This window comes from Lepisma saccharinum, chromosome 21, assembly GCF_977018435.1.
Source record: "Lepisma saccharinum chromosome 21, izLepSacc3.1, whole genome shotgun sequence".
Lineage (NCBI taxonomy): Eukaryota > Metazoa > Arthropoda > Insecta > Zygentoma > Lepismatidae > Lepisma > Lepisma saccharinum.
In genome coordinates this window covers 38,490,349-38,750,178 of record NC_139249.1, presented here as the reverse complement: position 1 = coordinate 38,750,178, position 259,830 = coordinate 38,490,349, and the positions used below count along the sequence as shown (strand labels likewise).

At 39.2% G+C, this 259,830-nt stretch overlaps 4 protein-coding genes across 7 annotated transcripts; 1 reads left to right on the top strand and 3 right to left on the bottom strand.

Moving 5' to 3' along the window:
• Positions 1-110,458: 110,458 nt before the first annotated feature.
• LOC146004100 (uncharacterized) lies at positions 110,459-126,870 on the bottom strand. 2 transcript variants are annotated; one of them, XM_083142744.1, is made up of 7 exons: positions 126,745-126,870; positions 125,498-125,564; positions 122,412-122,501; positions 120,534-120,605; positions 119,944-120,015; positions 116,858-116,914; positions 110,459-110,653 (listed from the first exon to the last, which is right to left on the bottom strand). In XM_083142744.1, exons 1-7 carry the CDS (start codon positions 126,775-126,777, stop codon positions 110,637-110,639), a joined length of 408 nt encoding a protein of 135 aa, XP_082998870.1. In that variant the 5' UTR covers positions 126,778-126,870; the 3' UTR covers positions 110,459-110,636. The 2 variants fall into 2 exon arrangements, with proteins under 2 accessions (XP_082998870.1, XP_082998871.1); XM_083142745.1 differs by having other exon boundaries at positions 122,430-122,501.
• Positions 126,871-130,087: 3,217 nt separating this feature from the next.
• Positions 130,088-165,250, bottom strand: LOC146004059 (uncharacterized). The gene is made up of 9 exons (XM_083142672.1): positions 165,118-165,250; positions 159,338-159,452; positions 155,009-155,086; positions 154,336-154,389; positions 143,857-143,904; positions 140,984-141,013; positions 137,252-137,275; positions 135,269-135,316; positions 130,088-130,439 (listed from the first exon to the last, which is right to left on the bottom strand). Exons 1-9 carry the CDS (start codon positions 165,190-165,192, stop codon positions 130,396-130,398), a joined length of 516 nt encoding a protein of 171 aa, XP_082998798.1. The 5' UTR covers positions 165,193-165,250; the 3' UTR covers positions 130,088-130,395.
• Positions 165,251-167,775: 2,525 nt separating this feature from the next.
• LOC146004245 (snake venom serine protease rhinocerase 5-like) lies at positions 167,776-192,727 on the bottom strand. 2 transcript variants are annotated; one of them, XM_083142927.1, is made up of 8 exons: positions 192,588-192,727; positions 190,182-190,260; positions 188,065-188,177; positions 186,867-186,970; positions 177,941-178,088; positions 172,060-172,221; positions 170,337-170,468; positions 167,776-168,074 (listed from the first exon to the last, which is right to left on the bottom strand). In XM_083142927.1, exons 2-8 carry the CDS (start codon positions 190,240-190,242, stop codon positions 167,913-167,915), a joined length of 882 nt encoding a protein of 293 aa, XP_082999053.1. In that variant the 5' UTR covers positions 190,243-190,260; positions 192,588-192,727; the 3' UTR covers positions 167,776-167,912. The 2 variants fall into 2 exon arrangements, with proteins under 2 accessions (XP_082999053.1, XP_082999052.1); XM_083142926.1 differs by lacking the exon at positions 192,588-192,727 and adding an exon at positions 192,235-192,390.
• Positions 192,517-241,837, top strand: LOC146004244 (granzyme B-like). Of its 2 annotated transcripts, none has more exons than XM_083142924.1 (8): positions 192,517-192,671; positions 196,655-196,974; positions 199,218-199,327; positions 200,461-200,570; positions 203,029-203,194; positions 204,667-204,786; positions 237,904-238,044; positions 241,325-241,836. In XM_083142924.1, exons 1-8 carry the CDS (start codon positions 192,637-192,639, stop codon positions 241,484-241,486), a joined length of 1,164 nt encoding a protein of 387 aa, XP_082999050.1. In that variant the 5' UTR covers positions 192,517-192,636; the 3' UTR covers positions 241,487-241,836. The 2 variants fall into 2 exon arrangements, with proteins under 2 accessions (XP_082999050.1, XP_082999051.1); XM_083142925.1 differs by lacking the exon at positions 192,517-192,671 and adding an exon at positions 192,886-192,999 and having other exon boundaries at positions 241,325-241,837.
• The last annotated feature ends 17,993 nt before the right edge of the window (positions 241,838-259,830 follow it).

Below are 259,830 nucleotides of genomic sequence, written 5' to 3'. Positions count from 1 at the left end.
ACTGGAATCAGTAACTAATTGCATGCATATTTCGTTTCTGACGAAAACACGACATGTGAAATAACACAGTGTAATGTTAATTTGTCATGTTTCTGATAGGTGTTTTGTCACGAAATAATGCGAAATGAACTTCAAAATGCGAAATAGACTTTTAAACACGAAATTTAGAGTTCATTTAGCGACGTAACACTTTCTGAAGTCAGAATTATTCTGTGAGTTATGCAATTCAAGGAAAAGTGATTTATTCTGCTGTAAATATTTGAGAAACAAAAATAGACCCCTTTATAAAGGAATAAACTTAATATTCTGGTAACGACATAAATGTGCTATTAGAAGGAATATGTTTATTTTGTGTAGTAAGTGCAGTTTTTAAATCAAATTAGCAATATATTCACAATTTTAAAACCAAAATGCCATCTTATATACCATACCGCCTTTTCACTGCTATAACAGCGAAATTTAATTTTATTTACCGCTTTTGAACCCGAAATTGGCCCCGTTATTGTTCCGAAATTATACTTTTTATTTACCAAAAATATGTGCCTCTATTAATAATTAATTTATTATTTATTAATAAATTACTAATCCGAAGACAGCATCTGCATGAAAAATGTATATTAGCAGATAGACACCTCAATTTCTTTTTGAATAGATAATATTACATTCTGCACAGCGTGATACGAAACCGAGGGGCAGGGTTCGAATCCCGTCTTGGATATAGCTGTTCCTTGTGAGCGATCTTCATATTCCATCATATCATCACTCATCCTCATCGTCGCGATCAGCCAAAGAGACAGAAAAGCGACGCTAAATAAAAAAAAGCACAAAAACAAAATTCAAATACTTTACATTGCGTACCTGTTATGCCTTCCGTCCTATACAGGTCGTATAGTTTGTTTACAACGCCCCCTTCAGTGTTCAGCTTTAAAAAAAGAAACCTTAAAGTGGCGCAAGGAGACAACCGTACGTTGTGTGCAATCAATCAAGTCAGTGGCGGCTTGCAACCACACATTTGCAATTATCTCATGTTTACTGAGACTTCCTTTGCTTCTACTATCGTGTATTTTTCACCGTTTCAGTTTGCGCAATCACTTATGATACACCCTGTATATACCTACATTTATATTAATATTTCATATCTAACAGTAGACATAATAGTGTTATTAAGGCTCGATTAGACCTTTGGCAGACGCAGGAGAAGCTCTTTTCGAATTTTCCTCTATTTTATAAAATCAGCTATGATATTCCAAAAATTTAAAAAAATACAGTATCTTAGAATTCCTTCCAGAGCATTCACGTAAATTTTCGTTTGGTTTGCTTTCGATATTCTCTAGATATTCGCAATAGTATTGTGACTACATAAGCCTACCGGGAATCGAACACATGACAGCTCGCACAGAAGAACGTGGAATTAGTGCATGAAGTATTCTTAATTGTGTATATGTTTATTTTAGGAACATTATTTGGGTTGAACGTGAGGTATTTGTGTGTGTTTATGTGTGTGTGTGTGTGTGTGTGTGTTTAATGTTTTGTTATTACCTTCCCTTCCATTTTTCATTACTCTTTATCTAAAAAGCGTTTCACCAGTAATCTATTGTAAACTGAAAATTTCAAACCTAATGGTATTTGTATGTCCATTTTTCATATTTTGCATCGCTTTTCCCAAATTTTGTGGTATTCAAGACGATAAATATGAATGATGATTCTATGAAATTCAGGATGGGACACTTATGAAGAACATGCATGCCCATCCAGCACTCGTAGCTAGGCCTTTTGGTGAAGAGATCATGAGTTAACCAATCAACACTCGGCCCCAGAGGTGACAGTATAGTGGCATTATTTACCAAAGTACCTGGAAATGCATAATCGAAAGCATGAAATTAATACTGAGATTAGGATTAGTTATTTCCACAGCTAACTAGCCGTCCATTTTTACCTCAGTGTACCTACCGAATGCTGTGTTGGCACGTATCTAGGGGGGCGGGGGGGGGGGCTCTTCACCGAGAGCTCAATTCAAGATCGGTATTATCCTCATTATACCGGGTGGCCAGAATTAAAGTTACCCAACTCAGAGCCCTCTGTAGCCTGTTTGAGGCATCGCAGTACTCTGAAATTTGGTGATTCCACTATGCAGACCATCGGGAAGAGGATGGCGATAAAAAAATTGATCAATTTTCCGCCACCAGGTTGCAATGTGGTGCTGTACTTTCATGATGGGTTGTAATAATGACGTAAACTGCTCCAATTGGTTATGGATTTGCCTTTACCTTGCAATCTTGCAATAAACGAGAGATTATTTTCTCGCAACTTCCAGCCACTAACAAATGTCTTTCTAATTAATAACTCAGCTAAATCACTTAACGTGAGTGCTGAAGAAAAGTTCGGAAGTGACCACCTTGCTATTAAATAAGAAAGAACGTGCATTGCTGGTGAAGTTGTTTTATCAGAACGGTAGTAATAGTGCAGCTGCCTGCGAGGTTATTGACATGCGAGAGGACTTTGAAAGGGGCCCATGACGAAGCATGGGTTCAGAAAGATGATGAAGAAATTTGTACATTATTACAGCGCCACATTTCAACCTGGTGGCGGAAAATTGAACTTTTTTCCCCCATGGTCTGCATAGAGGATTCATTAAATTTCAGAGTTCTACGATGCCTCAAACGGACTACAGAGGGCTCTGAGTTGGGTAACTTTAATTCTGGCCACCCGGTATAAGTAACCCACCTTTAATATACCAAGTAATTAACTAACGATCAGTTGTAATTGCAGAAATGTTGACAGATCACGCGATTGTTAATACTCCGTCCGACGTGCGGACCATTCTCCTATTACCTAGGTATTTGGCAAGTCCTGCAACGTACCAAATTTCATCTTTGCAGTCCCAGCGTTTTGGAGATATGCATGTGGGTCACCAAAACTTTTTGTACGGGGGTTAAGGCTGTTAACATAAGGTAGAATCAAATAATATAATAGTTACTATATGTATATCAACTAGTAACATTTTCTTAAATTTAATTACACCCGTTATTTCTAAATATTATTATTATCTTTTGTGTAAATTCTTCTACTCGATGCACTAGATGGGGTGATTCTCCAGGAAATCTATCTTTCTTTGTTTTTCATTTCATGCTAATCAAATGCGTTAAGTAGTGGACGTCAATATTATCACCGAAAAAGTTCCAGATTTCCAGATCTAGTCTGTGTCTCGGTGTTCCATGAGATAGTACCTTTATCAATTTCTTATAATCATCACTCACGATCATTGTTAGCCATAAGCGACAGAAAATTGAAACGTAGAAAACAAAACAAATACGTACAAATACAACTTTAACACAAGTTATGCAAGAAGAAACTTAGAAATGAAGAGGGGTGATTTTTAGATATAAAGTTTATGTCATGTTACCTCTCACATACAAATCTCAACGTTTAGACTTTTGAAAACCCATGGAAACGTTTCTTCTACGGATAAAGGGGTGGAGAATATGTAAAAACATGAAGCCTGACTGGTTCCTTTATTTTAGATTCAGTTTTTCGATCTAGAGTTTTTTTTTTACTTTGGTTATTCCCTTGAAACACTGATGGAATAGATTGTATTTGACTTTCGCTAATTTTAAATTAATTATGCCAATTTCCGGCGGAGGTCGTTTAACCATTTCGACCCACTTCCCCCTACTTTGCGACGCCCATGCAGGCATAACAGTTTACCCAGATGGCCAGGAGACTGGTTACAATCATAACAAAAAACATGCTAGCAAACCTGATAGGAGCTTTTCCCCTAAATTGTTGGCAACACTGACATATGCGATCTGATAGTTCCCTAATGGTGGTATGATCGTAGGCATAGGTGAACGAAATCGAAAGCTGATACAATGTCGTCCAGTGATGCGTGGTCATCTGCGGTAGTAATTCCCGTTCTCTGGGATGGCCGGTGGGATCGGAGAACACCGCCCGAAGGTGGAAGATGGGATGGTGCTTACGTCACGAGGGAAGAATTCGGCCGAGGGAGTAGCGCGGAGAATGCTATTAGCTAATCGTGAACGGCGATTTATTCGTCTGTCAGGGGCAATTAAGAAACAAGGCGTTGTGTGTGTTGCGAACTCTTCACGCATGTTCTGAACGAAAGCACGAAAACCACGTGCCGTGGATGTGGTCAGGTTTCAGCAGGCCTCATTGACCATATTATGTGTATTCATGGGCACAAATTTTCCAGGAGCAGGAGTTCCAAATTGAAAAATTGTGTCTTGAAGTGCATCATGTTTTCATGCCATCATAAAAGACAAACCTAGAAATAGGCTGGTGCATTAAGTAATCGAATTTCAATCTTGACAAGTTCCAGAGTTCGAATCCCGGTCTGTCTGGGCGGGGTGTTGTTGTAAGTGTTCTTTCATCAATTTCATCTGACCATCACTCATCCTCATCGTCGCGATTAGCCGAAAGTGTCATATAACTGACGTTAAATAACAAAAATACAAAATACAGATTTTATATATGTATGAATTTCTGTTGTAACGTTTTACTTTTAAATGTGAAACTACGTGATGAATGGAAAATTGGTTTGTACAAAAGTTGTTTATTTTTTAAAGAGAAATAAAAATATTAAACAAAAATATTAGGTTTCCTTTTCAAAACTTTCAGTGACCCTCAAATCACCTTAAAAATGACCGCATACTAAAACATACATAATGGTATTCTCATTCCCCCTTAATATCAATTAACTCTTATTTGAAACATTTTTTTCGAAAAAGATTCATTTGCAACATAGTTTGAGTTATCAATTAAAATGGGCCAACCTGTACATGTATATATGTGACACCAGGAGTCCCATGTTCGAATCTCGGCCTGAGTACGAGCCTTCATTCTCAGTGTCCCTTCAATTTCATCATATCGCCACATCCTCATCGTCGCGATTAGTCAAAAGTGGTAGAAAAGCAATGTTAATTTTAAAAAATTAGATAAGTGTGTATACATAAGACAGATAAGGAATTGAAGGGATAAGTATAGAAAGCAAGGTAGACGACAGACAAAAGAAGTGATACAAAGAGAAAGGCATGGAAAGAACAATAGAAATCAGATAGAGACGGCGATAAAAGAAACAGACTGAAGATAAAAGAGGGCTACATAGGGAAGGTTTGTGTGAGATAGAATAAGGATATACAGGGTGGCCCAAAAAAGTAACCGAACACATAATACAACGGTTCTCCATTTCGTTTACCTTTTTTGGACCACCCTGTATAAGGAGGCAAGCCCGAGGAAGAGAAACTAAATTAGAATAATAAAATAAAAATCAACAAGACAAATACTTTGTAAGAAGAGAGAAATAGTGAAACACAAAGAACGGTAAAATCTGAAATTACAAGAAAGGAAAACCATAAAGGGTAAAAGGGAATAAGAATAAAAGTGAAGAATTGATTTGGGGAGAGGTCGGGTTGCTCTCCTTCATTGTCCCCGCAGGCATCAACGTATGTAGCACCTTCTACATAACACAAAAACTATAGGCTTACTCACTGCTAGAAAGGAAATATAAATATATCTTTGAATCTGAAATTTTAAATTTGATTTGTAATTTTAACCGATACAGATTGTTCATAATTTATCATACAATTTTCCGTCTCAGCATCAAATGTTCTGGGTTCGAATACCGAATGTTTTGGGATTGTAACATCACCTGTTTCGCCCTATCATCAGCCATCCTCATCGTCGCGTTTAAGAGACATATAAGCAACATAAAAATACGATTTGCGTTTACTGATAACCTATACCCCATCAATTCGATGTCTTGATTTTGTCATTCTTACTGGGGTGTAAGGGGAGACCATCATGGGCGTCCGGAAGGGGGGCAAGGGGGGCCGTGGCCCCCCTGGAAAATGAAAGTCAACCAAAAATTATATATTTGTCACATATAATTTCAATACAGTCACAATAATATGTGTTAATTATTGCATGAATATGATAAATTCAAATTTAATCAATGTTTTTTTGAGGGAACAACACTATTATTGGGGAAAATGTACCTTGCTTGCCTTCCCTGGAAAAAATCCTGCGGACGTCCATGGTGACCTTCCACGTAGTTGCCCAAAAATCAACCTCACTTCCACGTAGTACACCCTGGACTACATTTTGCAGACCAACGTGGCTCTGGCGACTGGCACTATGGCCAGTATAATTCTGTGTGTTGTCCTGTATTTTGTCCTTTTGTGTTCTGAGTGCCCCTAGCCTCAGCTTTTAACGAAAGTCAGAATATTTTAATATTTTAGTAACACGACACTGCAATTATGGTATTTTAATTATGGTAAGGGGCTGGACCTCGTATAATATGTCAGGTGCAAAATAGCCTAAGTTCTGACGCACCCAAAAATTTAAATTCATTCAATTATCATTCTCACTCACTGTCGCAGTTAGTGATGAAAATTAGCGTTAAGTAACAAAAATAAAATTGCAAAGTATTTTATACATAGTTGATATTTCCATAATACCTACTTCGGAATATTCCAGCCAAGATGAACGACGTGAATTCTTGTATGTTTACAACGCAGCGACTGTAAATGCTCAGTAGCCCCCCACTCCGCAACCCCGCAGGGAGAGAACACATGTCAAAATGCACACGGCGATAAATATCGTGGCAGCGTGTCACGCACAACGCCGGAAACAAAAGAGATGGGAAACCTGTTTCTCAAAGCGCCTCTGCTTAACTTTATATGCCTGTCCAAAAGCCATTGTATGATATCTTTGCCATTGCAAACAGTAAAATCTGACAGCTACAACCTTATTTGTATCTTGTAGTGTTTCCTCAATCTTTCTTCTTGTTTCTTGAGCATTTCCTTTTCTATTACTGCTTCTTTCTGCCTCCTTCACAGCGTCCGTCAAAACAAGTACGGAATACCATATAATTTTTCAGTGATTACTGCTCTTCCTAAATTGTAATGCATTGTGTTATACTGGGTGAGGAAAATGTTTACATAGGAAAACGTGCATACAAACATATATTCACAATCTGCTTGAATGAAAACAAGTATCTGCGCAAGTCGCTATGCGCAGGCTAGCTCCAGAGATACCAGGGACAGAGTATAGTGTGGCTATAGGATCTGGGAGGGGACCTGTGATGTTTATTTGATGTGGTCCAGCCGCTTATTTTCTTAGCGTACACAATGGCCTTTACGTGTCCTCACAAGTAAATATCCATGGGTGTTAGGTCTGGTAACCGTGGTGGACTTTTCGTCCTTGTAACTTGACTTTTGCCGCACCCTGTATTGTCACTACATTACAAAGTTAATCATCACTGTACGAGGATGAGTTACCTAGAACATTAACCCAATACCCCAGTCTGCTCACCAGGGTCAAACTAGTAACACACACGCCACATCCTTCCAAGAATGTAACCCTGACCCAAATGGACTTACTAGAGCGTTCCTTGACTCTGAACTTTCCCTATGAATTTTGTGTAGAAATTGCCTACAAGAGTTCAACATACAGGGATCACCATAATTGGCTAACGGTTTTAAAATATCAAAAATTAAGACGAGCACGTTTCACTAGAGCATATTACGTAAATGTAATAAATTCTACACTTGTTGGGGATTAATTCGATAGGTTTTCTTTGTAAGTGTCATATCATCAATTTCATTTCATCATCACTCATCCTCATCTTCGCCATTAGCCAAAAGTGGCAGAAAAACGAAACGAAGTAGACTTTATCAATAAGCAATACACAGATTGGAGTATTTTGTGATCAGATCAGATCTTTATTTGAATATTTGTTTTGTGAAGTATCGCCTTTATCAGGCCTGGCTTCTATTTCTTCCTGTGTCGAGTGAACTATACCGGATGATGATCAGGCAAATGATCCTGTATGCCATCCCGGCATGGCACAACATTGCTCCAACAAATCTACAAAAACTACAAGTTGTGCAAAATAAAGCAGCGCGAATCATCAGTGGCCATTCCCGAAGAACGACAAATGTGCAGATCCAAGAAGACCTTGAGCTGCAACCGTTAAAATATGTCATTACTACAGAAGTTCACAAATTCTGGGAAATGCAGAGAACACACGTTAATCCAACAGTTGCGGATATAGGAAGAAGACCATTGGGTAGAGCAGCTACCAGGACGCCCAGTCCACAGTGAACTTCAGAAGTCATCACAACCTCATTACAAATTACCCTTTTAGGATTATAAAAGTGAAGAACACATCACCAATAGGTCCTTCGTAGGACCAAAGGATGGGAGCATAGATCCCGTCTACAATTGATCAACGCAGATGAAAACTCCAAACGACAGTGGCAGAGTACAAGAATACGTATTTCGTGGTTTAACATTCCATACTTCAAGACATTCTTCCCAATACTTTTAATTGCTTGTTTGATAAATTGTGCATTACTGTTATTATTAGATAAACTATGCATCATTATTTTATCATATTTTTGAGGGGTCAGTTACCGTATAGATACTGCTGCAAACTAATCATCAACTTCTTAGCGTCATGTGATTTTTGTAACGAAAAAAATTATCTACTCAGTGCTGTCATCTATGAACTAAAAATACAAACTTTATATTTGTAGAGCGTACTTTGTCAATTGGAAATAGGTAACATCTCTTCACCAGAGTTTCCGGTGGGTAAGTCAGGCCCTACCCATCAGTATATTACGCTCTAGAGATTGGCATTGTTATTAATAGGTATAGTCTAGGATCTGCAATGTTCAGGTTAATGGGGCATCTAATCTACCACGCGAGAGACACGAGTTATGGGTGCTCTCAGGTGACAATTTAGCTGTTATGTTCCAGCAAAAGTGACTCTGTGGCTTACCCAGCCTCTCTTCAATGTCTACCTGGGAGAGCGGATCAAAGGTGTGAAAGAATGATGCTGATCTATCAAATCCACTGTAACAGAGAGAGAGAATATTGGCAACTCTTCATACCTCGTATTATGTTCCATGAGACTATGCAATGCACAGGGAAAAACTGCTCCTTTTATTTTTTAGCACATGCTTTCAGTAATTTTTTTTCAGTCTGCAGCACAAAAAAGCAACTCTATAAATTATAGTAAGTTTTAAAACAAGAATATTGGCATGGGAAAATGAAATAACATTAGCATAGCATTTTCCATGGTTGCAGTTAAAAAATATTACATTTTTGATGTAATTGTGAACACATTGTGAGAATGGACGTAGTACCTATGTATGCATGATGTTATTTCTTGACAACCAATGGCCGTTCAGTATCCGCATTTGGCGTACCTGTTATGTACGTATCTTACTCCTCGTCTATTGGTTATTTTACGTTGAATTTGAACCGCGATGATGAGAATGAAGCATGAATTGATGAAATGGTGATGGGATAAAACCATTCCTGACCAGTTATCGAAGCTGGAACCGTTGATTTAGTAGCGCGTTGCACTGCCCACCAATTGTCAGAGGTGGCCAAGACAAATTAGTTGTGTTTTTACTAACACTTTGGCTTGAGCTCTGGAGGTCGTTGGCTCGATTTCTGGATGAGGTAAGAGCTTATACACAGGATCCCTTCTTTGGTAGAAACCACGTGTGGTCCTGCCCAATGATATAAACTATTCCCCTACTTAGCATTTAAGATATTTCATTAGAAAAACATGGAACAATTATTTTTCAAAATCATGATAATTCAATACGAGAGATAGCTAACGTTTACAATGAAACCACTCAAAAATGTTTGAGTGCCATATTCTGAACTGATAAAAAGAATAAATTATCTTAATTATAGTGTTACGTATTTGGAGGGGAAAAATTTATGTTCGCCATTTTGAATTCAATTAACATGGCTAACTAAAAATACTGAAGTAATTGCGTTATGTTATGTACAGTGGAATGCATAAGTATTACCAAGCAAATTTTCCATCACCTCTTTGTTTTACACAATGAGAGCTTCTAGTATGGAAGAAAAACGCCAAACAAACTGCTGACAATCCTTGTACGAACTAGCGTACGTAGGAATCCTTTCCTTAAACACATAGAATGCAAGAGAAAAAAGAATGAAAATAGTGATGATGGACGATTTGCTGAACAATACTAGTGCATCCCATTGTACATGAAACCCGTAGTCGGAGGAGTTTAGTTATCCTGAAATTAGATTCTCTGCAGGATTAGATTAGATTCTTCCAGGAGTTGATGATTGTGGAATTTGTACATCAGTTAGGTACCACAGTATGTATACTCCACTATTGCTCAGGAAGTTACATCTTTTATAGAGAAGAAGAATGTGCAGCTGAGTTCTCAAGAATTATACCAGGATGATTGATTGATTGATTGATGATGGTTTATTTTACGTTGCTTTCCTGCCACTTTTGGTCAAACGCGACGATGAGGATGAGGATGAGGATGAGTAATGAAATTGATGAAGGTATACTTACAAAGAACACTCATGCCCATGAAGCGGCGCAGCGCGCTGTGCTAACAATTCCGCCACAAGACCAGGATGACTCATCCAAACATGAAAATATAGGACAAAGGCCTTTCCCGAGAACCTTTGCCGGGACAGTCGATGCTAATCTTCCTTATAGATTTAAGGAGACACCATATATTAAGGAAGAGATGGCAACTGGGACGCTGTGTGCAAGGTACGTTTAGGGTCAGAACTCGCATCCACAGATCATCAGCGACAGATGAAGCCGAAGATTCTTGGTCGCGTGGCTCGTCTCCATTTCCTGGAGACCTTGCCAAAAGACCCAAACTGGCTCCCTCATCCTTGGAAGGACACTTCGTGCCTGCCTGATTAGGTAAATCGCTGCAGAAGCGTCTTTGGAAGGCGGAATCGGACCCAGCGGCTCGGTTGGAGGGAATGCAGCTTGTAAACGTGACGAAAAACACTGGCATTGCGGAGGAACCTGTTTCTGGGATTCTTGGAGCTTGGAGCCTTCACATAACCTTCCTGGAGAAGTACTGAAGGAATGAAGAAGGTCCAATAAGTTGAGGAATGGAGGCAAACTGTCATTCCGTACGATTTGAAGGTACCATCCCTTGTGACTTGTGGCGTGTCTCTTCATTAAATTCATAATATTATCACTAATCCTCATCGTCGCGATTAGCCAAAAATGTAGAAAAGAGTAAGAAACCTTGATTCAATTAATTAACCTAGATGACGCCACTGCGCCAGATAGACGATTCCCTTCTAAAGCAAGATTATCTTGTGGTAGGTTCAAATCCTGGGTAATATGTAGATTTATAGATTTACCATCATGTATTACAGAAGATAATCACTCATTATCGTTGTCACGTTGAACTAATAGAAGCTCCAAAGTTTATTATATCTGTACACGATTCCTAAACTCTGAATATAATTCTGACTTACAGACATGCAAAAAACAAGCAGCCAGTTTTTGACAATTCGTAGCCTACTAGCATTCATTTTTATATTGTACGAAATGTATGACGCAATGAAATTATTACATGTATCAGTAAATTAATATGTAGCATCCATAAAGAAATAGGTCAATGCTAAATTGAGCGTGTAATCAGCAACGGCACCGTATGTTCTTGTGTAGGAGAGCCATTGGATGGCTGTGAAGGATTTGGGTGGGCCACATATTCAATTGAAAATGTATTTTAATATTCACGTCATTACACGATTAGTGCATCATTATCTACACAATTTCATTTTATGTTTGCCTATTGCTCTTTAACAGAGTGGGCCAGCCTGATCTTGGTTGGGCCATGGCCCACTATGGCCCCACCCTTGGCAGCCACCCTTGAGAATATTGAATTTTGTTCCGGTAATTTTTTTGTTATCAATTAGGTTTTTCTTTGTCGATGATGGAAGCTAGTTGTTACACGATAAATACTTCAACATTGTTGTTTCATTTTTATCTGTTTCCACTTTGGTTATTGTACGTCGCCACTCCACCTCTCTTGGTTAATCGGGACGATGGAAGTTAATAATGAATTGATGAACTAGAAAAGGGGGTAAGCATGAGCAGGGAGGTGCAGTCTGGCGTTCGGAAAAGTTCGGAACCATTCGTAAACCTCCACGGATGACGTCAGACACAGGACATGTCAAAGACGAACACAAGCAACGGCATAGGAATTCATATATACTTCTTCCGTGTTTTTGGAAATAAATTTGTCTTAAAAATCGATTGAATGTTCTAGCGTGTGTGTGTAAGTTATGTATAGAGCAGACTATATCTAGTAAACTGTGTCGCCGAAGGTTAACTATCAATATAATTAACATGTAATGAAAAGCGGGAAAGCCGGCTTGGGAGTGGAGCAGAGGTCTATTCAGAATTTTCTCTTTTAGGGGTGTAAGTTCGTGTTTATGGGGGTGAAAATGTATACTTAGAGCCAAAATAACCACAAAGTTGTCCTTTTTTAAAAACTGTGTGGAGTGTTAGGGCGAAGTTAGTGAATAAATCACTGGGGCCGAGACATTACAATATCAAAATACCAAAATGTAAATACAAATGAAAGAAAATATACTACCATGCACAAGTTAAAATTAATTTATAAATGTGACTTACCATGTCCAGGAAAGAAGCATTAGATCACAAGTTCCCGCTCCAAAGTTAGTCATGCCTGACTACAGGTTGGCATTAATTAGATAACAACCATTTTTTACCTTTCTTGAGCAGACTTCGATTGTGTTTAATTTTCGAATTTAAATGCCTGATACGAATGTATGTCCGAGTTTTGACAAATAAATCTATAATTTCCTTCTTTATCATAGCAAACCTGAAAAGTAATAATTTCCTCATTGCTTTCATTACTCCACATTCCCTGCTTAAATCACCAGGAGGATTGTGTAAACAAAATGCATTTTCCATTTGTTCAATGATTTGGAAAAATTCTTCAGTAGGTTTATACAGTCCACCACGCGACACTATGTCAACCCATTTTTTCTCTTTTTGACGAACGGGAGGAAGACTGTCCTTACGAGAACCCAAATCTTTATCTAAATGCCGACACTTTTGCGCAATGAAACCTGCGATATAATATAAACCTTCCTTGGAACAGTCGTGGGCTTCGTTGTCACTGCACTCTGTTGGAAACTGGAGTTCGCTGCCATCGGTGTTATCCTTCGTCTTTGATTCGCCTTCCTCTTTGTCAAGTAAAAGGTCAGACACCATCGTACTAAAAACACTATTGTATGTCCTACTGTGTAATTCATCATTCTCGCACCGATCCCTGGTTGGCATTTTTAGGGGAAGTTGTCCTATATTCACTCCTAACAACAGCAGCCTAAGTCGGTTTTTAAATTCTGTAGGGAGAGGGTGATCATAGAAACCTCCCATGCCACGAAGACGCGAGAAAAGATTTTCAATTACATCCTGATTCAACCTTGCAGTCAGTAAAAAATTCATATTGTGTTTCTGTTTCATATCCTGATAGAGCCCAAATAATGCGTTGATAGATTGTATCATTCCTTGCTGAAAAGGCAACAATTTTCCATGTCCTTTCACGCGAACACTTTCGATGACCTGCTTCATTTCATTTAACACCTTGGTTTGATGTCCAAGATGCACTCCAAAAGCACTTTTTAATTTAACATCAAAATTCTCTTTAACATATGAATTCATTATGTCAAACCAGTTGTTAATTAATGCGAAAAATTCTGCACTTTCAACTTCATTTGGGAATAAATAACATATAGCACTGCTTGTCCTTCTAGAAAATAACTGAGCGGCATAGAATACTCTTTGTCTCTCGCGACCTGATACGCAAATGTGTGCATCCGTTATCGATAAAGGCAAATGAAGTTCACTTTCATTTTTATCTAACACTGACTGTATGACTTTTTTTGTTACGACATTCTGCGATGGCAAGACTAAACCTTTATCAATAAAATGGTTTCTTAGCAATTTAAGCATGTGTGGAGTATCTGCAAATACCCAAATGTTCCGTCCCTTATCATTCGGATTCACAAACGAAGGAAGACTCGAAGCGACACCTAATTCTCGCCAAACCCTTATATTTCCACCTCCCAAGTCGGAAACACACGCAACAACTTCATAGCCCGCACTTTGCACTGCTGATATTACTAAATATAAGATATCCTTAGTCATTTGTGTGTCGAAGTTGTAGTATACAGTTTGTTTCCATGGGGCGTACAACCCGCGAACCAGAATGACCTGTAAAAAAAAAAAAAATTTCCTAAAATCTTGTCATTAAAATGTTGAGTTTCGAGCAATAATTACGGTATTAATACTTGATAATAATCTCATTATGAACTACTAATAAATTTAGTACTTCATCCTGATAACACAGTCTATCGAGATGTGTCTTTCCAAATTTTAATATGTATTTTTCATTCTTAATTATGCTATGTAACACTTTTTTAAGGACTTTAAAGTAGTTTACTTCTATTAGAAAAACTTCAGTCAAAAAATTAACGCTGAGTTTTGGTGAACACACCCTAGCAATTTTATTCATATTTTACCTTATATCTTTTCACATTTCCAACACAGTAAGAATACACACGCGCGCACACGCTAACGCAAGATAGAAAAAAGATGAAGGTTGCAGCGGAAAAACTCCGCAGTCAATGATGAATGATTTGGATTGATTTGGTGTTTTAAGTCCACTTTATGCACAGTAAGGCTAATCGGGACTGGACCTACAGTTTAAAGTGGGATCCTAACCACTATGTGCCTCCACCGGGAATCAAACCAGGGACCACTTGATTGAAAGGTGACGACTCCAGAACTGCGCCATCGGAAAGGCTCTCAATGATGAATGAATGAAAATGATTACTTGCTCATTCGTTATGCTAGAATTTGACTTCTGTTACGTTCTAACATTATATAAATAACTTGTTAATTCTACTTGTAAGTAAAGTAATAAATTATTTACCTGTGCATTCTTGAACGGTCCCATGACAGTGTCACTCTCAGCATCGTACGCAACTTTGGAGTATATATTCATTTCGTCGAAGTATAATACGCAGCACTTTTGGTGTGGTTGAAGTGATTCTCCATAACTCTTCATAACATCAATAACACTTTTCAGAAGGCCTGGTCTACACTTGAAACTTTTTGTCCAGTGACGCAAAGTGGAAATGCTTGGAAGAGGGATTTTCATATTTTTCCTCATGTACGTGTAAGCTTTTCTTGACACATGCCTAAGTGCTAATGCACTTACAATATCACTTCTCGACCACAGTTTCGGTCTGCTTTTGTGGCTAAGAAGACATTCGATTTGGTTGGAGGAAAACACTGGTCGAAGAATTTCCCTTACTTTCTTAGACACATTGAAAGCAGATTGCTTTGATTTGTGAAGTTTTACTAACTGTTGCCTCAAACTTTTATTGCTAATTTGTAAATTCTTCACTTTAAGTAATAAACGATTGCATTGTTTATTTACTTTGTTTACTTTCTTAGCACTTTCATCATGTAGTGTCTGCAGTTTCTTTATTTGTTCTTCAGCACATTTTAATTTCTTTGTCAGCGTTTCGAACTCACTATCTTGTTGCAGATTGGATATATTTCCAGTACTCAAAGTCTCTGAATTATGTGCCATGCAAATTCTTTTGCGAGGAGACAACTCTTCAAGTTTTTCCAATGCTCGCATTCTAATCTGACGTTTATTGGCACGTCCACTTCGATCAATTATGTCATTTGGCTGTTGCACACTACTACAATTCACCACACAACCAGGCAAATTTAAACTTGGTACAGCGTTTTTATTAAGTTGCGGTCTACAGGCAATGCTCAGCAGTTCCGTTCGTAATCAGCATCCAGAAAATGCGATGAGCACACTGTCGCTGTTTTGGCGTTAACAGGATCTAACCTCTTACACTTTGAAACCCATATCTTGCACGTAATCAGATCCTTTGGGAACGAAAAGTAGCTTACACCTACAGTATTTCTTGCGTTGTTCGGGCACAAAGCAACAGCACAATTGCACGGCATCTTCCTTAAATGTTATTGTTGTTGCAAAAAAAAAAATTCTCCACTATCACACAAGCTACAGAAAAAGGAAAAACAAGGCACTTTCACACTCTCTCGCACAAATGCAGATCCTATAACAAGCGGAAAGGTCAGTGACAGAGTCACCCCTGTCCTGTGAGTGACGTCAGGGTTGGGACCGCCCACGACCCTCTTTTTTCAGCTTCGGGAGGGAAGACTGCGCTACTTTCTCAACTATATATATACTTACTTTGAGCATGAGTGCCTTTCAAGGTTCGAGTGTTGGTCTTCTGGTTTCGTAGCCATTGCTGCTGTTCGTAGTTCTAGAAACTGTGGCTCTTTCCGAGAGGTCCAAAATGCAGACTTAAAGTACGGTTTTATCGGAAGTGACGTCACCTAGTGCAGTTCGAAAGTACATATTAATCCTAGTCCTGGTATAATGCATGACGTTTAAAACTCAACGTTAGATAGACCTGAATTCTCTAATTTTCTTGTTGTACGTAACAGCTGTGCATCGGCGCACTGCAGCGATTTTTCCATCTGTTTCATTAGCAACACTGCTTCTTGAGTTGTGTCGCGCATCGCACGGCAGAAATATGTGTGTTGGGCTCTAATAGATGATCGTTTTGTTTATTTCATTGAACCTATGCAGAATACCAAGGAGAGATATATAACTCTCAGTAGTGTTTGTAATGTACCTATTAAAGTTTATAGTTTTTCGTCGATGATAATACTAATATCTCTTTTAGAGGAAACTATATTGATGGGATTGCGTACAAGAGAACAAGCAACATCATCTTTGTTTCCTTTTTAGGGAAATAGCGACGCAGAAGCATTTCTGGGGCTCAATTCCTGATTGCACCACACAAGTAGTGCAAAGGACAGGACAGGGATAACTGACTAACGTCCTGGAAAACTTCTACACTTCAAAGTAAATGAAGCCTGTTGGGGGGGGGGGTCTCCCGTTGCGACGTTCCTAACAATGTTTTATTAAAGAACACGATTTCGACATGGACTTGTAAAAGAACTGCGGTTGTCTACACGAAACCACACCGAACTGACGTTCACTTAGAGGAATTCCATTTTCCACATTAGCACGTAGGCTCTAAACATCCAAATGCATTCACTTCCACTCTCAAGCAAAACATGTTAGGAGATTCCAGCCTGACGAAGGAAAGGTGGCTTCCGTATGTTGCATACCAGGAAGTGCATGTGTGCATCCTTTCGACAATGGTCAGCGTTTCTTCTGTGTCATCTTCGACTTCGTATTAATATATCTAGTACCTTATTGGTACTGTCATGCACTACAAAAATATAACCATGCTACATAGCAGAAGACCCAATTACATACTTTAGATCAGAGTTATTGTTGTCTCAATGAGTGAGCATATTTTGGAGTAATGTCAATAATCTAACTAACTAACTCTCTAGCCTTCTTAAACCCGAAGGTTCATGGCTGCAGCAACACAGGCCTTCCATCTTTCCCTATCTTGAGCAAGATCTATATACTCTTTTCCATCCCTACCGATTTCCCTTAGGTCCATCTCAACGTTGTCCCTCCATCTTCGTCTTGGCCTTCCTACTGGTCTCTTACCATCAGGTTTTCCAACAAGAATCCTGTAAACTCCTCTTTATTCTCCCATTCGTGCCACCTAAGTCTTCTTGATTTAATTATTCTAATAATATCTGGACATGAATACAAATTATGTAGTTCTAAATTATGTAATCTTCTCCACTCACCTGTCTCCTCATCCCTTTTAGGTACAAAGATTTTCCTAAGGATCTTATTTTCAAATACTCTCAATTTACGTTCCTCTTTCAATGTAAGGGCCCAAGTTTCACATCCATATAATACCACAGGCAAAATTACTGTTTTGTATATTTTAACTTTTAGTTTCTTAGATATTAAACGAGAAGACAAAAGTTTATGAAGAGAGAAGTAACATGCATTTCCTGAATTAAGCCTACTTTTTATTTCCTCTTTAATATCATTTTCATTTGTTAATATTACTCCTAAGTATTTGAATTTGGAAACTGGTTGAAACGAGTTGTTATCAACAATTAGATTTTGATTATTACCTAACACTTGGTTTCGGCCTGTAAGTATATATTTAGTTTTCTCTTTGTTAACTTCCAAACCTATCTCTTTAGCAGTTTTGAAAAATATTTTAGCATTATTCTTAATTGTATTCACATCATCCCCCAGTAAGTCTACATCATCTGCATATGCTAACAACTGAGTCACACCATTTAATTTTAGTCCTTCTTTAGTTTCTTTTACCTTCCTAACAGCATATTCTAAGGCAAAATTAAAGAGCAATGGAGATAATGCATCTCCTTGTTTTAACCCATCATGAATTGTAAATTTGTCAGACATATTAATACCCACACGAATTTTACTTTCTGTTTCACTGGTGCATATTTTTATCATACTAACAAGCTTCTTAGGTATTCCAAACTCTACTAATATATTATATAATTTATCTCTTTTGACCGAATCGTATGCTTTTTTTAAATCAATGAATAGCTGATGGACATTTTGATTATATTCCCACTTTTTTTCAAGTGTCTGTCTGAGGTGAAAAATTTGATTTGTCAATAATGCTATTTCTTATTTATCTGCTTATCAAATATTTGATTACTAATCACATTAATTTTCATAACAATGTAAAGCATGGGCATTATTTAACAATGAACAACCAATGTAATGTATTACAAAACAGCATTATACATGTATCAACTACTCATATGTTATAATCTAATACCAGAGCACACACCAACCAACATAGTATGTCTTTTCTCAACGGTTGTTCAGGAAGGAAGAGCTACTCACTTATCGCACGTAAATCAAACAACTTCTCGGTCAAGCACCGTATTTCGTCTTCTGACGTCAGTTTAAATATTTCGATGCTAGGCTAAATGTACTGTATTTATGCTTAACGCTTTAGGCGAAATCATTTTTCTTAACATTTATATCCTATGCCATTTCAGATGCCATGGCATATTTCATAGCATTTCTCAAGGATAGGATCCGTCCTATTTCTGTAGCACTTTTCCGTAGCGTAACCAATCAGAAGCAACCTCTAGGTCACGAGTGCGGAGTGTAATGGCGGCCGAGTGAGATGTTAACAATGTATCACCTCACATTTTTAAAAGACGATAACTATTCAACCGAGAGGAATAACGTTTCGTATTAATTGGTTTTAGGTAGAGAAGAATAGCGCTGATTAAATATATTCTTTCCAACGTGTACTGTACACATATGGAGGAATATTTTAGTTTTTTCAATTATGAACACCGTGCACTCTCCATAGATGGTGTAACTCGACGTGCCTTTCGTGCTGTATGTATTTATTATACATTGCAATCGCAAAAGCTTACCGAAATGTTTCATGAAATGCTTCCGTGTAAAGTACCATCTCCTATAAGATTTTTTTTAGGAAAATGCTTCTGTCTATAGCGGGCCTAAGAGATTTAAACCTAAGAGTTCGAGCCTAACCACGAAAGCATTCCGCGCTTGAGTCAGAAGATAGAATACAACGTTCGATTGATCGGGAAGGTGTTTGGCTAACGTGCGATGAGTCACACCGGTGGATAAAGCCACTAGACGGAGCCTTCGGAGCAGAGAAAATCACGTGATCCGACTGTAGATGGATTGATTGAATTGGTGTTTTAAGTCCACTTTATGCACAGTAAGGTTAATCGGGACTGGACCTACAGTTTAAAGTGTGTTCCGAACCACTATGTACCTCCGCCGGGTATCGAACCCGAGACCCCTTGATTACAAGGCGACGACGCTACTACTGCGCCATCGGGGAGGCCCCTAAACACCAAGTGATCAAATGTTGAAAACAAAATGCCTTCGCACCTCACATAAGGTAGATGACATCAGCAGTACATTTCTAAGACGACAGTAAAAAAAATATATAAAAAGTTTGAGTTATTTGATTTTTGTTGTAAGTCCATTTTAAGCACATATAGGCTAATCGAGACTGGACCTACAGTATAAAGTGGGATCCGAACCACTGTGCCATGTGCCTCCACCTGATATCGAACCCTGGACCCCTTGTGCTTTCACAAAACAAATATGCGCATGTGTATCGATATGAAAGAAAAAAATATATCTCTGCAGAACTCGCAGTAAGTAATCGCCATATCTGTGAAGTGCCGGGTGATCCGTTTGAGATGTCAGAAAAGTAAACCGCTGTGTACAATAGGTTAATGTACGTATCTCTGAGCAGTTTGTTGTAATAGATGCAGAAAGGATGTAAGTTTTGAGTGAGTGCAGGTTTACAGACTTCAGCCATGTGACTGTACTAGTGTGCATATAACACTCGAAAATTTTACATCCCATACGATACATTGTGCGCTGTTTTTGCGTGATCATCACTATCTTTATCTACCATGAACGCTAGCGCCACGCGGCTGAAGTCTGTAAACCTCTACTCACTCAAAACTTACATCCTTTTCTGCATATATTACAACAAACTGCTCATAGATACGTACATTAACCTATTGTACACAACGGTTTACTTTTCTGACATCTCAAACGAATCACCCGATATATGACGTACGTACAGAAATAAATAGAAGAAATCGAACCATGTTAATATTGCATGTGTACAATGATAAGTTCGGAATTAAACAATTGGAACTTGGGTCGGGTCCGCGTATCGCAGACACCTCTAAGGCCACTGAGGTGACTTTTTCGTGGTTCCTGAACGTTTGTAGAGTGAGATTGTTTTCGTAACATCTCTGGGTGTTCTGCATTTGCAGCTTGGGAGCGAGTCAAAAGGTCCGAAGCATCCAATCAAGAAGCGAGCCGCTGACGTCATCTCAACCCAGCACCTATCGCTAACTCTCCCGCTCACGCTCTACACTGTTGGTAGGCTCGCTTGCTGGACTCGCACAGGAAGCTGGAAATGTTTTGAAAGCAATCGGACTATAATTCAAGAAGAAACAATGTCTGGAGCACCATATCTTAAAGTATGAACTTTTAATAAATGTTTGCCTGTTAATTGTTGGGCGCTATATTTCTAACACTGTTCACTTTGGAAGTATTTCGGCACCGAGTATTTCTTCTTACATCTATCCACCCTCTCGGGTTAACCCAATATGTCCAGATGATTCTGTGATTCATTGCACAAGTAATTTCAGACCTACTTATTTGTTTGTATTGCAATATACCTAATAACTTATTTTTTTATGTATTCTATTTCCATGTCATTGATTCCCATGAAGTAACAAGTACATAATTGAGAGTCATGGCAAGCCAATGTAAATACAATGAAGAACATATATTAACTGTTTATTACTATATAGGACACCGAAAAGGTAAGCAATAAACGTCTCTTGAATTCAATATTCTTTGGGATTGCAATTTAGGGATTACAATTACGTAAGTCCTCTAATGTTCTGCGCATTAAATTGTATTTTTGTTATATTTCTTCAGGTAAGCCTCTTTCATTGGATCAGTCTCAACTTGCATACAATTTTATCTATTTGAACCCTGGAAAGGTAAGGAAAGTACATAAAGCATTCTCAATACATATTTATTTTAAATTAAGTGCACAAGCGAGACATCTGTTTTATCAATATGGTAACTTTTTTTTAGATAAGTTCACAATTGATTTTCTGCAGGAAGATGGTTGGGCTATTAACTGGACAGCTGCCTAAAAGCTTGGTTTATGCCTAGTCTGGGGCCTCACTTCTGATTAATCTACTCACGTATTTACTTTTCGTTTAGAAAATCACTTTCCGCTATTATTAGCTTGAGTAGGTTCATTTGGGCAGGCTTGAGGGCCTTAGTCTTTTGTTTTTGTCACGTGAAAGGCTTCAAGTTTCACGATTTTGTTTCAAGGTTCCAGACAAGGTATACAATCATTCCTTTTAGAAATCGCTTGAATGAATGCCGTTAGGTGACGTTACATGTATAGCTTTAGTGTTCTTACGAATAACAATATTGCAATTTTAATAAGTTTATGAAGTTGGTTTTCTAAATGTGCATTATGTTATGTTAAAATGTCCTTGAATTGAAAAAGCGTTCTAGCATAGTTATTTTGTGAGAGATTTCAGTTTACTACTGTTATTTACAAACACAAGAATGACAAAGAATATATATTTAGTATTCCATGTTAGTTGTAGGAAATACTCTATTCAAATTGTCGTAAAGAAATTGATTACCCAAATATTCAGACACACAATGCTAGTTTAGTGCGTTTTATTGTGCTTTTCTGTTATCTATTTTCACCATACTTAGTGTCTTGAAATCTTTGTGGTAGGCATGGGATACGATACTAAATGTTTCAGGGACTTTATTGTAACTGCGATATACTTAAGATAGCCGTCAATTATGTAAGTGTTGTTGCATCATAGAATGTAAAAGATCCGTAGCGATTTTTTGAACAAGCGTGTTCTTTGAACATTCGTGCATGTATAGCGCTGCATAATCGTAACCATCTCGAAATTTTCTCACGGTGTGTTACAAAACTCACCATCACGAGTGCTCTAACCTTGAGAGTGTTGTTCTCTATTGTTGTAAACAAAAGAAGATGGAGTTTATTTCATAAGGAACTTGTTACGAATCACCAGAGGATGAAGGGCGAATCAATAAAATGAGAACTGTGTATAAATCAGATCCATGTTTAACACGATTACGAATTGCGCCATTTGCAACAAGCGGTGCCTATGCTAGGTGCGCATTGTCCTTGCTGCGACTTGGAAGAGATAGTCCCTTAGACGTGCAGGTCATAGAAGCGAGGCTTTCTAGTGCATTATACTCGAGGTCACACTTGGAAATATGAGTTAAAAAATTGCTGGATGCATGTTCAAAAAAGACTAGAGCAGTAAGGTGCATTTAGTCCAGTGGCTCTCAATCTGCATGAGACCGCAGTTCAGTAAATTCCTCTTTTTTTTTAAAGACCAATGCCCCGAGCACAACAATAATACTCGTAAATACTTTATTCTTTTTTAAAACTTTATACGTTAGCTATTATGTACTCTTGAAATTGATTGATTGGTTTATTTGATTTATATTACTTCGCTTTTCTACCACTTTTGGTTAATCGCGAAGATGATGATGACAGATGATATGATGAAATTGATGAAGGGACAATCACGAAGAACACCCATGCTCATGCCGGGATTCGAATCCGAGACCTTTGACGTCGTAGCACGCTGGGATAACCTGTCCGCCACGGAGGCCGGCCCTTGAAATTAAATATTAATAATTAAATACATTAATTAATTAACAATAATTGTTCGATTATGCTTAGACTTGTTGACAAATATAAAATTAGGTTTAAATTAGTTATAATCCACTTGAGCTATTGAAATCTTGTAGTTTCCTTAGGCTAATATCATTAATTTGTTAAGTGCTGATTTTCATAAGCACATTGCATTTTCAGCATCGAAAAATTTAACTTGCTTAGAATATTTCCATAACAAAATATTTCTTAATGATAAATTTCCGGAGAACCTCTTGTAACTCCCTAATTCACGCCAGGGTATGGCACCGTGCCGCGGCCCGGCGGTTGAGAAACACAGCCTAGTAGTAATATGTAATAATATGCTCGACTCAAACGCAGACTCTGTCTTGTCCAACCAACGCCTTCTGCATAAGACATGGATCTTACCCAACAAGCAAATAGTATAAATGCGAATTGAGCTGAAAGCATAAAATCATGTGTGTATGCCAGTGTGACACGTTCTCTTATCCAAAGAGCATTATTTAAATAAACACAAAGGATTAACTTCACATGAGAACTCATAGCATTCACTTGATGCCTCTCATAGTATTTGTAAATTCTTCTTCATCCCTTGTTCGAATAAAATCAAAGTCCTGTTTTCACTAAGAAAAATAAGTATATTTTTACTTCTAAGCAAGATAAATACTTATGTGCATAGTTCCATTGAAGACGAAGATATAACATCGTCTTACAATTCAGCTTAACCACTCTTTTAAAACTCAAAACCAAAACTAAAGATAAAATACAGTCCATAATTACCGTGGCAACAAGCCTTACAAGATATATACATATAGGTAAGTCACTATCCTGTGACATTATCAGTGATAGGTCTAAATATTAACACAAGTATCTCTTACAAAATTACAGAGATTGAGATTAACAATATGTATTTCTGCATTTGAGAAATACAATAAACATTCGTAGAACGAGTAAGGAAATCAACAACAATAAATATTTCTACAAGGGGAAAAGTCGTGTTAAGTGTTGGGAAAGTTACTTCTTAAAAGTTATAGTTATAATTATTTGCTTCCAAAAGTAACTGAGTTACAGTTAATCACTATAGAAAGTAACTCACTTACAGTTACTCATTATAGAAAGTAACTTACTTACAGTTACTCATTATAGAAATTTACTCACTTACAGTTACTCATTATGGAAAGTAACTCAGTTACAGTTACTCATTATGGAAAGTAACTCAGTTACAGTTACTCATTATAGAAAGTAACTCAGTTACAGTTATTCATTATAGAAACTAACTCAGTTACAGTTACTCATTATGGAAAGTAACTCAGTTACAGTTACAGTTACTCATTATAGAAAGTAACTCAGTTACAGTTACTCATTATGGAAATTAACTCAGTTACAGTTACTCATTATGGAAAGTAACTCAGTTACAGTTACTCATTATGGAAAGTAACTCAGTTACAGTTACTCATTATAGAAAGTAACTCAGTTACAGTTATTCATTATAGAAACTAACTCAGTTACAGTTACTCATTATGGAAAGTACAACCTTAGTGACAATGAAGTTCGACCAGTCACAAATATAGGAGTGCGTTGTGAAAGAAGGAGAACACATGCATATGCTGAACATATTTTATTCAGCAGGCTAAATGGAACATAGGAAAACATAAATTTCCGCTGCAACGCAGCAATGTATGGTGTCCACACAAAATAAAACATTTTCGTCCATCTACACGTGACATTGAAGTTCGACCACTGTTAGAGGGGATCCTGTTTACCATGGTGTGACGCCGCCCCGTCGGCGAATAACTGTGGCAATGCGTCGGGGCATGCTGCGGACGAGTCGTTCAAGGTATTCCACATCGATGCGGTGCCATTCCTCCTGCAAGCAGGCGATAAGAGCAGCCACTGTCGTGGGTCCCCTCTGTTGCACACGTCGCTTAAGAACACGCCACACATTCTCAATGGGCGAGAGGTGGGGACTCGATGGTGGCCATGGCAGAGTTTGCAAGTGATGGCGAGTCAACCGTTCTCTTGTCAGCCGCGCTGTATGAGGCCTGGCATTGTCGTGTTGAAAGATGAGACGCCGCCTGTGGAACAGGTGCCTTCGCACTGTGGGAAGATGCCGCTCCAGTATGCGTGTATAGGCGTGTGCATTCACAATGCTCTCACAGACGTGTAGTGGGCTAACCCCAGATGCCGTCATGCATCCCCATACCATCACTTAATCAGGTTTCTGTACCCGACGTGCTTAACATTTTGCTTCATTCTGTTCCTCCTTCCGACAAATGACTGTTTTCCGTATTTCCCCGTACACAACATTGAAAATAGATTCGTCCGTCCACAAAACCCTGTTCCACTGCCGAAATGTCCATCCCCGGTACATTCGTGCCCGCCGTAGTCGATTGCCTTTGTTCAACATGGAAAGGAAGGGTTTACGTTTCGCCTTGTACACTCGGTAACCGCATCGCTGTAGGTAACGGCGAATGGTTCTGGTTGACACTTCAATGTGAAAGCGTTCTCGAGTCCACAGTCGTAATTCGGCCACAGAAACATGATTGTTGGTCTGGATATAGCGCCTAAATATCCGTAGGTCACGCACGCTCAGCAGGCGTTTTCGACCGGGGGCCTTACCTGGCTCTGTAGTACCCGTATTTTGGTGGTGTTTGATGATGCAGTGGACGGTTGACTTGGGTAAGTTCAGTTGGCGCTCTATTTCCCGTTCACTGAGTCCATACCGTTGCAACTCCACCACTCTTCTCCTCACGGTGTTGTCAATAGGTTTGCCCCTGGCCATGGTGACGATGCACTGCGGTTCCTCGGTGCACAGCACGCGCTTATATTCGGCGGACTCCCTTATCGTGTCCGTGACGTCATGCTTCCGTCGAATGCGCCACTATCTGGAATTTGCCGTATGGGTCTGGTGCCTGGTCGAAGTTCAATATCACGCGTATAGTTCCCCTTTTTCGTTCTTTACGTGACCTTGGGTGCAACATGCTGGGATCACGATTCTTGCCTGCTCACACGCCTCCTCTTACACACATGCGTCACTTCTGCGGGTCACCCATTCCACCGCCTATGCCTCTGTGCATTTAATCACGTATTCCTTTCTGGTCGAACTTCATTGTCACCAAGGTTGTAACTCAGTTACAGTTACTCATTATGGAAAGTAACTCAGTTAGAGTTACTCATTATAGAAAGTAACTCAGAGTTACTCATTATAGAAACTAACTCAGTTACAGTTACTCATTATAGAAAGTAACTCAGTTAAATTTTCTCATTATAGAAAGTAACTAAGTTACTGTTACTCATCATAGAAAGTAACTCAGTTAAAGTTTCTTATTATAGAAAGTAACTCAGTTACAGTTACTCCTTATAGAAAGTAACTCAGTTACAGTTACTTATACTTAAAAGAAAGAGAATTTAGGCCAGGAATCGAACCCGGTACATTCTGTGGCGAGATCGTGAGGGACCAACTGCACCTTCTTGGAGTAAATAAACGATGAGCCGAATCCACAGCTGACTTCGAAGTGTGGAGACAAATAGAATTGTACAAACACCTGCGTACTCTTCCTTGCTCCTTCGTAATACATGACAATTCGCAGGTTTCTCTTTACTTATGTAATACCCTCGGAGCTGCAGACCTGTGAAAGTGTTCATTGGGCGAAATATTCCCTCACTGTGCTTCTTGCTAAATGCTATTTATTTGCGAATCCTAGGCTTCAACAGGATATGAGATGTAAAGATAGTGGTTACACAAATTGTCGCCAAAATGGGGAGACATGTGGAGGGGATTTTGCCCCTCGACCCCCTTGATGTATGGAAAACTTGTCTGCTTATTGTTCCTTTCTCAGTTTTATTTGTAAGTCATTTCTCTTTCTTTTCCTGTAACATTTGATTTTCTTCTTCTCTCTATTTTTTCTTTAACTTCTTTTTTCTCTTTTCCCTATAATTTTCTTCTTTATTTTCTCCATGTCGTTTCTATATTTCACGTCCTCCCGTTCTGCCTATCCTCTCTCTCCCGTGGCGGAGTTGTTAGCACGGTGTACTACGATACCAGAGGTCCTAGGCTCGAATCCCTGCCAGCGAATGGGCGTTCTTTGTGAATGTCCCATCATCAATTTCACCATATCTTCACTCATCCTCATCTTTGCGATTAGCCATAAGAGGCACAAAAGCGAAGTGAATAAACCCAATCTCCCTCCCACACCACCTCTCTCTCTCTCTCTCTCTCTCTCTCTCTCTCTCTCTCTCTCTGTCTGTGGGAACAGTTCCATTCGCAGATCCTCTTTCTTTGCAACCTTTAAATGTTTCTTGTGATGTAACATAAACATGACTTCAAATTAAAAGATACAACACTTCGATTTTGAACCTCTTGAAAATGCATGTACTGCTCTACCAAGTAGAGAATACCCTTTGGCGCTATCGTCATATTCACAACCCTAAGCGAGCGAAGGGAACGTCGGTGGTGCAATCAGTTGCTCGCATTGCAATTCCGCCCCTGTATTGCCTAAATATGCTGCGTTTTTAATACCCTTTATTCGCTATCAAGCACTGGCGTACGCAGAAGGGAGCTGATGGAGCTACAGCCTCTCTTTTGGAAACATCAAAATTTTCAAATGAATCCAGTAACAATTTAAGAAGAACCGAAGTGCTAAATTTAAACGAAAATTTACAAGTTGTAATTACGTAATAGTTTTTAGTGTATACCGCCCCCTTAACCTACAACGTAGCTATGTAATATCCACTTTTCCAATTGCACCCCCCTCCGAAAAATAATCTGCGTATGCTAGTGCTGTTAATTGTTTGTATGATCATGAAAAATTAAACCATACGCAGCGAAGGTAGTGACATAATATTTAACGTTGTTGAAGTTTTTGACAACGAAATACAACGGGAGGTTTTAATTATTGCAATATGGTGGCAGGCGGGCACAACTGAAGGAGAACATTTTCGTCAGCGGTGATTGGGAGAGAAGAAAACAAATGATTGTCCACTTTAGTTCGCGGGTTGCTCGAGGTCTTTCTCTTATTGGTAAGATTGTCAATGTCAGCCAACTTTATACACAAAAGAGGAAAATTGTTTGTAAGAGATGAAATTATTTACATATAGTTCAGTAAAAACAAATATTGAAACACAATCTTTTCTTCTCAGAATAAGGAACAAAATAAACGCCTAAATTTTAGTTCAAATTATCTGCATCTAAGATCAAACCGCCTTAAAGAACCCATATTAACTGACTATAGACATGTGCTGTCATCTTTGTTTTTTGTTAGAAGATTACCGCGGGAAACTCACAACAATGACCTACTCGTAAAGGAAATTCCTGTTAATTGTTTTAGGGTCTTTGTTGTACTGTCTTTAGGCGTCCAGGAAGGTGATTTGTGCTTAAGCGGCTGGTCAATATGTCCACGAGTGAAAGGCTTGAGCAATCAAATTACGTCGTTCTCTGACAACAATAAATCACTTGTGTCCTTTGCTTACTCCCACATTGTTACCGCTTGTTCCTGCTAAGAGTTTCGCAAACAGAAGGTCTTTATATAATCCGCGGATCGGCTAACTCTGATGCCACGTAAAAGGAATTTCGGCACTTTCATTGGTTGCTGGGAGATACAAAGTAGGGAACCGAAAGATGAGACCAGTACAAGTAAAGTAAATCTGCATGCAAGAATATAAAATGTAATGATGAAGACGCCCAAATTTAAATTGAAATTTCTCTAATTCCAGTCCCCACCCCCCATACACACTTTTATAGCTCAATATCCTACGGTAATACGAACAAGTTCCCTCGATTTTGTTAAAAAAATTGAGGTAGTTCTGATTCTAACCAAGAAACTCGAATTTTAGTGTAGTGTGGTTAAATTCACTGGCGTACGTAGAGGGGGAGCTGAAAGACAACAGAACTACCCATTTCAAATTTTTAGAACATCAACATTTTCAGATGCAAGCAGTAAAATAAATCGGGAATAACCAAAGTGATGAATTCAAACCCCCTTAAAATTAGTCCCGAGTGGCATATTATTGTCCTTGAACAACTTTTCAAATAATTTTGAAAATGGTAATTACGATATATTTTATTTTATTTTGTATTCCCCCGGAATTTAAAAAAAGTAAGTTACTACTTAACTTCGAATTAAGATAAATTTTCTGTGTAATACATACATTTTCATTGCCAAGACGTAAACTAACATCGTCGCCTTGCAATCAAGAGATCCCGGGTTCGATATTCGATGTAGGAAGAAAGTGGTTCGGATCGCACTTTAATCTGTAGGTCCAGTTCCGATTAGTCTACCTGTGCATAAGGTGGAATTAAAACAAAATCTAAAAAAAAAAACATACAGACATAGACCAAAGTTAGGGTACTGTAGCACTGACCAGAATTACATCTATGAAATCTCTCAATACATCTAGGACAATGTACAGAAGATACAGTAAAACCTCGTTAATCCGGACCCCGATAAGCTGGACTTCGCTTAATCCGGACAGGCCAAAGGGGAAGAAATGCAGAATGCAAGGTTTTAAATGTGGCTAGAACTCAACAAGAGAACTTCCCAAAGAAAAGGCAGTCAACCACTAATGAAATTCTGTTTCCCGCAGACTTTGTACTGTACTGTATAGTGTATTTAGGCCTATTCCCTTTAAATACACCATAATAAACGTGTTTTGTTGCTATAAACTGAGTTTTAATGCACTTTCTACTGTTCTTTTAGGTTATTTAAGTTAATCCGGACTTTCGTTAAACCGGTCAACTTATCCCCTCCATTAGTCCGGATTAACGAGGTTTTACTGTATAAGCAAGAGAGACCCATGAACGATGATGCTTCACTACAGTGAGTTTGTGCACAGGAAGATATGAACCATCTTCAAGCTGTAGATTTCAGTAACTCTTGGTTCAAAAGTACATTTTACCTCATGGTTTTCACTCCGATTCAAGCCACACTGTGCTCAAGGTGCAAGACATGTGTAGGATATCGTGCAGATACTGTATATGCGGGGTCAATGTCTGTTAACATTAATAATAATCCCCAAAAAAGCCAGCTTTCTATCTTCAAAAAGAAACAAGTTCAAAAGTGGCAAATTCTGATCATAAAGACACTGTACTTTGTAGCTGCACAAGTCCACTAAACAGATGGAGCAGTTTCTAATATACCGTTACCGATTATGTACAGAGAGGACGAATAGACAATTTTTCTACGGATATTTACATGCATTATTCTCGAGAAAAGAAAGATATAGGTGATGTTTGAAGCTAATGATAGCTCGAGACATTGTATATTCCATGCGCGTGCACTCCGGTACAGCAATGGTGGCACACAGTATTACTGTCGCAACATACTTCTTTTGGTTTTTCATTATTTTTTCCGTGTTGCCTTAACAGAATCAACCTGCAAGCCTCCAAGGTTCGTCCTTTTCAGATATGGGGCCATCAGCACCCTCTCGCGGAATGTTGACAAAGCATCTGCGTAACATCCCCCTGGCCAGCCTGTAGCCTGCAATGCCACCAAGAGCCCGAAAAATCAACAGGTGACCTTGAAGGATGCAATGGGAGGGTACGTTGTGTGGAGGCAAATTCTTCTTCCAAATCGGCAAGGGCTGAAAGAAAGCCAGAGTTCCATCGGTTCAGTCTATCCAACTGTACTGTATACTGTCAGCGATGTAGTATATCCATCAAACTAGTTAAAAAATTGTATTCATATAAAGTTTCAAAACACAGGCGAAATACAAAAAATATGATTGCTGGCATTCGGATGACATATTGTATGTGAAGATAAACGTTTCAGGGCGTTCGGTGTATTAAGACAGCTAACATGTCCATGGACACATCTGGCAAAGAGAGTTGGTAAAACTTGCTGACCGTGGTTACACCTTTTTCAAGCGGTTTGCGAGGTGAAAAATTGCTGTTTTCCGGGCGGGTGAATTTCTATTTGTTGGCTTCATAAACTTTAGTGTTGGCATTGTTTACTATTTACTACGGAAAGAACTATGTGGTTCCAAAGTGGATTAGTGAATATTGCAATGTGTGAAAATCTTGAAAATTGTTTCAGTCATCCGCGATCGTCTGTTGCATTAAATACATTTGTCAACAGACCAACTGAAATTCGAAAAATGAACAACTGCGCCAGGACTGATCTTTCCCCTTAGAGACGTTCAGGAAGCAGTATCAGGTAGAGTGCTACTTTTTTATCAGTATAACGTACGATGTAGAAGCAATGAATTCTTCATTTTCTTAATTTATCGGGATCTGCTTCCCCAACGGAAAATGTCACCGCACGCCACTGGTATATTCATAGCATTCGACCGCACACACGCCATCAGACTATGCATACAACCGCAGGAAACGTCACAGGTCGCTTTGTTGACGTCACAAGTCATAATCGCTTGACACTGAAAATATGAAGTGAAGAGTGAAGACTTAAGGAGTGAAGCAATCGAACCAAGATATATTTAGTTTTTTATTGCTGTATGAGAGAGAAAAGGCTTATTTTGACTTCTCAAAGTCGACAAAAGTGTTTCTTCGCTGTACCCTAATATGCATACTATAGGTATTATTAGAATGGTGCCCGCGGATCACAGAAAGGTATGGAGGATATCAAACAAATGGCCTTGATACCATTTCTGTTGTTTCAGCGCTACCAACGTTCAAAAATGGCCGTTTTGTCGCCTGCATGCTTGCAACCCAACAGTACATTTGATCGCATCTGTGACGATGCTTTCTGTCATGAAAGAATGCCGTTCAATGTTGCAAGGAACAAATATTATCCAAAAAGGGATATACGTATTACAAACCACAATGCCATTTTTCATTGCTTGCCACTTGAATGGCACTATGTGTAACGTCAACTTTCGAATTTCAAGAAGATGATGACTATTTGGGCTCGGAAGTTGAGGAAAAATCCGTTTTTTTTCCTAGTGTCCAAAGACGAGGCCCAACATAATATATGTTCATTTTGGGTCATTGTAGGCCAGAAAAAGGGGGGTTTTATTTGTCCTTTTTTGCCTTTTTCGGCGTTTTTTGGCTTATTGGTCCTTTTTTAGCCTTTGTTTTGGTCTTAACGTTTTTTTTTTGCAAATTCACCTTCTTTCGACTACGTTTTTACTGCCCATTCTCAATTCGAATCATCATCAGTTCATCACCTCTTAAACATAATTTCAGTAGTAAGGAATTAATAATAAAAATAATAAATAAATAAATATATTTTTGGACGACTGAACCAGGTACGGTACAAGGTCCTTTAACCGTAACTTGTCTGGAAGGTCGCGCTGTAAGCTTGTTTTGAAGCTTTCAGCACGGTGTATACGACAAGACAGCACGCCCCTCCAAAGATCTCAAGTCAGATAAGGAGGTGCCGCGCATATTCATTAAATATGTAATTAAAGCTGAAGTTATTAATTAATTTGGATCACATTTATATGTCCTTTTTCCGTTTTTCGGTCCTTTTTTTATATTTTTAGGTCTTTTTATAGGCCTTTTTTGGCAATTTATAGGTCTTGAACTTCCGAGACCTAATGATGATTATACATTTTTACTTTTCAAAAAAATTATAGTAGGTTATTTCAAATTAACGTATCTATCAATGTGAAAAATAGCAAATTGAATATCAATTTATATAATAATAATAAGTAGATGATTTCTTTCGACTTTTACGCAAACTCCCCGGATTTCTTGCTACATAATCCTGTCTCGGTAAAGTTGGCAACTATTGATCCTTGTGACTTTTCACAAATAAAAATCCAATCTGTTTTAAAATTTCGCCGCCTCCTCTTCACTTTTCTGTCTTTGTTTCCCCCTTCTTTTCTCTATTCTATCGCTCAAGATTTCTGGATTTTCCCTAACGTGATTTTCTATTTCTCGATTATTTCTCTCTCTCTCACTCACTCACCCCTCAATCTCTGTTCTCAACGTTTTGAATAATACTAATGCTTATGTATTTCTCTTTATAAGAATAGTGATTCATTTATTTTAATATTTTCATTTTCAAATGTTATTGCCAGCAAGAACCATCAAAATACAATTTTTTTATTAACTATATTATTATTATTAAGATACACAGAATAATGGCATAATATTATTAATGATATGTAGGAAGAATATTTATGACAGTATTTTAAAAGAAGAACCAAAGATGTCGCAACAGTCTGTTTGTTATGTAAATGAAGAAAACAATAAGAAATAACTTTCTGTGACTGCCAAATTGTGGTAACTTTCTCCGAACATTTTGCTTCGTAACCTCAAACTTTTTACAGTGAAGAGACAAAGTAAATTTACAATTAAAGTTTACAATCCGCTTATGTCCAGAGCATAATAATTAGCCTGCTTTTATTCTCAGGATAATAGCATCATCTCGAAGCTATATCAATACCATTTTTATAGTAGTATATGTCTTGAATTAAACTATCTATTCTTACGAAGTATTTACAAAAGAAATGACAAGAATATATTTGTTAAGAGATCACGCTGACAAGGACATTTTGAAAACGACAGGAAAATTTTCTTAGGACTAAGACTTAATGGAAATGTCATAAAAATCTTCAAAATCCTGGAAAAGGAGAGGACACATTACTGCTGTACCAAGAGGAGAAAACTCCCCAGCGTTGTCACCGAATTTTCAATCCAAGGGAACGAAGGGGGCTAGGTTGATGCTATCAGCTGCTTGTCATGTAATCCACCCCTTGATGTGCCATTATGTACGGTGGTCAACACATCTTGTCAACTTTATTCGGTGTCAAGTGTCTGCATGTTCACGATGTGAAAACTGCACGTAGCTAATCAGAGACGTACAGTCGACGCGCTAGCTACGTTAACGACCGGCTTGCTTTGAAGTCCACGGAGCGCGTCCACCAGCTGCAACAATCACATTTCACGCAAAGTGTTGCCACACATCTACTCTACGCCACCTTGTCCCTCCGCGCACAATCACCTTCTCACGGTCTCCATATTGAAGTTGCAAAGTACGGCAACAGCGTATCCACAGTCATGTGACTGAGACTCCACGTGGAGTAGACGAGCAGAATGACAGCTGCGCCCATTGGCTGAAGGTTGAGTGTGATTGGACGCCCGCTATTTATCCCCACCCACTTTTGTGGCGGCGGCTTTCTTTAGTTCTTCGACGTTAATCGAAGTAAACGGGGGGACTATAACGTCTAACATCGTGAAATTTCTTGACTTTCACCATTTTTCTGACATTTTCCTCTGTGAGATTATTGTCTGTCTCGGTTGGGAATCTCTGTTAAATCTTCCAGTGAAGTCATACTGCATTCGCCTTTTTGTTTTATTGATCTGTTGACGTTCATGTGTCCATACTCATATGCTGCTCATTTATTCCACTATAGTTACTTGTTTCAGCCATTTGAAGCCAGACAACAAATCTAATTACAACTCTTGTCTACTCTTACGGCGGGCGGTCTACATGCTGGCAAGGGAAGTGGGGTGCGGGGAATACGCCACAGACCAACCAGACAACAGCGCTGGCGCCGAGAGTTACGACGTAGCGGGAGGAGGTACTACGCGCACCTGTCTTACAGGCTGCTGCGTTTCTTATCGCGCTTAATTGGTCGCTTCCCCGCTCACCACTTCCCTTGCCAGCATGTAGAGCGCTCGCCGTAAGAGTAGACAAGAGCTATTGTTCCACTGTGATAACCAGATGGGGGTAAGAGAACATTCGGATCACCCTGTATAACGTCATTCGCTTGCAGAAATTGTAGGGCAAGGTTCAAGTTGGCTCAACAAAAGACGGTCGATTTCAGCCATTCTGGCGCTATATGTCTCTTGTACGCTCGTTGACGTAGAGGCTCATGGAAAAATCCATGATCCCTCGGTGATAAAGGCAGGAAAAGATGAACGGCGACGCCATCTGCGTAATGAATTGGAACGAAGGTGAAGATTTCTCCAAATTCACGCAAAACGCGTTACGCAACTCTTTGGTCGTTTACCTAATCACTGCCCGTGGAGCGGCGCGTCGTGACCGGTTGACACACAATCAAAGATGATGAATTGGGGGAGGGGAGGGGCACGATTGACAGATTCCTGGCCTCTCTGGGAAGGAACAGGCGACGTTGAGCAAAAGGCACCGAAACGCAACGCTAATTGACGAACGCACTGCGTAACAAGTATTTAGTGTGAGAATTAAGCTATTTGTTTTTGGGCGGATGACAACTCAGTGGCGTATTTGCGATTTCATTTCCGGGTAAGGTTTTTTTTTCAGGCATGCAAATTTGTATATGTTACCAGTTAGTAAACTATTATTTTTATTTATTATCTTAATAGGGTTACAATTAAGTCATACAACATTTCATTTAGAACAACATTAATACTAAAATAGCTTGATGCTCTATTTCCTTACAGTTCTAAGTATAGTAAAATGTCGTTAATCCAGACCCCGATAAGCAGGACTTCGTTTAATAAGGACAGGCCAAAAAAAAAAAGCAGAATGCAAGGTTTTAAATGTGGCTAGAAGTCAACAAAAGAACTTCCCAAAGAAAAGGCAGTCAACCACTGATTAAATTCTGTTTCCCACATAACTTGTACTGTACTGTATAGTGTATTTAGGTCTGTGCCCTTTAAATACAACACAATAAACATGTTTTGTTGCTATAAACGGAGCTTTAATGCACTTTCTACTGTTATTTCACTGAATCGGGACTTTCGTTAAACCGGTGAACTTATCCCCCCCCCTCCATTAGTCCGGATTAACGAGGTCTTACTGTACCTTAGAACAGTGGTTCTAACCTAGGACATTAGATTTTGTGATAATACTTAAACATAAATTAGAATTAGAAACGCTTAGTATATTTACATTCTAAAAAAATGCACACGCAGAAAGTTAAAAATAGAACTTCAGGTGCGAAATAGGATCAAATTGCATGGAAGGTTAAATAACTTATTGTTTTCTGAATGACTTTTCAGTGGTGCTTGCTTGTTCTATAGTTAAGAAATGGTATAGTATGCGTATATGTTTTCAATTTAATTTTCTTTCAAGAGATAAACATCCCTGGCAGGTGTTAATTTTTCCTTCTAACTAACTAACTACAAACTAACTCTCTAGCCTTCTTAAACCCGAAGGTTCATGGCTGCAGCAATACAGGCCTTCCATCTTTCCCTATCTTGAGCAAGTTCTATATACTCTTTTCCATCCCTACCGATTTCCCTTAGGTCCATCTCAACGTTGTCCCTCCATATTCGTCTTCGCCTTCCTACAGGTCTCTTACCATCAGGTTTCCCAACAAGAATCCTGTAAACTCCTCTTTCCTCTCCCATTCGTGCCACATGACCTGCCCACCTAAGTCTTCTTGATTTAATTATTCTAATAATATCTGGACATGAATACAAATTACGTAACCTTCTCCACTCACCTGTCTCCTCATCCCTTTTAGGTCCAAACATTTTCCTAAGGATCTTATTTTCAAATACTCTCAATTTATGTTCCTCTTTCAATGTAAGGGACCAAGTTTCACATCCATATAATACTACAGGCAAAATTACTGTTTTGTATATTTTAACTTTCAGTTTCTTAGATATTAAACGAGAAGACAAAAGTTTATGAAGAGAGAAGTAACATGCATTTCCTGAATTAAGCCTACTTTTTATTTCCTCTTTAATATAATTTTCATTTGTTAATATTACTCCTAAGTATTTGAATTTGGAAACTGGTTCAAACGAGTTGTTATCAATAATTAGATTTTGATTATTACCTAACACTTGGTTTCGGCCTGTAGGCATATATTTAGTTTTCTCTTTGTTAACTTCCAAACCTATCTCTTTAGCAGTTTTGAAAAATATTTTAGCATTATTCTTAATTGTATTCACATCATCCCCCAGTAAGTCTACATCATCTGCATATGCTAACAACTGAGTCACACCATTTAATTTTAGTCCTTCTTTAGTTTCTTTTACCTACATAACAGCATATTCTAAGGCAAAATTAAAGAGCAATGGAGATAATGCATCTCCTTGTTTTAACCCATCATGAATTGTAAATTTGTCAGACATATTAATACCCACACGAATTTTACTTTCTGTTTCACTGGTGCATATTTTTATCATACTAACAAGCTCCTTAGGTATTCCAAACTCTACTAATATATTATATAATTTATCTCTTTTGACCGAATCATATGCTTTTTTTGAAATCAATGAATAGCTGATGGACATTTTGATTATATTCCCACTGTTTTTCAAGTGTCTGTCTGATGTGAAAAATTTGATCTGTAGTTGATCTATTACGTTTAAATCCACATTGATAATCACCTATAATTTCATTAGCATATGGTGTTAGTCTTGTTAAAAGAATGTTAGACAATATTTTGTATGTTGTTGAGAGTAGAGAAATTCCACGGTAATTATTGCAGTTCATTTTATCACCTTTTTTAAACACAAGAACAATTATGGATTCTTTCACTGTTGAGGGATTTCTTCTTTATTCCATATTAAACAAATTAATTTATGAATTTGACATATTAATGAATTTCCACCATATTTAATGAACTCAGCTGGTATTAAATCAATGCCAGGTGCTTTGTTATTCTTTAGCCTTTTAATAGCATCTTTAACTTCAGTCAAGTTAGGTTCTGGAACTAAAGGTTCTGCTGTGTGGACTTCATTTACTTCTGATTTATCTCCTACATGAACATTTAAAAGGTCATTAAAGTAGTTCTTCCATCTATTTAGAATATCGCTTGGGTCAGCTAGAAAATCACCGTCTTTATCTTTTATCAAGTTTACTTTAGGTTGCCACCCCTTTCTAAACTCATTTACACCTTTATATAAATCTCTGATATTTTTATTTTTGCTGTTTGTTTCAATTTCGTTAATTTTGCTTTTCAAGTAATCTCTTTTTTTACTTCTAAACGTGCGGTTAACTTCTCGCTTTATTCTATTATAATTGTTTAGATTTGTATCATCAGAGTTATTTAACCACTTAAGTCTAGCCTGATTTCTTATTTCTATTAGATTATGACATTCATTATGAAACCATGGCTTACTTTTTCTCGGTTTATGGTATCCTATACTTTCTTTAGCTGCTGATTCTATTGCATTACGTATGTGCTCCCAATTCTTATTTACGTCTGTTTCATTTATATTTTCATCATCATTTAAATCCTGCAAAACATCAAATCTATTTGACAGTTTAATTTGGTACTCTTTCTTAATTCTTTCAGCAGTAAACTTTCCTGTATCAAATTTTAGAACTTTTAGATTTTGTTGCTTATGATTTATCACTGAGAGTCTTTCTCTTAATTTAGCAATTACTAAATAATGGTCACTGGCACAGCCAGCACCTCTATGTGTACGAACGTCAGTAGGGGAAGTGCACCGTTTCACCTCCCGAAAATGGGGCTCGGTGGGGCTCGCCTTAATGGATTTCTCTTGTAAGGCATGAGCCCCATTTTCTCGCAGTGTTGCCAACTCCTCACTCGAAAAAAATCACCAAGGTTTTTTTTTATGTAACCAAACCTAAAGCAAGGAGCTGGCAATCTTGCTTGAGGCTTCTTAATGGTTTGCTCTTGTAAGGCATAAGCCTCATTTTCTCGCAGTGTTGCCAACATTTTACTCGAAAAAAATCACCAAGGTTTTTTTTCTTGGTCTAACCTAACCTAAAGTAAGGAGCTGGCAACCTTGCTTGAGGCTTGTCTTACAGTGCATAAAGCAAGGTTGCCAACCTACTGGTATTTTTGCCATAGCTTTTTACAAAAAAAAGAGAGAGGAGAGAGAGAGAGGGAAGAGTTAAACAACCGACAGCCTACCTACAGCTTTTTTTTCTTGGTCTAACCTAACCTAAAGCAAGGAGCTGGCAACTTTGCTTGAGGCTTGCCTTACAGTGCATAAAGCAATTTTTGCCAACCTACACACACTGGGCAAGGAGAGCCGGCACTGCCGTAAAAGAGAGAGAGGTGGGTGGATGGCAACACAGTATGTGTGTGCGTGTGTGTGTATAATATGTAGCATTATTAACTAGAGTGTGTTGGCAAACCACCTGCAACTAAAAAATAGAGATGCCAACGTTGCTGTAAGATGAAGAGAGAGAGAGACCTACGGCTGGCAACAGTGGTGAGCGAATGCGCCATATCGTAATTTTCCAACTCCGTATATCGTGACCTTTGTAAACCTCTCTCGGGGGAACGATGTGCCACACACACACACACACACACGCGCGCGCGCGCCTGTATTGTGACGCAAGCAAATAAACAAAATAATAATAATTGTTGTTTTTTAGGATACCTGGCCCCTATAACCCCGCCAGGGTGCGTGGTGCCCAACCAAAAAACTAAAGGTTTTCCCGTACGGCCTTCGAACGTAAAATTGATTGACGTGGGGGGCGAATCTCTTCGGGGGGTGTTTTTCAATTTGTACATTTACCCGTACATATTATTCATCATTAATTTAGCCGTGTTCTGTTTGGCTTCCACGCCGCCGGTGTGGGATTCGTGACGCCGCGATAAACATCAACTTCCGTACCGGGTGGAACGTCCGCTCCGGCGGCGTGGAATTCGCGCCACTCCCAAGTTTACGCTGAAAGGGGGGGAGGCCAGCTGCTGTACGTAACCCCCGACCAGCTTGTGATAATACTCGAGATGCTACCGTGGGAAACATAAATATTGCTTGTTCTGCAACGCTTTGCTGAAATAGTAATGCGAGAGATGCCAGTTGAGTTTGTGCCCTCGAACCTGGTCCGCGCGCAACACGCTCTGGCAGCACAATTCGGGTCGCCCTAAACTCAGAGGCCTAGTGAGTTGGCAATACTGACGCGACCTAGTTTTTGCTTATATTGTCACCGCAACCGGATGCGACGACGGGTGGAGAGAAGAGAGAGGGGGAGAAAAAAAAAAGAGATGACTTTCGTTTCTGTGGAAGCTTCTAGACAGAACAGTGAAGTTTTTGCGACTGTGCGCGATTATACTACTATTTGTGAGTGTTAAATTGCTAGCAGCCTTTTGTAGGTAAGTTTTGTTTCTTGTTATTTTTTTGCATGTGTGTGTGTGTTAATAATAATAATTACGAGTGGCGTTAGTGAACAGAAAGTGTTGTTTTGATTAAACATCGAAATTTACGATAAACAAAAAAAGAATATGAGCATACATAACGTGCGCTTGAAAAAAACTATTCTTCATCGCGAATAACATAAAAGCGAGGTAATAATCATGTTAGTTTACTCATGGTGGATGGTATTGACGCGTGTACTCTAAATTGGATTTGCTGTTTTATGCACAGTAAGGTTAACCGAAACTGGACCTACAGTGGGATCTGCCGGGTATCGAACTTGAAGTTTAAAATTATACATGTACACAGGGGGAAACTTTATTTTTTGAATGTGTTGATACTCTAAGTTGGATTTGCTGTTTTATGCACAGTAAGGTTAAGCGAAACTGGACCTACAGTGGGATCTGCCGGGTATCGAACTTGGAGATTAAAATTATACATGTACACAGGGGGAAATTTTATTTTTTTGAATGTGTTGATACTCTAAGTTGGATTTGTTGTTTTATGCACAGTAAGGCTAAGCGAAACTGGACCTACAGTGGGATCTGCCGGGTATCGAACTTGGAGTTTAAAATTATACATGTGCACAGGGGGGAAACTTTATTTTTTTGAATCTGTTGATACTCTAAGTTGGATTTGTTGTTTTATGCACAGTAAGGTTAACCGAAACTGGACCTACAGTGGGATCTGCCGGGTATCGAACTTGGAGTTTAAAATTATACATGTACACAGGGGGGAAACTTTTTTTTTTGAATGTGTTGATACTCTAAGTTGGATTTGTTGTTTTATGCACAGTAAGGCTAAGCGAAACTGGACCTACAGTGGGATCTGCCGGGTATCGAACTTGGAGATTAAAATTATACATGTACACAGGGGAAACTTTATTTTTTGAATGTGTTGATACTCTAAATTGGATTTGTTGTTTTATGCACAGTAAGGTTAACCGAAACTGGACCTACAGTAAAATTCGAATTATACATGTACACAGGGGGAAATTTTTTTTTTGTCTGTGAAGGTTCTAAGGTTTTGTGAATATGTTGGAAAAGCACTAGTATATACATAGAGCAAAGTTACAAGGTTTTACGTCCCATAGGAGTCCTATTGGAAACATAATGATTAGTGCTTAAACAAGAACATTTTCATAGTTTCACACCTCTACTAGATTGGTAGAAAAATATACTAGTAGGCAATAAAATCTGAAGAAGATTCGTGTCTAGCAAAAATAAGCTAAATAGAATTACACATGCATACAATATTTATTGTGCTTTTTCTATCTACAATTATATTTTTCTTATATATTTTTTTTAATTTTTTTATAGGGTTGACTAAAGCGCATATTTGAGGAAGACAACACCACCCATATATAAATAAACCCCTCAAACTAACACTAATTAGAATTAGCTTACAAATTTTTTCTCATAAGGCATTTTTTCGTAAACACTCTACCACCAACAGATCACATATAAATAAACATACCCCCAAAAAAAATGCGCTCCATGAAAAGTTGCCCTGTGTGCAAAACAACCATATCAAGCAAACATTTTGCAAGACATTGTCGCACCTGCGTGCCAGGCAAGCATTTGGCTGCCACCGAACTGTGTTCCGGATGCAATAAACGCATCACAATTGCGTATGCCAAGAAGCATAAGCTTACTTGTCTAAGCGAAAGTACATCTGGGGCTCAGCCTTCGACCTCCACCAAGAGGAAGGCAGAAGCAGAAGCAGCCTCCATCAATGCACCACCCACGAAACGCGTCAAGCCTGCGATGAAAGCGAACCAATCTGCTTTCGAGCGTTTGTTGGAGGATTTTGTCCTCACTTCGGAGGGCTTATGCGACGTTCGTAGCTTTTTTTTAGAGGAGAAGCGAGCAGAGATAATTTCTATTCTTTGTAATGCACTGGCTACGTACTCCTCCACCAAATTCTACGCATCGCTACCTCGAGGTCATCTACAACCAGTTTGCCGAGGAGCTGGTGGTTAAACAAGAAGAACATCAAGCTAAGGGCTCGGGGGGTTCGCTGTGTGGCGATCCTCACGAACTGTGCATCAAACTTTGCATGTTTACGCCTCTCTCCGCCTCCAGCTACGTCCCCTTACCACCTTCCATCGCGGCAAAGAAGGCCGTCCTGAACATTCAGAACAGTGACGCCAAGTGCTTCGTATGGTGTGTGCTTGCAGCGTTGCACCCTGTCCACTGGAAAAACCATCCACATCGAGTTAACCACTACCTACCCTACGAGTCGGAACTGGAAGATGCGATGGCTGGGATCGACTACCCGGTGGCGCTTTCGGACATTCGCAAGTTCGAGGCCCGTACACACAACCCTCGGTTGGCCATCAACGTTTACGGCCTCACTGACAAAAATGTGGTGTACCCTATCCGGGTGAGCGACGTAGACGACGATGGTGTGCAGGAAATTCATCTTCTGCTCATCGAGGACGAGATCCATCACCACTACGCTCTTATCCGCTCCCTCTCTCGGCTTGTTTCGAGCCAACGGAGCAGTGATAGTCACCACGTCGAGGTGTGTCGCAGGTGCTTGTCAACTTTTGATAATCAAGAACAGCAAGATTACCAGCGCATCAGAGGTCCCAACATCGCTGCAGAGAAGCTCGCTCGCCACAAACTTTATTGCGATGCCAACGAGCCTGGGGTGGCAGTCTTGCCCAAACCTGGCACCGTGGAGCGTTTCCACATGCACGGTGCCATGGTGGAGCACCCCGCTATCATCATCGCGGACTTCGAGGCCTTCCTCAAACCCCTGTCCACTTGCGATCCCGATCCCGAAGTTTCCTCCACCACCCCTTACCAACTCCACGAGGCATCCAGTTTTGCCTACGTTGTGGTGCGACGAGACCAGCACATCGCCCCCGAGCCCTACGTGTATCGCGGTCCCGACGCAGTTAAACACTTCCTCGACAGGATGGTTGTCGAGGCCAACGAGATAGGGAAGGTACTGTTGGCCCCCAAGTCTATGCTCCCACTGTCCCCCGACGATAAACGTAGACACGACGAGGCCATCGCTTGCCCTGTCTGCGTCGAGGAGTACACCGCCAACAACCGTAAAGTCCAACACCACGATCACTTTAACGGTAGGTATGTTGGTCCTTGGTGCAACGATTGCAACCTCATGGCCCGGGACCCGCGCTTCATCCCTGTGTTTTTTCACAATGGCTCGGGATACGACTTCCACCATCTGGTGCCTCACTTGGGGTACGACGACATGCGAATCAACGTCCTGGCGCAGAACGAGGAGCGTTACATTAGCTTGAGCAAACGAGTGTCGATCCCGGGATCACGCTCTACCGTCGAGCTTCGCTTCCTCGACTCCCTGAGGTTCCTCCCGGCAAGCCTCGATGCTCTCGCGGGGAAGCTCACCGACGAGCAAACACTCATCACCTCTGCGAATTTTCCGAACTTGGACGCCGGTCTCTTCAGGCGTAAGGGTGTCTACCCCTACGAATACGTCACGGACCCTACCAAGTTCGCGGAGACGTCGCTACCTCCTCGAGCAAACTTCTATAGCAAGCTGCGAGGCTCGGACATATCTGAGGATGACTATAACCATGCTCAGTCCATGTGGCGCGAGCTGGATTGCCAAAATCTCGGGGACTACCACGATGCGTACCTCAAACTTGATGTGACGCTCCTCGCCGACGTGTTCCAGGCGTTTCGTGCAACTGCGAAGACCATCTACAAGCTGGACCCTGCATACTTCTACAGTCTTCCCGGACTGGCCTGGTCGGCCATGCTTCTTCTTACGAAAATCAGGCTTGAGCTTCTTTCGGACGTGGACATGATGTTGTTCGTGGAACGTGCTGTGCGGGGTGGAATGGTCCAGGTGTCGCTGCGATACGCACGCGCCAACAATCACCACATGGACACCGTTTACGACCCTTCGCAACCGTCCAGCTACATCATGCACACGGACGTCAACAACCTCTACGGACACTCCATGATGCAGCCGCTCCCCTTTGGAGGCTTCGAGTGGGCCGATCCCTCCAACTTGGACGTTGAAGGTTTCGACGATTCGGAACGCGGATTTTTTGCCGAGGTGGACCTCGAGTTCTAGGAGAATGTGCAGGATTTCTTCTGCGATCTTCCGCCAGTCCCGGAATTCAAATGCCCGCCCGGCTCGAACCAAGCAAAGCTCATCATGGACTTTGTGCCCAAAGAGCGTTATGTCATACACTACCAAAACCTCCGGTGGTTGATGAAGCGAGGGGTTACCGTCCGCACGGTACATCGAGTTTTGATGTTCGAGCATTCTCCATGGTTGAGGCCATACATCGAGCTCAACACCGAACATCGCACAGTCGCCACTTCTGATTTCGATCGCGATTTCTTCAAGTTAATGAACAATGCGGTGTTCGGGAAAACTATGGAGAATGTGCGAAATCGTGTAGATGTGAGGTTAATATCAAACAAAGCACAATGTCGCAGGCTCGTAGCAAACCCGTTATTCAAATCAAGGACCATTTACAATGAGCAGCTGGCTCTGATTCACATGAAGCGAGGTGAGGTGAGGCTCACCAAGCCCATCTACGTTGGAGTCACGGTTCTGGATCTGAGCAAGCTACACATGTTCGAGACGTACTACGACATATTACGTGCACACTACGACCACAACATCTCGCTTCTCTACATAGACACGGACAGTTTAATATACCAGGTTCACACAGCCGACGCGTACAAGGATATGGCCACGGTTCCATCTTTGGTTAACCTTTTCGACACCTCGGGCTATCCCCAGCCGAACCGATACGGCATCCCGGCTCGCAACAAGATGGTGGTCGGCAAAGTCAAAGACGTGAAGAACGGTGATGTGGCTCTCGAGGATGTCGGTCTTCGCTCCAAAACCTATGCTATTCGGGCAGAAGGATCCATCACGAAAAAGGCTAAGGGTGTGGACAGGCGGGTCGTCCGAGAGTTACTCAAGATTGTGGATTACGTCAAAGCCCTTCAAACTAGGACGTCAATTGCAGGAGTGGAGCAGCGCATCCAGAGCGTCGACCATGTGTTGACAACCAACCAGGTGAGAAAGGTTGCCCTGGACGCACGCGACGACAAGAGGTGCGTTCTGAAATGTGGGATTCACACGCTCCCATGGGGCCACTATCATCTAGAAATTAGCTTAGAATGTGGTAAATGGCATGTATGTATGTATGTATGAAAAAAAAAAACAATTTATGTAACAGAAGTTCTAATTTAATATAGCCAAAATATTAGAACAATAGTGTTTATCTTCAAATGCAAAAAAAAAAAAAACAGGTGGAGGTTTGGGTTTTTTTAGCGGGACTAACTCCCTGCCGCGCCCTACGGGGTGAATATGGGGCACACGCAGGGCCAAAGGGGAAGTTCCTTTGTGCGTTCAAGTGTGATTTATTATAAATGCATTAAAATTATTTTTTTTTTATTATTTTTTTATTCCAGATTATTCTCACAAATGTAAGAAGGTGTTCCTCGCAGTACATCCTAAACATTGCGTTGCAGGTTAATCTAATATTTGAACCTGCGGTCAGTATAATTTTTTGAGAATTATGTGATTTTTTTTCTTGTACTTAAAACTGTTCGGTCACTCTTTCATTTTTGACATCATACACAAAAGACTTCTCTGCAATCAGGATGACGCTGCACAGAGTATCGGCAGGCAGCGCGTCGTGGAACTCGCACACGACCTTGATGTTGGTTCGATCGTTGACCACCACCTGCTTTCTCTTAGATGTGTTGATGACGAACATCGGCCTGCGTGTTTTGAATTCGCTGGGCGCGTAGTACACGTCCACGCTTCCCTCGGTCACGCGTTTGTAAGCCGTGTAAGCTTCGTAAAGTTTGAGGTAATCGTTTTTGGTCATGTCGAGGTTGTAGTTCTCGCGCGGGAACACCTCGTTCCTACCGTTCTTCAGATAAACGTTTTTGATCTTGCAGTCGTCGAATTTGCTGGAATCTTTTTCCTGGTTGTTATCGCGTCCGGTCTGAAAGAGCACCACGACGAAATCTGGCATGTCGAACTGTATGTTGTTGAACTGCGTCGTCACGTCGAATTCCATGTGACTTCCCGACGCCATCTTCTGCACGCACTGGTAACCGTGAAAGTGAATCGGCACCTGGGGACTCTTCAAGATCTCCGCTTTGTACTTGAGGGCGTAGTTCGTTTCGTATTCCACCACCGGCATTCTCAATTCCATGCTCCGGATGACGCACTTGGCCGCTTCGGGTAAAGTATTGGGCAGCGGCGTGGTGCCGTCCGGACCCAAAGTAGCGTATCGCATCAGTGCGTCGTTGTCGTTGGCCGCTCTTCGAAACGTGACGCGCAGTCCTCCCTTCCACATGATCTCCTTGTAGTCGGAGAATAAACCAGGCAGCAGACGCATGGGAAAGAGCACCGTGTGACTTGTCGTCGATATTTTGGTCCCGGCTTCGAACCCCCCGGCCTGGTAGTACGCTGCGTCCGTTTTGGATAATTTCAACGTTCCCACTGCCGTCGACGTGATGCCTGGATAATCTATTCTGTCGATGACGGTGTTGTGTTTCCTCACCTCCACCTGCGAGAACAGGTGAGGCACGAAGTTGTCAACGAGTATCAAATTTGCTGCTGCGGGAAACGCGTCTCCGCTTTCCTTCTTCACCACGTCGAATTGGAGGTAGAGGTCCGCTCTGTGAGGATGAACGAACCCGTCGCCTACGTCCACGTCGTATTCGATCTCCCTGTTCGCTTCGTTGAGATTGGCGAACGTGCGACGGTTGGGAGGGAAAGATTGCAATTCGTAACTTTCGATTTGCTCCATTTCACTATGTGTGGTTATTTATTATACGTTGATCTCCACGATGGCCGTCGTAGTGGCACCTGCGAAATCCACCACGTCTCCTTTCTCGTTCGTCACCACCAACTCTATGTCGTCTATGCGGTTGCGACATACTGGAAAATAGATCGGCGAAGAGGGCGTGTAGATGATCGGTTCCATGAACTCGGAACTTGGTTTGAAAGTGGCTATGATTCCCGTCTGCTTGTGACTTCCTAATAATCCGTCCGAAGATTTCGTGATCATGCCTTCCGCCACGTTGCAGTGTACGTTCAGAGTCTCTATGGCCAAGAATTTAGGAATGTTGGTTGCTACGTGCTTGATGCCAGCTTCGAGTTTTGGGTGGTTGTTCTCGAAACCTAAAAGTTCTCCCATGGTGCCCAGGTCCACGGTCTCCGTCGCGGATAGGATTTCCACTCTGTGCGTGACCGAATTTTGAGAAAAGTACGTGCCTTTGGGTAACTGAGCTTGCAAAGTGGAAAGATTGTATTGGCCTGGCGTGACGACGATGTGTTCGCTTCCGACGCTAATTTTGTTGTTGTGCTGCGTGACGTTAGGTATGAGGTACATGCTGTAGAATGCACGCAGAGCCACGGATTTAGGATAGACGATGTCGTCGTGCAGCGTGAGTTTCAAGATTGAAGATTCGCTCGTGAGATGGAACACGCCCATCCTAGTGATGCTGTTTGAGGTTCCACAATGCTTTCTGGAAATCCTCGATCGTAGGGTTATTTATTTTAGAGAGAAACGCGAGCACGGAGAGGCAGAGATGACCGCAGTTCACGTCTCCGAAATTTTGAATGCGTTCGTCGTTGTAGTATATAGAGGTTTTGTTCGTTTTCAGATAATGAATTAAATTTGTAGGTGGAACACCTCCGAAAGAATCGAAAACGAATGCTTTATCATTATTTTTGTGGTAACATATCCAATGCGTGCCTGGATTTTCTTGACCGTCCAAATTGACTACTCCGCATTCTCTTCTTTTAACGCTTGAAGGTAACGAGTCGGACATGAAAACTCCTCTGAAGTGTTTGATTTGTAACGGTTCGATCAGAGATTCAATATCTCGGTTGGTGAGTGCTGTTGTTTCTTTTTTTTAAACTTTTTCATCACGCCCTTGCCTCCTTTCTTCTCCATGGCCAGGTTGTGACGTTTCTGTTCTTCCAATTTCGCTTTGTTCTTCTTCGAGTCGATGACGGTTTTCGCGATGGCGGCACTTCCGCCGGCCAAACTTCCAACGGCCCCCAATGCTGCCAGGATGGCCGGGATGCTGAATATGAAACCTCCGACCTTTTGCTGTTTCCGCGAACGCTGCAAGCGTCTCAATTGAGGTGTGCTGAGAAGTAATTTCATTCCGTGTCCTTTGCTCAAGCAAGAACGTTTCTTCTCGCGTTGTTTCTTGGTGAGTAACCCATCGAGGGCACCTAGATTTTTAAGATTGGAGTATGGTATCTGGTACACGACACCCTTGGGCTTCATGTTGATGCTCTATGTGTTATTTTTACGGTATGTTATTTATATATATATTCTGAGATTTTTTCTCGTGTAGTTTTTTACGGTATGTTATTTATATATAAATGTTCCGAGATTTTTTTTTCACGGCCTCGCAGTCGTTACACAAATTCTATTACGTGCTTCGTTTTCTTGCCAAGAAGTTCCTTTGTCCCCTTGTACACGATTCGAGTTTTGTTCTCGATTAAAATAGATAGCTTCTCGTCGGATAACATGTTAGCGTATCGATCTGGTAAAAATAGACTGTATTGTGCGTTGAGCAACAGGCGTACCTTGGGACCATACTGGGTAGAAACGATTGAACCGGAAGTTATCGTGTAAGGTTTGTCGACTTCCAATTCCTGAATTTTTACATACTCGACTGACAAATTTAGCATTTGTTTTAATGCTTGGAGATCGCTCATTTTTTCAGTCGTCATATCAAAAAAAATTTCAGAGTGTTAAGAGAAATTTAATTGTTTTTCACTATGTGTGTTATTTATATATACCAAAGATTATTTTTTTATGATGTGTGTTATTTATATATCAAGTTTTTTTGACACGTATATATATTATTATTTTTTAACAGAGGAAGAAAGTCCGTGCTTCGGAAAACGCGATGATGTACGTAATGATATCTTCCGCTGATCTCCCGAAGATGGTCCTTGAGAACCATTTCACAAGGGATGCGAAATTCCGACGTCGTTCTTGCTATGATTTCAAGTTTCCCTACATCCTCGCAATCGCCGTTTACTGCGTGTTTAAATATTTTACATAGTAGCTCTGGCGGCAAATCAGTTATACGAGACATGTTGTTATTATTATTATTTTTTACTCTATGTTATTTATATACCCCACCCCAATTTTTGTTTCGTGCTCATGGCGATGGTGGTACCCAGTGCGGCGACCCGTTCACCCAACGATGCGTCTCTGCTCACGAACCTTTCGAAAGCTGCGTGCTCCAATTTTCTGTCTGCTTCGTGACGTGCGTCCAGATCCGTCTGCGTGGTGTTGTAGGCGATGTCGTGATCTTTGCATGCGGCGTCCAACGGATTCACACCCTTGTCTCCTCTCTCCAATCTTTTCTCGAGTTTGGTACCCGGTCCGCAGTACTGGTAGCCAGGTAAATGCATCTCGAAAGGTAACTTGTTGATGATGTCGTTCACGAGTCCTTTTCCCTCGGCCACGTTCCAGAATCTCGGAGGCAGCGTGTTGATGATTTTGATCAGGTAACCTATGCCCTTGTCGTCGTTCACGATGAAGTTGGAAAGTTTCGTGCTGATCATGTCCACGATGCCAACCTTCTCGTTGTAGAAATTACGGTTGCATGCATTCTCTTCGCCGGCTATCACCAACAATCGGTCCACGAGCTTCCTCACGTCGTCCACCCAAACGAATTCTTTGGGTAACGTGTTGTAGCGTTTGACGCCGCTGCCTGTTTTGACCTGGTTCCAAATCGGTTTGATGAGATTCCTGTACTTCTCGCCGCTGCTCGATTTCACCCTATTCTGCGAGGCGTCGTTGTTTTGGTACAAGGCATCCGTCATGATCAAAATTTCCTTGTAACTCTGGTAATCTTCCTCGGTGTAATCTTTCGGCTGCTTTTTGGCAACGAGTTCCCACAGTCCCACCGTACCCGGATACCTGGTCCAACTATCCTTGTCGCCTAAATTGACTTTAATGTCGTTGCCTTCGAAGGTCACCTTCGATTTCCCAATCTTCCACACCACACCGCCGCCTTCGTTGGTTTCCATGCTGGGATACAATCCGAACACTTCATCCTTGTCGAATTTCCCCGTACTCAGGTAGTCTCGTGCCAAAGGTCCCAACTCGATTTTATCCGAAGACGACGACGTGCTACCTATGGCTCGACGTCGTGCCGGTGCATCCTTCAGTTCGAACGGCGTCGAAGGAATGCTCGAAATAGGCGTGGGTACAGCGTAACTTTTAGCTGCGAGCGGTACGAGTTCGTTGATCAATTTTTTATTTTGTTCCGTGACACTTTTAATTTCTTTACCTAGACCGCTGATGGCATCGATCACAGGTTGATCCTGACGTTTCTTCTCTTCGTAGAACCCGCGATTCTCGGATTTCCAACCTTTGAAGCGTTTCGCGAGGTAATCGCGAAGCTTGAGATTTTCGTCCTCGATTTTTCGTTTCGTCATGACGTTATTTATACACGTCGTTTCTCACAACGTTGCAACGTTTAGAAAGTCGTTGATTTTGTTTCTGTATTTTCCGTCGTTGGGTTTCCTCGTCATGTCGATCGTCGCGAATCCGAAATCGTCACCGTTCCAGCAAGTAGAGCAGCAGCGTTCCGAAAATTGATTGTAGTTCATGTCTCCGCCTACGTAGTCATCGTACGCGTGCTTGAGGTTGGTGTGATCTTGACGAAACAAACATATGAAATTAGCGTTGTCGCGTACTAACTGTTTTGGAATTTTGGAAAACGTTTGAGCTAGGTAGAAGCAATCCATTCCTTTGTGACGACCTTGCGTGAAAAAGTTACGAATTTCATTTTGATTTTCCAGGATGGCGTCGTCGAACACAACGACTGAATTTTCACGACAATCGTCGAGTGGTTTTATTTCCGAGGCGAACGTTGCAATGTCCAGACCATCGTACAGTTTCATCAGTTGCTGGTATTTGGATTGCTCCAAACTTTTCGAGAACACGTACAGGTGCCTGTTCTTCCAATCTAACCAATTCGGTGCGAGGAGAAAATTGTCCACGAGCAGTGTCGTTTTCCCACACCCCGAAGGACCTACGATCAGACAGCGGATGCTGTCGGGAAGCAACTCACCGTTCTTTTTCTTCGTTTGACTTTCCGGATCCGGTAGACGCTTCACCAAGTTCCACGTACTCACAAGATCACTTTGTTCGCGTCGATCCAACTCTTTTCCGGGAGTCCCAGCCATTTGACAAACAGTTTGTCACCTTTCCTACGCAATACTTTCTCGATGAGGTACGTGTCGGGGTGTTTCGTTTTAGAGAGTTCCTCTTCGTAAAATCTTCCTTTCAAAATCTCACCGCTACTATCTTTTATTATATACGTGTGTCGGTTTCCGGGTAAAACTCGAACCACCGTAAAAAGTTCCGTGCTCCAATTTTTTGTGAATCCCTTCTCGAAGGTGCGTTTGAATTTGCTGATCCTCACCCGGTCTCCAATTTTGTATTTAGCTTTTTTTGTCGTGGGTGTGTACTTTGGACAGTAAACGGTAGAAATTAAACGCTGCTCGTCAGACTTGGTAACGTCAACTGGCTTCATGCCTATTGTTCTGTGTACCGTATCATTATAGGTGTCGACGAGTTCCGGCAGGATGTCGACCCATTTGTAATTTCCCCGAAGCGTGAATCGTTTCCACATGTGTGTTTTCAAGGTTCGATTGAATCTTTCCACGATGCTGGCTTTGATGTGACTGAAGGTCGAATAATGTCGAATGCCATGTTTTTGAATAAACTTTTGGAATACGGCGTTGTAAAATTCTTTACCGTTGTCCGTGTGCAGAAACCGAGGTCGTCTGTCGCTTTCGCGAAAAATTAATTTGAATGCTTCCGCGACGCACGTTCCCGTTTTCGCCTTCAAAGGTAGAGCCCATGCGAATTTCGAAAACGTGTCTATGACGGTGAGGAGGTACTTGTTGCCCTTGTTCCATTTATGTACGTTTTTCAAATTGCCGCTGCTCATCTCCACGAGGTCGCTTTGCCAGAGGTCGTCGATGCCCTTGGTTACCACAGCCAAACGTTCGTAGTTGCGGCGTGCAGGTTTATGCAATTCTTCGACGATGGCTTGCCTAGACATTTTTTGTTTAGAGATTACGTTTGAAGAGAAGCACCAGCGTGATGGGATTCAAAGAGGGTGGCACCTCGCTCGTGTTTTGAATGATCAGCTTATCGCCGGCACTCACGTCGAAAACGGTGAGATCTTCGTCTTCGTGTATTTCATATATGTTGCGCGTTTCGTTCCAACGTGCCAGAGGAATGTTTCCCGCTTTCTGGACACCACGATTCGATATTAAGGTCATGGTGGGAACGCTAGCTTTTCTGCCGTGAGACCAGTACGAAAATTCGTTTATCTGAATTGTCCCATCGAGGAGAAACTTGTAGTACGGATGATAAGGATGCAACATGTACAGTTTGTTACCTTCGACGAACGTGGAGATTCTCTGTTGATTGGGAACGCTGTTGATTTCGATGGCTTGCAAGGTGAACAATTTGGCGAATTTAGTGTCGAAGGTGACGAGATTACTGTGAACTTGTCCGAGTTTATTTTCGATGGGCAGCAAATGCTCGATTATGGTATCTGTTACGGTAGAAAACGACGGTTTGATTTTCACTTCCACGTTCAACTGCTTGTAGTTTTCGTTGAGTTCTTGCAACTTGGCACCGAAAGAGGCCAGCGTCGATTCCTGCGTGGATTCCAGTACTCCAACTTGATCTCTGATGTTGACGACGATGTTCTGAAGGTTCTCGACTTGATTCAATTTCGAGCTCTTCTCGGTAAGATCGTTCACGATGCTTCGCATCTCTGTAAACTGCGTGTGAAGGTCGGCGACGCTCTGCGAAGTGGGCAGCGTCGACACCAGCGAACTAATTTCGTCTCGAATCTGTTCCACGTTCGCCGTTTCCGTTTCTAGTCGTTTCAGCATTCGAGATATGTTTCTTTTCAAAGCGTGCAATTCTTTGGAGGTGGGGAGATTGGCCACCCTACTCTCGAAATCGCTCAATGAACTTTTGATGTCGCTCGAATCGGATAGTGCCGTCACCGCCGTTTTCAATTTTTCCAAATCTTCGCTCGAAGGCACGCTCGTCCGTAACGATTCCAAGTCACCCTGTATGTTGTCGAGTACGTGATGAAAATGAGCGAGATTCGTTTCGACGTTCAAATTTTCTAAATATTCGATCTTCTGCTGAACCGTGCTCAACGTGTCTTGAATGCTCGTCAACGCTCTCGCTTCAGCGTGAATATTTTTAATTTCTTCGTTGATCAATTCCAAGGACGCCTGAAGCGTAGCGATGGTGGGTTGAATGTGTTCGAAATCTCGATACGCCTCCAATTGAATTTTTATGTTCGCGACGCTTTTACCGATGACCTGCAGTTCGTCTGACGATGGTAGGTTCGTCATGGTATCTTCCAAAGTCTGCAACTTGGATTTAATTTCTTCCAACGTGCCGGTGAATTCTTCTTGTAATTTGGAAACGACGACATGCAAGCGTTCTGCGTCTATATCGTTCACGACGGTTTGAAGTTCGGAGAAATTATTTTCTATTGCGGAAGTTCGTTCTTCGATTTCGAGTTTCAATTTTTCCAAATCTTCATTTTTCGATTGAAATTGCTGTAATTTGGCCAAATCATTTTGAAGCGAATCCACGCTCAACTGTATATTTTGAACGCTGTCGTAACAAGGTACGTCGACATAATTTTTTATCAGCGTCTTCAGTTCGGAATCGATTTTCAGAATGGGGTCGAGACATTGCGTTTGGAGCGTGGCGATTTCCGACTCTAAACTTTTGTTTAAGGTCTCCTGCAAAGCGATCAAATCGGTCCTCAACTTCTTAACTCGAATGTCCAACATGAGAATCTCTTCTGCATGGTCTACACGCTTGGTGTTGCCGAAAATGTCGTTAGGCATTTTTGGTTAACGGTTATTTATAATAGGATAGACGATTCGTAATTCTACGAAGAGAGGAATGAGTTTGTCGTAATCTCCGAGGAGTTCCATGTAAAAATAATCTCCTGCGGAAACATCGTACGTAATGTTAGAAAGCATCTTGTCGTGCTTGATTCGAAAAATGTTCTTGCCGGTAGAAATTTTGATTTCGCCTGCGTTCACCGGATTCACGGTGATTTGAAGTTTCCCGTCGATCGGAATTTCGTAGAAATGTAAATTGTTATTAAAAACATAAAACATCTTGCCCACATCGTCATCCAGTTTCGTCCAAATGCTGTTGAGGTGAACGATCAGTAAACCATTGAGTTTAGATAACACGGAAGGTAAGAGGTTATTGAAATTTGGCGGTGCAGTCTCCATGTTGATCTGTTTGCGGAAGCCAAAAAGATTCATTGTCCTTGTTAGTTATTTAAGAATACGGCGCGAGCGTATCGTTCCCCCGAGAGAGGTTTACAAAGGTCACGATATACGGAGTTGGAAAATTACGATATGGCGCATTCGCTCACCACTGTTGCCAGCCGTAGGTCTCTCTCTCTCTTCATCTTACAGCAACGTTGGCATCTCTATTTTTTAGTTGCAGGTGGTTTGCCAACACACTCTAGTTAATAATGCTACATATTATACACACACACGCACACACATACTGTGTTGCCATCCACCCATCTCTCTCTCTTTTACGGCAGTGCCGGCTCTCCTTGCCCAGTGTGTGTAGGTTGGCAAAAATTGCTTTATGCACTGTAAGGCAAGCCTCAAGCAAAGTTGCCAGCTCCTTGCTTTAGGTTAGGTTAGACCAAAAAAAGCTGTAGGTAGGCTGTCGGTTGTTTATCTCTTCCCTCTCTTTCTCTCCTCTCTCTTTTTTTTGTAAAAAGCTATGGCAAAAGCACCAGTAGGTTGGCAACCTTGCTTTATGCACTGTAAGACAAGCCTCAAGCACGGTTGCCAGCTCCTTGCTTTAGGTTAGGTTAGACCAAGAAAAAACCTTGGTGATTTTTTTCGAGTAAGGTGTTGGCAACACTGCGAGAAAATAAGGCTTATGCCTTACAAGAGCAAACCATTAAGAAGCCTCAAGCAAGATTGCCAGCTCCTTGCTTTAGGTTAGGTTAGACCAAGAAAAAACCTTGGTGATTTTTTCGAGTAAGGAGTTGGCAACACTGCGAGAAAATGGGGCTCATGCCTTACAAGAGAAATCCATTAAGGCGAGCCCCACCGAGCCCCATTTTCGGGAGGTGAAACGGTGCACTTCCCCTACTACTAGTATGCCTTCTCTTATCAATGAGAATATGATCTATCTGATTATGAGTTTTACCATCTGGAGAAGACCAGGTATATTTATGGATATCTTTATGTTTAAAAGTGGTACTTTTCACAATTAAATTCTTTGAGGTTGCAAAAGTAATCAATCTTATACCATTATCATTACTTAATTCATGAAGACTTTCTTTACCAATCGTGGGTTTAAATGTCTCTTCTTTGCCAATCTGTGCATTACAGTCACCTAACAGAATTTTCATATCATACTGAGAAAATTTATCAAAGACCTGTTCTAACTCTGTATAAAAATCGTCTTTAGTATTATCATCTTTATCTTCCGTTGGTGCATGTATGTTTATTAAAATAATTTTACACCACCTACACTGTAAAACTGCATATGATATCCTATCATTAATAAATTCTACTGTTTTAAGAGCCGAGATAATTCTATTATTTATGAAAAAGCCTGTTCCAAAATTATGATTTTCAGTACCACCATAGAAAAAAGTATAATTTTTAGTTTTACAATTCCCTTCTCCTGGCCACCTAACTTCCTGGACAGCTACTACATCTAATTTATACTTAACTATCTCATTGACTGCACACTGAAATGCCCCAGGCCGGTAAAGGATCAGAACATTCCAGGTGCCTAATTTAATATCCTTATTCCTAATGTAGATCTTATCCTTAGTCCAGGGACCTCCCAAAGTAGTCCCCACCCGGAGATCCGAACGGGGGACTATTTTACCTCCGGAATATTTTACCTTGGGAACATCCATGGCCTTATATTGCTGTTTCTTGACATGTCTTTTTACAGTGCAGAGTTGTCAGCTCTACGCCTAACCCCCAATATGAATGGAGGAACTACTACACAAGACAAACACACCACAACTACTACACAATATAAACATAAACACACCACAACTACTACACAATATAAACATAAACAAACTATACACTACAACTACTACACAAGACAAACACAAACAAATTAGACAGCACATCTACAACGCAAGACAAAACAAACATACTAGACAGCACAACTACTACGCAAGACAAAACAAATATATAAAATTACATTTTGGTCTTAAAAACGTGAATACAATCCCAAATTTGATTCAAAAACTGCACTATTACACAAAATAAACATATCCCTTCTAATAGCACTTTAAATCATTACCAGAATATTAACCTTATTCCTGTATAAAGGGGTCCACCTTCGCCTCTCAAATATTTACAGCAGAATCAATCAATTCTCCATGAATTGCACAACTCACAGGATACTTCAGACTTCAGACAGTGTCGCGTCGGTACACAAAGAAAAATTCAAATAAAATAGTGCACTGCTTGTGAAAATTATACATATTCTATTACATGTCATTATTATTATTTTAATATAAAATACAGGAAATCATACATGTAAAGCACTTACTTCCTTTCTCGAGCATGATGCTTGAATTCTTCTGCAATCTTCTGGAAAAGTGTGACAGTGAAAAGACTGAAGTCTGAATCCTGTGTTATCAATTGTGAAGATCTTGGTACAATCATATCAGTCAGTTTCTCATATGTTGCGTACCATTCATGGATGTAATAAATATTGAAATAAGAAGTCTCATTATTTATTTTATAGTTTGATGCTTTACTTAGGAATATATTGATTTTCAATATATTTCAATTTTTCCTTCTGCTGGGGATAATTATTTACGAGGGGGGGATCAACGGCATTCACCGTTAATTCGCACCCTGAGAATATTCAAAATCGCCCTTGCACTCAACAGTGATTTGAAGCTGAGTAACAAAGCACCATCTATCTATGCCTTGCATGCCTCTACCTTGGAACCGTGTCAAATGACAATCTTAAAGGAAGTGCGAGGGGGGGGAGGTGTAAGGAAGCTAGGTGACAGTATGCTGAAATGAAAGACTAAAATATGAAAACGAGAACTTTGCAGTGTGTAGCCAAAGGGCTAGTCTCGAGTTTCGAACTGCAGTATATGCAGCATAGAAAAATAAAAATACATACCCAACGGGTCATCGCACAAATTTTCATAGAGGCCATTAAAGCCAATAACTTTACCTTAATGTTTTTTTTCTGTTTGACGTCTTGTTTCCACAATATGAATCTTCACAAAATCTAATTTTGGTAACAGTATGGTATAGTGAAAACACATTTCACTCATTTATTTCCTAATTATATACATTTGTACTTACCTCTTATGCATAGCGGAACATTTTTGAAAGTGGGATATTGTTTTTTCACTGAAAAAGAGGGTAATTTTTAACATTACAAGTATTTATTGTTCGTTGCTAATTCGCTTTCCTTACACACAATATGGCGGGCAAATCTTGACTCACGTTGTCTATCGTCAGCTGATATGCAGTGTTTCCAAACTTATTAACCGAAAAATGCCGCACAAACTATTCACTGAAGGTTTTCAATCCAAAATCGATACACATTTCATTCACAGAAGGATAGGTTAGGTTCAGTTAGGTTAGGCAAACAGAAAATTAAATTTGAAAAAAAAAAAACCGCTCACACGTCATCTTGTAAAACTACCGCGTGGTTGCTACACTAACAGGGGGTTACATCAGTGACGTGCGGTGACGTCGAAACTTGGCGTAGCAGTCAGTGGCGTGCTCAAGGTGGTTGGGGGTTGGTGTGGGTCACACCCTTCCTCCTCTTTAGGGCCCAGTCTTCCTAAAAGAAGAAAATGTCAATAACAGGAAAAGATTGCAAAATAATGAATGAGTACTAAAAAAAGTACACGTAACCCCCACCCACATTCGAAAATAAAAAACGATTTGATTTGACTGTAAGCCAGAGATCCTGGGTTCGGATCTCGGTTTGGTCATGGGTATTCTTTGTGTGTGGCCCTTCATCAATTTTATCGTACCAAAAGTGGCGGAAAAGCGAAGTAAAATAAACCAAATCGAGCAATCAATCAATGATTTGATTTCATTTTTGTTACTTAGCGTCGCTTTTTTGTCACATTTGGTTAATTGCTAAGATGATGTGATAAAATTAATGAAGGGACAAACACGAAGAACACCCATGCCCAGGTCGGGGTTCGAACCCGAAACTCCTGGTGTCGTAGGGCGCTGTGATAACCACTCCCCCACGGTTGGTTGATTTGATGTTTTAAGTGCACAGAAACAAAACAGGTAACAAAACACAACACACTTCTTTGTAGTTTCTTCAATGATATTCATTTGGCTTTTTGAGTTCTGAGATACATTTTTCATTCCAAATTATTTCATTATTCACTGCAACACATAGGACAAAAATGCACACTCATCAGGGGTTCAATTCCTGACCTGGATTGTTCATATGAGGTCCCTTCATCAATTTCATTATATCATCACTCATCTTCATTTTCGCGATAACCAAATGTGGCAGAAAAGCGAAGTAAAATAAACCAAACCAACAACAATATGAACGCGCGTTCTCTTGCCCAAATAAATACATCCGTATTTATGACTGTTAGAGGCCAAGAGTAGTATATTTAAATAAAACACTACTAAAACGAGAGAGAGAGAGAGAGTCCGAGTACATATTCGTAATTTAATCATTATATATTCCATATTTGAAAATGAAAGAAAGCATAACATTAATGTCTGCACATAACACGTTCCCATTTCATAAATAATAAAACAACATCCCATATTATACATACGTACATATTGTACAACGTGTAAAAGGTTGTGTAAATACGGAGAACGTAAGTACTGCAGAAAATTTTACCCTGAGTTCATAGAGGATTTACAAAAAATCTATGAGAAACCAATCCCCTATCTGTTCTATAGGAGATAGACTGGGAGACCTGAAAGCCTGGGCTTTCAACCATTGCAGCGGGGGGTGAGAGGGCAAGGGAGGTAGAGGTAGAAATATTCCTTTTCCTTCGGCCGGCCGTTTCTACCTGGAAACTGGTCAGGCGAAGGAAGAGCGAGCTAGGGTATCCAGCCAGCTTTGCCCGCGGATCGCATCGATGGACGAGAAGCGCGTGGAAAAGAAAGTGTTGCATATGAACTGTGGCTTTAACAAGACAATAAACATTGTGATTTGAATATAATTCGAGATGTGAGATTGATTGATCTATCTCTGCTAGACTAGCTACTTCTCAGTGCACGTCACTGGGTTACATAATCGAACGCACGAAACATTTGATTCACGTAGTCGACTGTAAGCTGCAGGCCAAGTCCGATTTGCCTTTTGTGCATAAAAGTGGACTTAAAAACTTAAATCAAACCAAATCCAACAGTGGAATAAGACACCTAAATAAACATGTGAATATGTTAGGCGGGTTAAATTTTGATTACTTCTGCTATTAGATGCATACATGAGTAGGTTAAGAAGGTCAGGTTTGGTGCTGTTAGCATATATTTCCAAGTTGCTAGCCGCTCGTCACTGCTGAGGAATTTGACGCATGGTGGCGTGCTGAATCAAGCATGGATATTAATCAGCTTAGAGTCCGACCATGTGAGAATCACGCTGCGCTATCTTCCAATGTACAAGCAGCAAAACAAACCAGATAGGATCGTCGTGCCTTGTACGTAACACGAGTGAACTTTTGAAGCCAACGGGTTACCAAAATCAGACCACCTCTGCTTTCACATGAACTTTGCAGTACAAATACCTGTGTTTGTGTTCAAGGCGACAACAAAATGGAAGGTTGTTCGCATGATGGCTGGGTTTGAGGTTACAAACACCGTCGTATAGTGAATGATGAGTAGCCGATGTTATCTGCTCGTGATCAAACAGTCGGATTCTGAGTTTCAGCGGATTCGCAAAGGATTATGGGAGTTGCCTTGCTTTGCGAAACCAATATCTAACGATCCCATAAGTCAAGTTACGATTAGCTCGGAATTGCAGACGAAACAACACGATCTCATTCTGCTCAGAAGATAATTGTAAGGCAGTCATATGTTTAAAGAGCGTTGGTTGAGTATAGAATCGTCTTCGCCAAAATTAACGTTTTGAATGTGCACGGGTTCCACAGAGATTTCGCAGAACATGCAAATTCTAACTTCGCTAATGTTACACGGTCGTGCACCCAGGTAAGCGCGCAATTACAAATAGAAAGTAGATAACAGAATCTGAATATACGGTGCAGGTAGTGTTATAACCTGAATTAAAACAACTAGATAAAAAAGATTTGTCAGTTATATTAGTTCACATTGTCGTTATGGGCGGAGTTTGAGATTTTGCTTTGGGGGGGGGCAGACTCTGGGAGAAGCATATGATGTACCTAAGGGTTATTGAACATCCCCTAGTTTATAAAGGGTCCGGAGGCCTTCCCCCGGAAATGAATAAAAAAACAACTTAAAAACACTGAGTATTAGGCCTTTTAGATTTGAAAATGTTAAATATCCTCGCTTAAGTAAACAAATATTAATTAGTATATTGGTTGTCAGTTTCAGAAAAAGCAAAACAGTACGATTATTGCATTTTGCATTTCATTATTTTTTATTGATATAATACTCCTATTACTTTAGAAAAGTTACGGTACAATAGTAAGCTTCATAAATTTTAGAAAAATTAAATTGAAAAGTTATTTTGATTCCTCAGCAGTAACTGTTGACTCAACACAAAGTTATTTTACGTTTTTCTTTCTTCAAACTGTACACATCAATCAAATCGTCTAAGACCCGCTATTGCGGCGCAATTACCGCACATGCCAAACGTCAAGATTTGCGGTATGGCTTCATAACAAAAATGTAGTAAGTGAACTTAATCATGTGTTATTTTTTTAGTATTTTTTAAATCGGGCGGCCAGGCCCCTCCTGAACCCTCCAGAACTCCGCCTATGATTGTCGTTTGTTGATGCTCATTTGTTAATTGCGTAGGGCCTCGGGGATGTCGTAGTATTGACGGGGCCACCTTGCAATCCTAGGGTTCCTGTTTGGTACCCAATGGAAGCAAACAGAGTACGGAAAAGACTCCTCCCTTGTTAGTAATACAATCCAGGATTCCTAGTTTCTGCAGGACACTCAACCAGGATTGATTGATTGATATAAGACAGGGCTGGCCAACGCGTCGACCGCGGTCTACCAGTCGACCGGCAAGCCGCGAGAGGTAGCCCTCGGTGCTCTGTCATATTATACGGATTTTATTATGCATAGTCAAAAAATATTTTATTATTTACCTCTCTGTATTTTCCACAGTTGTATCAGGAAAAGAGCTTTGTTGTAACAGTTAATTTATTTCTTTGTTGAATCACATAATAATTAACTATAAAAAAAAAGATCGCGATCGTAAGACTGTAAACTCGCTTTGAGGCTGCTGTCGGCAGTTTAATAGTCGTGCTACAAGCCGCCAAGTCATGAGTGATATGGTGAACATGGGAGTGTAAGTACAAAATAGTTGTGTAATTTTTTTACTGATGCCAGCAACAAGTGAAATACTTTTGTTAAAATGAGTGTTTATGATAGAATAAATTTGTAGTAATTATGTTTATGTAAAAAAAAAATTGCCTTCTCATTAAAAGGATGAAAAGATGCTAATAATGAACTGGAGAGAAACGACCTAAAACCTACTGCATCTTCCTCGCCAAAATTTATTTAATAAATAAATAAATAAATACATACATAAAATAAAATAAAATAAAGTAAAATAATCAATGTCAATTTTATGGTATTGGCCCTTTGCTTCCTTATTTAGGCTCTCGTTGTTAGGTCTAATAAGATAAGTAGACTGCCAGTGATACTTGAAATGTAAATTAGCCCTCAAACCAAAGAAGGTTTGCCACAGTTGATATAAAACGTTTACGTTCGCCTGAACTTACGCTATTTGAACCCGTTGCATTACGGGACCAAGCCCCTTAGTATATACCTAGCTTAGATCAACACGTGTCTCTAAGGCCTAAAATCTGAGGTTGTAAAGGGTGCCTCAGCACATTTAGGTGCAACCGCAGTGATGTGCGTCTACGCGTATACAACGATAGACTACATTCTACACATAGACTATTTTATACACTTAGGTTACGTAATCTATGTAAACAACATGGCGAAAGGTGATAACTTAGCAAAGGGCGCCGTGGAATCAATACAAAATTATACTGCGTATCCGTTGCCGATGTGTGAGGAGAATTCTTCATACTCTTTCTTCCAAATTCGAACAATTTCTCACCTAGGAAGAAACCTAATATAGGCAATATTCTAGTGTTTTATGGGGAAAAGACCACTTTTGCCTCACGACTGCCATCTGCTGTTGTGTTTTGCATACTATTTATGTTCTTCCATAGTTGATAATAGAAGAGAAGAGAAATTTTGTTGTAAATGGGATTCTTTTAATTTCGTTAGGAACCAATATAATTGAAAATGTCACTTTCCTTTCATGAAACCCTTGAAAATTAATGTTAATGCACTTTCGATTGTGTACGTAGTGTATGTAAACTACAACCCAATGTAATCTACGCGTAGATTACGTGTAGACAACGCATGTAGACGTGAACTCATAGTCTACGGCATATCACTGTGCAAGACACAGCACAACACACAGCCCTACAGACTATTATAGATACTGGCTGTGAGTCCAGACGCTATACCGCGTACGCTTTTAGAAGGAACATGAGTTCAGCCAATACGCAGACAGTGCTACTGCGCTGTTGCCAAACTAACTGTTAGCGCAAGGGAAAGACAGAAAATTCGCGATGTGTCCATTATTTTGATAATGCATGCACAGTATATATGAGTACAGTGAAATAATATAGTGAATATTTCTACACAGAATTATAACATCATATCACTGCAGCATTTAAGAGAAACCCATACCTGAAAGATGCTTGAAGATATTTATTGTAGAGGAACTGCCAGGTCATCATCATCATCGCTCTCCTTTCTGTTTTCTAGCATGTTTCGCAGGAGATTTGAATAGGTGTTCACCGATTTGTGTGGTATATGTTTTACCTTGTTTTACAATACGCGACACATTATGAAAACTTACACCACACGCTTTATTGCGTATTGTCTCTGCTATATGAAAACACTGTTTTTGCATGCAATTCTTCCGATGCCAATTCCTTTAAGAACGAATACACTTTAAAATAATATTTCTCCCTTGTGAATGTATTATTTTACCCTTTGTTCCTGTACTACTTGTGCTAGGTTTCGAGAGTGGCGTTATTTAAAAAAATAATAATAATAAAAAACACACACACACACACCGAACACACACCACACTATTGCACGACTCGCAACTGTTCATTGTGGCGCACGAGTGAACGATAAGCGAATAATTTTACACCAGACTTGCTACGAAAACACTGAACTCAAACTGACCCATACTCGCAATGTTCAAGAACGCCCACCACAATGAAGGGTCATTGTGTATATCCAGACGAAATTAACACCCATTGTTTTCCCTTGACACAACAACTCAGCTGAGTCAACATTGTGGCAAGGGAGAAATCATACGGAAGGGAAATGAAAGGGTTATTTATTGTGCGTGTATGTTGAGACGTGATATTTCCCGTGTTTCTTCGAGAAACGATAACTCCGGCTGTAGGCGACGGAAATTCATGCGACTTGGAGAGTCAAGTTCAAAATGTCTTTCCCTATCTTATGATGAACCTTAAAGTGGTGAGTTTTATGAAACTTCTTGCGCGCAAGAAAAATACAGAACACGGCGTTTAACTTCCGCGCCGCAGTCTCCTAACTGTACAACGTTGCACTCCTGCCATTCGCTGATCGCCACGCACACCCTCTGCGTAGCCCCGCCCGATATCGCTTCTAAAAACGTACGTCGTATAGTTGGCATTGCAGTTACATGGTGCATTACGTAGAAGGTGGAAGTGAGATTGACATTTTGTACCCTTCTGCGAAGGTTATCCATCCAGAAGTTTACATTAGGGAATAGGGGATGGTGTACGTTTGTATTTAGGGAGGTGTAAGGGTAAATTTAGGGTCACGTGGGCTATAAATGTTTACCCCGTGTTGTAGCCGTGCGGTCTAAGAGGTTGATGTCGTCTCGTTCCCCGATGTTCACACTTATCATAGGTGAAAAGTCATTAGGCACATCACTGAACATAACATCGGTTTAATTGTGTAAACTTACACCTATCGAGTATCACGATAATAATAACATTTTCATGTATATATTGTAGTTCATTTTCGCCTATCCATATCAGAAAATCGCGTCGTCATGGTAACCAACACAGAATATAAATTCGGTTACCTTATCTTTATAATCTGAAGCTGTCAGGAGTCAGGCTTTGAGCTCGGGCTAAGGGACGCGCGCTGGTTCGAGTCTTCTCGGGCAGAAGCGTAACAACTTTTCCCCTAATTTTTCGGACAGCTTTTGGGATCGGTCGCCGCTCACCAACGTGAGAAAACTGGGGAGCTACGAATGAGTAGTGTAACTACAGTCGGGACGCGCTAGCAACCGGCGTGGAACCACCCGCCCTGGTAGTGACGAGCCGTTGCCGGATTGACCTACTTCAGAATTTTCGCGAGCCGACAGAGACACATGTAGGATTAAACATCTGGTTAAACAGTCAACAACGGGACACTTCCATTGTTCTCATTCTCAGCAAAAACAACTGATTCTTTAACTACTACTTCTGTTCTTTCATTCACTTTTATGTTTTCACATACAGGTAGATCGAAGCATTAATAACACATGTACCAAATGTATCATTAATGTTTAGGAAATCGAGCAATTGCCAAGCGTTTCGTTGTAATTTATTGAACTCTGAATTGCCAGAGCCTGTATTGTCATGTAGCTTCCAACTTAACTCCCTTCACACACCCACATGTGCCTCCCCGATGGTACAGTGATAAGGTAAGCGTCGTCACCTTGTAATCAAGGAATCCTGGGTTCGATGCCCTGTCGAGGCACATAGTGGTTCGGATCCCACTTCCAACTGTAGGTCCATTCCAGATTAGCCGTAGTGTGCATAAAGTGGACTTTAAAACACCAACTCAATCAATCAATTCACACACAATTGATTTGTTCGTGATAAATTCTTCTCCGTAATACAGTAACTCAGTTCTGTGAAATTCTGTTTTAGAGGTGAATTTTTGTACGTTCCGCAAAATATATTTTAAAAACGTGTTAACGAAACGAAGTTGTACGTAATTTGTTTATACATAATTCGCCCTAATATTCAAGAAATACATTTCATTTGTACGTTCTGAAGCTTCAACAATCACGGCGTGACCAAGAAGGCAAAGAGAGGCGGCATGAAATGAAAGGAAAACTATTTGCCACAGTTGTTCATAACACAAGACGCATTTTCTGTTGTTGGTAATTGTGATACGATACAACATAAGTAAAAATATGCCGGTAGCTGATGCTTGCAATGTACCATAATAAAAACACAACAAAGGTTCTTTCAGTGAAGGTTTTCGGTTGCTGTGTAGAGCAGGAAGAGAAAATGTTTCATGCTTGCCAGAAAGTAAAATTCACACGGGAAGTTAACGTTAACCTACAAGAAACTTCAGATTCAAACTTCTAGATTCGTAAATTTATCACTTTACGACGGAAATAACATATATTAGCATACTGATACGTACGTGCTTAATTTCGCGTGACGTTTTATTTTTTTCCGAGCTTGCCAACAGCTGATTAGTCTGTCCGCCTGTTTGTGCGAACGTGGCAACGCAGAAAACCCCCAGCCACATGGCAGCCAACGAGAAGACAGAATTTGGTCACGTTCTGCCGTTCTGCGTTCTGATTGCACACCGCTTCTTATCGCGGACCGACTTTAACCTAGACATGGAAAACCTACAACCACGACTGGGGGTTCGTTGTGCTGACCACACGTCACCCCGTAACTGGTTGGATGTTCGCCAACGTCTGCTGAGATAAGTATTACCTTTCTCTTAACTAATAGATAGTTGTTTTTTTCTGTTACGGAGTGAAGTAGCAGCATTGCGCAATGACACTGGTATGATGAGCAATTTGCTGTGAACATTTTGGTGTCATTAAAAGCAACCATAAAAACTTCAGCCTGAAGACATTGGAAAGAAGTTTCACAACGACATGTACAACAGAGGAAGCCGACAAGACTAAGCTCCCCTTCGTGGTCAATTAATCATGCAGAGAGAAGAGCGAAGGCCAGCGAGTGACCAACGTGCACAGTGTTTCTGGTTTGGGAGGTCAAAGGATCATCGCCGACTCGTCCGAAATATGATGTATGAGGCGGCGTGCAGAGGGGGAGGGGAAGGTGCAAATGGGCCCCCCTAGACCCAAGTGTTTGCGATTGATTTTCAATTGTTTTCTTCCAGCTTCTTTTTGTTGCATTGCTGACTTGTACCCGGCCTTCGATCGCTGAGGAGATAGTACCGTGTAGAGATGTCGGTGAGGATGGCTCCTGTAGTCGGCCGTTCGGAGAGAAAAAGTTGGAAATTCTGTTTTCGTCGTCACGTCTGCTTTCTCTGCATCTGTAGGTGCATAAAGATGAAATTATGATGAGGTAAATATAATGAAACGTTCCATGATTCGAAAAATGTGGAAGAAAGAAAAGCTCCGAAATATATAACCAACGTTATGGTAGCATTGCAGCTAGACGTACAATTATAGAGTTGCAAGATTATGATCTAAAGTAACGGAAAAAGCTAAACTCATCGAAAGACCCCCTCCTGCCCCCTGACCTTGATAGAAGTTAAGAAAAAGATAAAAGATTGTAGAAGAGATACTGTGAACAACTCGAGTTGGAGAGAGACTGTCTTTTGTCTTTGTTGAATGTCTTTCATGTAGTTTTTATAACATGAAGTTATAAGTTAAATAAATGTTGTTTTGTTCGTTAACGTTTTGCCTAATTGAAGATTATTACAATTGGCGACGAGGATAAAAATGGAATGAAGGTAACAAGAATAATGTGTATAAGAAGATTAGTCTTATTATGAATAAGAAGCTATGAATAATGGAGGTTAGTAATCATGTACAGTTTTTTGAACAGTTCGATGTGGAACGTGGCAATATTCAAACATACATTGAAAGATTTGACCAATTCTGTTTTGCAAATAATATTGCAGCAGATAAAAGAGTTTGTACATTAATTTCCGTAGCTGGCGGAAGAGTGTACGATATACTAAGTGATTTAGTAGCACCAGCAAAAGTGCCACACAAGACATATCAAGAATTATGTACTTTGTTACTAACTCATTTTAAGCCTAAAAGAAATGTCATAGCTGAAAGGTATAAGTTTCATCTGTTGAGACAAGAGGAAGGGCAAACGTTATCTGAATTTGTAATATGTTTGAAGCATCAAGCATCTAATTGTTCATTTGGTACGTTTCTTAATGAAATTATGAGAGACCAATTAGTTTTTGGCATACGTAGTGAAGTAACAAGAAAGAAATTATTAGCTGAACCAGAGCTTGATTTTGAAAAATCTGTATGTTTATCATCAACCATGGAAATGGTAGAGCAAGATGTGAGGTTGTTTTATCAAAAAGATAAGACTGTATTCAGTAATGTACATCATGTACAAAAAGATAGAACAGTTAGTCAGCAAAGTAAGAAAGGTGCTTTTAAATGTTCAAGGTGTAATAATGTACACGAAAAGTACAAATGTCCGGCTTGGAATGTACATTGTTTTAAATGTGGATTAAAAGGTCATTTTCAGCAGTGCTGTAAGAATAAAAATAGCAACGTTATTATAAATGAATCTGCAACTAGGGTTAAATCAGATGTTGATACATCTATGAAAGGTTTATTATTGAACGTTGTAAATGTGGAAGCTGATCAACCAGAGTACATTAATCAGAAAAGTAGGTTAGACTTAATGAGTCTTAATGATAATTCCAGTGACCCTTCACATGAGAATAATGTACATAAGAATCAATTATATGTACAAAAATCGGATGTTGAAATGAGTAGCTCTGGAAGTGAAGCTGATAATTGTTTAGTTAGGTTGATGTGCAATGGCAAACAGGTCCAATTCGAAGTGGATACGGGTGCAGCAGTATCTGTTTGGGATGAGGAATTCCATACAACGAATTTTAGGAACATGCCAGTTATAAAGAGTGTTCTCACTTTACGGAATACAGATGGGAGACCACTATCAATAGTAGGCAGAGTTATGCTGGATGTGCAGTTAGAAAATGGAGGATTAAAAATGCCCTTGTACATTTCCCGAAATAAATTGAAAACACCTATTTTAGGAAGAACCTGGTTGGATAAATTATGGCCAGAATGGAAATCTTGGTTTCAGTTAACGATTTCTAGGGACAGTTGTTTGTTAACAGTATCTAAGCAACCAAGTTTTACTAATCAGAAAGTTGAATACTTAATAAATAAGTACAAAGAAGTTTTTTCTGGTAATATTTGTGAGCCTATTAAGCAATTTAAAGCTACAATACCAATCAAGGAGGGAGCAGTTCCAATATTCAAGAAAGCATACGAAGTTCCATACAGTTTACAACCGAAAGTAAAGGCTGAATTGGATAATTTAGTTCAATTGGGAGTTTTGTCACCTATTCAATATTCTGATTGGGGCACACCTTTAGTGGTAGTAAAGAAAAATAATGGTGATCTACGGCTGTGTTCTGATTTTAAGGTAACTGTCAATAAAGTGGTAGAAAAAGTAACTTATCCTTTGCCACGAGTGGATGATTTACTTAATTCTTTAGTGAATGCAGACACATATGTAGTGTTGGACCTGACCAAAGCATATCTTCAACTATTACTCGATGAGAGTGCTAAAAAGTTATTGGTTCTCAATACTAAATGGGGATTGTTCACGTATAACAGGTTACCAATGGGTTTAAGCTGCAGTGCACAGATTTTCCAAAGAACAATGGATCAAGTACTGTTAGATTATACATTTGCCAAATGCTACCTGGATGATTTAATTATAACAGGCCGTGGAGAAGAAGAATGTTTCAATAACACAAAACTAGTTTTGGATAGATTGACATATTACAATATAAAAGTTAATCTCGATAAATGTCAGTTCTTCAAAAAAGAGGTAGACTATTTAGGTTACAGGATATCTAGTAATGGTTTTCAACCTTTAATCAAGAATAAGACAGCAATATTGAATTGTCCAGAGCCAACAAACGTTAAAGAATTGAAGTTATATTTAGGAATGATTTCATTTTATCATAGGAGCATGCCAAAGATATGGAGATAACACATCTTTATGAATTGCTTAAGAAAGCAGCAGTGTGGTCGTGGACAGATCGACATAAAGCGGAATTTCTTGAATCCAAAGAAGCATTGCGAAAAGCTGAGATATTAACTCCATACAATCCAGATCAAGATATTGTATTGATTGTAGATGGAAGTGGTGTAGGAGTTGGGGCTCAGTTGTGTAATAAGATTGAGGGTGAATTGAAAACAATTGCCTGCACTTCGGCGACACTAGCGCCTTCAGAGAGAAATTACAGCCAATTTGAAAGGGAAGCGTTAGCTTTAGTGACGGGCATTAAGAAATTTCATAAGTATCTTTATGGAAAGCATTTCATAGTCTATAGTGATTCTTTACCTGTAAAATATATTTTTGGCGAGGCAGTAGCAATTCCATCGTTAGCATGTTCACGTTTACAGAGATGGGCCTTGTTATTATCACAATACTCATACACAATTGTTTACACAAAACGTGTAGATGTAGCAGATTTTTTATCTAGATTGCCAATAGAGGAAGACACAGGTGATGCCGAGGAATCTTTAAATTATATTGACACCTTTGAAATTGAACCTCTATTGTGAGATAACATATTAAAGAAGACGAAAGAAGATGACATTTTACAAAAAGTTGTACAATGGGTTGATGTTGGGTGGTCTAATTCACTTCCAAAAGAGTTTCAAAATACTGTGATCTTACATTATTATAGAAGGAAGAATGAAATAACCATGAACAAAGGATGCCTTATGTGGGGAAGACGTATAATAATTCCTAAAGAATGCAGGGAAACAGTGTTGAAGCTGTTACATGCAGAACATGTAGGTACACCTAAAATGAAGATGATGGCTAGAGAATTCTACTGGTGGCCTTTAATAGACGAGAATCTTGACAGGTTGGGAAATCAATGTGTAGAATGCAATAGTTTTCAAAGAAATACATCCAGAAATAAATATGTCGGATGGAAACAAACAGAGATTCCTTTTCAGAGAATACATGTTGATTTTTTTGAAGGAAGGAAATTTTTGCTATTCATTGATAGTTGCTCTAGATGGACAGAAATATGGCAGGTGCGATCGACAAATGGAGAAGAAACTATAGAATGTTTAAACAGAAATTTCCAGATATTTGGTTATCCTTCTGTTATTGTGTCAGATAATGGACCGCCTTTCAGGAGTAATCAATTTGAGAAATTTTGTGAAAAGCATGGAATAAGATTGGTACATTCACCGCCTTGGAATGGAAAGTAATGGTTTAACGGAAAGGTTGGTGCAGACTGTTAAAGGCTTATTAAGAAAGAAATATGTTCAAAGTAGAAATGAGGGACGTAGAATTGACTGGACAAAAAGTATAGATAGTATTTTATACTATCTAAGATTTTCGAAGTGGCAACGATTAGGAATATCTCCAGCAGAAAGAATTATGAGTTATCAGCCGAGAATTATATTCAACTTACCAAATTGCCAAATAGATGAAAAGGTAGAAAATAATAAATATGAGGCAGAATCTTGGATGCCAAGATCAGGAGAGATAGTTTGGGTAAAAAAAAATTCCATCCTTAGTGCGTAAGTTTATAAAAGCTCAGGTGATTAAGAGAGTAGGAGCAAGGCTTTTAGAAGTGAAACTTAGAAATGGATTTACAAAAAGAGTGCACATACATCAAGTTGGAAAGCTACATACATCAAGAAGAAAGAAGAGGAGTTGGATGATTTTTGGACGTTTCCAAGGTATACAGAGGCAGCACCAGGACATGGGCAACCAGAGGCAGCTATACCTACTGAAACGAGGAACATAGAAAACAGAGAATTTCGAAGATCTTCTAGATCCAAGAAGGAGCCGGATAGACTACAACTTACCTTTGGTAACAAGACCTATGAATGATTTTTTTTTTGTTAAAGGGGGAGAATTGATAGAAGTTAAGAAAAAGATAAAAGATTGTAGAAGAGATACTGTGAACAACTCGAGTTGGAGAGAGATTGTCTTTTGTCTTTGTTGAATGTCTTTCATGTAGTTTTCATAACATGAAGTTATAAGTTAAATAAATGTTGTTTTGTTCGTTAACGTTTTGCCTAATTGAAGATTATTACAGACCTGAGATACAATCAGGAACACAGTCACAGTTAAAGCTATCACAATGTGTACTGTCTGGTGCTTATTTACATTCAATACTCCAATAGTAGGCCTGCTGTATTCCGCAAGTTAACAATGTTTTCAAATTTCTTTTAATTTTCGTATCCCAGGACCATTGATCAGCCGTAATAGTTCTATGTTTAGAAAATAATTATTAAATTATAGACCAACGAGGGGAGTTCAACAATTATTGTCCCTAACATAGAAGGAATGATCCAAAACAACTAATTTTTTTTGTGTGTCATGTATATCTCTTTGAATGACTACACACAAAATTTCAGCCATGCAGGGTACATAATGTTAATGTTATGTTATGTTTTTCAGGACAAGGTGAGCCCTGACTGAGAAAATTAAAAAATCGGAAGTGACAGCCGTCATTACGTACTGCTTCAGCCTTGGGAACAAGTGAAAGTCACTCAGGGCAAGATCTGGAAAGTAGGGAGGGTGCTCGATTAGTTCAAATCCAGCAGCAGCAACAGCGGCGGCTGTAAGATGACTTATGTGGGCTGAAGCATTGTCTTGCAGCAGCAGCACTTTCCTGTGACACATCCCTCTGTGTTTCTCCTTGATTGCATCCCTCACTTTTGGAATCAATAGCGAATAATAGTCACCTGTGATCGTCTTTTGGCGCTGGAGGTAGTCAATGAACAATACTCCCTTGGCATCCCAAAAAATGGTGGTCAAAGCTTGCCAGCTGATGGCATTGTCTTTGAATTACTTAGGGGGCGGAGAATCATGGTGCCGCAAATGCACGCTCTGTTGTTTTTATTCAGGGTCATTATGGTGTACCCAGGTTTAATTTACGGTCACACATCTACCAAGAAATTTACCCATGTTTCTCTGAACAGCGGTACTTAATGACGGCTCTCACTTCCCATTTTTCCATTTTCTCAGTCAGGGCTCACCTTGTCCTGAAAAACATAACATAACATAACATTAACATTATAGACCCTACATGGCTGAAAATTTGTGTGTAATCATTCAAAGAGTTATACATCACACACAAAAAATTTCAGTTGTTTCGGATCGTTCTTTCTATGTTAGGGACAATAATTGTTGAACTCCCCTCGTACATATTAACAATTATTCTAATAATGAAGAACATGTCTGAATGTGATATATTTGCATCACGACTGCAGTCAGGACAGGTATTAAAAAGAATGGACTGGACCAACTAAATAGGGAAGTCTGGCAACCTTGCATCAATGGTTATAAAACTAAAATTACCAAATACTGCAAACTGCAGACAACGCATTCATTCATACAAGGACAAGACTAGCATTCTTGCAAAAACTAAAACATGGTCAATATTTGAGTGTGATTTTGAGTTTTTTTAATGTCCACTTTTATGCACAAATGGGCTAATTGGGACTGAACCTACAGTTTAAAGTCGGATCCGATCCGAACCACTATGTGCCTCCACCGGGTATCAAACCCGAAATTGTCAATGTTATTTTCGTAGGTTTTTACCGTTCACATTAAAATATATCATAATTCAAAGGGGGCATAGCACCCTTGGCACTCCCTTGGGTACGTGCTTCATTCGAACTTATGACCTCTGGTTTCATAGCGCATCACGCTTGCCACAGACTAACGTATTATCGTGTCTTCCTCCACTCACTTGGACCACATTTCATCACTAATCTAAAGTATCGTCATCCATTATCTCCCCTGCACACACACACACAGTACACGAATGTTAAGGAAGTGATGAGAAAGCTGGCTCGGGGGGGGGGGGGGGGTGTTGTGCAGCTATGATGTTGAGAGATCCATTTCAGTTGCGGCCGCTTACCTCTGCCCTACTTCCTTTCTCTCTCGGCTAAGCACCCGCTGGGTAACTTCCCTCCGCCCTTGTTCCTCGACTTACGACCTCTGACACCAGCATTAGTCAAGATGCTGTTCCCACCTCAGCCAGTGGTCGACTTCCAGTTGCAATACATTGCCGGAAGATGGCAGGCATTATTTTTGTTTTAATTTTCAACGATCTCAAAGTAAGATCCATTGCAGATAGCAGTAAGTTCCTAGCATTTATTGGTAAAATTTCTTAATACAACTGAACACAAAAATGTTAAGCCATTTTTTAAATGAAATCCGAACATCGAAATAATCTAGATATAGATCAGGTTAATCACATGATTTAAGTAAGGAGAGTAAACTCATTTTCAATCGAAGTTTAATTTCTGATCCATGTTCTGTTTAGACAAATTCAATGTGAAGTCTTTCCTAATTATTCCGCCTGGTGTAATCCAATCAGTGAAGCAACTTCCAGCATGTACAGTTACGGACATTTCTGGGTTGTAACAATTCCAATCAGTCCTTATGGAAAATCTCAGAACTGTTTGCTTTAATCGCTCCAAAATACGCGTGAACGAACTGGACGAGTCCAGTGGTCAATACGGGTGCAGAAATCCATACGGGAACCAGACAACATGGACATTTCACACAAAGTGACGTCGCGAACAAAATATGTAAACAAGAGATATAACAGCTATTGCAAATCACAAACCAAAGCAACCGATAATAAACAGAACAACCTAACGCATGCATACTGATCTGAAACCTACAATGTTGTATCGCGCATGTTCTGCCTACCTCCTCTTTCTCGTGTAGACTCGTCTTGTCGAGCTAGTCTTGTCTTCCGCTGTCGGACAGTAGGCTGCGTCACACTACACCTTGCTGGACAAAACCAATCAGAAATGATCTCTACATCTCACATGCAGATGTAATAGTTACAATATATAAAATTTGGTCAAGGGGTCCCGGGTTCGATATCCGGTGGAGAGAACTAGTGGTCCGGATCCCACTTTAAAGTGTAGGTCCAGTCCCGATTAGCCTATCTGTACATAAATTGGACTTTAAAAAAACTTCATCAGTTTTGGAGTGGGTAAAACTCCCAGTGAACACTTATATGGAAGGGCAGCATAGGTGGATCTAGATTTTCATTGGAGGGTCAAAGAATATGCTGTAAACATGTAAGATACAGTTAGAAATATAATGCCTATTTGTTTAGGTATTAAATAGAGTCTCAAATATATTTAATACCCATATACACGCACTTCAAGAGAATTACAAGGTCGAATTTGTGATCAGATAACCTGTTCCGTACTGGACCTTCAAAGTGAAATCCGAACCACTGTACAATGTACAGTCCCCTTCAAAAAAAATGTGACACTTATATCCTTAAATACTCGCTTCCCCGCAAGGCGTCATGTGTGTTGCATAACTCTAAGGCGGTGGTAGAAGTTTTTATTGAAATTTTCTATTAAAATCCAATTATCGCCGTATAGTTAGGCAACACACTCAACGCCTTGCGGGGAAGCTAGTATTTTAGGATATAGGTGTCCAATTGATATTACCGGTGACTGTACAAAACCCCACTAGGAAACAAAGCCCAGGTTTTTTCTTTTTATCATAATAGCAATACTTGTTTCTTTCTTGTGAAAGATAAGTAGTTCCAGTTGATTGGTATATGATTACATACACATTGAAAGAGATAACTGAAGAATACATTCTCTCTAGAAAAACTGTCACAAACAACGGAAATATTTGACCTAAGAACACTTTCGCATTGCGTCATCAGTTAACGTCATTGCTTTGTTGCTAAACAACATGTCCAAGCTTCGGTTTCCGGTATCGACTCATTTAAGTGTCCAGTAAATATAGATACGATTAATGTATTGGTTATAGACTTTGTTTTATTCATTTACTACCTGGAAAAGTATTGCTCTAACATTTCTTGTTCGTTTTATTATAATTCCATCAATACTTAGTCATCCATTTTGGGAGGGGAACATGCTCCCGTGCCCCTCCCGCTAGATCCTCCAATGAGTGGAACCATGAGCTTTATAATGGAGGGAAGGTGTTGAACAACTAAAAAGAAAAAGCAACATAATTACATTGTGTTATTGCTTTTTAGGAGAATGAAGTTGAAATGGTGCCTCGGGTTTCTACTAACTCCGCCTTTGATAGTGGAAAGTGGGAATGGTTGTAACACTTTTTGTTCTCGAGCATTTTGCCGATGTATACATGGCAGTACATGAACTAATTTTAACACAGGGAACTATATATCACTAGTTTAAAAATATGCAATAACTGCAAACAAACTATGAGTTTGTGAAAAATTAAAAAAAACAAAAGGGCAGCCTTAGCCGAAACCATGCGCCAAATGGACTTGTTCACTGCCAAAATAGGGGTGACGGCAGAATCACAGACCTCTAATTACAGACTGAAAACAATGAGCTTTTGTTTGAAACCTTGCATAGTTGGGGGGGGGGGTAGAAATATGGTGGACATGCACATTATAGCTTGTTAAGTTTTCATTCTTGTGAAGAAATTATTTTTACTTACTTGACTGTAATGTGTAGAGTTATATAGGTACTTCTTAGTAAACTTAAAAATTGCAATCGTGAGTGGTGCAATGACTCACACTCTTCAAAATAGTTGTTGCACAGCCCGCCATTATAGTATACCCCTCTCTATGAAATTTTTGGCTTAAAGTTGACGAATAAAAAAAGGCTCACGTCTTTCCGGTCTGGTACCCGGAGGTCTGTTGTAGCAATGGCATTTTTAAGAGGTAGGGGTTGCGTGAAAATCGTTTGCTGTGGAAACATCAATGAAGTAAGTAGAGATATGTTTCAAATTATGGAAGGGTTAAGAATGAAAATAAAAACAAGCAAATCTATATAAACGAAATATCAGTGTGTAGTTTGGATGGTGCTTCTACCTGCTTCCTCTCTCGCTTTAGGAATAGACCTTTCCAGGTAGTTTTGTCTTCCCTGGCTGGCCTGTAACCTTGCAATTGTTAAAATCTGCCCCACAGAGGGGGTTGGTAGTAACACTGAGTGGGGTACGTTATAACATTATCCGGTACCAGTTAGATATAGTGAAAACACATTTAACTCGTTTATTTCCGAATTATTTACGTTTGTACTTATGTTATATGAATAGCGGAATATTTTTCAACTTGGGATTATGTTTTTTTTTCGCTGAAAAAGGCGTAATGTTTCACATTACAAGTATTTATTGGTCGTTGCTAATTCGATTCGTTACACACAATATCGCGGACAAATCTTGACTCACGTTGTCTATCGTCAGCTGATATGCAGTATTTCCAAACTTATGAACCAAAAAATGCCGCACAAACTATTCACAAAAGGCTTTTAAGCGAAACTTGATCCACAAACCATTCACGGAAGGTTAGGTTAGGTTAGGTTCAGTTAGGTTAGGCAAACAGAGAATTTAATTTTAAAAAAAAACCGCTCACATGTCATCTTGTAAAACTACCGCGTGGTTGCTACACTGACAGGGGGTTACATATTCGAACGCACGGAACATTCGATTCACGTAGTCGACGGGAATGATGGCACGAGCTATCGTGCAACGGAGATACATTATTGTCGAAAATAACATTATTTACCGGCCGAATAAGTTGCACGAATGGAAAAAACACTATTCCCAGCTTCCTAAAGTCCACAGGAACTCAATTCCGTAAGTACTTTCACGTCCTTTCTCCTGTAAATTTGAAGAAATCTGTTTTCATGATATCTAACTGTTACCCATTAACTTTCATAAATGAAGACAGAGGAATATTTAAATATAGATGACAAAATACTAAATCTGTAAACTTGTAGTTATGTGTTTGTTAAAGTACAGTGAAACAACACAAAAGTGACACATAAGAGAACTATGTCGAACAAATTCATAGTAAATTTTGAAATAGTTAACGGGTCCATCACACAACACAATTATGTTCACGATAGAAAATAAGCTTGTTGAATATTAACAGGTTACTTATAGTGTAGTAGGCATTTTTATCTTTATATTATTAACATTCAGCGTCGTTGGAAATGAGTATCAATTCTTGCTTCGAAACTATAGAAATTTCACTCAATCATGCTGTGATCAGATGGCCAAAGCAACTGCTACGTATTTACAAACAACACAATTTTTCTGATAAGGTAAATTTTTACTTCCTCCTCAACAAAATAGGAAAAGTGCCCTGTCACCTACAAGTCACGACGACGACAAGACTCGGGACATAATCATTGTCCCGAACGGGCAACTGAAGAAGTGACGAGTGCTGCCACCACTGAAATTTCAACGCGATCTACCAAATAGGACAGAAGTCATTAGCTCTGTTACAGCCTGGACGCGTTACAACCAGACCCGCTCTCCCATATGTCCATGGTTGTGTCGTTGGAACATTAGGGTGAACACAGCGTTTCAGCTTTGACACGAACCCTCGACCACTTTCCCCGAAGCCAAGAGCGCGCTATACGCCGACTACCGGGCGCTGCCATTGGAAATCTCTCATTCCCCCAAAATTGCTCCCACAGTGATCGTGCGGTGAGCGAGAAGTTTGTTTCATAATCATTGGCAGCATCTTTGCTCTGGACCGGTCTTAATCTCTCTCTCTCCATCTTCCTGTTCAGTCAACTTTCCCTCCTAGGGACTCTGTTCCCGACCTTCGACCTTCGACCTGCAGGGGCGTTGAAGGCTGCTCCAACCTTTGTGGAGCATTTCCAAACAGACTCTGTTTCGAGTCGCACTACACATACAAAGATAAAAAAAAATGCGGAAGGAATTTTTATTACATTCTACTTACGTGAGTCACCTTGTATATATGAATACGCAAACAGCCACAGTTCCATGAAAGACAGGTGTGCGCTTCCATCGCACATTTTTCAGTCAAGGAAAGCTTTGTTGTTGCAGTTCGATTAACTTCCAAAATATCGATATCTGAGTTGCTATCGATTATTGAATCGCAACAGGAACCGAGTACGCTGCACGAGGTATCGATTATGAACCAGAACGGGCACCCTGACTGGCCATGGAGGTAATATAGGTTTCAGAGCTATGCAAGCTGCACACATTTTAAACTGGCTTGTTGCCTAACCTACAAGGATATTCGTTTTTTGTGTATTTGTATTTTTGTTATTTCGCGTAGCTTTTTTAACACTTTCGGAAAATCAAGATGAAGAAACAGGGTTGGATAGGGACAGAGTTTTTCCTTTGATTTTGCGTCGCTTTTCTGCCAGTTTCGGCTAATCACGACAGCGAAGATTAATGGTTCGATTAAAAGGACGAAAGGACAATCATTAACAGGCAGGTACGGAAATAATACCGAACACAAAAGTAATGCTTGTGTACAATCCGTTAAAAATGCTTTTTTTTTCTTTTTTTGTTATCCATTTTGGTAATTTTTGTGCCGTAATGTATTCATATAGTTCTTACTTTCTATGTCGTTCTAATCGCAGTACCATTTTGAATCTCACATACAGCGTGTTCCGTTTAGAGGGATCGAGAAATAATTGATAAATTGAAGTGTAAATATTAATATATTAATACATCTTTGTACATATATTGATGTAGAAACTCTCCGAGTTTAGGCAAATGGTCAAAGCCACTCGATGTGTGTGCCTTGAATTGCTCTGCAGACCTCATTCTTACCGTCGCACCGTGTGTCTTGCTCTACTGAATAGTGCCAGGCTTGTTCCCGCATTACACATTGACACGCATGCGCAAGCACGTGTATTCACTATTGGTGTATAAACTCGGAGAGTTATGTATCTTGTAAAATGAAGATCATAAAAAATATCTTCCTCTCCTTTTCTCAATCCCTCTTAGCGGAACACGGTGTATATTTTATACCTAGTCTTACCATAAATACTGTCACAAAGTTTTAAGTAAATTGACACAAAATGCTGAGAGATATTGTAGTATCCTAATAACATTACTGAAATGGATGCATGACAAATCAAAATCACAAATCATTATTCAAAATGGCCACGCTTAGCACGCACACATTCCGTAAATCTTTGTGGCCACGCATCAATTGAATTACGCAACACATCGACTGGAAAATGAGCAACTGCCTTCAGAAGAGACCGCTTTAAACTTTCAATATTGGGATGTGTCTTCTTACAAGCCATCTCCTGAAGCTTGTAGTCCAAAGGTTATAGGTCCGGACTTGCAGAAGACCAATCTGAAGTGGAAATTAAGTCTGGTACATTTGCCTCCAGCCACTGCTGTGTTGTTCGGGCCTCATATGTTGGGGCTGAATCCTGCTAGAAGCTCCAGTTCTGACCATGGAAGAGAGTGTTGTTGACATTCTTGACTAGTCTCACAAGCACTGTCTGCTGGTACACTTTGGCTGATGTTTTTACCCCTTTTTCACAGAAATGAAGCGTGCCCTCATAGCAATGTTCCAGACTTCAGTTCCACTTCAGATTGGCCTTCTGCAAGTCCGGACCTATACCCTTTGGACTACAAGCTTCAGGAGATGGCTTGTAAGAAGAGACATCCCAATATTGAAAGTTTAAAGCGGTCGGTCTCTTCTGAAGGCAGTTGCTCATTTTCCAGTCGATGTGTTGCGTAATTCAATTGATGCATGGCCACAAAGACTTACGGAATGTGTGCGTGCTAAGGGCGGCCATTATGAATTACGATTTGTGATTTTGATTTGTCATGCATCCATTTCAGTAATGTTATTAGGATATTAAAATATCTCTCAGCATTTTGTGTCAATTTACTTAAAACTTTGTGACAGTATTTATGGTATTATTGTTAGCAAGGAAAAGCCCAAAATTACCTGGACTGCCATGATTGACACCAGTGATTTATTCACATACACCCAACACCCCCTACAATTTTTCTCAACACTTCATTAAAATTGTGAACAAAGATCCAAATTTTGGTAATGTTGGTTCTAAATTTACCCTTATACTCCCAAATTTCCAATATGCCTCTGATTTACACCATTAAAATCGTATTTGCCTTACAATCACTTCACCCGCTTCTCTTCAATCCCATCGTCTTCCGTTGAACCTAATCGACAAAGGAAACATCACGAAGCAAATTCTGTCCATTTCTTTTCCCTTCTGGAATCGCCCACGTGGAGAGCGGTTCCCGCCCCCGCACTTTCACATCTTCATCACGGCCTGCAACTTCTCCTGACACTTCGTGATCCCGACGACCCCCTTCGCCGAGCGCTTCCTATCCGGGGAAATAATAACGGGTCTCCTGGAGGCGCTAATATGAGGCTTTTAGCACAACGAGTATGCATAATCTGTGACATCACAATGATTACGAGTGTCTTTTGTTCGACGACATCTCTTCTCTGCACTGCTTTTTCTTCTCGGAGCCTTCTCAAAGGCGCAGTGGTAACGTCGTCGCCTTGTAATCAAGTGGTTCCCGATTCGATACCCGGTGGAGACATATATATGTTCGGATCCGACTTATACACTCTTATACTGAGTCTAAATAAAAATGGCGCTTTCAGGATACTCCTTATGGTGTTAAGGAACAGATTGCATGTCCAGCTAGACGCGAGGACTCGAAACTGCTCCTCCCCCACCGACCATTCCTCGTGACGACCTGGAGAATAACTGGTCTGTACGCTGGATTGTTGTAGGGGGAGGGGGTGAAACTTAGCTCTTCAGAATATCAAACTTCCGATAGTGTTTGAAAACACATGGACGGAAAGAGGACAGGTTGAAGATTTTGTTTGTGTTGGGCAAATTCGAAACTACTATTTGAGTAGCAGTAAGTTGAAGTTGCTTGTCCATAAGGAATACATGGGATTCATCATATGTTACTCTTCGCCTTAATGTAGAATTGACGCTGTGTCGCACCAACTTTGGTGTCTCGTTACACCATTTGCAATCAAACTACATCAAGTATGGACAGGGGCGTATCCAGAAAGACGATTTTTAGGGGTTCCAGCCAGGGAGTGTCTAACGCCCAAGGCCAATGTTGCTTTCCCCCCCCCCCCCCGCATCCCTCACCTCTCTATAATAATACGAGTAGAGTTATCTCGTTGTTTTTTTCTTTTTTGGTGTATTGTTATTCTTGGGATTGTAATTTCAGAATAGAATGTAGGTTGACACTTTTCAGAAGCAGTTTGAAATTTTTGGGTGAACTCTTCATCTGAAATCTCCTGAAGTCTCTGAAGCAGTTCTTTGACATCTCTTGGGTAATAATGAGCAGAGGCTAAGTTGTTACGAGGGATCTAAATACTTTGACAACTGTACAGCAAAACTGAAAACCTTTTCACAGTAAAGAGTACAATTAAGAAAGTCCCCTTTTCAACTGCGGCTAGAAAACCACTTTCTTGGGATGGTTCACTCTTTCAGCCAGCTCCACTTAACTGACAAGGTTCAAAAAAAAAAAAAAAAAAGTGAATCATGTTTTTCTAGAAATCGAGTTTCACACACTGGCAATAGTTTGTTTTTACTGTCAAGTACGTATTTCATCTCTGCATGTAACATTTAAAAAAAAACTAAAAAAAACACAAACTTCACTTACTGTACCGAAACAACTCACTGAAGTCAGGTTTTTAGCTCACATATCACTACTCGGTGAGAAACTTAAAAATACTTTCAGTGGATGTTATTTTCAGAATACACAAACCGTTAACACAGAGGGAATTTTCTATACCTCCACATCAAATGTCTTATCGGAAAGTATGCTGAATCCACCTTAGTATTTTCAAAAAGAAGAAAGGAATTTAGAGGGGGTCCGGACCGACTGGACCCAACCCCTGGATACGCCCTTGAGTATGTAAGCTTTTAACACTAGATTAAGTGTTGTGTTACGCCAGCTAGGGTGTAACGCCTCTTTTGAAGTCCTACAAATACCGGGCTGACATGGGTGTTTTCTGTGAGTGTCACTTAATTTCAATCATAACATCACTCATTCTCATCTTCGCGATCAGCTAAAAGTGGCAGAAAAGCGACGTAAAATTATCGAAATGAATCAAACCTCTTTTGGTGTAATCTCAGTTGCATATTTTTAGAGTGTAGGTCCGTACAGTCCCGATTAGCCTTTCTGTGTGTAACGTGAACTTAACAACAAACTCAGAAAAGTCCCTACTATCTCTCTCTTCTTCTCTTGCATGGACTCTTGCCCTCGTCTGAGCGGCGGCAGGTTCATGGCTGCAGCAACCAGTAATGTGCCGTAGACTATAAGTTTACGTCTTTATGCGTTCTCTATTCGTAATCTACGCGTAGATTACATTGGGTTGTAGTTTACTTAGACTACGTAGACAATCTAAAGTGCATTAAAATTAATTTTCAAGGGTTTCATGAAAGGAAAGAGACATTTTCAACTATATTGGTTCCCAACGAAATGAAAAGAATCCTATTTACAACAAAATTTATCTTATCTTCTATCATCAACTATGGAAAAAGATAAATAGTATGCAGAAAGCAACAACAGATGGCGGTTGTGAGGCAAGAGTGGTATTTCCCCATAAAACACTAGAATATTTCCTATATTAGGTTTCTTCCTAATATATGAGAAATGGTTCGAATTTGGAAGAAAGAGTATGAAAGGTTCTTTTCACACATCAGCAACTGATACGCAGTATAATTTTGTATTAATTCCACGGCGCCCTTTGCTAAGTTATTATCTTTCGCCATGTTGTTTAAATAGATTACGTCATCTACGTGTATAAAATAGTTTACGTGTAGAATGTATTCTATCGTTGTTTACGCGTAGACGAACAACACAAGCCTTCCATCTGTCCTTATGCTGAGCAAGATCTATATACTCTTCTTCATACCTACCGATATCCTTTAGGTCCACCTTAACGTTATCTCTCCATCTTCGTCTTGAACTTCCTACTGGTCTCTTACCATCACGTTTCCCAACAAGAATCCCGGAAGCTCCTCTTTCCTCTCCAATTCGTGCCACATGGCCTTCCCACCTAAGTCTTCTTGATTTAATCATGCTAATAATATCTGGACATAAATGTACAGAAGCCATTACGAGGCGTCAAACAAAAAAAAAACTATATTACAGAAGCCATTAAGGCTAACAACTTTTCTTAATAACTTTTTTTTTTCTGTTTAACGCCTCGTTTCCACGCTACACGCACTCGAAGAAAAAAACGTATGTACAGTCAGACGCACAAGTATTGTTCAACAAATTGTCCATGACTACTTTCATTAATTTTTCTCTTGCATTATACATGTTTTTTTTTTTTTAAGGAATGGAGTATTCCGTATGATTTAACAGAGGTTGTCTGGTGTTTAGTTTTAATTCCTGACCACGCTCAGCCACTCTGCCTCTTGGTACTATGGGCGCACGCAAAGGGGGGGGGGGGAGAGGGAACACTTTTCTTCTTCCCCCAACCCCGAGATGTCTGGAATAAGTTCATGCAATTCGAACGGTGAAATGATAGTGATATTGTAATACAAATAATATTGTTTTCTCTCATTTACAATCTGAAAGTTACAGCAATTAACTTTCATGTTGAACAAAATAATGAGAGAACGTTTTACCAGGTACAGTATCATGCTGACTGACGTAATCAAGGTGTGTCGTACTGGATTGTAGCCCCATCAGCCTCCCCTCTAAGTACGCCAGTGGTTGTCACCAGGCTTGTTAAAGGTCCAGGAATTTTAAATAAATTCACTTTCAGTCCAGGAGAAAAAAACAGCAAGTGTAGATGGGTTCTGGACCGTAAAGAACCTTTTTATGATTAAAGTATTTTAATTCCGTCCAGGAACCTTTTTTTCCGGCTGAATTTGGATTCGGTCCAGGAACCTCTATCCGGATGAATTTAAATCCGGTCCAGGAACTTATTTCCGGATGAATTTAAATCCGGTCCAGGAACTTATTTCTGGATGAATTTAAATTCGGTCCAGGAACAATTTTTCCGGATCAGTTTATATAGGGTTCATATTCCGTATTGAAGTGAAACAATACGCAATTTGGACCGAATTTAAATTGTGCTAGAAAAAAGGTTTCTGTCTTGTTACGTAACCCAATAGAACTCATTAAAATTTATGGGTCCGTGGAACTTTAACAACCTTGGTTGTCACTACGAATCACAATTAGGAGAATGTGTGATATGCTTATCAGTTACCACATATCCAATCCTTCGTACATTTATTAATAAAATTAAATTTCTAGATCCATTTTTTACGATGTAAAAAAGCCAAGATTGTGTATTTCACTAAGTGTAACGTAAGGCCAATAGATGTCACTTATATTCTCTAACGAAATATTACATCACGTTTGCCACTCTTTGAAAATGTTTCTTTTGTATTGTTGATAAAAGATGCTTAAATAAAGATCCTACTCCACTTTCACATTTCCTCAACAATCGGCTTCTTTCCATGGTTGCGCAACAATCGGAGAGTCATTGTGCCAACGTGACACGACGCAATGTGACCCTCTATCACGCATTGCGCCGCTTACAATGTGTCGTGGGGCAATATAAATAATGTTACGGAGTGAGTTTGTCGTTCGTCACATCATCGCTCGTTAGGACCCCATTGGAACCCGTCGAGTGGGTTCATGAAATGTATAAGTGTGTGTGGGGGGCTGCATGGCTTGCATTGTACATATTCACGATCTATATTAACGATTCTTCATCATGGCATTTTCGCATCTTTATCTGTCGAATTGTCCCAGAGGGAGAAAAAAATGTTTCCGTGCTTTAGCTTCGTGTGCGGTGCGGTGTGTATAGTTGGAAACTGCGTCAGTGTTGCCAGGACCGTCTTTTTTGTTAAAGAATTAGCCGAATTTTTGGAGGCGCAAGGCACGTTTTGCCACCAAAATTCCTCAAGAATTGTAAATATTAGAGGAAAGTCACCAAAACTGACATAACATTTTGTTTTTTACCTTTAACTCGGAGTAGAACCAGAATTTCCCATGCCCAAGTGTAAAGTATGTACTTGTAAGAATGTCTATTAGAACAACACTTTGTTTCACGAAATAATTTTTTCACGAATGGTACAATTATAACATGTGAGAAAATGGATACCTAATCCGACATACCAGTATAATTAAGGATCTAATTGACAAAGCAACACAAACAAATATATATATATAATAATATTATAATGGTTTCTATTCGAGATTAATGCAATTCCTTTAATCAATATGTAAGGAAATGTAATTTCTTTGGACAAATGGTCATTTTCACGTCTGGCATCTTGAGAATAAATTCCTTCGCAAGAACATTCAACATCTAGGGCATCTTCATCTGACGCAACTGTTTAGGGAACCCAATTATTGACGTATGTCGGTTTAAGGAACGACGCCATCAATAACAATAACCTAAAAAGTCTAAAAATACTACATTTTTACAACTAATAGAAATATATGTTCTGAATCGTTATTCTATCTACAACAACGTGATACAACTGTAAAGATTTACTCATCCTTCCAATATGAATAATGTAGTATTATGCGACGAACAAAAGTGTTGAAATCAAGGTTGTTAAAGCTCCAGGGACCCATAAATTCTAACGGGTTTTATTGGGTTCCGCTGGAGGACCGGAATCTTTTTTCTCGCTCAATTTAAATTCGGTCCAAGTTGCGTAGTGTTTAATTGAAAAAAAGTTCCTGGACCGAATTTAAATTCAGTCTGAGAAAAGTTTCTGGACCGAATTTAAATTGAGCCGGGAAAAAGGTTCCTGGACCGAATATAAATTCAGTCTGAAAATGTTTCTGGACCGAATTTAAATTCAGTCTGAGAAATGTTTCTGGACCGAATTTAAATTGAGCCGGGAAAAAGGTTCCTGGACCGAATTTAAATTCAGTCTGAAAAAGTTTCTGGACCGAATTTAAATTCAGTCTGAAAAAAGTTTCTGGACCGAATTTAAATTGATTGGTTAAAGGTTCCTGGACCGAAATGAAATACTTTACAGATAAAAAAGGTTCTTTACCGCCCAGAACCCATTTACTCTTGCTGATTTTCTCTCCTGGACCGTAATTGAATTTATTTAAAATTCCTCGACCTTTAATAACCCTGATTGAAATCACCTAAAAACAAAAATCTCTCCCTACACTAAGAGAACCGTCACCAACTCTCGTTTAGCTGGTCGCACAGCATCTTGCGAGCTTACAGAATAGTTATCCTGTAACCGCGAAGTGGCGTTTCCTGGTAAGGCGCACAAAAGTCAACCTCACTTGCAAGTTGTACACCACGGGCAGTATAATCCTCCGTAGGGCTGTGTTGTCCTGTTATTTTGTCCTCGTGTGTGCTGAGTGCCCCTTTACAGCCTCGGCTTTTAATAGGTGAGGATATTTTAGTTCTCAGAGACAGTTTTAGCTCGTGTTAAGCAATGAATGAATGAATATATTTTGTAAATTGAGTAATGAAGTTTTAAGAGAAATATTTTCTTTTCTTCTTTCTTCGCTATATTGTTTCAGTTAATAGACATTGCTTCGTATTGTGTGACGGACATATGTAGGGTGTTCATAAAGTGCTGGTACCATTACAAAAAACATAGCTCGCAAACTACATGCAATAGAACAATGCTCTTGATTGCAAAATGAGCTACAACTCTCCACGTTTATATGCCAACCATAATTTTTCAACAAGATGGGGCAGGATGGTCGAAGGATGTTCGAGGTATTTCTGGATAGGCATTTCCCTGGCAGGTGGATAGGTCGTGATGGACCTATTCCCTGGCCACCGCGCTCTCCTGATATCACACCCTTGGATTTCTTGTTCTGGGGGTATGTCAAAGATTGTGTTTACCGCACTCCTGTTCCAGATGTTGCTACTCTTCCAAGAAGAATAACGGAGAGTATCCTAACTGTTACTGCTGATATGCTGGGGTGTGTATGGGTAGAAGTGGATTACCACATTGATGTTCTGAGAGCAACTAGAGGAGCGCACATTGAGGTGTATGACATATAAACGTGGAGAGTTGTAGCTCACTTTGAAATCAACAGCATTGTTTTATTGCATGTAGTTTCCGAGATATGTTGTTTTGTAATGGTACCGGGACTTTATGAACACCCTGTGCTGAAGCGCCCACAATATCAAAATCAATCAATGAACCAACACAAAATTCCAACTTGAGAGTGTCGATCCCAAATTTGTCGTGTAATAGTCACAAGCCCTTCCCACTTTTTTCTATTTGCCATTCCCTTGACATTTATTCTTCCATTTATCTGGTTATTCTGTCACTTTATGTAATCCTGGCTGTAGCAAATATCCATACCATACCCTCATCTAGAATTCGATCCCGGGACCCCTGTAGCCGTAGCACGCCACTGTAACCACTTCAGCACCCAAATCTGGTAACTGGACCATGGTGGCTCATTAAAATTACTTTATTGATTGATTTGGTTTATTTGACTTCGCTTTTCTACTACTTTAGCTAATCGTGAAGATGAGGATGAGTGATTATATGATGAAATTGATGAAGGGACACTCACCAATGCCCCGGCCGCAATTCGAACGCAGGAACTATGGCGTCGTAGCGAGCTGTGCTAACAAACTCGCCACAGAGGCCTAACTTAATCTTTTCTATCCATTACAGTTCAATGGAAGATAAATGCATTATCAACATTTTTAAAAGGAACAAAAAATAAATTATCAAAACATTAAAATGAAATAATAAATTATTAGCAAATAAAATGGTACAATAATAATTGATCACCAGATAGCCTAGAGTCGAAATCAATCAGCAATTTAAAACTGAACAAGAAATTATAGACAGATAAAATTAACATAACAATGAAATAATATACATTTCACATAAAATTAAATACCATATCCAACGAAAACTCTATTATTTTCTTTAAGCGTATGAAATGCATAATTTTCAAGGTTTACGTCAGAAAATGCTCGTATGCAAACATATTATTATGTATGAAATCAAACACTGCACACTGCAACATACCGTACGGGGTAATGGGGAGGTATGGCCCATACATTCACAATCTCGTGGTGATGTGATCAGCACCGCACTCCGACAGCTTTTACACCCCAGCGTTGGCCTCATTATGTGTTCAGTGATATACATATATTGCCAGGATCTGCAGTTTAAAATAGGAATCGAACCCAAGGCCCACAGATTCGAAGACAGTCCAACGTGTAATGATAGCCGAGAATCTAAAGATGAAATGAGATTTTAACAAGATACAACTGCAGTTGGAAACATTCGATATAATAAAGAAACCTAGTGATAAATCTCTGTGCCTGGCAACACTTACCATGTGTAAACCGCATACTGTCCGTATTCGTCGTGACTGCCCACTGAAAAAAGGTCGAATCGAGTGACTTCCTTGCTATTATATTCCTCTGCCGTTTCGCTTATAGCACACTGACAGGCCATCAATCAAGCAGACCATCCCCCGCCCCACGCACACCCCTCCCCCCTTAAAGACACAATTGAAAGCTGCCGCGTAATATAACGTGAGGAATCCTCCGCTACTGCAGCGACACAATTAACACTGTGACGTCATTCACTTTCTACTCCTGAGAACCATACAGGAAGTGCTTAAAGACGATTCTCTAAAGATAAATTTGTTCTGGCATTTTATTATTATTTTTCACGGTACTGAATGTATATAATGATACCGAAAACTGGAATAGAATACTAAAATAACATTTAAAATATGTCATGAATTATATATTTATTATTTCCCCATACATAAATATATTTCCTAAACATTTCCTGAATTTTAACATTTTTTTCGTATTGGTCATTTCTCATTTCATATCAAATGTAGTTGGTTTTTAAAAATTGAATAATTATATAAATGAGGGGCGTCACCAGTGAGTCGTGAGTGGGCTGTAACCCACCGTGGAAATATTTGCCCATTATATTATACTATAAATGTTTTTGGTAATACAAGAATGTAAGCGTATAGAATCATCAGTAGTCCACGTGTCACACAGACACAAAATACAAACTGCGATAAGGAGATAGAAATTGGCAGAGAAACAGAGAGAAACTGAAACAGAGAAGAAACAAAAGATGAGAAGAAATAGAGAAGCAAATGAGAGAAAAAGACAGAATGAATAGAAAGAAAGGAAAATAGAGGAAGGACGGAACAAAGGAAGAGGTAAGAAACAAATGAAGTAAGAGATCCGGAAAATGAAGAAGACCAAAGAAAGGAAGGTAGGGTAACATAGAGAAGGGAAAAAGGAGAAAGAGAATGAGTGAAAGAAGAAAGGAAATGGATGGAGAAGCAACAAGAGAAAGAAGATAAACAGAAGGATGGAAATGAAGAGGAAACAGAGGAAAGCCGTAAGAAGAATGAAACAAAGATAGAAACAGGGAAACAAATAAAGTATGAGAGAAGTAAATGATGAAGACGAAAGAAAGGAAGGTGGATAGCGTAGATATTGAGAAAAAGAGAGAGAATATAAGATTAAAGGAAGGAGTTTGAGAACCAGATCAAAGGAGAAATTTAGAGAGACAATTAAGGAAGTGAAAATAGAGGAAGGGCGTAAGAAACGTATACAGAGTCAAATTAAGAAAGACAGAGAGAGGAAGAGGAAGAAATTAAAGAAAGCTGAATAGTGTGGCACAAAGAAAATAGAAATTAGAGAGAGATAGGATGAAATGAAAAAAAGAAAAAGGAATCATATTAGCTATGACTAACGAAAGAGACCCCAATCTGAAAATATTTTCCCCACACGATAGAAAATATCTTACTACACTGCTGGTATCAAGGGCGGCGCCAGGGGAGCGCGAGGGGGTGCTTGACCACCCCTTAATTTTCTTCCGCACCCTCTATGTTTAACTAAAAACACTAACCCTTAGAGTGTCATATTATGTCATGTCGTCATATTGAGCGCCGAATGTTAAGTACTGAAGTAAGACCGTTATTATTGCAACAGGCAAGCACTGAAAGAGATGCCGATCACATACTTTCTTGTACTGGCGGCAGCTTCTATAAAGAGCAGCGGCCGTTTTTAATTTTGTCAGCATTGTTGTTATGAATATTTCTTCGTTTGTTTCTTCAAGTGGTCTGTTTGGTTTTCGATAATTCCCTAAAGCTTAATGCGAGTTGTTTATTTTCCTCCTGCTTGTTCTTCCTCGCACGGAAGCAAAAATTTCAGCTGCTTTCAAAGGTAAGGTATCGGGAAATTGTAGTTAATGCGAGTTGTAACGTGAAGGGTAGTTTTCTTGTTAACACGTTCTATGTATTTGTTCCACGTAGCATGTCTAGTAAAAGTAGCATTTCATGTTAGGAAGATGCCCAATGTTCACGAAGAAAGTTTACAGTTCGTTGTTGGGAATAGTGCGGCAGAAGGGATTTTAACGAAGACGAAGTTGCTGTGCACTTCGCGTTTTGTCCTGAAGTAGCATACGGAAGGTACCATGTATTTTGTAGTACATCCATTGGTTACATTGAAAAGGTTCAAAAATTGTTTTTAAAGACAAGGGTGATTTCATTTTGTATTTCACTACATAGTTCAATAAGACTGTAACCTGTATCTGAATGTTTGCACTGTATGACCACTTTCTTGGAGTATAAGACTTAATACATATCATCATGGACGTCCAGGGGGGGCAAGGGGGCACAGTCTCCCTGGGAAATGAATGTCAATCTTAAGTTATATACTTCACACATATAGTTTCATTTCAGTCAGTAATTTATGTTGATCAGAGGCGGCAATTAGGGTGCAGTTGCTCCCCGCTTTTTGCTATTTTTGCCCCCGCACTATACTAAACCTTATCTACCAAGGGAAAGTAAACTGTAGTTGCCTCCCTTCCCCAGTTTCGGCACCTTGCTTCCCCAGTTTTGAAATGTTGCATGCTTGTTTCATGTTTTCTTTATTTTCAGCATCGCACCCCCTAAATTTCTTTCCACACGCCCTCAGCACCCTTAGATGATTAATCCTGGCGCCGCCGCTGGCTGGTACACTTATGGTCATACCATGGAAAGAAGGGCTCCTGCCAAGTCACGAACTAAAGTGGACAGTCATTTCTTTACTCATCTCGCAGTCATCTCAGACGCAAAAGTCTCCAGTGTCCCAGTGTTGCCATATATATAACTTATTCCCCTTTACTTCCCTCTCAAAGAATTTAACAGCCTTAAATATTACGTCTCCAATTTCGCTGTGCACGTTTTTACCCTTTGTGATGATACATGCACACCTAGCATTTAACAGAGATGATGAAAATGTGTTGAAGAATTCCGCAGATTGTGGCAACGCAGGGGTCAACGCTCCCTTCGCTCATTTAAGATTACGAATTCGAAGACAGCGCCAGAGGGTTGTCTCGTCTTGGTAGAGCAGTACATTCATAGGCGCCAACTCCATGGGGCTTGGGGGGGGGGTCTCGAGCCCCCGAATGTTAACGATGTGGGGGCAGAGCCCCCAAATAATTTTGCTTAAGAGGATCTAATGTGTTATTTTGGTTCTCTTGTAAAGTTTACTCTGAATTGTGCCTCATGAACTTAACTTTAAATACACATTTGAAATGTTCTAGACCATCAACTTTGGGTGCTGAGACCGCTAAACCATCAACTTTGGGGGGGGCTATGACCAGAGACAGCAAAACACATGACTTATTACTATATACTAAGTATGTAATTATGAGTATTGTTAACATTTTTACTGAAAAGAGTTTCAAAAGATGTGCATGAACTAGGAGAGTGGATGGGACGTTCGGGCTACAAATGCCTCTCACATGACATTCAGAACGAGATCGCGCTCCATGGTAGCAGATATTAAAAGTCGGGAATATTTTGCTATTAGGGTTGACGAAACATGTGACATATCCATCCGTGAACAATTGCCATTTTGCATTCGAACTGTAAATGACAATTTTAATATTTTTTGAGAAATTCTTGGGCATTTACGAGATTCCGAACCCTGAGGCCAAAACTTAAAAAAGGGAGGGAGTGAGTCATTCATTAATTTATTTCAGTGATCAGAGGCCCCCCTCCAATAATTTTGACAAGTCGGCGGCCCTGAGTACATTATTGCTTTTTGGATCTTTTACATAAGAACTTCTAAAAAGAGTTCATCAACATCGTCTTCATGTGAAAGTATTTTTTGCACAGGTGTGCGAAGGCACTCTGATTAGGGAGGGGGGTGGGGGCAAAACCCTTGATGAAAGTACAACCGCGAAAGAAAAACCTCATTCGATCTCACTGTTTTACAGTATTCATAGGTACGATATACAGTGTGTGCCCGGACCAACCAAAAATCCCCTTAGTGTAATTTTAATTTTGGGCGTTGTATAATTAATATAATACGTGTGTGTGTATATACATATACATGCATATACACACATACAGGGTATTATTTTAATAGAGCCCACGGACCACAGAAACATATAGAGGGTATAGAGAACATGAAAATGAACAACTTTGCTCAGTAACATTTTTATCGTTGGGTACCGTCGTTTAAAAAGCCCATTTTGCCGCCTGTATGCTGGCAACCCAACATCGCATCGGTGACGTCATTTTTTGCTGTGAGACGATGCATGGCAGGGTTGCTAGGAACACATAAACATTTTGTGAAAAATTACATACTACCATCTGTCGTGTGTAACGCTTCGTATATAAATGAACTGTATACTTTATTATAAGATCTTTGGAATTGTCAATATGTTTGTAAGAACAGATTGTGTTTTGTCTTTGAGACATGGAGTTCGTTATTGTTCAGTGGCAGTTTGCAGTTAAATAAATAATGTTGGATTAAACGATGCATATATTTTAAAAGCAACTCGACACCTTGAGTGCAATCTGCATGTGTTTATATACACGACAGAAGTATTATATGGCGACGAGTATTGGTCGTACAGATTTAGGTGAGTTTTGTCTATGATTAATTGGATTTAATCATTGCTGTAGGAATCATGTCGTACGTGCCAGGATTTGACAAATATGATCCAGAGAAAGGATCCATAAACTCTTATTTGGAAAGATATGATAATTACTGCCGAGTGTTCAACTTATCTGAGGAAAGCAAAGTTCCTGAATTCATATCTGTAATTGGCCCCAAACCTTATGGAGTTTTACGCAAGTTATTGTCTCCAATACTGCCAGAGAAGAAATCGTTCAAGGAAATCTCATTTCTTATTACAATCCAAGTAGTACGGGTGGCCCATAAGTAATAGACCACACTTTGAATCGCAATAACTTCTAGCGGAAGTGCATTTTCTGACAGGTTTAACTTGTAACATATTGCAATGTTCTAAAGATGATCCTGATCGCCGCCTGCAGTTTGCTGAAGAGTGGCTCACCAAGTTGGAAGAGGACCCACAGTTGGAACAGAGTGTGGTGTGGACTCATGAAGCCAAATTTCACCTGTCCGGTAGTGTAAACAGACATAATTGTGTTTACTGACGTGATTCGAATCCAAATGTGGTAGTCTACGATGGTATAAGACCCGGCGTCATGGTCTGGGGAGGGGTTACGTACCAAGGTGTCATTGGCCCTTTCTTCTTTGAAGATGGCATCAATGGTGAGAATTACCTGAAGCTCATTAGGGACACTGTTTACCCTTTACTCCAATAGAGACACCACTTTGATCAGTTCTGGTGCCAGCAGGATGGAGCTCCCCCTCATTATGCCGCAATTGTACGGAATTGGTTGGACCAGGCATTCCCCGGAAGTTGGATCGGACGTCGCGGGTCAATTGAATGCCCGCTCTCCTGGCCTCACCCCACCAGACTTTTAAAGGATACAATTTATTCCCGCAACATCAACACCCTACAGGACCTGAAGGATGTGATTACTGAGGAATTTACTGCTGTTCCTCACGAACTGTGTGCAAAAGCGTGTGAAAATGTGTCTTTGCGATTACAGGCCTGCATTGACGCTGATGGCATGTAAGTTGATCACATAATGGAAAACCGATATTAAAGAGTGTTTCTGTTACAAAATAAGTCATCTGTTTTCTTTTCATGCCGACTCTGCTAGAAGTTACGGCGCTTCAAAGTATGGTCTACTACTTATGGGCCACCCTATTAGTAGTTTAACGCCTAAAGTAAAGAATATGCATGCAGATAGATGAAGCATGTGGATATGGTGAGTTTTTACCTATTGCATTGTTCGGCACGTTTGTGAGCGGTTTAAGGTTTGACGTCATTAGGAAGAAAATAATACCAGAAAACATTATGGAGTTCCAGAAAGCTTTTGAGTTAGCTAGACAAATGGAAAAGCTCGAGAGTGATATGAAGGTTTATTACCGTGAAGTTAACTTACAAGGCACAATGAATATTAAGTGCAAGGGGCAATGACAGAAAATTTAATGGAGCAAATAATGTTTCAGGTAAAAATAAGAATGATTCTATATTTAGCAGTCAGCAAAGTAATCTTCGAGGTCGATATAATGATTCGAGAACATATGAACCTAAGTCCAAAGTGCAAGGGCATTGTCTGTTGCTCATTCAAGATTTAATTATTTCCACTATTTTTACACATTCTAATGATGCACAAGTCAACGTTGATAGTAAAGATGATAAAGAAGAAACCATGATTCAGATATCGAGCCTTCAATCATCACAACGTGTGATCAATGATTCTGAAAATGGTATGAAAATGTGTACAATGGAACTACGTACATTCCAAATTAATCAGCGCGCTTTTTTAGTAGAAATTAGTGTAAATGGTCAAGAAACAAAGTTTGAGATGCATCTTATGCATCTGTGGATAGTAAAGATTTTTATCAAGCGTTTCTTCGAAATGTTCAAATGTCTGAACCTAATTGTGCATTAAAAGGTGCTGGTAATAATGTAATACCTTCATTATGAAAAGTTAATGTGACTGTTGCGTAGAGAAATCATTTCTATAGTCTAGATTTGTACATAATTCACTGCCATTTAGAATATCCGCTTTTAGGAAGACGTTGGATTCAAATTATGATCCACAAGTTACATTGTGAGTTGACTGAAATTTGTGCAAGGGAAACTTGGTCTCCATAGTCTGATATTATTGCATACAATGTCACAGGAAATAATGCAATGAACTCTGATGTTCGTAATATCATGCATATATTAAATAAATGTGGCACTTTTATAAAAACTATTATGTGCTGTAGAACGAAGCGTGGAACGCGCGTTCAGTAGACCAACGGGAAGCGAACCAACGATATGAAAAATGGTAGAAAAATGACTAATTTTTAAAAAATCCAAAAGATGGCAGTAAATATCATAAATAACAAAAAAAAATTATCTGAAAGACTAACTACAAATAATTAGTGATTTAGAAAATAAAGTATTGTTGTTTTTATTTACAGAAAACGATAGTAATCTCAAAGTTTTTCAACACATGAGAGCACACGTTAAAATAATCATACACACACAGACTTAAATGTTGTTTTCTGCTCTAATTTCATACCACATGTACTAAATTTGAGAAGTGTTTCAGTGTTCACAATACATGATCATGATTATAGCAGAAGGTCGCACCTCACTTCATAACGATGGAAAGTCCTGTTCCTTCAATAAAAAGCGTGGAATGCAAATTTCCATCGTTAGATGACGCCCGTCTCGTTAGCGAAGCGATGTTGCAATTCGTGATGCGAAGAAGTGAAAGAATGTGACGCTCTCCTTCTTGCAACGTAATGACATGTAATTAAGTGTTGCGTTTCAATCACGAATCTTTTCTCCGTGCAATATGCGGCTTCAATCATCTTGTTTACGAAAACAAGGAAGACATTTCAAGTTCTGGTTTTTGAGAGAAGAGATCTCGTTTCGATTTGAAACTCTCGTTCTCGGTCTACTCTCGATTTTGTAAATCGTTTCGATCTCATCTCGATCTTGTTTCGAGTTTCGATATACCTTGTTACCATACTGCATATCTATTCCACAGTAACTGGCCGAGTAGCAGTGTTGTCACCACCCTCAGCAGTATCACATATAGTTTAGATTTAGGAATAGTGTTTCAGTGTCCGTTTATTTACTTATTTATCTAGTCTTGTCTTACATGGTGAAGTTAAGAATGTGGAGCATTAAAAATGTTTACACAATATTTGAATATGTAAGTTAGTAGTCTACATTGAAATATTAAGAATAGAAAGACAATATACAAAATTAAAAAGGATAAATTACATATAAGAATAAGAATCTAACCTACACACACACCATCACACACACACCTATGAGGACAAGTTCCGGTACTCTCCTAGTTGATTTTTTATTGTTTTTGTTCATCTCATTGTTCATTTTTTGTTCATCATAAGAACTAATCTCGAAAAATATTGTTCTATGTTCATAAATGATCGTGCATCAAGTAGTCACACACGCACGGGAACACATGTGAGCAAACATACATTTCTTTGTTAAAATATAAAATTATTAGTTTTATTCTCACCTGTAAAAATGTGCTGGTACTGCGTGCCGTTGTATACCGCCAGAAAAAAGCACTGTATGCGTACATAAAATATCGTACCAACATGGGGAGAAATAGGGTATGAATCTGTGCAAAAACAGGGAAATGTTAGTTCCTAATTCCGCCGTGTCCCTGATAAAAGAGCAACTCTATCACGCCATGAGAATGGATCACGTAGCAAGGGTCGATAACTCCGTCTTTATATGAAATACTTAAAAAAGCGCCCTTCCTTTCTACTTGCGAACTGATTTTCAGGAATTTCATTAATTTTTTAACGTGTCCCAGCATGGAGCCGAGCTTGTCAATTTTTAACCGGGAATGGTATGTAATCTGTGTTGAAAAAAATATCCGTCTCCGTCGTTGTGCTCTTCGCGGAAGGACTGAAAAGCGTGGGCTGATAAAATCGCAAAACAAAGAGGTGGACTGGATTTAATCGAATCCAGAGACAATTCGTATTTGATGTTTGGGAGCTCTTTCAACGCGAAATTAATCATTGGAGTCGAAGCTGTCCTATTTAAAAATGTAAATTCAATAAGCTGGGTATCAGTTAGTATTGATGACTTAAAGTGTTTCCAAAAGCATTGCGCACTGGGATTGAAACTATTGTGCAGTGTGTTTTGAAAGTCCTGCAGGGTTCTAAAAGCTTATAACTAGGCCTATGATTTTCATGACTTAGCATATTTTTTTGGTAAGGGTTATGTATTCCCTAAACATTATGAAGAAACTCATTAAATTAAGGTGCTTTTTAAGGGCATATTTGGCCATGCGTGATAGAGCATATTTTGATGGATTTTCGGTCATATTCAGCATATTTTCGCTTTTTCAACAAATACAACAGTCATTTTCCAAGTGGATTCGTTCTTACTCCCATGTTCACTCGAGGTTTTTGGGGGGGACTGCATCAAAATCTTTTTCATTTTTATTTGAAAATGTAGAGAAAGTATTCATTGTGCATTGCAACTCGGGGCTCATAAAGTAAACTAAAAATATTACGTATGTGAAAATATCTCAGCATTTAGATAATGATGTTTGAAACAGTCCAGTTATAAGGGCATATTTTTTCAAATTTTAGGTCAAACGAGCATATTTTATTTTGCATATTTTGGTGATTTTTAGGGCATAAAAATTCTAGCCCTAGTGATAACTTTTAAAGTAATAGATTTATTACAACGAAATATTGTTTGCTACGCAGAGGAAACTTTAAAATCAATGTTTGATGTGGTTTGGTTTATCGCCAGATCTTCAGCATTCACATCCAAACACTCTTGCAATCTTCATTTGAACCCGAGAATTGCGTTCTGACGCTGCGCGTCTGGAATGTTGTAAATCACATCATATCGTCAAAATCTGTTGGTTTCTATGCATACACCTGAGACTTGACATGTTCCCACAGCCAGTAATCGCAAGGCGTAAAGGTCTGGCGACTCGGCACGCCATAATACGCACTGAGCTTTTTCGTGCATCGACGCCATCTTGGAATCACGTGATCGCATGATCACCTGCACACACGTCATTCAGCAGTGTGGGTAGAACAAAATTTAAAATTTTCCTCTGTGTAAAGAAAGCACTATTTCGTTTCAATAAACCTATAGTTTACAGCTTTTTAGAATCCTGCAGGACTTTGAAAACACGCTGTACATTGAGAACTGGAGGTGTAAGAAAAACATTTTTGAACGAGTTGGAATTATCAACGTGTTTAGTTGTGTTCCATATGCGTTTCACGCAGTGCTGTTCTCCAAAAAATTTCACAGGGCGTACGCTAAGTTCCGTGCAACGTTAAGTGGATACCAAGTTTGCGTTAACTATGGATTATGTTTCAAAATACTGTATGTAGATGAAAAAGCTACATCTAGTGACAGGAAATAAAACATCACCCCGGTACATCAAAGGGAAAACTTCGGTTCAATTCAAACAGAATTATTCTGAAGTATTGATGAAAGAGATTGTTATCCAAACACTGAGGCTACATGGTCTAACATTGGCAATGGTCGGTGATATTTAGGGTCGTGAAAGAACGTAAGTAGGTGGCAACTATGGATTCATACAGGATGAGCCTAAAAGAAATAGACAGTTTAAGACTTTTAATAAGATGGCTAAAATATAGGGTGAGGCAATCAAACGGAAAGATTTTAAAAAATCACAAAAATACAGAGAGCAAATATTATTTATTTTTTGGACATGAATATACTGTACATAAGTTGAAATAACTAGTGTCCCTGAAAAATGTTCATTTTTTGAATATGGTGTCAGTAAGACGGCGTCCTTGGTTTTGAACACATTCTCGGGCATGTTTTTACCCTTATTCGGATCAACACCAAACTTCTCGCACTCTTATTCGGATCAACACCAAACTTCTCGCACTCTTATTCGGATCAGCACCAAACTTCTCGCACTCTTATTCGGATCAGCACCAAACTTCTCGCACCCTTATTCGGATCAACACGAAACATCTCGCACTCTTATTTGGATCAACACCCAAATTTCTCGCACTCTTATTCGGATCAGCACCAAACTTCTCGAACTGTTATTCGGATCAGCACCAAACTTCTCGCACTCTTATTCGGATCAGCACCAAACTTCTCGCACTCTTATTCGGATCAGTAACCTACTTATCGGACTGTTATTCGGATCAGCACCAAACTTCTCGCACTCTTATTCGGATCAGCAACCTACTTCTCGCACTCTTATTCGGATCAACACCAAACTTCTCGCACTCTTATTCGGATCAACACCAAACTTCTCGGACTCTTATTCGGATCAGCACCAAACTTCTCGCACTCTTATTCGGATCAACACCAAACTTCTCGCACTCTTATTTGCATCAGCATCAAACTTCTCGCACTCTTATTCGGATCAGCACCAAACATCTAGCACTCTTATTCAGATCCACGTTCTTGGCTGAAGTCGGGGGGCTTCACATTTGAATATCCAGACTATCTTGACTGTTACGATGTTCGATCTTTCCGCAGGATTCATTTCTTTCTTTCTGAATGTTAAAAGGAAAAACGGCGTTGAAGGCAATGATATCGACGACTGCAATGACGACGACTACAGCAGCATAAGGTGTCGAAATAAGGTTGCGTCGACAACGGTGACGAGGCAGTCCTTCAAGCGAGAAAGCTTGAATACATGACGTCTGGGGTTGGCTTGTCCAATCATGTTGATCTTTGGATGTGGATGGTGCGGTTGTGCTGCCCACAACTTCATTCTTGCCCTCACCATGAAATCATAGTTTTCTGATCTAGGACATCTCGCATCATTGCATTTGGTGTGTATCTGTCTGCTTCTGCTATTATCCGCAGTACTTTGTTTTGCACTTACTGAAGTCTGACTATTGGTGCACTGTGCATCCACACCACGCATGCGTAGGTCTGGATGATCCGGATCAGAACTTGAAAGGTGTGAAGCCTGCTAGCCATCGACAGCTGTTGGTTGCGTGAGACCCACCATGCCCGGACTTAACTTCACATCGATCGATCTGATAGAAGCCAACGGCAACCCAATGTTCCATTCTTCACAATGAAATATATTCCTTCGCTTCTTCTCCTGTTGTACATGTCAGCAACAGTTGTCATCTCTCAAATGTACTTTCACTTTTCTTTGGCGACAGCAGCACTCAGGAGCCCCCACCTATCTGCCGTAAGGGTCTTATCGCACAACGATAGGACAACCTTGTGTTCGGACGTCACCGGGAAATGCTTTTATTGTTAGGCTAAATGCCTAAGTTGTTAAGATAAGCTAGTTAGGTTTAGTTCCTTTCGCATAAATAATACATTCGCTGTGCATTTATGCTAAGAGAAAACAAAGTAGGCATTCCTCGTCTGACGTCAGAATACAGAGTTGTCTTAGTGTTGTGCAATAAGGGAGACCCATCTGCATCAGCAAGAGAGGAGTCGGCAAGTTAGGAGGCAGAGCTCCACTCGACACTGATCACCAGCGGGCTCACATATTCCGAATTCTTTGGTATTGTTTATGTTTGTTAATCACCGTCAAAATGTCCCTCACTTTCAATATTCCCCTTCCAACCGGTTTAGACAAAATGGGAATCGGCGAAACGGGATGCCCCATTTCACCTAAAATAGCGGACAGCTGATTGAAAAGTGCTGATAAGCCATCGGGCGAAACGGGTTTTGGTGAAATGGGATGTGATGTCCGAAATCATTATCTTATTTTGATAGGCCTATCTAAATATGTAATACAGTGTGATCGTCGAATACGGAATAAAAGACAATGCTTCGGTTTGGTGTATTCACATTTAGAGAAATCAGAACTGGACCTAAGTCTGAAGGGAGATCAGCGTCATGGAAATGTGACCCTAGAGGGGATCGATCAAGAGGACTTAGTTGGTGTTTTAAGTCCACTTCATGCACAGTAAGGCTAATCCAGACTGCAGTTTAAAGTGGGATCAGAACCACCATGTGCCTACACCGGGTATAGAACCCGGGACCCCTTGGTAACAATGTGATGACGCTACCACTGCGCCATCGGGGAGGCCCAAAAGAACTTTTTACTCTGAAGAAAACAGCACCTGGCAACCAGAAATAAACTTTAGGATTTAATTGCTCTGTGGTTTGATGCATGGTTCATATGTTATTATGTGTGTTTTGTAGGTTGGATACTCGTGCCTCTTTTTCTTCTCTGCAGGTTTGTATGTTGATGCCTAGGTTCAAGTGTGTGTGTGTGTGTGTGTGTAGTGTGTCCCATAATTTTCCGGACTAGAACGAGAAAACAGGAAACACACACGCAATAGCACTCTTGGGTGTATACTATTCAAAATACCTTCCTTCTGCTTCAATACACTGAATGCAACGCTCATATAGCTTGTCAAAACACTTCTGGAAGTCTTTGACGAGAATAATGTTGATATACTCGGTCGAAGCTCTTTCCGCCACAATTTCAGTTTTGGTAAAAGGAAGTAGTCAGGAGGAGACAGATCCGGAGAATAGGGGGGATGATCAAGCAGAGCAACCCCCTTGGAGGCCAAAAACTGATGGACAACCAGAGACCCGTGACTTAGTTAATGAAAAAGGACCGCGTGCCCTGTTGCCGGTGTTGTGGGCGTACCGGTTAAATTCGTGCCAACAGATACTTCCAAACCAGAAGTTAAACTCCCCTGTGAACGTCTGTCCATTGGGAACAAATTTTCTATGAATGGTAACCCATGGAGTCGAATAATGTGACGAGCATCGTCTTGATACCTACGGAACTTATATAGGCGAACTTTATTTCTTTATGGGGACCCTTAGCTCTTCCATACCAAAGTCTGACACTTTGTTAATGGGTCATATTGGAAACACTACGTTTCGTCACTGGTCACGAGAGTTTTCAGAATATTGGATATCTCTGTCCAAGAATCTCTGTCAGGTCTCGGCAATGTTGAAGCATTTGATTTTTCTTGTCTTTTCCGACATGCTGACCTAGGGTGGTGTCGCTTGTGTTGCTGTAACTTTTAAGAGGATCCTTCCCCAACGTTCAAATTTACCAGCATGAGAGATAAAGCATCAGGGAAATTGGAGAAGTGGCAAATTATGCAACATGTAAATGCACTACGACACCAGTTCGGAAACCTTGCAGAAAGGAAAATGTGCCACCTGTCATGACCAAGTGGAACTTATTTCGCGATGTGTCATTGGCCAGTGCAGGTGCGTATTCAGGCTGTGAGGCCTACTTGCACGAGAAGAGCATTGTTATGAGCTATACAGCACATGGTTGCAGCAAGATGCAGCTACAGCTCATACGGGAGCTACTACTCTACGGCAGCTCATTCTACACCGAATTATATCGCGATTTGGAAACGTCCCGTTGCCGACTAGGTCGCCAGACCTGCAATCCCTAGACTTTATTTTATTTTTGTGGAAATATTAAGAACAGTGCGCGCTGCTTTAGACGGCTGGTAGCTGCGCTCACGCGTTCAGTGATCCACCCCTCTCAAGCCATTACTTAAGCAGAGACTTGCTTTTGTTCCAGAGTTCACATCGGGAAATTAACGTCTGAGAACTTTTGGATTTGTTATTTATGTGAGCGTCCCTTCGTCAATTTGATCACGTCATCGCTCATCCTCAACTCCGCGATTAGCCAATAGTTGCAGAAAGAAAAGCGAGGAAAAGTAAACAAAATCGAATCAAACTTTACCTGACTGCAGAATTAATTGGAAATGAATAATTGCGTATAGTTGTTATGAATCTGCTGTGGGAAAACATATTTATGCGTATGTTAGGCTCTGAAACACAGAGAGCGGATCATTGGTGCCACGGATATTTGAATTATATTATAGAATTTTACGTAGATTAGAATTCAAACATAGAATGACCATCTTCTTTATCTTTGCTTGTCTGTGGCAGCACAGTCATACACGCAACATACTCTGGTTTCACTGTACCATACTCTATCCCGGGAATGTCTGAAGCAAGGCCGCGCATAAGGGCAGAGATGGGGAGTGAGCGAATGGAGCTGAAGCAGCACTCCACTGCTACAAAGGCTGGTAACCCCAATCGCTTTCCTCCAACCCGCAATCACGTTCTTTCTCACGTGTTCACTGGCCGAGCTCCAGAGATTCCTGGAATACAGTATAGAGACCGCTTTTGATACAATGCTTGTAACGAAAATTGAAAGCCTATTATTTTGTTCTTCAGCATCTGAAAATCCCCGTCATGTGCTTCCATGCAAAATTGAGCCCATGATTTTTTTTTTTACGCAGATACCAACTGAAAAGATTCGCTTGTCACTTGTCTGTTAGATTCATTTGTCATCTCGCACAGTCTCCATGTCCAGAAGCAACGTAAGGAATCTGCAAGGTACAAGATCGTACAGTCATGGACACTTCTGGGTTATAACACTTAAATTAAATTTCAATGGGATCATTACAACCCAGAATTGTTCGTGACTGTACAATGCTCGTTGAAAGATTACTATTTATCATGCTTTTCAATGCAAGAACATACTTGCTCAACTACAATGTACAGATACTTGTAAAGTGCTGAAGATGCTCCTATTTCCTGTGACAAGATGTTCTTGTGAATGAGTGTTCTCTAAGGCGGCACACGTAAAGTCACACAAAAATATTATATGATATTGCCGTATGTTGAGCAAAATCTTCCAACAATGTTAGTGATTGAGTGTTTGTTATACGTTTATTTTATGTACAAATAGGCTAATCGGGACTGGATCTACAGATTGAAGTGCCTCCGCCGAGTATCAAACAGGGGGCCCTTGATTACAAGGCGACGACGTTACCAGTACGAAACTGGTAACAAGTTTATGTCAGTGGCATATAGTGGGTATTTTTAAAACTCTTTTACCATTTGAACAAAGGACAACATTGTACGATAGGATATTTTCACAAGAGTGCCGAATATTATTCTAATGTTGGACTGGACTAGCAGTGTTCCTTGTGCAATCCAATGTTTGTAAATATATGTGCATGCAATTCACAAGCGTATGTGTAGTGAAAGTTTTCTTTTAAAGAGAGCCATTGCTGAAAATTTTCCCTCTAGAAATCACCTAACCCGAGAATCGAAACCTAATTTCCCGCGGGCCAGTCAGACGCCAAATGTATATAATTTTTTTCTAATCTTTATCTCATATCTCTTATTTCTGTCTGCACGCGCTCATGTGATTCTATTTTGGTGGGCTAAGGTCGCTTTACTGTGGACATGAACACATCTCCAAACCTTCCCCGTTTAAGACGCTCTTGTAGCGAAGCAACATTTAGGCATAGCGTTTACATATATTCGCTTTCTCGCAAAGTTCTACATGCGTACCAATTTATACAGTACTGATCCAATATTAGCTCAAGTCTCAAGTGAGTGATTTCCAAGTGATTGACATTCTCACATGATCTCTGTACTCTTTCACAAAACATGTGTCGTCACTTTTCGCCCAGAAGGTTCTTTGTACACCCGCGGCGTTCGAAGACACACGCTTTGGCTGCTTTTCTGTGAACAGACCAAGGCTCCATGTAAATTCCAGCAGTCCCCAAGGTCTTCGCTTTGTAGATCTGGCGGAAGGCGACAGCCAAAATGTCAAGGCATCTTCAGAGGCAATAATTATTCGAATCTTGTCTCTTTACGCTCAGTGCCTACAAAGAAATGTGGAAAAAGAGGCCACCAGATGTCCCTAGTGTCAGTTACGTTGATTTCTGAAGAAAGACATGCTTACAAATGACCATAAGCTTTCCCGACTAACAGAAAGAGTTTAGCATATTTTTGCTTCTGATGCTAATTTACATAATTTAATTTGTGTACCTTTAGTTTCTGTTGTAGGACAGATAAATTTAAATACCTTACAGTAATTATTAATATATTTATTTATATTATATTTTTAATGTATTTATCACCAGGTGCCTTCGTTTCGTTTGGGTGAAAATGAGACCTATTCGAAAAGGTTCAAGTTATCTGTTTTGAAATTAATATTGTTTCAACTGATTGGTTAAGATTTGATATTATAATGCGTTATGTATTAGTAAATAGAGCAATAAACTTTCATAAATTCATTTTTTCATATTATTTTGTCCGAAACGACCAAAATGACGAAAAGGTGTAGTATAAAATTATCACTGTGATGTCATGAGAAGTTTTATTACTAATGTAGAAGCAGTCTCAACTCTCATTCACTTAAAAATGCAGTTTAATCACCCAAAGAAAGTTAAGAAAATAACGTTTACGCTTTACAGAAATATGCCAATTCTGGTTTTAAACCTACGCAATTTTTTTTGTGGATGTGATCGTTACTAGAATGTTCACAAATTGCCATTCCATCGTAAATGTCGCCATCTTCAATTAATCAACCTTTTTTTCTCTATGTGTAGATTGATAAAATATTTGTGAAGGATGCTTCATGTTACATTGCAGCATCCGTAACACCGTTTGATCAATATACACAAACATTAATATCATTATCAAACAAAAAAGTAAGGCCATGTGCTATCCAATTTCAGTGATTAATTAAAACACAACTTCATTCCTTTTTCCTCTGGTTTTCTCTCTTTCTCTCTCTCTCTCTCTCTCTCCTCCTTTTCCATCTCTCTTTCCTCCATTTACTCTATATTTCTTTATTTTTCTGAATTTTCTCTTCCCCCCTTCTCTCTCTATCTCTCTCTCTCTCTCTCTCTCTCTCTCTCTCACACACACTCTCCAAACAGAATAAGTCCATAGTGGCTTATAAGCAGGGAACGGCAAAACGGCAAATATTGAGTTAAATATGGACTTAAAATTGTAAAAACTTACCTTTTTAATAAAATAAGCCACTACACAATATACATAAAATACAGTACGCTTACATTGGAATTAATTGTCAAACAAGACAAAATGTGTTCTCATTTTCTGTTTCCAAATCAACGAATAACAACATTTAGTTGTAAGTGTTCGAACGTGAATTTCCTTATGTTGCCTCTTAATTAAAATGGATTTTTATTGACTAGAACTACGTTCAATATCACAAGAAATAATGGCAGTGTATTTCAAATTTGTCAGTTATTCGCAAGAAATTCATCCAACTCTTTCGGTCACCATGGAGACGTGTAGTTATTGCGTGCATATGTATGTAAAAATAATATGTAAAAAGAACAAAAATATGTAAAATATGAGTCAAATCCTAATATATGTACAAATATGGAAAATGCCATGATGCCCAAAGATAATTCAAAATATAACTGATTTCAGCTTCATACATAAATATGTATTTACATATAAATCCGTCCCCTGCTAATAAGTCATTTCATTCTATTTAACAAATTATCCACAATCATACCCCCTATCAAATAAAATAACTCTTTAACATGTCAATTTATGTTCATTTAAGGATCATAATATTCAGAAAGAAGAACTAGATAAACACAAATAATTTATTCGTACAACACATCTTTCATCTTCACATAAGAAAAAATTTTCTAATACTAAAAATATAATATTTTTTATTTATTTATTTAATAAATAACCGGAAAAGTAGTGTAAAAAATCTAAAATACGACCGTGATTGTTATATGTTAATTATTTTGTGAAGTCATATGTAAGCTATTCATAGCTGGGGCTGGCACGCCTGCCTCTTGCACGGGACGCTGGGAAACAGTTACACAAGATGGCGGCACCCTTACAGGAGTGCTCCAAAGTGGAGCAGCGAAGTGTCGGAAAGGTCATGTTAACTTTGTTTTGAGACCAAAAGGGGCCGATTCCGGAACATTACATGCCCAGAGGTCATGTTGTAAACAGTACCACCTACTCTAACCTTTTGCGCGAGAAACTTAAACCAGCCATTCTGCAAAGACGACGTGGTCTGGTGTCCACTGGTGTGCTTTTGCTCCATGACAATGCGAGACCACACACTGTCGGTGTCACATTGTCTACCATTGAGGAACTAAAGTTTGAGTGCTTACACCACCCTCCATATTCGCCCGATCTCGCACATTCCGATTTCCACACCTTTAGCCCACTGAAAGATGCACTAAGTGAATCGAGGTTCCAGAATTACGAACAAGTCCAGTCAGCGGTGCATGAGTGGTTACGCACGCTTCCAAAATATTTTTTCCCTCTGGAATCAGTGCCCTTATAAAGTGCTGGCGTAGGTACATTGAACTAGGGGGGGGGGGGACTATGTTGAAACATAGTACTGTAGTTCTTTTGGTGCTTGTAATAAATAACTGTTACAACATATTTCCGATTATACAGGGTGTCATTTTAATGGCGCCCACGGACCACGGAAACGTATAGAGGACATCAAAACAAACAACTTTTTTCAGTAACATTTTTCTCGTTGGTGCATCGTTTCGGCGCTACAGTCGTTCAAAAAAGCCCGTTTTGCCGCCTGAATGCTGGCAACCACACACAACATTTGATTGCATTTGTGACGTTATATCCCATAGTGAAGCGATGCGTTCCAGGGTTGCCAGGAACACACATACTCTGTGAAAAATGACATATCTACAATCAGCCACATTATGTACCGTAACACAAAACGAGAAAACACGTTCTGTAACCTAACAGAAAATAAACAAAAGATACGAAAAATAGTAGAAAGAAAATAGAATTCAAGTGGAAGTGGTCATATCGAATTTTGTCTCAGCTTACATGTCAAATATTTGCAAATTTAGTTACCAAGTTTTCATTTACAATTTAGTCTTATCCACTTTGTCCTTCTGATACTAGTGGTCTGTGACACACTGAACAGATGACAAAATAGAAAAGAAAGAACTCAACATTCCAAAGGTAAGCAACAGATAATATAATGTATATTCAGAGCATTATGAGGCAAGTGTCAAAAATGATTAAAAATACAGGCATTATAAGTTGTAGCAATACAAGCTCTAAGACGACTATATGTTTATCTATGCACCGGATACACACGTAATAGTTTACAAATGTGAACAGGGCAGTATATTCGGTACTGATTCATCATTAGATTGTTACTGTGGTTGTACTTGTTTTAGCCGTAATGTAACAACGTGAACCTCGGATACTTCCGTTATCAGCACAAAAGTACAGCATGGCATCTGGACACAAACCTCTAAATATCAACCTTGCAAGGAGATTTGCAAATATTTGACATTTAGTTGGGCGTAAACAGCCACGTGTAAGCTGTAAGTCCAATAAAATGTATTGTTGTTGATATTTTAGATGTAGGCTGAGACAAAATCCGACATCGACATTTCATTTTGAAAACGTTTTTTTTACCATTTCTCATACCGTTGGTTCACTTCCCCCTTCCCCTGAGATGACTGTTGATCTTCTGGCTGGTAGGCTATGGTGTTCGGTCTGCTGGACGCGTTTCTCGGTTCCTTTTACAGCTAATAATGTGGTTTTTATTTTTAATTTTTCACAAAATTTGTGTGTTCCTTGCAACCCTGTCGTGCGCTGTTTCGTCGCAGGATATGACGTCACAGGTACGATCAAATGTTGTGTTGGGTTGCCAGCATCCAGGCGGCCAAAAAGGTCTTTTTCGAACGGCTGTAGTGTCGAATCGACGCACCAACGAGAAAAATGTTACTGGGAAGAGTTGTTTGTTTTTATGTCCTCTATACGAATCTGTGCTCTTGGGGGCCCTTAAAATGACACCCTATATATATACAGGGTGTCATTTTAATGGCGCCCACGGACCACAGATTCGTGTAGAGGACATCAAAACAAACAACTTTTCCCAGTAACATTTTTCTCGTTGGTGCGTCGATTCGACGCTACAGCCGTTCAAAAAAGACCGTTTTGCCGCCTGGATGCTGGCAACCCAACACAACATTTGATCGTATCTGTGACGTCATTTCCTGCGGCGAAACATCGCACGGTATGGTTGCAAGGAACACACAAATTTTGTGAAAAATGACAAACTTCCAACCACATTATTAGCTGTAAATCGAAGCGAGAAACGCGTCCAGTAAGCCGAACATCATAGGCTACCAGCCAGAAGATCAGCAGTCATCTCAGGGGAAGTGAACCAACGATATGAGAAATGGTAAAAACATATTGAAAATGAAGAGTCAATAACGGATTTTGTCTCAGCGTACATGTCAAATATCAACAACAATAACTTTTATTGTACTTACAACTTACATGTGGCTGTTTACGCCCAGCTACATGTCAATTATATTTGCAAATCTCGTTGCAAGGTTGATATCTACAGGTTTGTGTCCAGATGCCTTGTGGTACTTTGTGCTGATAACGGAAGTATCTGAGGTTCACGTTGTTACATTACGGCTAAAACACGTACAACTACAGTAACAATCTAATGATGAATCAGTAGCGAATATACTGCCGTGTTCAGAGTTGCAAACTATTACGTGTGTATCCGGTGCGTAGATAAACACAGTCGTCGGAGAGTTTTTTTACTACTACTTATATCCCTGTATTTTCAACCATTTTTGCCACTTGCCTCATAATCCCCTGAATATACATTATATTACGTGTTGCTTACCTTTGGAATTTTGAGTTGTTTCATTTATATTTTGTCATCTGTTCAGTGTGTCACAGACAACTAGTATCAGAAGGACGAAGTGGATAGACTAAATTGTAGATGCCAACTTGGTAACTAGATTTGCAAATATTTGACATGCAAGCTGATACAAAATTCGATTTGACCACTTCCACTTGAATTCTATTTTCTTTCTACCATTTTTCGTATCGTTTGTTTACTTCCTGTTAGGTTACAGAACGTGTTTTCTCGTTTTGTTTCACGGTACATAAGGTGGCTGATTGTAGCTATATCATTTTTCACAGAATATGTGTGTTCCTGGCAACCCTGTAACGCATCGCTTCACGACGGGATATGACGTCACAAATGCAATCAAATGTTGTGTGTGGTTGCCAGCATTCAGGCGGCAAAACGGGCTTTTTTGAACGACTGTAGCGCCGAAACGACGCTCCAACGAGAAAAATGTTACTGAAAAAAGTTGTTTGTTTTGATGTCCTCTATACATTTCCGTGGTCCGTGGGCGCCATTAAAATGACACCCTGTATATTGAATGAACCTTGTATATCATATTATAAATAATAATATAATATATACGTCATCAGGAAAGTACGAGGTATACCTCATGTTCTTCTACTAACTGTATGAATATTAAGGTTAGATAGTGTGAACCTTAAAATTATAGTTTAGGTATATGAAAGTATGAACTCATTAATCATACGCGTATAACTAAAATACAGTATAATGCAATGAACTAAATACTAGATAAATTTGCAACCAAATTGAATTTGCTTTAATATATTGTAAAGCTCTTTTATATACAGTTCATTATATCCCTTCAGTCATGTCTTGCTTTATCAACGGAAATAAATCTTTAATAGTGTAAGTAAAAATAATTACTACGTCTTGTTGCATAAGACATAACGAAATTTATCCGCTAGATTTGCCTGTATTACCATCTAGCGGACTCTGAAGGAACTAATTGATTCATACTATTTTAATTTGATCTCTGAAACTGAATAGCTTCCATATTCTAATATTGATTTCTTGTATTCTTACATTTTTTTCTTGCCGTTGTATTTCTAGACTGAATAAGTCCTTTCCTAATAATTTATTTTTATTACTTTCTATGAATTGTCAAATAAACTGCCGAAATTGGTGTAAAGTAGTTGAGTTCACTATCTATGTTAATAACTAAATAATTGTATTTTCTCATTTGTGTTAAGTTGGAGCTAATCCTCTTCTTTCCCTGGAAGAAAATAACTTAGTTAACAACATAGCTTACATTACAAACGTTGCAATTTATCAGAATATCAGTTTCTTCATTAAATTGAATGAAAAGCAATGTTTCAGTGTTATATATATATATATATATATATATATATATATATATATATATATATATATATATATGTGTGTGTGTGTGTGTGTGTGTGTGTGTGTGTGTGTGTGTGTGTGTGTGTGTGTGTCTGTGTGTGTGTGTGTAAATATATTAGATAAAAGTAAAGCCTCTCCTTGCACGTGCAACGTGCCGTGAATGCATATGGTAAGTAGGGCCCCACACATTCACAATCTAGATCATTTGTAGAGGTGATGTGATCAGCACCAGGCTCCGGTCGCTTTTATCCCCCAAGGTTGACAGAGGTACCCATTTACTAGAGGTTGCATGAATCCCTGAGCTTCTTCATGTAAGGACGTTGCTGAAAGAATCACCAACTGAATTCAACCACTCCGGAATTCGAACCCAGGTCTCCTGCGTGTATATTAGACGATTTTAATTTATAAAGAACTCATTTCAATTTTCAACAAGATAGACAAATTTAAACTTCCATACATTCATTACCCAGGATTCATAGCGCGGCACGAAGGTCGACTAGAATACCAACTCTAATAATGTACAATATAATATATAATAAACAATATTTAATGTTATAGTAATGAGAATATAGTAATATTTTTCAGTTAGGAACACGTCGGCTTTCGATATCTCCGGAACGGTAACATCTAGAAATTTCAAAAAGTGTCAAGGAATATATTCTGTTTCTTGTAGTCACGCCAGGTGGTGGTGCATTTGTCGTACCTAATAAAATTTATCGTGATGCTCCTCAAATTGTACAAAAAACTAAATTAATTTACATTAATTTTTGCCTTAATATCAATCTCTTGTGCAAAATAAGTATGTATGAGAATATGTTTTTATATTTTCTCAGTAATTTTAGATGTGTTTAAAACACTTATCTTTGTTAATCATATTCTGAAGTTCACCTTGCAGTTACGTAGACTATTCAAGAAGATATGTTTAGTATTTTCCAACATTAGTTGTGATGTATTTTTATTGCTTTTCCATTAGCCTTAACTTGATTAAGTTCTTGTTTAGCTGAAACTAATCGAACTCCCTTTGATTTTTGCTATAAATTGATGCGTCGTTACTTATGTAAATTAACATTTGCTTCTTACCTTTCTTGTCTCAAATATGAGTTATCATTGCAAAGTGTTATATCTCTGGCTCTCATAAATTGTTACATTTATGGGTGGAATAGTGGCGTGTGCAGGATTTTCGAAAGGGAGCTGACATTCTTTCCTGCCTATTGACAATTTTTTTTAGGAATACTGGGCCAAAGAAGGAGATATGATACCCACCAAAGTCGCCCCCTTCGTCACGCCACTGTGGTGGAATGCTACTTCTCCCCATTTAAAATGGATCAAGGAAGGACAGAGTACCATCTCCCGCCTGGACTGTTAAGGGGCTGGACTCCGAATAAAGTGACGGGTGCAAATAAGGACGCACCAAACAATTTTAACACAAATTCAAATTCATGTGACAATTCTTACTTTAAATGGAATGAAAGGAATTTATCTAGGGTTTTCCAATAAGAACGATATGATTTTACAATGAAATAAAATAAAAACTATTTCAGATACAACCAAACTTTTTATATTATTTTGAAGCATAGTTTATTACATTATGTTTTGAATAACATACCATTTAAGTGTCCGCCTCGACTTCGTGCACACGAGTGAATTCGATCAACCTAATTTTCGATGACTTTGTGCAATAATTCGGGCCAAATGTCACGAATGCAGCGTTCGATGTTCAATCTTAATGCATCAAGGGTTCGTGGTCTGTTTGCATAGACTATAGATTTCAAATAACCTCCCAAAAAGCAATCTAAGGGAGTTAAATCACAACTTTTTGGAGGCCAATTAACTGTTGCATTTCTTGAAATTATCCTTTCACCAAACTGTTCTTGCAATACGTCGATAGTGGCATTAGCAGTGTGACATGTCGCACCGTCTTGTTGGAACCACATGTCCTCCAAATCAATTTCATCTAAATTTGGCCACAAAACATCTGTTAACATCAATCGGTACAGCTCACCAGTCACTGTAACTGCATCTCCTACCTCGTTTTGGAAAGAAAATGGTCCGATGATGCCACCATGCCATAAACCACACTATACAGTGACCTTTTGCGGATGCAATGGCTTTTCGTGAATCTGTTGTGGCTTGATTTCACACCAAAAACGACAATTTTGTTTGTTAACATATCCACTTAACCAGAAATGAGCTTCAACTGAGAATATAATTTTTTGCCCAAAATTATGATCCGTTTCAAGTTTCAATAGAACGTCAGTTTTCATATATTTTTTTTTTGTATAATAACCAAACGTTCTTGAAGCGTGTATTTAGCCATGATGAATTGTCACAGTATACTAAACACAATTGACAACTAGTGACAGTTATAACATTTGAAGCATAGTTGCCAGTTAATTTCAAAATCATATCATTCTTATTGGAAAACCCTTTACAAATAAAACGTTGGTAACTGTTGCCTCTAAAGCATCTATGTAGTAGATAAATCTTAATGAGATTTAAGTAAATTTCCAATTTAGCCCGAGGCAGCAATTGCATGAAATCAAGGGTTTACTCTTACGATAATAGCATTTACATTTACCAGCTTTAAACCTTCCATACAGCTTTTATAACGACTAACAGGAAAACGAACTAAAGAATGGGATATATTAAATAATTATTCTTTAAAACGAAGTATTATGTTACTGCGGTCTATTCTGTGTCGGTGTACCTTTCTTACCAAATATTTTATTTGATCCATTCGAATGGCTCAAAACTCGAAAACTGTTAACCAAACTTGCAAAATGTTAAAGATTCTATTACTTTATGCTTTTATAGTTTGGCAAGGCAAGCGAATTAAGGTTATAATGTGTGAAAATTGCTGCATTGTTTAGTTAAATGGGTTCTGGACCGTAAAGAACCTTTTTATCTGTAAAGTATTTGAATTCGGTCTAGGAACCTTTTTACCAGGTCAATTTAAATACAGTCCAGGAACCTTTCTTCCGGCTCAATGTAAATTCGGTCCAGAAACATTTTTTGGCTCAATTTAAATTCGGTCCAGAAACATTTTTTCGGCTCAATTTAAATTCGGTCCAGGAACCTTTTTTGGCTCAATTTAAATTCGGTCCAGGAACCTTTTTCGGCTCAATTTAAATTCGGTCCAGAAACATTTTTTCGGCTCAATTTAAATTCGGTCCAGGAACATTTTTTCGGCTCAATTTAAATTCGGTCCAGAAACATTTTTTCGGCTCAATTTAAATTCGGTCCAGAAACATTTTTTCGGCTCAATTTAAATTCGGTCCAGGAACATTTTTTCGGCTCAATTTAAATTCGGTCCAGGAACCTTTTTCGGCTCAATTTAAATTCGGTCCAGGAACCTTTTTTCGGCTCAATTTAAATTCGGTCCAGGAACCTTTTTTCGGCTCAATGTAAATTCGGTCCAGGAACCTTTTTTTGGCTCAATTTAAATTCGGTCCAGGAACCTTTTTTCGGCTCAATTTAAATTCGGTCCAGGAACATTTTTTCGGCTCAATTTAAATTCGGTCCAGGAACATTTTTTCGGCTCAATTTAAATTCGGTCCAGGAACATTTTTTCGGCTCAATTTAAATTCGGTCCAGGAACCTTTTTTCGGCTCAATTTAAATTCGGTCCAGGAACCTTTTTTCGGCTCAATGTAAATTCGGTCCAGGAACATTTTTTCGGCTCAATGTAAATTCGGTCCAGGAACATTTTTCGACCCAATTTAAATTCGGTCCAGGAACCTTTTTCGGCTCAATTTAAATTCGGTCCAGGAACCTTTTTTCGGCTCAATTTAAATTCGGTCCAGGAACCTTTTTTCGGCTCAATGTAAATTCGGTCCAGGAACATTTTTTCGGCTCAATGTAAATTCGGTCCAGGAACATTTTTCGACCCAATTTAAATTCGGTCCAGGAACCTTTTTTCGGCTCAATTTAAATTCGGTCCAGGAACCTTTTTTCGGCTCAATTTAAATTCGGTCCAGGAACCTTTTTTCGGCTCAATGTAAATTCGGTCCAGGAACCTTTTTTCGGCTCAATTTAAATTCGGTCCAGAAACATTTTTTCGGCTCAATGTAAATTCGGTCCAGGAACATTTTTTCGGCTCAATGTAAATTCGGTCCAGGAACATTTTTCGACCCAATTTAAATTCGGTCCAGGAACCTTTTTCGGCTCAATTTAAATTCGGTCCAGGAACCTTTTTTGGCTCAATTTAAATTCGGTCCAGGAACCTTTTTTCGGCTCAATTTAAATTCGGTCCAGGAACCTTTTTTCGGCTCAATTCAAATTCGGTCCAGGAACCTTTTTTGGCTCAATTTAAATTCGGTCCAGGAACCTTTTTTGGCTCAATTTAAATTCGGTCCAGGAACCTTTTTTGGCTCAATTTAAATTCGGTCCAGGAACCTTTTTTCGGCTCAATGTAAATTCGGTCCAGGAACATTTTTTCGGCTCAATTTAAATTCGGTCCAGAAACATTTTTTTGGCTCAATTTAAATTCGGTCCAGGAACATTTTTCCGGCTTAATTTAAATACGGTCCAGTAACTTTTTTCGTCTCAATTTAAATACCGTCCAGGAACCTTTTTTTTTCTGGATCAATTTAAATTCGGTTCAGGAACCTTGCTTCAATGAAACAATACGCAACTCACTATAGACCGAATTTAAATTGTGGGAGTAAAAAATGTTCCGTTCCTGCAGCGTAACCCAATTGAACCCATTAGAATTTATAGGTTCCTGGAGCTTTAGCAAACTTACAACTAACAATATGTTTGTAAAACATAACTAACCCGTGGCCTGGGGATACCTACGGACTGCCGGCCTCAGTCACTGTTGATCCTACTGGCTCACTCACCCGAGGTGAGAGATCAACAGTTACGGGATGAGGTGGTCAGCACGTCGAACCTCTAGTCGTTATTGTAAGTTTCCAAGACCGGGTTACGCTACTGATTCGTAGTTCGCAACTTCCTCACGATGGTGGGTGGACACTGGTTCCATTGGAAATCTCAGAAAACAGTTGTCACGCTTCCCCCAGGAGACTCGAACCTGCACGCGTCCCGTAGCGGAGCCCAAAGTACGACGCATTAGACCGCACGGCCACGGGCGGGTCGTAAAACACATGCCACAATCAAATTAAGATAGTGCACAGTACCTCTTATACATCCTGAGCTATTGGTATTTGAAAATGTTAACATTCTCTGTGTCACACTTTCATCATAGTGTATTCTCGTAAATACGAGGGCAAATCAGTAAGTCGGTTCCACGGTTTTCTTGCAGAGGATTGGATAATCACACCAAGGTGAACTTTTGGGTACTGAAAATGTCATCCGACCCGAGGTCATAATGAGTGATTTTGTAATGTTCCTTTGTCTCTTCCACAGATGGCAGCAGTGACAAACATGGCTACCCGCCTGACATCGTCGACGGTCGAGGAGCAGCGTTCAGTGGTGCGGTTCTTCTGGGCTGAAGACACGCGAGGATGAAGCTGTGTACGGGTACGACGTCCTGTGCCGCAAAGCCATTGGGAATTGGTGTCAGCGGTTCAAGGCCGGTCGCACCAATGTCACGGACGAGGAGCGACCACACGTCGCCATGGCGGTCAAGGCAAGAATCGCTCGGTACGGCTGGGAAATCATGGATCCGTCATACAGTCCAGATCTGGCGCCCTCTGATTATCGACCCTATGAAGAAGGCATTGTCTGGCCAGCACTTCTCGTCTGATCGTGAAGTGCAACATGCTGTGCGGCAGTGCTTGCAGCAGCAGCCGACGACGTTCTATGCCACTGACATATCCAAATTCGTGTCACGGTGGAAAAAATGCATTGCCGTCGGTGGTGGATATGTAGAAAAATAAGTAACGAACTTGATTTGCCCTCGTAGATGTTATTTATGTGAAAATCAGAAGCACAATTATATTAAACGGCGAAAGGTTAGTTACAAAATGTATAATAAAACAATGCTTAAGTCAATATTCTTTTCATGCCAAAGAATGCATTTTAAAGCGTATTTTAAAAGGTAGACACTACTTGTTGCTTAATGCTGTGTAGTAGATCCCCGTGGTTGTGTCTTATAAGATTATGATATAGTTTACCTTTTCTTTTTGGCGAAGCCGACCTGAAGATTGATGAATAAGGGTTGGGCGGGTATCCTGAAAGTAAGCAACAAGCATGATTAACTCTCGGTAAATACGGTGCATTTCTTGTCATATAAGTAGAGATCATAACAATCGTATCAAATTTCTTTTAAATATTTAATTATCATTATCAACATTTTACACATATTCTCGTTATATATATTGCATGTATCGTATATATAGACAGTATAATCTATCTGGCGTTCACGATAGTGTAATTGCTAAGCCTGTCTTGTAATCAAAGCTTCACGGGTTTGATCCCTTGTAGAGGGACAATGAGCCTTACTTTGATCCAAATTTAACGGTATGTCCAGTCCCGATCATGGATGTCAAGGAGGGCCACGGCCCCTTTCTGGAAAAGAAATATTAGCATAATATTATGTATAACACCCATACTATATATTTAATTTCAGTCACAGTAATTTATGTTAACTTTTTCAAGGGATTTGAAGGAAGATGAGAACTTCAAACTGAAGAAGTGTTTTTGAGGGAAGAAATGCCTCCTTTGCCTCCTCTGGAAAAAAACCTTACTTGCCCCTCCCTGTAAAAAATCCTGCTGACGTCCTTGGTCGTGATTATCCTATCTGGGCATAAAGTGGACATAAAATATATTTCGTTAAATTCTCTGCTGTTAGAATGTAGGTTTGACCATATTAAGCTGTTCACGCAGTAGTTCAGTACCAGCAGAGCCCCTAATGGTGTAGTGACAACGTCATCGTCTTGTAATTAAGGTATCCCTGGTTCGATACCCGGTGGAGACGACACATGGCACAGAGGTTTGGATTCCACTTTAACCTGTAATTCCAGTCCCGATTAGCCAATCTGTGCAAAGCAAGAATTCAATTCAATCAGGCCTTGCATAACGTGTAGCGACAGCTTACCACAGTGTGTTGGCCACAATTTGGATAAATGAATGCAATGCAGTGAAAGCAGTACGAATGGCTTATGCGCAGAACAGGGTAGCCCTCAGTCTGGACGTATGGAAAAAGAGGTAAAAGAAATATGTATAGTTAGTTTACGCAGCTAATCTGACATTTTTTATCTATTCGTGAAGCTGAACATGAGTGATGAATACATTAAATTGTCCAGGATACATACACAAAGAATATCCATTGTACAAGCCGGGACTCGAACCCGGATTACCATTATAGCCTGACAAGTTAAGTCCCGATATGCGCAGATCGCTGCGGAGCACTTCGTATTACGTCATCCTCCCCATCACTCTTCTACTCACTGGTCTGGCGTTGAGAGTACCAGTGGTGCCAACTCAGCAAAATTAAGCTAAAACAAATATGACAAACAATTTTCACTGTTTAGCGTGACGGTGCATGCAGCCTCCTATTATATCAGTGGTTCATTTTATTTAATCCGGCCTCGAAAATGCGTGCGGTGCGCCGATCGTAAACTGTAGTATTACGCACGTGCGTTACGGTTTATAACGAAGAGAAACTACAGGGCGAATGACTTCATTTTCTTAATGCGACATCGAGCAGTGTCCAGTTTTTTTTTGTTTTTTTTTTTAAACCGAGTGGGGTGGTGGTTCGTTTGTTTATCGTACAACAATCACCACGAGAAGGCAATCTGATAACACGCTTGTCTGTGTTCTTTTCTAAAGCATTGAAATGTTTATGCTCTTTACTCTTGGCTGCAAGATTCTTACTTTGAAAGATATGGACTTATGGACGAGCGTGTAGATGAACTGATAATTAGACTTGGTGAACCCGATTCAGACACGGACACATATTCATCGGTAGACACAGACTCGGATGAGTGGGAGAGTGAAACTGAAGAAGGAGAACTGGAAAACGTTTAGAAGGTGAGCTCACTCAGTTCTTTCGTTTATATATATTTTCATTTTTCTATCGTTTTATTTCATACATTTCTTATGCTGGTAAGAAATATCCCTAATATAACTTAATTCATTTAAGGTTTAAAGGGAAAATATCAAAATGTATTTAGAATTTAGCGCAATCAATAGGTAGCGTAGGTGACGGGATACTAATTCATGCCGTTCACATTCAAATTTCGTTGAAAATTCTCAGAGGATTCAGCTCCCTCCAGTTTGTAACACTGCGAATGAACGTCGCCGCAGACAATCGAGTGGGGAAACGTGATGTGAGGTGCGCAAACAATGGATTGCAGCGTCTTGTTTTTAAACTTGTCAAGTTATAAACACGGTTAGTCACTGATCCGGCTGAGATAGAGAAATATATAGAAAGGAATAGAGAGAGGGAGCATACATTGAAGAAGAGAAAGGAGTAAAAATGTAAAGAAAATGACTGTGCAAGAAAGTGCTAAAAAGAGATAGAGGGATTACAGAGAAAAGGGTAAGAGATAGAAAGGAAGAAAATAGAGATATAGAGAAAAGAGAGAGAAAGGAAGAGATAGGAAGAAAAACAGAGAGAAGGTGGGAAGCTAGGAGACAAAAGAAACAAAATAGAGACAGAGAAAAAAGTGAATGGGAAATATAGGACGAGAGGATGAAATAGAGAGAAATAGGTATAAAAGGAAAGGAATAGGACAAAAGCATTAGAGCGATAGGGAGAAGAGAGAACGTAGGAGGTAGGCAGAAAGAGGAAGGAAGGATAAAATTTAAGTTAGATAAATATACTGTTGGAAATTACCGTAAAATCTACATTAAAAATTTGTCTGTTAATTTACATAAACGAGACTGCCTGTTACATGTTTAAATTGGAATATTTTATTGTGCATAACGTTGAATAGTGGTTATAAATTGCAATTGAGTGCACCATTTTTATAAACTTAATCATTAAAAATTAATTAGGCTATCCCTGTAATAAGCATAATTTAAAAACGGTCAACGTCTTTTTTTATCGGTAGCGGAATTTGACGGTCTTGGAGCATAATTTCACAGTTAACTTTAACAGTGTAGAAGCCATGGCTATACAAGCAGAGCCGAGCTAAGAAATATTTCGTCGAGCCATCCGAACAAAATTCTCTTATGGCCCAAGTGATAACAACGTGACCCACAATAATTGTCTAGCATCATTTTGGTAAGCAACACAAATTTGCACCCTACTTACCTTGATAGGGTAAGTTGTCTGCACCAGAAGCTATTGAAAACACGTCGTACGATGGAGGTCTCTGGTAGAATTCTAGTGAATACAGAAAATAACTTCCTATAGAAACTACAATTATTTCTTTTCTAATAGAGCTGTATAGTCTATTTTATACGCAAAAGCAATTTTGTCATTAGGGATAGTGTGGATGGCCCTCTACTAATTTCTGAATCAACATTTGATCACCTAACCCCACGCCTGCAGGATAATAAATTTTCTTCCATATTTCCTATTAAGAAAATACACTTTAATTGTATCATATTCTGCGCATGTAAAACACATTTTTAATGCAACATTTGAATTTTGTATATAACTTGTTTTTTTTTGTACTCCAATATTTTAACTTCCTATTATTTGATAATAAATTATTGTTTCAATATTAATATCAAAATACATTTTTCTATCAAGACGAGGCCCACCCAAATCATGAAAAGTCATCCAAGAATCCACTCACATCAGCAAGTCTGACGTCGTCACCATTTATCATATGTGCTACGACAATTCTTCTGCATGGAGACTTAACTTACGTCAACACTTCATTGTTTCTAACTTACCTTCGAAAGCTACCAGTTGCTGTGGCACGCGTTTCAGTTTCACAACGTCTCCACTTTTTATGATGGATTTATCTAAAACACAAGCAAAAAATACTGTATCAATCTCAATTTAAATACGAAATACACGCACACTTAGTGTTGTTTGACAGCCAATGGTGTAACAACAGGAACGGCGCTAGAAGGGGGCTAGGGGGGTTAAGCCCCAAAACTGACCTTAGCCCCCTTGCAGCCCCCAGATTTTTATAGTATAGTAGACTCATTTCGACAGAAAATTAGAGAAACTAGAGGTTTTCTTACTTAATATTTCATTTTCATTTGGCCAATTATGAGTCGCCAAACTTGCTACTCAATTGACATAATATTCTGCTGCCTCCTGGTAGGCAGTTTATTCAGCGGCTGTGAGCTTGTTCCTTGGTTTGAGTTTCAAGCGGTGACGAAGAATATACGCATGTGCGTAATTTCAGTAATTTTAGAAATGGATTTAAGGGATGCGAACAACGAATTTTTATAAGTAGGAGGACGTTCAACATCTAAAAAACCGTCAAATTTTTAATTTTTGTTTATTAGTTCCTCATTCGAGTATCGGCGATATGAGTGTTGGCAATGTGCTTTCATTCGTGTCATGTATCCTTATCGTTGGAAATATCCGAGGCGGACGTTAAGAAATCAACCTATTTCTCAAATGCTAAGAATTGGAAATATTAAAACTGAGCTCCCCACCCCTGTGGTGTAGTTGTAATACTGCTGCCTTGTAACAAATTGTCCCGGGTTGGATCCCTGGTGGAGGAGGCAGATTTCATTAAGTCGGGGTTAGAAATGGAAATTTTGTCGAAACTAAACGCCTTACTTTCTTTAACTTGGTGTTGTTTATCTTTCTTTTTTCTGTTGACTCTCATTACAGTGAAGAGATTAACGAAGACGCGTTAATATTAAAATTCACACTGAAAATAGGAATGTAGTGAAATATGTACAAAAATTGGAGAAACAGAACGGAAAGGTCCCAGATATTCACAAACCTGAACAATATTTTTGTGGAATGGAAATATTTTCGATTCTGCTCCCCCTCCCTTCGAAAATTAGGTTCCAACTTACGGCTATGTTAGCCCCACGAGAATTTTAGAAGGAAATCTGTAGCCCCTACTTATATCAGGCTGACGCCGTCACTGTGTAACAAGGCACACAGATGGCACTGAACGGCTGAACGTTACACCAAATGTGAGTATGTATTTGTAAGACTTCTTCACTTTGCTTCAACCTTTGTTTGGAATGTAGTATATTAATCAGTAGGTGTTACGGTCTGTCAGCGTTAGTCGTGATCATCCAGCAAGTGCGCATGCGCGAACTGGACGAGTCCAGTGGCAAAATAGGGGTTGCGGCTGCAAGTGTGATGCATGTACCGCGAAAATCGCCATTGTTCCTCTACGAAAGGGTTTGTTACGAGCTCTACAGCCATCACAAACACTAAAAATAATGTGATAATGTACAATATAAGGCAAACAAGAGAAATACTGATTTAAAATGTACGAGATAATTTCGCTCATGTTTCTACCTGCCTTGTCCTTTGCTTATGGATTCGTCCACTCGAGCTAGTCTCGTCTACAGAAGTCGAACTATAACTACCACCACTACTAATATGAAATTAGATGAAAGATCCACAGAGAACTATCAAGAGACCACAACCAACTTCATTGCTCTTATCGGAACGCCATGCATTACAGTTATATGATCCCTTATATTGTACAATCCCCGTTGATAGCAAGGAACAAAGGGAAGTATATGACATTTTCATTTCAAACACAACTTTTGCTATAATTGATGAAGGATGGGTAGGTTTTCTTATTGCATACAGTACTTTTTGAAAAATTAGAAATTATTTACCTCCATTCTTTTTCTCACCTCCGAGTTGTCCCAGGTTGATAATTTGAAAATATTCTCCCTCAGGAGCGTATTCCATCATGAATGGCAAACCTGTAAGTTATTTCAAGGCATTATTACTAGTTACTTATAATAAACAGGCCTTAAGAGTAGATAAAAATCTTATGTTTTGTTCCTCGACTCAATCTAGCAGTTAATCATACATTTTTTTTCAACCTCCGATGGCGCCACTAGATGGCCCGTGAAGCACTAGGAAGCGGGGCGTCACACAGCGTGATTGCGTCCCCCCCTGCCACTACCACCACCACTGCCAAGGCCAACGCTTCAGTTGAAGCTGAACGACGAGCCCGTAGAGATGTCTTCTACAATCGACTCTCCCGCCAAGTGCCAGATGCGTAGTGTGATACGATTTCTACAGGCAGAGGGGCACAATCAATGCGGCTGCATACTGTGAGACATTGCGCAGACTACGCGGAGCCATCCAGAACAAACGGAGAGGCTTGCTGTCTTCAGGCATTTTCTTGCTTCATGATAATGCCCGACCGCATGTTGCTGTGTCAACCCAAGACTCAACGATTCCACTGGAAGTGTTCGATCACCCTCCCTACATCCCAGACCTGGCGCTGAGTGAGTTCCACCTTTTCCCGGCGATGAAGACGTGGTTTGGAGGACTGCGCTTCCACACCGATGGGGAGCTTCGGGACAAGGTGCAGACCTGGCTCAACAGACAGGCGGCAACGTTTTTTGCAAAGGGAATTGGAAAGCTGGTGCATCGGTACGATAAATGTCTGAATCTTCTTGGTGATTACGTTGAAAAGCAGATTATACATGTATGTAGCTTTTGCCAATAAACCCATTTTGATATTCACTGTGGTTTTGATTTCATGTCCTATCGGAGATTGAAACAAATAGCCCTCGTATCGATGTGGAAAACGTCGAATACCATCGGCAGCACCATCCTCTTCACCATACCTGAAGCGGGTGATCTGTCCTCGCACAGCATTTTCAATGTTCATGCGGGTCGCATATCGTGTACCACGCAGTGGCAGCGTGCTGTGGACAATGCGGGAGATTATTTCGAAGGTTTGTCATAATCAGACAAGTTTTTGTAACATGTGCACATGTGTATGTCACAGGGTCAGACAGGTTTTTGTAACTTGTACATTAATACATGTGTATGTCACAGGGTTGCTTGGGTTTTCTTTCATGATTCCTACCAACAAAATATCCATAATGGATACTCTTTCAGTTGTATATAACAAATTTTTAATACGTCCTTCGATTGTCGAATTATTACTGGGTTGCCATGACTTACTCCCCAACCTCGTATATATACATCCTCTATTGGGCCACCCCAAACCCCAACATGCACACACAACACCAGTCTCCGTTCCAGAATTCTCGAATTCGTATCGCAGCCAGGACTTGGGTGTTTGTGAGTGTCCATTCATCAAGTACATAATATCTTCACTCATCTTCATGTTCGCAATTAGCCAAAAACACCACACCTGGTTCCGGCTTCGTATCCTACCGACGTGTGTGATTGCCCTTTATCAGTTTCATCTAATCATCACAGACACACACACACATAAGGTGGTGTGCACACAGCTATACACATTAATAGTACGTGTTGGGACAGGACAAAAAGATGTACAAGCATGTTGATCGAAATAAATATTAAATGAGTTATGTTCTTGCTAAAATAATTGAAGAGGATCACCAAAGAAAATTGAGGGAAGTAATGTAATCTATTTCAGACATTAACAGAAAAAGAGAAAGTGGTATATTTAGGTTTTAGAATGGACACTTTTCATTTTATTATTTCTAATTGTAGTTACACGCGTATTGGTGCTAGCTACAACTTGTTTTTGACTTAATTTGTGCTCTTTACTTCCTGTTATAAAATGGTAACACTGTTACCTCGAACGCTGATCTTGTATACTTAAAACGTAACATGGGTTTCCACCTTCTAACGCCGGACCCTGTGGCTGAGTGGTTAAAAACATTTATGCAGTGTTGCAAACGCTGCGTGAGGTGGTTACTAGTAATCACAATTCAAAAAGTTCACAAGATCAAGCGTTCTTAGCTCTATAACTATATGTTTCATGTTTTTCAAAAACGAAACGTGGCATACGCGGGACCTTTCTTGCAGCTTTGCGGGGACTTTATCACAATGCTGAATCTCAAATACAGATTAATGGTTTTTTGACAAAATCATCAAATTCCCATCAAGAATACGATCAACGTGGTTCGTTATAGTGCACCAAATACTGCTGACTCGAGTGAAACTTCAAGACCTGCACATGGCAGACTCGTCATTATGCTTACTTTGTCACGTGCCTGAAAGTTTGGTTCATAAGCTTAGTGTGTGCCAAATAACTTCTTCGTCATGGAAATATGTTGCAAAACTCGTTAGTGTAATCTGTCGTACAAATGAGAGAAATATTTCAATTGATCATCTACTGTTTCCAAACTCCACGACAGAAACAGAACAGTGTACAGTGGATACTAGGGCACTATGCTTGGTTTGCCTCCACTTATCAGAACTCTCATTTTCACGAACAATTTGTGCATTACTTACGGCAAACTTCTCAAATGATGTCAGTAAACAAAAAGAACAATTTCTATGCTAATTTCTTAAATGTGCTGTATTCGCTGAGTTAATATGTAATAGCTTGTAATGTAATCATGACATAAAAAAATAATGGTTAGCATATCGCGCTGCAACGCCAGGGGTCCCGGGTTCGAATCCCCTCGGGCATGGTTGTTTGTGAATGTCCATTCATCAATTTAATAGTTTCATCACTCATCCCCATCTTCGCAATTTAGCCAAGAAGCACAAAACGCGAAGTAAAATAAAATAAATAAATCGAATCAAACCACTCTCTAACAGGATCTTCTTCAGACAAAGATTCACATTAAAATTCTCAATAAAATTCTCTCAATAAAAATAAAATAATTTTATTGTGAATCTTTGTCTGAAGAAGCCTCTGTTAGAGGGTGGAAACGTTACGTTTTAAGTGTATATTTTTATACAATAAATTTGGCCTTGTTCGGCGTTTTAGTGTTCTGTTATAAAAGTTGCGTACCTGTGTACCGCTTGGTCCTCATTGTAGCAGATTGACACTTGTGGACGGTGCCTAAGAGAAGGAGAACCTGAAGGAAAACAATAGTATTTAAGAAAGAGATAAAACAGATTCAAATTAGGATTATTATACGTATACATTTGGTATCTGAATGTTTTTCAGGGTGACATACAAAGATTCCAATGTTTCTAATCTCTTGAATTCATCTGAATAATTTTGGTTAAATGTTCCAAGTATAACATATGATCCCAAACCCTGACACGGCTGTTAGTTATATATCTCCTCATATGAAGTTCACCACCAATGGAAGCACATTGAACAGTCCCGATTAGGCTATTCGATCTAACACAGTGAGTCAAATGTCAATGAACCACCCCTTATAAAATAAAAGGGAGTGTAGATTGCAGCAATTGGCCATTGTAGTAATATGTTAGGCCTAGGGGGAAACTTTTTGGTGCATGTCATGACAACGTCCGCCATCTTTGTGACCGCCATCTTGGATCCAACTTCATTTCTTTAAATGATCATGTGAGGTATGGTTTTGGGCTAGAAGTTCACCAGGAATTCAGTGGTGAAGTCATATTTATGAAAACATTTAATGAACAGCAAATGGCTGCAATTTTAATGAGCAGAGTTAATTTAATTGTTCAGATATATATTCTATCGTTGGTAATATTGCTATTATATATTGTTTTGTGTGAGCATTATAAAATTGATAAATTGCCGTCTTTTCAACATTAACATCAATGTTAAATAATGTAATCTCTCAATTCAATTTGATTTATTTAGAACATAAGCAACTGCCCATTTACAGCGTTCTAAAATTACGTAATAACCGAAGATTTACAGCGGAATTATTGATTGAATTGATGAAGTTGGTGTTTTAAGTCGACTTTATGCACAGTATGGCTAATCGGGACTGGACCTACAGTTTAAAGTGCCATCCGAACAATTATGTGCCTCCACCTGGTATCGAACGCTGGATCCCTTGATTAAAATACAACGATATTACCACTACGCCACCTGGAGGCTAAAATCGGAATTATTATGTAGACATAAGCAAATTTATGAACTACATGCCAGAGGAAGTTCCGGGGAAAAGTAGCAAAGGCATTCAATATTTCGAAATGATGTGCAGTGAGCAATTAAATCTAATAAGGCAATAAAGAGATTATACAATTAAGCTCAAGTAATGGACTAACAACAGCCCAATAAACTGAACATACTCTATAGTACTGCAAGATAAGTACCTGAAAAATGAGTATATATAACGTATCCTTCATTTCGACGCCTTGTAAGAAACTTCACAGCCATCAGGTACAGTTGACAAAGGATCTTGATGTTGTATGACAATTGTACACTGTTTATAAATCCAGATCCGAAATAAGTAGCTGAAGAAACATTTCCATTGTCCAAAGCTATTGTAACCGTAAGCGATGTTACTTTGTTGGACAACAATGAAATCGTTTACTAAAGCAATGAGGAAATGTTGTAATGATAGGTTATATTGCGTTCCATTGCTTGCTTGTAAACTGCCAGTCATGATCATACAAGGCTCCACCTGGAAAAAGATTGGCGAACAGTTTCATCCTGTTTATTGTGACCTTTTGCATGGAAACTGTAGATGTTGTTAAATAATGTAAAACAAAGCATTGTCCTCCCTGGGAGAGTATTTTTGTACCCCTGGATAAGAGGTTTGTTTGCCCTTCTGGGCAAAGTCTGTGTATGCCCCATCCTCTGAGTACCAGGATATAAATTCTTATCGCATCATCTTTGGGATACTTTCATGAATAGCGATTATAGATTAGATTACTATCCGTGACAAAAATATTGAGCCCTCTGTTTCCGTGCTTGTAAAATTGTACTCCGTGGGAGGAAACAAGTCAAATATACCTCATTGGAAAGCTACAAGTGTCTACTTTTAGAAAAAAGCAAGACAAATTGAATTTAGCTCTGTCTGTTCTCTATTCAAACAAAAATGTTCGTAAAAGTGTAGTTTATGTAAGTCGAATTCAATCGTGTGTAGCTTCTTGTAAAAATATGAAATTTCTTGTGATTGAAGCTTGTTTATGTGCAAATATCTCGACCATATATAATGTTGCTATCATTTGTGGAACATCCAATATTGATATTTAATAACAGTGTTGCAATCTCGGTAATGGTCAGCCCAATGGCGATGCAAAGCATATCTAAATAATGACCATGGAATAAAAATCAAATTTTTATGGCTTATCTTTTCATATTCTGCGAATTGAAAACCACAGATAGAATTGTTTATCTTGGCAACCGGCTCGCGCGTTTTTCGTCTCGTTGCTATGACGAAGTGCGCCGCCGGCAGCCCTTTAAACTTTGCGTTCAGCCAGCAGCTTTGACACGGAAAGTAAGCCGAAAGTTTTGGTTACAAAGCGAACTGTTGTGCACAGAGAAGCATTGTTCAGATGTTGTAATTGACGAATGCAGATTTTCTTTTATCACTCTTGTGTTCCTAGCATAAAGCCTGAACTTGAACACATACATAAGATCCCTTACATGCACTTTTTCTTGCTGTTTTCCTTTGTTATGAAGTTGCTGTTGCTGTACATCGCAGGCACGTTATTTTTTTATACAGAGGAGACTGCGAAGCCAGCAGTCCCGGGTTCGAATATTTGGTAAGATATTTCATTGCCTTCAACAAATCAAGCTCATCGTTGCACTTGTTCTTTTGAAATGAGCGACATAAAATGATACGGAGAAAATGACGATTGGATATAAAGATTGGATAAAAGCTAAAAAATATAACAATAACTAAAGTATACAAAGAAAATGTATTTCATTCATAATATGATAAATTATTTATTCATTATTTTACACTGCCACAATGTTTTGGATCTGACCAACGGAACGCACTTTCAGTATTCTTGTATCGTAGACCGTGGAGCTGCAGAGAAGCGGCAACACTGTGCAAGTCACCTGCAGTCCGAGGAGTCTGAGATTTGCCGCATCTCGCCATACGTCATCCGCGCGTTTACCATTTTAGGAGTGGTCAATAATAATTTATATCTGTGGTCATACTTGAGATACACACGTTAAAGTTCTGGATTTGTATCAAATATGTCATATGAACGGCTTTTTACAATTTAATTGAATTTACAATTACGTATTTCAAGATTGCACGTTTGCCTAAAATTTCAATCTTTGAAGCATCTAGTGAAGATGTGTATTTGACTTCTTCCACAGAGACGCAAAAACAATCCGTCTTCACGTACAAAAAATCTCAATATTATAGCAATTGTGGATTATGAACTGTATGATGTTAAGTTCCCCTTTCTTGCAAACTGGAAGAAAAAACTACACATTTTAATGTATTTTTCATTATAATACAAAACTGTAACCAAGAATAATTTTTAGATGACGCTTATTAAAAAATAGTTACTTGTAGCTTTCCAATGAGGTATATTTGACTTGTTTCCACCCACGGAGTACAATTTTACAAGCACGCAAACAGAGGGCTCAATATTTTTGTCACGGATAATAGTCAGGAAATATCACCGTCTAGAGAAAGAAACAAGAAGTCGGCAGAGAAACAGAGAAAGGAAGGAAGGGAGGTGAGGAGAGAGAAAAACTAAGCTAATGTGAAAGTGAGAAAGAGGGAGAGAGATAAAAGAATTGAAGAGATAGATACAGAGAGAGAGGAGAGATGGGGAAAAGAGAAGGAGAGAGATATGTAGAGGAAAAAGAGAGAGAGAGAGAGAAATGTGGAGAAATAGATGTAAAGGGAGAGAATGGAGGAGACCGATGTAAACGCGGAAGAGAAAGGGGGGAAATCGAAAGGAATATTAAAAGAGAAGAAAGATGAAAGATAAACAGTGAGCGAGAGAGGGATAGAGAACCTACGGTAACTCACACACAGACACACATAAACACACATAGAGAGAAAGAGAGATAGAGAGAGATAGAGAGAGATAAAAATAGGAACAGAGAGATACAGAATTTTCACCTCTGCTCTTAATTCATGCGTTATGGATATTCTGTTAAATAGTAATACGTTCGTGCTATTCTCTTATTACTATACAGGGTGTTTTCAGTCTGATGATACAAACTTTCAGGGATGATAGAGAAGGGCACATGTATTAATTTGAGATAAGGAACTCTGGTTCGGAAACGAAAGTCGAAAGTTATAAGCGAAAATCGGTACATGAAGATGTAATACTTTTATTACCTGCACACGTTTCACAAGCTGTTCCGTGGCCAGCTCGGTCACCTGATCTGACCCCACTTGATTTCTTCTTGTAGGGTCATTTGAAAAGTCTTGTGTACGAGGTACCTGTCGAGACTGAAGAGGATCTCCTGGCAAGAATTCTCGCTGCCTGTGACATTGATCGAACGACACCGGGGTTGTTCCAACGGGTACGCCAGAACTTTGTGCGACGATGTCATGCCTGCAGCGAAGCTGGGGGACGCCACTTTGAACAACTGTTGTGGATGTAGCAGCTTGTGAAACGTGCGCAGGTAATAAAAGTATTACATCTTCATACACCGATTTTCGCTTATAACTTTCGACTAAGTCGTTTCCGGCGCTACATAAGGCGCTACAAGAATAATTCAAGTTATAAATATTAATAAAAATTGTATTTATTGTACTCCTTACTTCACTTCACATACCGTGCCATACACAATGCATGTAATTACATAAATAATATTAAAGTATTATATTAATCAGAAGTACAATAGTTGTTGTTACCTCATATTCTAATTTACAGTTTGAATACATTTCTTATTTAACAAAATATTAAAGTTTAATCAAAAAGTATTTCAGCCAAAGATACATTTATATTAAACCCATCAAATATTATCGACATATTCACAATACCAAGTTTTCTTAGTAAGTGATCTCCCATACCAGTAGAACTATGTTGCTATCTTTAATATGGGCAGCAGGAATTTTGAGGACACGATGTCTTTGAACCTAAATAAAAGATTTAATCAACATTAGCAGTAATAGTCAATAATTACATAGTCAATAGTAAAAAGCTCTCAATAAATCTCAATTTCAATGTACACCTTATCCACTGCATTTACAATATGCAAGAAACAATTTTCTGGTCTCCCTGCGACTCAAATTTAGTAAATAATAGCAAGATATTCGTTACTTATAATTAGACGTCCGATTTTAGGTTTTAACCTATTTTTTCCTTTGCAAGTAAATAAGAAATAGCAAGTTATATCGGCGTTTCATAAAATAACGAAACAACTGACGAAGTTTTATTGTGCCTAAAATAACCTATTTTGCTTGTTAGAACCTATTCTAGGTTTATGTGGCTAAAGTAAACCTTTTTTTAAGTTTTTATATTTTTTTTAGGTTTTACACGATTTTTATATCTCACAGAGATATTTACTAGGTTTGGTGGCGAAATAATTCAATGACTGGCGTGTTTGGAACATTGACGATGTAAAGGGTTTGTATGATTCCAATGTACCAAAAAATTTAACTAATCAACTTCAAGATATATTATTTTGTAATAATCTTCCGTTTGTCAGATAGATTGTTCTGTAAAAGACACTAACAAAGTAAACGGATTGAGAAAATGTTGTTTTATTTTCTGTGTAGCTTTCTTTTTCATCCTCAACAAAATGAATGAAATAAAAGCTAAACTGAGAGGATCTTGCCTCAGGGCATTTATAAACATGTATAAATTTTATGGAATATGGATTAATAAAAGTTGCAATTTTTCACGTCTACGGAGAAAAAATGTAATAGAGAAAACATCCGTTTGTACCATATTTCATGTCTTGCCAAAATTCATGAATAATTTCCAGAGCTAATAATTCACGCATAACTTCCGGTGCCAATAATTCACGTGTAATTCCCGGAATTCAAGGAATTCCAAGTGAGTAGCCACCCTGATATTGTGCAGTAAATTTTACATACGTAATTCATTTTTCATATCAACAAGTAACTTTTTCTAACAGCGCAAGTGCAGCATTATAATAATTTGTAGATAATTTTGAAAATGATATAAAGAAATGAAAGTTTGTTTAGAAAATTAATATTTGGTTATTACGGTTCTTGTGAATTTTTTTTTTTTAACGATTGTATCTAATCAGTACTTTTCAGGGATTTTGTACCAAATTAAATCTTTTTGCAACCTTTTTCAGGATTTTTCGAGCCTAATTTAAGTTTTTTAGGACCTATTTTAGGATTTTTAGAACCTATTTTAGGATTTTCAGAACCTATTTTAGGATTTTTAGAGCCTATTTTAGGATTTTTAGAGCCTATTTTAGGATTTTTAGAACCTATTTTAGGATTTTTAGAGCCTATTTTAGGATTTTTGGAACCTATTTCAGGATTTTAGAGCCTATTTTAGGATTTTTAGAACCTATTTTAGGATTTTTAGAACGTATTTTAAGATTTTTAGAGCCTATTTTAGGATTTTTAGAACCTATTTTAGGATTTTTAGAACCTATTTTAGGATTTTTAGAGCCTATTTTAGGATTTTAGAGCCTATTTTAGGATTTTTAGAGCCTATTTTAGGAACATAAAAGCACATTTTTTAGAACCTAATAATCCGGGGTCTACTTATAATACAGGGTTGCACTTGAAATCTTCGTTGCTTGAATATACTTGAATATACTGATAGAAGCATTAAACCAAATAGTTTTTCCCAAATTACTTGCAATGGAAGTCAAAAGTGAATAATAACATACAATTTTAATAAATTTTACAAGTTTATTACTTATATTTATTAATAAACCAATCGGTAAACATTAATTTTCATTTGTGTACTAAAGGAAATAAGTTTAAAAATGCATTAATAAGTTCACATAGGTTTTGCTAGACATAGAAATTTGATGCATTTACAATTGAAATAGCATTTCTTAGACGATTATATTTCAGCTTTCAATCATTTACTTTGTAGTCGACACCTATGTGTAATATACATAAGGAATGTATTGATTTTAAACAGTGGCGGCGATTGGGTTCCAAAACTAGGGGAGGGGGACATTTTACTTGCCCTCGTTGATGAGGTTTTGAGCGGGGGCAATTGTGGCAAAAAGTTGTGAGGACAACTGTCCCCTCACCCACCTAATCGCCGCCACTGGTTTTAAACCAAGGGAAATATATTTGAAATTTATTTCAACACTTACTATATGACTCTCCAGATTAACAATTTTCATCGGAATATAGTAAAATCCATCTTTTTGCAATGTGCGAATCTTAGCTATAATAATATTAGAATTAAGAATCGTACACACAAAAAAATATATGAACACGACAGACAAATTTCATGTTATTTTAACACCGCTGAAGCTAAGCGGTGGCAAAAATAAAATGCATATCAAGTTTTAATTTGGTTGCAACTCAATCTTTAAGATGTTATTATCTTTTAAATTTAAAGGTAAATACTTGAGGGTGGACCATGAGAACGTTCAAGATTGATAAATTAAGAAAACCTCTGTACATGAGAGAAATATCTGTTGTAGCTTTAATAGAACTACATATTTTTGTAGAATTAATAAATGTGACAATGTATCGGTCTAAATGTTTTGTAGCAAAAAAACAGTACATTAAGTGAGAGCCATCTGTTGGAAACATTCCATATCATGGTTGAACATCTGGTGATCAAGGGCGCACGCAGTACAAAGAAAGATTTCACATTTTTCCCTTCAGTCATACAAACTTATATTTTACCTTCTATTGTTATTATTATTATTTTTCAAATCATTAAATTGAAATTGACTTAAATCCACTATTTAAACAGAAACTGGATTCGCCTTGCTTCATTTTCACAGAAATCTATCACTTCATTTATGAACAATACATGAGACTGACAGGTAACCCTACTCGGGTCAAAGAAGTAAAGATTGGTGAGCAAAATTATGAAGAGGTGAAAACCTTCAAATATCTGGGATCATTAATGACACAACAAAATAACTTAGAACTTCATATCAAGGATAAAATTTCAGCAGGCAACAAATGTCTTGAAGCCTGTGTGGGTACATCTCGGAAGAGATGGCTATCGAGGGCTTTAAAACTCAGAGTATACAAGACACTGATCCGACCAACAATACTGTATGGAAGTGAAACCTGCGTACTCGCGGAGAGATCATCATTAATGTTGATGACTTGGGAAGGGAAAATACTACAAAAAATATACGGGGCAAATTATGATGGCGAAGGATGGAGAATACTTTTTAATCATGAATTGAAGGAATTATATAAATCTGCTGATATTATAGCTGAAATCAAGGCAAGGAGATTGAGCTGGGCAGGACATCTCATTAGAATGAATGATGACAGATAGTAACTATTATCCGTAAAACCTGAAGGCAGACGAAGAATAGGGCGACCCAGGATTATGTGGAGACCTCAGAACACAGGGGATAAGAAGATTGAGACAAAAGACGCAAGATAGACAAGAATGGACCGGCATTGTTGAAAAGGCTAATACTATACTACAAGAACCGTAATGCCAAAGGCAGAAGAAGGAGAGATCTAACTTGTCTTTTGAGATTACAGGAAGTCTTCTGCTTTTTTTACGCTGTAACTCGGACATTTAAGACCTCGTTATAAACAGATTCAAATTCCTCAACTGCTTTTAAATCAGATTGTTTATACTCAACAATTGCCATGCCTTTACCAGAGGCACGCCGAACTGCAACTCGCTCACTCAAAAAACTATCGAATCTCGTTAGGTTGTCAAACTCGCTTAAGAAATCATCACAGTCTTCTAGTTCTATCTGGGTTAGTGCTCATTCATTAAGCAACACTTTTGCCCTAAGGTCCCTATTGCAATCTTCAGCACCGGCAACTAAGTTGCTCAAAGTTTCAAGCGTCCACATATCAAACTCAGAAGGAACAATAGGAAACATATCTGGATCAGCTAAGGATAAAGCAGCTCTTAATGCTTCATTATCAGCACCACCTGCATCAACAACAATATCTTGATACTTGGACTGCAGAGCTCGTAGTTCATTTATGATTACTGTACCAACATTAATCGTTCGCTTGTCCAATACCTTTTGACTACTGCTAACTCTCGGTAAGTCCGAATTCTCGTCTCGCCGAGATGCCCACAGGTAGCTGTTCTTTGTGGATCAATATCGTAGAGAAGAATGTCCACTTTTTCTATAACGCGCATTGTCGTGTTGTTTTGCCACAACCACCTTTTTGACCACCAACGACTATTAACATAACACACCTTTTACTTTTAACTTTACTATAACTTCTAGACATCAAACTGTCAAGATGTCTAGCTGTCAGAGTGCCAAGATGTCAAACTGTCAAGACGTCTTACTATTAATAATTACACACGCTCAAACAAGAAAAAGGTGCCCGTGCTCGAATGGAAATGGCACTTACAGCGTCGTTCTTCTTCGACCTGAGGAAGAAAGCAATAAGTATTTTTTTTATGATTTCTTAAAACGTAACATCTATTTTGTAAAATGGTCCTGGATGCTATTTTTAGCGAATAGAAAACAGTTTTGATTTTGAACCCCCACCCCAAAGATAAGTCTTAAGTTCGATTCTACCCCGTTAATGTTAGTTCCCAAGTTACTCCCAAGGGTTATTCTGTCGTTGAATGTGTGGTAAAGTCACGTACACCTCTGTGTTGTAGAAATCCCATTAACTATCTGTGTAATCGCTACAACCCATATGTGTCCATGACTGTACTTCTTCCCCACTCACCTTTCCAATGCACAAACAAACAAACCAACTGACGAAATAAATCCGAAACGTTCCCATGGCCCAGCTACAGCTAAAGTTTATAGTTAAATCTAAAAATAATAAATTACCTGGTAATTCACAACATTCATCTTGCTTTTCTCCGCATACTCCAGATACTATAAAAATTAATGCATTTACAGATTACAGGATATTTAATATCTGTTTCGTTAACTGCTATTGCTTGCGTCCTACGTAATTCAAACTCAAGTCACGTATAGAACGTAGAAAATTTAATAGTTTTTTATAAGTTTCTCTCTCTCTCACTCTCGCTCCCTCTCTATCCCCTTCTCTCTCTCTCTCTCTCCCCTCTGCTATCCCTCTTCCTTTCTCTCTCCTCTTTCTCCCTTCCTTTCTATATATATATATATATATATATATATATATATATATATATATATATATATATACATACATATATATATATATATATATATATATATATATCAGAGGCGAATATTCGGGGCTACCTAGGCTATATCCGAAACCCAGACTCAGTGAATAAAATACACAAAAAATATCTATCAGAAAATGTGCATAAAATTGTTCATTTCAGTAAGAAGATGAACCTGATTTCTTAGAGGAGTTGGAAACATTGCCCGCTTTCTTTGAATTCGCGAGACGGCTGGCCCGTCGGCGGGCAACTCCACGGGGCCAATGGGCAAGCTTGACAGGGCTACCACAAAGAGCACCCGATCAATGTTGCAAACCAATTTTTCCCAGCATGTTATTTCCCCAGGATCGGGGAATTGTGGAGCCAAACTGTTACAGGAGAGAGAACAGGGTTGCATATGGCGGGAGGAAAAACCCTCTGAACTTCCTCAACCGTCTGGGTCAATGTTGCAAACCAATTTTTCCCAGCATGTAATTTTCCAAGGAATGGGGAATTTTGAAGCCAAAATATCGCAGGCAAGTGGAAAATGTGTCACATGGCAGGGACAAGAACATCATTGAGCGCTTGCAGAAGAGTTGAAAAAGAGGTCGTTGACCTTCAAACAACTAGAGATAAAGTGGGGAGTAGAAAATTGTTGGCTGAGCGGGAATGGTTTGAGTGCATCTAAAAATTACCGAAATGAAGGACCAGTTCTAGTCTAGATCGCGTCGAGTGGTCTTGGTGCGTGGATTTTATTTAGAGGCAGCGTGTGAATACAGTAGTGGGTGGATTGTATTTTTGTGAATGATATGTGCTGTGTTGTGTAGTGAACTGAAATGAGGGACATAATTAACAAGCTGTCTATTCGGCTTACGAATGACGATAAGCTCCAAAACGTTGTGGAATTTTCTTGTATGTCCACTTTATGAACAAATAAGCTAATGGGGATCGGACCTACAGTTCAAGTGGTATCTCTCTCTCTCTCTCTCTCTCCACTGTCTCTCTCCCTTCTCAATTTCTTTCTCTCTCCGCTGTCACTTCACCTCTCTCTTTTTCTAAATGTCTCGCTTCCTTTCCCTATCGCCACAATCTGGTTTGTGTCTGCTTCTTTCTCTCCATCCGCAACCCCTGTTTATCTATCCGATTCTTCATTTTCGTTCCTCCTGTCTCTATCTCACTCGCTTCTTTCAGACTTCTTTCATCTCTCTCTCTCACTCTCTCTTTTATAGCTTGAGACTTAATCATTGATAATATACTAGTAATTGAATATCTGCATGAAATTTCACAGACATCTTGTAATACACTACAATAAAAATTAAACATTTTGTAAGAAACTAGCTCAGAAAATGTATATAAAAAGCTTATTATTAAAAGTTTCAAATAATAAATTTATTGGCATTCGGTCAGCACCCTACCTAATATTTTTTCATGATCAACATAACTTTTACTATGGTTTTAAACCTGATGCTAATTCCAAGATTACACAATTTTAGCTGCCAAGAGAGGGCAGGACAGTAATAAATAGCGCTTGTAATCAGCAGTAGCAATTATTTTAGAACAAATGTGGTGGTAGTGACACAAGAAAACAGCAATAATGATATTTTATTACTGAGCACACTCTTGTTATATTAATTGCACTACTTGTTTAACTTGTTAAACCTTAGAGCAAAAATTTACTTACAATAACCAAATTCTCTTCCTTTACCTATAAGATTTATAAAATGTAAGTATTGTTTGCTCTCGATTAAGAAATTTTATGTAGCATATTACAAAAATACAAAATTATGTGCACAAATTAATCCAGTGTTATTGTTATGGTTTAGGAAAACTAATTAGATTGTAAAAATATACTTTAAGGCGAGGAGGGACAATTTCCCCTAGGTCTTTCTCGCTGGGGCAGCTGCCGATCACTGTTGCCAACTTCGCTCTTTTGGAGCCAGATCTGGATCTTTCGTGTTCTCGTTTGACTGTGAACTGTAGCACCCGCCCTCTGCCCCACCATGATGCCACCACTGGTTCTGGCCCATAAACCTTTGCCACGAGTGTACATTTTTCACGTGACGTGATTTTCATATATAGGCTGCGTCACCCACCCCCTCCTTCCTCTCCAGGTATTTTTATATATAGCGCTGTGGCTAAAGTGAAGATGACAATATTATTATCCCTGAATCCTTTATTTTCGATTTCATATGAACATCATTGGATTATTGAGATGGGTGATGCCGCCAAAACTATGCGATGAAAACCAAGAATAAATTGCCATCACTTTAAAGCTAACGGTAATAGCAGTGCCATCCCCCCCTTTCCCTCTGACACCTAAAATTACCCTAGGTACTTTATTCAGCCTTAGTTAATCTAGCTCCTTGAAACTCATCTTTAGCTCTATTAATGGTGAAATGTAGCTCTTTTATGCACATCAGGTTTGGAAACACTGCCAGGATGGCCGCAGGGGGCAAGGAGAAATGCATTACGCTTATGGGACCATGTTTTTATTAGTTCTCTCGGAAATATCAAACATCCAATGACGTAGAAAAGTACATGGACGGAAAAGGACACGTTGAACTATGTCATAGTAGAAGGAAAAGTGGAAACTCCCATTTGATTAGCCGTAATTTGAAGTTGAAGTTGATTTCCCATAAGGAATACATGGGATTCGGTAAATATTAATCATATTTTTCAAACATCGTGTCTAGCTTACTAATCAACTTGAAAAACAGTTTCCACTTGCAACATGGAGAGAAATTCATGCTCGCTTGCATACGAAACCCTTTTTTAAATATCAGTTCCCAATCCGACGAGATTGAAATAAATACACAACTAGTGCGTAATTGTCCCTCCTCGCCTTAATGACAAGTAATTGTTAAGTATTGATCAGTATGTAAGTTCTTTTTTTTTTTAATATTCCAATAAGCGATAAAAGTGACAGTTTGGATTTGTCATAAATGGTTTACTGCCATTGAAAATTTACTATTAAAATCCACTTATCTCACTAGAGTTAGGCAACACACATAACGTCTTGCAGGAAGCGAGTATTTCAGGGGCTAGGTGTCGCATGTGTATTGCCGGTGACCGTACAGTGGCACATCACCCCCACTCACGACCGATCAAGAAAGTGTGGGGCGTTACCCCCACACCCCCTATATGCCTTCATGGCGTAGTGCTAAGCACAGGGGAGCACTTTACCTTTACCGTACAATGGCTACAAGTTTTAATACGTCAGGCTGTTATGTTTCTTCCGTTTGCGATATTTTGGTCTGCCTGAATTGCTTTACTTTTCCTTAATTATTATTCTAGGATCTATTACACCTACAACATCCAGTAACTGATGGTATACCAGAAGAGAAGGACCGCGGTTAATTTGCGAACTAAAGTGGACAGTCATTAGTTTACTATGGAAGCAGCTGATTGCATCTCATAAGGTTGAAAATTCGATGGAGCACTATAGTCGTCTGGCTATTTCCTTCTCTAATCCTCTATCTCTCTTTCTTGTTTTTCTTCTCTGTGCACCTTCTTTCTCTTCCATATCTCCATCTCCGTCTTCCTATTTTGTCTCTTACTGCATCCTTTGATTTCTCTTTCCTTCTCCCTCTCTCTTTCTGTGCAGTGTTCTTTATGCTTCTTTCCTTTTCCCTACTTCTCATTTTATCTTTCTCACTCTCTTCGTGCGTCACTATTCGCATTCTCTCTTTCTTTTATCTCTCACAATCTTCCTTTCAATTTTTCTGTGTGGTTCTCTCTCTGTGTTTTCCAGTCACTCAGTCTCTTTCATTCTTCTTCTTTCTTTATCTCTCTCTCTTTCACTTAATTTTTCTTTCTTTCTCTCACTTCTCTTCTTTATCTCTTTCTCTATTTCTCCTTTTCTCTTTATCTCTCTCTCGTCTATCTCTATTCTCTCTCTCTCTCTCTCTCTCTCTCTCTCTCTTGCGTTATTTATCCTTCTCTTTTTATGCATCCCTCTTCTCTGTTCCTTATTATTGATTGATTGATTTGTTGTTTCAAGTCCACTTTATGCACAGCAAAGCCGGCTTTAGACGAAAGCATTTTCCTTAACATTTGTGCCATGACTAAAAATATACCGTGTAAAGTGAGAAATCTTATGCCATTTCAGATGCCATGGCATATTTCATGGCATTTCTCAAGGATAGGCTCGGTCCGTATCATTTTTCGTAGCGTAACCAATCAGAAGCGACCTCTAGGTCACGAGTGCAGTTGTAATGGCGGCCGCGTGAGATGTAAACAACGTATCACCTCACACTTTTAGAAGGCGATAACTATTGAACCGAGAGGAATATCGCTTCGTACTAAATGGTTTTAGGTAGAGGAGAATGGCGCGGATTAAATACATACTTTACAAAGTTTACTGTCCACGTATGGAAGAATATCTTAGTTGTTTAAATTGTAAACACCCTGTACTCAGCATAAATGGTGTAACTCGACGTGTCTTTCGTGCTGTATATGTTATACACTGTAATCGCAAAAGCTTACCGAAATTTTACATGAAATGCTTTCGTGTAAAGTACTGTCTCCTGTAAGATTTTTGGAAGCATTTATGCTAGCAAAAATGTTAAAGGAAATGCTTTCGTCTAAAGCGAACCCAAGGCTAATCGGGACTGGACCTACACTTTAAAGTGGGATCCGAACCACTTGTGCCTCCATCGGGTATCGAACCCGGGACCCCTTTTCTTTCTCGTTATGTAAGTCCTACTCACAAATAAAATATCCCACTTCAGTAGTTGAAACACTTTCAAACGCCGAAGCAACAAATGTATATGTGCCGTCCCCCGTGGCGGAGTGGTTAGCACATCGCGCTACGACGCCAGTTGCCCAGGGTTCGAATCCCGGCCTGGGCATGGATGTTTGTGAATGTCCATTCATCAATTTCATCATATCATCACTCATCCCCATCTTCGGAAATTAGCCAAATTTGTCACAAAAAGCGAAGTAAAATAGAATCAACAAATATATGTTTGAAAACACGTATGGAAGCTTATGTGAGATTATGAATAGCGTGAAAAGAGCAAGTTCACCAATAAACCAGCACTACCTTTCATATTGCTATGATAACTTCAAACGACAGTAAACAACATCAAAGTGGTGGAAATAAACCATGAATCAATGTAGGAGTTTTAGAAATGTAGAAGTAAAAAAAGTAAAGTGCTCCCCTGTGCTAAGCACCACGCCATGAAGGCGTATAGGGGGTGTCTATTTGTTCTTCACAATTGTAATTAAAATTCATTGCCAGCTTTGTGTTTAACTACCGAATTTCAATTAAATATTACGTTGCTTATTTACAACAGATGGCAGTGATTGCGAGGATTAATAAAATTAAGAATTGGCATATTTCACGCATCTCTTTTGTAATTAAATGTAGTATTCGTATGTTTTATTACAAATATAGGATAATACTGCTTACCAAAAGGATTTACAAGGCTTCCACTCCTCGCTGAAAATAAAATTACGTATACAAACATATTAATGTAAATATATGAATTACACGTTTTATTGAGGTAAAGGGAAATTATTAATGTTACTAAATTATAAAAACGGATAATGGAAATCTCTTGACAAAAATAGTAAAGTAGACACATTAACATTATTCTTCACTTTTATGCTCAGCTTAATTTTAAAATGTATTTAAACAGGGTATTTATGTGCCACATCTATTCCTCGTCTGCCTGTCCATGTTACATCCTGTTTAGATAATACACACCTGAATTTAACTATTCTAATAAACAAATATCTTCAAAACAGTGCATGGCAGGATACTCTTCTTTTAGGCTGTAGACCCTGTACATGGATACGTGTCGTCTCTTTGTCTCAGCGCGACCACTCACGAACTCGCCACCGAGGGCCCTAGGTTCTAGGGCTGGTGTGACTTTCATGGTGAATGAACTTTAGCCAATCATCATTAATCCTCATCACCGCGATTAGCCTAAAATACGAAAAACGATGTAAAATAAAAATACAACTGGTTGCATGACTGGAGGTTCTGGATTCGAGCCCAGTCTTGGTCTATGTGCTTTCGTGTTTGTATCTTATTTAAATTCATCTAAGGATCGTTTATCATAACTAGACGAAGGAATTGATAGCAAATCCCTGTTTACTTCCTTTACGAGGAAGTGAAATAGATCTTCATGTTCCATAGTGCTCTAAAATATAAAATATTGCATGAATGAAAGAAGGGAAAAAAGAAAGAACCCTTTCCCTCTCTCTCTCTCTCTCTCTCTCTCTCTCTCTCTTATCTCTCTCTCTCTCTCTTTCTCTTCCTCCTACTTCCTCGCCCTCTTTTTTGTCTCTCTTTCTTTATTTCTCTCTCTCTCTTTCTCCTTTTAGAAGAGAAGATAAAGAGGAACAGGAAAGGATGATTTCTCTCTCTCCTTCTTTCTTTCACCTTCTCTTCCCGTTCTCCTTTCTCTCTTTCTCTACCTTCACTACCTTTACTTTACCTTTCTTGCAAGGGAAGAAAGAAAGAGAAAGGAAAGAAGGAATGAGAGAGAGAGAGAAATTCTTTTTCCCTCCCTTTTTCTTTCTCTTCCTCTTTTTCTTTCTCTTCCAGAATATGAGAGAGAGGGATAGAGAGGGAGGGAGAGACAGAGAGAGAGAGAGAGAGAGAGAGAGAGAGAAGAAGAAAGAAAGGAGAAAGAAGATGAAAACTACTTTCATCCTTTCTTTCCTTCTTTCTTCTTTTCCATTTCCTTTCTGTCTCTCTCTCTCTCACCCACACACACACACACACAGAGAGAGAGAGAGAGAGAGAGAGCTCTCTCTCTCTCTCTCTTTCTTCTTTCCCCTGCTCTCTCTCTCTATCACACACATGCATAATGGTTCAAATACTTTCGAGAAGAAGGGTCTAACACAGGGGTGGCTCAAGGTAAAATTTTCACCCGGGCAAGGTCGATTTTTGGCGATATCCTTTTTTTCATCCTAGCCCCCATTTTTCTACCCTGGTCCTCTTACTTTTCACCTTCCTCCAACATAAAACATGACCTTGTTATTATATTTACGGCTTTAATGACGAAAATTAATAGCCTTACTTTTAAAATACTTTACGTATTGCTGTTAAAAAACACTTTTATTTTAGGTATGTGTTAATTAAATGCCTACATAATGCCATCAAAGTAACAATAATATCTTAGCTTAAATTAATACACGAGTTTGCAATATACGAGGGGAGAGTGAAAAGTTTTGAGCCTCACAGGGAAGGGGTGTTTGAGCTACAGTTTCACATTATGATTTCTCTACATAATCTCTATAATCACCCCCCCCCCCAGATCAATGCACTTATGCATTCTGTGATGCAGTTTGTTTACAGTCATCTGGTAGAATGATTTGTCCTGAGTCTCACAGCACTGAATGACTGCTATCGTCCGTGTGGAAGTGAGGTTCCCGAAGTGAATTCCTCATAGCAGGGAAAAGATGAGGATCTGACGGGGCAGATCGGGGGAATAAGGTGGATCGGGAAGTGCGGTGAAGCCACACTCGACCAAAGCAGCCTGTGCGGTGAGGCCTTGCCGACAGAGGTACCGAATCACGGCCCTGTCCGCAATTTTTTTCTCTGACACTTCATTCATTTTCAACCTGACAAAGAAATAGAAGAAAACATATGAATTTCATAAAAGTTAAACTCAAACCTTACATCCTCCACAATTTTAACTACCTAGCATCAGTCCTTCCCTGTGAGGCTCAAGACATTTTCACTATCCCCTCGTACTTATTATGTTATGCAGCAGTAATTTCAATTAATTCTTGTTAAGAACAAATCGAACTTTTTAAAAACAAAAACCCGGTGGAGCCACATAGTGGTTCGGATCTCACTTTAAACTGTAGGTCCAGTCCCGATTAGACCTTCTGCACAAAATAGACCCAAACATGAACTCAAACAAAGAAACAAGCAAATTGCCACGCTCATGTAATAAGAATTAAGGTTTTGGCACTAACCAAAGGGAAAACCCCCGATGTGGCGCTCCAGACAGTCAAATATATATATATATATATATTTGTAGAATTAAACTACGCTGCTGGTAGCTTTCCGTAAAAAGACAGTTCGTGTCTTTTTAACTCGAAATGTTGGTGGTGAGAAATGAATGTTCTCGCTTCTACAGTTCTGAGAATAAAGATTGCATAAGAAGGGTGGAGGTGGCCGAATGTGGTGACGTCAGACTTTCTGGTGTGTGCGGTAGTGTTAAGGCTATGTCTGTCCATTCTTGAACAGATGTTTTGAATGGTAAAATTATCAAGTAATTATTTGCTTAAAAGCACTAAACATTTGCCTGATATTGCACTTACAGTTGTAGAGTCCAATGGGTAGTTTTGCTTGCCTCGCGTTGCCTGGAACTAGAAGTTCAATATATATTAATTGTAAAGAACATTAATACTATAACACAAGCCGCCCTCAATGTTTCAAGATTTTTCTTCGGCGCCCAAGTCAGAATGTAGACCTATCTAACAGTTGCAACGAGTAGTTAGTGTGGTTACGTTGCTTGCCTTAAGGGGAAGAGTGGCAATTTCCCTTAGGTCCTTCTCTCTGAGGCAGCTGGGAAGCACTGTTGCCAACTTAGCTCTTTTGGAGCCAGATCTGGCTCTTTCGTGCACTCGTTTGGCTGTGACCTGTGCTACCCGCCCCTTGCCCCACTTTGATGCCATCACTGGCTCCGGCCCACATAGACCAACTTTTTCCATGAGTATACATTTTGAACTTGACGTGATATTGTTATACTGACTACGACGCCTCACCCCTCTTACCTCACCAGCTGCTTTTATGTAGCGCCATGGCTGATGTGAAGATGGCAATATTATCCGGGAATCCCTTATTTTCAATTTCATACGACCGTCAATAAATTACTGAGATAGGTGATGTTGCCCGATCTCGACGGTGAAAACTAAGAATAAATTGTCATCACTTTAAAGTTAACGGTAATTGCAGCGCTCCCTCTCTTTGATACCTAAAATTACTCTAGGAGGCACTTTATTCAGCCTTCCTAAATCTAGATCCTTCAAAGTCAAACTTTAGTTCCAATTATGGTGAAATTTAGCTCTTTCATGCGCATCAGGTTTAGCAACACTACCAGGATGGCCGTAGGAGTCAAGGAGAAATGCATTACGCTTATTGGAGCATTATTTTATTCGTTCTCTCGGGAATGTCAAGCTTGCAATGACGCAGAAAAGTACATGGACGGGAATAGAAAACGTTGAACAATGCCTTAGTTGTAGGAAAGGACGAAACTCCCATTTGATTAGCAGTAACTTGAAGTTGGTTCCTCATAAGGAATACATGGGATTCTGTAAATACTTATTCATCATATTTTTCAAACAACGTGTCTAGCTTAATAATCACCTTAGAAAACCACCTCTTGTTGCAACATGGAGGGAAATTCATACTCTCTTGTATATTCAAGGGGTTGTTTAGTAGCAATGCCCATTCCGACGATATTGATATAAATGCACAACTGGTGCAAAATTGTCACTCTTCCCCTTAAGTTTAAAAAATGAACACATATTTGAAATTCAGAAAGATGTCACATGTAAAAAATACTAAATAAGCACATATTTGGATTGATGCGATGGTCCGGTAGCTGGATAATTGCGATGGTGGACAATTGCGATGGCGGACAATTGCGATGAACACAGAAGTGAATGGGCGGGTGGACAATTGCGATGACATTTTAAAATCTTCTATTAAATTGAAGGGTGACTTAACAGCCCGTACAATACCTCTTACAAGAGAATTATGGAAAATATTGATATTTTCGGCTGGGAATTTGGTTCAATCAAGTTTTTGGAACATGGGCCTAGAGCCGACAGACACCTTTTGAAGTGTCCCGTTTCCTCTTATGTGCGAATACACTTTCCAACTGTCTCGTCGATTTTAATGCCACGCTTCTTCCTTTTCTGACCTTCTAGATTAAGTTCCATCCGCATGTACTTGATGTTGGTGTCTTCTGCTTGCTCTTGAGCATAGGCGCCGACTCCATGGGGCTTGGGGGGGCTCGAGCCCCCCCCCCAATGTTAATGATGTGGGGCAGAGCCCCTCAAGTAATTTTGCTTAAGAGGATCTAATGTATTATTTTGCTTCTCTTGTAAAGTTTACTCTGAATTGTGCAACATGAACTTAACTTTAAATACACATTTGAAATGGTCTAGACCATCAAATTTGGGGGGGCTATGAACGGAGACAGCAAACACATGACTTATTACTATATACTAAGTATATAATTATGAGTATTGTTAACATTTTTACTAAGAATTTCAAAACAACTAGGTGATATGACAATTATACCAGTATGTTGTTTAGTGAATTCTGAACAATTTGAGGTCGTAAACACGACTTTCAGGCAATATTGATATGTACGATATTTAGTTATCCTCGAAATCTCTTCCTCTAGTCCAAAGAATAAGGGGAAAATAATTCTAAAGTCTTTTGAGTTTATTTAACACTGGCTTGCAGTAAAGTACGCAATCAAAGCTTATGAAAAGTCTGTATTGCGAAAGCGGGAACGGCTATGATCAAAGGTATTATTGCAAAGCACGGCGTGCTGTGTGTTTATTTATTATTGCAAAAATTGAGGGTATTATAAACCCGAGAAAGTATGAGCCCCTCTCAGGCAGATTTGGCTACACATAAACCTAGCTCAACATGCCCATATGAGATTTTTGCTCAAGTGTGGAACCCTGCCTAATCCAAGATTTTTGTGAAAATGCCCTCGGGAAGTTCCCGTGAAATGATGAGCCCCCTCAGATTGATTTGCCTACACTTATAAAAGGCACTTCTGTGAGATTGTTGTCCATAAATTTGTTAAAAATATGCCCCTCTTGATATTTTTTTTGGCTACACTTAAAACTAGGCCAAACGTATTAACACACACACACACACACACACACACACACACACACCCACACACACACACACACACACCCACACACACACACACACACACCCACACACACAAACACACACACACCCACACACCCACACCCACACCCAACCACACCCACCCACACCCACCCACACACACACACACACATCTTCACACACACACACACACACACATATTTATTTCCGGTTTAAGTTTAATTGGACACCAGGCCCAACTTGTGCAATATGCAGAGGCCTTCTAGAATTGCTCTGTGACTCTCTTATTTCTTACATCATAAACATATGATTTTTCACCTATGAGAATAACACTACATATGGTGTCTTCAGGGAGTGTATCGTGGAATTCACAGATAATTTTAATGTTTGTCCTGTCATTAATCACAACTTGTTTCCTTTTTGAGGTGTTGATGACAACATGGGTCTCTGTGCTTTGAATTCATCTGGTGTGTAATACATGTCAGTATTGCCCGAGCCTGGCTGATATTTCTACAGCACTGATGAGCAGGGATTTGGAACTGCATGTAAAACAAGACAGGAAATTTGTTACACTGATGAGAAGATCCTATTAAAAATTAAACTTGTTAGAATTGATTACTGACAAGAATAATAATTATGAAGAAACGCAGTCCCTATCTCTGACAGAGCAATGCTGTGATGAGGTACAGGCTTCAGAAAATTATACCCAAGCAGATTTCAACCTTGCCTCTTCCTGCATACAGACCCGAGCCTGGCTGATATTTCTACAGCACTGATGAGCAGGGATTTGGAACTGCATGCAAAACAAGACAGGAAATTTGTTACACTGATGAGAAGATCCTATTAAAAACTAAACTTGTTAGAATTATTTTCTTGCATCGATTATACAATTGTTAGAGCATATAATCATAGAACATGTGGCAGAGTGATGGCAATGTTGCAGAGAGAGACAAGATTGTAACAAGAGAGCCTGAAAAATACAGAAACATAAAATCAATAAAACATCTCATACATCCAGATTGTTGCAGGTTGTCATATCTTATAGAGGTTTGTTCAGAAAATTATACCCAAGCAGATTTCAAACAAATATCTTGCCTCTTCCTGCATACAGACCCGAGCCTGGCTGGTATTTCCACAGCACTGATGAGCAGGGATGGAACTGCATGTAAAACAAGACAAGAAATTTATTACACTGATGAGAAGAGCCTATTAAAAATTAAACTTATTAGAATTGATTACTGACAAGAATAATAATTATGAAGAAACACAATCCCTATCTCTGACAGAGCTATGCTGTAATAAGGTACAGGCTTCAGAAAATTATACCCAAGCAAATTTCAAACAAATATCTTGCCTCTTCCTGCACTCAGACCCGAGCCATTTCTACAGCACTGATGAGCAGGGATTTGGAACTGCATGTAAAACAAGACAGGAAATTTATTACACTGATGAGAAGATCCTATTAAAAATTAAACTTGTTAGAATTGATTACTGACAAGAATAATAATTAGGAAGAAACACAGTCCATATTTCTGACAGAGCTATGCTGCTAGGTACAGGCTTCAGAAAATTATACCCAAGCAGATTTCAACTACAAATATCTTGCCTGTTCCTACACACAGACCCGAGCCTGGCTGATATTTCTACAGCACTGATGAACAGGGATTTGGAACTACATGCAAAACAAGACAGGAAATTTGTTACACTGATGTGAAGAGCCTATTAAAAATTAAACTTGTTAGAATTGATTACTGACAAGAATAATAATTATGAAGAAACACAGTCCCTATCTCTGACAGAGCTATGCTGTGATGAGGTACAGGCTTCAGAAAATTATACCCAAGCAGATTTCAACCTTGCCTCTTCCTGCATACACACAGACCCGAGCCTGGCTGATATTTCTACAGCACTGATGAGCAGGGATTTGGAACTGCATGCAAAACAAGACAGGAAATTTGGCAGATATTATTATAGTGTTGGCTGCAGAGTGAAACAAGATTGTAACAAGAGAGACTGAAAAATACAGAAACATAACATCTCATACATCCAGATTGTTGCAGGTTGTCATATCTTATAGAGGTTTGTTCCGAATATAATTATATTTTATTGATTATGACTAATGTAATAATTATGAAGAAACACAGTCCCTATCTCTGACAGAGCTAAGCTGTGATGAGGTACAGGCTTCAGAAAATTATACCCAAGCAGATTTCAACCTAGCCTCTTCCTGCACACAGACCCGAGCCATTTCTACAGCACTGATGAGCAGGGATTTGGAACTGCATGCAAAACAAGACAGGAAATTTGGCAGATATTGTTATAGTGATGGCAATGTTGCAGAGAGAAAGAAGATTGTAACAAGAGAGACTGAAAAATACAGAAACATAACATCTCATACATCCAGATTGTTGCAGGTTGTCATATCTTATAGAGGATTGTTCTGAATATAATTATATTTTATTGATTATGACTAATGTAATAATTATGAAGAAACACAGTCCCTATCTCTGACAGAGCTGCACTGATGAGCAGGGATGGAACTGCATGTAAAACAAGACAGGAAATTTGGCAGATATTGTTATAGTGATGGCTGCAGAGAGAAACAAGATTGTAACAAGAGAGCCTGAAAAATACAGAAACAATAAAACATCTTATACATCCAGATTGTTGTACAATCTTGTTTCTCTCTGCAACATTGCCATCACTCTGCCACATGTTCTATGATTATATGCTCTAACAATTGTATAATCGATGCAAACATATCTGTAATCAATAATTGTCAGTAATCAATTCTAACAAGTTTAATTATTAATAGGCTCTTCTCATTAGTGTAACAAATTTCCTGTCTTGTTTTACATGCAGTTCCAAATCCCTGCTCATCAGTGCTGTACAAATATCAGCCAGGCTCGGGTCTGTATGCAGGAAGAGGCAAAATATTTGTTTGAAATCTGCTTGGGTGCCCGTACCTAATAATAGCATCACAGCATAGCTCTGTCAGAGATAGGGACTGTGTTTCTTCATAATTATTATTCTTGTCAGTAATCAATTCTAACAAGTTTAATTTTTAATAGGATCTTCTCATCAGTGTTACAAATTTCCTGTCTTGTTTTGCATGCAGTTCCAAATCCCTGCCTTGTAGAAATATCTGCCAGGCTCGGGTCTCTATGTAGGAAGAGGCAAGATATTTGTTTGAAATCTGCTTGGGTATAATTTTCTGAAACCTGTACCTCATCACAGCATAGCTCTGTCAGAGATAGGTACTGTGTTTCTTCATAATTATTATTCTTGTCAGTAATCAATTCTAACAAGTTTAATTTTAAATAGGCTCTTCTCATCAGTGTAACAAATTTCCTGTCTTGTTTTGCATGCAGTTCCAAATCCCTGCTCATCAGTGCTGTAGAAATAGCTCGGGTCTGTGTGTATGCAGGAAAAGGCAAGGTTGAAATCTGCTTGGGTATAATTTTCTGAAGCCTGTACCTCATCACAGCATAGCTCTGTCAGAGATAGGGACTGTGTTTCTTCATAATTATTACATTAGTCATAATCAATAAAATATAATTATATTCAGAACAAAGCTGTATAAGATATGACAACCTGCAACAATCTGGATGTATAAGATGTTTTATTGTTTCTGTATTTTTCAGGCTCTCTTGTTACAATCTTGTTTCTCTCTGCAGCCATCACTATAACAATATCTGCCAAATTTCCTGTCTTGTTTTACATGCAGTTCCATCCCTGCTCATCAGTGCAGCTCTGTCAGAGATAGGGATTGTGTTTCTTCATAATTATTACATTAGTCATAACCAATAAAATATAATTATATTCAGAACAAACCTCTATAAGATATGACAACCTGCAACAATCTGGATGTATGAGATGTTATGTTTCTGTATGTTTCAGTCTATCTTGTTACAATCTTGTTTCTCTCTGCAACATTGCCATCACTATAACAATATCTGCCAAATTTCCTGTCTTGTTTTGCATGCAGTTCCAAATCCCTGCTCATCAGTGCTGTAGAAATGGCTCGGGTCTGTGTGCAGGAAGAGGCAAGGTTGAAATCTGCTTGGGTATAATTTTCTGAAGCCTGTACCTCATCACAGCTTAGCTCTGTCAGAGATAGGGACTGTGTTTCTTCATAATTATTACATTAGTCATAATCAATAAAATATAATTATATTCGGAACAAACCTCTATAAGATATGACAACCTGCAACAATCTGGATGTATGAGATGTTATGTTTCTGTATTTTTCAGTCTCTCTTGTTACAATCTTGTTTCTCTCTGCAGCCAACACTATAATAATATCTGCCAAATTTCCTGTCTTGTTTTGCATGCAGTTCCAAATCCCTGCTCATCAGTGCTGTAGAAATATCAGCCAGGCTCGGGTCTGTGTGTATGCAGGAAGAGGCAAGGTTGAAATCTGCTTGGGTATAATTTTCCGAAGCCTGTACCTCATCACAGCATAGCTCTGTCAGAGATAGGGACTGTGTTTCTTCATAATTATTATTCTTGTCAGTCATCAATTCTAACAAGTTTAATTTTTAATAGGCTCTTCACATCAGTGTAACAAATTTCCTGTCTTGTTTTGCATGTAGTTCCAAATCCCTGTCCATCAGTGCGGTAGAAATATCAGCCAGGCTCGGGTCTGTGTGTAGGAACAGGCAAGATATTTGTAGTTGAAATCTGCTTGGGTTTAATTTTCTGAAGGCTGTACCTAGCAGCATAGCTCTGTCAGAAATATAGACTGTGTTTCTTCATAATTATTATTCTTGTCAGTAATCAATTCTAACAAGTTTAATTTTTAATAGGATCTTCTCATCAGTGTAACAAATTTCCTGTCTTGTTTTACATGCAGTTCCAAATCCCTGCTCATCAGTGCTGTAGAAATGGCTCGGGTCTGTGTGCAGGAAGAGGCAAGATATTTGTTTGAAATTTGCTTGGGTATAATTTTCTGAAGCCTGTACCTTATTACAGCATAGCTCTGTCAGAGATAGGGATTGTGTTTCTTCATAATTATTATTCTTGTCAGTAATCAATTCTAATAAGTTTAATTTTTAATAGGCTCTTCTCATCAGTGTAATAAATTTCTTGTCTTGTTTTACATGCAGTTCCATCCCTGCTCATCAGTGCTGTAGAAATATCAGCCAGGCTCGGGTCTCTATGCAGGAACAGGCAAGATATTTGTAGTTGAAATCTGCTTGGGTATAATTTTTTGAAGCCTGTACCTAATAATAGCATCACAGCATAACTCTGTCAGAGATAGGGACTGTGTTTCTTCACAATTATTATTTTTGTCAGTAATCAATTCTACAATAATAGGCTCTTCTCATCAGTGTAACAAATTTCCTGTCTTGTTTTGCATGCAGTTCCAAATCCCTGCTCATCAGTGCTGTAGAAATATCAGTCAGACTCGGGTCTGTATGCAGGAAGAGGCAAGATATTTGTTTGAAATCTGCTTGGGTATAATTTTCTGAACAAACCTCTATAAGATATGACAACCTGCAACAATCTGGATGTATGAGATGTTTTATTGATTTTATGTTTCTGTATTTTTCAGGCTCTCTTGTTACAATCTTGTCTCTCTCTGCAACATTGCCATCACTCTGCCACATGTTCTATGATTATATGCTCTAACAATTGTATAATCGATGCAAGAAAATAATTCTAACAAGTTTAGTTTTTAATAGGATCTTCTCATCAGTGTAACAAATTTCCTGTCTTGTTTTGCATGCAGTTCCAAATCCCTGCTCATCAGTGCTGTAGAAATATCAGCCAGGCTCGGGTCTGTATGCAGGAAGAGGCAAGGTTGAAATCTGCTTGGGTATAATTTTCTGAAGCCTGTACCTCATCACAGCATTGCTCTGTCAGAGATAGGGACTGCGTTTCTTCATAATTATTATTCTTGTCAGTAATCAATTCTAACAAGTTTAATTTTTAATAGGATCTTCTCATCAGTGTAACAAATTTCCTGTCTTGTTTTACATGCAGTTCCAAATCCCTGCTCATCAGTGCTGTAGAAATATCAGCCAGGCTCGGGCAATACTGACATGTATTACACACCAGATGAATTCAAAGCACAGAGACCCATGTTGTCATCAACACCTCAAAAAGGAAACAAGTTGTGATTAATGACAGGACAAACATTAAAATTATCTGTGAATTCCACGATACACTCCCTGAAGACACCATATGTAGTGTTATTCTCATAGGTGAAAAATCATATGTTTATGATGTAAGAAATAAGAGAGTCACAGAGCAATTCTAGAAGGCCTCTGCATATTGCACAAGTTGGGCCTGGTGTCCAATTAAACTTAAACCGGAAATAAATATGTGTGTGTGTGTGTGTGTGAAGATGTGTGTGTGTGTGTGTGGGTGGATGTGGGTGGGTGTGGGTGTGGGTGTGTGGGTGTGTGTGTGTGTGTGTGGGTGTGTGTGTGTGTGTGTTAATACGTTTGGGCTAGTTTTAAGTGTAGCCAAAAAAAATATCATGAGGGGCATATTTTTAACAAATTTATGGACAACAATCTTACAGAAGTGCCTCTTATAAGTGTAGGCAAATCAATCTGAGGGGGGTCATACTTTCACAGGAAATTCCCGAGGGCATTTTTACAAAAATCTTGGATTAGACAGGGTTCCACACTTGAGCAAAAAACTCATATGGGCATGTTGAGCTAGGTTTAAGTGAAGCCAAATCTGCCTGAGAGGGGCTCATACTTTCTCGGGTTTATAATACCCTCAATTACACTACTAATTTAAAAAATAAAATATTGTAGCAAGAACAAAAAAGTAAAACTATTTGCTTGCGATTTGTGTTAGCATTTATATAAATAATTAAATAAAACTGTTAAATATTGTAAATATTCGCTATTTTATGGGTACGTCAACACTAAGGTTCTTTGCACCCGTCACATGTCCTTTATTTACAAGTCTGTTACGGACATTAAAACACACCCATGTCCTCGCAGGTACTCGAACCCGAGACCTCCGGATCAAAGCGAGTTGAGCCGACCACCCAACACGCTCGGCTACCGAGGCCGGCATAAAACTGTTATGTTGGCCTTTTAATGCAAATACATAGCCTACTTTTAAATCAGAATGTTAATTGCTATCTAAAAAACAAATGAGCAGACACACGTTTTACATGTTACATTTCATTTGCATGAGGAATATAATAGCTGCTTAAATCTGCTATACGAAGACGTAATTTTTATTTTTAAAAAAGGGAGGGAGTGAGTCATTCATTCATTTATTTCAGTGATCATAGCCCCCCCAATAATTTTGACAAGTCGGCGTCCCTGCTCTTGAGGCAGGCCAGAACATCATGAATTTTTGGATGCGGTCTTCCAAGCCACCTATTTATTTTGTTGTTCCAACCTTCTACAGCATTATTAGTTCTGTGGTGCCTTTGGTTAAGTTAGGTTAGGTTCTGATCGTTGCAATTGGCCTACCATTAATTTGTAAAGTGACCTTCACCCTGTCAAAATCATCGCAATTGTCCTAGATTCCGATGGTCCGATTCTAAAACCACGTGTAGAGGGACAAGTAAGTGTCATTTCAGTGAAAATATTGGAACATTTCGCGGTGCCCCTGTATGTCAGCCACCGCAACACAGGGCGCCGCGGCGCACACTTTGGGAACCATTGCTATAACCTCTCGCCATATTTTTATGATGTAGTGATCATTTGGAATTTCTGCTGGTTAAAGTATACCACATATGTCGTCATGTCAAGGTGCATATGGCATCCTCTAGTGTAATGATCACAGCTCTGTTACGTAACATGACTTTTTACCATACAGCAGCCAGTTATTCTGTTAGCAAATAAAACATTGTTTTATTTTATTTCTTCAAATTTTCAAAATTTTGCAAACAGCTACTTTTTGGGACAACCTGTATTAGATTCTTGTCTATTACATACCTGTGGGCTTCATTCCAAAACCAGAGAACAGTCCATATGGATTTACAACCGCACCTATGTAAAGTAAAATACACAAAAACTCAATATGCTGACCAAGGCAGAAATTTATTTTATTATAAAACATAAACTAAACGTAACGTTTCAACCTTCTAGCAAGGTCTTCTTCAGACTCTGTACCAAGTACAAATGTTTTGGTACAGAGTCTGGTACAGAGTCTGAAGAAGACCTTGTTAGAAGGTTGAAACGTTACGTTTAGTTTATGTTTTATAATAAAATATATTTCTGCCTTGGTCAGCATATTGAGTTTTTCATATCATGGAAACAAGGCTTAATGGTATTATAAAATATACAGTGTAAATAACAGTACCAAATAGATGGTACAGCTGAATGCATTGTAGTGATTAACCAAAAGTGGCAGAAAAACTAAGTACAATAATAATACACAATTGAATTTATTGTGAATCTTCGTCTGAAGAAGACCCAGTTAGAGGGTGAAAACGTCACGTTTTTAGTGTATATTTTATACAATAAATTTTGCCTATGTAAATGTTTTATTAACATGGAAACAAGGCTTAACAGTGTTAACATACATACACACACACACACACACACACACACATATTTGCCAAATTCTTGTCATTGAAAATAATTCACACAAACTGATTTTACTTACTTCTTTGCACGCTAGGTGGCATTCCATAAAGTTGCTGCGTTCCGTCAGCGTTTACGTATAGTGGCATATACTGTACTTCTAGAAATATAGAAATATATACATTCAAAGATTTAGACATTTCAAAAACTAATATCATGCAAATTCTTGAAGCATAAGTGTAACTCCATGAGAAAATGTCACAAATAACACTGGAAGTTTATCGTTAGTAAATGTTCGTATGGAAAACACATTTGATAGAATATTGTTCGTTGGGTCAAACTAAATGTTCAGTGTATACGTAGTACAGTAAAAACTGCATATCCCGGAACCTATATAAGAAGGAAACCTGTAAATACGGAAAAGAGTCCCCAGAACAGATTTTACACCTGAAAATGACCTGCTTAAGGCGGAAACCTCCTTAACACAGAAACGGAACACCATTTAAAGACCAACGAGATGCTTTTATTCTCAGTAAGACGGAAATTTCTTCCTTTATTTTTTTCGCTCGCAAGAAAACAATGCAATACTGTAAGTGGAACACGCCTCTGTTGCCACTCGCTTATCGGTAACATTGTCGATATGAAAGAATGCGCTACAATACTCATAGCTATTACGATTCCGTTTCTTTCTTTCACCTCTTACCCTCTTTCTCCACCTTTCTTTGTCTATTTCTCCTCTGTTCTTTCGTCATCTTTCTATTTTTCTTATCTCTCTTTGTTTCTTTCTTTTTTCTTCACTTTTATCTCAATCTTTCTTCACCTCTCTTATTCCATCTTTCTTTTTTCCTCTATGCACATCGCGCTACGACGCCAGGGGTCCCGGGTTCGAAAAGATACATAAGAACGTATTGTACCTTCTTACAATACTGTAAAAAGTGTATCAACATGTTGTGTAGTTACATAATTGAAATCTCTGCTATGCTTATTGTGACTGTATCGCATATTTATTCATGTACGTACATGCATTAGTACTATACATTATAAGTAATGTGAACTGTAAATCTGTCTTTCCATTATTTCCTGCAGCGCTCTATACTGTATTTAAAGTCAACCCTGTATAGAAGGAAAACTGTTAAGACGGAAAAAATTGCTCGGAACCATCATGTTCCGGGATAGACAGGTTTTACTGTATTAAGTAAATAAGTTTTAATTAACGGAATACTCTTCCCGTTTCCTTATCTTGCGAGAGGTGATGCCATTACTACCTAGGTATAAGCAGCTCATATCTCTAAGAATACGTCAGTTAATTGGAAGTCGTGGTGCTATTAAACGCTATCTTAATGCGACAACATTTATTCCGTTGTTACTGTCTTACGAACTATCAGATTCTATCTCAAAGCAACAAAAATTATGTCTGACAACGTAGTACTTGAACAATGGAAATACAGCAATGGATATCATCATCGGCCTCCGCAGGGAGGATCAGGGTGTCTCTTGACTCACCCCTAGAAATGAGAAAAAATTGGTTACTTATTCGTGTATTCTTTTATTTATCTTTTCTCTATTTCTTTCCTTGCATCTTCCTGCTTCTTGTTCACTTTCCAGTGTTATTGTCTCATTTCTTCTTTACTCTCATTTTACTTCCATTTCTCTGTGTCTCTGTCTTGTTTCTCTATTTCTCTTCCTTCCCCTATCTCTCCCTCTCTCTCACTCTGTCTCTCGCTTTTTATTTTGCTTCCTATCTTTCTCTCTCCTTGTGTTATAACCAGATAGGTTATACTACTTCTTAGTGTTAGTAATATTGTAGATGTAAAACAGAAAATAATTTCGAATAGGACCTGGCAACACTCGAGAGTGCCAATGGAGGACGGAGAAGAGACGGGTGTGTGAAATGTTTCGTGTAGCGAATTTTGTTTATAAATAGTTATTTCTTCATTTGTAATCTACTGTGTAAGTTAGCTGTTACTTCTATATGTGTTCAGTGCATGAATACATTAATCTTCTGTAACACAGACTGTTATTTCTTGTGGAATTAGTGTCTTGCCTGTCCATGTGTGTTCTAGTATACTTTCGCCAATTACCTTCTACACGCTGTTCCTAGGTGAGATTATCCGGTACAATTTGGTTGAATATCACATTCGTTTGTATCTACACCCGGTCACAGTGTTTCTCGCATACTTATTCCTCTTCCTTTCTGCCTTATTTCTTCTTTCTTTCATTCGTTCTTTCTTTCTCTATCTCTCTCTCCGTCTGTCTCTTTCTTTTCCTTTTTATTTCTCTTCGTATGCTTCACTCGCTTTCTCTACGTCTCTCTTCTTTACCTATATTCTTCCTCCTCCTCTCTTGCACACTTTCCCTTGCTCTCCTTCCCTTTCTCTCTCTCTCGTACTCCCTTGTCTAATTTACAATCACTTTTTTTCTTTGGCCGAGAGCGTGAAGTGAAATTCTCGCCACCAAAATTCCCGGATTCGAGTCGCGGCCTGGCCATGGGTTTTCTTTGTGAGTGTCTATTCACAAATTTCATCTAATCATCACTCATCGTTGTATGTGATTAGTAGGGCTCGGATAATTATGCATTTTGCATATTTAAGGATTTTAACTAAAAATGCATATTTCATATGGAGGTGCATATTTGTATGAAAATAAGTTGATGTTGTGCATATTTTTGTACCCACAACCAACACCGAGCATATACTGTATTCATTTTTATTCTCCTCGCTTCTCTTCTCTTTTCTTTATCTTTTCTCTGTCTTTCTTCTTTCCTTTTTCCTGGGTTGTATGAAATGTGGCAAGTATAGTCAACACGCTAGGTTCGTTAACGACCGGCTGGTTTTGGAGTCGACGGGGCGCGCTCATCAGCTATAACAATCACTTTCAACGCACAGTGTTGCCACATCTACTCTCCAGCTGCGATAGGAGAAAGATCTCCACATTGACACGACAGCAACAGCGTATCCGCAGTCATGTGACTGAGACTCCTCGTGGGGTAGACGAGCAGAATGACAGCTGCGCCCATTGGCTGTGTGTGATTGGACGGAAACAACTCGCCAGCTGTTTAACTCCACCTGCGTTCGTAGCGGCGGATTTCTTCAGTTCTTGGAGGTTAACGAAGTAAACGCGCGGATTATACGTCACTCTCACCTCAACAATCCAGTAAGCTGGAAATGCCGCGTGCAAGTTTCTTATCGCATGTAGGTTAATTCCTGCGAGCGAAACCCGATATGTTTAGCTCTTGATCTGTAATGTATTGTGCTTCATTTAACGCAGAATCATATTAATTGAAAGAAAATCTGTGTAGCGAATGAGCATTCAGAATAATGCATATTCATTGCCTGGCATGTAATCTTTCATAGTTTGTAATATACAGTATTTATAAATTAAACGTGTTTTTAAAGTCCATATTTAAGTGCATATTTTACACTTTTTAGTGCATATTTGCATTTTTTTAGTGTATAACTATCCGAGCCCTAGATGAGCCAAAAGTGGCAAAAAGGGGATAATATGTAGCAAAAATACAAAAAATCAAATAAATGGCTTCTTTCATATCTCTTCTTTCCATTAAAGCATCATCCTTTTTTAATGAAATAGGACATGATTTTTTTTACTTTTTTCACATCAGAAACTTTTCTTTATGCTCCAATGAATGAATACCAGGTGACCTATCCAATACTACAGAGTGGGCCTCGAGAAAGTAACCCCAGCCTGAAATGGTTTACTGTGGATCCGCGCTATTTATTCGTGGACCACCCTGTAGTTATAAAACTAGTCTTTTTTGTTCATTTTAAAATGCATAGTAGATATAACAATTAAGTAAATAAATAATTAACGTTTTGGGGTTTTCGAAAATTAAAGTGATTAAACACTTGACTTGGCGATGTTACGTAAAGCTCAACTACAGACACAATAATTATCTCCTATTTATTATTATTATTATTGCTCTTATCAATGATTGATAGTGACTATTTCGTGACAGCTCTTGTTTATAAGGTTCTTAAAAATAGGACTAGACAAAGTTTCATTATTTCAGAAAATAGTCAATATACTGGTGGGCTGATAAAAAAAATGTTGTACGTAATTTAAACGATGAAGTGTTGGGAAAGAGAAATATTGGATGTGGTGCTGTATCTGGCCATTGTTATGTTAAGTAACAACAAACTATTATTATTGTTGTAATTAAATCAAGAAGATGCATTGGGGATACTGATAGAAGAGCAAGTAGAATAGTTCACAGAATATGTGCCGGGTAGCCTGACGGTAAGAGTCTTGCAGGAAGGCTGTGACAATGGTTGAAGGAGTATGTTGGGATATAAAATATTGACAATGGTAGTCATACCCATTTGTGATATAAAGTATAGTGAAAACATGGGAAATATTTCTGTTGCATACTGTTACAGTTCTAGCGTGTACCTACCACCCAAATCGGGAACCGTTGGTCGGGGAAAGCTGAGGCGTTTTGGTCTCATGCTCTGAACCTCCAGCTCCTTCTCGGAGAAGCTCGCCTTTCCAGCGCAGAGATAGACGATCACCTGCAAGATAACAGAATGCGCGTAGATGCTTCTATAGGGACTATCCACCGGAAGGAAGTGCCTTCGCGCGGACGCCATACTTGTAGCACAACAACTTCCGGTTCGTAGGCTCACAACATGCTGCTAAAGGGAGCTGAGATTGTGTCATGTAAGAAAGGAACGAATGAGTGTGTACAAGGAGGATGTAAACTACGATCAGGGCTAAATAATCTTTCACGGATCTCTCTTCATCCATTTCCTCGAGATCTAGGCGCCAAATTATTGCATTGAAGCTATCAGGCGTGAAAATTGGAAGACCATTAGCAGGAGTAGACTGCGCAGTAATGACAACGGAACGAAAAAAAAATACATTCCGATCCAGACTTCGGAAAAAATGATAGTTTAAAAGTAGTTTATTCCCTACACTAAATGTCCGAAATTTATTGAAATTAGCAGTTTTTATTCCAGAAATGCAAAATAAATCATCACCCGAGGGTGAAATTGTGTGTATAATTATATTTTTTTTTTTAGTATCGGGTAATGTTGAATATTTTCCGCTCCTATAATCTCCCAATTTAGTCGGGAAATAACATTATTTTTCCCGTTTTGAACGTCAGGACTTTAAAAATACCCCGTCCTGCTTCCTTCCCTACCAAAAATTTTGCGTCCCGCATCACTTGCACTTCATTAAAAGTAGAAGAGAAATCATTCAAATCTCGATTTTTTCTCTGTTTTAGTGATATGAGCAAAAATATTACTTTTCCTTTCAAAAGATGCTCGGTCATGGCCAGATAGGTTACACGTTAAGTTCTTGAAGTACACACGAACTGTATTAAATTTTTGTGTAACCAGATTTTTTTTGTGTGTGTGTAACCAGAGGAAATAAATGTTTGTGCAACCAGAGGAAATATTTTTTTTGTGTAACCAGAAAATTAAGTGCGGGTACTATTATTAATTTTCGTCTTTTGCAATGGAAATCTTTTCAACATTGATAGATAGAGTGCCTCCCCGATGGCGCAGTGGTAGCCTCGTCGCCTTGTAATCAAGGGGTTCCGGGTTCGATTCCCGGTGGAGGCATATAGTGGTTCGGATCCCAATTTAAACTGTAGGTCCAGTCCCGATTAGCCTCACTGTGCACAAAGTGGACTTAAAACACCAACTCAATCAATCAAATCAACATTGATGGAGAAGAGGTCCTAGGTGTGAACATCATGGTGAGGCAATGGTGTGTCATTGTGTTTGTCCCATCATTAATTTTTCCAGTTTATTATTCATCTTCATCGTCATGTTTAACACAAATAGCAGAAAATTGACTTAAAATAACAATGAGCATTTTGTATTTCTGCGTTCAAACGAGAACGAAACCAGCAAGTGTGCATTATCGCATCCCTCTGACTCGTCCTGACTGAAGAAAAGAAGCTCCTTTTTCCGTTTTTTATATGTCCGTACATCTCGCACTTTTTCACTTAAAACATAAATGTATGCATTTAAGCGCTCTCGCTCTGTAGGAAAAATTACTTTCTTTTTAATATGTAGGCTACAAATATCGCCAATTAAACGACGATCAGCAAATGGATCTCATCCTGGAATAAAGCCGTATTACTTCCTATATGCTCATCCAATTGATATGCAAAGGCCTCTACTTTGCCCTGATCTATCTTATTCTCCTCGTCGTCAACTGCTTTTATATGATCCATTTCATCCGGTATACAAAACGAGAAGAAATGCCACAAGTACGCGCTTGAATTACCTGGCCGCCGTGAACCGGAAGTTGTTGTGCTACAGTTCGACAATCGATTGTGCCGTTCGATATGTTTTTGTTTACTCGTGGATAGCCCCTATACCAATCGTCACCGTTGCTGCCGCGTATGCAAGGACGTATTTAGAGGGGGTCCGGAGGGTCCTTACCCCCAAAAGACTGACCGAGTCCAAACTAAGCAAAATACTTGTTTACTTGTGTATCACATAAAGTTTATCTATTTCCGGAGAAATTACGTAAAGGTGAGGATCGCCTGTGAAAATTTATGCGTATCACTGTTAATAAAGCCACACATAAAAAATATGATCAAGAACTTTACTTTCATCAGCTTTACCTAACAACCTTTTTGGTATTCAAAATTAACCCCATAAAAAAAATGCATTTATTTCTTTGGTAGGACAGCTGATATCGTAACTAAACATCAGCTTTTATCTGTACATATAGCAATATGTCAACATGTGATGATAGCAATTATTATTATTATTAATTGATATTTTAATATTATATATACGAGGGTTGGGGATTAAGTCATGGTAACCCAGTAATAATTCGACAATCGAAGGATGTTTTAATAATTTGTTATATACATCTGAGGGAGTATCCATTATGGATATTTTGTTGGTAGGAATCATGAAAGAAAACCCAAGCAACCCTGTAACATACACATGTATTAATGTGCAAGTTACAAAAACCTGTCTGACCCTGTGACATACGCATGTGCACATGTTACAAAAACTTGTCTGAATATGACAAACCTTCGAAATAATCTCCCGCATTGTCCATTGCACTCTGCCATCGATGTGGAAGACATCCAATACCATCGGCAGCACCTTCCTCTTCAGGCATCCGCTTCATTCACCCTCGTATTAATCTCATGAATCTATTAATTATGAACTTTATTGCTCTATAATACCAGCGGTGCGAATCAGCCCTGGGCATGAGTGTTCCTTGTGAATGTCCCTTCATCAGTTTCATGATACCATCACTCATCCTCATCGTCGCGATTGCCAAAGTGGCAGAAAAGCGACGCTAAATAACAAAAATCAAACCAATAAACCTTATTATTATTATTTCATGTGAGACACTTGTTTTGGATTTGTACCCCTCACAAAATACAGTTCTAGATACGTATGGGGGACACTAAACCAATGAGGACCAAGAAACCCCCACACAATGTGATACCGTTTACAATGCAGCGCTGTCTAGTGTAAGCGTCAATCCTTTCTCCAAAAGGCAACAGACTGCTATCAGAGCTGCACATGTTGATGCCATTTTTCACGTATATGACGAAGACGGACTGCAGAAGAAGATAGATTGTGGTAAATTTTCGAATTTCGAAATAATCCAGTTGTGAAAACGCGATGTGGCAACCCCGCAGTTTCTTCAAACCACCTCACTGCCTGTCTCCGAGTATGGGGAAGATTGCTCACGTTCTGTACATTCCTTCAGTAAAACTATAGGGAGTGTTTTTTTTATTATTATTATTATTTTACATTTAGAAATTTGCTCTGTTAGTTAACCTTTTCCTCGCTCTAAGAAATATGCAACTGATTTGACACACTACTTTTGGTGTTAATAGGGAATTGGTATTGTTTAGAATCATCTTTGGTGTCTTGTTACACCATTTGGCTGTCGAACATAACCTACCACCTTTAACGCTCGATTTCCGGTTTGTTACACCAACTAAGACGTTACGTCACTTTTGGGGACAAGTCAGGGGTCGGGTACCCTATTCTACACCCTCGAATTTTCAATTTTTTTCTTTCATTATGAAGATTATGTGATCCTAATTGTGAATTAAAAAATGGAGCGCGGAAAGAAGTATTTACGAATGTACAGCCGTTTAAAGTTAAGATTTTGTCGTTTGAAATTGTTGAGTCCAAATTTCCCACCGATTCCGGGCTCCGTCCCTGGGGTAATTGACTCACCGCCCCCTACCGCTACCGCGGCCCCGCCTTTATCTATAGAGTCCCTTTTAAAGGCATGTTAGAAATTGGCCGGAGTCACCTGCCCCAAACACAATTTCTCAATGTTTCCGCATTGACACATGAAGATACAAAAAATGAAGGCTAAAATTAAACCTTAGAAGGTAACTTACCTCTTTTTAACAAGGCTAGGCACCGAATTGCGGGTCGAAGTTAAATTTGTAAGTCCAAATATGAAGTAACTCCTACGATGAAAGTCCTTCTTGTCCTTTTCCACAAAATACCACCCTCCACTCCCTTCCCATCATAAAAATAAGAAGTCGCAAATTATTCTATCCCACAAGTAATTTAGGAAAAAAAACCTCCCCTTTACGGCCTGCAGTTGCCAAAAAGGAATAATTAATTCCAATTTCTGAAGTCGCATAAATGAAATCCAATGTCTGAAATGTCCAATCCGATAATATATCACACAAATAACATATCGCAATCGCAAATGTTCCAATTTGCACAAGTCAATCATAAGAAGAAAAAGAAAAAAATCAGACGTGTGTCTGTGACATGAATCCATGATCCGAAATCTTCAGACTTGCGCCTGTGACATGAATCCATCATTCGTCATCATAGAAGTTCTGAAAAACGTCTTTGACGTTACGCAAGGAATTTTAATTTCATAAAAAACGTAAGTTTCGTAGCACGTAGATCTAAAAAATTAACTTCCGCGCTATTTGCAAACACTGTTTGTTATGAGGAACTAAATATTTTCACGAAAATATTTTAAATGTGCCTGAAATCGAGGGTGTAGAAAGGGATACCGGAACCGAAGTCAGTTGCATATATTTTTTAGAGTTTAGCTGACACTCTTAGCGAACAGTGGGCATGCGCACTTTCGTATGCATGGGGGTAGCGAATGGGGTTATAGCCCCTATAGAAAAAAAAATAAACATAAAGCAGTACAACCAAAGTCCCCTTTAAATGCCCTCCGATAACCATTTATGTCTTTGGACAACTTTTAAAACGAAGACTAGAAACGGTAAATAGTTTATGGTTTATCTAGCCCCTATCTAGAAAGCAGCTATGTGATATCCAATTCTGGAGACTTAAGCGCGTACACACTGGTAACCATAGGCGTAGCTACGGGGTGTGCCGGGTGTGCCTAGCACACCCTAATGGGCTGCTTTATCAAAGAGAATTAAAGACAGATATTTCAATAAGAGAGAAAATAAGCGGCAGTTTGTAAGAAGTTGAAAATGTCATTACTTGGTACAAACGTGTGCATTATAGCTGATGAAACGAGTGTCTATAGTTTTTCGATTTTTTGTTGTCATTGGAGAAAGAAGATATTTACTGCATTCTACTCTGTACTGCAGCGCTTTTTTTCTATACCTGTCACAAGCTGCACGTGTGAGAGAGCTTTCTCCAAGCTTACCCAAGTTAAAACTAAATTAAGAGCAACTCAGAAGCAGGATAGATTGGAAGCCCTGCTCTTGCTATTTGTGGAACAGGAAAAAGCTTAGTCTATTGATGTAAATGAAGTTATCGATGAGTTTAAGAACATTGTACCCCTTGACAGACGTCTCTTCTTATAGATGACGTTTCTTTTGATGTATTTGTTTGTAACATTTATGAACATTTTGTGTGTGTGTTATTTCTATGCAATTTTTTCTACTACATATATTCAGAAATTTCCAACACTGTCATTTAGTGAATTTATATTCCTTTACAAACATCAGTGCAGTTAAAGAGCCAAGTGATTGTGTTGCAAAATATGCTATTAAAAAGGTGCAAGACCTCATTTTTTTGTGCACACCCAAATATAAAGTTCTAGCTACGCCTATGCTGGTAACCGCTGCATTGGACACATCAAGTGAAGCTTCTACTGGTGAAATCACAGGTCTTTACGAGACAGTGCCAAACTGTATATGCCCATACAATCTTAGTCTGAATATAATAACAAAACTTCCGTTGCTAAGAACTTATACAATGAAATACCAATAGATCTTACCTGTAAATAAAGTAGTGAACTGCATATAGGTTTCATGAGTAGAAAATCTGAAAGAAGGAACAGTTCGTTCAACATTTAGACTCCAAGAGCAGGTCTTTCAAAGACACGAGATGGAAGTGAATCATGTTTGGAACAAAACATTTCGCGCAAGACATGACATGTTTTGCAAATATGGAAATGTTACAATCGCTGTGTTACAACAAACACCATGTTAACAATGGATGTTCATTGTTTATGCTAATGATAGCTTGTCTCATTGTTACAATATAAAATCAATTTATTGAAGTTGTACTGAAGTTCTGTTGCTTGTGTATGCAGTCTCAAGTAATAATGATAAATATACACAAATGTATGAAAAAGAATCTTTCATCATCAGCCGTTTCGTTCTTAAAAATAATTATGTAGTTCTATACATTTGTATGTTATGCAGGTGAAATTGACGATTTCACCCTTTGTAGGTTAATTTTCCGGTATGGTTAGTGTGGAAAATACATTACAAACAATGAATACCGATTATTTTTGCCATTTTTAACTATCCTTGAATTATTTTATCCTATCTTTATTTGAAAATATATAATTGTATAATAATGGGAGATCCTTTTCTCCTAGTCTAATTCAAACGGTCTGTGGCCTTCACTGTGCACTTCAAGTCCATGTCACACGTAGTTTGAACTTTTGCCGCAGATGTCTCTTCACGTTGATGCCTGACAGTGCCATCTGATGGGATATTTCAGAACTACGTCCAGTCATTAGCTTGAACTTTTGTATTGAAACATAAAACGGATGAATATTCTCCGGTTCGGTAGTGTTTTGTTGATAACAACAGTTGGTGTTTTAAGTCCACTTTATGCACAGTAAGGCTAATCGTGACTGGACCTACAGTTTAAAGTGGGATCCGAACCACTATGTGCCCCCATTTGATATTTAACTAGAAATTAAGATAATTTCATGTGCAAAATTTGAGTCCACTTTTATGGTAAGAGGGGCTAATTGAGACTGGACCTACAGTTCAAAGTGGGACCCGAACCACTCTGAAATTTCGCTTCAGCGGGGATCTAACTCGGAACCCCTGACAATTGCATATGTTCTGAAATTAAAAGACACTTGTGTTTTGAGTTTGAGCTTTAAGTCCAGTTCATGCACAGGAAGGCTGATCGAGACTGGACCTACAGTTTAAAGTTGGATCCGAACCACTTGTGTCTCCACCGTGTATCGAACACGGGACCCCTTGATTACAATGCGACGACCACTACGCCATCGGGGAGGACCAAGACATTTAACTGTATGTGTAAATGTTGACCGAAATTTAATACGAACATAAAATGAATAATTACTGTGATTCTGGACATTCTACTAATATAAAGTAAATTGCTTTGCAATTTCAATAAATTTTAGATAAATCGATTTACAACGTGTGTTTTCGATATGCTTTATTAACTTATACATTCTCATACAGCATCTAGATCTCATTGATGGTATAATTGAAAAACTACATATTGTTTGTATGTGTAGCAAATATATTTCACATTTACCTGACTTAACAGTACATGTGGAACTATTAGATTTTGTCCCGTAATTACACTAAAGTTGCTCACATAATACGTTTCACTCATATGCAATCCTGTAACCTGAAGAATACAATCGAGTTAACAAAATGTATGGTGAACATTTCTCATTATATACTAGATTTACTATTAGCCAGTGATGTGCGTCTACGCGTAAACAACGATAGTCTACATTCTACACGTAGACTATTTTATACACGTAGATTACGTAATCTATGTAAACATGGCGAAAGGTGATAACTTAGCAAAGGGCGCCGTGGAATTAAAAGAAAATTATACTGCGTATCAGTTGCTGATGTGTGAAGAGAACTTATCATACTCTTTCTTCTAAATTCGAACAATTTCTCACCTTGGAAGAAACCTAATATAGAAAATATTCAAGTGTTTTATGGGAAAAGACTAATTTTGCCTCACGACTGCCATCTGTTGTTTCTTTTGTATACTATTTATCTTCTTCCACAGTTGATGAGAGAAGAGAAGAGAAATTTTGTTGTAAATAGGATTCTTTTCAGTTTGTTAGGAACCAATATAGTTGAAAAATGTCACTTTATTTTTATGAAACCCTTGAAAATTAATTTTAATGCACTTTAGATTGTCTACGTAGTCTATGTAAACTATAACCCAATGTAATCTACGCGTAGATTACGTGTAGACAACGCATGTAGACGTAAACTTATAGTCTACGGCTCATCACTGCTATTAGCACATGCCTTTATGTGAAATTCTTGTTCTTGTGATATTTTTGTATATTTGAGTATTCATAGCAATTATATGAAGTAGTTCAAACAATGGAATATGCTCTTCTCGACACAACAGTGTGTGAAACTGTGTTGTTTTTGTCCCCACTATCACTTAGGATGCAGAATATGCTATGTTTATTACGATAAAGATAAAGGGTTAACAATGAGTGAAATTTAGATTTCAATAATGTTAAACACTTAAGTTACGAATGTCTAATACCACTTTTCTTGTACACATTGAGTCTATTTCAGTATTGGCGTATGTAGCCTGCTATCTATAAATGATTGGTACATTAACAAAGTCAAGAATTTGCGGATGTATATATATATATATATATATATATATATATATATATATATAATGCGACCAAGTTCTGAAATCTATATTTAAGGTTCAGCAAATATATGTTACATAAAGACTAATATATCGGATCGATTTAAATAGCTTGTTTGTGCTGGATTGTGGAGCTGACTGTGCTAAATATAGGTGCTATTGCGTGTTGCCGACGTCTTGCATGAATGTTTGTATGTCGGAGATTTTTCTATACTTAGACGGCAGCTTCTGGAAGCAGTCGCTTAAAGGGTAACTTGTGTCGCTAACCAAAATCCCCACAACTTGCTTGTCGCACACAAGAGGGGCGCCAAAATCCGTCTGAAAGATATAAATAGATTATTAGTATTGCTAACGCCTTTTATTTTTATCTCTCGAATGAATACTTACTATGTAACGATACCAAGGATTAAGACGATACTTTATTGTAAATTTATGTTCGGCCATGAGTTCTGAGAGATATTAAATTTCAGATACAGCGTTAAAGTTTAATAAACACCAGTGTCAAACACAGAAATAGTATATGTAAAATTAATGTGTACAAATATTGAGACATAGCACAAATGGAAAATATGTACAAGATTTTTTTTATATAATACATTGCTTTTCTGGCCTTTGTAGCGACATCTGGCTGATAGACGACGTTACTTGGGAGTGTAACTCAGAGGGGTGTTAATGATGTGGATAGACACTAGCTTTCCTCATATTCATAAACATTTATTCTAATATCTTAGCCTAAGGATTACATATAGTGCACTCTTAACGTCAGTTGATTATGTATATCAAATTACTGACTTAGAAGTGTAATCTAAGGCGCCATCAACAGACAAATAAGGTCTATCATACCTTTTAGTCTAGCCACAAGCAACGATCTGTCGATAGGTCAGTAGTTTTCCGTGACACGGATGCTCAGGAACAACAGGATATTTATTTTATGTTTTAAGGGTTTCTTATAGAATTCTCTGTCTACTTGTCTATACTGTGTCTCAACCTTAAAAGTCAGTATGGAAGTAAATGGAGTACTTCCCTCTCTCTCTAATACACGAGTTTTGCCAATAGCTCTGTCCTTCTCTACCACGGCTGCGTTGCCAGATGTTACAAAATTTACAAAATGTAAAAGTCAAAATTTTAAAACAGTGAAATCATTATCCTGTAGAGTTTTTTATGCTCTATTTACTGACGGCATTATATAACTGTCATAAAGTAATGTGATCTGAATTTTTCATAATTATGCAATTTTGCAAAACGCTTAATTTTTTCTAGTAAATACTTCAAAAGCCATAATTGTCAATCCGCTTGAACAACTTCACCAGTTTTTTTTTCCTACGGGATCTATGATGTTTGTAGATATGATATTCTACGCCTGAGTGAATTAGTTTGCTTACGAGGAGAGTTGTATATGTATATATACATGGGATATTTTGTATAAATCATCAGACCGTAACACGAAAAAGTTGTTTAGCGAGAAACTTTTCGGTTTGTCTCGATACACATGCAGACCAAGCGAGAAAAGTCTTGACCATTGTTTCAAGTTATTTTTAGAATGCATTGTTACTCCACATCACCGTTTTTTTATTCCGCAATCGTAGTTTGTTTATGCGGGCTGTCTCAAATTCATTGTGCGCCACCAAGGTTACAATTCAGTTGCAGGCAGGTGCCCCTGTTCGTAGGAAGTGTAGTGTGCTTTATTTTCCGTAAATAATATATCTTAATGTTTGTTTTTGCATTTATTTAATTCTGTTTATGTAAAGGGTACAACATTCAACGAAAGAAGTAACAATAGATGCTTGTATTACACATATAATACAAATGTAAAATGGTAAATAGTTACGTCGAAATATAAACATTTACATGCAAATCTTGAGGTAACTATAGTTTTTTTTCCAAAATGTATGAAATACATAGATTTTGATGACTTCCTATACGATATTAAGGAAGTAAATTTGTCGCAATCATTAGCGATTAACAGCGACTCGATGCGACCGTTTGTTGATCTGGCAACGCCGCGCTCCATTTAACCCATACTGACTTTTAAGGTTGAGACGCTCTATAGTTGCCCTAAGTCATACTTTTCAAAATTGGCGTCCTTAGAATGTTCCACCGTGTGACCTTCCTAGAGTTTCCTTATCACTGTAACTATTTTCGCCTAAGTTAATTTATTGGCACGTGGACTCACTAGGTCAGTTGGCAAGTTTGCAGCTTTGTTGGCAGCTGCCAGGCAAGGCCAATGCAATATTAGAATTAGAATTAGAATTAGAAATTCTTCATTCATGGGCGAAGTTCAGCCTGTGGCTGCCCTACCACTTAACCCGCAAAATCTAGTATTATACAATAAAACAAACAAAATACAATTACTACTATAACATAAGAATTCCATTACATTTTCACTTCTAAATATTTCAGTAATTAACACTCTAAAAAGATAAAAACAATTTTACTCATTCACACACATCAAAGTAATTATGAATTATAATTATGCATTCAGAGTGCATATATTTAAGTTACTACTTTTTCTCATTATTTGAATAAGTAAACTCATGATAATAATAGTCCTAATAATGAGCTACAAATACTCAAACTTACAGAGCATTGCCATTGGTCTTCCTTAGGCTTTGCACAAATGTACAATGAACTGTCCGTTACATTGCACTGTTCTGTATCCACAACCACGACGTCAGTTTTCAGCAGGCACTCTGAAGCCTCGTAGACAGGTCCCTGGAATAGCAAGCTACGTCACAGACTACTCACAATCAAAGGAAATATCAATTGCTTGAAGCGAAAAAAGGAACAAATCAAAAGGTACATTGCTAAATTGAAATGTGAGAGATTTTGAATTAAAACAAAATGCAGGGGGCGTGCGGTGACATTTGGTGTCATTTGGTGTCACTTGGTGTCAGGCAAACGACTGATTTTGATTCGATTTATTATAGTTGTTATGATGACATTACAATACACATGAGAGTTCGTACCTGCAGTACAAAGTATTTAAAAGCGTTAAGAATTTTTACGATTTAATGGTGGTTATTCCTGTTGGATAATGTAATAATTGGTCTTCTGTAAGTTAAATATTTCGTTCTTAAATTGTAGACACCGACAGTATTAAATATATTCAGAGGCAACAAATTTAAAATACATTTGGGTCAGCCAAGTTTATGCAGAAGTAGCTATGTGTAAATATGTATAATGTCTGTCCATCTATGTCAATTTGGGGGGGGCAGAAATTGCCTCGCCCCCCTAAAGTACCTCCATGTAAAATCACCGGCAATAAAAATGGGACGCCTATACTCTGTCCCAGCTAACTGTGGAGCAGGCGAACGAAAACATGTTTCTGCGCAAGTAGTGACGCGGGACGGCTCCACCAATGAACACGCGAGAGGGAACGGTGTTGCGTGAAGGAGGGAAAGTGACTGCAGTTACCAGCCTTTGAGCAGCGTGTATAGCTTCAATCTGGCCACTCTATTTCCCCCGCGCTATGAGCGACCTTGCTCCACAGTTAGGTGGGACAGGGTATAGATTCTGAAATGCTCGTTTCCCGGCAAGGCGTTATGCGTGTTGTCTAACTCTACGGCGGTGGTAGAAGTTGCCATTCAAAGTTTACTATTGAAATCCACTTCTGTTCCAGAGATAACTGAGACAGGGTATAGACAAGGGGCAAACGCGATCAGATCTCGTGGACGGAGACCCAGTAGAGTCATGGGCGTCGGAAAGGGGGGGGGGTCGAATGGGTCGGTGGACCCCCCTGGAAATTGGCATTGAAAGATACAAGAAAGTCGAAAGTTTGTTACTATTATTGTTAAGAACAGAAATAAAGTTCATTTAGTTAGTATTCGAACAGAATAATCAAAGTAAAAATGCATTGGATGGAAAACATTGAGTGAAAAATACAGGTATAAGGTTATATTCTACCATTTCATCCAAACAACAAATGGTTTTACAGTTTTCAAACCTCTAAGAATTACAGTTGTAGGTGAGAGGTCACACAACAATCCGTATGAAAAAAAATCCCACTAACATTTAAAGCCCCTTTCTTGAACGAGATGTGTAAAAGTTAATATCAAAATGTATTTCAGCATAAAATGCAAAAGAAAAAATGGAAAATGGTTTTATTATTATTATTATTATTTCGAATAAGATTTATTTGTGTTAGTTTATAATCATGCCCGACCGCCCCTTGCAAGAATTACTGGCGACGTCCATGAGAATGACTGAAATATATAAGCAACCGACGCTTGGTCCCGTCTCTCCTTAGCGCACGCTAATGACAAAATTAAATGTAAGCAAAATGTTGTGACGTGGCAATACATACGTGTTTCGTTGATCCCCAACCGATGACCTGGCAATTGATGTAGCTCGAATCTTCAAATGGCATCGCACCTATTCTTTCCATGGTGACAACGGCAACGATTTTCAAAGGTACCAATAACGACAAGGGAGTCACGAATTTTGTGATTTTAAACGAACGTCGCACCTGAAATTATAAAACACCCAACGTTAGTAAGGATTATACTTCAGAAGATTTTTTCCCTTGTATAGTTCTCTCGACTGGGTGGTCTGTTTACTGGAAAACCTTGTCAGCTATCACGTGAGCGTTTCCACCCACTGACAGCGAGCCTGTAGTCGAGGGTATATGGCGGTATATACCCTCTGGTTAATATTATTCATTATTTATTTATTTGTCTCTTATTTATTTGTGGCGGAGATTAAGGCTCATGCCTTTTCTTACACTCAACCACATACATAAAGTTCATAATATAGAACACATTCATAAATGGATTCATATACAGACATTGAAAAAAACGATCACACATATACCTTTCATGTCAAACCAACAGTAGTAAAAATATGTAGAATTCAATTAAATACATAAAACATATATATACACACATGTACACACACTCATACATAGGTTTATATACATAACAGGCCACTACAAAAAAAATCACTCCATGAAACTTTCTCTTAATCTTCTTTTGAAGATACCTATGGAAATTGATTTTCTCATTTCATGTGAAAGTGCATTCCAGTCCCCTACAGTAAAAGAGTTACTAAAAAAATCAGTTTTGTGAGTTTTAATTGTCAGAAGATTGGAATTTTGGGATCTTGTGTGTGATAACTCTGAGTTTCCTAAGGGAAGCAATCTGTCTGTGAGATATAAAGGACTTCCTGTATAAAGTAACTTATATAGCAACACTAGTTTTCTGTACCTCCGTTTTTCTTTCATTTTAATCCAGCCTAATTTATTATAATATTCAGTTAAGTGGTCATACTTCTTAAGGTTTAATATATATCTTATTCATGAGTTCTGAATTTTTTGAATTCTCATTGCCAGCATTTCATTAGAATCAGCATATACACTATCGCAATAGTCAAGATGTGAGAGGACCAAAGCTTGTACAAGTCGTTCTTTAATAACAGGCGGAAGAATTTTTCTTGATTTGTATAATACATGTAAGGAGGCATAGGGATTTTAAGGTGCAGCACCTTCCCAAGAATATAGTTATTTTCATACGGATTGTTTGAGATATGTATTTTAGGACATGAAATCAAGTAAAATGAACAAACCTTGTTTGCAATATTATGTGAGATTAGCGCATATAATTCTCTTCCTCCCCCCCTCCCCCGCACTTTGATGCTTCAGCACCTTCTCTATTTCTTTTCTTTCATGTTGTGTTAAAAAAAATGGATAGAAAAAAATAAATGATTTTCACTCTTCTTGAGCAGCTACATAAAATCCTAGTCTCATTTTGTAGACCAGAACGAGAGATATATAATGGTATAATACAATCATTGCAGCCAAAATAGTTCCCAAGATAATGTAGCAAAAACTCGCGGGAGAAAACACAGGTCTTGAGTAATATGGGATATACCTTTTGTTATGAAACCAATATAGAAGTTTGACATAACATGACTTGAGATTTCAAAGTATCGAGTTTGAGTTGGTGTTCTAAGTCCACTTTGTGCACAGTAAGGCTAATCGGGACTGGCCCTAAAGTTTAAAGTGGGATCCGAACCACTACGTGCCTCCACCGGGTATCGAACCCTTGATTACAAGGCGACGACGGGGAGGCCCTCGAAGTATCGAGTAAGTCCATTCGGACTGTAAAGGCTTATATGGTTAAATGCTTCAAGAGAGCTGTGTTGTACTTCCGTTTTAAAAACGGAGAGAACGAAAAAAAGATAATTGTTCCTTCTTCTGTTATTTTTCACTGTTAATATAATTAGCAGCATTAATACAGTTTTAACAGTATATTACAAAAGTAATGTCAAGAAAAAAGAAAATACAATAGCATGCTGTACTACAGGGTGCGGCACGTAAAACCAGCCCTCTGTAATCCCGATGTAATTGCTTTGCTAATGAACATGTAAAACATCTAAATGAACATGTCAACAGAAGATGGCGTTGCATGAGTTACTAATTCTGTTTCTCACCAACAGGTGGCTTGTGAACACGTGGTCGAGTGAAAGCAGTTGAGAATCAGGCCTTGTTGGGTGAAGCCGTGATAATGCCGTATTTGATTCCTGAGCGTGTTGCAATTGTTGAAGCTTTTGTGCGCACCGGATCCTTTGTGCAAATAAGGAAGTTGTTTCAGGAGAAATTTCCAGGACGTCCTGTCCCAGCAAAACGCACAATACAGGATTTGATTGGGAAATGGAGGCGTACAGGATCTGTTGCAAATGCTCCCAGGGACAGACGATCATCTGTCTGCACACCTGAATTACGGAGGCAGGTGCAGAACATAATGGCGAGAAGTCCTCGTAAATCAACGAGGAAATTAAGTCAACAGGTTCCAGCTAGTGAGCGAAGTTGTAGACGTGTGTTAAGGGCGCTGAAGTTAAAACCTTACCGGATAAGTGTAGTGCAACAACTGAGGGAGCTTGACCCGGGGAAAAGGGTGGATTTTTGTTCATGGCTATTGACGAATGTTGCCAGTGGTGTTTTGGATCCATTGATGCTCCTCATGAGTGACGAGGCGTGCTTTCACCTGTCGGGATACGTAAATTCCCAAAACAATCGCTATTGGTCGTCACAGAATCCACACGTAATCCACGAGCAGCCGTTGCATGACGAAAAGATTGGTGTTTGGTGTGCCATTTCCGCACAACGCGTTATGGGGCCCATATTTTTTGAAACCACAGTAGACAGTAACGTGTATTTGGCAATTCTGGAAGAGTTTTATGAACAATTGACAGAAGAGGAGCGTCAGTTCTGTTACTTTCAGCAGGACGGATCAACAAGCCACACATCAAATGCTTCACTATCCCGTGTGCATGAAATGTTTACTCCAGAGAGGACAATTAGCAAAGGCCTGTGGCCTCCTCGGTCACCCAACTTATCAACTTGTGACTTTTACTTGTGGGGAATGTTAAAGGGGAAAGTATTCGAAACAAATCCATACACAATTGAAGAACTCAAGACCTCCATCCAGAATATCATGAACAGCATCACCACTCAAGAATTAACAAAGGTGTACATGAATCTCCTGAAGCGTGCTCAGACGTGTGTTGAAGTGGGTGGAGGACACTTTCAGCATCTATTGTGAAGGTGAGAAATCTTAACACACAACATTAAATTTCATTTGGTGTATTGCTTTTGTTTGATTTTGTTTTAATTTCACTTAATCATTCAAATTGTTCATCTAATGATATCTTATGATGGGACGGGCTGGTTTTAAGTGCCGCACCCTGTATAATCCATAACATACTACAGCAGCCTGTGCAATCATTAAAATACAAGTTTCATTTTATTTCTGTTTTGTTTTAAAAATGCCTTCTCTATTATAATATCTCTCGTATGTCAATTGCATATAATCACTATTCTAACATGAACATTTTTTGTGGTAAAGTTCATTGATTTCAGCCATTTTAATGGAAACATACTATCCAAAATTAATGGAAACATGGCCTCCACTTAAATTTTCACGAAACTTAGCGTCTACCCTGTGACAGTTTTGAGACTGCAACACTAACTGGCATGAGCGCTGGAGATAGCACGTGATTTGTTCTCTACCAACCAGAGATTGCCGTTTGTTTGCGAGGAACATTTGAACATTTGGTTGCCACGTTCACAGCGGAGGGGAGGGAAGGGCGACATACTCGTAGGGAGTATATATTTGAAACGATTAGCAGAAACGGTCCGCAGACAACAGACCGCTCAGTGGCGGGAATTGTACCAGAAGAAATACCGAAGTGAAAAAAGACAAGTGGCACGCGACATAGACCTTTCGCCGGAATAGCATGTGACATTGTACTGCAAACTGCAGCTACTTCCACCTCGAGCATGGAAAAAGTATTCATTAAACATAACACGACGAACAGCAGACACGACGTAGGCTTGGATCCCGGGTTCGAATCCTAGCCTGGGCATGGATGTTTGTGAGTGTCAATTCATGAATTTCATCACATCATCACTCATCCCCATCTTTTCAAATTGGCCAAAAGTGGCACAAAAAGCGAAGTAAAGTAAAGCAAATCAAAAACCACGCGGGCTTGATTAAATACGGGGCCCTTCGAGTGACTTCCAAGCGATGGGTCACTTCTATGTATGGTGACCATAATATTTTGACACAAAAACTGGACATCCCAAGGACAACAGTTTACCCCCTCCCCCCTTTTCATGAAAAATATGTTAGACCTAATTATATTTCTTTTTATTATTAACGTATTGTTATTAATTAAAGGATGGATCGCATAAATGATACATCACAGATAATAAATAAAATATGATCTCCCGTTGTCGAAAGGTATTAATTATTATAACCTTGGTATGATTTATAACGCATTTTCATTCTTTCTGATAACCCTTTGATGTTAGTGCCATGCTGAAGTTGAGTAACGATAGAAGTATTTCGCAGAAGAACCAATCATCTTGAGTCAGATTAATTCTTTATAAATCGTTTATAATTCGCCCCGAAAACCTTATCCCACATATCAGACACATAACTCTAGATTTTTCTTTTGAGTTTGTGTCAAGTCGCAGGAAATTTAAATTCTTTTTGCAATCCCGTAAAGAAACTGCATGCTTATTTTGCTATACAAATAACGGAACACATACAAAACAATGCATCTTTTTAGCATGAAATGTGTCTGAAAGTTTGGACTTGGTTTTCAATATAACTCGTAGACTTTTATAAAACTGGACAAATAGTGGCTTTTTAATAATATGGACCGGGACACGCCTCTGAAATGGGACTGTCTCGGTTAAAACGGGACGCATGGTCATCCTACTTCCCTACTTCTACAGCGTATTACAGTAGTGTAAAATAGCGTCGTTTCAAGGCCGACAGCCGTAAAGGACGAAGTACATGGCCAACAGAGTCTTCGGACCTAACAGCGTGTAGAACTAATTTTTTTATGTGGTGGGTTTGTGAAAGCTTCCGCCTCCCCTATCACGAAGCATAAAAAGACACTACATATGCTAACCAAGGTAGTCTATATTTCAGTAAAAAAAAACAACATCAACAAAAAACACTTAAGTACGTGACGTTTCAACTCTTCATCAGGGTCATCCTCAGATAGAGGGTTGAAACGTCACGTTGTTAGGTATTTCTTTCACTGATATAAAGACTGCCTTGGTCAGCATATGTAGTGCTTTCTTCTGTCATGGAAACAAGGCTTGATCACGTGTCTTGGTCGTGTTACCATTGAAGCATGGAAGAATTGAAAACCAGAATTACAGACGCAGGTCAACAGGAACACGGGAACACGTTAGCCAAGGCCTGGGATGGAACTGATTTCAGGCGGGATGTGTGCCGTGTTGACGCCTGATGTCCCAAAGAACACCTGTAATATTTTACATGAAACTTACACAGATACTGAAACGGTTCTTTCAAACCACATATCCGCGCACCAATTCATTTAATAACTTATATAATCTGATAAGCAAGGAGCTAATTTGTAAATACGCTGCATGTTTTAAGAAATCAGATACCTGCGTAATGGGAAATCAGTAGTACAGTCAACGGCGAAGATAATAGTAGGCAAATTGTCCATCATTATTTTCATTACTCTTCATTCCACATCCTGTGTTGTTTTAAGGAATGAACTTCTGTTGATCCAAAGCAGATGTTGTCCTCTGCCTATTGACGTTGTTACTTCAATTCATGATCATCACATTGTGGAAAACGGACTGAATTAAGATGGCGATGGACAATTTGCCTACTATTTCTTTTGCTGTTGGGTGTACTAGCCTTTATAACCCCGATATCCAAATTTTCTTGGTCCCAGAAGAACTTCGAAGCGAGGCGTCTCTGTTCGCAGATGTTCTTCTCATAATATCTGTTAGGGTAGAGATTCCCTGCCACCAGCGTTGCATTCAGTTCAGGAGCTGAAGAGAATCTGAAATAAGATTTATAAACAGAAAGCGGATTTATATGTACCAAACAAAAATGTCAATATACAGAGTGTTCAAAAATAATGTTTACACTCTTTGATCGTTAATAAGAGAGAAACTATTAGAGATGGCTTGATTGGAGTTCTTGTATTTTAAGCTGAAATGTCTACGTTGAGTGTGTGTGAGCGCCTACATGAATTCTGTTGTTTTTAGTCCCGTCACAGTCTACTAGCGTAGACAAAATAGCAGAAGTGAGCAACATTTCTTTCGAGGAACGTAAGAAATGTCGAATATCCACCCAGATCTCTCTATCTATCACCGTTACTCTACCTGTGGGAAACTGTGAAGAAGAATGTGGCCACATAGCCATGAACACTGGATGGCATGAGATATGCCATTGAGGCTACCCGTGCTCTCCTTACCGTGGAAACCACATGTGCTGTTTGTCAATCTCTTAAGTGTTGCAGACGATGAATTTCAGCCAATGGAAGTCATTTATAACATCTATAACTTTAAGGTATGTGACACTAAAAAACGTTCATACGTGCTGGTAATAGTGCTCCTGTTATTATCGTTCAAAGAGTGTAAACACTATTTTTGGACACTCTGTATACTTAGTTATTTTATTCAATATGTAAAATTAAATACGGATTTGCGAAAAGTGGCAATTTTCATTAAGGAAGTGGTACCCCTAGGTAAATAAAATCCATTAGCTTTACAAGACATTAATTCTAATGCAAAATTCAAATTCAAATTGTTCTCTATTTTCTGTTTCCAAAACAATAGATTACCAAACTTTCTATTAATCTTCGCCTGTTGTTCCTAAGACAGACTTATATGGACTGAAACTGAGTTTAATATCGTATGACGTAATGGGAGTATATTTGAAATACGCAATGAAAAGCTTGAACTTGCATTCTCTATTGTTAACAAGAATGTTAAAGTAACAGATACATTGTCTGTTGTCAAGATACAAAATAAAGAAAGAACCAAACGAACATAATACGGATGAACGGAAAAACTTTAGTATTTAACACACGAAAGAAAAATGTAGTAACAGCATGAATATGGGAATATACAGTAAAACCTCGTTAATCCGGACTAATGGGGGATACGTTGATAGGTTTAACGAAAGTCCGGATTAACTGAAATAACCTAAAAGAACAGTAGAAAGTGCATTAAAACTCTGTTTATAGCAACAAAACACGTTTATTATGGTGTATTTAAAGGGCATAAGCCTCAATACACTATACAGTACAGTACAAAGTCTGCGGGAAACAGAATTTCATCAGTGGTTGACTGCCTTTTCTTTGGGAAGTTCTTTCGTTGACTTCTAGCCACATGTAAACCTTGCATTCTGCTTCCTTTCTTTTTTTTGGGCACTTTGCCTGTCCGAATTAAGCGAAGTCCGGACTAACGAGGTTTTACTATATGTCGGAAAATGATTGAAAATATGAAAATTATATGTAAAAATAACTAAAATATGTAGAATAAGAACTAAAAGTTATTACATGTACAGGCACGTCGTCAGGGACTCGGTGAGGTGAAACCCCCCGGAAATTCTACAAATATCTAATTTAAATAGTGTACAGTGGTAATTAAATTTACCTCCTTAGCAGGATTAAACATACTGTATAATAAGTTGTAATATACTGAAATATTCATCTTCAGGGTTTCTACCAACATTATTTCGCCTCAGATGTCGGCTAATGATAAGAGATGATCCACGCCCGAAATAAAATTCTGGCTACCGGTACATGTAGAAATAGTGTTTCTAGCTTACATGCTAAAATTCGCAAAGATACAGTGTTTTATGAGTCATGTAAAGATATGTGTTTACATACAAATCAGCTCACTGTTTATAAATATAGCTGCATTTCTATACTACGGAAGAAAGATGACACTAGCCAACTTTAAAATGGTCCGACCTCAACCTTACTGTAGGCCGAAAGACTAGACAAGATATTTAAAACACACTATAATTCAACTATGGATTAATCGATTAATCATTGAGCAAAATTACGGCCCCCTGTCGGAGTGGTTCATTCCGCGGCGAGGTTAGGTAGAGAGCAGACGTGTCTAGCGAGCGCTCCCCGAACATTCGTCAAGTAGACTAGAATCAACACGCGGAATTTACTTTCTACAGACAGGTGAATATATTAACAGCAGAGCGAGAAGCTCTGTAGCAGTGAAGTTAAGTGAACGTATGTAATTTCTCAAAAGGTTAAACACTTTGCAATTTTCTTTTGCAAGAGTGCAGCAAAGGCCGAGCACGCTTGCATTCACGAATGGCTGAGAGATGTAGTGAAATTGCGCGTTGCGGATGTCTTGAGTATTGAAGTAGACTTCGTAAAACACCAAGTGTTTGTTAAAGTAAGCACAGAGCAATTTTGCCAGGAAGTAATAGCACGTAGTACGGGAACTTTCGTATTCTCAGACGACACGGGAGAATATGATATTCCAGTACAGAGAGCAGACAAACCTGTTACAATCGTTCGTATTCATCTAGTTCCTATGGAATTACCAGAAAGTGCTATAACAACTGAAATGTCTAAATACGGTATAGTACAAACGGTACGAGATTAAGTGTATTCCACCTCTCGCCCCTTTCCTGTGAGAACAGGCAGGAAGATAGTCCGCATTGTTCTACAAAAAACAGCGCCTTCTTATATAATGTTAAATGAAGAGCGTTATTGTACTACGTATGAAGGGCAACCCAAACTTTGTTTTAGATGTGGTGCTCAGGATCACCTTCAGCACGAGTGTCAGCATAGAGTGGCAAGGTCGACACGTACTACAGGATACGCTACAGCTGTGGAAAATACACTCCCGAGTTCTTCACACCCTTATATGGAATCAACTGTTCAAGACAAGAACACCAGTACCGTTATATCGACAGGCCACTCCAGATGACCACAAGGAACAACAGGAACAGATGATAGTCGCTGAAGACAACGAACCAAAGGCAAGTACTATGATTCCTAACCATCCACAATTAAAACAGCAAGAAGATAGTGCAAGTGATTGTATCAAGGCAATTGTGCATGAAAGTGCAAGTGGGAATGAATCTATAGTTCTCACTGCCCTATCAGAAATTCCGAATTAAGACTCCCAAACCCCTACAAGTTCGAAGTTTACAGATGCAGAATTTCCAGAAGCTACCCCAAAAAAACCCGCTCCCGAGCAGCCAGGAAAGAGAGGAAAAATGCTATAGACCGTATGACCTTACGCCCGAAGAAACAGAAAAAAGGATGAAGAGCTGAGTACAAAAACGGAAGTACAGCTTAAGTCCAAGAATGAAAAATCTATTCAAGCAACCCCTTCTTTAGGAAAAGATATACAAGATCCAGAATTAAAAGGTGCAAGCACAGACAAATCAGGTGATACAGTTATGCATAATAATTCCGATTCAGCTTACGACGATGAGCTGTGAAGACCTTGTCAAGTGTTATAATTGGGCAAAATTGCAAAGCATCAAAATGAACCATTCTAAATGTTTTGTTTAAAATCGACCCTTACCTTTATCATGTACACATTTACCTTTGCGACTATCAACCTCAACAAATTACGAAGTCCGAATAAATTAATAGCGCTACATGATTTTTAAACACAGTCAGATATTGATATCGCCTTCTTACAAGAAGTAGGAATAGACCATTTTTCACTTCTGGCAAGAGCTGGTTAGACGTAGATCACCTAATAAAACCTTAACAGAATGGTGGGAATTCATTGTAAAACCAATATTTCGTTATATTAGTAAAATGTATAGTGTTAAAAAAAAGTAGAGATCTCAGAAACATGTACAATTTTTACTATGCTGTGTTACATGATTTAAATAGTTCCGCATTACAAGGAAATGTAAATTTTGTCTTCCATTAATGAAATTAAATCATAATTACTCTCTATACACCGAAAAAAGAGAAGCATTGTTAAAATTAAAAGTAAAGAGTTACCCTTGGATAATGACGAAGAGGCCAATTTATATCATCTTCTCCATGAACATAGACACGTTAAAAGTCACATTATAACAGAGATAACGAATGCTACAGGAGTGATTACAAATAATTCCAGAATAACTCAGAGTACATTTTTACAATATTATTCAGATTTAATGGGTCAAGCTCATAATCCCATAGCATCAGATTGGGACTTTCTGAACCAAGTAACAGAAAGACTAACAGAGGATGAATGAAAAGAACTTAGAAAACCTTTCACGAAAATCGAAGTTAGAAATGCAGTTTTCAAGGCGCCCAGAAATAAATCAACGGCAGAGGATGGCTTGCCTTCAGATTTTTATCAAACATTTTGGAATCTCCTTGGAGATTTTTTCACGCAATGGGTCAACGAAGTTTTACTAAGTGGGAAATTCGGGTCTTCCAGTCGCACAGGAAAAGTCGTATTCATTCAAAAAAAAAAAAAAGCAAAACCCAAATTGGTGACTGAATACCGTCCGATTACAATTTTAAGTAGTGATATTAAGATTATCAGCAGATGTATCAACATCCGGCTCATTTCTTATCTGCCTAAATTAATAGGGGACATACAATATGCATGTCACCCGCAAAGAACGCTTCACCATTTATTACAAACTATACGTGATCTTATTATTACGACACAAAATCAGCAAACTAATACAGCAATTTTATCTTAAGATTTTTCTCAGGCTAACGATAAGTCAGTCACAAATATATGTACAGTGTGTTAAAGACTTTCGGTTTCGGTGATACCTTCATAAAATGGATACAAATTTTGTATAGCTACATCATCTTAAAATTAAAAATTAATGGGTGTCTTACGAAAGAATTTCAAATGAAAAGAGGTATTTTACAAAGAAGCCCACTCAGTAATACCTTATATGTAATAACATTGGCTCCTTTCCTAAAAAGATTACAAGAAATAAATGAAGGCATTTCAGTCATGTCCAAAACGATCCAAGTTAGTAGTTACATGGACGACATTACTTTATTTTTGAATAGTGAAAGGGATTTGGAAAATGCACAAAAGTACTTGAAATATTTTGAAAATGTGTCCGGTGCAAAGCTAAACCTGAACAAAACTTTTTTGTTGCCTTTAGGAGTCAACATTTTTTTTAGTGAAATCAATAGTGTACGTGTCGTACAACAAGTGAAAATCTTAGGCATACATTTTTCTACAAATATCAGAGACACCAACGAGTTTATTAGTCGGTTAGTTACCGATAAACTGATATATACTTTGCGTGCAAACCACTCAGGTTTCTGTGTTTGAAATAACGTGTGAGATACGTAAACATTTATGCCTTACCTAAGTTTTGGTACATATCCAAGACATTGACCTTGTCAGCGAAGCACATCACAAGGGTGAAACAACAGGTAGGAACTTTCCTTTGGCATGACTCAGTGTTTCGCGTAGCCATGAGCAAGCTTTACCTCCCAGAAAGGAGGGGAGGTATGAACCTGAAGAGTGTGGTGCTACAATCACAAGCATTATTAATAAAAAATGTCGGGACGCGCTAGCAAGCGGCGTGGAACCACCCACTCTGGTAGCGACGTGCTGTTGCCGGATTGACCTACTTCAGGATTTTCGCAAGCCCACAGAAACACGTGTAGGATTAAACATCTGGTTAAACAGTAAACAACGGGACACTTCCATTGTTCTCATTCCGACTCTGTTCGTATTTGAATGAACAACGTTAACTTCTGTGCGTGAGCGGGCGTTCATGTGTGTGTTTGTAAGTAAGAGTTGTTTGGATAAATTGTACTGCAATGTCGGAAAGAAGAAAGAAAGTAATTGGTACACAGGGAAGAGAAATGATTTTGAACGTACGGGAGTATTTTGAAAGGGAACGTGAAAACAATGGACCTCTATTACCTGTTGCACAGGTTGTTAAAAGAACAGCAAATGCTACCGGGGTTAATAAGTGCACTGTTTCTAGGATAACATCAGAGAAGTTTGGGAAGTCTGGCAAGGAGGAAAATGAACTTCGAACTCCAGGAAAACACCGAGAAAGGCCGAAACCAGTGACAAATCTAGACACGTTTGACTTTGACGCAATTCGTGCACACATTTACCAGTATTACGCTCGCGGTGAAATCCCAAATAGGAAAAAGTTAGTGAATTCGTTAAAAGAAGCAGGATTGTTCCGTGGAGAGAAGACATCGCTTTCAATTGTTCTTCGCGCACTTAATTTTAAGTATAAAAAATTCAATGGGAGGAAAATACTGATGGAGCGACAAGACATTGTTATTTGGCGCTGCCGGTTTCTTCGTAAAATGATTAATGTCGACTTTAACAATGTCATATTCACAGACGAAACCTGGGTGAACACAAATCATGGCAATCCACGAATATGGACTGATGGCAGTGCTTCGTCTTCCGTGAAACAACCTCTCGGTAAAGGGGGCCGTATTATTGTGTGTCATGCTGTCTCGGTTCACGGGTTTGTGGAAGGAGCTTTGTGGGCGTTTCAATCCAGGAAAAAAAGTGACTACCACGAAGAAATGGACGCTGAGGGTTACATTTCTTGGTTTGTAGACAAACTGCTGCCAAATATTCCTCCCGGTCAGACAATAATCATTGGCAATGCGCCACACCATTCAACACAAGTCGACAAGCCCCTCACGATGTCATCCCGCAAAGCTGATATCATAACCTGGCTGGAACGCCTTAACGTAGCATGCGATATGAGCATGAGGAAGGCTGAACTACTGCAGCTCCTTATGTTACACAAACCCCAGTTCCCCATATATCGAATAGACAAGCTTGCAGAAGAAGCGGGACATACGGTGGTCCGTCTCCCGCCTTATCATTGTATGTACAATGCAATCGAGCGTGTTAACGAAACGAAGTTGTACGTAATTTGTATAGCAGTGGGTTAAGAAAATTATTTATTTTACTTTTATTTTTATGATTAATAAGTAGATCCTATTTGTTTATACGTAATTTGCCCTAATTTTCAAGAAATACATTTCATTTGTACGTTCTGAAGGTTCAACAATCACGGCGTGACAAAGAAGGCAAAGAGAGGCGGCATGAAATCAAAGGAGAACGATTTGCCACAGTTGTTCATAACACAAGACGCATTTTCTTTTGTTGGTAATTGTGATACGATACAACATTAAGTAAAAAGATGCCGGTAGCTGATGCTTGCAATGTACCATAATAGAAACACGACAAAGGTTCTTTCATTGAAGATTTTCGGTTGCTGTGCAGAGCAGGAAGATAAAATGTTTCATGCTTGCCAGAATGTAAAATTCACACTGGAAGATAACGTCAACCTACAAGAAACTTCAGATTCAAACTTCTAGATTCGTTAAATTATCACTTTACGATAGAAATAACATATATTAGCATACTGATACGTACGTTCTTAATTTCGCGTGACGTTTTTTTACCGAGCTTGCCAACAGCTGACTAGCCTGTCCGTGTGTTTGTGCTAACGTGGCAACGTAGAAACCCCCCAGCCACATGGCAGCCAACGAGGAGACAGAATTTGGTCACGTTCTGCCGTTCTGCGTTCTGATTGCACGCCGCTTCTTATCGCGTCCGTACAGTAAGTTAAAGTGGTCTTGCAACGATTTATTCTACTATTGACTCAACCACGCAACAAATAATCTTAACCTTGTTAAACGATGTACCATTAACAGCACCACTGGATATCAAAATTATTCCCAGAGAATTATTTTTCTATATTGACATTGTAATCCATGCATTTTATAGATCTGTACAACATAATTATGACATTCCTTCTGTTAAACGTATTTACCGAGAGCAACTTAGTGCATTCAGAACACCAGTCCGCCTTGAAAGAGAAAATCCAAAATGTAATTGGACACAAATTTGGAATAATGTAACGGCAAAACATTTAACGAATAAGGCTATATCGATTTGGTACAAATTGATCCAACGAGTACTTGTAACAGCAAACCGATGTTATAAATATGGCTTTAGTAATTCTCCAAATTGTTATAATAGTCACGTCCCAGATTCGATCACTCACAAGATCACAGAATGCAAAAAAACAGCCCTATCTTGGCCTAAATTAAGAATAATGCTCAGTAGAATTTGTCGTACTTCACCAAACGAAGTACAAGCCAAAGATATTAACTTACCAGAGTTTCATTTTTATCAAAGCAGTTCAATGGTTAATCGCACAATATCTCATGTTTTTATTTCCTACAGGAAATAATTATAATTAATTGGACTTTCGATTAACTCTCATACAGGAACATGACAATATGTTTCCAGCTTACAGAAAATTAATTATGCCAATTTTTTAAATGTAATATATGTGTAATACACTTTGTAATACTTTTGTAACCATTTCTTGCACTTATATGCTTTGAAAGGGAAATAAAATAATAATAAAAAAAGAGTGGTTAGCACATCGCGCTACTACGCCAGGGGTCCCGGGTTCGAATCCTGGCCTGAACATGGATCTTTGTGAGTGTCCATTCATCAATTTGATCATGTCATCACTCATCTCCATCTTCGCAAATTAGCCAAAAGTGGCACAAAAAGCGAAGTAAAATATAGCAAATAAAAATAAATTAAATTAAGCAAAATTAAGTCGTACTTTAGGTTGATGTGGAGAAGTCATGTTGAACTGTATAAAATTTCATTGTACACCTCATGACCGACCATTCGCGTAAAAAAGTTTTGATCCAAAATTTAATGTTATTATACCATAATAGATGGAGTCTTCATAGACATACTATTTAAAAACAAATTTGAGCATTAAAAAGTTCTAGGAGCTCGTAACGCACAACTTACTAAAATAATACTTTACTTCACATTGCACTTACGTCGAGAAGTGATTCAGACAGTAGCCGCTTGTCATGACCCATGAGCGCGTTAAGAGTATCCCAGTGCACGCATGGCTACCCCTCGGAGTAAAATGTAGTGAAACCTGGAAAACAACGAAAAAATATATTTAACATGAAGAGTGACGACAGATGGGTAGTAAGAATGGGGAAGGAGGAACTATGTGGACTTATGTGGGACAACTGATAGATTAGGAATAGGGCCTCCCCGATGGCGCAGTGGTAGCGTTCTGGCCTTGTAATTAAGGGGTCCCGGGTTCGATACCCGGTGGAGGCACAAGTTGTTCGGATCCCACTTTAAACTGTAGGTCCAGTCCCGATTAGCCTTACTGTGCATAAAGTGGACTTAAAAAACAACAAATCAATCGATAGATGAGGATTGGTCTGGGATAAGAGAACTGAAGCAAATGCCGCCTATGTGGTGACCGAAATTCACAATCTCCTAATAGTGGAGAAGAGACGAAAATTTCTTAGGGAAATAAATTACTCTAACGTAGAGAGGATAACGAAAACCGTTATTAGGAAGGAGAGACCTATGATTAGAGATAGGCTAAGGAATCAGGGAGCTTTGCTACATTATGTCTAGAGCAAAGAAGGTAAGGGTGGAGAATGAAAATGAGGGAAAGTGAACAAAGTGAAGAGGAAACAAGACAATGAGAAGGAAGAGATATGGAAATACGAAGTATTTTTTTCCTTGTACGGTATGTACAATCACGGACACTTATGGGTTGTAATAATGGAACAGTTACAACCCAGAAATGTCCATGACTGTACAACTGTAGAGGTCATACTTGAAAGAAATTCTATTCTATCCTAGTTTGGAATGTTGGTTTTTACTCAAAAAAGTAAATCAGTCAATTTGAAAAGTAACATTACTCTACAGTTACCTTTACTTCAAAAGTATGGAACATTTTTTGTACATTGTTTATTATGACGAAGAACGCCGCAGATTTTGGCAAAGCAGGAGCAGGATTACCAAGCAGCCGATTGCACCACCCACGCAGCCTTCGATCCCTTACGAGCGAAAATCTCTTCTTGGTAGAACAGTACTCGTTACGTGACAAAAATAACGGAGTTACAGTTAGTCATTCTGAAAAGTAACTAAGTTTCTGCTGTTACTCCAAGAAAGTAACTATTATTTCTAAGTCCTGGTATTAACTAACTACATTGAAACACTCACCACATATGGCGCTTTTCCTAGCTGCATAGGTGTTCCGGCCAACACAACAGAAGTCGGCTGATACTGGTCCACATCCTGCTCGCAAGTCAAGCGACACAAATCGATGGAAAATCCTGCAGTTGAGAAACTAACGTTTAATGGGCTGGTCAGGGAAAGTCAATTGCAGATGGCAGCACGATAGTTGCATCCTTGCGTTTCAGCCAGGCAACTGTTATCTACTACATGGGGAATTCTATGCTGGGTGTGTTGTTGTTATATTAAATTACATGCTAGATTTAATTTTAACTTGAAAATGGTGAAAGATAATGCTTTAAAACCAGAATTTCATACATGTTGATAGACAACAGTAAGGAAAATATCGGCACTCAAAAAATTTGCACAGTATTTGTTTAAGTCGCTTATTTATTTTACATTACTCGACATGGTTAGTAAAAATGGTCCTCTGTTTTATCTATGGAGAAGTATACTACCTAAAAAACTTGCAATAGTAACTTGCAGAGTTAGGAGGAAATAGCCACAACTTCACCAAAGCATTTGATTTACACTCTTACACTCTTAAGAACGTTGGAACAGTGCTTTGGTTTGTCTATTTTTTATTATTTATTTCCTTGCGATGATTTTCAACTGTAGGGTGGCGCATATTGTACCTACCAATAGAAGCTGGCAACCCTGTCGGAACGCAGGTGCGCATGCGCAGAAGTTTCCCATGCTTAGGCAGATGCAAGTCTCGCAATTAGTCTGGCATGGAACGTTGGCTGGTTCAGACCAGTGTTGCCAGATGAAGGGAAATTTCCCTTTTGCAGGGAAATTCGGACTGAAATTTTAGCCAAAAGGGAAAAGGGAATTTTGATGAAAAATACCACAATTGCAGGGAAATTTTAACGTCATCTGACTACGTTATTACAGTTTATGTTAAATTCGTATTTCACATCCACATTTTTATGTTATTATTATTATTATTATTTTGGTATTCCTATTTGTTTCTGCTCCTTTAAGTTCATTGTACGTTGCTTTTATGCATCTTTGGATAAATAGTAACGATGAGGATTAACGATTAAATGGATTCCTGACCAGGATTCAAACCTGGGACATCTGGTCAGGAAGTGATGAAACTGAAATGAGATTTTTTTTTTAAATATTTTTTTATTCAAACGAATAACGAATTCAACGGAATACTTAAATACGTACTACTACTGCTTCCACCACCACCACTAATAATGCTGCTGCTGCTACTAATACTACTACTACTACTACTAGTACTCCTAATTATTATTATTATTATTATTATATAATTTGCTTAGGCGAAGGGAACAATTGGTCCAAAGAGGGAAATTTTGCCCCTGGAAAGGGAAATTGTGCCCTCATATTGGGGCAACACTGGTTCAGACACGAATTGTGGCAGTAGAGGCGTTCATCTGAACGGGTCCTATTCAGGAGACGCAGGAGACACTGCGACGAAGGCCCAATGAGGGTCGCCATCAACCAGTGCCAGAGCGTCACAACATGATACGATGGGTCACACAATAGAGAGCCAATGGCAGCGTGCAGAAACAGAAGTCTTCAGGTCAAAGGAGGCGGATTCTCTGGCGCCCTGATGCTTCCCAGTGTAGTACCTGCTGCGTCTCCTTAATGGGACCCGTTCGGATGGACTCTATTGCCACGATTCGTGTCTGAACCAGCCAGCGTTCCATGGCAGACTAATTGCGAGACTTGCAGCTGCCTAAGCATGGGAAACTTCTGCGCATGCGCACCTGCGTTCCGACAGGGTTGCCAACTTCTATTGGTAGATACAATATGCGCCACCCTGTACTTTGAAATTGTAACAATGAGGATGAATTATGAACTGATTAGGCAAGTAATCGGATCAGCTCAGATCCATATTTCCCCAATGTCGTAGTGATTACGTCGTCGCCCTGTAATCAGGTTCCGTACCCGGTGGAGATGCATTGTGGTTTCGATCCTACTTGAAACTGCAGGTCAAGTCCCGATTAGCCTATCTGTGCATAAATTAGACTTTGAAAAACTCAAACCCATGCTTTACCCGGGATTTACAACTAACGACTTAACATGTTTAGTAATGTAAATTTTATGGTTAATTTATAACTTGTATACATTACCTTGACTGTTGTGTATTAGAATTAGTAAAATCGTTGTGCATAGTACCAGCGATAGTTTCATTGTCGTTCTCTGGAATTTCTGAAAGAAGAAGTAGACGAAATGCAATTGTGAAGGGTGTGAAACGGAGACATAAAAAAAAATGATATCATAATAATAAGCTTGATAGTAATGCCTACACATTTTAAATTCAAAACTTTTATGGCGACATGGTAAAGTAACCTACCAGTTACAATATAAGATTGTGCATGCGTATAGAGAATCTTTGAATCAGTTTGACACCATGCGAGTAGAGGAGAAGGTAGGTCTAAATATGGGCGAAGGTTTAAATATGGGTTTTGGAGTTATCAGCGCTCCCGGGTGCTGCAGCCTGGCAGAGGCTATGGGAACTGGTTATCTGTCAATGACAAAGGTTGCGGCGCAAATTCGCAAGAGAAAGTGCAGGTTAGTTTCGGCCTTGGACGCTGTTATAGGATTGCGACCTCCGAAAACTTTTTGCAGGTATGTTTTATCTCAGCTTTTTCTGAATTCTCATCTGCTTTGTATAAGTTATGATATTAACGGGACATAAAACAAATGTGGGCTTTTATAATGCCATGATTTGTTTCTGAAATATGAACCACAGAGAGCGAAAATAAATTGAAGAAGAAAAAAAGCGTGTTGGTCTAAATATGGGCTATGACATGAGGTCTAATGCTGAGATTACATTTTGAACAAATATTTGGATGTTTTTCTTAATTTCGATTTTTCTCATTCCGCGTGATTTTCAAAACAACAGATTATTCATAAATATGAATTGTATAATGTTTTAGCGATAGATGACTGTTTTTTATTATTTTAATTGCTTTTTGTGATATTGCCACTAGTAGCCCATATTTAGATCACAATTTTGAAATACATCATTTTACCATTTTTTGGAAATTGTTTTTTTTAAAAAAAAACATGGAGACTTTCTATACTTTAGCATGCTATTACATTTAAGTATATATTTCATAGATATGCATTTTTAAGGCAGGTACTCGATATATATTTTTTTTCCTCCTCCCATATTTAGATCTTTTCCTCTATTTGTTTCTAATTTCCATTTCCACGCGGGAACATGTAACGGCCGCCGGCCCCCATAGCGGAATGGTTAGCACATCATCAAATTCATCACATCATCAGCCATCGCGTTCTTCGCAAATTAGCCAAAAGTGGCCCAAAAGGCAAAGTGAAATAAAGCAAATCAATGAAAAAACAGGTAACGGGCGGGAGGGAACGTACAAGTGCAATATTGTCTATTACCGATTTTTTAAATTTCGCTTCAATTTTTGACACTCTAGGCTAATCGCGAAGATGATCATGGAAGTACAATCACAAACACTAATGGACAGGGCACAACATAAAACCCACAGAGGTGCTAGCTGTGTGTCCATACGCCAGAGCCTAGTTAGTCTGCAATCCACGGTGTACTACGTAAGTTAACATTTGGGTGTCGTGCCTTCATAAAAAGTACCCTACAATGTTTTCTATTGGTATAATATACATGATAACTAAAAAGTCGCTTTCCCCGATATAGTATTCGAAATAGTAATTTCACATTATATACGCACTACATAGACAAAAGAGTCTACATTAAACTTTTATAAAACTTTGTTACGTCAGTGTGACGCTTCTATCTACCTGTGTGTCTACCCACAAACGTTATCTGCTTATTTAGAAATTAGTAGTTGATTTGGGACACATACCTCACTAAAATATATGTATTTGTTTATTGAAAAACTTCAGATACAGTACAAATGGCCATTTTACCCTAAAACCGTCAACAATGGAAAAAGCGAAAGAAGAAATAGAAATGCGTCAACGATTTGATATTATTTAGCAGCATTTATTCTGGTAGAAGACCAAAAAGCATACTCGAAGGAAAATACATCAACTTATGATTGGTGGAAAGTCTGTGAGGTTCAGTAAAGTTATTTTTATCTGTAGTAACATCATAAACGAGACTATTGTAAATACAATGAACGGAGAGCATAAAAAATAATTCATTACTTCGTCAGCGTGTTGTATACTTACATCATTTTAAATCCTCGTTGTTAATACTCAAATTATATTAACATTGCGTTTATGCACTATAAGTAAATAAATCGGAAAGTCTAGTATATGCTCAACAAGACAGTTCTCAATATCGTAAAGAGCTTATTTTTTACAAAGGTTGATTTTTCGAACAACTCAATTCAATAACAGTAAAGATAAAATATAATTGAATGTTGTCTGTGTCTTAATCAACTCATGCTACAGTGTTATTCTATTTCCGTAACAACATCTCAAATTATTTATGAAACATGTTCATTATGTTTGGAACAATTGGATAAATCACAAGCAAAGAAAACAGCGTCTAACTTGAAACACAGAAGATATGAACTAACCTCTAACTGACTGGCTGAATTTGGTGCTTGACTTTTCAGTAAGAATTACATGCAAAGAATTAACGTAGGACTAATATGTACAATGTAAGTCACTCCATGTATTTCGTTACTTTGTGCTACTTGACGTGCGATTAATTTTCATTTCCAAAGGTCATATTTGCTACTGATGGCGTCGTTAAGAACAATGGTTGTTTGTAGTTTAATATTCAGTGTAACAATGTGCACTGTTCCTGATAAAAGCGCACCCACGTATGATTTAAAAATTGCTGAATTCCAAAACCACCACCGATAGATTTCAGTCTTTGCAATGGCACGTTTGTTTTCTTGTTAAATTCTGGCTTATAGGCACGAAATTCATATTCCAAACGGATTTATTTTGCAATTCCGCTTTTGTAAGCAGTCAGGCAATGAGGTAAGTTCCAGGTCACTTTATAACATGTTTTTACAAAACATCTCATTGTTTAAGAACTGTGGCAAAATGTGTAGTGACATTAAGGTTTAGAGAAACGTGAGTGGTAATGTGGAAAAAGGAAGGAATATTTGGAGCAATATTGTATAGTTCTAGACAAATTTCAAGAAACCAAGCCTTTATTTTCCTAACAATGTTGACGAGGCATTTCAGACTGGAATACAACGAGAATAATGAGTAAACAAGCAACGAGCAATTTATCTTGGAAAAGTGTTTGCAAAGAACATCATCAGGCAACGACTCTCTTTCCTGCTTGTCACCTGTACAGGAACTTGATATTATATACAATATAAATGCACACGAACACATACGCACGCACACAACCTGTTATGAAATGACTTCTGTGACACAAGTGACATCTATGATTTCGTTTTTAAAACAGCAATATGAATATTTGAATTTTTGCTCATACTTTTTGTTTTTTTTCGTATGCTTAATGATACTAAATGAAATGATCTTGCTACTAGTACTTTAACTGACGTCCTGACTATGTACTGAAACAAAGTAATACGAGGTTTGTCATTTATGGCTACAAAGTCTATGATAAATTATTTGGATTCGTACAGAATCGTGTAAGTGAATATGAATGAAGAAACAAAATTACTAATGTCTATAAGTGTTCTAGGAATCGCGGGAAAAGAGGATTAAATATCAATTTAAGAAAATGAGAAGGATTTTTTGTCCTTTCTTCCTCTTTTCCTATATATTTTATTCCTTCCTTCTTACTCTGTTTCTCCATCTTTCTTTCTTCTCTCTTCCTTTTTCTATCATTAGGGCTGTTTGTCGCCCTTCCTTTTCATGTTTTACTCTCTCTCTCTCTCTCTCTCTCTTTTTAACCTCTGTTCCCTATCTTTTTATTTATTTCTCTTCTTTCTCCTCTTTCCTCTCTCTCAATCTTTTTCTCCATTTTTCTTTTTTCAATTTCTTTCTCCCCCTCTTTGTCTTTATCTTCTCCATTTCATCCATTTCTCCCTTTCGTTGTCTCTCTTTCTGCCTTCCTTTATTCCTTACCCTTCTGGACCATTCCAAGCGAAATCAACCAATGAAGAGGCACTTTTCAACCTGACATATTTTGATTCATTTGAAATTTGGAGTACTGAGGTAGGAAACTATCCATATATTTTATTACTCTGAAATTACAGTCTTGCAAAGTATGCGATTTTAACAATTTTTTCCAACATCTTTATAACTTTAAATTGCGATATTTCGGCAATCAGAGCACCTACATACGTGATTCGGAAGGCGTTGGAAAGGTCTTGAAGGGTTCTATCACGTGACATATTCCACACCTATGTCAGGGTAAAAAACAATTGAAGGTGGTCCAAAGAAACTTTCCGTAGCCATTCTCTCAAAAACAGATATGTCAATTTCTTTCAAGAAATTATATGTCAAACATACACTATTGATCAATACCTGTACAAAATTTGGTTAGGTTAGGTTAGGGTAGGTTAGGTAAGTTGATGTTTATATTCCCAGTTATTAGAAATACAGGGTGATTCAAAAGTCCGGTCCCATAGGTAACTCCGTTATTAGGTGCATGTAGCGAAAAATGGAAAGAGAGGGAAGTTGTTGGAAATAGGTGAGTTTCAATCTAAAGTGCTTGAATTTTCAACGTAGCCATTCAGGCTACGCTTGTATGGACCTCATTGGTAGCCGAAAATGCCATATTCTTGTCCCGGAATACTGTATGCCATCGCACAGTACTGGGTAAATTAAGAATTGATGATAATTTGAGGCAAAACAAATTAGTAAAAAAGACTGGAATGTGTAACACGCGCAGTGACACAGTGTGAAGTACATATTGTAGCCTGATTCTCATTTCCCCAAGGTCCTTCACTCTGCAGCAGCTGTCGTGCACTGTTGCCAGCTTCGCTCTTTTAGAGCCAGATCTGAGCACACGTTTGCCTGTGAACCGTGGGACTCGCCCCCTGCCACACTATGATGCATCATTGGCTTCTGCCCACAAATACCAACTCTTGCCATGAGTATATTATTTTGCACGTGATGTGATCGTGTTATATTGGCTGCGTCTCCCCTCCTCCACTTTCTAGTGGTCTGGGGGAAGGGAGGTGTATGCGCTTCACATGTCGAATCCGCTCGCTTTGACTAATATGCAATCTCTCATCTTAGTCTTTCTATCTCTCTGTTTCTCCCTCTTGTTCTTCTGCCCCCTTATTTTTTTCTCTCTCTCGTTCTTCTGTTCTCCTCTCTTACTCTGTTTCTCCCTCTAGTTCTTCTGTCCTCCTTTCTTACTCTGTTTCTCACTCTTGTTCTTCTGTCCTCCTTTCATACTCTGTTTCTCCTTCTCGTTCTTCTGTCCTCCTTTCATACTCTGTTTCTCCCTCTCGTTCTTCTGTCCTCCTTTCTTACTCTGTTTCTCCCTCTCGTTCTTCTGTCCTCATTTCTTACTCTGTTTCTCCCTCTTATTTTTCTTTCCTCGTTTCTTACTCTGTTTCTCCCTCTCGTTTTTCTGTCCTCCTCTCTTACTCTGTTATTCCATCTCGTTCTTCTGTGCTCCTTTCTTACTCTGTTTCTCCCTCTCGTTCTTCTGTCCTCCTTTCATACTCTGTTTCTCCATCTCGTTCTTCTGTCCTCCTTTCATACTCTGTTTCTCACTCTTGTTCTTCTGTCCTCCTTTCTTACTCTGTTTCTCCCTCTCGTTCTTCTGTCCTCCTTTCATACTCTGTTTCTCCCTCTCGTTCTTCTATCCTCATTTCTTACTCTGTTTCTCCATCTAGTTCTTCTGTCCTCCTTTCATACTCTGTTTCTCCCTCTCGTTCTTCTGTCCTCCTTTCTTACTCTGTTTCTCCCTCTCGTTCTTCTGTCCTCCTTTCTTACTCTGTTTCTCGCTCTCGTTCTTCTGTCCTCCTTTCTTACTCTGTTTCTCACTCTTGTTCTTCTGTCCTCCTTTCATACTCTGTGTCTCCTTTTCCTTCTTCTGTCCTCCTTTCATACTCTGTTTCTCCCTCTCGTTCTCCTGTCCTCCTTTCTTACTCTGTTTCTCGCTCTCGTTCTTCTGTCCTCCTTTCATACTCTGTTTCTCCTGTTCGTTCTTCTGTCCTCCTTTCTTACTCTGTTTCTCCCTCTCGTTCTTCTGTCCTCCTCTCTTACTCTGTTTCTCCCTCTCGTTATTCTATCTTCATTTCTTACTCTGTTTCTCCCTCTAATTTTTCTTTCCTCGTTTCTTACTCTGTTTCTCCCTCTAGTTCTTCTGTCCTCCTTTCTTACTCTGTTTCTCCTTTTCGTTCTTCCGTCTTCCTTTCTTACTCTGTTTCTCCCTCTCGTTCTTCTGTGCTCCTTTCTTACTCTGTTTCTCCCTCTCGTTCTTCTGTCCTCCTTTCTTACTCTGTTTCTCCCTCTCGTTCTTCTGTCCTCCTTTCTTACTTTGTGTTTCTGTATCCTTATCTTTTTTCTTCTGTTTCCTTTGCCTGTTTCCATGCCCTTTCTCTTTTCAATATATTTCTATATTTGCTCCCTTCTCTAGCTTTCTTTTACATTTATTTACTTTTCCCTTTCCTACTATATTTCCATTTCTTTCTTTACCCTTCAATATCTACGTATGTACTGAACTCAGTCGTGTCTTCCGCTGTTGTTCCAGGCCCAGACCAGTGAAACCAATAGAAGGATATGCCATCCTTATACTTGCAACAATTGTCATGACAGCCATAGACGGTGTGTTCAGGGAGATAGGACTGATCCCCATCTACAATTCAAAATTGACCAATCCCGGGAATGGCGACGGTGGTATTAGAATTCCCAAGTGGACAATGAGATCGGCGAGCAATCTACTGGACTTCCACAACCCACTTGACGAGGAAGTGGAGTATGCGGACATTCCCAACGGGACGTTCAACCCCAGCGGTGGTACACCAGTTCCTGTGGAAACAACGACCACCAGATCTAAATACGTGTACGACGGTGAGTCAAGGCATTTGTATTTTATGAGCCCAATGTTATGTACAGTAAGAAACAAAAAATTGCATCAAAGAAAAGTGCAGTTAAAAAGATTGCTGCATTAGTACTCTGTGGAGAAGTCGGTTAACGCACCCAATATACAAGGTGTTCCCAAACTAAGCGGCATAACTTCGGGAATATGTTCAATTCAATTCAATATTCTTTACTAAATGGCGAGGTTCAGCCTGTTGCTGTTCTGCCGCCTAACTCCATATGCTCCTTATATGTTAAGAATAAAAATTGTTTACATAAGCATTGGTCCTGAAATGGTTGGTTTCCGAGTCATAGTTTTCACAACACTTACTAAAATAAATGTTTTTGGTACTATTATCGTATGAGGGAGACAGCTATGAATCATATATTTCGGACTTCTTTACATTGCTAACGTAATATTTTGGAATGCGGAACATTTCTTAAGGTGAAATAATGCATTTCTAACTAAGATAATGTCTATTTCTTCAATTTACGAGTACTTACTGTTACTTGTTGTTTCGAATCTGTAACACATTATGGCCGTGATAGCGTACTGGTTTAGGGGGCGTTCTGAGAGTGTTTTGTCGATTTATGCAGTGTTGCAACCTCGTTCACCGGAAAATATCTACTTTCGTGCCCGGATTTTAAATTATGCTAATACGTCGCAAACCATTGACGTTAGCCTCACAAACCATTCACGTTAGCCCCAAAAACCATTCACGTTAGCCCCAAAAACCATTCACGTTAGCCACAAAAACCATTTTCCGTAAGGTGAGGTTAGGTTAAGTTAGGTTAGGCAAGCATAGTTAAAAAAAAAATTAAAAATACTCGACACGTCATGTTCTAGTGAAAACACGGCGAGGCAGAAACACTGGGGACGGGGTTGCATCATCTTAACACACGGAACATTGCACTCTCGTGCAGAAAGCAAATGGCGGGAGCAGAAACAGCGTGTCGGACAGAGATTTTCGCAGAAAACAACACGCATTCACATTAAAATGGATGAAATCTACATTCAGGAACTTCCACAACGCTAAAGAAAATGATTTCCGTAAGTACATTCTCCTGTAAATTTGAAGGAATCCGTTTCCCTCATACGATAATGTTACCATGTTTTTATCTCTCACTGGTGGTTTAATGCAATAGAAGATACTGTTTAACACAATCAGGTAGTTGTCTGGTTAGTGGTACACGCTGAGAGGATGTTGTTGAGGCTATGTACACAAATCAGAAAAAAAATTGTGCACTGCATGTATGGTTTGGTGGATGGCAACGCTAAATGCAGGAATTTGGGAACAAGTGGGCCATTTGACGTCGATGTCCAGCCTGTCTTGAAGCAGGAGGTGGACATTTTGAACATCTCATCTAGGGTATTGTGGAGAACTCAGCGTCATAAACCACCTGTTGTAAAGACATTCCGGTTAACACGTGTTGTGAATCCCTATAACTTGGAAATCAAGCATTTCCGGACCAATGTTTATGTAAACTTTTGTTTTAAATTGTTTACATATAAGGGACACATTCCTGAAGTTATCCCGCTTATCTTTGGGACACCCTGTACAGTAAATCACACGCACGTCGTAGGTTCTCCTGAAGACGAAAGAACAGGTGTTCTCTCAGGTCACAGTGGCGACGATTAGGGGGGGCGAGGGGGGCAGTTGCACCCCTGCTTTTCGCCACTTTTGCCCAGGCACTATGCTCAACCTTATCTACAAAAGGAAATACACTGCATTTGCCTCCCCAGTTTTGGCACCTTGCCCCCTGGTTTTGAAACCCAATGGCCGCCACTGTCTCAGGTCGTAATTTGGGACCTATTTTTTGTTGGGAAGGGATGAATCTTACTTTGGGATTAACGTAGAGGGAGGCTCGAAAAGTCTTCCATCCCATAAAATTATCGCCCAATATTAATGGCTAAAATAACTCTTACTTTTGCAAAATCACAAATTTAGTCCTTATTACACTTTGCTCCACAGGTCCCTGAATGTTAACAAAATGAATGAACCTAAAATTTTAAGGGCGCAAGTGCTCCCCTTGTCCCCGCCTAGTTAGGGCTATGGCAGTACAAGCACTACACAATGGATAATATCTCATTAACATTGCATGTCAAGAAATAACTATTGTTACCAACGCGTTGCAACGCTAAAAATATGTGTGCTGAGAATTCGTTTTTATAAATGTACTTTACAAAGATTAAATTTGAGATTCACCAGTATTGTTTGTATCTTGATTTCCAGGGAAACTAGCGTTTCATTGTGATGATGTTCTCGCCCTCTGTCCTCAAACGCCACTCAGACAACGAACATCTGGGATCGAGCTTTCAAAGCCTAAGGAATTTCCTTTCCTGGTATGTTCACTACTTTGTTAATCTCCCTTCTCGTTTCGCCAGCACCTCGAATCATTGCCTCGTAAATCAGTTTTTAACCGAGTGTTATTCAAAACTTTACGATACAGGGTGATTAAAAAGTCTGTTGAAATTTTCCTTATATCGGTAATGAATTGTGTTCAGGATGGGATAAAAGACAGAACACTGTTGTTTTCCAGCAAGATGGTGCACCACCCCATTTCGCTAGAATCGTTCAGGACTACCTCACTGACACCTTCCCCGATAGGTGAATCGGCCGTGGATCACCTAGTCTTTGGGCAGCTCGTTCTGAAGACCTGACTCCCCTAGACTTCTTGGTCTGTGGTTTCATTACGTCTAGGGTGTACCAAGTAAAGATGAACAGCTTAGAGCAACTGACACAGCGAATAGCTGCAGCAACAGGGGAGATCACTCCAGCTATGTTGGAGCATGTGTTCTGGTCTACGCAAGAGAGGTGGGTGCTATGCCTAAACTTACAGGGCCACCACATTGAAATGTACTAAGTTTGTCTTTTTTTCTATAGTACTTTTCAGCTGTACAGCCAATTATGTCAATAAAATGCTTTTTGTTTTGATTAAAATGTCAAGAGACTTTTGAATCACCCGGTATTTCAATATATGTTTATTTTTCTCTACAACACCAACCATTGAACTTTGGCGTTTGGGCAAAAGTGCCACTATCTTAGATCGAAGGCCAAGAATCGCTGGTTCCAGCACATGATATCCCTACGTTCACCATACAGTGTTGCCTAATCGAAGTGTCAACTCTCCCTCCGGGACATTCTATGACAATGTACGTCCAACAAATATTGATGCTATTTTTGTGTAACGTATATTACAGCGATGGACTCCTAACAGAACATACATTGTTTTAAATCTCAGAACAAATCAAGTTGATAGCAGGTGCGAGTTTACCGATGTGGCAACAAGGCAAATTCTGCAAACCGCCTCACTTCGTTTTCCTGAGTGTAGTTCAGCCATCTTAACTGTCTCTTTCAACGTGAATGTGCAATGTTGTCTTATTGAAGATCAGTGTGACAAGTCTTAGATTAATTTGTATTCGAAACCATTTCATGGATGTTGAAGTTTACCAGTGTGTATGTTGTTTTATCGCAGTTATCGACACACAAGTACGCTGGTGACGAACACATCTGCGCGGCTGTGATACTCAACGAGTACTGGGTACTCAGTGCTGCCCATTGTTTGCGCTCTCCTGACATTAGTGGGTGAGTATTCACTCATTGTTTGCACATTTTTGGCATTGTTGTATGAGTATTCAGTTATTTTTTCCTGGCATTGTTGTGTGAGTATTGTAATTGCTTGCACTCTCCTGGTGTTAGTGAGTGAGTGTTCAGGCATTGTTTTAGTACTGCCATTGTAGTATTCTGTCTTGTTTGCGCTCTCCTGATAATGCGTGAGGATTCAGTATTAGTACTATTATTTTATTTTATTTCGAACACAACGGGAATGTTCTACATTTTAATTACAAAATTAAACATGAAGGCAGGGAGGTAGTTAGACTGTGTTTCGGAAAAGGTGGGGGATTTACGTATATGTGTGTGTGTGTGTGATATTGGTCTCTGTACACCACAGTTTGTGCTTTTTCTTGAACTCAGGCCTTGTTTACAAAAGTACTGCCTGACTAGACTCACGTGTACAATATAAACATGAGAGTATATGAAAACAATGACCTGATTATTGTACGTATATACAGGGTGTATCATAAATAATAGCGCAAACTGACACAGTTGAAAGTACACGATAATAGAAGGAAAAAAGTCTCAGTAAACATGAGTCTGCAAACAAGCCGTTTTCGAGATAATTGCGAATATGTGGTTACAACCCGCCACTGACTTCAGTGTTTGTAAACGTCGTCCTAGTTGGTAAAATGCTAATAATGTGTGCGAATGTGTGGTTACAAGCCGTCACTGATTGCATTTTGTAAACACCGAGTGCTTTACTCCTTGCGCGTTCCGAGGTTTGCTCTTTGTTTACAAAACAGAACATTTCCGAGAGGTGGCGTTGTAATCAAACAGGATGGATACAATCAGTATTCAGTACAGAGAATTGTACAAGCTTGTGACCAATTCCGAAATGAACCGGGGATGTTCGAAAGAATTCGAAACTCAATGCGGAATCGCATTGTATTCTATTGCATCCAGATGCAAGGACGATACTTTGAACACCTCCTTTAACAGGTACGAGTGTACAGTAATTGTAACATGTAACATACTAAGGCTTGCTAAAGTAAGTAGAATGTTCAATATAAGCAATGAGATCTCCAATGACTTAACAGTGGTGTGCGTCTACGCGTAAACAACGTTAGTCTACATTCTACACGTAGACTATTTTATACACGTAGATTACGTAATCTATGTAAACAACATGGCGAAAGGTGATAACTTAGCAAAGGGCGCCGTGGAATTAAAAGACAATTATACTGCGTATCAGTTGCTGATGTGTGAAGAGAACTTTTCATACTCTTTCTTCCAAATTCGAACAATTTCTCACCTAGGCAGAAACCTAATAAAGGAAATTTTCTAGTGTTTTATGGGTAAAAGACCACTCTTGCCTCACGACTGCCATCTGTTGTTGTTTTTTGCATACTATTTATCTTCTTCCATAGTTGATGATAGAAGAGAAGAGAAATTTTGTTGTAAATAGGATTCTTTTTCATTTCGTTAGGAACCAATATATTTGAAAATGTTACTTTCCTTTCATGAAACCCTTGAAAATTAATGTAATACACTTTAGATTATCTACGTAGTCTATGTAAACTACAATTCAATGTAATCTACGCGTAGATTAGTGGAGAGCTCAATCTTTTTGAAATATGTAGAATTACACCTTGATTATTATTTTTAATACTTTCAGGAGGCATTTTACTACATTTATATTGAACTTAGTGGATATTAAAACAAGTACTTCAGTTAAAAATATGAAACCGCGTTTGTGTATGAAGATAATAGTCAAGATTGAATTTGGGAGAACATTTCAAGCTACAGTGCGAAAACTTGTTCTAGTTCTGCAAGGAACTTCAATCAACAATAGAGAAGAGGGAATGTTAAAGTAATAATTTACTATATTTTAGAAAACATGCTGGTCCAGTATAAACAGAGTCAAATTCAACACAAAATGTTGAACTTAAAGTGGGCGTTCCAACTGCAAATAACCTATCCTCTCTCAGTTAAACTTTATGCACCAAAATACGCGTACATGTTAAAACCCAGAAAATATGTCCATCACGGAAGAACAAGATAGCAGAGGTGGAACCCATGACGAGAATGTGCAAGTTATTTGAGCAAAAATTCAAGTGAGTAGAACTAACTTCAGCCACGTTTTGAGAAACTGGCTCAAATAACTTAGCACATTCTCGTCATGGGTTCCATCTCTACCATCTTTTTCTTCCGTGATGAGATTTGAAGGAGATATTTGCTGGGATTTAACATGTATTTTGGTGCATGAAGTTTCACTGCGAGAGAATAAGCTATTTTCACATTGACAACCAATTCATTAACTTGCTTCCTTTTCTCGAGTAATGGAAAAGGATTCGTACATTTCTCTTTTAACTAAGGGCGATGTATTTACAAGTAAAATGCTTCATGTAAACATGAATACTTCAAATCCATGTTCAAATGCATCCCAAATGCTCACCCCCCTTCTCTCTCTCTCTCTCTAATTGAGTTATGAGGACGTGCTGGACTACTCGAACACCACCGTAGTGGCGGGGACTCTATCCAGCAGCCTCTGGCGTCCGACCTACTGCGAGCAACGAAGGACTATCAGAAAAGCCGTGTTCCATAAACGTTACAACACCGCACCTGGAGCTCATGATATTGCACTGTACAAGGTGAGTCATGTTTAGATTTGCCTGGAGATTTTACAGGTTTAGAGATCATGTTCTGATTCACCTTAAGGAGCTTTCAGACCGGAGCGACAAGAAACACACGACAGACGACAAGCGACACGTGTCAGTTGGAAACCAATCTTCAGAAATAAGTGCAACTTTTCATATAAAAGTGACACCTTAAGCTTCAGAAGTCGCTTGCCGATTGCGTGCCTGTAGGATTGGGCCGGTTTCTTAATATCGTCCATCATGTCGGCTCGGTCTGGTGGTTGTGCAGGCACAGAAAATGTTTTTCTACAGACTGGCGGTGACTATGTCGGATGTCGCTTGTCATTTCGGTGTGAAACCCACTTGTTATTGTTGCTTTGTTCTGGAAGCTCCTTTGCAGTTACGGACGTGAAATTTGTCAAGTAGACCTACTTATCTGCCAAAGGTGCGTATTCTAAATTGTATTTATATGAAATAGTGACTGAATTATGGTTTCCTGGACGTCCTACATTTAAGGTACGACTCAACTTGAATTTAGTAGCAAACGGTCTTTCAATAGAGAAACTGAAAATAAGAAGATATTTTGAGTTTTTAAAAAATACTTTTTTAATTTTTATTTTTTACAAAAATTGGCTGTGCCAGTATTCGTGAAACTAGATGTGTGCGGGGTAGTTACCGGAATCGGGGTGAAAATTCAAGTCTTCTTCCTGGTTTCTGGAATGACTTTCAGATTTTGGGGATGCTGTGAGTGTTGGAAATTTAAAAAAAATAACATTTCATATAGAAATAGTGTGTAGAATTATATACTTTTTCAACGGCTAGAAATCTTCAACATTTCACAGACCCAGTTTTTTAAAAAATCCTGTGTTCGTTTAAAAGACCATTTGTGAACTAGAAATGTTTCGAATCCACTTTACTTGCTAATACAGTGCGTTCGTTTTGGTTCTGAGCGCGTGAACAACTTTGAAGAACTCTTATAACAAAGGTTAGTACTCGTTGTCTACATGCTAGAGATATGTGTGTAAATAAGCGTGACGTTACGGGACGAAAATGCCGGCATGTGAACTATGTCACGCGCTATGTCGGCCCAGAGCAAAAACGAACGCGCTGTCTAGAGTTTACGAACTGTATCTTTGCGGGTTATCCTTGCTACTCTGCGCAGAGAGAGAGAGAGAGAGAGAGAGAGAGAGAGAGAGAGAGAGAGAGAGAGAGATTGAGAGATTCGTAGATGCCACCTAATCACCGCTTGGTTGGTCGACAGCAAAGGCCAGAACTCAAGAAGAATGACGCATCGTTGCTATCGCAGCCTGAATCCCTTTGCTACTGCGCAGCCGCGCTTGTTTAGGGTTCACTCGCAAAGTTACAGCTCGTCAATTCTAATAATATATATTATTTACTGTGAATGGATGTATCCTGTACTTTTAGCATTTGCTTATAGCTACTGACGTAGTGGCCCTTGTACATTGCTAAACTCTTCTCCGTTTCAGTTGAAATCTCCGTTCGTATTCAACGAGTACGTGATGCCCATCCAGCTCCCCCCAGAGCAGTACGAGGTCCTAGTGGGGGCCAATTGCACTGTCGTCGGATGGAGCAACTATGGCCCTGGAGTGAGCATAGATTTATCTTTATCAAACTTCTTAACAATTCAATTCCCTGCAAAGGCCACGTCAGAGTGGTACGAGTGGATGTTTGCATTCATACATCTAACAATAATAATAAATAAAGTAATATATTAATATACCGGGTGTTTCATAAATAAATGTATTGCAAGTAAATTATTGAACCTACGTTAACCAGTCCAAAACGAACGAGGAACTCAGCTTGTGCGTGCATGTTTTGTTAAGTTGAGAGTTCATATCCCTGCCGCAAGGTGACACTCAAATCACCCACATCTCTCACACTGTTTTGTGCGATGTTTGGTCCCGTAGATCACCGGCCCTTACACAGTGTGACTTCTTTTTGTGGGGTTTCATCAAAGGCAGGATATTAGTCTCACCGATGCCGCGTGATATCGCAGCCCTAAGGGAGCGTATCATCGCAGCGATAGACGCTATAGACAGGTCTATGTTGATCCGAGTGTGGCAAGAACTAGACTATCGTCTCGATGCATGCTGTGGTGCACACATCGAACATTTGTAGTTGTAAAAAAAACTATTTGAGTTCCTCGTTCGCTCCGGACTGGTTTAATTAACGTAAGTCCAATACTTTACTTGCAATAAATTTGTGTACCACAGGCGCGGTTGGCCCTATAGCGCACAGGAACAGTGAACCCGAGTAATGTACGGTATTCAATTCAAGAATGGACAGTAAACAATATTTTTATCTTTTCGCAAAAATTCCTACGTAAAAAGTAATTTATTTGAGGTCGCAGCACGACGAACTCTTTGCTGCGAAAGGGAAACCCCGAGCCAGCCGCGCTGATGCAGTTCCTCGGTTGAATCCCCGCAGGACAACCCTTGCCATTGTCAAAGCACCGGGCGGCACGCAGAAGCTCGAGCTGGGAATAGGGCAAAATACATGGAAACGGATACTGCTGAACCATCGTCTCAGGAAAACGGACATGCGCAGTTCGTGCTCTCGCAGAACGCACCGTCCTCGCGGCCAAAGAGCTGCTTTTCCCCTTGCAGTGTTGCTCTGTGGCCTTAAAGTTTGAAGCCGATACTTGACATATTCAATCTTATCTTTGTATCGCTTTTGTGCCAAGTATCTTACACGAACTGAAAGCTTGTGGCTGAGATGGATGAGTAGCCAAGAATGAAAGCTGAAATTACAGAAGATGAATTAAAATAAAAGCAAAATAATTCGTGCATACATTCAGACGTTTTCTGTTAAAGATGGAAACACTTCAGGTACGCGATAGTAACAGAATGATGCAATTGGAAGTCACGACCCTGCCAGTGTCTCAATATTTTTTAGTAGTAGTAGTAGTTTCTGAAGTGCTTGGATAGTCGTTAAAAATATTAAATGATGCTTTGATTGAAGCGAGGGGAGGACTGTGCTTAGGTAACATCATTTGATGGAGTGTAGAGTGCATCACACATAAATTTGCCGTTGCGTAGATACCAATTTTCGTTTCGTCTCCCTCTCTCTTAGTATCACGTGTTCTACCCTGCTCGAAAACCTTCGCGATTGTTGCCATATTGTCATTCCATTCCTGGACACACTCGCGCAAACATCATTGAAAACAATTGAATAGCGCTCCAGCTCGCGGTTCACACCGTTCGGCAGGGACGGTAATGTGGCAATATAGCACGTCGTAGTGGTTGCTTCTTTTATGCAGTGCATGTTCATTGGCTAGCTAGTAACTAGTGTTGCCAACTGTAATAATGAAGCACTATTTCTGTCACGGAAGGAGAAAGGCAGGTAAAATGGCGGTGAGTTTTGTTGGATTGGAAGCACCATATTTTTATTTTATACTACGTATTTTACCGGTTTGACGTTGTGTACGTGTATTGCGTGTGCGATTGTTAATTAACGTTAAATTCCATAATGCCTCCAGTTCTGTCAAAGTTGAAATCATAAACCTTGCATAGCCAAGCTCGGGAAATTCTAAGCAACGTGCACGAGTTCATGAAGGAGGAAGCCAGTGAAGGTGTTAGCATCCCAATACAGCATTTTGGCAAGAGAGCAGCGGCTACGACTGAAGTTCCTGAACGAACAATCAGGGCTTTCATGAACAAAAGACAATCTCTTGAGATGTCAGCAGGCCTCTCCACATCATTCCACACTCCCGGGAAAGAACGACAAAGACCAGCGACCAAATCGTCAGTGGACGCTTTCGATGAAAACGTTATCCGTAGGCGCATATACGACTACGCTCTGCGTGAAAATGAAGTGCCGACATTGAAAAAATTGCATGTCAAATTACAGGCGGACATACATTTTGCGGGAAGTCAAGAGAGTTTGCGACGTTTTCTGCGAAAGATGGGATTTAGGTGGAGGAAGAGGAGGCTGTCATTTTTGCTGCTTAATGCGATGCATATTGTTTTCTGTGTTAAAATTGCCATGCTTTGATGGGTGACCAAGTTCATAGCAGGGCCGGCGAAAGGGGAAGGCGAACCGCGCCACCGTCCAGGGCGGCAAAATTTGAAGAGAAGATAAAATAAGCCTATTGAAAATTGTGGTCGAGCGAGATATTCTTTTGCGCTTAATAGTATTGAAATAGCATAAGAAGTCTCATTATTTATTTTATATTTTGATGTTTTACTTAGGAATATATTGATTTTTAATTTCCCGTTGCTGCGTAACAGGGGGGGAGGGTTCGAAATGGAGCGGCATCTGCCGCGACCGCCCAGGGAGGCAAGATGACTAGCGCCAGCCCTGGTTCATAGCAAAGGAAAAAGCCGCGCAGCTTATCGTCTAGTGGCAGTATATGTACTTGTTATTGTTGTGGAAGCCGGCATCGTTTGTAAATGTACAACAAAGGCAACCGACTTTCGCCGATCACAGAGAGGAAATAATAATACTGCTTGTGGAGGAGTGTTGTGGTCCAATTGTCGCGGTTTAACACGTTGGCATGTTGTTATCTGCCATTGCAGTTCCGTACCAGTGTATACGGGTTTTGGGAGTGAACAGTTAAGTAGTGTAATCAACCCGGTTGACAGCCATCAATTGGGGTTCACCAAAACCTCAAAAACTCACTTTCTCTCCACGTTCCGCGCCTCATTTATTGCGCTGACGATGTTTCACAGCGAAGAAAACAGCACCAAAACCTCAAAAACTCACTTCGATCAATTGGGGTTCACCAAAACCTCAAAAACTCACTTTCTCTCATTTATAGCGCTGACGATGTTTCACAGCGAAGAAAACAGCACCAAAAAACCTAAAAAAAAACTCACTTTCTCTCATTCGTTGCGCTGACACAGCGTGATGAGTAAATGTACTTTCTTATTCTTGAAGGATGAATGCACCTTATCGTAATTTTCCAAGTCCGGCAATGTTTATATATCGTGACCTTTGTAAACCTCTTGGAACGATGTGTCACACACACACGCGTGCCTCTCAATATTTCTGCATTGTGACGCAAGCAAGCATTCAAATAATAATTGTTTTTTTTTTTTTTTTTTAGGATTCCTGGCCCCTATAACCTCGCCAGGGTGCGTGGTGCCCAACCAAAAAAAAAAAAGGTTCTAACGGCTGCGGTTATAGATAACCACACCTCTGTAGAGTTTCACGTGTTTTTTTTCCTCAAACTTCCATGAAACTCTACAGAGGACCTCCGTAAATGCATGCAACGTGTACTAACGACTCTAGTGTTATTTGATGTTGTATTTTTTTTTATATATAGAGTTTTATTTGTGAGATAGATGAAAATTATGTTTATTATAATATTTTCTTGATGAAGATGGAGAATATGTGTGCGTGTGTTACAAATAAAGTTGCATGCTTTTTTTTCTAGTGTGTGTGTGTGTGCTCGTTGTTCTGCAGCACCTGAAATGAAAAAAAATATTCATTGTCTAGTGCTATAGTGCAAAAAAAAAAAAAAATACATTGTAACTGATAACTGGTGAAATTGACATTGTAACTGATCTGAACTAGTGAAATTCGTATTATTATTGTGCTAGCACAAAATTCTTATTGTAACTGATTGTGCAAGAAAAAATGTTAAACCTGTTAAAACTGCTCCGTTACCCTCTCGTTCTTAACGTCATGGACGAAGGACTTCTCGGCGACCAGGATGACGCTGCACACGGTGTCCTCGGGCAATGGACTGTTGAACTCGCAGACGACCTTGATGTTGGTGCGATCGTTAACAACCACCTGCTTCCTCTTAGATGTGTTGATGACGGTCATGGGTCTGTGGGTTTTGAATTCGCTGGGCGTGTAGTACATGTCCACACTTCCCTCGGTCACGCGTTTGTAAGCAGAGAACGCTTCGTAAAGTTTGAGGTAATCATCTTTGGTCATGTCGAGGTTGTAATTTTCGCGCGGGAACACTTCGTTCCTACCATTCTTGAGATAAACGTTCTTGATCTTGCAGTCGTCGAATTTGCTGGAATCTTTTTCCTGATTCTTGTCCCTCCCGGTCTGAAAGAGCACTACGACGAAATCTGGCATGTCGAACTGTATGTTGTTGAATTGCGTCGTCACGTCGAATTCCATGTGACTTCCCGACGCTATCTTCTGCACGCACTGGTAACCGTGAAAGTGAATCGGCACCTGTGGATTTTTCAAGATCTCCGCTTTATACTTGAGGGCGTAGTTTGTTTCGTATTCCACCACCGGCATTCTCAACTCCATGCTCCGGATGACGCATTTGGCAGCCTCGGGTAAAGTGTTGGGCAGCGGCGTGGTGCCGTCCGGACCCAAAGTAGCGTATCGCATCAGTGCGTCGTTGTCGTTGGCCGCTCTTCGAAATGTGATCCTCAGTCCTCCCTTCCACATGATCTCCTTGTAGTCCGAGAAGAATCCCGGCAGCAGACGCATGGGAAAGAGCACCGTGTGACTTCTCGTCGATATTTTGGTCCCCGCTTCGAATCCTCCCGCTTGATAGTACGCTGCGTCCGTTTTGGATAATTTCAATGTTCCCACTGCCGTCGACGTGATGCCTGGATAATCGATTCTGTCGATGACGGTGTTGTGTTTCCTCACCTCCACCTGCGAGAACAGGTGAGGCACGAAGTTGTCCACGAGTACCAAATTTGCTGCTGCGGGGAACGCTTCTCCGCTTTCTTTCTTCACCACGTCGAATTGAAGGTAAAGGTCCGCTCTGTGAGGATGAACGAACCCGTCGCCTACGTCCACGTCGTATTCGATCTCCCGGTTCGCCTCGTTCAAATTTGCGAACGTGCGACGGTTGGGAGGGAAAGATTGCAATTCGTAACTTTTGATTTGCTCCATTTTCACTATGTGTGTTATTTATTATACGTTGATCTCCACGATGGCCGTCGTCGTTGCACCTGCAAAATCCACCACCTCGCCTTTCTCGTTCGTCACCACCAACTCTATGTCGTCTATGCGGTTACGACATACTGGAACATAGATCGGCGAAGAGGGTGTGTAGATGATCGGTTCCATGAATTCGGAACTGGGTTTGAACGTGGCTATGATTCCCGTCTGCTTGTGACTTCCCAGCAACCCGTCCGAAGATTTCGTGATCATTCCTTCCGCTACGTTGCAGTGAACGTTCAAAGTCTCTATGGCTAAGAATTTAGGAATGTTTGCTGCCGTGTACTTGATGCCAGCTTCGAGTTTGGTGTCGTTCTCAAAACCTAAAAGTTCTCCCATGGTGCCCAGGTCCACGGTCTCCGTCGCGGACACGATTTCCACTCTGTGCGTGACCGAATTTTGAGAAAGGTACGTGCCTTTGGGTAACTGAGCTTGCAAAGTAGAAAGATTGTATTGGTCTGGCGTGACGACGATATGTTCGCTTCCGACGCTAATTTTGTTGTTGTGCTGCGTGACGTTAGGTATGAGGTACATGCTGTAGAATGCACGCAGAGCTACGGATTTAGGATAGACGATGTCGTCGTGCAGCGTGAGTTTCAAGATCGAAGATTCGCTCGTGAGATGGAACACGCCCATTGTGTTTAAGGTTCCACAATGCTTTCTGGAAATCTTCCACCGATGGCTTATTTATTTTAGAGAGAAACGCGAGCATGGAGAGACAGAGATGACCGCAGTTCTCGTCTCCGAAATTTTGAATGCGTTTGTCGTTGTAGTATATTGGATTGTTCGTTTTCAGATAATGAACTAAATTTGTAGGTGGAACACCTCCGAAAGAATCGAAAACGAATGCTTTATCATTTTTGTGGTAACATATCCAATGCGTGCCTGGATTTTCTTGACTGTCCAAGTTGACTACTCCACATTCTCTATTTTTAACGGTTGAAGGTAACGAGTCGGACATGAAAACGCTTCTCAAGTGTTTGATTCGTAATGGTTTTATCAGAGATTCAATGTCTCGGTTGGTGAGTGCTGTTTCTTTTTTTAAACTTTTCATCACGCCCTTCCCCTTCTTCTCCATGGCCAGATTGTGACGTTTCTGTTCTTCCAATTCCGCCTTGTTCTTCTTCGAGTCGATGGCGGTTTTCGCGATGGCGGCGCTACCCCCGGCCAAACTTCCAACGGCCCCCAATGCTGCCAGGATGGCCGGGATGCTGAATATGAAACCTCCGATCTTTTGCTGTTTCCGCGAACGCTGCAATCTTTTCAATTGAGGTGTGCTGAGCAGTAATTTCATTCCGTGTCCTTTCGTCAAGCAAGAACGTTTCTTCTCGCGTTGTTTCTTGGTGAGTAAGCCATCCAGGGCACCTAGATTTTTTAGATTGGAGTATGGTATCTGGTACACGACACCCTTGGGCTTCATTTTTTTTTATGCTATATGTTATCTGGGAAAGAACAACTTTTTTTTCCGTTAGGTTTACGATGTGTGTTATTTATATCGTCTCACTCAGAATAGGTGGCGATGTGTTATTTATATATATGTATTCTTGGAAAGAAAAAAAGTTTTTGCTTCGCCTAATGCTATCATGTGGTTTACAAGATCGACAGTTTCAATGTTCGACGCGTACCAGTCTTCGGTAAATCTTCTTCTCGTCTAACCTATCGTCAATTTTTTTGTTTGCGGCTCGAAAGAGAGTCTCTGGGGATCGGAACATTTTTTTCATTCCGCTTATTTCTCGGAGGTGATCCATGAAAATCATTTTGCACGGTGAACGAAATTCTGTCGTTACTTTACACAAGTCTATGAGTTTAGTTACATCCCCGTCGAACGTGAACGTAAATATTTTGTGCAACACTTCGGGAGGAAGTTGAGTTATACAAGTTGTCATATTTTTCATGGTATGTTATTTATATATATATATATATTCCGGGGGTTGGGGTGTCTGTGATTAAACAAATTCTATTACGTGCTTCGTTTTCTTACCAAGAAGTTCCTTTGTCCCCTTGTACACGATTCGAGTTTTGTTCTCGATTAAAATAGATAGCTTCTCGTCGGATAACATGTTAGCGTATCGATCTGGTAAAAATAGACTGTATTGTCCGTTGAGCAACAGACGCACTTTGGGACCATACTGGGTAGAAACAAATGAACCGGAAGTTATCGTGTAAGGTTTGTCGACTTCCAATTCCTGAATTTTTACAAACTCGACTGACAAATTTAGCATTTGTTTTAATGCTTGAAGATCAATCATTTTTTCAGTCGTCATATCCAAGAGAAATTTCAGGGTGTGTGTGTTAAAGAATTTTAATTTTTCACAATGTGTGTTATTTATATACCGAAGAATTTTTTTTTGATCTCGTAGATTTTTTTTCACGATGTGTTATTTATATATCAATTTTTTTTTGACTTGTACATTTTTTTTTGGCACGTACATTTTTTTGTCTTGTACATTTTTTTTGACACGTATATTTTTTCTCGTATATTTTTTTTTGACGTACATTTTTTGGACACGTACATTTTTTTTCTTGCACATTTTTTGACAACTTTTTTTTGTCATATTTTTTTGACACGTACAATTTTTTTGACACGTATATTTTTTTTACACCTACATTTTTTCACACTTTTTTTTTGACAGGTACATTTTTTTTGACACGTACTTTTTTCTTGAACATTTTTGACAACTTTTTTTTTGACGACAATTTTTTTTGCCGATAAAAATTTTTTATAAGACAACTTTTTTTTCTGACGGTGATAATTTTTCCACAACTTTTTTTTTGGCGTGGAAAAATTTTTTTGACGATAAAAAATTTTTACGATAAGGCAACTTTTTTTCTGACGATGATAATTTTTCCACGTCAACTTTTTTTTTGACGAGACAATTTTTTTTGACGATAAAAAAAATTTACGATAAGGCAACTTTTTTTTTCTGACGGTGCTAATTTTTCCACGTCAACTTTTTTTTGGCGTGCCAAATTTTTTTGACGATAAAAAATTTTTACGATAAGGCAACTTTTTTTCTGACGGTGTCCACGTCAACTTTTTTTTTGACGAGACAATTTTTTTTTGACGATAAAAAAAATTTCCATGACAATTTTTTTTGACATGTACATTTTTATTGTTATTTTTTTTGACACGTATATTATTATTTTTTTTCACAGTGTGTGTAAGAGGAAGAAAGCTCGTGCTTCGGAAAACGAGATGATGTGTGTTATAATATCTGCCGTCTTCTGTTCAGACTTGCACCAATCATCCGTGTATCGTCTTCTCCCCTGCCTCTCCTCGTGAAGTTCGTCCATCCTATCGTTTAATTTTTCCCCTGCGGCCGAAAGAAGTGTCCAGATCACCGCACCTCAGGCCGCTGATCTCCCGAAGATGGTCCTTGACAACCATTTCACAAGGGATACGAAATTCCGGCGTTGTGTTTGCTATGATTACAAGTTTCCCTACATCCTCACAATCTCCGTTTACTGCGTGTTTGAATATTTTACATAATAGCTCGGGCGGCAAATCAGTTATACGAGACATGTTGTTATTATTATTTTTTTACTGTATGTTATTTATATACCCCACCCAAATTTTTGTTTTGTGTTCATGGCGATGGTCGTACCTAATGCGGCGACCCGTTCACCCAGCGAAGCGTCTCTGCTGACGAATCTTTCGAAAGCGGCACGTTCCAATTTCTTGTCTGCTTCGTGACGTGCTTCCAGATCGGTGCGAGTGTTGTTGTAAGCGATGTCGTGATCTTTGCATGCAGCGTCCAACGGATTCACACCCTTGTCTCCTCTCTCCAATCTTTTCTCGAGTTTGGTACCCGGTCCGCAGTACTGGTAGCCAGGTAAATGCATCTCGAAAGGTAACTTGTTGATGATGTCGTTCACGAGTCCTTTTCCTTCGGCCACGTTCCAGAATCTCGGAGGCAGCGTGTTGATAATTTTAATGAGGTAACCTATGCCCTTGTCGTCGTTCACGATGAAGTTGTAAAGTTTGATGCTGATCATGTCCACGATGCCAACCTTCTCGTTGTAGAAATTACGATTGCCTGCATTCTCTTCGCCGGCTATCACCAACAATCGGTCCACGAGCTTCCTCACGTCATCCACCCAAACGAATTCTTTGGGTAACGTGTTGTAGCGTTTGACGCCGCTTCCGCTCTTCACCTCGTTCCAAATCGGTTTGATGAGATTCCTGTACTTCTCACCGCTGCTCGATTTCACCCTATTCTGCGAGGCGTCGTTGTTCTGGTACAGCGCTATCCTTTTGTATTTCCGGACGGTGGGGAGGGAAACTCTCCTTCCAGACAGGTAGGACGTTGTTCGCTGGGTACGAGCCAAGTAACGTCTGTGTTGAAAGGTTTCATCCACCTGACGCTCGTGAAATAGCAGGCGAACTACATTTGCAGAACCGGTTTCTTGTGCTGAATGGGGGGAGGGGGAGAGATAGATGGAGGTATACAGCGAAATAAACACCTGCGTGTTTGTTACTTTTAATGGCAGCACTGAAAAATGCACATGTATATTTGAAGAGCAGGAAGGCTTTAGATCGTGAGTTTGAATCCTCTGAAAAACACATTTTGATGCCATGTCAGCTTATATGCCTTGATAGTTCATTGGTATAGCACAAAGGAAAATCAAAATATTTCGTGTTGAGAAAGGAATCTTTAATGACTGCTCAATCCAGTTATTATTACAAGTATTTGCTAAGAGAAGAGGAAGGAAGCTGTAACAGGAATTTGACCCTCCAGTAGACTTCAAAAAAATAAAATTCCGGGAGATTTCTTTGCAGCTTTTGAACGCTTTAGATTAAAATGTTATGGAAGATTAATGCCCTGAATGTTAGCTGTGGACTTTCTATTGCAGGGTGCGAAATCATATAAGACTGTTGGGGGTGGGGGAGAAAGATCTTAATCTACAAACGCCCCTCCCCACAAACATACATATAATTTATACGATATACATATTCATAATGTTATTAAAAGTAAAAATAAATTACTAACTTAAAAATGTATTATTAATTATCCATAAATAAATAAATTTGTTATTTTTAAATATCAGATATTATAAAGTAGCAAACTACGTCCTTTACTAATTGGTTAAAGATGTTAATAAATTATGAAATAGTTGAAGTGGTTTTATTATGTGTAAGTTTTTATTAAGTTTTTGCTTTATGTTCATATAAATCAATTAGATTTCATAGTTATTATTGTTTTGCATTCTTGTTTTACTTTTATTGTGTGTATTGAAGTAGAATTGTTAATGATCTCTTGAGAGAGAAAAAACATTGAACACTCACAACTACACTAATTTGTGTATGTATTCGATATTATTCTTAGCACAGTATAGTTCAAATTAAAAGTAATTGCTTATCTCTTGTTTGTTGTAACAAAAACTCTCCCCGCCCCCGAAAATGTTTGGTGGGGGGAAATACCCCGTCCCCCAGGATTTTGAAACCTGTTTTATTGGGAATACAAAATTTTATCAAAGCAACAGAGCAACCACAATTTGTAACTAAACAGATCAAAATTAATATACTCTACAGTCTTACACGTATAGGGCCTCTACATTCCTTTTCAAAGTGACTCTTTTAACCAATCGAAATAACTATTCCACGCATTATTGAATTGCATTGTAGTAATACTTTCTTTTCTTTTCTCACGATCTGAAACTGGTAATGACAAGAACTGATAACCACACTGTGCAATAACGAACTAAATCTGAATAAAGAACCAAAATTGGGTGCAGGGAAATAAGGAAGTCTCGAGACAATGCCTTTCTCTTCGTTTTCTGCCCGACCCTGTGGCCGAGTGGTGAAAAGTGTAAAAGTGAGAAAAAGAGTGAATGGTGGGGGATACCTCCGTGTAGGGGGTATTTCCTTTTTTTAAAAAAAAAAAAAAAAAAAAAAAAGTGGTTAGCACATCGCGCTGCGACGCCAAGGGTCCCGGTTCGAATTCCGGTCGGGTTTGGTTGTTTGTGAATGTCCATTCATCAATTTCATCATTTCATCACTCATTCCCATCTTCGCAAATTAGCCAAGAGGCACAAAACGCGAAGTAAAACAAACTAAATCAAATCAAATCAAATCTTCGTTTTCTGCACCTGTGGTGTAAACGCTTTGGGGCAACAATATGTTTAAATTTTCTATCTCTCCTTCATCTCACTCAGATAAATATGGACTAATTTTTCATGAACCTTCGAAATAATATTTTGAAGTTTAATTGTTTCTTTTGCAATAACAAGTCTCTTAACTCTGTTAGTGAATACCAATTGAAAAAAGAAAAATGATAATAATGAAAATGTAATAATACTCAATCTTGTCATGCCGGGAGAAAACAAAATTTGTCCTGGAGACCGGGAGAGTGAGTTCGGTCCCAGGAGACTCTCGGTCATTCCGAGAGGGTTGACAAGCCTAGTTTCAAGTCAACTTTGTGCACAAATAGGCTAATCGAGGCTAGACGTCGGAGCCCCTTCGTTTTGTTACACTGGGGAGGACCTAGCTGCAACATGTGAACCGCATGTCAACTTCCATTATTTACCGCGTATATTTTATTATAAATAGTTAAAACAGTTGGGAAAATATACATTAAACGTGTGTATAATCAAAACCCCTCTACGCCAAGGGTCCCGGGTTCGAATCCCGGTCGGGCTTGGTTGTTTGTGAATGTCCATTCATCAATTTCATCATTTCATCACTCATCCCCATCTTCGCAAATTAGCCAAGAGGCACAAAACGCGAAGTAAAATAAACTAAATCAAATCAAATCAAAACCCATCTACAATAAGATAATCCAACAGCCACAGCAACTTTGTTGGAGGCGAAATACAAAAAATAGTTTATTACATTGCGCAAGTCTACGTGGACAATATTTCCATTTTGAAATTGTAATGTAGGCAACTGTTTATCTACACTTGACAGTAAGTTTATTGCTGAGAACTAATATGGAAACAGCTTTCTCGAGCAACGTATCTTCGCCATCGTAGAGCTACATTAAAAAAAGTAATAATGTGTTGATTTTGTTTAATGCTCCAATTAAGAAATTTTGGCGAGGAACATTAATTTTGCGAACACGATAACACTAAGACTGAGCGGAAATTGTCATAGCTGCTAGATACTTCAAATGGTCGGTTGCGTATTGTGAATGAGAGAAATCAGTTGCAGTGTTTCACGACGCCAGAATTTAAACCTACTGCAACAAAATGTTAGCTCATACGTTTGGCATGCATGGGAGTCGTCATGAATTTTATTAGAGGTGGTGAGTCCATGACATAAAATGTAATGATGTAATTTATAACAATAATAAATATCATTATAACTAATAAACTATCATTTTATTATATTTATTAATATTATTTAAAACTTTTAAAAAGTAAAATGCTCCCTTTGCTTTGCACCACGCCATGATTAAGGCGCACAGGGAGTGTGGAGTTAGGGCCCCACACTTTCTTGATCCCGGCCTAAGGTGTGGGTGATGTGAACAGCACCACGCCGCTGGCCGCCTTTACCTCACAGAGTTTCCTCCAGGTTCCACTTTATACGACGCTAGGTAAGTGCCGGAGCCGATTGAACAGGTGGAATAAATCCCGGTTCACCACCGCCGGGATCATACCCGGCTCTCTCGCATGGTAGTTAGACGCCCTAATGACTGAGCTATTATTATTATTACCTTCGGACAAACTTCTATTCGAGCCACTACACGAATGAAAATCCGTTATATTTAATACACTGAAATGCGTAGTTATTTTATTTTGTAATTAACATTTACGCAGCTAGTTTAACAAAAATCTTTGAAACTAAAAGCAAAATTTTAATCATATATTTGTGCTTTGTAACTTGTTACATCAAAATCTTCATAATTCAATTTTTTAAAACTCGTGGATCCATGTAGAACTTGCATTAAGTAGTAGAATATGAAAACATGAAGTTTTGATCTTTTTCATGTATTTTATACTTTCATTACTCTGGTGGCATATTTATTTCGTTTATCGGTTACAATATTAACTAGCTTTTATTTTGATTTAAAATGTCATTTTCCAAGGTAGTTGCAGAAACCGGTTTGCTCCCCACCCCCTCTCCAGATGCCCATGTGTTAGATGCACCCAGGATATCTTTTCCAATGGACCCTTTGCCATGTTTTACAAGAGACCGGGAGTGGAAGTGTTTATTATAAGACGATAATGTAGGTTTATATTTGTTAGTGTATTTAAATATAGAATGAACACTTTTCTGTAGTCTGTAATTTAGTCCATAAATTAAAATCTTATTTATTAGCACTATAACATATTTATTCTATTCACAAATGCTTCTCACTCTGTCTTTCCTGTTTCACTCATGAGTAAAATTACGAACATAATATCATAAAGCAAATACAAAATCAACACAGTACAAATAGAGTGAAACATGTTTTTGACATCGTTTCTTTTTTTTGTATTGTTCCTATTTTTTCCCGTATTCACCAAATAATTATTACAGATTATTCTACAAACTACTATTTCAGTTAAGTCACACCCTTTACATAGAAAATTACAATTGCAACAGGAACTTTTCTTTGCTTTCTACACTAATATTGTGTATTATTTAATAATGTGTCCACCATCCGTCACAATCTATAACCTCATTAAGTCTCTTAGGAACAGACTGAACTAGTCTCTGACAAATTCGTGGTCGGTTTTGAACGGTCTTCCACACGTCCTGAACATGGGCAACCAACTCTTCTCTTCTCTGTTCTTGCCGTGGTTCCCACTCCCTTACAACCATCGACCAGATGTGCTCGATAGGATTTAGGTCAGGTGATTTTGGTGGCCATTGTAAAGTTGAAATTTCCTGGTGACTTAAAAGCCAATGCTTGGTTACATGAGATGTGTGGACACTGCTATTGTCGTATACAAAATTAATGATGGGCATCTCCTCAACTGGGTATACTGTACGGACAGTAGGAAGCATACATTCTTCTAACACTGAAACGTACTCCTGTGAATTCATTCTGGGAGAAATTTCTTTCAATTCACCCATAGTTGCACTGCTCATCCAGGCCCAAAATGCAGCACTCACCCTTCCACTTCTTTTCTGCGCCAAAACATGTTGTTGAACGTAACGAGTATTTTTTGGTCGCCACACCGTAAGTTGACCAAGTTGATCTGAACTGAACACCTTTTCGTCACTCCATATAACTGTGTCCCAGAATTCTGCAGGTTTACTCATATATTCCAGAGGAAATCCAATTCTTTCATTTCTGTGATAGGTTGTCAACATTTCTTTCCTTGCTGGCTTTCGGCTGTGAATACCTGCCGAATGAAGACGCCTCCGGACAGTTGATGCTGCGCATGGCAGGTTCAGATCTTGACAAATTTTTGATGCTGGTAGAAATGGGTTCATTCTATTCATATTTAATATTTCCGCATCTTGTTCCATGGTGGTTTTTCGTTTCGGGCCTGATTTTCTGCGAGTTTTTAAACCATCTTCACCCTCATCTTCATATCTTTTAATCCAATATTTAACACAAGATGGGTCTCTGCCAACAGCCATAGCGATATCTTCTACTGACCGGCCACATTTCGACATTCCGATCATTCGACCCCTTGTCACCTCACTTGTATACGGCATCACTTAGAAGTAACAAAGGTCTCTTCAATATTGGTGTATTATTATTATTAATATTAATGTAATTTTTCATTCATACAATCCGCCCTAATAGATAGGGGTAAAGTACAGTATTTTGTATGAGTCACCGACTTACGTAAGGCTACAATTTTATATTAATAACAAGTTCACGTCAAAAGAGGGGTTGGTTCCAATAGGTTGAGGATATTCTGACCCTTCACACTTTCCCCTGGGATTGTCTAGTTTTACTTTTCTCCGATAGCGGCGCCACTGTATGTCGACTGCTACATTTGAACCAACGATTTATATAAACATAGCTAAAGAGCACGAATACATTAGCTAAATATATAAAAGTTAACGCAATTTACAATATATAAATACTTCCGAAGTATAGAAGTGTTTAAAACATTCATATTCATTATTTTTCACCCACCACTGTAAACTAATTTATGACTCGGCATGTTAGTTTAGGGCACATTTACTCTGTGACACGGTGTCTTACGTAATGTAAGAGCACAGAAAAGTTGCCTACTACAGTGGTTCCCTCCCCAGGAGATCAATTTCAGATAAGGGGGTGGAAATATAGTCTGATGATATTGAGATGTTTATATTCTTCCCCGGGAGAATAGCATTGTTAATAATATCGAAAATATTAACAAAACTGTAGCTTAGATCTTCATGAATAAAAATTCACTACCATTATCTTAGCTACGTTTTCAGTTCATTGTTTTGACTTACGAAATAATGCAAATCAACAAATTCATATCCAATCACCTAACACAGACTTGTTTCATTATTTTAGTAAATCGATCGTATCCCATTTTCGTTTGTGTGTGTGTGTTTTGCAGCAATCACTACTTTTGTAGTCCTTTTGGAAACACGATTACTTAAGAGTGTAGTTATAATTTCAAATTGTTTTACCAGTTTGAATAATTTCTCGATCCTTCTCCTCAAAACACTGCTCAAATCGAAATAAATCTTTCAAATAAAGAAATATTTTCAGGTGGGCATATATCAAGAATACTAGGTAAATATTCTGTGTTAGTGTAATTCTAATTTCTCAAAAATTAATAGATTGGTTGGGAGTGGGGGGGGCGAAGATTTGAAATTGAGAAACTCACTATTGTCTAATTCGTATGTGGACGAAAATTAAGGGGAAAACTAAAATACAAGTAAATGTATCATTTTCATGCTTTTTTTTACACGCCAGCCAGTTTTATAAATATACACATATATGCCATACGGATAGGTGATCTAGTGTGTTCATTGGTTGACGCAGTCACACCCCGAAGTTCCCTGTTTCGAATCCTGGCATGGGTGTTCTCTGTGAGTGTATTTTCAAATAATTACTCACCCTAATCGCCGTGATTGATTAAAAATGACAGAGAGCTGCGCTAAATAACAAAAATGCTTTATAAAAAAACTTCAAGCGTCTATGAGTTTCAAAACTCGCGAAGCCTGGCCAGTTGTGCTACGACACTCACTATTTCGCAGTCGCTTCTAAATTTTTAATCAGAAAGGAAATCGAAAGTGCTCTAAATGTAGTATCTGTATTCGATTATGGGCTCTCAAGTATATGTTTTTTACCAAAATGTGCAGGCGTCACGGGCCGTTCATGTGAATCATCGCTTACTTTCTTTCCTGTCAACCATAGCCAGGAGCTTGAGCTGCCTGTGCGATATGACGTAACAGGCAGGTAGAACCACCTGACCAGGCTCGTCCCTAGCGACATCCACACAGCTGTCTGGAGAAGGAGAAGGAGAAGCTTCACTCCCCGCCTTCCGGGAGTTTAAATAAATCCCGCTGTACATGGCATCCGTCATGATCAGAATTTCCCTGTAACTCTGGTAATCTTCGTCGGTGTAATCTTTCGGCTGCTTTTTGGCAACGAGTTCCCACAGTCCCACCGTACCCGGATACCTGGTCCAACTATTCTTCTCGCCTAAATTAACTTTAATGTCGTTGCCTTCGAAGGTGACTTTCGATTTACCAATCTTCCACACGACACCCCCCTCGTTGGTTTCCATGCTCGGATACAATCCGAACACTTCATCCTTGTCGAATTTCCCCGTGCTCAGATAGTCTCGTGCCAAAGGTCCCAACTCGATTTTATCCGAAGACGTGCTACCTATGGCTCGACGTCGTGCCGGTACTTCCTTCAGTTCGAACGGCGTCGAAGGAATGCTCGAAATGGGCGTGGGTACAGCGTAACTTTTAGCTGCGAGTGGTATGAGTTCGTTGATCAATTTTTTTTTTTTTTGTTCCGTGACACCTTTAATTTCTTTACCTAGATCGCTGATGGCATCGATCATAGGTTGATCTTGACGCTTCTTCTCTTCGTAGAATCCGCGATTCTCGGATTTATAACCTTTGAAGCGTTTCGCGAGGTAATCGCGAAGCTTAAGATTTTCGTCTTCGATTTTTCGTTTCGTCATAACGTTATTTATACACGTCGTTTCTCACAACGTTCTCACAACGTTTAGAAAGTCGTTGATTTTGTTTCTGTATTTTCCGTCGTTGGGTTTCCTCGTCATGTCGATCGTCGCGAATCCGAAATTGTCACTGTTCCAGCAAGAAGAGCAGCAGCGTTCCGAAAATTGATTGTAGTTCATGTCTCCGCCTACGTAGTCATCGTACGCGTGCTTGAGGTTGGTGTGATCTTGACGAAACAAACATATGAAATTAGCGTTGTCGCGTAGTAACTGTTTTGGAATTTTGGAAAACGTTTGAGCTAGGTAAAAGCAATCCATTCCTTTGTGACGACCTTGCGTGAAAAAATTGCAAATTTCATTTTGATTTTCCAGGATGACATCGTCGAACACAACGACTGAATTTTCACGACAATCGTCGAGTGGTTTTATTTCCGATGCGAACGTTGCAATGTCCAGACCATCGTACAGTTTCATCAGTTGCTGGTATTTGGATTGCTCCAAACTTTTCGAGAATACGTACAGGTGCCTGTTCTTCCAATCTAACCAATTCGGTGCGAGGAGAAAATTGTCCACGAGCAGTGTCGTTTTCCCACACCCTGAAGGACCTACGATTAGACAACGGATGCTGTCGGGAAGCAACTCGCCGTTCTTTTTTTTCGTTTGACTTTCCGAATCCGGTATACGCTTCACCACGTTCCACGTACTCACAAGATCACTTCGTTCGCGTCGATCCAACTTGTTCCCGGAAGTCCCAGCCATTTGACAAACAGTTTGTCACCTTTCCTACGCAATACTTTCTCGATGAGGTACGTGTCGGGGTGTTTTGTTTTAGAGAGTTCCTCTTCGTAAAATCTTCCTTTCAAAATCTCGCCGCTACTATCTTTTATTATATACGTGTGTCGGTTTCCGGGTAAAACTCGAACCACCGTAAAAAGTTCCGTGCTCCAATTTTTTGTGAATCCCTTCTCGAAGGTGCGTTTGAATTTGCTGATTCTCACCTGGTCTCCAATTTTGAATTTTGATTTCTTGGTAGTCGTGGGAGTGTACTTTGGACAGTAAACTGTAGAAATTAAACGCTGCTCGTCAGATTTCGTAACGTCAGCTGGCTTGATGCCTATCGTTCTGTGTACCGTATCATTATAGGTGTCGACGAGTTCCGGCAGGATGTCGACCCACTTGTAATTTCCCCGAAGCGTGAATCGTTTCCACATGTGTGTTTTCAAGGTTCGATTAAATCTTTCCACGATGCTGGCTTTGATGTGACTGAAGGTCGAATAATGTCGAATGTCATGTTTTTGAATAAACTTTTGGAATACGGCGTTGTAAAATTATTTACCGTTGTCCGTGTGCAGAAACCGTGGTCGTCTGCCGCTTTCGCGAAAAATTGTCTTGAATGCTTCCGTGACGCACGTTCCCGTTTTGGCTTTCAAAGGTAGAGCCCATGCGAATTTCGAAAATGTGTCTATGACGGTGAGGAGGTACTTGTTGCCCTTGTTCAATTTATGTACATTTTTTAAGTTGCCGCTGCTCATCTCCACGAGGTCACTTTGCCAGAGGTCGTCGATGCCCTTGGTTACCACCGCCAAACGTTCGTAGTTGCGGCGTGCAGGTTTATGCAATTCTTCGACGATGGCTTGCCTAGACATTTTTTTTTTTAGAGATTACGTTTGAAGAGAAGCACGAACGTGAGTCTCCTGTAAATCGATTAAATCGCTCCTCAACTTTTTAACTCGAACGTCCAGCATGAGAATCTCTTCTGCGTGGTCTACACGCTTGGTGTGGCCGAAAATGTCGTTAGGCATTTTTTTGTTAACGGTTATTTATAATAGGATAGGTGATTCGTAATTCTACAAAGAGAGGAATGAGTTTATCGTAATCTCCCAGGAGTTGAACATAAAAATAATCGCCTGCAGACACATCGTACGCCATGTCAGAAAGCACCTTGTCGTGCTTGATTCGAAAAATGTTCTTGCCGGTAGATATTTTGATTTCGCCTACGTTTTCCGGATTCACGGTGATTTGAAGTTTCCCATCGATCGGAATTTCGTAAAAATGTAAATTGTTGTTGAAGACATAAAATGTCTTGCCGACGTCCTCGTCCAATTTTGTCCAAATGCTGTTAAGGTGAACGATCAGTAGACCGTTGAGTTTAGATAACACGGAAGGTAAGAGGTTATTGGAATTTGGTGGTGCAGTTTTCATGATGGTCTGCTTTCTGTATCCGAACCGAACAAGTTCATAGGCATGGTTATTTATTTTTTGTACGTGCAAGATTTTTTGTCATTTTCAAATTTTTGATTTGATGTTAGGTATCCTTTTTTTTCAAATTTTTGGTTTGATGTTAGGTTTACTTTTTTTTTTGTCATTTTCAATGTTGTTTTTTTGTTTGATGTTAGGTTCACTTTTTTTTATGGACATTTGTAACATTTTTTTCCATCTCTAAAACGGTTGTGTCCCCATGGGAGTGTGTGGATTCCACATTGGAGAACGCACCTCTTGTCGTCGTTGGGATCCAGGGCAATCTTCCTCACCTCGCTGGTGGTCAACACATGGTCGACGCTCTGGATGCGCTGTTCTGCTCTTAGAACCGACGACCTGGTCTTGAGGCAATCGACGAAGTCCTCGAATGTAAGATGCTCCCGAACCACCTGTCTGCCGACACCCTTGGCCTTCTTGGTAACGCTGCCCTCGGCTTTGATGGCATAGGCCTTGGCGCGAAGACCTGCAAACTCAAGAATCATGTCTCCGTCCTTCTCATCTTTGAGTTTGCCAGGCACCTTCTTGTTGCGGGCCAGGATGCCGTACTTGTTTTGCTGGGGATAGCCCGAGGTGTCGAAGAGGTTAACCAAAGATGGAACTGTGGCTATATCCCTGTATGCATCGGCTGAGTGGACGTGGTACACCAAGCTGTCCGTGTCCGTGTAGAGAAGCGAGATGTTGTGGCCGTAGTGTGGACGTAATATGTCGTAGTACGTCTCGAACATGTGTAGCTTGCTCAGATCCAGAACCGTGGCTCCAACGTAGATGAGCTTGGTGAGCCTCACCTCACCTTGCTTCATGTGAATCAGAGCCAGCTGCTCGTTGTAGATTGTTCGAGACTTGAACAATGGACTCGCGACAAGCTGACGACATCGCTCTTTTCTCGTCACCAATTTTATGTCCACGCGATTCCGCACATTCTCCATGGTCTTGCCAAACGCCGCATTATTCATGAGCTTGAAGAAATCCTTATCAAGCTCGGACGTGGCTGCGGTGCGGTGTTTAGTGTTGACTTCAATATATGGACGCAACCATGGAGAATGGTTGAACTTGAGGATGCGGTGTACTGCGTGGACCGTGACCCCTCGCTGCATCAACCACCGGAGATTCTGGTAGTGCAGGACGTAATTCTTCTTGGGTTCGAAATCCATGACGAGCTTCGTCTGGTTGGAATCGGGTGGACACTTGAACTCAGGTGCAGGGGGAAGATCGCAAAATACATGATGTAGCTTCTCGGAGAATTGCAGATCAACCTCGGCGAAGAACCCATGTTCCGAATCGTCGAAGCTTTCGATGTCGAAGTTGGAAGGATCAGTAAACTCGAAGCTTCCGTAGGGAAGTCGCTGCATCATGGAGTGCCCGTACAAGTTATTCACGTCCGTGTGCATGATGTAGCTCGACGGTTGGGAGGAGTCGTAGCCAGTAGCCATGTGATGGTTGTTGGCGCGCGCGTGCCGTTGCGACACCTGGACCATGCCACCCCGGATAGCGCGCCCCACAAACAGCACCATGTCATAATCGGAAAGAAGCTCCAGCTCGATTTTCGTCACCAGAAACATGGCTGACCACGCCAGTCCGGGGAGACTATAGAAGTAGGCGGGGTCCAGCTGGTAGATCTTCATTGCGGTCTCACGGAACGTCTGGAACACGTCGGCGAGGAGCGTCACATCAAGTTTGAGGTAGGCGTCGTGGTAGTCCCCGAGAGTTCGACAACCCAGCTCGCGCCACATGGACTGGGCATGGTGATATTCTTCGTCGGTGATGTTCGAGCCTCGTAGCTGACTGTAGAACTTCGCCTGGGGAGGTAGCGACGTCTCCGCAAACTTGGTAGGGTCTGTGACGTATTCGTAGGGGTAGACCCCCTTACGCCTGAAGAGACCGGCGTCCAAGTTCGGAAAGTTTGCAGAGGTGATGAGTATTTGCTCGTCGCTAAGCTTCCCTGCGAGAGCATCGAGGCTTGCCGGGAGGAACCTCAGGGAGTCGAGGAAGCGAAGCTCGACGGTAGAGCGTGATCCCGGGATCGACACTCGTTTGCTCACACTGATGTAACGCTCCTCGTTCTGGGCGAGAACGTTGATTCCCTCGTTGTCGTACCCAAGATGCTTGATCAGGTGGTGAAAGTCGTACTCCGAGCCGTTGTGGAAGAAGATCGGACTAAATCGCGGGTCCCGGGCCATGAGGTTGCATCCGTTGCACCAAGGACCAACGTACCTACCGTTAAAGTGATCGTGGTGTTGGACTTTACGGTTGTTGCCGGTGTACTTCTTGACGCAGACAGGGCAAGCGATGGCCTCGTCGTGTCTACGTTGATCGTCGGGGGACAGTGGGAGCATAGACTTGGGGGCCAACAGTACCTTCCCTATCTCGATGGCCTCGACAACCATCCTCTCGAGAAAGTGTTTGGCTGCGTCGGGACCACGGTACACGTAGGGCTCGGGGGCGATGTGTTGGTCTCGCCGCACCACAACGTAGGCGTAACTCGAGGCCTCGTGGAGTTGGTAAGGGGTGGTGGAAGAAACTTCGGGATCGGGATCGCAAGTGGACAGGGGTTTGAGGAAGGCCTCGAAATCCGCGATGATGATAGCGGGGTGCTCTACCATGGCACCGTGCATGTGGAAACGCTCCACGGTGCCAGGTTTGGGCAAGACTGCCACAGCCGGCTCGTTGTTACTGCAGTACATCTTGTGGCTAGCAAGCTTCTTGGCAGCGATGTTGGAGCCTCGAACATGTTGGTAATTGTGTTGATCCTGTCCGTCGAACATTGACAAGCACCTGCGACACACCTCGACGTGGTGACTATCACTGCTCCGTTGGCTCGAAACAAGTCTAGAGAGGGAATGGATAAGGGTGTAATGGTGATGGGTTTCGTCCTTGATGAGCAGAAGATGAATTTCCTGCACACCATCGTCGTCTACGTCGCTCACCCGGATAGGGTACACCACATTTTTGTCAGTGAGGCCATAAACGTTGATGGCCAACCGAGGGTTGTGTGTACGAGCCTAAAACTTTCGAATGTCCGAAAGCGCCACCGGGTAGTCGATCCCAACCATCGAATCTTCCAGCTCTGACTCGTAGGGTAGGTAGTGGTTAACTCGGCGTGGATGGTTTTTCCAGTGGACAGGGTGCAACGCTGCCAGCACACACCATACGAAGCACTTGGCGTCACTGTTCTGAATGTTCAGGACGGCCTTCTTTGCAGCAATGGTAGGTGGTAAGGGGACGTAGCTGGAGGCGGAGAGAGGCACAAACTTGCAAAGTTTGATGCACAGTTCGTGAGGCTCACCACACAGCGAACCCCCCGAGCCCTTAGCTTGATGTTCTTCTTGTTTAACCAGCAGCTCCTCGGCAAACTTGTTGTAGATGACCTCGAGGTTGTCGACATCCGCCAGATGCAGCGTCTTCGCCTTGGTGTTGTGGCAGAAGCTGTAAATTTCATCAGACGGCTTCTTGTACTGGCAACGTAGCGATGCGTAAAATTTGGTGGAGTGCGTTGCAAGCGCATCGCTGAGGATTGAAATAATTTTGGCTTGCACGTTCTCCAAAAAGCTACGCACGTCACATGAGCCCCCCGAAGTGAGGACAAAGTCCTCTAACAAACGCTCAAAAGCAGACTGGTTCGCTTTCGCCACAGGCTTGACACGTTTGGCGGATGGTGGCGAGTCGGCTTCCGCTTTCCTCTTGGTCGAGCTGGTCGACGGTAGTAGAACAGGTGCTCCGACGACTTTGCATGTTGATGTTATATGCCTTTTCAAATTATTAATAGTAATATGTTTGTCGCACCTGGGACATGGTTTTGTAGCGGTCACATGCTTCCCAGGTACACAGGTACGACAGTGCCTTTGGAAATGTTTAGTTGAAACACCAGTTTCACACGTGGGGCAAATTTTCACAGATTGCATCTTGTTGAAAATATTTGTGGGTATGTTTAGTGGAGTGTCACAAAATAAAGGCTTTACAATAAAAAATCTTGGAAGGCTAATTCGCTATAATGAAATATTTGTGGGGTATGTTATTTTATATATATAGTAGAGTGCCACAAAATAAATACTTTTGCAATAAAAAAAATCTTGGAAGGCTAATTCGCTATAATGAAATATTTGTGGGGTATGTTATTTTATATATATAGTAGAGTGTCACAAAATAAATGCTGTGCAATAATTCACGATGGTGCTGGGTTTGGTGGGAGTGTGCTATTTATGTATATGCTACTTCTTGCTTCTTAATCAAGCCTGTAAATAATTTAAAAAAATAATTAAGCTTGTGTATAGAAAACACAAAAATATTATGTGTACATAATTCTACCAAACAATCTTTTTTTTCTAACCCTCAGCCCTCTTGGCGTATGAAGTATAAATCATAATTTCAGAAAAACATAGTTATTTTCCGTTCGCCATTTTTTTTTAAAATTAAACCATAAGCTTTATTTATGTTTATAGTATTCGTCGAGCAATAGTAGATAAAACAAGAATGGGTTTTCTACAACCCATAATTTATGAATTACAAATCATCTTAGAAATTACATCTTGAAAATTTTAATCCAAAATAACTCGAAAACAGCAGGCACTAGTCATCATCCCTCCAATAAGTTGTAGAGTACTTCTAATTTTGTATCGAATGCTATTAAAATTTTCGAATTACAGTAAAAACTAAGCCAGCAAATCAAGTTTCTCAAAAAAATAAAAAAATTGTCTGTATTTCCGAAACTTGAGGGGGTGGAATCGATTTTATTTGCTAGTCGAATAGTTTTCGTCGAATCCTATCGAACGAACCTAAAATCATCATCCTAGGTCAATTAGGAGCCAAGAAAATCAACGTCTTGTAAAATGTCTTAAGACAACAAATCCAACCCAGAGTATCAACAAATTCAAAAAGATAAAGTTTCCCCCTGTGCACATGTATAATTCGGATCCCACTGTAGGTCCAGTCCAGTGCATAAAGCAGACTTAAAACAACAAATCCAACCCAGAGTATCAAAAAATACAAAAAGATAAAGTTTCCCACTGTGCACTTGTATAATTTAAAACACCAAGTTCGATACCCGGCGGAGGTAGTTCGGATCCCACTGTAGGTCCAGTTTCGATTAGCCTTACTGTGCATAAAGCAGACTTAAAACAAAACAAATCCAACCCAGAGTACACGCGTCAATACCATCCACCATGAGTAAACTAACATGATCATGATCATCGTCCCTCCCCTCCCTCCGATTGTTACCTCGCTTTTATGTTATTCGCGATAAAGAATAGTTTTTTTTTTTCAAGCGCACGTTATGTATGCTCATATTTTTGTTTAGCGTAATTTCGATGTTTAATCAAAACAACACTTCCTGTTCACTAACGCCACTCGCAATTATTATTATTAACACACACACACATGCAAGAGAAATAACAAGAAACAAAACTTACCTACAAAAGGCTGCTAACAATTTAACACACACACAAAACGGTTGTATAATCGCGTACAGTTGCAAAAACGTTACTCTTCTGTACAGAAACTTTCACGCTACTGTGTTTGATCTGACCTACATCGACACCACAGAACGAAAGTCATCTCTCCCCCACCCGTCGTCACATCCGATTGCGATGACAATATAAGCAAAACTAGGTCGTGTCAGTATTGCCAACTCACTAGGCCTCTGAGTTTAGGACGACCCGACTTGTGCGAGCGGTGGGTGCAGCCGAACACGGTCGCCGCCCAGCATCAACTCGAACTGGACGGCATCGAAGTGGTGCGTTACCTTTTCGGGAACCTCTCCTCGTACACGCTGAAATACGTTTCGTTGTACTTCAACCTGGGAGAGAAGATGATGCCCGAGGGCGAAACCGTGCAGACGCTCTACGAGAAAAACGAGATAGACGATTTATTGCAATACAACGTCCAGGATTCCATGCTGGTGCGGGACGCGTGTTTCTGAAAAACGGACTCCTGCAAACGATCGTCTCCACGTGCTGCCAGAGCGTGTTGCGTGCGGGCCAGGTTCGCGGGCACCAACTCAACTTGCATCTCTCGCATTACTATTTTAGCGAAGCGTTGCAAAACGGGCGATGTTTGTGTTTCCCACGGCAGCATCTCGAGTACCACCACAAGCTGGTCGGGGGATACGTGCACCGTAACCCTCACATGAACGTGGCGCTCAAGAACAGGACCGAGAACGAGATTATTTTGGTGCTGGATTTCACGTCACTCTACCCGAGCGTCATGGTCGCAGCTGGACTCTCCCCCTTCAACGTGAACTTTGGGAGTGGCGTGAATTCCACACCGGAACGTCCGTTCCACCAGGCACGGAAGTGGACGTTTATCGCTACAGCACGAATCCCACACCGGCTGCACGGAAGCGGATCTCCACGTGTATTTTTCGCCCGACACGCTCAACGCCGTGTGTATACGCAAGATCATGACCTTGCATTTACTCATCACGCTGTGTCAGCGCAACGAATGAGAGAAAGTGAGTTTTTTTGAGGTTTTTTGGTGCTGTTTTCTTCGCTGTAAAACATCGTCAGCGCAATAAATGAGAGAAAGTGAGTTTTTGAGGTTTTGGTGAACCCCAATTGATCGAAGTGAGTTTTTGAGGTTTTGGTGCTGTTTTCTTCGCTGTGAAACATCGTCAGCGCAATAAATGAGGCGCGGAACGTGGAGAGAAAGTGAGTTTTTGAGGTTTTGGTGAACCCCAATTGATGGCTGTCAACCGGGTTGATTACACTACTCAGTTAGAACGCCACCAGTGCATTAATGCAATGAAAAATAATATATTTTTTTTATTTTGTTTGAAATCACTCAAATAAGGAATCGTATGAAGAAGTCTTCTTTGCAGCATTTTTGGTAATTTTACGTATGTGTTAGTTCATATTTTGCGATTTTTTAGTCCATATGTATGTAGCTACATACAAAGCCACTTGTTAGTACATATTAATCCTAGTCCTGGTATAATGCATGACGTTTAAAACGCAACGTTAGATAGATTTGAATTCTCTAATTTCCTTGTTGTATGTAACAGCTGTGCATCGGCGCACTGCAGTGATTTTTCTATCTGCTCCATTAGCAACACTGCTTCTTTAGTTCTGTCGCGCATCGCACGGCAGAAATATCTGTGCTGGACTATACGTAAGTGTTGCTGTCTGTGCAGGAAGAAATGGCCGCTAGAAATGGATATATTATCGTAAACATTCTCGTGCGTTGAAAGGAAATTAGAGGTAAAGCATGTGCATGTGTTCGTCGACCCACTCAAAATTTGAAGAAGACTGTCGCGTTTAAAATCAAGGGGTTTCAGGTTCGAATTCTAGTGCCCACTTATCATGTGCGATTACTCTTCAAGAACAGTAAGATCACTTCTGACGAGTCGATTTTTAAATTGTAGTTATAGCTTACAATTGATGATATTCATTATAATTTGTGTGTATGAATAATTGAGGCCAGTGATTCATAAACACATCCTTAACACCTTCGTAAGTTTCTCATTCAAATATGTCAAAATGATGGTTGTATATGGTAAAAAATGTATATGTACCCCCCCTTTTCGAGGATAGTGGGCACGCCACTGGTTTCATATTACATCGGTGAACCCCCAGGAAAAGAACCCACGAGCCGCGCCTGGTGTACCACCAATTATTTCAGAAACACCCGGTATATGGAAGCAAGTTTAATGTAGTACATAAAAGGGTTTATGCATAGTTTGACACATTGTCGACCTCGACCATAACGGAAGTGTTAACACCATAGACCAGTCACCAGTAGACGATGGGAGGCTGGGTGAGCCAGAGAGCTGATTGAAATAGCCCATTCCGGAAATTTAATACAGCACCTGTATTCCCAGGTCAGTAAAGTAGTAATTGATGCCGTCGTTGTCACGTGAAAGTTTCTCAGTAAGCTGCAGGTACTTTCTTCAGTTCGCAGTAAGAGATGTAAATTGAACTGAATGTGAAGCTATCCGTACACGATCAAATGAAACACGAACAACACATTGAGTTCCGCGCTTAAAGGAAATGTCAGAGTTCCAAGTCATGTTTCTTCTCGTATTCGTGCTTACCGTCCAAGAATATCTAATTAGGAACGGTTCCAAATAACATTTTCGTGACCGACTGTTGACCAATCGGAGCAAATGCTAATGGAATCGATTATCGAAAAAGGCATCGATGTATTTGCTTGGAACTTTGATCACTCGAACTTGAGGGGGGAAAGGGGAATTCGAGGTGTCAAGGATTTCGACTTACCAAGGTTCGAGTTATGGAGGGACAAAATCGCCGACTTCGAGTTATACAGGGTGTTTCCGGGCTGATGATGCAAACTTTCAGGGATGATGGAGAAGGGCACATGTATCTGTTTGAGATAAGGAACACTGGTCCCGAAACGACTTAGTCGAAAGTTATAAGCGAAAATCGGTGTATGAAGACGTAATACTTTTATTACCTGTACAAGTTTCGCAAGCTGCTACCTTCACAACAGTTGTTCAAAGTGGCGTCCCCCAGCTTCGCTGCAGGCGTGACATCGTCGCACAAAGTTCTGGTATACCCGTTGGAACAACCCTGGGGTCGTTCGAACAATGTCACAGGCAGCGAGAATTCTTGCCAGGAGATTCTCTTCAGTCTCGACAGGTGTCTCGTACACAAGACTTTTCACATGACCCCAAAAGAAGAAATCAAGTAGAGTCAGATCAGGTGACCAAGCTGGCCACGGAACAGCTTGTGAAACGTGTGCAGGTAATAAAAGTATTACATCTTCATGCACCGATTTTCGCTTATAACTTTCGACTCAGTCGTTTCCGGAACAGGGTTCCTTATCTCAAATTGAGACATTTGCCCTTCTCCATCATCCCTGAAAGTTTGTATCATCAGCCCGGAAACACCCTGTAGAGGTCTAAAGTTTACTACACTTCGACTTATTGAGGTCCGTGGGACTAAAACTTCGAGCTATAGAGGTGATTAGAATTTAACTTCGATTCATAGAGATTTTCCATAGTCTACTTTCGAGTTATTGAGCTCGAGCGGCATCCCATAAACTGTACAAAAATTCTCTTATCAAGGTTTTATTAGAGTTGTTGAGGTTCGAGTTATCAAGGTTATACTGTATTCAGTGGTGAAGAGAAAGCGACGCGGAAAGTGTAAACGCGTGTTTGTGACTTGCAAGAAAGGAAAAGAGAGCTGATGAAACTTTATCTGTATGTATCTCGCTGCAATTATACAGAAAGAATAATGGATATTTCTACAGCTGTGAGTGACATGATAATAAAATATACTCGATAACCAATTGTAAAATAGTGTATAATACAGTAAATCTGCATATCCCGGAACCTCTATATAAGAAGGAAACCTGTAAATATGGGGGGGGGGGGAAAGTCCCCAGAACGGACCGATTTTATACCTGAAAATGACCTGCTTAAGGCGGAAACCTCCTTAACGCAGAAACGGAACACCATTTAAAGACCAACGAGTTGTTTTTATTCTCAGTAAGACGGAAATTTCTTCCTTTATTTTTTTCGCTCGCAAGAAAACAATGCAATACTGTAAGTGGAACACGCCTCTGTTGCCACTCGCTTATCGGTAACATTGATGATATGAAAGAATGCGCTACAATACTCATTCCGTTTCTTTTTTCATCTCTTACCCTCTTTCTCCACCTTTCTTTGTCTGTTTCTCCTCTGTTCTTTCGTCATCTTTCTATTTTTCTTATCTCTCTTTGTTTCTTTCTTTTTCTTCACTTTTATCTCAATCTTTCTTCACCTCTCTTATTCCATCTTTCAATCTTTCGCTTTCCCTCCATACACATCGCGCTACGACGCCAGGGGTCCCGGGTTCGAAAATATGCATAAGTACGTACTGTACGTTCTTACAATACTGTAAAAAGTTTACCAACATGCTGTGTAGTTACATAATTGTAATCTCTGCTATGCTTATTGCGACTTTATCGCATATTTATTCACGTACGTACATGCATTAGTACTCTACATTATAAGTAATGCGAAATGTAAATCTGTCTTTCCATTATTTCCTGCAGCGCTCTATACTGCATTTAAAGTCAACCCTGTATAAGAAGGAAAACTGTTAAGACTGAAAATTTTGCTCGGAACCATCATGTTCCGGGATAGACAGGTTTTACTGTATTTTGCGTTGATCTTAAATTGTAGTTTCAATTAGTAAATTAAAAAAATGACCCCGAATATGAGGATAGGCACCTAAAATGAGACCCCCATGTATCTCGTAAACAAAGAGCTGCACCCTAGCGGAAAGAAGCTATAACACAAGGAGGAATCGCGCCATAGCACTGGAAGTCACGTGAGCTCTTTGTGTAGATACGGGTGCCCACAGTGGGATATTATGAGGCAGACTGCGCCATCGAAATTTTTGGGGGGGATATTTTCCTTATAGCAATATAAAATTCAACATTTATATATTTTTTCCAAAATAAATATAAACACCTTAGGTACACCATATTTAATGCATTAGATGAAGAAAATGAAGTATTTTGAGGTAGCGATTCCCACAGGTGGGTTTGTGGACTGTCGTTATGTCCAGCATTTGACACAAGTTGAATTACGTTATTAACTATCCATTGTTGTTATATAAATACCAAATTATAGACTGCCAAAGAAATTGTAGCGGGTAATATTATTTCTAAGGAAGGGGGAATATTATCAAACTCTTACACACTGGGTCTTAAATCGACACGTGGATTCTGGTGGGGGATTGAGGATTAAGGGGCAATATCAGACTATTGAATATCAGTGTTAAATCTTAGATTATCCTGGGAATGTTAGTTAAGGGGGCTGAGCATTAAATTGGGGGGGGGGAGATTTCCAACTCTTGTATTAATATTACGTCTATATTGTAGCGGAAAATGTGGTTTGTGGACGGAGATTTTTTATTTTGGAGGGGGTAATATCTAGGTATTCTTCAACATAAACAGTGAGTCCAAAATTTTGGTTGGAGGATTGAATATTAAATTTGAGGGGAGGAGATATGGATCTCTTAATAAAGTGAAAAATCTTAGATTGTCAAGGAATTTCTTTAGGGTTCGAACATTATATTTGGGGAATATATTTAGCGATATGGTATGTGCACGTTTCGGCGCCGAACATGGGAAAAGAGTAGATGGAAAAGAGTAAATATCGAGGGATTATATGTAATGACGTCCCATTAAATGAATATTCTTGCAAGCCTGCAAAGAAATATATATAAAAAATTTCTTACAAAATGCGTGTATTTCATTTTCATGAGAGGATTGTAAAGAATTATACTGTACCTGCATTACAAGGCATAAACAATATTCTCGACATTTATTAATAATATAATTTCTTAAAATATAATGTTTAGTGTCGGTATACTGCTTAATTCAAAGCAGGTGAGTCAGTTTAATGATATGGTTCTATTAGCAATAGTATTCTATTATTGATTACCTTTAGGCTATGGTGCAATATTTGTACTAATTGTGTACTTCATAGTAACGCGTTGCACATTACTCAATAAAACAGGAAAATAAAGAGTGTCAAATTCGCATTTCTAAGTTATTGTTGCAGGGTGATTTTGCTTTATTAAGTGAAATTTGCACTATAGATGAAATCCATGTAATTATTGCTATGGATTACTAAAAAAAATTGTAATTACCCCAAGCAGAGGGGGTGAGTTCTTTGAAGGAGGCGCCTCATTATATTCTTGTCCCGGCCTTAGGAATTTCTACCTAGAGTTCTGTAATTCTCGATCTTAAGTTGTGTAAGACTTTGTGATAAATACCCAAATTGTGGGTTATTAAAATCTTGTTCTCCAACCACAAACACTGTCTAAGTACATATTTATATAATTATGGCACTTGAGATTGCTAGCTTTCCGTTATTTCGAAAATTCGAACCATTAAAAAATATGGACATTTTAACAGGCTATTGTATTCATATAAAAAGAATTATTATGTATTCACCCAAAATATTTTGAGGGGTAATGCATCCATGGTCTAGCTGGGGGATGGAAACCTCTGTTTAAGGAGAACGGGCAGATCAAGTATCATGTCCAGTAAAGCTTAAAAAAACGTTACTTTCAGTAGATACGCTATCGTAATTAAATACTTCATGTGTATTACCACATGATTTGTGGGGATACATGACGAGATTTGGGGGGCATTGCGCCATTGGCCTTGGGGTGGATGGACACCCCTGTGTGTAGAGTTGGTGACGGAGCGAATGTGCAAAGGAAAGCGTGATCCTGGAAATGTTGCTGTCGTTTTGAAATTACCTGCTCAAAATGGATAAGGTAAGTTGTTACTGATCCTCGTTTTACTGTGTTTCGTAGTGGTGAGTGTGTGTGTTGTACCATGTAATGAGTTGCTAGGTTTCTTCCACTTGTAAGAGAGATAGCGTTGTTCATCTGTTTACCCTGCGAAGGTCCTATTATGAGACCTGGTAGCTACTTTATGTGTAATATAATGTAGGCTTAGGCCTAATAGGCTAAGTTCAATTTCTTTTCATAGTTTCATTTGAAGTGGACCAATTTTGGTGACAACAGGATAGCATAGAAGGAACACTTTGTTTTGTATTTTTAGCATGGTAAAAATAGTCAGTTTATTTTTTAGAATAGCCTAATCTTTTTTAACATGGTGTAAAAGTAATTTCGTTTCACTCATAGTTGGGTAAAACAATAATTTAGTTCATTTAGTTCAAAGAGACTCCTGAATGCTGAACTTATCAAGAAATGATTTACATAACCCAAACAAGGTCGGGGTATCTTATTTGGTACAGTGGGATCCATGAGTATTACCGTGCAAATTGTCCATCACCATGTTCGTGCACTTTATTTGACCCAATAAGAGCTTCAAGAATTAAGGAGAAAACTTAAAACAAGCTGTTGACAACTTCTGCACAAGCATACATAAAATCCATCGCTTTAAAACACATAGGACGTGAGAGAAAAATTAATGAAAATAGTCATGGACAATTTGCACGGTAATACTCATGGATCCCACTGTACCCCCTATAAAAATAGCCCAGTAGCACTTGTGTTCATTTTAATAATTTATCAGTTACTTTTTTTATATTCCAATACCTTGTATCATAAAATAGACTTTCTACAAAATATATTTTTTTAAAAAAAACATAAATCGTTTGTGCTTTAATTAACAAGTAAATCGAATTCTAAGAAGAGAGTGTGATATTCGGGGTCTTTACCCTATATATCTGTGCAAATGAGCAAATGATATTTTATGAGATTTTTTTATGTAGTTACGTTCACATAGTCATTCTCGTATCTCAGATTACATTTAGACAGAGAAAATTTGTTATTATTCTTTCGAGTTTCTGATATACCATGCATTTTCCCTTGCAAAGGAAATGATTATCTTTCTTAACCGCTAAAATCTAGTCTATTTTCTTTCTTGCCGTACACACTGCCACCTTTCCGTGAAATTCTCAAACATTTCTTTGATGGTGTACGGGTGAAATTTAAGAACTTTCAAATTTTCCATGTTGAATGACTTTCAATTGTTTTTGATGGGTTATTAGTGGTCTCTTTCAATAACAATTGAATCGTGTACGGATGGCTTAAGTCTCTTCATCGTATTGCTATAACAAACATTTCTTTCCTCAGCCGAGGACATCGGAGTGTCTTATGAAGCTGGAACTGAACTCCGTCCAACAGCCCAACTGCACCAACGTCCTCCCCACCAGGAGTCAGATGGGCGACGGGATCTGTCTCCTGCCAGGAAAGGGGAAGAAGACAGTCTGCCCGGTAAGAGAAACAGTCATTTTCTCATTCCTTCCGTTTGTTGTTGTTGTTGTTGTTGTTGTTGTTGTTGTTGTTGTTGTTGTTGTTGTTGCTGTTGCTGTTGTTATTATTATTATTATTATAGGTTATAAAACAAAACTCAACAACTTATTATTAGGTAGGTGAACCAAAGGTGGCCCTAGTTAAGCTTCTAGGGCAATTTACAAACCTCGAATAAGAGATAAATTTCTGAAATTAAAATAAATAACTCCTATAACTAATTAATAACGTGTACCAAATGGATATTTTGTAAAATTTGTTGCAACTTTTTTAAAAAAAGAATTACAACACCGTTACAAGGTGACCCACGGCTTATATAGTTGGCTTAGAAAATGATTCTTTTGCTCAAGAAAACATATTTATTCACGTTTCTACATCTTATTAGAGAAAATTGTTGTTGTCAAAGTTTTGATTGTTTACATGCATTATATACAGTCCAGTTATGTGCCGTAGACTATAAGTTTACGTCTACATGCGTTGTCTGCACGTAATCTACGCGTAGATTACATTGGGTTGTAGTTTACATGGACTACGTAGACAATCTAAAGTGCATTAAAATTAATTTTCAAGGGTTCCATGAAAGGAAAGTGACATTTTCAACTATATTGGTTCCTAGCGAAATGAAAGGAACCCTATTTACAACAAAATTTATCTTCTCTTCTATTTATCAACTATGGAAGAAGATAAATAGTATGCAAAAAACAACAACAGATGGCAGTCGTGAGGCAAGAGTGGGCTTTTCACCATAAAACACTAGAATATATCCTATATTAGGTTTCTTCCTAGGTGAGAAATTGTTCGACTTTGGAAGAAAGAGTATGAAAAGTTCTCTTCACACATTGGCAACTGGTACGCAGTATAATTTTCTTTTAATTCCACGGCGCTCTTTGCTAAGTTATCACTTTTCGCCATATTGTTTACACAGATTACGTAATCTATGTATAAAATAGTCTATGTGTAGAATGTAGACTATCGTTGTTTACGCGTAGACGCACATCACTGGTAACGACGAATAGCTGATCTTCGTGGAGGACTCGTCTACACTGTCCCTACGACGCCAGGTAGTCCCACAATAAAATAACTTAAATAAAACGGCTGCTGGCAGTCCAAGACAGTTCGTTTTCTGCATGGTGCACCTGAAGGGGACTGGGTACATTAATGTAATGCCATTTGTTAGCAATGTTATATATTAATATGATTTTTTTAAAGTGGGCCACCTTGGTAACACGGGCTGGCTACTATTGGCTGACCTACCTTATTATTATTATTATTATTTAGCAGTGTTAAAGCCAAGTCCCTGTGCTCACCAAACATCTCTTAATTTTCTCCAAGTTTGTCGGTATTTTCTATCTCACCTTGTTCATGCAATTCTTGCTCATTCTTTGTAAGTGTCCCTTTCTAAATTTCACCATATAATCGCTCATCTTCATTGTCGCAATTAGTCAAAACGTGACAGAAAGAAGCGATGTAAAATAACCTAATTAAATTTTAAAAAATAGAACCCACCACATGCCATAAACCTTATTACTAATTTTTAACAGAAGTGTAAATCTTTCTTACATGTGCTAATTTAATGTTTTCATAGCACGTCTGAATTAGACACAATTATTTCGTAAATACAAGCAGTGCAGTATCTGTGATGTCCTACCCTCTTTCAGCGCCTTAGATTAACGATTCTGCATTTTTTTGTAAATGTGTATTTTTGCTTATTTTATGTCCACTTTCTACCTCTCTAGGTTAATCACGAAGATGAACGATGAATTGGTGAAGTAGATGGGGGAGAGCACAATGAAAAATCAGTGCCTCGCACAGGATTTGAACCTAGAAGCACTTTTGCCATGAAGATGTGCAACATGGAAACACTGATAATATACCGTAATGATTGCGTAATCTATCTGATTGAGGCATTATCGTAGATTACTGAAAAGTCACTTATCACTTAAATAATCATGGCAGTGAAAGTAGATGAACACTTCCCGTATAATCTAGTGAGGAAAACAATATGTAATTTCAGTTATAACTTTTAAATCTCACTGTGAATCTTCAATAGTAAGTTATTCAGGTGTCACATTTGTTATGAATTATTTGAAGTGATTTAAAAATGAATATAACGCATAATTATACTATTGAGTTAAGCTTTCTATTTGTCACGATTTTCTTATAATTTCTGTAATACCAGATTGTACTTTCATCTGTGTGAGAAATATAAGCCTAATGCCCCATAGTGCGCTTATTACACATATTTTACAATTTTCTCACGTTTAAACATTGAGTGTCACCATAAATAGTGATGGATCTCTCCAGCACCTTTTTTTGTGTTTTCTGTCTGTAGTGCCATGGATGTTTGATAATAATAATTCCAATATTATGCAGTGGCGTGCGGTTACCATTTAGATAGCCTAAGTACTGAGTATATAAATTTTAAGTAAACAATAGTAAATCAAGGGGCAGGCTTGCCTTGATAAAAATCACAGTTGGTAATAGTTTAAATTAAAATAATAAATATATCAAAGATAAGAATCACAACGAAACCCGTAAACTGAGGAAAACCGAAAATAATACGAGTTGAAACACTCCGATAGACTCTCTCTCTGAGTAAACTAACTCCCTGTCCCATGCTAGCTTCGTTAGTAGCAGAAATGCACGCACACGGCCCGTGACCTTAAGGTGCGCGCGGAACTGTCTGCCACTGCTGAACTGTTGCGAGAGGGAGATCGCTTCGGCTCAATCTCAGTGCAGGAGCTGGTATTTGTTCTATGTGTAGCGAAGAAATGGAACGGTTTGATCTAGATATTATTGAATAATGACATAATATATTGTTACGTTATTGCATATTGCATTCCGAAGCAATGCTTCCGTAGCTTACATTGTATGCACGCCACTGATATTATGCTTCTTGTTAGCTAGAAATTCTGTTTTCTTAGTGCTTACGTATTTCCATATACGTGACCATGTAGAGCACACCCGTTTGTATGAACATCCACATACCCGGCGGTTAACGTGTAAACAAGTCCTAACTATATTCAAACCATGCCTTTATGATATTCCTAAAACTGTTTTAAAATAATGGATTTCAAATATTCTCTTCGTTTAATACAGCGCCGAACCATTTTTCTGTCAGTTGCTTACCTAATGTCTAAATTCAAAATTATGTGTTCCGTTTGATCCCTTTCGTTGAGAAGATTAGTGTGTGTGTTCTAGTTCATTGAATTCTGAACAATCTCACTTGTTTCTGTATTTCCAGGGGGACCCAGGCGGTGTTCTTCTGTGTGATGGAATGCTTGCTGGTATTACGTCACAGGCTAACGAGGCATATGGCTGCGGCAGTGCGAGCGCCGGACTCAGGTTTCTTTCGATAGCGCGTTATCTGGATTGGATCATAGAAATAGTGAAAAACACTGCATAATACGGACTATCATGATTGAATATGAGACTTTGTCGAGCAAATAACAAGTGAAATATATTTCTTTGTTTCATATCAGTGAGATAATACATAATTAAAGTGTCGGTGATTTGACCACGTGTCCCATTAACCTTTGGCAACACCATTTTTTAAAAGAGGTGTATTGTAGAGCAGTACAATGGTCTAAATAATACTGTTAAGACTGAATATGTGCATTACGACTATCGGTGAATCATTCCCATGTGTTTTCAACATGTTCAAACCAAAATATGAGAGAAATAACATGAAAAATAATTCAGCTTGCTTACAAGTGAACCTTTTAGTTCAATGCTTTAAATATTTACCACCAGATGGGACTGCAAATTAAGTTAACAAAAAGAACTGTTTGGTGAATCCATATCACAAAATTTCTGGCAACGTAAATGTGGAATTTTAACAGTTTTCTGAATTAAAAATTAACCTGAAGGTAGAATTTCAAATATTATAATATAATGCTTTAAAACAACTTTATCTTCTTTTCATTATAAACATTGTTAGATAATATGAATTAATATTTTCGTAATAGTATTAAATTTATCGTGAAATTTTAAATTTTGAAGGTGTTACTTTTTATTAGGTTGGATTCAGTACCACGCTTTACTTTTTCTACTACCACCATTTTCAAGTGTTATCGTTGCTGCGTTAAAATATCAGCTTAGAATAATAAAATTTCACTTTTGGGGGGGAAGAACAAAACCCACGACCACTACACACAAAGCAAGGACGCAAAGAAACTGAGTATTCATTTTCTTATTGCTCACCCATTAATGACATCAAAACCAATCATATTTTTTAAAGGTATTTTGGCAGTAATCACATGTTTTTTTATGGATTTTTACATATGTTTTGCCTTTCTATGTAGCCAAACAAAAATTACAAATGTCAGTGAATTGCAGATAGAAAATAACTTCATGTTGCATGCGCTTACATTTCGTATTTCTTTTTTACATAAAATGCAGTATTTGCGTCATTACCAGTTTTCGGAAGTTGAGGAAATGTCTTCTTTTCTTTATGATGTAATAGACGTTTCACACGAAAGGGAGTCAGAATCGGTAATTTTTATTTTGCCTTTTTTGTCCTTTTTCCCATTTTTTGCCTTTTCTCATCTTTTTTTTAATATTTTGCATCTTTGTGGTCCTTTTTAAGCTTTTTTTCAAGTTTTTTGTAATATTTTCATACAAAATTACCAATTGCTCAACTGCCAGCTATAGCACGTAGGAGGCGGGATTACTGAAACAATAGCCAACGTCTTTCTGTGGCAACAATTAACTACCACTTGTTGGCAATACTAGGAGCGTAGCAGGCAGCGGAGAGTGCCAACTGTAAGGGTTTTATTCCTTGCTCTTTGGCAGCAATGTTAGTGGGAGAGTTAGCAGAGACAATTCTACGAGGCCACTTGTTTCAGTGCTCTTCCAGATGCCTAAGGTTAAACCATCGAAGTCATGTTTCTTACGACAATTTGTATCCGATTTCGGAGACGATGTGTTTTCAGTGATGGAACAATTCTATTCTGTAAACTGTGTAAAACAAAAGTTTCTGCAAAAAAACTATTCCATGTGCAGCAGCACATAGGGCGTGAGAAAAATTTGAGAGCCATTGCACGAGCGAAGGAGAGGAAAACAGCTTCTTTTTCAAAAAAGTTTGTCGGGCTACTCAAAATGTTCTCCTTTCTTTCAACCAAGATCTCTGCAAAGCCTTTGTAAGTGCCAATATTCCATTATGGAAAATGAATAATCCTTCACTTTGACAGTTTCTAGAGAAATACACTGGTCAAAGTATTGCCGACGATGGCCTTGGTGGTATACTGCAATGCGTAGTAAGGATGTAACTTTCAATAAAATTAAACAGCGTGTTTTCGAAAACTTTCCTCAAGTACGTCTTACGAGAAAAGAACGTTTAACGTTTTTCACATTTTTTATTAATGTTGATCAATGTATGTGTTTTAGAAGCATGTGATGCCTGGGAACAGACTGGAACATGTGAAAAAAATATTGTATATTATATTAATACATGATCAGAGAAACAACATATTTTGAAGGGTCTTTTTCTCATATTTTTTCGGTCCTCAACTGGTCATTACACTAAGTCTCTTTGAGTAATACAGACATATTTATGGGACGAATATTCGAAATATAGGGTCTATGGTTTTTGTAAAGATTTGGTAATTTTTAATTTTGGGGACAGACTGATCACCTTATTTTCACTTATACTTGTTGCTTGCTATATATGACACCACAGAAATTAAGATTTCTTATGTACTTTTGTTTTTCACTACTGACACGTTTCTCAAATAACCCTTTGCTAATTCTGGGAATAGTAAACAGAGGTCAGTCCTTCAACTAAGAGCCATGATTTCACAGAAATCCACAAAAAAGAAGGAACGTTCGAAAATCATGAAAAAATATTATTACATATTTTTTTACATATTTCAATGGTTTTTCTATATATTTATGGACACACACGTATATTAGATGTGTTTGGTTACATAAAAGTCTTGGCTTTAGTTATTATCATTTCTGGGTGATTAGCGGTTGTCCATGTATATTGAGTAAGATTTTTTTTATTATTGTTGCTCTTTTCGTTTGATACATAAATTAAAATTAGATATTTTGGGTGCATCGGCACATGTGGTAATTTTGCACCATTGATAGTAAGTGTAGGAAAGGAGAGATATATGGCATAGGGGTACTAATTTGGCATGGTGCATTATCTCTGCTGGTAACTACTACCCTGTGTTGGTGTTTCCTGGAACGAACCCTTGGAAGGTCTTTCCATTGTGAGGCTTATCCCGTTGAGCACCGCACGTGTATTGTGAGACAGGAGAACCTTGTTTGTTTTTCGAAGATTTCAGAAGTTTTAAGGTAAGTTGTATGTCCATCGGCAGTTTATTTGGTTGCAACAAAGTGGCAATAACCGTGTGTGCACTTAAAAGGCTATTGTTTGAAGCACAAATAAGCAAAGTTGTTTTTTGTGTGTGCTGCCAGGGTTCAGTAAAATTTCGATCAGGAAATCAAAGATGGCGAGGTTACAAATATGGCATAGTATGCCATATTTGTACCCACACCATGCTATATTTGTATTCTACTATTCAATGTTCATTTGTAGGAATGCATTAATTATTTTCATGACAAACACTAAGAAAAGTGACAATAAGTATAAAATAATAATAAATAAATGTATCCATTAGTCTAGGTATGTGTGTGACTTTTGTCAATAGACTACGAATGAGTTTTATTAGGTCTATGGCAGAGACTATCACAACTTCAAAACAATGACATAGACCGTACTGTTTTCTAATATTATGTAACGCAGTGTGGTTATGTTTATCAGGTTCTAAAACTGTTTTGTTCATAGAAGTTACAAGTATGCCATATTCGTAACCCTACTTGCCATGTCTAAAATTGTGCAGTGTTTGTATTTTTCGTATATCATGACTAATTGTGTTGTCCGATGTGACTACTATTATCAATAATTGCACAACATTCAATACTATAACTATTTATGTACATTGCACACACTTGGAAATAAATCTGACTGACTTATGAACCAAAATGTAAATGGTATGCCATATTTGGCTCCTTTCCATACTTCGAAAAATCATTTTATCTAAAGTCCTTACCTTAAAGTTAAAATAGGAGTGAAAAGGTAGAACGTTGTGCACAGGACATACACAACGCATTAAAAAGATAACGAGAGACTCAAAGTTTCTTCAGAAAGTGTAAGACTGTAAAAACTAAAACATTTTGTTAACTAGCACAATGTCATCATCTCCCAACATGGATGATATGCAGTTGGGAAGGTTAGAATTCTGTTTGAGGAAATTATCATTGGCACATACGACAAGGATTTGCGGAACATTTAGACATCACAGACACACACAGTGGAGGGCCCAGCCCTTGCAGCAAGTAACGATGTGTGCTTCTATTGTCTATCCGACATGTGAGATTCAAAAGACAGCAATGGTAAGGCAAGATGAGGTGAAGTTCCCCGTGTATATAGCACACTGCCATGAAGGCACATTTGGGGGATGTGGGAGTAGGGCCCCACACATTCTCGATCTCTACCATTTTTACCCCCAGGGTTGATTTGAGGCTGGGTGAGTCCCGGAGCCACATGACAAGGCCGAAGAAAATCCGATCTTAGATCACCCAGGCCGAAAATCGATCCCGGGTCTCCCGCATGATAGTCAGACGCCCATCCGACTAGACTCAGCAATGGTACAAGTTTAAATTCAATAACACTTTCACATTCTTTGTTGCTAACTAAACTAAAATTTATTTTTTCGCCTCCAATGTAAGACTTGGTTTTGTTTTCTGCTCTCGAACGTACCAAAGGTTTTTACATTGCTTGGCGTAGCATATATCCTGCCACTGTCCATTCAAAGGTCTGTTATTTGGAAACATAAAGAAGTTGCTGAGCCATGCAAGTGAGGCTCGACTTTCTCTCCGGAAATACTTTTACCTTCTACGTACGTGGGTAATAATTTTGAAATAATTCCAGCGAGTCCAGTTAACAACAGTAGCCAGTTCAAGTAAGACTCTGTTTACAAATATTCATTACACTCTTATTTATGCTGGTATTGTTTTCCTTGCATAACTGTATGTTTGTAGTAACAACTGTAACAGTACTTGGTATCGTTCTGGAATAACGGGTGTTTTTTCGCCCAGAGTTTACTACCGGAATGTCTTTCTGAGGCAGCGTACTAAAAATGGATAACTGCTACATGAAACCGCAATTATGATATAGGCTAGTGGAGGTACGTGTCGCAGGGGAGTGCCGAGGGGGGAAAAATCGAGCCGGTTTTGACAAGGATTCCACCGTTTAGTCATTCCATGGGAAATCAACAAGTTCCTCAACCTTAAATTTTTGATTCAATTGAAATTTGATATACTGGAAGGGCCACCTGATGTAGGAAAATATTCAAGGTTGTAGATCCATGTTCTTTTTTTAATTTCCGAAATTACAGTGGTGCAAACTGTGCGATTTTGACAATCTTTTTTCAATATCTTGGTAATTTATATTGCAATATTTCGGTAGTCAGGGCACCAACTAACTAACTAACTAAGTCTCTAGCCTTCTTAAACCCGAAGGTTCATGGCTGCAGCAACACAGGCCTTCCATCCGTCCCTATCTTGAGCAAGATCTATATACTCTTTTCCATCCCTACCGATTTCCTTTAAATCCATCTCAACGTTGTCCCTCCATCTTCGTCTTGGCCTTCCTACAGGTCTCTTACCATCAGGTTTCCCTACAAGAATCCTGTAAACTCCTCTATCCTCTCCCATTCGTGCCATATCGCCTGCCCACCTAAGTTTTCTTGATTTAATTATTTTAATAATATCTGGACATGAATACAAATTATGTTGCTCTAAATTATGTAACCTTCTCCACTCACCTGTCTCCTCATCCCTTTTAGGTCGAAATATTTTTCTAAGGATCTTATTTGCAAATACTCTGAATTTATGTTCCTCTTTCAATGTAAGGGACCAAGTTTCACATCCATATAATACTACAGGCAAAATTACTGTTTTGTATATTTTAACTTTTAGTTTCTTAGATATTAAACGAGAAGACAAAAGTTTATGAAGAGAGAAGTAACATGCATTTCCTGAATTAAGCCTACTTTTTATTTCCTCTTTAATATAATTTTAATTTTTAATATTACTCCTAAGTATTTGAATTTGGAAACTGGTTCAAACGAGTTGTTATAAATAATTAGATTTTGATTATTACCTAACACTTGGTTTCGACCTGTAAGCATATATTAGTTTTCTCTTTGTTAACTTCCAAACCTATCTCTTTAGCAGTTTTGAAAAATATTTTAGCATTATTCTTAATTGTATTTATATCATCCCCTAAGAAGTCTACATCATCTGCATATGCTAACAACTGAGTCACAACATTTAATTTTAGTCCTTCGTTAGTTTCTTTTACCTTCCTAACAGCATATTCTAAGAAAAAATTAAAGAGCAATGGAGATAATGCATCTCCTTGTTTTAACCCATCATGAATTGTAAATTTGTCAGACACATTAATACCCACACGAATTTTACTTTCTGTTTCGCTGGTGAATACTTTTATCATACTAACAAGCTTCTTAGGTATTCCAAACTCTACTAATATATTATATAATTTATCTCTTTTGACCGAATCATATGCTTTTTTAGAAATCAATGAATAGCTGATGGACATTTTGATTATATTCCCACTTTTTCTCAAGTGTCTGTCTAATGTGAAACATTTGATCTGTAGTTGATCTGTTACGTTTAAATCCACATTGATAATCACCTATAATTTCATTAGCACATGGGGTAAGTCTTGTTAAAAGTATGTTAGATAATATTTTATATGTTGTTGAGAGTAGAGAAATTCCACGATAATTATTGCAGTTCATTTTATCATTTTTTTAAACACAGGAACAATTATGGATTCTTTCCACTGTTGAGGGATTTCTTCTTTATTCCATATTAAACAAATTAATTTATGAATTTGACATATTAACGAATTTCCACCATATTTAATTAACTCAGCTGGTATTAAATCAATGCCAGGTGCTTTGTTATTCTTTAGCCTTTTAATAGCATCTTTAACTTCAGTCAAGTTAGGTTTCGGGAACTAAAGGTTCTGCTGTGTGCACTTCATTTACTTCTGATTTATCTCCTACATGAACATTTAAAAGGTCATTAAAGTAGTTCTTCCATCTATTTAGAATATCGCTTGGGTCAGCTAGAAAATCACCATCTTTATCTTTTATCGAGTTTACTTTAGGTTGCCACCCCTTTCTAAACTCATTTACACCTTTATATAAATCTCTGATATTTTTGTTTTTGCTGACAAATGGCGTCGTAGCGCTCTGAAGTATTGGAATTGTACTGTTTTGATAATTAACATTGTTAAGGACTGCAGTTTGCAAAAGTCGGAAGAGATATCCCGACTAAATCGTGATATCTTGAAGACTTGCATCAATGGTTATAAAACAAAAATTACTCAATTTGCGGACTGCATAATTCTGGGGCCTGTCTCTCTCACCAAACAAACCATTCACATATGCAAGGACGAAATTCTTGCACAATCTGAAAAATTGACAATGTTATATCTTCACATTGTAATATTTCGTAATTCTAGGACGCATGGCCCAATTGACCCTACCCTGGGCCTGTCCTACAGCTTCACATTTCAGCTCCCGGGAAACAGACGAATACATTTTTAGGGTCAGTAATTTATTATTATTATTTGAATATAATAAATTGCTGACGTATCCATGAAGATTTTGTATCGATTTACATTGAGATTTCAAATTTAAAGAACGGATGGGGGCCTCGCGATATGTTGCTACGCCACTGATTGTGGGTAGCCCGTGTATATGCAATGGCGAAGATTGGTTCCAAAAGTAGGGGGCAAGGTGTCAAAACTGCGAGGGTGGGGGCAAATATATTTTACTTAACATTGGTATTTAAGGTTGATATGATTCATATTTTTATGTGACGTCACCAGTGGAAAATATGTCACTAATATATTTATTTTGTGAAAGAAAGCGTAATTTCCTTGTTATTCTATGTAATATTGCACCTTGTTTGTAATATATATCTTTTGTTTAATGTTTATTGTATTTTATGCTCTGTTATGAGTAGTTTAATGTATCTTCATGTTTGCAAGAGTGCACTATACGAATTTGTATTTCTAAAGATGTATAGATGTCAGTTTTGTTGATAGTATCTTTTTGTAGATAGTGAATGATTCATCTGTACTTTAATCTGTGTTCTCGAAAATAGTATAAAAGCGAGGATATCGCGTAAGAATCATCACACTTTCGCCACGGATCGTCGAAGCTTTTAAACTAAAAAAAAGAACTCCTCGGTGTTGTGCATACATCCTGGTATGGTAGTTCGGGGCGCAAGCTAGGCCTATGTGAACATAGGTACGCCGATAGCCATGCATTGATGCTATGCACAATACTGCAACCATTCTACGTTAAATAATAAAGCTAGCCTAAGGGTTAATTTGAAAATAAAAGGCTAAAGAGCAAATATTGGCTCAGTTATCATTGCATTTCTCTTGGTGTGGTAGTTCGGGGCGCAAGCTAGGTCTATGTAATCATAGGCTTGCCGATAGCCACGCATTGAGTTTATGCGTTTTAGTTGAGTCAATTCATCGACAAAGCGAAATCCTCGCCTTTGTCTCAAGTATAGTTGCATTATAATTGCAAGAAATAAAGAATAAAACCTTTCAGTTGATACATACTGCAGTAATGTGGTTTTATTTCTCTGTGCTGTGAATATTGTCTTTGCCTAACACTATCCCTGTACCTGAGAGGAGTCTGTGTACTTCACCGAGTCTCATCGTTCACCGCTGAGTATTATTAAGTTAATATTAATAGTAAAATAATACGACGCGTGAAGTAAATGTACCATAGAACGTATCAAGTGGCAGCTCAACGTGTTGGCTCGATTTTGTAGTGTACAAGGGCAAGACAATTGTTTAAAGTTGAGATTCATTGTGCAAGAGCACTAAACTTTTATATTTGTTGAAAAGCACAGAACTACTTCGTTTGAAATGGAAAGAAAACATTTGCGTAGCGCAAATAAAAGTCTTGCTTCAAGTTCAGAGCTTAATGTTCCCGATTGTTGTCAGAACATTGATAAAGATAAAACCACATTTGTGTGCAAGAAATGTACAAAGTTTCTACATTATGAATGTTGTGGCTTAGATGTTCGATCTGAAAGCCACGAAGTTACCGATTTCGTTTGTAAAGAATGTGAATCATTGTCTACAAATATTACATCTGATCCATTAAATATGTTTGAAGCTTTAAAAGCCATGATTGAAGGAATTAGCAAGCAGCAAGTTGAAAGTATGAAAACATTACAGGCTGATATTAGCAAGCAGTCTGAAACATTGCAGGCTGACAATAAACAGCAGGCTGAATCCATTAATAACTTGAAGGCTGATATTAGCAAGCAGTCTGAAACATTGCAGGCTGACATTAAACAGCAGGCTGATTCCATTAATAACTTGAAGGCTGATATTATCAAACAGTCTGAAACATTGAAGGCTGATATTAAACAGCAAGCTGATTCCATTACCAGCTTGAAAGCTGATATCTGCAAACAGTCTGAAGCACTGAAGGCTGATATCTGTAGACAATCTGACATATTAAAGGAAGATATCCTCAGACAATGTGCGTTGCTAAAGGATGATATCGGCAAGCAGCACGATGAATCTATAAAAGTATTAAGAGCTGAAATAGGCGAGATGGCCTGTGAGATTCAACAACTGAAGTCTGAGAACGAGGAAACTAGAGCGCGATTCTCTGAAGAAATCCGGCAGGCTAGAGAGATAGACTTTGATGACTTCCGTCGTAGCTTGGCAGCCGATGTAAATAAAGCCACAGAAAATGTTCGCACAGATGTGGAGGATATTAACTCGAGATTCACTGGAGAGTGCAATAGGATTATTGAAAAACAGCTGACAATAGAACAGATGTTGGCCGAGGCCGAGACTGACAAAATACAGTTTCGGGCTGAGGTCCAAGAAAATATTAGTCAGATTTCCGTCGTTGTGTCTCAAAGAAGCAAGGATGTTGAGGAAATAAAGACTCAGGTAGAACAACTTACGAATCAGTTAGAGACTATGCACGTTTCCCGGCAAACGGAAACAGAAACTGGATCTCGAACAGCTGGTCACCCGTCTGCAGTTGCTGAGAGTGCAGTGTTGCCAACCATTAACATTGAACTAAATGAAGCAATGGACAGAACAGGTGGAGAGAGAACTAGAAAAGAGAAACAAGTATGTCGCCCACGAGTTACTGCTGATTCAAGGGCTAATGAAGTGGCCTCTGCTGTTCCACCTACCTTTAGTCTTTCGGGCGATGATAGAGGTTACAGAGAGCGTGAATCTCCCAGGGCACGGCATCGTCGTTATGAAGAAGGGGCAAAGAGGAAACGTCTAGCAAGGAAGAAAGATCGCAGTTCCTCCTCTTCCAGCACCAGCTCGGACTCTCAGTATCAAGCGAATATCAGGAAGCGAACACGAAGGCATGGAAATGTGAGAAGCGGGTCAGATGAGTCACCACCGCGAACTCAGCGATCAACGACGACAGGAACCCCAAGGATGGCAGACCTTAATTCCTTGTCCAAGTTCAAGGGAGACCTGGAAGCCCAGAATGCTGAACAGTATTTAAAAGAACTCAATATCAACTTTGATTTAATGCAAGTTCCATACGAATACCGATTGGAAATTATTCCTCGGTTATTCAAAGGCCAGGCTGAGCATTGGTTTCGAGCAAATCAGTTGGAGTTCAGGTCCTATTCCGATTTCTGCCGCCGTTTTCGCAAACAATATGCTTCTGAAGAGGCCAAAGAGAGGCAGCTGACGGCAGTGAGATCTCGTCGATATTCAAAGCAGTTTGGTATGAGTATGGAAGAATACGCATGGTCCATTTACTCAGCCTACCGCAATCTGTCTGCCCGTTATGTAGAACCAGAGATAGTGAATTTAATTATCTCTCAGCTTCCATATAGAGCCCGCAGCCTGAGTTTGGCTAACTCTCCTCGAACTGTACGACAGCTTGCTGATTTTTTGAAAAGATTCGAGGTGCTTGAAGAGCAGGACAGTTGGAAGCCTGTGTGGAATAGGGAAGGTGCAGGCCAGGGAAATGCTCCCAGACAAAATAGAATTGGAAACCAACAACCCAGAGTCAGACAAGTTATGCAGAACCAGAGGAATGGATATTCCAATTACAACAGACGACGTAATCCTCCTAGAAGGGATGGCAGGAACAACTACGCACGTGGGCCGCGTCGTTCCAGATCTGATCCAGAAGACCATTCCCGTGACTCTTCACGTAACGCCTCTGAACCCAGTAACTTCAGAGCGACGGCGCCTCCGTTTGAACCTTCTGCTTCACGTTTGACGAACGAGCAACGTCAAAGCGTCGACATAACAAGAGACTTTTGTTGGGCACCATCGACTAGTGCTAATCCGAGTGGTATGCAGTCGGATTTAGCCAGTCGCCCAACGTGAATTCTTCGTTCCCGATCACGGTTGGGCTAAAATCTTGGACTTCTCTGGGAACCGATGACAGCGTTATAAATAGTGAAGATAATCATCTTTTTGTTGTGCTGACTCTCAATGAAGGAGAACAAAGTTTAGATAGAGCACTACAACAGGCAGTTAGAAAGGAAAATTTACCCAGGGCTCCGTTAATTAAGGCAACTGTAACAGGCGTCGATTTTATTTGTGTTCTGGACACTGGCAGCGAATGTAATCTCATGAGCTACGCCATTTGGAAGAAGATTAAAGAGAAGCTGCCGTCATTGCAGTTACAAACATGTCCAGATGTTAGGCTGACTGATTTCACTGGGAGAAACAAAACTAGAGTTGTAGGATGTAGACAAGTATATCTGGAGATTGCTGGAAGAAATTTATTGGAGGACATGTTTGTCTTGAAGGGTCTCGAAGCTGACTTTATTTTGGGCTACCCATTCCTCAGAAAATATGAAGCAGGAATTGACCTACAGCGCGAGAAGTTATCCCTCACCGTAGACGGAGTTCCGGTAGAGCAGGACCTCGTGAATAATGGATCTTCGAAAGGGACGTATGTAAGAAATGTCCGTGAAGATTCCCATGTCGATCAGTGGACGGCTAGTCCTGACGACATTCTGCAGAAGGTCAATGCGAATGAGATTTTATGCGAAAGGGGTAGAAGCCAATTGAAAGAAGTCTTATTGAAGCATAGAGATGTATTTTCCGAGAGACCAGGTACTATTAAAAACTTCCAGTGTGAAATTGAACTCACCACCACAGAACCTGTGTATCGATCTCCATATCCCATACCGATAGCAAAAAGGAAACTCCTGGAGGAAGAATTAGAAAAGTGGAGACAATGGGGTGTTATAATGCCCTGTAATTCCCCTTACTTGAACCCTTTAATTGTAGTCGACAAGCCTGACGGTACAGTACGCCCATGCATTGACTTCAGAAATTTGAATAAAATTGTACGTGTTCCACGGAATTCAGTTGAGCCCATTTCGGATGCCTTACAAAAATTTAAAGGTGCTCGATATTTTACAAATCTGGATCTGGCTTCTGGATATTTACAGATCCCTGTAAAAACTGACTGCCAACCATGTACTGCCTTCTCCTATAAAGGACGTCAGTGGATGTTTGCTCGAATGCCTTTTGGTATCTCTAGTGCTGTGTCAATTTTCATAGCTGCCATGCATGCTGTATTTGGTCCTGAAACCGAAGAGTATCTAACTCAATATATGGATGACTTGCTGATTTTCGACAAAGAACTCTCCAAGCATCTCGAACATCTGGACGAAGTGTTGCAGCGACTCCAAGAAGTGGGGATGACTGTGAAGCTGCGAAAGTGTGAATTTGTCAAAAAGGAAATTACCTACTTGGGTCACATTGTTTCTGGAGATGCTATCAAAATCCAACCAGACAAAAATTCAGCCGTTAAGCTATTTCCTAAACCTAAAACTAGAAAGGATGTTCGGAAATTTCTTGGCCTCGCCAACTGGAGGCGGAAGTTCATTGAAGATTTTGCAGCTAAATCTGAACCGCTCACCAAGCTGTTAGGTAAAAATCAACGTTGGATTTGGGGAGACGAGGAAGAACAAAGTTTCCAGCTACTGAAGAATGAACTTGTAAGAGATGCTGAATTAGCACAGCCCGATTTTGAACAGGAATTCTGTATCCAATGCGATGCTTCTGGGAAAGGATTGAGTAGTATTCTTTTCCAAATGGATGGTGAAGAGAGAAAGGTCATTCAGTATGCAAGCCGAAAACTCAAGGAGAACGAACGCCATTACTCCATCCATGAGTTAGAATGTTTGGCCATAATCTTTGGAGTTGAGAAGTATGCTGTTTATTTGAAAGGTAGGCCCTTCACTATCTACAGTGATCATAAATGGTTGGTATGGTTACAAGACGCCCGTAACTGGAACAGTCGGTTGACTCGCTGGTCTTTAAAACTCCAGCAGTACCAGTATAAAATAGTATACGTCTCTGGTCGCCAAAACGATCTGGCGGATATTTTATCTCGATATCCTGCTAATGATATACCCCAGATTCATCCTGAAAATAGCCAGCAGACATTCAGAATAAACTACCTGTGGGCCGAAAGAGGAGAAATAGATGACGTCGACAAGTGGAGAGAGGCACAATCTGAAGATGAATTCTGCAAAAATTTACTCCAATCTCTAAATTCTCAGGAACCTAACCTCAGATTGCATCGTTCCTATCGCATTCAAGAAGGAATTTTATTTAAGAGAGGATCAGACAATCAGTCCCTTTGGAAATTGTGTGTTCCGGTGGTAATGAAGCAACCTCTCTTGAAAGTAATTCATGATGAAGCTGGACATTTTGGAGTATCCAAGACATTGAAGCGACTTGCAGTACGATACTTCTGGAAAGGCATGAAGGATGACGTGATACAGTACATCCGAGATTGTGAAATTTGTGCCCAGAGTAAACCAGACAAATTGGGGATACTCAAAGAGACCCTTCATATCAGTCCCAAGCAACCTCATGAGATGCTTTCTCTGAACTTGATTGGGAAGCTTCCTCGGTCTAATGGATACCAGTACATCTTGAGCCTTATTGATGTGGGTACACGTTTTGTCTCCGCATATGCTTTACGGACTGCCAGCACCACAGAAATTATAAACACGCTTCAGAGAGGATATTTTGCTCACTATCCAAACGTTACGTTTACCCTGAGCGACAGAGGAGCTCAGTTTACCTCTAAGCAGTGGCACGAATTTACCAAAAAGCTTGGTATCCATCACGTTTGCACAACAGCTTACAATCCAAAGGGGAACATGGTAGAACGAGCAAATCAAGAGATAGTCAGATTACTTCGTTTATTTTGTTATCGAGAACATCAGACTTGGTCTCGATACATATCAAAAGTTGTTTGGTTAATTAATTATTCCATTTCTGAGACTACTGGATATTCACCTGCTGAACTATTCTTCAACCATCCCATACCCAGAGAGATCCTAACCCATTTCAATTGGCCCGAACGGGAAGAAGCCCAACCGGATTGGAAGTCCAAATTATTCTTAGCCCAAGTCAGGGAGAAGAAGAAGCTGTCGAAGAATTTAAAACAGAAGGGAAACGCCAAGACAGTGACAGTTGGAGACTTCGTGATGGTTAAAAACCATTCCTTAAGCTCCTCACTAGATAGGACCATTCAAAAGTTATTTATGTTGTGGATAGGACCTTATCTAGTGGACAAAGTGGAAAATAATGTTGTGACATTGCTAATTCCAAGGACTAAAGAATTATATGGTAAGGTTAACTTGGATAACCTAAAACTGGTGCGTTTTTCGGAGGATAAAAGGAAAGAGTTTGTACTTTAAAACTAAGTTTCCTCCAGGTAGATAACTTCCTTCCTGAAACTTAGTTTCCGAAAGGAAGGGGCAGATGATATGATTCATATTTTTATGTGACGTCACCAGTGGAAAATATGTCACTAATATATTTATTTTGTGAAAGAAAGCGTAATTTCCTTGTTATTCTATGTAATATTGCACCTTGTTTGTAATATATATCTTTTGTTTAATGTTTATTGTATTTTATGCTCTGTTATGAGTAGTTTAATGTATCTTCATGTTTGCAAGAGTGCACTATACGAATTTGTATTTCTAAAGATGTATAGATGTCAGTTTTGTTGATAGTATCTTTTTGTAGATAGTGAATGATTCATCTGTACTTTAATCTGTGTTCTCGAAAATAGTATAAAAGCGAGGATATCGCGTAAGAATCATCACACTTTCGCCACGGATCGTCGAAGCTTTTAAACTAAAAAAAAGAACTCCTCGGTGTTGTGCATACATCCTGGTATGGTAGTTCGGGGCGCAAGCTAGGCCTATGTGAACATAGGTACGCCGATAGCCATGCATTGATGCTATGCACAATACTGCAACCATTCTACGTTAAATAATAAAGCTAGCCTAAGGGTTAATTTGAAAATAAAAGGCTAAAGAGCAAATATTGGCTCAGTTATCATTGCATTTCTCTTGGTGTGGTAGTTCGGGGCGCAAGCTAGGTCTATGTAATCATAGGCTTGCCGATAGCCACGCATTGAGTTTATGCGTTTTAGTTGAGTCAATTCATCGACAAAGCGAAATCCTCGCCTTTGTCTCAAGTATAGTTGCATTATAATTGCAAGAAATAAAGAATAAAACCTTTCAGTTGATACATACTGCAGTAATGTGGTTTTATTTCTCTGTGCTGTGAATATTGTCTTTGCCTAACACTATCCCTGTACCTGAGAGGAGTCTGTGTACTTCACCGAGTCTCATCGTTCACCGCTGAGTATTATTAAGTTAATATTAATAGTAAAATAATACGACGCGTGAAGTAAATGTACCATAGAACGTATCAAGGTTAAGCATAGTTCTGGGATCAAAAATGGTCAAATGTGGGGAGGCAACTGCACCACCTGAATATATATATCGTGTCAATCTTCCCTCCCGAGAGAACGTGACGATAATGATTCTAAGAAACTGTTGCAGACACGAACACAAAATCTGATACATCGACAGACCTATCGTATAATAACTTATTGACATGTAAATTATCCTTGTTGGTTACTTTGTTCAAGAAGGGAATAAAATATCAAATCATCAGTTTCTGGTAGCACCAATGAACCATATCGTAGTTGCAGTCAACGCGGTCCTAGCTTATATAAAACACAGTAGATGGCGCTGATTCAATTTTTATTCAAAATTTAGAAAACACAACTTATAGTGGATCTTTTAAAGGTTCTATCTCAATTTTTTGTTACATTGTAAAACATGCAGAAATCATATTTATCTTTAACTTTGTTTAAGGCTAGGTTGTAATTTCAATTGTAGCCTGAGAACGGTGCAGCATGTGAATGATTTGTATGCCTTCATAAATAAGAAAAACATACCAAATTCTATATCCCAATTTCAAAAAATTCTCCTCTTCTAATTATCACTTCCACACAAAACAAAAGCCGAGTCGTACGGGACGTTACTTACACCAATTCCTAACAATGAACAATGATGATGTATCCAATTATGTATATAATGATTCGATATTCTCCAGGGCTTTAATTTAATAAGCAGAAGAATTTAAAAAAATGTATTTTACATCTTTTAAGTACATTAAAACCTCGTTAATCCGGACTATGGGGGGGGGAATAAGTTGACCGTTTAACGAAAGTTCGGATTAACTGAAATAACCTAAAAGAACAGTAGAAAGTGCATTAAAACTCCGTTTAAATCAACAAAACACGTTTATTATGGTGTATTTAAAAAGCATAGGCCTAAATACATTATACAATGCAATAAAATGTAAAGCAATGTAGTGTACATCCTATGCAGTACGTACAGTGGGATCCATGAGTATTACCCTGCAAATTGTCCATCACTATGTTTACGCACTTTATTTGACCTAATAAGAGCTTCAAGAATTAAAAGAAAACTCAAAACAAGCTGTTGACAACTTCTGCAACATCATACATAAAAATCCATCTCTTAAAAACATATAGGATGTAAGAGAAATTTTAATGAAAATAGTCATGGACAATTTGCACGATAATACTCATGGATCCCACTGTACATACGCGATACCCATAGATGTGCGATTGTTGACTTCTAGCCACATTTAAAACCTTGCATTCTTTTTTTCTTTTTCTTTTTTAATATTTTACCTTTTGCCTGTCTGGCAAACAAGGTTTTACTGTAATGACCTAACTAATACAAGTCAGCTCAAATTGTGTCCTTGCAATAACAATAGAAACAAAATGTACTATTTAAAGTATATCTATGAAAAACTACAGATCATTTTTATTTTCAAAAACATACAATATGTTAACGTTTATACTTCCAAGATATACATTTCTTTCACACACACACGGTTTGCCCAATTATGACTTTCCAATACTAAAATTATTGATGAACAATAAAAAATAACTGTCATAGTACTTAATTCACGGTGGGGATTAAATTTCCTTTCCCGGTTGTGAACTTGTTTACAAAATAAAGTGTGGTAAAGATAATTATTCCAGAGCGGGACGTTGCCTGCCTCTCCCTCTTCAATTCGAACATTGATCCTCTGCCACTTTAACGAACCACACACTTGCAATGCATGATGGGTAGGTTTTCCTCCATTACCTTGATGTTGGGCCAAGACCCCGTTTGAAAGACATGGTACAGCCAGATATGATTAGATTTTGTGAAGCAGTGCCGTTCAAAAGCACGAGACTTTGATGTTATGATCATATGCTGGACTAATAGGCACGAGGAGACGCTTCAGTTCCACTTCGGGCTCAACCCGTTGTCGTTTCTGTCCATTTCTCAAGCCAGGGACTAGCACAGAGGGTAATTAGGGCATAGAGAAGGGTTAAGGGCTGCTGGGAACTTGGATAGGGACTTGTGGAGGCTGTTGTAGCTCACGAGTGTTGCTGGGTGGTAAGTTATGGCAGGCCTGTGGGTGGTAGATGACGGCGAGTAGCGGAAGGTTTGAGGTCCTCTGTTGGCGCTGCTGCCATAGTTATACAAGGAGTTACTCTCGGGCTGATTTGGGTGGTTGTCCTGTCCCTGGTACCTTTGTTCGGAGTAGTCTTCCTGTCCGGGATAATTGTCCTGGTATCTTTGTTCGGAGCTTTGGTATCTTCCTTGGTACCTGTCGTCTGACGCCTGTGCTGGGACGTTGTAGCTTCTTGGAGGGTTGTAGACTGGTCTTTTGGAGGTGACCTGCGAAGGGGTTCTTCCGCAGAAGGGGTAGTTGGGGCACTCACCAGCGGACACCCCTGCTGGTAGCTGAGGGTTGGCGGCTGCGACGGTACAGATGGAAGCAAGGAGAATCTGTAATATAAGACATATTAAGAGTTGTCCATGAAAACTGATTCTCTAGTTATACTCCGCATTGTGGTAAAATAGAAACGTTTAGGGAGACGGGGAAAAAGAGAAAGAGAGAAAATGTAATAGAAGTTTGATTGATTATGATTGAATTATTTTTGTTGTAGCATCGCTTTGGCTAATCGCGACGGCGAGGATGAGTGACAATATGATTAAATTGATGAAGGGACACTCACAAAGAACACCCATATGTCGCTGAAGTCGTAGCGCGCTGTGGTAACCACTCCGCAACAATGGTGGACATAAATAGAACATCACAGGGAAGAGAGTGGGGAGAGAAAACAGGAGAAAACGAGATAGAAATTTTTAAAGAGAGAATCAACAACAGAGACTGGATTCTGCAACACAGGAAGAAAAAGAAAATGTAGGAAGAAAGAGAAGAAATAGGGGGGAAAGGAATAC

Excerpts from the sequence above, each read along its gene's own strand:
- LOC146004100 (XM_083142744.1), bottom strand. The coding sequence starts at position 126,777 with ATGAAGGATACGTTATATATACTCATTTTTCAG. Across the intron at positions 122,502-125,497 it reads GAGGACCAAGCGGTACACAG|GTTTGCCATTCATGATGGAA; the intron begins GTACGCAACTTT and ends AATAACTTACAG. Across the intron at positions 120,016-120,533 it reads GCAACTGGTAGCTTTCGAAG|AATTCTACCAGAGACCTCCA; the intron begins GTAAGTTAGAAA and ends TGTATTCACTAG.
- LOC146004059 (XM_083142672.1), bottom strand. The coding sequence starts at position 165,192 with ATGTTGAACGAACTGTTCCTTCTTTCAGATTTTCTACTCATGAAACCT. Across the intron at positions 154,390-155,008 it reads GCCACCTAGCGTGCAAAGAA|GTGCGGTTGTAAATCCATAT; the intron begins GTAAGTAAAATC and ends TACTTTACATAG. Across the intron at positions 135,317-137,251 it reads AGGAAGAGAATTTGGTTATT|TATCTGGAGTATGCGGAGAA; the intron begins GTAAGTAAATTT and ends TAATTTTTATAG.
- LOC146004245 (XM_083142927.1), bottom strand. The coding sequence starts at position 190,242 with ATGAAACTATCGCTGGTACTATGCACAACGATTTTACTAATTCTAATA. Across the intron at positions 170,469-172,059 it reads GTTGGGGATCAACGAAACAC|GGACCTGTCTACGAGGCTTC; the intron begins GTATGTATTGCC and ends TTGCTATTCCAG. Across the intron at positions 168,075-170,336 it reads AAGACCAATGGCAATGCTCT|ACGGATTTTGGCGCCCCTCT; the intron begins GTAAGTTTGAGT and ends TATATCTTTCAG.
- LOC146004244 (XM_083142924.1), top strand. The coding sequence starts at position 192,637 with ATGCAAAGAATTAACGTAGGACTAATATGTACAAT. Across the intron at positions 192,672-196,654 it reads GTAGGACTAATATGTACAAT|GCCCAGACCAGTGAAACCAA; the intron begins GTAAGTCACTCC and ends CTGTTGTTCCAG. Across the intron at positions 238,045-241,324 it reads GGAAGAAGACAGTCTGCCCG|GGGGACCCAGGCGGTGTTCT; the intron begins GTAAGAGAAACA and ends CTGTATTTCCAG.